Source organism: Ranitomeya variabilis, chromosome 4, assembly GCF_051348905.1.
Source record: "Ranitomeya variabilis isolate aRanVar5 chromosome 4, aRanVar5.hap1, whole genome shotgun sequence".
Classification (NCBI taxonomy): domain Eukaryota; kingdom Metazoa; phylum Chordata; class Amphibia; order Anura; family Dendrobatidae; genus Ranitomeya; species Ranitomeya variabilis.
In genome coordinates, this window is record NC_135235.1 from 92,946,385 (window position 1) to 93,234,742 (window position 288,358).

At 44.3% G+C, this 288,358-nt stretch overlaps 4 protein-coding genes across 10 annotated transcripts; 1 reads left to right on the plus strand and 3 right to left on the minus strand.

The window, feature by feature from the left end:
* Positions 1-1,716: 1,716 nt before the first annotated feature.
* On the minus strand, positions 1,717-93,172 carry ANKRD22 (ankyrin repeat domain 22). The gene is made up of 8 exons (XM_077258924.1): positions 93,100-93,172; positions 92,391-92,572; positions 29,883-29,970; positions 15,386-15,577; positions 11,922-12,029; positions 8,954-9,031; positions 4,217-4,315; positions 1,717-2,031 (listed from the first exon to the last, which is right to left on the minus strand). The coding sequence occupies exons 2-8, from the start codon at positions 92,429-92,431 to the stop codon at positions 1,954-1,956; spliced, it is 684 nt and encodes a 227-aa protein (XP_077115039.1). The 5' UTR covers positions 92,432-92,572; positions 93,100-93,172; the 3' UTR covers positions 1,717-1,953.
* On the plus strand, positions 72,464-201,736 carry STAMBPL1 (STAM binding protein like 1). 7 transcript variants are annotated; one of them, XM_077258917.1, is made up of 13 exons: positions 72,622-72,842; positions 72,928-73,013; positions 148,974-149,057; positions 158,577-158,794; positions 158,878-158,953; positions 160,981-161,076; positions 161,178-161,216; positions 167,609-167,978; positions 169,108-169,232; positions 179,014-179,151; positions 196,584-196,696; positions 198,105-198,204; positions 201,416-201,736. In XM_077258917.1, the coding sequence occupies exons 3-13, from the start codon at positions 149,028-149,030 to the stop codon at positions 201,470-201,472; spliced, it is 1,362 nt and encodes a 453-aa protein (XP_077115032.1). In that variant the 5' UTR covers positions 72,622-72,842; positions 72,928-73,013; positions 148,974-149,027; the 3' UTR covers positions 201,473-201,736. The 7 variants fall into 7 exon arrangements, with proteins under 7 accessions (XP_077115036.1, XP_077115032.1, XP_077115031.1 ...); XM_077258916.1 differs by having other exon boundaries at positions 72,622-73,013; XM_077258922.1 differs by lacking the exon at positions 161,178-161,216 and having other exon boundaries at positions 72,624-72,842.
* Positions 100,458-103,155, minus strand: LOC143769886 (uncharacterized). The gene is made up of 6 exons (XM_077258915.1): positions 102,815-103,155; positions 102,651-102,725; positions 102,457-102,543; positions 102,138-102,354; positions 101,885-102,044; positions 100,458-101,773 (listed from the first exon to the last, which is right to left on the minus strand). Exons 1-6 carry the CDS (start codon positions 103,001-103,003, stop codon positions 100,756-100,758), a joined length of 1,746 nt encoding a protein of 581 aa, XP_077115030.1. The 5' UTR covers positions 103,004-103,155; the 3' UTR covers positions 100,458-100,755.
* A 13,474-nt stretch (positions 201,737-215,210) lies between the features above and the next one.
* On the minus strand, positions 215,211-224,324 carry ACTA2 (actin alpha 2, smooth muscle). Its single transcript, XM_077258925.1, has 9 exons — positions 224,191-224,324; positions 221,859-222,029; positions 221,040-221,168; positions 220,841-220,951; positions 220,371-220,455; positions 220,016-220,177; positions 219,742-219,933; positions 218,355-218,536; positions 215,211-215,549 (listed from the first exon to the last, which is right to left on the minus strand). Exons 2-9 carry the CDS (start codon positions 221,985-221,987, stop codon positions 215,406-215,408), a joined length of 1,134 nt encoding a protein of 377 aa, XP_077115040.1. The 5' UTR covers positions 221,988-222,029; positions 224,191-224,324; the 3' UTR covers positions 215,211-215,405.
* Between the last annotated feature and the right edge of the window lie 64,034 nt (positions 224,325-288,358).

The window sequence follows — 288,358 nt, forward strand, 5'->3', positions numbered from 1 at the left end:
TTTTGTCACAACTCTACTTCAATCCTCCCTTTGGGGAATTCTAATTACACCAAAAACTTGACGTAATTTTTGTGACGTTTGATTGCACAAGCAGTTCCTCACAAGCGAAAAAGGCCTGTTTGTGACTTTGCAACAATTAATGAATCATGTTCTCCATTTTAATGAATCATGCAAAAAAAAAAAATTCCGCAGCCAATTCCACAAAACAAACAAGAAATGTGATGCAGACCACAATCACACGGTCAGTATTTGGTGGGAAAAGTTTAACAGGAAGACGTCTCTGCAGCGCCCCAGAGTCCTGGTCGTTGCAGTAGCATGGTTCAGCCACTAAGGGGGGCCATGGTGCGTTCGATGGCACTGAAGGAGTTCTCTGAGCAGGTATCACAGTCACCAATACATTTCACAGCTGGGCCTCCGGGGGGAGCTAAGGGTGCTATTCATTAGGCCACTCCCCACCATAGTGGGTAAACTGGGGGTCAGGCAGGAAGTTAGAGAGAACGCTGACGGGATTGAACGGAGCAACACCCTGTGGCAGGGGGTGTTGTGAAGGGAGAGACTGTAGGGTCTCTGCCAGGGGTGGGATCCTGGCAGAGGCTTGGCATTGAGAGAACGTAACGGGTCCGCGCAGGCTCCTGGAAGCGGCGGGACTCAAGAAAGGACTAGAAGCGAGATAGATTGTGCTGAGTGAGAAACGAAATCAAGCGAAAGGAGATACCAGTGAGGGTTGTGCTGAAAGAGGCAGCACCTTACTGAGGCGCACTACCGGTGGCCGGAACGCCGAGGAGGTAAAGAGTTTCAAGCCATACCTCAGACCTACGGCAGGGCAGTTAGCTTTAGGCGGACTGTCTCACGCATCACCCAGAAAGGCAAAGGGGGGTACCAACAGGAGAGGGGCGCAGATAGAGTCCCGGAAGATCTCCGAGCCTCCCCGTCATACGGGTGCGTTCCTACCATAGTAGCTGGAGGGACGAGGAAGATCATTGCGAATTAAGTTGTTGTGAGGGAACACGAGAAACAGACACAACAGTTGTGGGGTACTTTCCGTAAGCACAGCAGGGAAGGACTGCAACACATAGCGCTAGAAGGAAGGCACCGATTTCCACCTGCAAGGAGAGCTCTGGAAGTGCCATTGGACCGGCCGGACTTGCGCAGCCTGGTGAGCCGTATTCTGGACTGAGGACCCAGAGAGCTTCAGTAAAGAGGTAAAGAGACTGCAACCTGGTGTCCTCGTTATTTACCGCGACCTGCACCCCACAACTGCACCGCTACACCGTTACTACACCACTTATTGCACCGGACGTCCCCCACTGACAGGCAGGGCCACGGACCGGGTCTAGCCACCGTGACAACCCCAGGACTGAGACCTAGAGGCCCGGCTCCGGGTACCCCTCGGCCCTGCGGCGGTGTGGGGGCGCTCCAACTCCACTTCTAGATTTTTCACCCACTACTGGTTTTGGCCTACAAATAAAAAAGGCAAAAAACTCCCCAAATATTCAATGTGTGCACGTGGTCTTAAAAAAAACCTGCAAATGATAAATCAGAGCTTCAAATTAGATGTGTGACTGCAGAGAATGCTATCCAGAACACAATGTTTTGTGTAACTTTCTATCACATCAAAAAGGTATGTCAGCGAAAAAAATTAAATTAAAAAGTACAGTAAAAATCTGACAAGCAGTGCTGTAAATATGTCCATACCCTACTCCCAGCAATTACACCTTCGTGTTTAATAATACTTTATTATAGGTAACAAAAAATATACAAATAATTTGACAGTAAAGTCTCTATTAATAATCTTAGATCCGAGGTAAAGCTATAAATGTCCATTTCCGTGCTGCTTTAGATGCCATTAGTGATACAATTCTTCGACGAAAATATCTGTAAACACATTTCTTCACTACAAGCCTTGTGCTCGTCTCAGCGCCTTCACAATGGGCAAACGTATTTCTAGGAGTGTTATATAGACTTTTTCATCAGGTGTAAGATTTTTTGGAATCTTAATCTCTCAGCGATATCAATACAAGTTTCTCCTGCCTGTGAAAAAAAAACCAAAACAACAGAATACAAGTTATGTATGTATTCCTCACCATAATCCTATAAGCCTCTTAACATCCAACATATTGATACATTTTAGAAAAATTAGACAAGATGTAAGAATTTCAGACAGTAACGAACAACAAATAGTTTACATCCAAAATTGGCGAAAAATTCCTAAGCCCCAAAATGGGTCAAGGACAGATTTATTATATCCATTTTAAAACTGGTTTTCCATACTTCTTCTAATAAACTATTATTTTAAACCTGGTCATAGATGATACAGAGTTTAAGATCATAAAAGAATAGAACACCAACAAGGGTGACACAAATAGTTAAATTTTATTAAACAAATAGTAAACAGACAATTTAAAACCAGAATAAAATAGGGAAATGACAATGTGAACCACAGGCAGGAGGCACCACAGGAAAAACAGAGCCCAGTCAGGTTAAACCAAAATATTATAACTACTCAGCAATTACCCGTACATCTACAGAGTCACAAAGAAGTCCAAAAGTGCTAGGAGGGCTGTAGACCACCCCTACAACTAAGAGTAGCAAAGTACCAGTACGGTCAGAGATAAAACTCATATATTACCTGCTAGGATGCTGTAAAACTGTGGCGCCACCTGTCCCCTGGGGGACAGGTGGCGCCACAGTTTTACAGCATCCTAGCAGGTAATATATGAGTTTTATCTCTGACCGTACTGGTACTTTGCTACTCTTAGTTGTAGGGGTGGTCTACAGCCCTCCTAGCACTTTTGGACTTCTTTGTGACTCTGTAGATGTACGGGTAATTGCTGAGTAGTTATAATATTTTGGTTTAACCTGACTGGGCTCTGTTTTTCCTGTGGTGCCTCCTGCCTGTGGTTCACATTGTCATTTCCCTATTTTATTCTGGTTTTAAATTGTCTGTTTACTATTTGTTTAATAAAATTTAACTATTTGTGTCACCCTTGTTGGTGTTCTATTCTTTTATGATCTAAGGCTAATTTAGGCACCTTCTGTTACTTCTGCACCGCTTCTTGTTTCCTAGGTGCAGGTCTTGCATGATCTGATTCACATGATACAGAGTTTGTGGGCTAATTATTATTACCGTACCTTTACTTTTTTTAATTTTTATTTTGGTATTTGCACCTTTTTGATATTTTTTGTTTAGCGCACACAAAATTTACCTTTCCCTTACAGCATTTTTTAAATATAATTTGTGCCTTTATTGTCGGTTTATGTTTCGGTCTGTGAAAGTGGGTGAGGTGTGCATTTCCAAAGGTTTCTAGATTAATTTTATTTTTAAAAAATGGTAAAAAAAAATTTGGGCAATACCACTTCACTGATTAAGTAGTGTCTAACTAGGTCCTAAATTAACATTTGCTTCATGTCGGATTTGGCTATAATCCCACAGTGCGCTTTTGGTGATTTTTTGCTGTTGCAGTTTTTTTGCACCATTTTTGCACCTATTAAAAGGGAACGTAATATTTAAAAAAATAAAAGAAAATAAAAAGATTATTCCTCTCCGCAACCTCTGGCTTTCAGTCATAGGGGTGTAGTGGCATTGTGATCAGTGGTTGTAACTGTGCCCTGCCTCTGACTGACAGCCGGCTCTACAGTTCATCAGTGCTGACCCGGCTGTCTGTCAGTGGCGTGGCACAGTTACAGCAGACACTCACTATGCACTGAACGGTGACAAAGTACGAGGCCGCAGGAAGGAATAAAGTTAATTACCTCCTGGCGGTGGGACTCTCAGTGCAGGCTCTGGGCAGCTTCAGAACACAAATAACCAGTAGTTTAACCCCATATCACAGATTAATAGAGTATTTTTTTGTTTGTTTTTTTACATTACTGCTTTTTTGATTCCTGCATACGATTATAAAATATTATATACTTTTATTACTCTAATTTTTAAATTTGTGTTTCTAATTATAATAAGTAGGGAAAATAGCAGCACAGTCTGAATATTGTACTGTCACAAGCAATCAAGTCAAACGGCCTCCAAATTTAGAAAAAAAATTCAAATGGAAGCAGCACGCTAATGGAAATAAGTGAAAAAAGTGGACTTTAATTGCACAGATACATGTGATGTCCTCATTTGACGCCTTTCTCCAAGTTTCTCTTCTTGATAAGAAGAATAATTGTACATCAATTGTTATTTTAATCCAAATGCATGGAACATTTTTTTCAAGCTTACTTCATTTTTAATGTGGGGATCAGCCTTGGCTTCCAGCAGAATTGGTACAATACTTTGACTCTTCATCTTGCATGCATAATGGAGGGCTGTGTTTCCCTCCTGGAAGAGAGCAGGAATAAAAGAATAAATATGAAATAAATAGGAATGGCGTACAATAAATGTATCTATTGTTATATTATTATACACAACATACTGCATACTGAAATCATGGATTTGTGTAATTGGGTGGATACGTTGGGTCCTCCAGAGCTACAGAATTTCTTTGTGGCCTCATTGCTCTGCTTAATACAGTAGGATACTGAATGTGATATAGCTATTGAATCTGAATTTTCCTACTGTCTGACAAAATGTGAAACTATAAAATATTAGGTTATTCGTACTGCATGGCAGTAACATGAAAACTACGCAGAATTGCTGTTGTCTACTCATCCCATCTCTCAATCAATTATATCCAAAAATGGCACCAGCAAAATCTAAAGCTTGTCTAATAATTAATAAGTAAACCCTCGTACATGTACATTGATGCAAAATTAAAAATGTTATTGAATCTTGTAATGCAGCAAGACAAAAAAAATGTATGCTGTGCAAAAGTATTAAAGCACAGTATTTTTTTTTTTCAGTGCGGGAGTCGCTTTACCAATCTGAGGTCTCTGACTGCAGTCTTATACTCACCTGCTGCCGTTTTCTCTTTTTATCGGCATTGCTCCGCTCCTGCGGCGCCATCTTGTGACCGCAACTTCTGCCAGACCGGAAGTCAGAGGCAATGGTCACAAGCTCTCAGTGTCAGCCCTAAGTCTGAGAACCTCTTTCTGGCTGTCATAGACTGAGTCAGACTGCCGTATAACTCATACAATGATCGCATGGCACTGCACACTCTGGCCCGACACCTCTCCTGACCTGAGCAAGACAGTATGATGTATTTCTATGCAGCTGTCAAGCTCAGGTCAGGAGAGCCGACAACCAGTACGAGGTTTACCATGCGATTCTCGCACGAGAAATACGGCAGTCTGTCTCTGCCCTCACAGTGAGTAGTGAGTTTTTGCTCACCCAGTGATCACTGGAGCGATCCGGCAGGTCACAAAGTGCTGACGACCTACCAGAGCAGCACCGATATCAGATAAAGATGGCAGCTGGTAACTATAAGGCCGGCGTCACACTTGGCGTAAGACAATACGCCACGTACTATACGTCCGTACTACGGCCGTAATACGGAGAAATGTTCCCAAAATATTGATCCGTAGTCAGGGTGTGTCAGCGTATTTTGCGCATGGCATCCTCCGTATGTAATCCGTATGGCATCCGTACTGCGAGATTTTCGCGCAAGCTTGCAAAACCGACATCTAATGGATTTATGTGCTCAAATGTTCGGGAAAACATATATACAGTATATATATATATATATATATATATATATATATATATATATATATATATATATATATGTCATTGAGACACATATATATATATATTCTGTATTTAGATTTCATTCAGCGCGATATCTGTGAAAAGTCGGTAATTCAATTGCCGGCTTTTCATTTCTCCTGCCTAAACCCGACAGGATATGAGACATGATTACATACAGTAAACCATCTCATATCCCCTTTTTTTTGCATATTCCTCACTACTAATGTTAGTAGTGTGTATGTGCAAAATTTCAGCGCTGTAGCTGCTAAAATAAAGGGTTAAATGGCGGAAAAAATTGGCGTGGGCTCCGCGCAATTTTCTCCGCCAGAATGGTAAAGCCAGTGACTGAGGGCAGATATTAATAGCCTAGAGAGGGTCCATGGTTATTGGCCCCCCTGGCTAAAAACATCTGCCCCCAGCCACCCCAGAAAAGGCACATCTGGAAGATGCGCCTGTTCTGGCACTTGGCCACTCTCTTCCCACTCCCTGTAGCGGTGGGATATGGGGTAATGAAGGGTTAATGCCACCTTGCTATTGTAAGGTGACATTAAGCCAGATTAATAATGGAGAGGCGTCAATTATGACACCTATCCATTATTAATCCAATTGTAAGAAAGGGTTAAAAAACACACACACATATGATTAAAAAGTATTTTAATGAAATAAACACAGCGGTTGTTTTAATAATTTATTGATCTCTCAATCCATTTGCAGGCCCTCGCTTGGCAAAATAATAAACGCACAAGATACATACCCTCAGCTGAACCGTCACGTCCCACGATGTAATCCATCTGAAAGGGTTAAAATATTTTAGAGGCAGGAGCCCTGCTAATGCAGCGGTGTGCTCGTGCTTGTAATTCCCCTGCGAATGAATGAAATGTAGGTCATTGACCTACATTACCTTCAGTCGCGGTGATGCGCCCCCTGGTGGATGTCCTCATATGACCTGGAGTGTGGGAAAAAGTTCCCAGGCTGCAGTTCATGAGAACATCCAGCAGGGGCGCATCACCGCGACTGAATGTAAGTACAGATCCAGCTTTCCTTTCAGCACCCGTGGGATTACAGACACGAGCGAGTGGTTTATCGCAGCTCGTGCCTGTAATATTAGTTAACCCCTTCAGATGGATTACATTATATTAACTATCATTCCCTTTAAAGAAGATAAATCTGCCTTCTCTTCTGTGTGAGGATCTGACCGTCAGCAGGCATTTCTAGTACTCCATTTATAAATTCTTGTGTTATTCTGAATTCATCATACACGATGCAACATTTGGATAAATTTGGTACAAAATCTGTTGGCATAAAATTAAAATCACTCCCCCCAAAAAATTCTAAAATATCCCTGATCATCTACTGTAGAGCAGCCTAAAAAATGTGGCATCAATCTTAAAATAAATTTGGCACAATGAAAACATGTCTACCTTGTTTGACCTGGCATTGTTCATAGCCTAGATGTAGATACACCTGGCGCATAACTACAAGAGCGGAGTGCCAACATTAATATTTTTACGCCTCATATTGGTGACAATCATTGTGAAAGCTCCACCCCAGCTGTTTCCAGAAGTTTCTCTAAATCATCCCTTGATAAGAAGAGTCATTGTGCATAAATTGGTTATATTAGCCCAAAAAGTATGGGATTTCATTTTTATCTGTATCTTATCTTTATCTTTTATCTTATCTGTAAACATCACTGTTAAGGGTTTTTTGCCCCTCATCAATGCAGATCACGGTATTGATTGGCTGGATGAGACACTTTGGAAGCATCTTGGTGACGATGCTGGTTCTCATGGAAGCAACACAACTTGGGCATCTAATTCAGCCAGTCTGCTGCTGTATGCTGATGAGAGGCAAGAACCCTGAAACAGTGTTGTATACAGATGGGTCTCTGGTATGAGCTACTTTGCATATGATTTTCTTTTCCATGGAGAATGACCTTGAAATTAATTCTCTAAACTGAGTTTGGTCTCTTAAGTGAGAGGTAGTATACTCCCCAAGTTCCACTAAGGCCTCTCGCTCAGCCACACAGTATCCTGCTCTCTACTAATGAGGGGCAAGAACCCCCAAACACTGATGTTTGATATGTCTCCGATTTGGAAAACATGAGATATATTGTGCAAAAAAAGCTTTAATCCAGAAGAAAAGGTGCACTGTTTCCAATGGATCATTGCTCTAAAGACTCCTTAGCAGCTGGACCTAAGCAGGAGAATCAGGTCCTGTAATGTGATAAGTAACTAGCTATGGTAGTTGTATTTCTGTGGCATTGACCTGTGAACTCATCAGTGGAACGGAACTATTGAGCTGCTACACACAAGCTCACACTTGCTAGAGACCCCTCCTGAACATGAGCAGATGGTGACGTTGAACATGATTCACTCAGGTTTAATGCAATCTTCGTCCTGGGACTGTGAATGAAGCCTTTTACGTTTCCTCTGCGGAGGGGAATGTCTTGCTTTAGGGACTTTGTGTTCAATTACTACATCAACATCCCAACTGAAGCACTTAACACACAATGAATCATACTCCACTCGCTAATGTGCTCCTTTAGGTGAATGAGGTCACTAGAGCCGGTAAATCACGATTGGCCATATGATGCACTTCTGAGCTGTTACATGAAGTTGAGACCCAAATACGGATTAGAACAGTCAATGAAAAAAATAGTAAGGCTATTTGTTCTAAATAGTAGAGTATGAATTTATCAGGCAGATGTGCACCTCTTAATGAATAGGGAGTGTCTGACTCCAACCCGCCCCCTTATCAAGCCCAGCGTGAACATCACCCGCCTGGATTAGTCAGGACCATTGTATGTACCCCAAATTGGTGATAAAACTGGCTCAAACGTCACTCAGAAAACAAGCCCTTGTAGAGCTTCATCAACAGAAAACTAAAAAAGTCATGGGTCTCAACACAATCCAAAAAAAGAAAAAAATCCACCCAAGTTTCTGTATTTCATACTGACTTGGAGAATAATATTGTCTGGTCATTTTTACCTTACGCTGAGTACCAGGTAAACAAAACGCAACATAACATTGTAAAATTCCATGTTTTTTTTTCTTCACAATTTTATCCCAATTTTTTCTGATTTTTTTCCAGTGTATTGTAGTATGTTAAAATGGAAAAATGGATGGCATTATTCAAAACTGCAATTTGCACCACAAAAATAACAAGTTCTCATGGAGTTCTGTAGATGGAAACATTTTGCAAAAAAAAGGTATAGCTTTAGGAAAAAGGGAAGAGAAATATGCAAGAGTAAAAATAAAAATTTGTAGTAGAGGCAAGGGATGCACACAGGTAACACTACTAAAATAGCACAAACGAGAAGTAAACATTACTTACAGAATCTGTGGCGTTGACATTGGCACCTGCGTTCAGCAATAGTCTAATTAATCTTTCGTTTTGTTTTGTCTTTGATATCTGCACACAGGAACACAAAACATAGGCGACATGTTATTATATTTGTATGGCATTTTTGCGATTTTGTTGATTCTGGCTGGTTCATCATGTGCAGCTGTAAGGAGATGGAAATATTGCCCAAGTTCCCGCTTGTAGAACGTGTGTATTGTTGTAAATGTATTTTGTTGTGTAATGTTAACTGTGACATGCGTTAATGTTGCTTGATGGTAGGTAGAGTTAGGGTTAACAGTTGGGCAGTTTCCTGTCAGGACCTCAGACAGGGATCAGTGTGTGTAGAAAGCAGACCTCAGATCTGAGCTGAGCAGTGCCGCTTGTGTGGGGGTCCTTATTGTGAGAGGTGACCGTGACAGGGGATAGCAAGATTGTATCAGAAGGAAAGAGACGTGACATCGATTATAGACGGATCCAGCTAGAGGACGCCTAGCAGTATGGCCCAGACGGACCAAGACAGGGCAGAGTGCGTGAGAGAGTGCCCCGGACGGGAGTTCCAGAGCACCAGGCCATACTGGAACATGGAAAAGAAAACGCGGAATTGCGGGTTGGGTAATTGACTCTTGCTAACTAGACTGCAGTACTGAGCTGGGTTGTGGTGAATTAGTGAGGAACAGTGAAAATAGAGAACAAGTAACGAGAGAAAAGGAAGGGATTGAAACGTGTGGAAGATGCTCAGTTTTGTGAAGGAAACGTTCATCAAGATGTGTACCTGCTATCTACTGTATATAAACCCCACCAAGTTATCGTTCAGTGAAAAGTTTATTTTTGACTGGTGGCCTCCCTCATTGAGCTGTAAAACATCTGGTCCTGGCTGAGCAAAGTCATTGGTTACATGCGAGCTGCAGGGGCGTAGCACCCCAACAGTACAAGTCCACATGCCCTGCCACCACTTTCATGTGATGTGCCGGGGTGTAGGGACGAGTACCTCCCCCAAAGGCTTCCGCCCCGCAGCACGTTGAACAGATCCCATTATTTATAATGAGATTGGTATATCTTTTAAGCAATAGTAAAACCACTAGTGGTGATTGCAGGCAGCGAAATCGTTACTACCCAGTTGGTAGCAGGAAATTCAGTGCTCAATAAAGAGAATGAAAATTCCTGGGTAGCGAGAGATTTTGGTTTCGATTACGATCTGGCGGCGGGGGCACTGCTATTTTCACATCAAAAGATATTCTAATGGCATATGTAACGGACCCAACAAACTGACAAACAAGTGTTCTTCTCGTTGGCAGATCAATGGAATGTTTACATGTGCCAATGATTAAGATCAAAGTTTTGTTATGATCATTTGCTGGCCGAATTTGGGCTTTTAGATCAAGTGAAATATCCGTTTTTTTCAGGTTCTGGGTTTATGCAGGTTGGATCATTTAGCTACCTGTACATTGACCCAAAACCTGGGGATCTAATCTACAGGCTTGGGTTATTTTTAAGACCAAGGTGCAGAAGTGCACCCAAGAGTGGTGACTAATCTTTGGTTATAGGAGGCCACCTATTTTCAACCCTTGCTATGGCTTTCTGATCTAGAGAGATGGGAAAAAACACATTGTTCAGAGGCAAAAACATAGCCTTGGGGATGAATATGCAGCTTTGCTCTCCATGTTTCCATTAAACATGCAGAGATATCTAGGTTAGGTAAAACGAATTCTGGCTTTGCTACTTTTAGTACACATCTACAATCTGCACTTGTTTTATGAGGAATTGAGGTTTCTTCTTTATATTGTTTTAAACGGCAAGAAAGTACAAGAACTTTCACATCTGAATCCCTTAAAAGGGAATTTTTCAGCAGGTTTTTGCCATTTCATCTGAGCGCAGAATGGACCGAGAACCTGATTCCAGTCATGTATCACTTAGGCTAGTTTCACATTTGCGGTTGAGTCCACAGCATCTGGTCCAAACACGCATGATAACGCAGCATTTTTTATCTGCATCAGCTTACGCAAGATGGAAATATATGTATGCGTTTTTGCATGCGTTTGCAGTTTTTATGTGCATGCGTTCGATAGGAAAAAGAATTTCCAGGGGAATTTCCTTCACACAAGCCACGCCAAATGGGGGTGTCTTATGGGATTTATTCTTTACTCAGAAAACACATGTGTACGGAAATGCAAGCGAACGCATGTCCTTGCGTTCCTATGTGTTCCTATAGACTGTAATGCATTGTTTAGACAGTCCTTCAACAAGCGTCCACATGCGTATGGTGGCGGAAATTTGCCGCCTCAAAAATTGAAACACGGTGCGTTAGCCGCGCCCAGCCGCACACCATGAAACGATGCATGCGGAAGCGAACACATGCAAACGCTTGAACCTGCGTCCACAATGTAAAAGATATTTAAATCAAGAAGCATAGGGATGCGTCAGAAACGCTGCGGACACAAAGGCAAATGTGAAACCGGCCTTACTGGGCTGCTCACTATAGAGTGAATAAATCAGTGTTGTAGTCAGCAGGGAGATAAAGTAGAGGACTAGTTGTCTAACACCAAGTAGTCCTCACTCCCACTAGAGAATAGCGGTTTTCTGCCTATTCACAGTGTACACAGAAATACGTCAGTGGTGTGGGCAGGATTATACCAAACTCTGCATTCAGAGAACTGGTAGATCTGCAGCAGAGAAAGCTGGGATTTTAGGATAACTGCAGCAAGCAGCCCCGTAAGTGACACATTGCTGGAATCAGGGTCTCTGTCTCTACATTATGCGGCTGTCAGATTGCATAACTAAACCTGCTGACATTACTTTTAATAATCTTACCGTATAGACACGACTTCCTTTGAAAATATTTTTGAATTTCTTTAAAGAGTCAGGCGTTTCCTTCCCCAACTTGACAAACACTATAGGATCATGTATGTAGTAATATATGCTTTCCTTATGGAAATACACCAATATCTTTCTGCAAACTCACCATGATAATGTATCCAATAAGCATAATGGGCATCAAGATTACAATGAGCAGGTAGTCCAAGAATGTGAACCTTTTTCTGACAGCGTAGTGCAAACATGTCCTTCCTTTCTGTAATCAGAGAGAAAGGGAACATTTTCAGTTCAAATATTAAATGCCAGAGGGTCACCTTCATTTACCATTTGTCCTTTTTAGAATGTTGGACACTTGGGTAACTGTGCAGCTACTACTGGAATAGAAATTGTAACAAGCAGAAATGGAGAGGAGGGGGTAATGTGCAAAGTAGCAAAATAAGGCCGGTATTCAGTATTTTACATCAGTATTTGAAAGCCAAAATCAGGAGTAGAACAATCAGAGGAGAAGTATAATAGAAACACGTCACCACTTCTGGATTTCAGTATTTATTAGGCCGGTTTCACATTAGCGTTTGGAGGAGCTGCGGAGGGCTGCGGACTTCCTCCGTGAAGCCCCCCCTCGGCCGCACCTCCGCCGCTAGCTCCGCCTACTTCTGCATGCGGCCTGCGTACTTATCTTTAACATTAGGTACGCAGGTCGTGCCGCTGTATGCAGATGCTTCCACATGCGTCGTTTTGACGATGCAGAAAAAAAAAAGAAATTGCTGCAAGCTGCGTCCCACGCTGGTCGCCGCATCGTCAAAACAACGCATGCAGAAGCATCTGCATACAGCGGCACGACCTGCGTACCTAATGTTAAAGATAGGTACGCAGGCCACATGCAGAAGTAGGCGGAGCTAGCGGCGGAGGTGCGGCCAAGGGGGGGCTTCACGGAGGAAGTCCGCAGCCCTCCGCAGCTCCTCCAAACGCTAATATGAAACCGGCCTAATAAATACTGAGGTACAATATTGACCAAATACGGACCGTGTGAATGTAGCCGAATTATGATCATCATTTTCTAACCTCACAGCATTTGAACAATGCTTTATGGCTGAGAAAGCCACTAAAAGTTTATATATATACACTATAGTTAGTATATAGATACAGAATAGACTTTCTCTAGCTATATATACAAAGTATAGTAGACTAAAGCAGAACACTAGAATAATAATAATAATAATAAAAAAAATACTCACAGTGCTATTAGAGGTTTATAAAACCTTTCCATTCAAACCTCAGCAATTTGTCTTGCACATCTCTACAAATTACTTGTTGCTTGTTACAGAGATATCACTGTCTGAACAAGCTTGGGCAAAACGTGCATTGGGGCATACTGGACCATTGGTCACTAGCTCTTGCCAATGTACATATACTAGTTTGCATTTTTTTGCTCTGCCATTGTGTTCAAACAGTTTGTTAATGGAGAGCATGAGTTAGTTTAAGCTCAGAGCTAGTGAGTAAAAAAACAAAAAAACAAACAAAAAAACAGACGATATAGGTAATAGGTAAGAACAAAATTAAAATTCCATGTCAGGTGATCCTCCACAAGATTACTTACTGTTCTTGGATCTATGTTCTCTATTTATTTTTAAATACAGGTTGTGACAAAGCTACTGTCAAAGTGCTGAAGGGGGGAGATAAGTTTCACTGAGGCTACTAGCTTCAGTGATTTGAAACCTAGAAGTTTCCTCTAGCACACTGTGTTGAATGGGTTTAGTTGGCCATTTAAAGGGCTGGGTTTTTGTGGACAACTATAGAGTGAATGGGAGGTTGTCCACCTTATCTCCCCGGGGTGTGGTCTGGGCTTTAAATAGTAAACCTCCAGAGGCATTCATTCAGTGTTCAGTGGGTCTGGAGCCAGCAGCTCCAGAGAAGTGGATTTGTTTATATTAACTATACTGAACCTGGCTGTTCTATCCTGAGCGGGTGGGATCTTTGCAGCTGCAGAGACCGTATATCACTTTGTTTTTGTTCCCGTTTTGCCTGTTCGGCTCTGTTTATTTTCACTTCTTGTTTGTTTATGCCACATGTGTAATAAACCAGATTTAAAGAGACAGTGTACCTGTGTCTACCTTCAGGTTCAGCCGAGTGAGCCGATCTACCACAAGGTCATATTTCACGAGACATTATGCACCTGTTTGTTTTCTTGATGGTAATTTCCATCAAAGGTGTATCTCGGAGAACATAACATTTTTTTTTTATTATTTTATTATTAAAACTCTTTATGTTTGGATTAATGGCTCTCTGACTCTTAAGAATGCCAAGAGTGTGCAAAGCAGTCAAAGCAAAAGGTATCTACTTTGAAGAACCTAGAATATAAGACATATTTTCAGTTGTTTCACACTTTTTTGTTAAGTATATAATTCCACATGTGTTAATTCATAGTTTTGATGCCTTCAGTGTGAATGTACAATTTTCATAGTCATGAAAATTCAGAAAAATCTTTAAATGAGAAGGTGTGTCCAAACCTTTGGTCTGTACTGTATATGACGAGTTTTGAGTCTAGCTTACTCTGAAACTATATCTACGAGTGGTCTATGAGTGGTCTCATGCTCTCTAAAACCCCACAAAAGTATCTTTCAAATAGAAATATTTTTATCGACTAAAGTACAAAAATACAATCTAGTAATGATATATGCAAAACAGTTTACTTTCTGTACCTTAAACGGACATTGCTGTAGATCCACAGGGGAAAGTCCTACATACTGAGACATTGGATGGAGGAACAGTATGCCTGCACACCTCAGATGTTTCGGGAGTAGCCACCTCTGTTTAAGGTAGCTGTATACACCCTATTAGCTCTTCTCATAAAAAAAGCAACGCTTCAAATTTTGAAGCTTATGGAAAAAGAAAAAATGATGGCTGCTACAACTATGTAGTGAATTAGCAACAAATAAATCCAGAAGTCCTAACTGTTTCGGATGCAGCAGGACATTCACAGATTTGTGCCTACGCCGTGTTGTCCTTGGTGGTCTGATCAATGTACCTCATTTGCCACTGTGCTCCCTCTGACAACTCCTCAAGCCAAGGTACAAAAAAAAAAAAAGTAAATGTGTGGGGCTAGGAGCTTGACCAAAAATGTGCCACGCTGCACTGCATATTTTGTCCAACTTTCTTTCTTGATAAAGTTGGGAGGTATGGTACAGTGCCATGCGTAACAGGGCTTATCTTCTGCCATCTGCATCAGTATAGCAGCCTGTGTGGTTTTATATCATTGCTAGCTAGTTCATAGCAGAGCTCAACTCTCCTGCATTCCTCCACAATGGAGCTTGTTATTACTAGGCAGAGCAGAGCTGTTGCTGTCTGCTGTGACAGATTAAGGATGTGAAACTGCAAATGCTCAGCTTGTGTCTCAGTTCTGCACTGCCCAGTTATTACAGCGCTCCTGTGGTGCAGTGCAGTAGCGTAGTGCTCTGCTGGAACCAGTTAATGGCTAAAAATATGTACATTATTATAAAATCACATTGTGATTTTGGAAATAAACCTTAAAACATTTTACCTGAATAATAGTGTTCTTTGAGAATCTGTAAATCAAAGATTAAAATTCGAAATCTAACCCTCTTTTTAACTTACATTATTTGTGAGGTTGATATCAGCTTTCGCATATAGTAAGTAATTGACAACTTTAATATTGCTTCTCCGGCAGGCACATATGAGTGGCGTGTCTCCACCAAAGCTATCCTTCACATTAACAACATCGGGGTCTTCTTCTACAAGATGCTGGATTTCATTTAGATCGTTTTCATAGGCAGCTTGACAGATCGGCTAATGAAAAAAAAAAAAAACATGAAGGATCTTCATCATTCACTGTCCGCAAATAAACATTATACAACTATGGCTTACCCCAACTCCAAGTGACAGCATGTCACTAAAATATACATCTCAGAGGTCAGACCACCACAGATCCTAAAGTGATGCCATATCCTCGTAACATCGGTTTACAAGGTGGGAACATCCCATTGTGGTCTGCATTATTCTTTTTATATGATGCACAATGATCAACTACCAAACAATGAAACCACTATCAGGTAAACTGAATTGATTGAAATTGTACAGAATTAGAATACATGGCTGCTTTCTTCTACAAGACAGCATCACACCTCTGGGTTGCAGTTGGAATTACTGTTCAGTTACAACATTGAAGTCAATTAGGCTGTGCTGCAATACCACCCACAACCTGTAGGGGCAGAACTATAAGCCTGGGAGAGCCCATATGGCAACTGACTCATATGAGAAGACAAATACTGTTAAAGGGGATATATGCAACTTTTTTACTTTTCACAATGTGTCTAAGACCTAGCAGTCAGGTAGTTGCCAACTACTTGCCTGCTATCCTTGGTGCCAATCTCTGCCAGCACCAAGCGATCACAGACTGCTCTTGACATGGATTCAGCCGCCTCCGCTGACGTCTCATCAACAGAGCAGGGGCTTCTTTTCTCCCTCTGCTCTGTTGATGGGTCATGGCTGCCAAAGTCATGCTGATTGACAGCTGGCTTCCCGCCGCCTAACTGCGGGGAACCAGCTGTTAATCAGCATGACACCATCGGTAATGCACCATCAACAGAGCTGCCTGGAGGAAGAGATGCTCTGTTGACATGGAGCAGCTTATTTGACGGCAGAAGCTGTCAGCGACCCCTCTAAGCAACTACCTGCTGTTTAATGTTCATTTTAGGCACATAATGAAAGACAGAGAGGTTAGCCAGGATTTTTTTATTTTTAAGATCAGTGTTCATTGAGAGTCGTAGGAGATTTTGCATTGGAACCAACAAGCTTCAAGTTACACTACTGAAAACCTGTCATGGGAAAAGATGGCACCTGGGAAGAAGACAAGCTAGAAGACACTGATTTTCTAGGCAAGGTTTGGATGGAAAACCTCATGTGTTATTCATTTGATGTTACTTTAACATATTCATGGCAGTGATTTCGCACCAGGATGATGTGGTCTACAACACAGCAAAGATTTTCATTTTCCTCAAACCATTCCTGATTGATGCGTTCATGGAGTTCTTAGATCTCCAAATTTCAAAGATATCAATTTGATGGAGTTTCTGTGGGATATGCTGAAAAAATAATTGTATCCATGGGAGGTCCTATATCACGACTTACAGGACCTACTAAAAGATCTGCGGCTGATGTCCTGGTGCCAGATACCACAGGACACCTTCACAGGTCTTATAGATTTCACCATCTCAAGGAGTCAGAGCTATTTTAGTGGAAAAAGGAACCTACTGATGAGTATACATGATACATTTTCTACTTTCTCTATAAAGAGGTTTCTCACCATAGAACATACCATTAGTGATAAGCGAATACATTCGGCACTCTCCGTTACTCACATGAAAAGTACGCTATTCGGGCTATCCGTTACTCGTCGAGTAATTTGGTATTCGCCTCGTTATAATCGAGTGACCACCCAGCATGTTTGGATCGTTATTTGCAGCCTATGAACATGACAATCACAGTAATGCCAGCGCCATCTTTGGTATTTGCATTACTGTGATTGGCTGGCCCTACAGTGTCATCGGGATACTTAATGGCTGCTAGCGCCACCTTGCACACATTACAGCCGGAAAACGTGTACTGTGAGCGTAGGGAGAGTGATAAAAGCGTATAGGGAGAGTTATTCATTCCAAAAAGTTCTTTTAAGAGCTGAAGGTTGTGAAGATTAGTTCCTTGTTAGGTGAAGATAGCATAGGGAGAGAATAGGAGGGAGAGTAAAAGGCAAGCAGCTGGGTGTTATCATTGCAAGTACATGCTGCAGATCGCTGCCATTTTCCATTGTGTTGTATAGTATTAGGAACAGACTGTGGGATCGGGTGGAAATAAGGAGGGTTTTATCCACTACCATGATATACAAGTCAGCTCTTTTTCGAGGCAAACAATATTAGGTAGTACCAGCATATACAAAACCAATTTTTTGGAGCTATTATAATATTCCTGTGTGGCAACCTATAACAAAATTATTTTTTACAGCTAAATAATATTCTTCAGTGCCAGCATAAAGTAACTTCCATTTTAAAAGCCAATTGTCAAATAATATTCCTCGTCTATCGCTTAACCCCTTAGTGACAGAGCCAATTGGTTACTTAATGACCAAGCCAATTTTTACAATTCAATTATAGCTCTGGAAAGCTTCAACGTATTCCATCGATTCTGAGAATGCTTTTTTGACATATTGTACTTCATGTTAGTGGTAAAATTTCTTCAATATAACTTGCGTTTGTTTATGAAAAAAAAACAGAAATTTGGCAAAAATTTTGAAAATGTTGCAATTGTCATACTTAATTTTTGTACCCTTAAATCAGAGAGTTGTGTCACACAAATTAGTTAATAAATAACATTTCCCACATGTCAACTTTACATCAGGACAATTTTGGAAACAATTTTGTTTTTTTTTGTTAGGACATTATAAGGGTTAAAAAAAGTTGACCACTGATTTCTCACTTTTTACAGCAAAATTTACAAAACCATTTTTTTTAGGGACCACCTCACATTTGAAGCGAGTTTGGGGGTCAATAAAATAGAAAATGCCCAAAAGTGACACCATTCGTAAAACTGCTCCACTGAAGGTGCGCAAAGCCACATTCAAGAAGTTTATTAACCCTTCAGGTGCTTCACGAGAACTAAAGCAATGTGGAAGAAAAAAGGAACATTTTACTTTTTCATTTTTATTTTTTTTTCCCCCCACAAAAAATTTACTTTGGAACCAATTTTCATTTTCACAAGGGTATCAGGAGAAAATGGACCACAAAATTTGTTGTGCAATTACTCCTGAGTATGCCGATATCCTGTATATATTGCAAAACAATGGGGAGACAGAGTGCAATAGGGTCTTATCCACGTTACACAGAGGAGAATATACACTAAATTTGCTCACCTTGTTAGGATGAGATTAGAGCATGTAGATAGCGGCTGCTGCAGATCCTCAGGTCTTCACCGACCAGAGAAAATAATGTCTTCAAAGGGAGATTTGTAGTTAAAATTCTGCGCCACCAAGGTGGTATTTCCTGATGAAGGGGGCATGAGACCCCTGAAACGCGTTGAATAAAACCACTGTGAATCAACTATACTCTCCTGAAATTCATCTTCGCCGCAGCGCAGAATTTTAACTACAAATCTCCCTTTGAAGATATCCCTATATGGGAGAAAGCTACTGTTTGGGCGCATGGCATGGCTCAGAAGGGAGGGAGCACCATTTACTTCTTTTTGAACGCAAAATTGTCTGGAATCAATGATGGGCGCCATGTTGTGTTTGCAAACCCCCTGATGTACCTAAACAGTGGAACCCCCCTCAATTCTAACTTCAACCCTAATCTCAACACACCCCTAACCCTAATCCCAACCCTAACTATAACCCTAACCACAACCCGAACCCACCCCTAACCCTAGCCCCAACCCTAACCCTAACTGCAGCCTCCACCCTAACCCTAACTGTAGCCCCCACCCTAACTGTGGCCCCAACCCTAACTTTCTATTGGTAAAATAAATAGCTTATTTTTATTTACCAGTTGTGCGACTGGTGCAATCTGAGCAGAGATAAACAAATGTCACAATTTAGAAAAGGCAATATTTTTCATTAGTCCACTGCTGCAGTGTGTCAGCAAGGCGATCTAAAAATAAAAATAATTTTCAATTGGTTTAGTAAATAGTGTATCTTTATCTAGCAGTTGTGTGACTGGCGCAATCTGGGCAGAGATAGACATCTCAATTTAGCAGTGGCAATAATTTTACACACGCTCCACAGACCTATTCAGGCCGCAGACTTATACATATCGGAACATTGTCATTGCCACGCTAAGGCCTTTACCCGAGTTCTGTAGCATTGCCTGTCATGAGAGTAATACACTCCACAGACCTTGTCACTCTCTAGGATATATCCTGTAATTACTCCATTTTTGCTCAAAACCATGCAAAAGATACAGTCTGCCTAGTTGGGTAGTTTCCAGAAGTGCGCAGGCTTGGGCAAATTGGTCAATGGCACTCCTGTCTCTTTCCCTTGAGGAGGCAGCTTCCAAGTAAATGAGGTTTGTGCATGTTACTGACATGGGTTTCAGGCCTGACAGACTTAGCACAATACAGGCCCTCGCTTGCATGCACTGTGTTCAGAATTTAATTTTCATGCTTTTGGTGTCTGGTAGAATCCAATTTACTGATATTACATACAGCTCCCCCAACGCCTGTATTATATTCACCTTACAGCGACTTCACCCGCTATGACAATGGTTCCATAGGGATCCGGTGGCAAAAATGAACTGTGGACCTTACAAAATGCAGGTTTCACAGCACATGGTGGCACTCTGCTAATTGTCACCGAGGGCCGCATAATGACATAGCGGTGGACAAGGTGTTGGTGGCAGGCAAAGTCTAAAATTCAAATGGACATGTTTTAGGTGGCATTGTAAATTGATGGGAAATATATATTTCACTTTCTAGCTAACAATGTTGAATGCGGGAGGGACCTCCCAAATGTATGATGATACAGGGCCACCTGAGGGCCCTTCCCAAACTTGCGTTTCACAGCACCTGCTGGCCCTCTGAAAATGTGAAGCGAGGCCAACATAATGACAAGGCGGTGGACATGGTGGTGGTTGCAGGCGAAGCTTAAAATTCAAGTAGACATGTTTTAGCTGGCATTGTAAAGGGATAGGGAATATGTATTTCACTATCTTGCCAACTATTTGGCATGAGGGAGGGACCTCCCAAATGTAGGAGTGAGAGCCCTCACAAATGTTAAAGGAAAAACTGAAGACAAAACGCTGTGTGAACATATGCTAAAGAGGAGGTATAATTTCTTTTTATTTTGAGTTACATACATGTAATTATGAAGGAAAAAAGGTTTCTAAGCATTTTTCCATTTAAAAAAAAAATGTAGATATGGTTTGGTAGATCTTTTTATAAATCTGTAAAACCGGCGCAATAGTCTGACATTATTCCCAGATACCATATGTGAGTCAGAAAGGCATGCAGACATCTTCTCCATTCTGTTCTCATTTAGTTTTAGCTCTTTCCCATCCATTTCAGCATTTTTCTCAGGCCCCCAGACCTGTTTGTTGGGTCCAGCAGAAAAATATTCTGCTCTCCCATTGACTTGCATTGGATTCGTTATTCGGTACGAATACACGGATAATAGAAATTATTAGTGACGATTTTCCCGAATATTTCATGATTTGCTCATCACTACATATCATGCTATAACCACACAATATGCCATATATATCTGCTACTGGTCAAAAGATCAACACCAAGAATGAATGGAGAGTGTTCTCTAGTTTGAAAGTTACCCCCGATGTATGGGATAGGTGATAACTCTCTGATTGCTACAAGTCCAAAGAGTCTTTGCTGAAAGGAGTAGAGGTCAATCATGTGCACTCTCACTATTCATTCTAATGGAAGCACCAGCCATTGCCCAGTGCTGCGCTCAGCTGATTTCGGTGCTGCCATTAGTATAGATAAGCAGTGTGTATAAATCAACCTCCGCTCCATTAGCCAGGACTCAGAGCCTTTGTTCTAGTCATCGATGGGGGCCACCTCAGCGATCAGAAAGTTATCTGTCTCATGGATAGCGGATCATTTTCAAACTTGAGAACACCCCTTTAAAAAAGTGACTGCTTAGCCTGGATGATTACCATTTTAGTTATAGTACTATTATATTCTGTTTACTTTGCTGGTTTTACATTAGTTAAAAAGGATGCAATTAATCTAACCTAATAGACAGTAATTACACGACTCATTGTCCATATTATGGAGTTAACACCTTCTAATTAAAAAGTACATGTGGTGCTAGATGTTACTAATGAATATATCGCCTTCATACAAGCTGTAACAATATGGCGCCATGCTGGTGAATTTTACAGTAATACATTTTTTAACTTGTGGTTGAGGGTTGCAAGTATTAAAGTGAAACGATCACAAAATGTATAGTTGCTTTTACCTCTGAAATACGCGATCACATTGATATAGGTATTAGTGATGAACGAATATACTCGTTACTCGAGATTTCTCGAGCATGGTCGGGGGTCCTCTGAGTATTTTTTAGTGCTCGGAGATTTAGTTTTTCTTGCCGCAGCTGAATGATTTACATCTGTTAGCCAGCATAAGTACATGTGGGGATTCCCTAGCAACCAGGCAACCCCCACATGTACTTATGCTGGCTAATAGCTGTAAATCATTCAGCTGCGGCAAGAAAAACTAAATCTCCGAGCACTAAAAAATACTCAGAGGACCCCCGACCATGCTCGAGAAATCTCGAGTAACGAGTATATTCCCTCATCACTAATAGGTATGGGTGGTCCGAACCTAATATTTATTTTAAGCCTAAACGTGTCTATTTAATGTCATGATCTAAATCTCTTTTTTAATATATGTTAATTAAAAATTTCCTAGCGTAGGGAGGGAACAATATCTAACTGCTTTATTTTATTTATTTATGTTACTTTCTTCATCTTTGATTAAGCTTTGTTTGATAACCCCCAAGTGCATACTGTGATACTCTAATGAGCAGTCATCAGGGGCAGAAGATGGAATCACTACCGCAGCCTCTGACCCCACTCTGCATTATCTGTGACATCTGTTTCAGGTGCTGGGTTAGTCCCTGCTTTACTGAGCATGCATCAGTTGTCAATTCCAACGTATGTTCAGTAGGTTTTTGTCACTGTGTAATATGCACAGTGACAGTGCGCTCGCTGGCTGTGATGAGAAGTGATGACCAGGCAAAAGAGTGCACACTGGCAAAAAAGAAGGATCGAACATGAAACGAGTTATTACGTACTGGTAATAGGATTTTACAGAGTACACAACAGCACCCATGGAGAGAGGGGGTCCCACCCACCATCAGGACAGGAACCTACAGAAAAAAAAAAAGGGGGGGACCCCCTTGCCTCCTCAGTTGTGTTTCAGAGTATGAGAAGAACCGCCCATGGATCAGAACACAAAATATCTTGTTCATACTACAATACCGCCACCACTTTAGAATGAAACTTTAATAACATTCTCCCATAGAGTGTAGGAAATTCAGCAATTAATTATGGGGGGAAGCGCAGGTGCTATAGTGGACTCCATAAATCCTATTAACGGTACGTAATAACCGGTTTTCTTATTACCACGACAGCACCCACTGAGAGACTTTCAGAGACCATCACTGGGAGTGAGCACAGCACTATGCACTGATCCACCTCCAGCTTACACTTTGGGTGAAGATAGATCAAGATGGTAATGTTTATAAAAGGTGGAAGGTGATGACCAAGTTGCCGCCTTACAAATCGATTCAATGGAGACATCGTCCTTTTCGGCCCATGAAGACGCCATGGCTCGGGTTGAGTGCGCCTTCACTTCCTCTGGTGGAGCCTCATCTTTGGTTGAGTCCGCCAGGCTGATCGCATCCCTTATCCACCAGGCGATAGTGTTCTTTGTAACACTGAACCTTTGACCTTTAAAAGAGACAAACAGCGCCCTACTCTGTCTCCACGTCTGAGTCCTTTCTAAGTACTCTAGCACCGCTCTTCTAGCATCTAGAGCAGTGTTTCCCAAACTCCAGTCCTCCCGGACCCCAACAGGTCATGTTTTCAGGATTTCCTTAGTATTACACAGGTGATGGAAGTATCAGGAATTCTCTCACTTGTGCAGCACTATGGAAATCCTGAAAACATGACCTGTTGGGAGCCGAGAGGACTGGAGTTTGGGAAATACTGATCTAGAGTGTGGAATTTTTCCTCCTCTAGCGTAGTAGGGTTATCATAAAAGGATGGTAAATATATCTCCTGACTCCTATGAAATTTTGAAGCAACTTTAGGTAAATACGCTGGGTCAGGTTCTAAAACTATTTTGTCCTGATAGATCTTTAAGAAAGGAGCATCTACTGGCAATGCTTGAATATCACTGACTCATCTTGTCGAGGTTACGGCTATCAACAAGGCAGTCTTGAGGGTAAGTACTTTAGCAGAGGCTAAGGCCAGGGGTTCAAAAGGAGGCCCCGTTAAGACATGTAGTATCAGGTTTAAATCCCATGAGGGCAGTCTAGCAATACGCACCTGGTTACTACGTTCACAGACTTAAGAATCTAGCGACCCACCTGTTGCCCGCTACAGTGCCTTGCGAAAGTATTCGGCCCCCTGGAACTTTTCAACCTTTTCCCACATATCATGCTTCAAACATAAAGATACCAAATGTAAATATTTTGTGAAGAATCAACAACAAGTGGAACACAATTGTGAAGTTGAACGAAATTTGTCATTTTAAATTTTTGTGGAATTTCCAAAACTGAAAAGTGGGGCGTGCAATATTATTCGGCCCCTTTACTTTCAGTGCAGCAAACTCACTCCAGAAGTCTATTGTGGATCTCTGAATAATCCAATGTTGTCCTAAATGCCTAATGATGATAAATATAATCCACCTGTATGTAATCAAGTCTCCGTATAAATGCACCTGCTCTGTGATAGTCTCAGGGTTCTGTTTGAAGCACAGAGAGCATCATGGAGACCAAGGAACACAACAGGCAGGTCCATGATACTGTTTTGGAGAAGTTTAAAGCCGGATTTGGATACAAAATGATTTCCAAAACTTTAAACATCCCAAGGAGTGCTGTGCAAGTGATCATATTAAAATGGAAGGAGTATCATACCACTGCAAATCTACCAAGACCCGGCCGTCCCTCTAAACTTTCATCTCAAACAAGGAGAAGACTGATCAGAGATGCAGCCAAGAGGCCCATGATCACTCTGGATGAACTGCAGAGATCTACAGCTGAGGTGGGACAGTCTGTCTATAGGACAACAATCAGTCGTACACTGCACAAATCTGGCCTTTATGGAAGAGTGGCAAGAAGAAAGCCATTTCTCAAAGATATCTAGAAAAAGTGTTGTTTAAATTTTGCTTTGCAACAAGCCACCTGGGAGACACACCAAACATGTGGAAGAAGGTGCTCTGGTCAGATGAAACCAAAAATCAAACTTTTTGGCAACAATGCCAAACGATATGTTTCGTGTAAAGGCAACACAGCTCATCACCCTGAACACACCATCCCCACTTACAAAACATGGTGGTGGCAGCATCAGTACGTAAGCACAATAAATAAATGAGGCCAGAAGCATGCGGCTCTGTATCAGTCAGTGACAAATGTCATCCATTGGCCAACAATGTAAAAAAAGGCCAAAACAATAAAACCGATCCAGTGGAGTGTGTCACAGCATATATGTGCTAACATAGCTTTCTGTATTTCAACATGTTACATTCCTGACTAAAAATGTAATTTTCCTCCTAAGGCAAAAATGCTATAGGGCGTTCTGTCATTTTGTGAGTTTTCCTAGACCAACTATATACTGATGAGATGATAAGATGAGTTGCGACATGGAATGTAGGTGGTAAGGAGGTGACATCAAATCTTTAGGTGACTCACTCGCCCAGTAGAAGACACCCAGAGGTGCAAACATTTTCCTGTCATATGGAAACTATGTTGTATATTTATTGTATTATACTGTAATGATGGGTGTAGCAGTGTCACATAAGGTTACTTCAACTTGTGTTTTTACATGTACGTCCAGACTAAAAAAAAAAAAAAAAAAAAAAAGAAAAACTTGTCTGATTTATTACTGCTTCAGGTCTGCCTATAGCCATTAAACATCCAGGCGGTCTCGCTCCTACTCTGCACTAGCATTCTAAAAACAGGATCGGAACTCCGGCTGTAAGAGACGTCCGGATCCCCATAGAGAAGGCAGAGGTGGTTTATTGCAGTCTCTGCCTTCTTTGTTGCTGTACACACAGTGCTAAACAACTGGTTATGCAGTAATAGGAAGCGCTGATGGTGCTGCCTCCTCCATATACAGTGGCTACATGGGAAGGAAGATCTGTTAGGACATAGAAGACCAAGACTACTCTGCCATGCAGCCAGCAGGCTGCATTTCCTATGTAACCAGGGCTAATATGCCAGAGCCCCACTTACGAGAGAAATAAGCGAAAACATAAATATTTCAACATTTAAATGGTTCTCTTCCCAGGCACTGTATGACCTTACGAGGTGCACAATAAATGTGTAAAATGAATGTAAAATAAATAAAAATGCAAAAGTCAGCCCAAATCTCTGTTACTAGCACTGCCTGCCCCCCCCCAAAATGAAAAAAACCAACAAAAAAAAACACAAAGCGTGTTCAATACATAAAGATATTTGATGCAGAACAAGGAACAAATGTTTAAATGTATTTTAGTAAACCTGTGTGGTTAAGAAAAAAAAAAAAGAGAAAAAAAAAAAAAAAAAGACTAATTTCCCTTATTTTTCTGCCCGCTAATAGGAAAAAAAAAAAAAAAAAAGAATGACAGTTACATAAAAATAAAGCCCCATATATCGTGGAAAAAAAAAAGCAAATCAGTAACTGAATAACTGATCGTGAAATTTTATCGCTATGTATGGCTGTAAAAGGTCTAAACCGGTCTCAATTTTTTGTAGTCTACGCAAGGGTAAAATCCTTAATATTTTACACTTTTGATAGCCTCTGTATGGTCTACACTAGTCCTGTTCAAGCCAGAATATTGTGGTGGCATTTTTATTAGAGATGAGAGAATTGGCCTAGTCATGAAGGGCTTAACTACAAGGTGGCTTCCGATGTATTTAGGCAATATTTTCTTGCACTCTTTATATAAAGGGGTGTACAAGTTTATGGTCATCTCTATGTATAGACCCCAGTAGCTGTAGCCCTATGCAAATAGATACACGTGGTCAAAATTGTTGGTACCTCTCGTTTAATGACAGAAAATCCCACAGTGGTCAGAGAAATAACTTGAATCTGACAAAAGTAATAATTAATAAAAAAAATCTATGAAAATGAAAGTCAGACATTGCTTTTCAGCCATGCTTCCACGGAATTAAAAAAAATAAATAAAACTCATGACAGAAATGATGGTACCCCTGAAAATAATGTGACATGTTAAATCATGGTGTCTCCACTAACTAGCATCACAGGTGTCCACAATCTTGGAATCAGTGGATGGGCCTGTATATAGGGCTACAGATACTCACCGTGCTGTTTGGTGACATGGTGTGTATCACACTCAACATTTACCAGAGGAAGCGAAGGAAAGAGTTGTCTCAGGAGATTAGAAAGAAAATTATAGACAACATGTTAAAGGTAAAAGTTATAAGACAATCTCCAAGCAGCGGGATGTTCCTGTGACTACAGTTGTACATATTATTCATATTATTGACAAATCCAATTGCACCAACAATTTTGACCACGTGTGCAGAGATTGAATGAAAATTAGAGATGAGCAAATTTGATCGGGTCAGGGCTTATTCGGCAAGCTATAGTGCTTACCGAAATGTACCGTGTATATCAAGAGTAGAATGAGTTTTAATACATTCATGAGTCAGCAGTGACTTGCATTATACATGGCCGTATTGCCCAAGTTTCCTGTTGCACCTTAAGCTGTAGTTAAACATCAGTAGATGTCATTATCTAATATCCACAGGATAGGGGATAACTTACTGATCTCTGTGAGTCCATCTGCTAGGTCCCCGAGCAATCACTGCAGAGCTCCTCTTGAATGAAGCATGCATGCACACCTTGTTCTACTAATCTTTACTAGTGATGAGCGAATGTGCTTCGATAAGGTGTTATCTGAACATGCTCGGGTCCTAACAGAGGGACTTCAGTGTGCTCGAACAATATATTCGAGTCCCTGCGGCTGTATGTCTATTGGCTGTTCGACAGCTGCAACACATGCACGGATTGCCTAACAGGAAATCCCTGCATTTGTTGTGGCTGTCAAGAGCCGCAAGACATGCAGGCGCGGGGACTCGAACATATTACACGAGCATGCCGAGGTCCCTCTGTTAGGACCCGATAATGCTCAGATAACACCTATTCCGAGTATGTTCGCGCATCACAAGTTTTTACAGCTCTCAGCTTTTTCCGACAGTCACATAGATTACGGACCCGATTCAAAGCTTTCATGCCAGGATTTAGGCATAAAAGTTTTGAAAAGTCACAAAAAATTAGGCAAAACTTGGATTGTGCCTAAATTTGGATACTTCTTACACCAGTTCACACCAGTTTCTCCCAGCTCTGACAAAATGGCTGGCGATGGGGCAGGACGCAAAAGCTCGTTCGTCTAATGACGAGCTGTGGCATTCTCTATGCCTGAAATCTAACTCCCTTATGCCACTAGTTAGACTCTCCAAATTCACAAAAGAAGACCTCACCTCTTCATGAATCAGGAGCATCTGACTCCAGCATGTCTTCTCATTCAAGACTGACGTGAACAACACCGATATTGATGAAACAAGACCAACAAAATGAGCCGAGGTGCACATTAGGATAGCTTTCTATCTTGAGAAAAGCCCTTTAAAGGTTACATTGTGCTGAATTCTTTGGATATTATGTTTTAAGCAGTAAGGAGAGCTATAAGTGCTTGTGACGTGTTACAGGAAATATCACAAAAATATCATAAGAGGCAAATCAATAATTTATAATTCTAACATCGGGGCTAAACAAAAATACATTTGGATCTTCAGGACTGCAGGTCTTTGGTGCGGTAAATATCGCTTACTGATGCAATTCCACAGGTTGTACATAACCTCTATGTGTGCATATCAATAAAAAGAGCCTTTTTTATAGAAATGTGCTCCTACCATGACGATGTATAAATTGCAGGTGTACCCAGATAATGTTGCATTAGGTAATATACCTATAAGATGTAGCTTGAAACTCCCAATATAAAGACTTCACCATTTCTTCAACTATCCCATACAATGACCTTCCATAGACATGACCTAGTATCATGAAGCAGAATGGTGAGACCCACAAAGCTGTATTTTTTACTCAAAAGTGTCCCATGTAATAAGGAACAAGTCATATTCAAACCAAACACTTTTTTCTTTTAATGGGTGAAGGTCGGTCACAGCGGAAGGGGGCGTGCACAGCACGTGGGTAGCAATACCACCGGTAAGACACAATTGGCCAGTTGAACAGGTACGACTCTATATGCCCGACCGGACTCCTGGCGCAAGTCCGACTTCATGCATAGAAAACTCTTACGGTATAACAAATTGACCGCGGCTGTGACTCCAAAAACCACATATCACTCCAAACACCTTGAATAAACAATAAGTAAGGGAGGGAGGGTGGGAAAATGCAGCCTCCGGGTCACACTGCTGTGAGGAGAGAGGCAGGAAGAGGCTGGGACATCATTTATAAGGGGGCACAAAGGGAGGAGGAAAAGGGGGGTGCCATGTGTGAGAAACAGAAAGGGAGGCGATAAGGAAAAGCAGGGAACATTGGGACACAAGCTTTACCCCCTTCTAAACTGGGTACACCAGTCAGCGGGCATACAATAAAGGATTGAAGTGCCCCTCAGTCACAATTCTTCACAGCCATTCTATATCCGGAGAGATTACAACTAAAGAAGAGCACATAAATTTGCAGGACACTGGGTCAGTGGCCAGCTTAGTATTTGGGGGCCACTTGACGGGGCCCTAGCAATCGCCTCCTACCTGCCGACATCTGCGGCTCCTCATGATTAGCTGGTCTGCGTGATGTTGTTTGTGTACCACTCCACAATAATGAGATCGTACCAGGCAGCCGGCTAATCAAAACAGGAGCCATGGATGCCATCAGGTGAAAGGCAGTTTGTAGTTCTCCTGTTTGACAGACACAGAATGACATGGGCATAGGACCAAGGGCCTGCAAATAATTCATCCCTAATTAGAACCAATTGTCATTTTTGGACACTGCTATTTCATACATGAGTAATTACATGGACTGTCGGGTATTGAATTTGTGTATTATGCAGATTAATTCTTTTGGGTCTAATTTCCCCCATTTGATAGTACTGTTCCGTTGGACGACTGCATTGGGCCACACAATGTATGTGACTCAGTACGCCCATAGTTCACCAAATCCTGTACAGGTCTTTGGAAATGGAGACAGTTGCATGAGCTTTAAACTTCTATAGGAGAACAAAGATATCTTAAGACTTGAAGTACAGGAAAATCACAACATCCACCTCGAGTCATGACAGGCCTGTGTCAATCTTAAGTCTATGCATGATATAAAACTTACATCTATACAAACATAATCCAACGTACCTCAGAGTACAAAATTCCCATGTCCTCTACCGATCCGGATAATTCTTGATCTGTAACTGTAAAAGTCCAACTCCTCACAGTCACTTTCCTTTAGGAAGTAGAAGAATACATCAAGTACAAAAATGTAAGACTTTACATAGTCAATACTAGGTGGACGTGTGAAACATCCTGACATGAAGGATTGCTGCTGAAGACGCCCAACCCATAGGTGTTGTATTACTTAATACATGACAGGACTAGGACAAGTTACAACATTGTTGCTCTCAGTCATTGTGCACATAATGAAACATATGTGATTTTGTTTCGAAATTATAAAAATAAAACAAAAAAAGTAGACTGGTTAAAGTGTTGTCCAGGACGTTAATATTAATGACCGGACCTTAGCATAGGTCACTAATATCTGATGCCACGCACTTCCACTAATTCTCATGCATCAGAAGTCCACAATGTACAGAGCTGGAGCATCATAGGTCTGTATACTGTGTGGTGGACTCTCGGGTACTGTAGCTCATGGGACTTTCTCTTCAATAGGAGCAAAGCTGGAGTACCCAAGAACAGCCATTACAAAGTGTACAGACTAGCAGTGTTCAGTCTGCATGCACCGTTTACATCCAGCAGTTACAGAACCTGTTAATAGATCGGGGAGAGTCCCCCACCAATATGATGAACTATCCTAAGACATCATAATCCTGTAGAACCTCTTTAAGCAAAAATAGATAATAGAAAATAGATAATAGATCGGGAAGAGTCCCCCACCAATCTGATGAACTATCCTAACACATCATAATCCTGTAGAACCTCAAAATAGAGAACATGTCGTACACACCACAACATCGTATGATTAGACTACAACAGGTCATTCTAGTTCCATAATAAGGTGCAGGTAAAATAATGTCAAAAGTTTGTTCTTGTGGATTATACTTAATGCTAAACCATAAAAATGGCCATACTGTAAATTAAGAAAAAAAAAATCTGAGAGGTATCCAAAGGGTTGTATATTATGATTTTCCCTGTCTAGTCACAACAGCTATTCAGCACAACGTTGCAAAATAGAAATCATAATGCCTGTTAGTGGATCTTTAGCTTCTCAGTTGATTGTCCCATTGCTACTGAACTGTACATGGTCAGCAGTTTCTGACAAGTCAAGAGTGACCAGATCAACCAACCAATCTATTCGTAATGTTTCCTTGTTACTTTTACAAAAATAACTACTGCAGCAAAAACTTTGGTTGCTGTTCTAATGCCTGATTTACAAGCACATGGATATTAAAGTTTATCAAAAAGATTAGTGCAGCCCTGGTCCAGTGTCCAGTCATCTGTGGTAGCTAGCCCAGGGCAATCTTCACTTTTGGCATTGGAGCTCCAGAGATGATCGTGGCCTGGTCCTGGGGCCTGTCGACATCAGCAATTCTTTTGAGTTGAATGTGCATCTTTTAATACACACTTAGTAAGTAAACAAATACACATGTACTTTATCGCCGCACCAGGAATGACCCAAGCTATAAAACTGTACCATAACCCATACAAAAGATATTTACAAGAAAAAAATAAAAAAATAAAAAAAGGACAAGCTAAAAATGTTCAAAAAAATGTATAGAACAATACGGTATCACTAAAAAGGTAATCTCGCCGTTCAAATTCACATTTCTTCTATCTACAGCCCATATATCCAGCTGAGTTTGAGACCTCTGCTCTAGGACTTGCAAGTCGTCATGGCATTGTGTGAGACCATGTTGTTGCTGGACCTAGTAAACCCCAAAGGCTTCCTGGATGCTGACTGGAGAAATTGACACTGCCTTGGACCATTTACAATGGAAGACTGTACATTAGGCCAGAACAGTGCATATCTACTAAGCCAGATTAGTATAAAGCTAGCCTATTAGTTGGCTAGTGGACAGCTTATATTTAACTGGTTTAGTGTCATTGACTAATTCTTCCTCAACCACCACCTATTTTTAAGCTTTAAAAGGGGTTTTCATCACTACTACTTCATCCCCTTCCATGTGTCTTAACACTTCATAACAATCACGTTTATAATATACTTTCATTGCCTGCACTTCTATGAACGCATTTCGGTGTGGGTCATGTAATCATGGGTTGACTTGCAGGCACTATTTCTAATCTGTTATGTCCTGTTTGCAAAGCTTTGGTTGCATCTGAGAAGACTGATCTGAGTTTGCTGTTCAGACACACTGTCAGTCATTTAGAGGCAGTTTTGCCCCATCAGGTCAGAGCGACGTACTCCTCCCATTCCATCCAAATCGTGTCCCCAGATGAGAGGCGCATAGGTCATAACAGACAGGAAGTTGTGCCTGCAAGTCAATGTAGGAGTATGTGACCCACAACAGGATGCCCTCAGATGTGCAGGAGTAAAGTGGACACGGGCGTGACCGAGCTGCTGTCTGGTTAGGCTTTGGTACTTTACAGGAGAATAGTATTCCAGTCCTAGCGTGCTGTCAGGTGTGGAGTGCATCACACTCACTTGTAGGCCGCAGACCTCTGCTGTCTCTGAGACTCCAACCTCAGGAGCTGTCGCACGCAATTCAGGGGACAGCAAATTCATTGCAACAAGCAAATGTTTACTAGTCAGTTCAAGTTAATCAGGGTGTAATACATGTGATAGGACACACCACTTCATGTTCCTTACTTCCTTAGTACAAAATACATCTTCGGCTCGACCATTCGTTTCTCCTTGAGCATCCCTTTGTCAACTGGCTCTGTTAGCCCCAGGGATCTCCCTTCCCATTCATCGGTGCACCTGGGATGCATTACTTTCTGTCTTGACAGGTTCCTGTCCACCTTCCCCTGTACGCCAAAAGGACATGATGTGTCCTGCAATCCCTATGCCAGACCGCGGTCTCCGGGTGCGACAGGGAAGTACTCTCTGGATTCTAGCATGTTCGAATGGTAGACACATTCTGACCCTAGCAGCCCAATGGACTTGAACTTGGACTTGTTACTACACTGCTCTATCTCCTGACACCAGGAACTACATAAACAGTACCTATCTTCTCTCAGGTCTAACCCTGTGCATACCCTGTACTTTACTTTCTTATACACTGTACAATACCATCACACAATATAGAAGACATCACTATTCACATTACATAGAGAAACTGCAAAGCACTGTACACATAGCATGATTGTTGTCTTCAGGGGTAGGAATGCAACAGAACAGTCCATCATTATTACATTCCTCCCCTCTTTGAACAAGGTCATCATCAACCATTATAGAACATGGAAGACAACTTGCAGCTTATAAAATCCACATAAAATACATAAAAGCAGTAATCTCTTCCCAGAGTATAGAGTGTGTCTTGTCGGAGAGCGCAATGACCACAGAATAGAAGAGCTCAAGTTCTTGGGTGAGTAGGCCAACAACAACCGCCCAACAGATCTTGGGCGCATATTAAGTCCTTCTCCTGCACAATACTTTAATTAGGTGGTACTCTCTGTTAGAACCACAAACTAATGTCCATCTTAGGCTATGTTCCTGAAAAACAATGGCCCTTAGGCCACACAACAATAGTTGTCCAATAGTCCATGGACAGAGTCCAGTTTCTTCAACCCGGCAGAGACATCGGGTCATCCATTTGTCTCCACACAGCGTGTCCAAGTTCTTTGTAACTAAAGGCCCATTGGTCAACACATCAATAGCTCCAGCAGTCCAGGAGTAAAGTCCATGAAGTCCTGTAAGACAAGGACACAGTTCACACAGTCTTGACACAGCTCGAATCTTCGGGTTGTCTGTTTCCTCCCCTCCCCCTTTTTGTGAATAATAGTCCCTTTAAATTGCACAATGCCGCCCTGCTATCAGGTTCACAGTCCCTTGGAGCAAAGTTCTTGGAAAAACAGGATAGGGAGATGGGAGCTAGAACTGGATATATAATTTTTCATTTTTTTCTTAATTTTTTTTAGTTTTCCTTTTTAAAAAAAAAGTATACGGCCATTATGGCATGTATTTTAATAGTGACTACACCATCCTCATTAGATGCAAGGTCTATTTGATAAAGTATGCAGATTGCATTGTACAATCTGGTAACAGATCCACTTTCACTTGTTACTATACTGAAACCAGAAATTAAAGACTTGTGCTTAGATTACAGGAACCATTAGGGTATGTGCCCACAATTAGGAACTGCTGTGGGTTTGACCCTGCGTATTTATGCAGCGTCAAACTCGCAGTGGCCAGATGTTACATCATAGTGGATGGGATTTCTAGAAATCCCATGTCCACTATTAGTGCATACTTGCCTGCAGATCATCCGCAGACACTGACATGCAGCGAGTCTTTCAAGACCGCAGCATGTCAATCTCTCTTTCGGAGACGCTAGTCTCCGCAACAGATATTACATCACTAGAATGTATTGAATTAGGTAAATCGGCATGGTTCAGTGATCACATGCAGATCTACCTGTGGTCAATAAAAGGCAGCGCTTTGCAGGCAGCGACCATACGCTGCATCCAAAGCACTGCTAGTTCAGGATCTTGGGCACCCAGTCTTGGAGAACACTTCTTACCACACACATCACAGGTGTCTTCATACAATGAAGGATACATTAGCTGCTTTTTATGTTGTAGGAGCAATTAGTGCTATAATGTAAGAAGAACCGTAAAACACATTTTGTCTGCTATGAGTGGAGAAGATCGGCTATCAATATTAAAGTCCTGGAGAACCTTTTACGCCCAAAACAATATCTGTTAATGTTTAAAGTGTATCTTTTGTTTCAAGTAACATTTCAAGATAAGCTGTCGTGTGTGCACCAATTACGGCCTTCATATGAAGTGCACCTTACATTTTTCACCCACCTGCTTTATCTCATTTTAAGTTGTCCCTGAGCTAGTGAGTGTAAGGTAGCTACCATTATGACTCCCAAACAGAGTACACAGACCAGAGGGATTTCTGCTCTCCTGTTTCTATGTAACATTTACAGCAGTCGAAGCAGCATGGAGGACAATATAAAGTTTTACTGGGCAGTGTAACTGTGAATCCAGTCCTGCGGTGAAAGTTAAAATACTGAAGCAGCAGTATGATTTGTATGTTTCCCTTTGCCTTCTCCCCTCCTGCAGAAATCTCATTCTTCAGTAAAGTGCAGTCCACTGTGTCTTGAGCAAGATAGATTTTAGCTAATTTTCTGAGTGCATGATATGTTCAGGTGTCAGGGGGGAGTGGGAGAAATGGCTCATTATTAGTGGAGAAAGAAGCATATTTCTCTAATAAGATTTTTTTTATGATAATACAACAACCAATTAATCTTTCTAACATTTGATCTATCTACAACGTCATTAGTTCCATAGAATTTTTTTTTCTTTACAATGTTAACATTCCTCTTGTTCTGTTTGCAGACTTGAGGCCGGAATATATTTTTTTTATTAGATTATATGATTAAATCCAATATCCTGAGATTAGTCAAGATGTAGAATACGTTCTGTGAGGATATACCATATTCTCATTAATGGAAGCATCCAACATCTCACCTTGGCTAACAAAAAGAGAACCCATACTGTTCCTGCCCTCTTAGCCCACATTACCCACAACTACCTCCAGCACAGGAAATATCCAAATATTCAGGTTATTCTAATTAATTATGAAGGCACCGGCCTCGACCAGCAATTTCTGAATATTTGATTTGAGACTCTTGAAAACTTATACCAGACCAGAAGGCCTTGTCTTCTGTTACCATAATGTTTATTGTTCTCTCTCCTGTTTCTCCTGATTCTTGGCCCTAAAACCAACCAGGCTCAAAAGCCGTCATGCACTGAACTAATGATTATTTGGCTCAAACTGTTAGGGTATGTTTACACTGCAGTTTTTACCGAATGTAAAACTACGAGTTTTCTAATGCTGTTAGAGACTCTGCTTTGGGGATTTTTGGATGAGTTTTGAGTTTCTTGCAGCGATTTTGAACAGTGTTTCCAGTGGTTTTGCAGTTTTATGTCCTGAGGAATTTTTTGCAGCCTTTTGATAGGAAAGTGCCTTGTTTGTAGCATTTTCCATCAGCATCCGCTTCAAAGAAAGTGACATTCAGATTTTTCCCCACCAGGTGTTTATGAAAGCCTGAAGAGTTAAAAAAAACAAAAACAAATTTATGGTCTCTTTTCCCAACTTTTAGGAGTGGAGCTGTTAAAAATGGAGGAAAAAGACAAGAGTGAACATACTGTGAGGCAGTGACCGCTGTTATTTGCCAGTGTCGCTATGTGTCCCCCAGGATGCGCTCAGAAGCGTATTGACCCGCTGGGGTGCCTTGTGGTCACAGCAGGATGCCTGCGAGTCACAAGGCAGAATAAAAGTAAGCATTGATCTGGTCAAGGTATTTGGCCAAGGCATTGTTCAGGAAAACCCGTTATGGGCATTTATTTTTTAAACGGACTACAGGAAGGTAGCAGGGCGGTCTGTTTCCTCCAGGCCGGGTCTTGCAAGTGGCTCATGTCCACTGATTCCAGTTTTAAAAAACCCTGCAGCAAGGTTTGGGTGTCAGTTTGGAGTTTGCAACTTGCGGAGCAGATGGCTCTGCCGAAGCTCAGCCTGTGTGCGTTAACACAGAGCCAGCAGAGCAAACTCCTGCCACCCTGCAGCGTGATACGATGGTACTGTCGCCCTCGGCAACCGGACTCCCACGGACTGTTTTGTTTCTCGGCTGCAATCTGGAGGATACCATATGCTATACACTGTGTGAGTGTGGACATTAAAACACGTTTGTTGTGAACTTTTCCTGTGGTTACCATCTGTCACAATGAACCAACCCCGCTGCACTACAATACCCTTAGGGTATGTTTTTTTTTTTGCTTTTTAAGCTCTTTTGAAAGGGATTTGATGGAATTTGCACCAAACTTGGCACTGTACAATTAGAAGTGTGCAGGGAAAGAATGAAAAAAACAAAAAAACAAAAAAAAAACAAACACACACTGAAAACGTTTCAAAACCGCTTCAGGAAATGAAAAACTCCTCCAAAATGCAAGAAGATTGGTTTTCTGAAGCTTTTTACTGCCTCAGAATATATACCCAAAGTCTTTGCCAGGAGATTTCAGAAAACAAAATCCCCATCAAAACTTGTTATTTTCTTTTTTTTTTTTTTTTGCAGAGTTTCTGGGCAAAAAACACAACAACAAAAAAGCAACTCGGTGTGAATATCCCCCAAGGGTTCTCCCTAAACTCTACTTATATCACCACTGGGTCTGCAAGATTACGTAGTATTAGGCCGGGGTGACACTTGCAAGTGCAATGCGAGAAACTCACGAGAGCCTATCGCCTCAATATCTGGCACTGCCGCCGGCACTCGGGACTGGAGTGTGCGGCTGCATGTATTTCTATGCAGCTGAATGCTCCGGTCCCGAGTGTGACTCGCAAGTGTGACCCCAGCCTTAGGCCATGTTGCGTTTTTGCAGCTTTTTTTTTTCTTTTTTTTAATGTTTTTTCAATGCAAATTTTCAGCTGCGTTTCACAGTACCAGCAAAGTCTATGAGCGTTCAGAAATCTCATGCACACACCTTGTTTTTTTTTCCTGACCGTTTTGTCAAAGAGCTGCATTTTTCCAACATACAGCATGTCACTTCTTTCAGCGTTTTTTACCCATTGAAAGCAAAGTGTAAGTGCAAAAACCACTGCAAAAAATGCAGGTATCAGGTTTATGGTGTTTTTGGTGCAAACACTTGATGTAGTTGAATCACATTATTTTTTTTATGCACAAAACTTTATCAGCATGCACAAGAGACAAATTTACCCTGACAAAAATACAGCAAAAAAAGCTTAAAAAATGCTGCAAAAAAGTGACATTCAGCAAAACCTGCTTTTTTATGTTGCTTCTTACTGCCAAGAAAGTAGGTTTTGACTGCAGAAATAAAAACGCTGCAAAAATGCATCGTGTGAACATAGCCAAACGATCAGCATGTCAAAAAAATGTAATCTGTAGTTGTGTTCACACCAAGGGCCTCAGTTTGGCAGGTTATCATCTTTTTTTTTTCCAGAGTGACTGAAATAGAAAGAAGAAAATATCACTCTCCTTGCAGGTAATGGGTTGTCTTCTATATGTTTTTGGGCTTTTATATTTCTTTACATAATGGTTTTTCTTTTGGACAAAAGACCATTTTCTAAAATATAAGTTCAGCTGCTAAGTGTAGAAATAAGATCCTCATTAAGGAATGGTCAGTGAGGACTTCGTACACCTTTGTGAAAGTTTGCTTGCCTGATGCTGTAATATAAGGGTATGTGCACACACTGAGGATTCTGCTGCGGATTTTTCCGCAGCGGATTTGGAAAATCCGCAGTGCAAAACCACTCTCGCGGTTTCTTCTGCGGATTCCTCTGCGAGTTTTCAACTGCACTTTCCTATTGGTGCTGATTGAAAACCGCTGTGGAATCCGCACAAAGAATTGACATGCTGCGGAAAATAATCCGCTGCGTTTCCACGCGGAATTTTCCCCAGCATGTGCACAGCGTTTTTTTTTTTCCCATAGGTTTACATGGTACTGTAAACTTTGGGAAAACTGCTGCGGATCCGCAGCGTCAAATCCGCTGCGGATCCGAAGCAAAATCCACAGCGTGTGCATATACCCTAAAAGGTCTGAGATGAGTAGGAGAAAGCTTCACTACCTTTATGATCAAAATGAATCTTTTTCTTATTAAAGTTTGGTGGCCATTGTTAACATTCAGTATCAAGACCTTCAGCTAAGTGCATTGATGTTTGAAGCAAGGAGCCTCACCCCAAGCTGCCACCAAGAAGACTAAATTACCATGACTGGTTTTTCCAGTTCAACTGAGTTTCTTATAATAACATTTATGATTGCATTGTGTGGCACTCGGTCTACAAGGGAAAGTCCTGCTCTTTATTTTCTGCTGAGCACCTTTAGAAGAGAGGCGGGACAAGCATGAAACATCTTAGGCTAACATCTGGTTAAAATTATCTTCTGAAGTACCCAATCATCTGTTACCTCAAAATGACACAAATATCCCAAATAAGGCCACGTTCAAACATCGAGTATTTGAGGGGCTTTTTTTTACCTCAGAATTTGTAAGCTAAAACGAAAAGTATAATAGAAACACGTCACCCACTTCTGGATTTATCACCCACTCCTGGTTTGGATTTACAAATACTGAGGTAAAAAAAAGTCAAATACTCATTGTGTGCATGAGACCTTAGAGTTTCATCCAGAAGAGGGGAGATGATTTTTTTTTTTCTCACTTTTCATCCGTGCGCAGTCTGTAAACACTTTTTTTTTTTACAACAGCAATTATCATTTACAGTTTCCTATATTATAGAATTGCAATGCATCTGTAAAAAATGGAAATACTGTGACTATGTATGGCATCAATTTTTCTTTTTATACACCCATAAACTTGAATGGGTGAGTCTCATCCAATTTACAGAAGAAACTAGTGCATGCTGCTAATTTTTATTTTATTTTATTTTTTTTTACATGCAGATTTGGTAACTGGAAAAAAAAAAATGCTAATTTTTTCACGGACAGCATTTGAACCAAAAACGCGGTAGTGTGAATGAGCCCTTAAAAAGGTCTCCCATGCACTCCTCCAATCCAGTAGCATTCACCTTTGGATGACTAAATTCCCTGCCTATCCAGCCGTGTACAACATTATTCAGTTAAATAAATGTCTAAAAAAAAGCATTTATAAGACATCCTTTTCCTATGCTAATTAGGGCTTTGACTAGTCGAAGGGGGGTTAGTGGTCCCAGATTAGTTAGCCCTCTTTCCATGTTATGATGCCCCTGTGAGCATGATAACATAATTTGCACCACCTGTTGTCATTGCCAGCTCGTGAATATCTCACGCATGTGTGCCACTTATTTTGGCAGTGTTACTATGCCTCCGTAGCTGGTTTTACGGTTCTCCGGTTTCAGAGGCAAACTGCACATGATTGGAAGTTCAGAAGAAGACTTCCGGTCATGCGCAATGCACCTCTGAAGCCGGGAAGCGTACACCCAGCTACAAAGGCGTAGCGACAATGCCAAAATGAGTGGCGGGTATACGTGAGATTTGCATGAGCTTGCAATTATGCCATTTCTTGCAAATTATGTTATCCCACCCACAGGAGCATCATAACATGGAAAGAAGGCCCACTAGTCTGGGGAAAATAACTCCCCATCGACTAGTCAAAGCCCTAATTAGCATAGGAAAAGCAGACCTTATAAATGCGTTCCTTTAAATATTTAACTGAATAACGTCATACAGGGCTGGAGAGGCAGGGAATTCAGTCATCAAAAGATGAATGCTACTGGGTTGGAAGGAATGGGGGACCGGGTTCACTTTAAAGTGAATCTGTTACCAGGAATGTGTTGTTCTGAGACCTGCATAGAGTACACACACACACGTAATATTTTTTTTACAGCCATTCTCATTAAATCATACTTTTTCTGACCCTTGACACTGCAAAATGTCTTGCTATTGTTCTGAGTCAGTCTGAACTACTGCAACTCTCTACTAATCAGTCTGCCTCTTACTAAATGCTCTCCTCTCCAATAAGCAGCCAGGGTCATATTTCTGTCCAGCCGCTTCACTGATGCTGCCACACTGTTCCAGTCATTCCACCGGTTGCGCATCTGCAACAGAATCCAATATAAACTTATCATTCTTACCTACAAAGTTCGCCACCATACATCTCCTCTCATTTCTCTCTACCACCCTACCCATGCTCTCCATTCCGCTAGTGACCTAACTGACATCCTCTATAATGCGACATCACACTCCCATCTCCAAGGCTACGTCCCCATGATCAGGAAAAGCAATGTTTTGGATGCAGTGTATTTTTGCTGCTTTCCAATTCCCACACTGGTTTGTCAGTACATGCAGATTCACCGCATGTAATCATGTTCAATTGGTCAAAATCCGCAGTGGAGACAAGCATCTCCGCTACAGAAATTAACATGCTGCGGCTCGAAAACCCACACCGCAGGTTAGTTTACGCAGCATTAAATAGAAGCACCGAGTTCATGGGATTTCTATAAATCCCATCCACAGAGCTTCTAAGGCCGGGGTCACACTTGCGAGTGTTATGCGAGAAACTCGTGCATCAATACCCGGCGGCACTCGGGACCGGAGCGTGCGGCTGCATGTATTTCTATGCAGCCGCACACTAGGGTCCGTCCCGAGTGCCAGCAGCAGTGCGGGGTATAGATGTGCGAGTTTCTCGCATCACACTCGCAAGTGTGACCCCGGCCTAAAGTAGAGCACAGCACAAATTATCATGAGCACATAGCCTAAGGGCCCCTTTCCACTTGCGAGGAAAACGGACGAGTGCAATCCGATAAAAAAAAAAAATCGGATTGCACTCGGACCAATGTTATTCAATAGGTGTCTTTTCCTTTGCGATTTTTTTTCTCAGCCGAAATCGGACTGAGAAAAATCTGGATCGGCTGAGAAAAAAAATTGCAGCATGCTGCGTATTGCTGCGATTCTCGGACGAGACTTGCCAATGCAAGTCAATGGGTGCGAGGGAAAAAAAAAAAAAAAAAAAAAAAAAAAAAAAAAAAAAAAATCGCACAGCCCTCGCACTATGCGAGTTTTGTCCGATTTTTACGCACCGGTGTCCTTTGAAAAGCCGGTAATTCAGCGCGGTGTACAGTAAAATCACACTGACAGGATAGAATAGAGTAGATATATACACATAGAATGTGTATATATACATATATACACTCACCGGCCACTTTATTAGGTACACCATGCTAGTAACGGGTTGGACCCCCTTTTGCCTTCAGAACTGCCTCAATTCTTCATGGCATAGATTCAACAAGGTGCTGGAAGCATTCCTCAGAGATTTTGGTCCATATTGACATGATGGCATCACACAGTTGCCGCAGATTTGTCGGCTGCACATCCCAAAGATGCTCCATACAAGGCAGGATGGATCCATGCTTTCATGTTGTTTACGCCAAATTCTGACCCTACCATCCGAATGTCGCAGCAGAAATCGAGACTCATCAGACCAAGCAACGTTTTTCCAATCTTCTACTGTCCAATTTCGATGAGCTTGTACAAATTGTAGCCTCAGTTTCCTGTTCTTAGCTGAAAGGAGTGGTACCCGGTGTGGTCTTCTGCTGCTGTAGCCCATCTGCCTCAAAGTTCGACGCACTGTGCGTTCAGAGATGCTCTTAGGCCTACCTTGGTTGTAACGGGTGGCGATTTGAGTCACTGTTGCCTTTCTATCAGCTCGAACCAGTCTGCCCATTCTCCTCTGACCTCTGGCATCAACAAGGCATTTCCGCCCACAGAACTGCCGCTCACTGGATTTTTTTTCTTTTTTGGACCATTCTCTGTAAACCCTAGAGATGGTTGTGCGTGAAAATCCCAGTAGATCAGCAGTTTCTGAAATACTCAGACCAGCCCTTCTGGCACCAACAACCATGCCACGTTCAAAGGCACTCAAATCACCTTTCTTCCCCATACTGATGCTCGGTTTGAACTGCAGGAGATTGTCTTGACCATGTCTACATGCCTAAATGCACTGAGTTGCCGCCATGTGATTGGCTGATTAGAAATTAAGTGTTAACAAGAAGTTGGACAGGTGTACCTAATTAAGTGGCCAGTGAGTGTATATGTCAGTGAGACATCTATATATATATGTATATTTATACTTAATGCAGCGCTAGATAGCATAAAAGCCGCTAATTCAATTGCCGGCTTTTGCTCTCTCTTTCACAAACCCGACAGGATATGAGACATGGTTTACATACAGTAAACCATCTCATATCCCTTTTTTTTTGCATATTCCACACTTCTAATGTTAGTAGTGTGTATGTGCAAAATTTGGGCGCTGTAGCTGCTAAAATAAAGGGTTAAATGGCGGAAAAAATTGGCGTGGGCTCCCACGCAATTTTCTCCGCCAGAGTGGTAAAGCCAATGACCGAGGGCAGATATTAATAGCCTAGAGAGGGTCCATGGTTATTGGCCCCCCCGGCTACAAACATCTGCCCCCAGCCACCCCAGAAAAGGCACATCTGGAAGATGCGCCTATTCTGGCACTTGGCCACTCTATTCCCACTCCCGTGTAGCGGTGGGATATGGGGTAATGAAGGGTTAATGTCACCTTGCTATTGTAAGGTGACATTAAGCCAGATTAATAATGGAGAGGCGTCAATTATGTCACCTATCCATTATTAATCCAATTGTATGAAAGGGTTAAAACACACACACACACACTATTAAAAATTATTTTAATGAAATAAACACACAGGTTGTTTTAATATTTTATTGCTCTCTCAATCCACCTGAAGACCCTCGCTTGGCAAAATAATAAACCAACAATACGGCGGTGAGGCGCCCTCTGCTGGATGTTCTCATGAACTGCAGCCTTGGAAAAGTTCCCACGCTCGAGTTCATGTGAGTTCATCCTGCAGAGGGCGCCTCACCGCGACTCAATGTAAGTACAGATCACCCAGCTTTCCTTTCAGCACCCGGGGTTTACAGGCACGAGCGAGTGCTTTAGCACAGCTCCTGCCTGTAAATTGATTTAACACCTTCAGATGGATTTACTTCGTGGGACGTGACAGTTCATCAGAAGGTATGTATATTGTTGGTTTATTATTTTGCCAAGCGAGGGTCTTCAGGTGGATTGAGAGAGCAATAAAATATTAAAACAACCTGTGTGTTTATTTCATTAAAATAATTTTTAATAATGTGTGTGTGTGTTTTTTAACCCTTTCATACAATTGGATTAATAATGGATAGGTGACATAATTGACGCCTCTCCATTATTAATCTGGCTTAATGTCACCTTACAATAGCAAGGTGACATTAACCCTTCATTACCCCATATCCCACCGCTACACGGGAGTGGGAAGAGAGTGGCCAAGTGCCAGAATAGGTGCATCTTCCAGATGTGCCTTTTCTGGGGTGGCTGGGGGCAGATGTTTGTAGCCGGGGGGGGGCCCCAATAACCATGGACCCTCTCTAGGCTATTAATATCTGCCCTCAGTCACTGGCTTTACCACTCTGGCGGAGAAAATTGCGCGGGAGCCCACGCCAATTTTTTCCGCCATTTAACGCTTTATTTTAGCAGCTACAGCGCCCAAATTTTGCACATACACACTACTAACATTAGAAGTGTGGAATATGCAAAAAAAAAGGGATATGAGATGCTTTACTGTATGTAAAACATGTCTCATATGTCGGGTTTGTGAAGGAGAGAGCAAAAGCCGGAAATTGAATTAGCGGCTTTTATGCTATCTAGCGCTGCATTAAATATAAATATACATATATAGGTGTCTCACTGACATATATATATATGTATATATACACATTCTATGTGTATATATCTATTCTATTCTAACCTGTCAGTGTGATTTTACTGTACACAGCACTGATTTGCCGGCTTTTCAAAGGACACCGGTGCGTAAAAATCGGACAGCAATACGGATGTCATACGGTTGTTGCGATAAAAAAAAAAAATCGCATGACACTTGCATGACACTCGCAAGATTTTCCTCCGTTTTTTCGGTCCGTTAATCGGACCATTTTTTCTCTCGCAAGTGGAAAGGGGCCCTAAGACTTCTCTCGAGCCACACTAGTTCTGAACTTCCCCAGAAAATCCAGTTTCTACCCAGTTTTAAAACACATCATTTTAGGCCAAGTGCACACTGGGGGTTTTTGCTGCTTTTTTTTAAGCTAGTACAGTACCAGCAAAGCCTATGAGTTTTCAGAAATCTCATGCGCACACATTGTTTTTTTTTTTTTATCATCAGTATTTTGCGCTTTGCCTGTTTTTTTGTACATAGAGCATGTCACTTTGTTCAATGTTTTTCACTCACTGACTTGAATAGGTTGTAAAAAACACAGGCATCATGTTTTGCTGCATTTTTTGTGCCAAAACCCGATTCTATTGAATAGGACTTTTTCTTTTTTTCAACACTGAACTTTATCAGCATACACAAGAAACAAATCTAGCATGCCAAAACCGTCGCAAAAAAAAGCAACAAAAAAAGCAGGATTTTTTCTGCAGCATTTTTCCTGCCAAGAGATCAGGTTTTGCTGCAGGAAAAAAAAAAACTCTGAAAAAACACCTAGTGTGAACTTAGCCAGTTATCACCTCACTAATATAGCGTAACTGTTCCTTGTTCTCCCTTCCTAAACTTCCTTCAGAAATCAGGTTCTTTCTATCATGTGTTCCCACACCCTCCATGTGAGGGCTGTCCCACACGTCCAGATAATTCCGGTACCGGAATAAATCGGTACCGGAGTTATCCGTGTCCGTGTGCCTGGGAACTCACGTAGGCCATACGTGCGGCACACGTGTGCCGCCCGTATGGCGAGTGGGTACCACACGGAGCGTGTGGTACCCTGCATCGTGCTGAAGCCGCGATTCATATGTTCCCTGCAGCAGCGTTTGCTGCAGAGAAAATATGAATAACAGTGTTTAAAATAAAGATCTATGTGTCCGCCGCCCCCCCACCCCCTGTGCGCCCCCCCCGCTGTTCTGAAAATACTTACCCGCCTCCCTCGCTGCTTCCTGGTCTGGCCGCGGCTTCTAGTGTATGCGGTCACGTGGGGCCGATCATTTACAATCATGAATATGTGGCTCCACCTCCCATAGGGGTGGAGCCGACTATTCATGATTGCAAATGAGCGGCCCCACGTGACCGCATACAGTAGGAGGCGCGGGGCAGAGAGGAAGGAGTGACAGCCAACGTGGGAGCGGGTGAGTATTTTCAGGACAGCGGGGGGGCGCACAGGGGGTGGGGGGGCGGAGGACACATAGATCTTTATTTTAAACACTATTATTCATATTTTCTCTGCAGCAAACGCTGCTGCAGGGAACATATGAATCGCGGCTTCAGCACCATGTGGGGGGGACAGCGCTTACTCTAGCGCTGTCTCCTGCACGCACACGGACCCCAGACGGAGAACGTCCGTGTGAGGTCCGTGTTTTACACGGACCCATTGACTCTATTGGGTCCGTGTAATACGTGCGCTCCCATGAACACTGACATGTCTCCGTGTTTGGCACACGGGGACACGGTCCGCAAAAAATCAATGACATCTGAACAGATGCATTGATTTTTATGGGTCTACGTGTGTCAGTGTCTCCGGTACGTGAGGAAACTGTCACCTCACATACCGGAGCCACTGACGTGTGAAACCGGCCTGATCAGTAGCACTTTGAATCTGGACACATACAGACACTGACTAACGACTGGTTTATGTAAATATCTAATTATTCATTGTAATAATGGCTTGATTGACAATACAAGTGTTTTTTACCTCATGTGTGGCCCCATGTCCTGATAGATTGTAAGCTTCAGGCTATGTGCTCACGTTGTGGATCCACAAGTGACTTACAGTACAATGTAAATCAATGGAAAAAAAAATGCTGTGCTAATGGTGCGGAAAATTCCGCACGGAAAGCGCTGCGAATTCAAAGAAGGAGCATGTCATTTATTTCTGCAGCGTTTTTGTACCCATTCCATTATAGAAATCCGCAGGGGTAAAAACGCATGAAATCCGCAGTAAATAAGCACAAAATCTGCATAAAAAAAACGAATCAAATCTGCACCTGCGTCTTCTGCCAAGAGAGGGTATGTGCACACGTTTTGGAAAGGTGTGAGGATTTTTCCGCACTGATTTTGGTAAATCGGCAGGAAATCCGCACTGCGGATTTACTGCGGAATTACCGCGGTTTTTCCGTGGATTCCACCTGATTTACACCTGCGGATTACTATTGAGGAGCAGGTGTAAACCGCTGCGGAATCCGCACAAAGAATTGACATGCTGCGGAATAAACAACACAGCGTTTCCGCGCGGTGTTTTCCGCAGTACACATTTTATTTTCCATAGGTTTACATGGTACTGTAAACTCATGGAAAACTGCTGCCAATCCGCTGCGGATCCGCAGCGTGTGCACATACCCTTAGAGTCGGACCATCACTCCTTTCGTTTGCATTGTTGAATAATGTATTGCTGTGTCATGTCTTATATTGTCTGTACACACCCCTTTATTTTGTAAAGTGCTGCGGAATATATAATTATTATATCCAGAGCTCGGCTGTCTTCATCTTCATTAGACAATGAATGGAATTGCTATGCATTCGTTCAATTCAAACAAAGTACACTGGTCCCTCATTCTCATGATCAGTGGGAACTGCAGCAGTCAGATTATTTTTACCTATTTTCTTTTTTTGGTTAAATTTCCCTTCAAAATAATGTGAGTCCAATACAATATGTCTGTTGTTAATATGTTCTGCCACCAGATGGCATAAGCCATGAAGAGTACAGTGAGCCACACAAGGTGCTGCTGGTAAAACCTGAAAGGTTTCAAATATTAATTGTATATTTGGAAGTTGATATTTTAAGGGTTCGCTCACACTGGTGTACATTCTCTCATGCTAATTTCACTCATCTAAAACTCTGTCATAGTTTAATCTGAGTGTCCAGGGCCGCCATCAGGGCATTACTGCCATTATTGGTGTATGGGGCCCGGTGAGCAGAGGGGGCCAGGACCGAGCACTCCTCTGCTCACCGGGACCCAGAGGCAGGATCCCGCTGGCTCAGTAACTGACTTCACTGTCGTGCACCAGCGAGTCCGCACTTCACATGCATGATGGAGACTACGCCACTGGACAGTTGTCAGGTAAGGAAAAAGTGTGTTTTTTTTTCTTTAGGCAGGATCATGGGACACATGGGGGCCAGGATGAGGGATATTATTACTGCAGTGATGTATTTTATTTTTGAGGATACTGTCTTCAGTGGGAGAGGGGGGTCCTGTTACTGTGCAGGGCAGCACTAGGTTGCCTTTTATTCTTCATCTGGTTAGTGTAGTACTTGGGAAAAAAATGTGCTCTGCAAGTGGTGCTCTAGAGAAGTTATTTTCTGCAGAGACGAGTGATGGTGGTCTGAGATGGATGAAGAAAAGCGAAGATGAAGGACAGCTAGAGATGCCACTGGTGAGTCAATGTGTTACCTATACACTATATAGTATATACAGTGCTCCTTTATGTAATGTCACTGGTGATCCCTGTATTACCTGTACACTATACACAGAGCTCCTGTGTATAATGTCACTGGTGATTACTATTACTTGTACACTGGCACTGTATACTACGTACAGAGCTCTGGTGTATAATGGCACCTACGGTAATATTAGTATCAGTGTAGCAGTATTTGGTCACCATGTGGTGGAACTATGTGGTCTTGTCATGGTGCGGTGGTATTAGTCCTATATATGTGATATTATTGACAATTTTAAAAATTAAATTGTGTGTGTGTGTGTGTGTGTGTGTGTGTGTGTGTGTGTGTGTGTGTGTGTGTGTGTGTGTGTGTGTGTGTGTGTGTGTGTGTGTGTGTATAAAATTTTCTCTCTAAAAGAAAAATTAAAAAAAATAAAGATTGATTATTTTAATAAATGTTTAAAAGGTTAAAGTAGAGTAGGGTCCTGCCAGAAAAATCTACTTTGTTATGGTGGTGGCTTAAAGAAAAAAAATCTTTTGACCAAAACAAAAGCTGCTGGCTATGTATGTGATGTGGTGTTAGGCAGGCCTCACACTAGCGAGTTTTACGGACGTATGAGCGCATAAACTACGTCCGTAAAATACGCATTACACACGGCCCAATGATTCTCTATGGCCCAGCTCCTATCTGCCGTATATTACGCATCCGTAATATACGGTCTTGTACGGCCGTAGAAAATCGCAGCATGCTGCATTTGTCACCGTATTGCACACAAAAAAAAAAAAATAAAATCGCCAATGAAAGTCTATGGGGGCGAGAAAAATACGGATTCCACACGGACCAGCAGTGTGACTTGCGAGAAATACGCAGCGGTGTTAGTGAAAAGCCGGTAATTCAATTGCCGGCTTTTCATTTCTCCTTCACAAACCCGACATGATATGAGACATGGTTTACATACAGTAAACCATCTCATATCCTTTTTTTTTTTTTGCATATTCCACACTACTAATGTGTGTATGTGCAAAATTTGGGCGCTGTAGCTGCTAAAATAAAGGGTTAAATGGCGGAAAAAATTGGCATGGGCTCCCGCGCAATTTTCTCCGCCAGAGTGGTAAAGCCAGTGACTGAGGGCAGATATTAATAGCCTAGAGAGGGTCTGTAAACCCCGGGTGCTGAATGGAAAGCAGGATGATCTGTACTTACCTTGAGTTGTGGTGATGCGCCCTCTGCTGGATGTCCTCATGAACTGGAGCCTTGGAAAAGTTCCCACGCTCGAGTTCATATGAGGACATCCAGCAAAGGGCGCCTCACAGCAACTCAAGGTAAGTACAGATCATCCTGCTTTCCATTCAGCACCCGGGGTTTACAGGCACGAGCCAGTGCTTTAGCACAGCTCCTGGCTGTAAAATGATTTAACCCCTTCAGATGGATTTACGTCGTGGGACCTGACAGATCATCTGAAGGTATGTATATTGTTGGTTTATTATTTTTCAGAGCGAGGGTCTTCAGGTGGATTGAGAGAGCAATAAAATATTAAAACAACCTGTGTGTTTATTTCATTAAAATAATTTTTAATAATGTGTGTGTGTTTTTTTAACCCTTTCATACAATTGGATTAATAATGGATAGGTGTCATAATTGATCTGGCTTAATGTCACCTTACAATAGCAAGGTGACATTAACCCTTCATTACCCCATATCCCACCGCTACACGGGAGTGGGAAGAGAGTGGCCAAGTCCCAGAATAGGCACATCTTCCAGATGTGCCTTTTCTGGGGTGGCTGGGGGCAGATGTTTGTAGCCAGGGGGGGCCAATAACCATGGACCCTCTCCTGGCTATTAATATCTCCCCTCAGTCACCGGCTTTACCACTCTGGCGGAGAAAATTGTGCGGGAGCCCACGCCAATTTTTTCCGTGATTTAACCCTTTATTTTAAAAGCTACAGCGCCCAAATTTTGCACATACACACTACTGACATTAGTAGTGTGGAATATGCAAAAAAAAAAAAGGATATGAGATGGTTTACTGTATGTAAACCATGTATCATATCATGTCGGGTTTGGGAAGGAGAAATGAAAAACCGGCAATTGAATTACCGGCTTTTCACATATATCGCTCTGAATTAAATATAAATACAGAATATATATATATATATATATATATATATATATATATATATATATATGTGTCTCAATGATATATATATATATATATATATATATATATATATATACACACATATATACACACTCACTGGCCACTTTATTAGGTACACCTGTCCAACTTCTTGTTAACACTTAATTTCTAATCAGCCAATCACATGGCGGCAACTCAGTGCATTTAGGCATGTAGACATGGTCAAGACAATCTCCTGCAGTTCAAACCGAGCATCAGTATGGGGAAGAAAGGTGATTTGAGTGCCTTTGAACGTGGCATGGTTGTTGGTGCCAGAAGGGCTGGTCTGAGTATTTCAGAAACTGCTGATCTACTGGGATTTTCACGCACAACCATCTCTAGGGTTTACAGAGAATGGTCCGAAAAAGAAAAAAAATCCAGTGAGCGGCAGTTCTGTGGGCGGAAATGCCTTGTTGATGCCAGAGGTCAGAGGAGAATGGGCAGACTGGTTCGAGCTGATAGAAAGGCAACAGTGACTCAAATCGCCACCCGTTACAACCAAGGTAGGCCTAAGAGCATCTCTGAACGCACAGTGCGTCGAACTTTGAGGCAGATGGGCTACAGCAGCAGAAGACCACACCGGGTACCACTCCTTTCAGCTAAGAACAGGAAACTGAGGCTACAATTTGTACAAGCTCATCGAAATTGGACAGTAGAAGATTGGAAAAACGTTGCTTGGTCTGATGAGTCTCGATTTCTGCTGCGACATTCGGATGGTAGGGTCAGAATTTGGCGTAAACAACATGAAAGCATGGATCCATCCTGCCTTGTATGGAGCATCTTTGGGATGTGAAGCCGACAAATCTGCGGCAACTGTGTGATGCCATCATGTCAATATGGACCAAAATCTCTGAGGAATGCTTCCAGCACCTTGTTGAATCTATGCCACGAAGAATTGAGGCAGTTCTGAAGGCAAAAGGGGGTCCAACCCGTTACTAGCATGGTGTACCTAATAAAGTGGCCGGTGAGTGTATATATATATATATATATATATATATATATATATATATATATATATATATATATATATATATATATATACACTGTATATATGTTTTAACGAACATTTGAGCACATAAATCCATTAGATGTCGGTTTTGCAAGCCTGCGAGAAAATATTGCAGTACGGATGCCATACGGATTACATACGGAGGATGCCATGCGCAAAATACGCTGACACACCCTGCCTACGGAGGACATACGGATCAGTATTTTGGGGACTTTTCTGCATATTACGGCCGTAAAAAACGGACCGTATTTACATACGCTGAGTGTGAGGCCGGCCTTAAATGGGAACTGTTACTGTGTATTTGGCAAGGACATGGTGCAGAAGTGGAGTTTTTCCAAGAGTGGGCAGTGAGACTGTGGAAGGTTTGAGGGGTGAAGGTGCAGCACCCCAGGTGACCGGTTGCTGCAGTGATGTTGCTTTCCTTTCGGGGAGGGTAATATCATGCTCAGAGGCAATGGAGTTCTCTTCACCAGGTAAGACACCCACATGCAACACATTCTGAATCCAGGCCAGGAGGGGGGAGCTCAGGACCCAGAATCAGGGGGAGCTTCCCTAAGCTATATGTATCCTGACCTGGAGGAGGAGCTAGTGAGTTGGTCCAGGGAGACCAAAGACAGATGGTCCAGGGAGACCAAGCAGAGCAGACATCTAGGAGAGACGCAGAGCAGACAGAGGCCCGACAGCCACGAGGGAGCTGCAGCCTCTGGAAAGGAGAAAGACCGGAGGGGTTGAATGTGGAGGAGCTGCAAGGGAAGGAGCAAAGGAGAGGAACAGGGCTCAGAGGGGAACAGCGATAGGACACCCTCAGAGCCATAGCACAGAAGTCGGGTACCAGGAGCCCGAGGCCTTAGTGGAACTGTATGACACTTGGCAGAACTGGAGGACTAAGAACTTTGTGATTGGCCCACACCACACCTGAGACGCAGCAGCACCTGAGGAGCCCGGTGCATGATAGAGTACCTGTAAAACGGCTCAAGCTGCCAGTCATACAGGTACCTGTCTCAGGACAGGGGGAATAGAGGACTCTGCAGAAAGCTTCAGGCAGCAGGGACTTCATATACAGCAAGCCCTAGTTGGAAAGGCTCACGGATCTCTACTGGAAAAGGGATTCTCCCGTTGCCTCTGAGCCGGCCGGACCATAGGACACCTGTGCCTGGTACCCTGGACTGTGGACTACTACATCTTCCGTAAACCAGGTAAAGACTTACAACTTGTGTCCTCCACTTATTCGTCGGCATTCACCACCTTGCAACACACCCCTGGGGACCTCACCTGTGGGAAGTGTACCATCAGTGCTGCAATAACATCCCCCAGAAGACCCCTTTAACGCAGCGTCGGTCCCACTATTAATATATTGCCCAAAAAAATATATTCCAAGCCAAAACTTCATAAAATATAAATTTTATTTAAAATAACGAGAACAGACCACAGTTACACAATATATTATTTATCAAGAATATGTAAAATATATATATAAAATTGATGGACAAGATAACCTACTTTTACATTTAATATATAAATAAAATCAAATAAAATCCAAATGTGGCAGAGGACAGGGAATAACAGACTGAAAGGCACTAAAATGTATATACAAAATCCTGTTGTCAGGATGTGCACATGCACCGGCAGAAAAATAATGCTATATCTCCATATAAATATTTCAAGTGCATACACATCTGTGTACATATACACCCATATACACACCTAAGTAAGTGTGCATAATTATCAATTAGTGATGAAGCTAGTGCTTGCAAGAAGTGAAAAACCTGCTACAAAAATATAATTATAATAATACGTGAATTACAAAAAATGGTGCCAAAACAAATCTCAAAAACATAAGTAATGTGCTAAAATGTGCAATTATATCAATGTGCAAATAAATGACCAATTAATAACACTACTGAAATAGTGCACAAAAATCAAACTGAAATAAAATTACCCATCTGCGGTGCACCAAAATGAATGAGAGATTTGCTGCTGCCGTTTGTAATGAAAGTGAATTTGTACCCACCAGTCTGAGATTCAAGCTGTCCCCCGCACACACCACTCCTACGCGCGTTTCGCTATCGCTTCGTCAGGTCCCACTATTGACTGAACACCACAGGTGGCATCATGACAGACTCAAACACTTTTCCCTTAAAAGACCTTTCCCCTTTAATTGGACGCCCAGGGCCACAGACCAGGTCACAGCCACTGTTACCTCCCCTTTAAGAGCGACCAGACTCGGTACAGAGTACCCCAAGGCCCAGGCTGGGCGCTCCAGAGGCAGAGCTGGGGGTGGAGCCTGGATAGAGTCAAGGGGGCCCCAACATTTTGCCAGTATGGGGAAATAAAATTCCTGGTGGCAGCCCTGTGAGTGTCATCTGAGTGTGATTCAATTCTCTAGCATGTGAGAATCGCAGAACAGGTGTGGAGGAGACAGAACTTAATTTCTCCATTGTTTATGTGAGTGTAAATTGAACTGCACTTGGATGACATCAAAGTGCAGTCTGTTTCATACACACTCAGACTTGTATGGATGTGCGTGATCCGCACTGCCCCATAGTATAACATTGGGCTGAGTGCTATCTGATAAAACATCACATCGCACTCAGCCATGTCATAAGTCAGTGTGGGCAAGTCCTACAAATATTGCAAGTTCTAAGTAACATTCATATATAATCTATTATATCTATAAAAATATTTTAGCTGTCTGCTACATCAATGAAACCAATTTTATGGCATAGTTGTTTGTGCCACTAGTGTAAAACATGCATAAAGCCCCATGCACACTGGCATATTATGGGTATGAATTAAACCCATACCTATAGTCTTCTTTGGAGATCTACTTTACTTTTATGTGTTTATGATTTATGCGTTCTGTTCACGAGCTTCAGGAGAACCATGAAATATTGACATTTTCTATCACATATTGAGAGTAGTCTAAAACATACAGTGAAGGTTAAAGCTTCTTTTTATGGCATCTTTTACAAACCGTTTAGGGGCAGGTCACCTCTAAAAAAATGCAGTATTATAGTGGTAATCTGCAGGTTAATAGATAGCATTTACATAATGTCCGTTTGCTTCCAGCCATTGGTGTGGGGCAGGGAGCTGTTTGTGTCACGCTTATCACACAGTGAGCATGGCTATACTCACTCCCTGGCATATTGATTGACAATCTGTTCTATCCACTCAAGCTACGGAGCTGGCTGTCAATCATTGTGCGGGGAGTGATTACAGTGCGCTCACCTTGTGATTACAGTGCACTCAATGACTGGAGCGAATGGCTGACAAAAATACAACTTCATCTGCTTTATCTGTTGCTCAGGTAAATCTGCCAGACATGATTTAAACATCATTAACCTGCAGATTACCATTATATCTGTAAGTGAATGGCATTTTTTAGGTGCCAAGTTCCCTTTAATTTGTGTTATTTTGCAGAGTTTGTTTTAAATAACAGCCTATGGAGTGCACTAGCTGAAGAGAAAATGCATAAAGCATGATAGGTGATGATAAAAATGCCAATGAGCTCAAACATGCCAAAACATATATTGTGTTGATCCTTATTCAGCAAAGTGTTTACTCCAGAAATCTGGCATAAAAAGCTTTGTAAGGATGCAAAATTTTGGCGCAACCCGAGGTTGCACCTAAGGGCTTGTTTCCACTTGCGAGAAACACGTCCGTGTCTCTCATGTGGAAACCAAGCTCTGGCGCCGGCACTTTGGAGCGGAGCGTGCAGCTCCATGTGTTCCTATGCGGCCGCATGCTCCGCTCTGGAGTGCCGGCGCCACAGCTTGGTTTCCATATGCGAGACACGGATGTCTTTCTCGCAAGTGGAAACAAGCCCTTATGATGCTACTTTTGTCACTTTCACACCAGTTTCAGCTAGGAGCAGTGAACTCTGCAATGCCAAGCCATGGCCAGGAGCCAGGGTTCATTACAAATGTTAGGAACAGGTTGACAACAAAAAAAAAAAAAAAGCGACACCAAAGCAGAGTCACTTGTAAGGGACAGAATGCAAATGTGTATTTTGCCTCTAATCACTGTATGGTCTGCAGAGTCATGATGGTTGATAACATTCTTGCTTGTGAAACAAGGACAACTCAACTATTGTGAGGATTATACCGAGAGGTATAGTTTCACATGTGAAAATCTTACAAGGCAGGTCTGTTCAAAACTGCGCTGGCTATGCAGATATGCTTCATCTTTACCCCTTTCCTCCATCTACCCTTATTATATACATAGGCCTCCATTTATATTATAAACACTGTAGTCCTTAATTATACACAAAATCCTCCCTTATTAGATATGTAGTAATCTTAGAGTGTATAACACTTAAAAAAAAAAAAAAAAAAGAACCTGTCAGTAGGATCAGCCCTCCTAAATCGTCTATATGGGCATGTGTAACACCCCAGGCAACCGGTTGTTACAGTGGCATTGCTTTCTTCACGGGGAAAAGTGATGTCATGCTTGGAAGCAAGGAAGGATCCCCTTTATCAGGTATTCAGCACATACAACACTGTTCTGGCTCCAGGCCAGAAGGGGGAGCTCTGAACCCAGTTTCAGGGGAGCTTCCCTAGATAATATATATTCTGATCTGGAGGAAGAGTTAGTTAGTCTGTTGGAGAGATAGCCAGAGAGAGGAGTCTGACAGAGAGAGTGGAAGCAGACGGAGAGAGCCTGAGAGGAAAGCAGGGGCTATGTAGCCACGAGAGGTGCTGCAGCTCCTAGAAGGAATGAGAACAGAGCATTCTGTAGGAGACAGAGGGGAAGTGGAGCACAGGAGAGTAAAGAGCTGGAAGGGAGCTGTGATTGGGCTCCTAAGCTTCTCAGTAGCCGGAAGACCGAGGTTGTGGGGGCAACTTCATGCCCCATGGCAGAAACCGACGGACAGCTGGATTGCAAGTCAACTGTCCACCATTAACACCCAAAGACACAGTAGCAGATACAGCTCGGCCTCATCTGAGAGACCCTGTAAAAAGACTCGAGTTACCTGTTATGCGGGTTAGTGTCCTACCTAAGGGGGGGCAGAGAGAAAACGTGAGAACCTTGTGTGAGGCCTAAGGCAGCAAGGGACTACAAAACAGCGCTAGAAGGAAGGATTACAACCCCACCTGGTTAGGGGGATTCCAGACTCGCTTCCAAGCCGGCCGGACCACACCAGCGCCTGCAATCCGGTACCCTGGACTGGCTGCCTGAATTCTACAGTAAAAAGGTAACGAGACTGCAACTTGTGTCCTCTTTCCTTCTACACAATCTACATCTGTCCCTACTACATTGGGAGCCCTGGAGACCCAGCTTCACCTGTAGGAAGCCATACCATCCCAGCTGCCATACTATCACCCCAGTGGCCCCTTTTAAGCAGCGTCTGTCATCCCTGACCGAATACCACAGGTGGAGTCACGAACATTTATTATTTTACAAACCCTTTTAAAGACCATCCCTTTTACTTGGGCGCCCAAGGCCACGGACCAGGTCACCGCCATGATACATCCCTTTAAGTACCAAACCCAGTACCGAGTACCCCTAGGCCCTGGCGGGCACTCCACATGTAGGTCATAGAAAGTTGAATAAAATGATATCTTGATATCTGAAATCCGATGTCTTATTCCAGAGATGGCTACATTTTCTTAATATGTAAATGAGCTTCTCAAGACTACGTGCCGGACACCGGTTTGCATGAGAATCTGCTCCAGAGATTATTTTACATGAAGGTAGAGTTGCCAATGTGAGACATGTAACTAACACAGAACAAGAGAACTGAACTTTGTCTCTTTAGAAACACATTTGCTGCAGCTCTCACAGCTCTGCTGTATTGTAACACTGCCTGTCTGTGAGATGGAAGCTGAGAGGAACCTGCAGATGTGTCAGGTATAATCACACACAGCTCTGCAGCGCGATCAGGAGAGCGGCCATTACACATCACACTGGTAATACCTCTTTTCATTTACAGTAAGTCCTGGAGGCAGATCCTCATGCAGTGTCCGGCCCGTAGATCTTAACAGCTCATTTATATACAAGAAACATTTCTCTGGTATAAGACATCAGATAGCGGATATCAATGCATCGTTTTATTCAGCTTATTGTGACATGTATGTCCTTATAGGCGTCTTAGGAGGGTTGATCCTACTAACAGATTCCCTATAAGGCCGGCCTCACACTCAGTGTATAAAAATACGGTCCGTTTTTTACGGCCGTAATACGCAGAAAAGTCCCCAAAATAGTGGTCCGTATGTCATCCGTAGGCAGGGTGTGTCAGCGTATTTTGCACATGGCATTCTCCGTATGTAATCCGTATGGCATCCGTACTGCGATATTTTCTCGCAGGCTTGCAAAACCGACATCTAATGGATTTATGTGCTCAAATGTTCGTTAAAAAATATATAATATATATATATATATATATATATATATATATATATATATATATATATATATATATACATACATACATACATATACACTAGCTATTGAACCCGTTCTACGCCCGGGTGGCGAGCATTTATATTGGTATATGGTCTCCATCCTGGTATGTGCTGCTCCCATCTTGCTCTCCCATCCTGTCATGTGCTGCTCCATCCTGCGCCCCCATCCTGTCATGTGCTGCTCCACCCTGTCATGTGCTGCTCCATCCTGCATCCCCATCCTGTCATGTGCTCCCATCCTGCGCCCCCATCCTATCATGTGCTGCTCCATCCTGCGCCCCCATCAGTGCGGGCGGCTGTGCTGAGTGCGGGCGGCTGTGCTGAGTGCGGGCGGCTGTATGTGGCTGTGCTGTGCGTGGGCGGCTGCGCGTGGCTGTGCTGGGTGCGGGCGGCTGCGCGTGGCTGTGCTGGGTTTGGGCGGCTGGGCGTGGCTGTGCTGGGTTCGGGCGGCTGTGCTGGGTGCGGGTGGCTGCGTGGCTGTGCTAGGTGCGGGCGGCTGTGCGTGGCGGTACTGAGTGCAGGCGGCTGTGCGTGGCTGCGGGCGGCTGTGCGTGGCTGTGCTGGGTGCGGCGGCTCTGCGTGGCTGTGCTAGGTGCGGTGGCTGTGCTGGGTGCGGCGGCTGTGCATGGCTGTGCTGGGTGCGGTGGCTGTGCTGCTCCATCCTGCGCCCCCATCCTGTCATGTGCTGCTCCACCCTATCATGTGCTGCTCCATCCTGCGCCCCCATCAGTGCGGGCGGCTGTGCTAAGTGCGGGCGGATGTATGTGGCTGTGCTGTGCGTGGGCGGCTGTGCGTGGCGGTGCTGAGTGTGGGCAGCTTTGCGTGGCGGTGCTGAGTGCAGGCGGCTGTGCGTTGCTGTGGGCGGCTGTGCTGGGTGTGGGCGGCTGTGCGTGGCTGTGCTGAGTGCAGGCGGCTGTGCTGGGTGCGGGCAGCTGTGCGTGGCTGTGCTGAGTGCGGGCGGCTGTGCATGGCGGTGCTGGGTGCGGCAGCTGTGCGTGGCGGTGCTGGGTGCGGTGGCTGTGCGTGGCTATGCTGGGTGCGGCGGCTGTATATGGCTGTGCTGTGCGTGGCGGTGCTGAGTGTGGGCGGCTGTGCATGGCGGTGCTGAGTGCGGGCGGCTGTGCATGGCGGTGCTAAGTGCAGGCGGCTGTGCGTGGCTTTGGGCGGCTGTGCTGGGTGTGGGCGGCTGTGCGTGGCGGTGCTGAGTGCAGGCGGCTGTGCGTGGCTGTGGGTGGGTGCGTGGCTGTGCTGGGTGCGGTGGCTGTGCGTGGCTGTGCTGGGTGCGGCGGCTGTGTGTGGCTGTGCTGGGCGCGGTGGCTGTGCTGGGTGCGGCGGCTGTGCGTGGCTGTGCTGGGTGCGGTGGCTCAGGCTGTGCTGGGTGCGGGCGGCTGTGCTGGGTGCGGTGGCTGTGCTGCTCCATCCTGCGCCCCCATCCTGTCATGTGCTGCTCCACTCTATCATGTGCTGCTCCATCCTGCGCCCCCATCAGTGCGGGCGGCTGTGCTGAGTGCGGGCGGATGTGGAGCGCCCCCACACCGCCGCAGGGCCGAGGGGTACCCGGAGCCGGGCCTCTAGGTCTCAGTCCTGGGGTTGTCACGGTGGCTAGACCCGGTCCGTGGCCCTGTCTGTCAGTGGGGGACGTCCGGTGCAATAAGTGGTGTAGTAACGGTGTAGCGGTGCAGTTGTGGGGTGCAGGTCGCGGTAAATAACGAGGACACCAGGTTGCAGTCTCTTTACCTCTTTACTGAAGCTCTCTGGGTCCTCAGTCCAGAATACGGCTCACCAGGCTGCGCAAGTCCGGCCGGTCCAATGGCACTTCCAGAGCTCTCCTTGCAGGTGGAAATCGGTGCCTTCCTTCTAGCGCTATGTGTTGCAGTCCTTCCCTGCTGTGCTTACGGAAAGTACCCCACAACTGTTGTGTCTGTTTCTCGTGTTCCCTCACAACAACTTAATTCGCAATGATCTTCCTCGTCCCTCCAGATACTATGGTAGGAACGCACCCGTATGACGGGGAGGCTCGGAGATCTTCCGGGACTCTATCTGCGCCCCTCTCCTGTTGGTACCCCCCTTTGCCTTCCTGGGTGATGCGTGAGACAGTCCGCCTAAAGCTAACTGCCCTGCCGTAGGTCTGAGGTATGGCTTGAAACTCTTTACCTCCTCGGCGTTCCGGCCACCGGTAGTGCGCCTCAGTAAGGTGCTGCCTCTTTCAGCACAACCCTCACTGGTATCTCCTTTCGCTTGACTTCGTTTCTCACTCAGCACAATCTATCTCGCTTCTAGTCCTTTCTTGAGTCCCGCCGCTTCCAGGAGCCTGCGCGGACCCGTTACGTTCTTTCAATGCCAAGCCTCTGCCAGGATCCCACCCCTGGCAGAGACCCTACAGTCTCTCCCTTCACAACACCCCCTGCCACAGGGTGTTGCTCCGTTCAATCCCGTCAGCGTTCTCTCTAACTTCCTGCCTGACCCCCAGTTTACCCACTATGGTGGGGAGTGGCCTAATGAATAGCACCCTTAGCTCCCCCCGGAGGCCCAGCTGTGAAATGTATTGGTGACTGTGATACCTGCTCAGAGAACTCCTTCAGTGCCATCGAACGCACCATGGCCCCCCTTAGTGGCTGAGCCATGATACTGCAACGACCAGGACTCTGGGGCGCTGCAGATGTATGTGGCTGTGCTGTGCGTGGGCGGCTGTGCGTGGCGGTGCTGAGTGCAGGCGGCTGTGCGTGGCTGTGGGCGGCTGTGCTGAGTGCAGGCAGCTGTGCGTGGCTCTGCTGGGTGTGGGCGGCTGTGCGTGGCTATGCTGGGTGCGGCGGCTGTATGTGGCTGTGCTGTGCGTGGGCGGCTGTGCGTGGCAGTGCTGAGTGCGGGCGGCTGTGCATGGCGGTGCTGAGTGCGGGCGGCTGTGCGTGGCTGTGCTGAGTGCAGGCGGCTGTGCGTGGCTGTGCTGGGTGCGGGCGGCTGTGCGTGGCTGTGCTGGGTGTGCGTGGCTGTGCTGGGTGCGGTGGCTGTGCTGGGTGCAGCAGCTGTGCGTGGCTGTGCTGGGTGCGGTGGCTGTGCTGGGTGCGGCGGCTGTGCGTGGCTGTGCTGGGTGCGGTGGCTCAGGCTGTGCTGGGTGCGGGCGGCTGTGCTGGGTGCGGTGGCTGTGCTGGGTGCGGTGGCTGTGCTGGGTGCGGTGGCTGTGCTGGGTGCGGTGGCTGTGCTGGGTGCGGTGGCTGTGCTGCTCCATCCTGCGCCCCCATCCTGCCATGTGCTGCTCCACCCTGTCATGTGCTGCTCCATCCTGCGCCCCCATCCTGTCATGTGCTGCTCCACCCTATCATGTGCTGCTCCATCCTGCGCCCCCATCAGTGCGGGCGGCTGTGCTAAGTGCAGGCGGCTGTGCTGAGTGCGGGTATGTATGTGGCTGTGCTGTGCGTGCAGCTGTGCGTGGCGGTGCTGAGTGCAGGCGGCTGTGCGTGGCTGTGCTGGGTGTGGGCGGCTGTGCGTGGCTGTGCTGAGTGCGGGCGGCTGTGCGTGGCTGTGCTGGGTGCGGTGGCTCAGGCTGTCCTGGGTGCGGTGGCTCAGGCTGTGCTGGCTGCCGTGGCTCAGGCTGTGCTGGCTGCCGTGGCTCAGGCTGTGCTGGCTGCCGTGGCTCAGGCTGTGCTGGCTGCCGTGGCTCAGGCTGTGCTGGCTGCCGTGGCTCAGGCTGTGCTGGCTGCCGTGGCTCAGGCTGTGCTGGCTGCCGTGGCTCAGGCTGTGCTGGCTGCCGTGGCTCAGGCTGTGCTGGCTGCCGTGGCTCAGGCTGTGCTGGCTGCGGTGGCTCAGGCTGTGCTGGCTGCGGTGGCTCAGGCTGTGCTGGCGGCGGTGGCTCAGGCTGTGCTGGCTGCGGGGGCTCAGGCTGTGCTGGCTGCGGGGGCTCAGGCTGTGCTGGCTGCGGTGGCTCAGGCTGTGCTGGCTGCGGTGGCTGTGCGCGGCGGTGCTGGGGGCCTGAGCAGGCGGGGACACCGGCGCACTGTGGGGGTCAGGTGCCGGAGTCGCCGCTAGCTCAGGCCCCCGGCACTTGCTATAGTTACCTGGGCCTGATCCAGCGCTGCGCGCCGGTCTGTCTTCCGGGTCCTCTGGCTGTGACTGTTCAGTCAGAGGGCGGCGCGCATTAAGCGCGTCATCGCGCCCTCTGAACTGTGAACGTCACAGGCAGAGGATGTGGACCGGAGGATGGAGGAGCAGCGCGCAACGGAGGAACGGGACAGGTAAATATATCATACTTACCCTCCTGGTGGTCCCTGCTTCTCCGTTGGAGATCGCGGTGTGCGTTCAGTGTTTACGCATACCGCGATCTCCTGGGAGCGCCGCTCTGTGGGGTCTAGACTGCACCAGGGCGCGTGCGCTTGCGCAGTCTATAGAGGCTTCGGACAGAGTGACGCTCCCAGCGTTATATTATAGATATATATGTCATTGAGACACATATATATATACACTCACTGGCCACTTTATTAGGTACACCTGTCCAACTTCTTGTTAACCCCTTCACCCCCGGAGCTTTTTCCGTTTTTCCGTTTTCGTTTTTCGCTCCCCTCCTTCCCAGAGCCATAACTTTTTTATTTTTCCGTCAATTTGGCCATGTGAGGGCTTATTTTTTGCGGGACGAGTTGTACTTTTGAACGACATCATTGGTTTTAGCATGTCGTGTACTAGAAAACGGGAAAAAAATTCCAAGTGCAGTGAAATTGCAAAAAAAGTGCAATCCCACACTTGTTTTTTGCTTGCCTATTTTGCTAGGTTCACTAAATGCTAAAACTGACCTGCCATTATGATTCTCCAGGTCACTACGAGTTCATAGACACCTAACATGACTAGGTTATTTTTCACCTAAGTGGTGAAAAAAAATTCCAAACTTTGCAAAAAACAAAACAAAACAAAATTGCGCCATTTTCCGATACTCGTAGCGTCTCCATTTTCCGTGATCTGGGGTCAGGTGAGGGCTTATTTTTTGCGTGCCGAGCTGGCGTTTTTAATGATAGCATTTTGGTGTAGATACGTTCTTTTGATCGCCCGTTATTGCATTTTAATGCAATGTCGTGGCGACCAAAAAAACGTAAATCTGGCGTTTCGAATTTTTTTCTCATTACGCCATTTAGCGATCAGGTTAATGCTTTTTTTTAATTGATAGATCGGGCGATTCTGAACGCGGCGATACCAAATATGTGTAGGTTTTTTTTTTTTTTTATTGATTTATTTTGATTGGGGCGAAAGGGGGGTGATTTAAACTTTTATGTTTTTTTTATTTTTTTCACATTTTTAAAAACTTTTTTTTTTTACTTTTGCCATGCTTCAATAGCCTCCATGGGAGGCTAGAAGCAGGCACAGCCCGATCGGCTCTGCTACATAACAGCGATCATCAGATCGCTGTTATGTAGCTAAAATGCAGGTGTGCTGTGAGCGCCGACCACAGGGGGGCGCTCACAGCCACCGGCAATCAGTAACCATAGAGGTCTCAAGGACCTCTATGGTTACAATGGAGGAGCATCGCCGACCCCCGATCATGTGACAGGGGTCGGCGATGCGCTCATATCCGGCCGCACGGCCGGATGCGGTAGTTAAATGCCGCTGTCTGCGTTTGACAGCGGCATTTAACTAGTTAATAGCGGCGGGTGATCGCGATTTCACCCGCCGCTATTGCGCGCACATGTCAGCTGTAAAAAACAGCTGACATGTCGCGACTTTGATGTGCGCTCACCGCCGGAGCGCACATCAAAGCGGGGGTCCCGACATGTGACGTACTATTCCGTCACATGTCGGGAAGGGGTTAACACTTAATTTCTAATCAGCCAATCACATGGCGGCAACTCAGTGCATTTAGGCATGTAGACATGGTCAAGACAATCTCCTGCAGTTCAAACCGAGCATCAGTATGGGGAAGAAAGGTGATTTGAGTGCCTTTGAACGTGGCATGGTTGTTGGTGCCAGAAGGGCTGGTCTGAGTATTTCAGAAACTGCTGATCTACTGGGATTTTCACGCACAACCATCTCTAGGGTTTACTGAGAATGGTCCGAAAAAGAAAAAAAATCCAGTGAGCGGCAGTTCTGTGGGCGGAAATGCCTTGTTGATGCCAGAGGTCAGAGGAGAATGGGCAGACTGGTTCGAGCTGATAGAAAGGCAACAGTGACTCAAATCGCCACCCGTTACAACCAAGGTAGGCCTAAGAGCATCTCTGAACGCACAGTGCGTCGAACTTTGAGGCAGATGGGCTACAGCAGCAGAAGACCACACCGGGTACCACTCCTTTCAGCTAAGAACAGGAAACTGAGGCTACAATTTGTACAAGCTCATCGAAATTGGACAGTAGAAGATTGGAAAAACGTTGCTTGGTCTGATGAGTCTCGATTTCTGCTGCGACATTCGGATGGTAGGGTCAGAATTTGGCGTAAACAACATGAAAGCATGGATCCATCCTGCCTTGTATGGAGCATCTTTGGGATGTGCAGCCGACAAATCTGCGGCAACTGTGTGATGCCATCATGTCAATATGGACCAAAATCTCTGAGGAATGCTTCCAGCACCTTGTTGAATCTATGCCACGAAGAATTGAGGCAGTTCTGAAGGCAAAAGGGGGTCCAACCCGTTACTAGCATGGTGTACCTAATAAAGTGGCCGGTGAGTGTATATATATATATATATATATACTAGCTGTACTACCCGGCTTCGCCCGGGTTAATGACTGCTGTTAGCAAAATAGAATGTGTTAACAAAAATTTATTCTGCACACAAAAACCACAAAACAAATAGATAGAAATGTAATTATTAAAAGGCAAAAACTAAGCAAATAGAAGCATTTCACAACATATATTAGCTTTGTTATACTGAGAATGTCTTTGTTGCCTATATTAACCAATCAGAGCTCAGGTTAATTAACTGTAGCAAAATAGAAGCTGAGCTGTGATTGGTTGCTATTGGCAGCCTGATAAATCCCCAGCCAACAGGAAGCCCTCCCCCCTGGCAGTATATATTAGCTCACACATACACATAATAGACAGGTCATGTGACTGACAGCTGCCGTATTTCCTATATGGTACATTTGTTGCTCTTGTAGTTTGCTTATTAATCAGATTTTTATTTTTGAAGGACAATACCAGACTTGTGTGTGTTTTAGGGCGAGTTTTATGTGTCAAGTTGTGTGTGTTGAGTTGCGTGTGGCGACATGCATGTAGCGACTTTTGTGAGATGAGTTTTGTGTGGCGACATGCGTGTAGCAACATTTTGTGTGTTGAGTTGCATGTGACAGGTTAGTGTAGCAAGTTGTGTGCAGCAAGATTTGTGCATGGCGAGTTTTGCGCGTGGCGAGTTTTATGTGTGGTGCATTTTGAGTATGTGCAAGTTTTGTGTGAGGCAACTTTTGCATGTGGTGCAACTTTTGTACATGTGGCAATTTTTCTGTGTGTGCAAGTTTTGCATGAGGTGAGTTTTCCATGAGGTGAGTTTTGCACGTGTGGCGAGTTTTGCGTGAGCCTAGTTTTGCATATGGCGAGTTTTGCATGTAGCGAGTTTTGAGTGGTGACTTTTGTGTTTCGACTTTTATGTGGCGAGGTTGGTGTGTGTGTGTGGTGAAATGTGTGCTGAGGGTGGTATATGTGTTCAAGCACGTGGTAGTGTGTGGCGCATTTTGTGTTTGTGTTCATATCCCCGTGTGTGGTGAGTATCCCATGTCGGGGCCCCACCTTAGCAACTGTACGGTATATACTCTTTGTCGCCATCGCTCTCATTCTTTAAGTCCTCATTGTTCACATCTGGCAGCTGTCAATTTTCCTCCAACACTTTTCCCTTCACTTTTTCCCCATTATGTAGATAGGAGCAAAATTGTTTGGTGAATTGGAACGCGCGGGGTTAAAATTTCACCTCACAACATAGCCTATGACGCTCTCGGGGTCCAGACGTGTGACTGTGCAAAATTTTGTGGCTGTAGCTGCGACGGTACAGATGCCAATCCCGGACATACACACATACATACATACACACATTCAGCTTTATATATTAGATATACCTGTATGTAATCTCCTGTATATAGTATATACCTGTGTGTCATCTCACCTATATATAGTATATATCTGTGTGTCATCTCCTGTATATAGTATATACCTGTATGTCATCTCCTCCTATACATAGCATATACCTGTGTCATCTCCTCCTGTATATACTATATACCTGTAGGTAATCTGCTCCTGTATATAGTATATACCTGTGTGTCATCTCCTCCTGTATATAGTATATACCTGTATGTCATCTCCTCCTGTATGTAGTATGTACCTGTATGTCATCTCCTCCTCTATATAGTATATACCTGTGTGTCATCTCTCCTGTATATAGTATATATCTGTGTGTCATCTCCTCCTGTATATAGTATATACCTGTGTGTCATCTCCCCTGTAAATAGTATATACCTGTGTGTCATCTCCTGTATATAGTATATAGCTGTATGCCATCTCCTCCTGTATTAGCCCTCGTTCACACGTTATTTGGTCAGTATTTTTACCTCAGTATTTGTAAGCTAAAATGGCAGCCTGATAAATCCCCAGCCAACAGTAAGCCCACCCCCTGGCAGTATATATTAGCTCACACATACACATAATAGACTGGTCATGTGACTGACAGCTGCCGGATTCCTATATGGTACATTTGTTGCTCTTGTAGTTTGTCTGCTTATTAATCAGATTTTTATTTTTGAAGGATACCAGACTTGTGTGTGTTTTAGGGCGAGTTTCGTGTGTCAAGTTGTGTGTGTTGAGTTGCGTGTGGCGACATGCATGTAGGGACTTTTGTGAGATGAGTTTTGTGTGGCGACATGCGTGTAGCAACTTTTTGTGTGTCGAGTTGCATGTGACAGGTTAGTGTAGCAAGTTGTGTGCAGCAAGTTTTGCGCATGGCGAGTTTTGCGCGTGGCGAGTTTTATGTGTGGTGCCTTTTGAGTATGTGCAAGTTTTGTGTGAGGCAACTTTTGCATGTGTTGCAACTTTTGTGCATGTGGCAATTTTTCTGCGTGTGGCAATTTTTCTGCGTGTGCAAGTTTTGCGTGTGGCGAGTTTTGCACGTGTGGCGAGTTTTGCATGTGGAGAGTTTTGCGCGTGGCGAGTTTTGAGCGGCGACTTTTGTGTTTCTACTTTTATGTGGCGAGGTTGGTGTATGTGTGGTGAAATGTGCACTGAGGGTGGTATATGTGTTCGAGCACGTGGTAGTGTGTGGCGCATTTTGTGTGTGTGTTCATATCCCCGTGGTGGTGTGATTATCCCATGTTGGGGCCCCACCTTAGCAACTGTACAGTATATACTCTTTGGTGCCATCGCTGTCATTCTTTAAGTCCCCCTTGTTCACATCTGGCAGCTGTTAATTTGCCTCCAACACTTTTCCTTTCATTTTTTCCCCATTATGTAGATAGGGGCAAAATTGTTTGGTGACTTGGAAAGCGCGGGGTTAAAATTTCACCTCACAATATAGCTTTGACGCTCTCAGGGTCCAGACGTGTGACTGTGCAAAATTTTGTGCCTGTAGCTGCGACGCCTCCAACACTTTTCCTTTCACTTTTTCCCCATTATGTAGATAGGGGCAAAATTGTTTGGTGAATTGGAAAGCGCGGGGTTAAAATTTCACCTCACAACATAGCCTATGACGCTCTCGGGGTCCAGACGTGTGACTGTGCAAAATTTTGTGGCTGTAGCTGCTACGGTTCAGATGCCAATCCCGGACATACATACATACATACATACACACACACACACATTCAGCTTTATATATTAGATATATATATATATATATATATATATATATATATATATATATATATATATATATATATATATATATATATATATATATATATATTCTGTATTTATATTTAATTCAGCGCGATATATGTGAAAAGCCGGTAATTCAATTGCCGGCTTTTCATTTCTCCTGCACAAACCCGACAGGATATGAGACATGGTTTACATACAGTAAACCATCTCATATCCCCCTTTTTTTTGCATATTCCACACTACTAATGTTAGTAGTGTGTATGTGCAAAATTTCAGCGCTGTAGCTGCTAAACTAAAGGGTTAAATGGCGGAAAAAATTGGCGTGGGCTCCCGCGCAATTTTCTCCGCCAGAGCGGTAAAGCCAGTGACTGAGGGCAGATATTAATAGCCAGGAGAGGGTCCATGGTTATTGGCCCCCCCGTGGCTAAAAACATCTGCCCCCAGCCACCCCAGAAAAGGCACATCTGGAAGATGTGCCTATTCTGGCACTTGGCCACTCTCTTCCCACTCCCTGTAGTGGTGGGATATGGGGTAATGAAGGGTTAATGCCACCTTGCTATTGTAAGGTGACATTAAGCCAGATTAATAATGGAGAGGCGTCAATTATGACACCTATCCATTATTAATCCAATTGTTGGAATGTAAAATTCAATAAAAACACTTAAAACACAAAAAACACACACACACATGATTAAAAAGGATTTTAATGAAATAAACACAGCGGTTGTTGTAATAATTTATTGTTCTCTCAAATCCATTTGCAGTCCCTCGCTTGGCAACATAATAAACGCACAAGATACATACCTTCTGATGTACTGTCAGGTCCAACGATGTAATCCATCTGAAGGGGTTAACTAATATTACAAGCAGGAGCCCTGCTATAATGCAGCTGTGCTCCGTGCTTGTAATTCCCCTGCGAATGAATGAAATGTAGGTCATTGACCTACATTTCATTCATTCGCGGTGAGGCGCCCTCTGGTGGATGTTCTCATGAACTGCAGCCTGGGAACTTTTTCCCACGCTCCAGGTCATATGAGGACATCCACCAGGGGGCGCATCACCGCGAATGAATGAAATGTAGGTCAATGACCTACATTTCATTCATTCGCAGGGGAATTACAAGCACGGAGCACAGCTGCATTATAGCAGGGCTCCTGCTTGTAATATTAGTTAACCCCTTCAGATGGATTACATCGTTGGACCTGACAGTACATCAGAAGGTATGTATCTTGTGCGTTTATTATGTTGCCAAGCGAGGGACTGCAAATGGATTTGAGAGAACAATAAATTATTACAACAACCGCTGTGTTTATTTCATTAAAATCCTTTTTAATCATGTGTGTGTGTGTTTTTTAACCCTTTCCAACAATTGGATTAATAATGGATAGGTGTCATAATTGACGCCTCTCCATTATTAATCTGGCTTAATGTCACCTTACAATAGCAAGGTGGCATTAACCCTTCATTACCCCATATCCCACCGCTACAGGGAGTGGGAAGAGAGTGGCCAAGTGCCAGAATAGGCGCATCTTCCAGATGTGCCTTTTCTGGGGTGGCTGGGGGCAGATGTTTTTAGCCACGGGGGGGCCAATAACCATGGACCCTCTCCTGGCTATTAATATCTGCCCTCAGTCACTGGCTTTACCGCTCTGGCGGAGAAAATTGCGCGGGAGCCCACGCCAATTTTTTCCGCCATTTAACCCTTTAGTTTAGCAGCTACAGCGCTGAAATTTTGCACATACACACTACTAACATTAGTAGTGTGGAATATGCAAAAAAAAAGGGGATATGAGATGGTTTACTGTATGTAAACCATGTCTCATATCCTGTCGGGTTTGTGCAGGAGAAATGAAAAGCCGGCAATTGAATTACCGGCTGTTCACAGATATCGCGCTGAATGAAATCTAAATACAGAATATATATATATGTGTCTCAATGACATATATATATATATATATATATACTGTATATATGTTTTAATGAACATTTGAGCACATAAATCCATTAGATGTCGGTTTTGCAAGCCTGCGCGAAAATATCGCAGTACGGATGCCATACGGATTACATACGGAGGATGCCATGCGCAAAATACGCTGACACACCCTGCCTACGGATCACTATTTTGGGAACATTTCACCGTATTTCGGCCGTATTACGGCCGTAAAATACGGACCGTATTGTCTTACGCCGAGTGTGACGCCGGCCTAATTGTTCCACTCCTGGTTTTGGCTTACAAATACTGATGGAAAATACTGACCAAATCCTGATGCAATCCTGAACGTGGACACATACCCTTAGGGTATGTTTCCACGTTCAGGAAACGCTGCGTTTTTGACGCTGCGTTTTTCCACAGCGTCAAAAACGTAGCGTCCAGATGTTACAGCATAGTGGAGGGGATTTCATGAAATTCCGACTCCACTATGCTTTAAAAAACGCATGCGTTTTTGCCGCGAAAACGCATGCGCGGTGCGTTTTTTCAAAACGCAGCATGTTGCTACAATGAGCAAAACACGCAGGAACACCGCAGGTGACCTGCCAGTGACCTCAGGTGCAGTTTTGGTCAGGATTTTACTTGCATAAAATCCTGACCAAAGCCTGAAGCAAACCTGAACGTGGACACATACCCTTAGGGTATGTTTCCACTGTCAGGATGGCCGGCGGTATCGCCGCAGCGGTGAAGCCGCTCGGCGCTAAGCCCCGCCCCCTTTCTGGGACGCGATCATGCCGGATGTGTTAACTCTTCACATCCGGGATGATCGCTCTCTCCCATAGCGCCCTGTGATATGCCTTGCGGGGACGCTGCGTCCCCGCAAGGTGTACGGACATGCTGCGATCTGAAAAGACGCGCAGCATGTCCGTAGTCGCAGGGCCGCCGCGTGCGGGTTTCCACGCATAGTGGAGACGGGATTTCATAAAATCCCCTCCACTATGCTGGAACATCTGGACGCTGCTTGTTTGACGCTGCAGCTCTGCGCAGCGTCAAACAAGCAGCGTTTCCTGACCGTGGAAACATACCCATAGGGTGAGTGTCCACGGTAAGTAAACGCTGCGTGATTGACGCTGCAGCGTCAAACACGCAGCGTCCAGATGTTCCAGCATAGTGGAGGGGATTTTGTGAAATCCCGTGTCCACTATGCGTGGAAACCCGCACGCGGCGGCCCTGCGACTCCGGACATGCTGCGCGTCTTTTCAGATCGCAGCATGTCCGTACACCTTGCGGGGACGCAGCGTCCCCGCAAGGCATATCACAGGGCCCTATGGCGAGGGGTGCGATGATCCCGGATGTGTACTGTACACATCCGGCACCATCGCGTCCCAGAAAGGGGGCGGGGCTTAGTGCCGAGCGGCTTCGCCGCTGCGGCGATACCGCCAGCCATCCTGAGCGTGGACACGCAGCCTAAGGGATCATTTCCACATGCGAGTCACACGTCCGTATCTCGCATGTGGAAACCAAGCTTTGACGCCGGCACTCCAGAGCGGAGCGTGCGGCCGCATAGGAACACATGGAGCTGCACAGCTCCGCTCCAAAGTGCCGGCGCCAGAGCTTGGTTTCCACATGCGAGATACGGACGTGTGCCTCGCATGTGGAAATGAGCCCTAAGGGTATGTGTCCACGTTCAGGAAACGCTGCGTTTTTGACGCAGCGCTGAGCCGCAGCGTCAAAAACGCAGCGTCCAGATGTTACAGCATAGTGGAGGGGATTTAATGAAATCCCGTCTCCACTGTGCAGGAAAAAACGCATGCGTTTTTCCCGCGAAAACGCACATGCGGTGCGTTTTTTCAAAACGCAGCATGTTGCTACTATGAGCAAAACACGCAAGAACACCGCAGGTGACCTGCCAGTGACCTCAGGTGCAGTTTTGGTCAGGATTTTACTTGCATAAAATCCTGACCAAAGCCTGAAGCAAAACTGAACGTGGACACATACCCTTAGGGTATGTTTCCACGTTCAGGAAACGCTGCATTTTTGACGCTGCGTTTTTCCGCAGCGTCAAAAACGCAGCGTCCAGATGTTACAGCATAGTGGAGGGGATTTCATGAAATCCAGACTCCACTATGCGTTAAAAAAAACGCATGCGTTTTTTCCGCGAAAACGCATGCGTGGTGCGTTTTTTCAAAACGCAGCATGTTGCTACAATGAGCAAAACACGCAGGCACACCGCAGGTGACCTGCCAGTGACCTCAGGTGCAGTTTTGGTCAGGATTTTACTTGCATAAAATCCTGATCAAAGCCTGATGCAATCCTGAACGTGGAAACATACCCTTAGGCTACGTTCACACGATCCGTTTTTTGCTGCGGATCCGTAGCGGAATTGCAGCTACGGATCCGCAGCCGTTTTCCATGCAGGGTACAGTACAATGTTACCCTATGGAAAACAAAACCCGCTGTGCCGACGATCCTTTTTTTCGCTGGAAAATCCGCGCGGATTTGCCAACGGAAAAAAGAAGTACCATGTCAATTCTTTCAGCGGATTCCGCTGCGGGTTTCCAACAGCACCAATAGGAAACTGCAGTTGGAAACCCGCAGTGGAATCCGCAGAAGAAAAAGGACACAAATCCGCCGAGAGAAGCACCGCCGTTTTCCACTGCGGATTTCCCCGAAAAAGGACCGGAAAAATCCGCAGTGAAAAACGGATCGTGTGAACGTAGCCTTATTCTTCCATTCTAAAAGCCTTCGGGTATGTTTCCACGTTCAGGAAACGCTGCGTTTTTGACGCTGCGTTTTTCTGCTGCGTCAAAAACGCAGCGTCCAGATGTTACAGCATAGTGGATGGGATTTTATGAAATCCAGACTCCACTATGTGTTTAAAAACGCATGCGTTTTTGCCGCGAAAACGCATGCGTTGTGCGTTTTTCCAAAACGCTGCATGTTGCTACTATGAGCAAAACACGCAGGTACACCACAGGTGACCTGCCAGTGACCTCAGGTGCAGTTTTGGTCAGGATTTTACTTGCATAAAATCCTGACCAAAGACTGATGCAATCCTGAACGTGGAGACATACCCTAAAGGGACCCCATGAAGGTCAGTGTTTGGGGCTCTGTGCTCATCTGCATCAGTTATACAGCAGATCTGTGTTGTATACAAGTTCTATTTCTTTTTCTAAATGGGATGTGCGAGAGGAAAGGTGAGTTTCCTGCAAATTACAACTTTGATAGTTGCGATCCGGCGGGGCGGCTTGCAGGTCACAGCTGTCGGACCTTTATCAATGTCGTAGTCAGAATTTCGCGGTACATTTTATAGCAATAGACGTTCACCAAGGGATGTGCGACATTTTTTAGTCATGTTGTAGACGTCACTCCTGTTTAGCTCATCGATCCCTGGCGTCGTATTGATAAATCTGTTCTTCTCAGCCGGGCCACAATCCTAGGAATATTAGATTACAAGAAATGACGGTGAAGCTCTTAGTGGTGTGAATCTGGAGGAAGCGTGAATGATGCGCTCCTCATGGCCCTTATTAATGCTGTCACAGGAGGCCAGAAATAAGCAGCTGCAGACATTGTGCTTCCTGGAGAGGCGGGGAGGGAGAGGCTTTCCTTCTCATGCTGCTCAGCAATCAGCAACCTCAGGTTGCATGATCCTGAAGACTATGCGCTCAGCCCTGCTCTCCGATTTACCGCCAGTGTCTCGTATTCCCATTGTGGAGACCCCTTTCCGAGTCGGGGGGTGTATTGGGATTACAGAATAGATACAACGTGCACATAACAGCAACATCTGGTAAACAAGCCATTAAATAGAGGGCTGGAGAGAGGTGGGGACACAACCAGGCTGCTGTCATTTCATTTTGTTCTGTTACAAAAAGCCAGGAGCTGCAGTTCTTTCCAGCAAAAGCCGGGAAAGCAAAGAGGCTGATGACAAGCAAGGGCTGCGCCAGGGGCTGCGGTGTGGGTAAGTCTCTAGCTCATGATCATTAATTGTGTGATGAGCCAGGATGCAGACGGATGGTGTGCTAGGTACGAAGAATTACAACATCTGTTTATGCAGAAGAGATAGTGAAAATGGAGAAATATTGTTATAAAACAGCGGAAGGAAGGACGCTGCTCCTTAGAGCTTACAATCTAATCTGCGTGTTTAAAGGCTCCATCTGGGTAACTCTTTAGTTGGTAGAAAATAGGTGGTGGGGGGTATGTATTATATCCGGAGCTGGAACTGAGAAAGTTCAGTATGTCCTATGCCGAAAGCTTTCATATCCCGATGGTTGTCAGGTTGATTTACTGTGACTTCTGTATGAAACTGATGTGGTGCCGCATGGTGCTTTCTGTTCTCTCTCTGTCAGTGGTGACATTGGTAAGGACGTAAGTTATTAAAGGGGAATTTCATGTGTACTCATAAGGAGCGCGTAGCACTTTTATAAACTAACCCTCTTCCTAATTCTCGCATCTATCTCACGCACAAGTATATGCCGATACCAACAAGTGATCTATGTAGTTAGGCTAGGTTCACATCGCATTAGTGCCATCCATTTAACATATCCGTTAAACGGATGCGCTAACGCTGATGCGCAAATTCACTTTTCTTCTACGATTGCGCCAACGCATGGTAGCATTGCTTTGGCATGCGTTAGTAATAGAGGTCTATGCACAGTGAACGCATCTGTTCGCTGTGCGTTAGACCTAACGTACCCACGTTCAAGGGTAAAACAAGAGCACCACCAGCAGTTTAATTATCCAAAATAGCAAAGATTACTTTATTTATCATTAAAAATAGGCAAACAGGTGCATGGAGAACAAGGGAACACATGTAAGAGTACAACACAGCAAGTGCCCAAAGAAAGCCAAGGGCGGCATTAATACAGTATACATAACAATGGTAAGTCAGGATATATCATGGCGAAAACATGTATACCGCCATACTTCGCTGCCCTGGTATTAGTTTTGTACAGTGCATAAGGCAACAAAGTATCCACGCTTAGAGCGAAAACATACCAGAGTGTAGTATCCGTCACCACGCCGTCCAACGCTATCCCCGTTCAAGGGTGTGTCACAAAGTAACGCATCATCGCTAACGCATGCCGATTTTGACATGCGTTAGGATGTGTTACGATAATGGCAGTAGGTGCGTTAACGGATCCGTTACATTGCGTTAGTGCAGCTTAGTAACGGATCCCTTTCCCAAGATCAGTTCTCATGGGGTAGGTTTGTGGTCCATCTTGCATGACACGATTCCGGTGTCACCTTTTAGGTCTCCTTCACTTGTCTCTGAAAAAAGTTGTACCAGTGTAATCAGCGTTTTGGATCAGTGCTTCATCCATGTGTCCGTTTTTCCACCATCAGGGTACCGTCCGGGTGTCCGAGTGTTCCACCATCGGGGTACCGTCCGGGTGTCCGATTTTTTTCCACCATCGGGGTACCGTCCGGGTGTCCGATTTTTCCACCATCAGTGTGTCAGTGTTTTTCACAGATGGATTAATAAATTGTAAGATTTCTACTCTTGCAAGGTTAAATGTGGACAGAACACGGACTGTACATGATGCCATCCGTGTGCTGTACGTGTTTTTTCACAGACCCATAGACTTGTATTGGCCCTTTTCATGAGCGATACTGGAGAAAAACAGATGTGAAGATCACCATAGATTATAATGTGTACGTTTTGGATCAATGAAAGGTTAAAAAAAAAAAAAAAAAAAAAATTGGATAGAACTGGTTTGTGTAACACAGATGTGCGAATCGAATGAGGCCTTTTAGGTAGAGTGGACAATAATTTCTGCTCCAAGGCAACCAGTTGCAATGGCTGCACACAAAGTAAGCATTACCTTCTGAGATATTAAGGAATGCTGAAAGAATGTTATAAATGGCTAGTACTTCTTCCAGGACCATCACTTAATGGTTGCACGGGGGGCCATCTTCTCCCCTATTCCTAGGCTGTAAATGAAGAAGCCATGCATGCTACTTTATCCATTGTAATTTTTAAGCGTGGCCAAAACAGCTGTAAACTACAGTGCGCTGCCACTTCTGCACCTCATCTACCACTAAGTACTATATGGAGGCCAACAGTCGTCCATCCATCTCTGTACCGCACCTCTTCTTCACATAAAAAATACATACAGGTCCTTCTCAAAAAATTAGCATATAGTGTTAAATTTCATTATTTACCATAATGTAATGATTACAATTAAACTTTCATATATTATAGATTCATTATCCACCAACTGAAATTTGTCAGGTCTTTTATTGTTTTAATACTGATGATTTTGGCATACAACTCCTGATAACCCAAAAAACCTGTCTCAATAAATTAGCATATCAAGAAAAGGTTCTCTAAACGACCTATTACCCTAATCTTCTGAATCAACTAATTAACTCTAAACACATGCAAAAGATACCTGAGGCTTTTAAAAACTCCCTGCCTGGTTCATTACTCAAAACCCCCATCATGGGTAAGACTAGCGACCTGACAGATGTCAAGAAGGCCATCATTGACACCCTCAAGCAAGAGGGTAAGACCCAGAAAGAAATTTCTCAACAAATAGGCTGTTCCCAGAGTGCTGTATCAAGGCACCTCAATGGTAAGTCTGTTGGAAGGAAACAATGTGGCAGAAAACGCTGTACAACGAGAAGAGGTGACCGGACCCTGAGGAAGATTGTGGAGAAGGACCGATTCCAGACCTTGGGGAACCTGAGGAAGCAGTGGACTGAGTCTGGTGTGGAAACATCCAGAGCCACCGTGCACAGGCGTGTGCAGGAAATGGGCTACAGGTGCCGCATTCCCCAGGTAAAGCCACTTTTGAACCATAAACAGCGGCAGAAGCGCCTGACCTGGGCTACAGAGAAGCAGCACTGGACTGTTGCTAAGTGGTCCCAAGTACTTTTTTCTGATGAAAGCAAATTTTGCATGTCATTCGGAAATCAAGGTGCCAGAGTCTGGAGGAAGACTGGGGAGAAGGAAATGCCAAAATGCCTGAAGTCCAGTGTCAAGTACCCACAGTCAGTGATGGTGTGGGGTGCCATGTCAGCTGCTGGTGTTGGTCCACTGTGTTTCATCAAGGGCAGGGTCAATGCAGCTAGCTATCAGGAGATTTTGGAGCACTTCATGCTTCCATCGGCTGAAATGCTTTATGGAGATGAAGATTTCATTTTTCAGCACGACCTGGCACCTGCTCACAGTGCCAAAACCACTGGTAAATGGTTTACTGACCATGGTATTACTGTGCTCAATTGGCCTGCCAACTCTCCTGACCTGAACCCCATAGAGAATCTGTGGGATATTGTGAAGAGAAAGTTGAGAGACGCAAGACCCAACACTCTGGATGAGCTTAAGGCCGCTATTGAAGCATCCTGGGCCTCCATAACATCTCAGCAGTGTCACAGGCTGATTGCCTCCATGCCACGCCGCATTGAAGCAGTCATTTCTGCCAAAGGATTCCCGACCAAGTATTGAGTGCATAACTGAACATTATTATTTGATGGTTTTTTTGTTTGGTATTAAAAAACACTTTTATTTGATTGGTCGGGTGAAATATGCTAATTTATTGAGACAGGTTTTTTGGGTTATCAGGAGTTGTATGCCAAAATCATCAGTATTAAAACAATAAAAGACCTGACAAATTTCAGTTGGTGGATAATGAATCTATAATATATGAAAGTTTAATTGTAATCATTACATTATGGTAAATAATGAAATTTAACACTATATGCTAATTTTTTGAGAAGGACCTGTATATTCAGCCATTAGACACGGTCAAGCAAGTCTGTCACTGGATGGTTGGCTGCACAGAAAGGCAACCTGTTCCACAGGTTGAGCACCCCTGTCCTAAAGCAAAGTTTATATTTTGATGTCCTTTTTTATGTTTATGGCTGTATGACTGTTTATATAATTCTACATATTTCCCAATAATTTTTTTTTATTTTTTTTTTATAAATTGTCAAACCAAACGCTGCACTTAGCCTAGCTATAATATGTTGTATGGTAAAACTAAAGTCCAATTCAACATTTGTGGTTGTTTTTGTTCTTCTTTTCTATTTTTTTTTTTGTCTTGTGGTATTTCTTGGCTTTTTTTTTTTTTTTTTTTGCACCAAATTCTTTAAAATGTCAAACTTAGTTCATGAATTTTGTGAACAGTTAAAAAAAAAAAAAAACGAAAAAAAAAATCTCCAATTTTGTCTTTAACCTGTTATCCTGTTGCAAGAAATGGCATGTTTGACTGAAATGTCACATAATTTAGGACAAAATATCTGGCAGTTGCAATTGATGAATCAAAAGCAGGGGAACAAATAAAGTAGAGAGAGAACATGTTGTCCTTGGTGGGATTTGAACCTAGAACCCCAGTGCTGCAGTGCTAACCACTGATCCACCTTGCTGATGTACAGACTAGTAACATGCAGTATATATTGCTATCTTGCATTTTGTAAAGATGATTCATAATTTAATGAAAAATAATAATTTTAATGCAATAGCTGGTGATCATTACCATCAGCATACTTTCATCCCTGTGTCAGATACAATTGTGTCTACTTGTAATAGTCATTAATAGCTTACAAATGTTGGAAGACTTCCCTGTATTGTCTCTACCCTGAGAGGTGGCACCGTGCGGCCATTGTGACTTATATGACCTCAACTGTTAATGGAAACTGCAGAGCTCCACCACCCTATTTACTCATCAGCCGGCATGTGATGAAGCCATGTCCCATTATATTAAATTCCAGATGCTTGTTCTTTATGGCCTGGGCGGCCAGTGTTTAGTGCATAATTGCGGATTTAGCAATGCGATAAACGTGCAGCATGGTACTGATGAGCTGTGGTCACTGGCAATTTACTCAAGTGATAGCGTGCTGTATATAAAGCCTGGCCGCGTGTAACTAATGGTAATGCCAACCTGTCACTGACAACATAACTTGTCCATGCATAATAGCAAATATGTACTCTGTTATGGACCATTTTTGGCCGTATATGCCTAGTTGAGGCAGGCACCAAGACATAGCAGACCGTCTTGGTGCCCAACTCCAATAGGCAAATTATTATTATTATTTTTTATTATTATAATAAAAACAAATACAGTAATCTTAAACAATACAAGTCACGACTGGTATAGAAGGAGAGGATCCTGCCCGCGAGGGCTCACAATCTACAAGGGATGGGTGAGGATACAGTAGGTGAGGGTAGAGCTGGTCATGCAGCGGTTTGGTGGATCGGTGGTTACTGCAAGTTGTAGGCTTGTCGGAAGAGGTGGGTCTTCAGGTTCTTTTTGAAGGTTTTGATGGTAGGCGAGAGTCTGATGTGTTGTGGTAGAGGGTTCCAGAGTAGGGGTGATGCGTGAGAGAAATCTTGTGTGCGATTGTGGGAAGAGGAGATAAGAGGAGAGTAGAGAAGAAGATCTTGTGAGGATCAGAGGTTGCGTGCAGGTAAGTACCAGGAGACGAGGTCACAGATGTATGGAGGACACAGGTTGTGGATGGCTTTGTATGTTATGGTTAGGGTTTTTGTACTGGAGTCTCTGGGCAATGGTGAGCCAGTGAAGGGATTGACAGAGGGGAGAGGCCGAGGAATCCAAAGTTGATTTAAGACAACCCACACAGTGACTCCGTCTGCACCTTTATAATCAACTACAACCCCTGGCAAAAATTATGGAATCACTCAATTCTGAGGAAAAAAAAAATTATGGAATCGCCCTGTAAATTTTCATACCCAAAAATAACACCCACATCAAATTAGATCTGCTTGCTAGTCTGCATCTAAAAAGGAGTGATCACACCTTGGACAGCTGGTGCACCAAGTGGACTGACATGAATCATGGCTCCAACATAAGATGTCAATTGAAACAAAGGAGAGGATTATCAAACTCTCAAAAGAGGGTAAGTCATCACGTAATGTTGCAAAAAAAAAAACACGTTTTTTCACAGTCAGCTGTGTCTACAATCTGAACCAAACACAAACAACATGGGAAGGCTGTTAAAGGCAAACATACTGGTAGACCAAGGAAGACATCAAAGTGTCAAGACCAGAAACTTAAAGCAATATGTCTCCAAAACAGGAAATGCACAACAATGCACAACAAAACAAATGAGGAACGAATGGGTGGAAACTGGAGTCAACGTCTGTGACCGAACTGTAAGAAACCGCCTAAAGGAAATGGGATTTACATACAGAAAAGCTAAATGAAAGCCATCATTAACACCTAAACCGAAAAAAACAAGGTTACAATGGGCTAAGGAAAACCAATCATGGACTGTGGATGACTGGATGAAAGTCATTCAGTGATGAATCACAAATCTGCATTGGGCAAGATGATGATGCTAGAACTTTTGTTTGGTGCCGTTCCAATAAGATTTATAAAGATGACTGCCTGAAGAGAACATGTAAATTTCCACAGTCATTGATGATATGGGGCTGCATGTCAGGTAAAGGCACTGGGGAGATGGCTGTCATTACATCTTCAATAAATGCACAAGTTTATGTTGATATTTTGGACACTTTTCTTATCCCATCAATTGAAAGGATGTTTGTGAAAACATTCATTGAAAAGAGACACATAAGGTCAATGTCATGGCCTGCAAATAGTCCGGATCTCTATCCAATTGAAAATCTTTGGTGGAAGTTGAAGAAAATGGTCCATGACAAGGCTCCAACCTGCAAAGCTGATCTAGCAACAGCAATCAGAGAAAGTTGGAGCCAGATTGATGAAGAGTACTGTTTGACACTCATTAAGTCCATGCCTCAGAGACTGCAAGCTGTTATAAAAGCCAGAGGTGGTGCAACAAAATACTAGTGATGTTTTGGAGTGTTTTTTTGTTTGTTTTTTCATGATTCCATCATTTTCCCCCTATGCTTGGTTAAAAAAAAGTAACCATTACTGACTACCACATTTTTTGTTCTTGATTTCTTTTAGTGTTTCTTAAAGCAAGAAAGTTGCCATTTGAAATTACTTTATTTTTGTGCCATGTCTGTGATCTGCTTTTTTTTTCTACAAAATTAAACAACTGAATGAATATCCACCAAGGCCGGTGATTCCATAATTTTTGCTAGGGATTGTAGATGGAGGCCCGATGCTATCGCATCGGGAGGGAGGTAAAGTCACGATGGGGCAGGCATGCAGGGCTGTTGTTGCCTAATGGCATCCTGTGATAATCTAATGACTTTTGCATCAGGGGACTCATGTGCTTGCTTTGTTTTTGTCCCAGCGATGCTGTTGCTCTTCAAGAGTCTCATTTGCTCTTTGTTGCCTTTGACATTTTGCCTTTGCTGCTTTCCGTTCCATTGTCAATGTCATACTTTTAAGGAGGAGCCTTGTTGGCGTTGATATTTGCTTTTTAAAGGGGTTTTCCCATAAACAAAAGTTCATTTTAAAAGTGGTCTGTGTCTGACCTTGTACAGAGCATACCACAGCTCCTGGGCAGGGGAGGAAGCAAAAGACAATACTGACATTACAGCAGGAGATCGCAGAGGATACATTTTGTGAGGTAAAATATTTTTTAAAAAGTCAGTGAAATATTTTACCTCACAAAATGAATCCACTGTGATCCCCTGCTGTAATGTCAGTATTGTCTTTTGCTTCCTCCCCTGCCCATGAGATGTGGTATGCTCCATACACGGTCAGACAGTCAATTTTTAAAATGAACTTTCGTTCGTGGGGAAAACCCCTTTAATGTGACCGGCTTCCTCTGCCTGTAGACACGTCGCACATCTGCCACCAGGATCAGCCAAGTGATTCACTGCACCTGCACGTAATTCGCGCATGTGCAGTAAATCAGACCGCCGCCATCTTTGTGCAGACAGATAGCGGCTGTCACATTAAAACTGCGCATGCTCTCCTCCTGTGCAAAGATGGCGGCAGTCAGTGAATCATTCGGCTGATACCAGCGGCGGCGTGTTCGCAACGGTGTTCCGTTGGTGAACTTCCTCCGCTTGGAATTCTGGGATATGGTGACATCTGGACAGAACAGGAAATTAAAACATTACAAGGCAATTATATAAATAGATGGCCATGCCACCGCATACTCCCGAATCCCGTTTTGCTGGGAGGGGCTGTTTGGACAGAAGCCCCAAAGATCCCACTAAACACAGGAAACAACACTATGTGAACTTTAGCCTTACAGGTAAGTCTGTTATATAAAATGAGAGTTCATTGAAAACATTTGATGTATTTTTTGAAAATCCTTAAATAGACCCAACTTCTTGGCCACAGGCTTAAATACACACAAGTTACCGTGCAAAAAATATTCCAGGCCACCACTTACAGAATGTTTATGGAAAAGACCCATAAAGTGCATAAGTAGCTACTTAGGAGTTTTTTCTTTTATGGTATGCAAACCTTGCTTGGTATAGGACACATTTTCTGCCCTGATGCAGGTTTTCAGAATCAGGTACAACGTAATGCAGAGCTATGGAGTCGGTAATCCAAGCTCCCGACTACTCAATTTCCCTGACTCCGGCTCCACAGCACTGATCACTTCTGAGCATGTGCATAAAGTGCAGCACAGATTAATCTAAACTAAAAGCTGAGCTCCTTAGATCAGGAACAGAACAGACATTTATAGGACATTTTATAGCTTTCTCAAATTGTTCTAAACAAAATTTACAGCACATCCTGCATTGAACTACTGTACCCAATGTATTATATATTTTAGGAGTCACGGATTCCATAGCCCTCCCGTAAATCATGAACCTCAGGCAGGTTCCCCACACTAACAAGGGTGACTGATCTTGAACCTACCCCTAAATTTCAGCACTGCATGGGTCGTACGCCTTTCACCTTTCTCTTGGGCCCATCATGGAGTACAATATCAGAATTTGCATGCAACTGATCCACACGGCAGTGGCCACGGATGGTGCTAAAGTTGGTCAATGTGCTGTCGGTGCGATGGCCATTTCACACTGACCAAAAACACAACAAAATTCTCAGGACAATAATTACAGAACAAGAGAAATGTATGCCATGTATATTTATTGATTCCATTAACTGCTGCTAATGCACATAGGTACATATTACTTGTAGGGTAAGGTCAAGGCCCAGTGTGACCTGAGCTCCGCTGCATAAATCAGATGAGGATAGCCAGTGTATGTTGTAAGTTTATAGTGGATCTGACAGTCACATATTTACAGAAGTTTTTCACTACTTTTTTTTTGTGAGCTTCGGCTGGTACACCTTGGCATAGCTCTGTAGATCCAGTATACCGTATTCCACAACATGCTAAAATTCTATACCGTTTAGCGTTTGGGTATCCAGCAGAATTACAGATGAGAAAATCATTCCACAGAGGATTTCTCTCTCGCTCTCCACATAGTGTGAGTTTTAGGGCTTCCAGGGTGGACAGCTTTCAAAGTAAACATTCATGTGTTTGACTGGAGGGTCTTATTGAACATTCAAAGATATTTTTTTTTCCCGTTAACCATAAGAACAAATTTGCTAAAGTGCTATGGAATATGTTTGTTACATAAATCAAGAAAAAAAAATATTTGGTTGATGTTTCACATTTAAAGAACCCATCAGCCTGATTTTGTAATGTAACAACGATATGACTGTAATGGCGCCATAATACTGATTACATTGATACACTTGATGAAGAAATCCACGTTGTTGTTCTTCTATAATCAGCGTTTGATGTCTTCTGCTAATTAGATTTTGGTGCACAGGGTTCGGACTGTGTACTGGGTCTTCTCCATGTCTGATTTCCTCACTCTTCTGTCTGGCTTCAGTTTGAAGAGTGGATATCACACAGAGGAGGCAGATCACTGAAACAATGACATGTGAATTAAAGACTGGAGGCAGGTGGAGGGGTGGAGAATCAGACAGGGAGGAGAAGACATTGTGCACAGTCCGGCCCCTGTGCATTGAAAGCTGATTAATAGAAAACTTCATGTAGTGATTAAAGAAGAACCACAATGCGGATTTCTTCATCAAAATTATCAACTTAATCAGTATTACAGCCCCATTACCACTATGTCTTTACATTACAAAATTGTGACAATTTATCTTTAACCCCTTAACGACCGCCGATACGCCTTTTAACGGCGGCCGCTAAGGGTACTTAATCCACAGCGCCGTTAATTAACGGCGCTGTGGAAAAAGTGAATAACGCCCCCCAGAGTCGGATTTTCTCTGGGGTCTCGGTTGCCGAGGGTAGCCGAGACCCCAGAGAACATGATTCGGGGGGGTTTTACCGACCCCCGAGTTGCGATCGCCGGTAATTAACCGTTTACCGGCGGTCGCAACAAAAAAAAAACAAAAAAAAAAACGCGATTTGCTGTTTAATTTCTCTGTCCTCCGATGTGATCGCACATCGGAGGACAGAGAAATGTGGTCCCCGATGGCCCCCAATACTCACCTACCTCCCCCGGTGCTCCTCGTGTCTCCCCATGGGCGCCGCCATCTTATTTCCGGGAAAAAATGGCGGGCGCACTGCGCCGCCCGGCACCCGGAAGATCTTTGGGGTCTCGGCTGCCGGGGGTAGCCGAGACCCCAAAGAACATGATCGGGGTCGGTTTGCACCGACCCCTGCTTTGCGATCGCCGGTAATTAACAGTTTACCGGCGACCGCAAAAAAAAAAAAAAAAAAAAAAAATCGATCGCACATGTGATCGCACATCAGAGGACAGAGAAATAGGGGGATTCGGGGACCCTATCATACTCACCCGGGGTCCCTGGGTCCTCTTCTGTCTTCTCCTGCCAGCCGGCTTTTTCATCATGGCGGGCGCATGCGCAGTGCGCCCGCCATCTGCTGCCATCTGCCGGCCGGCAGGAGAAGACGAGTTGGGGTTAGAGTTAGAGTTAGGGTTAGGGTTAGAGTTAGGGTTAGAGTTAGAGTTAGAGTTAGGGTTAGGGTTAGAGTTAGGGTTAGAGTTAGAGTTAGGGTTAGAGTTAGGGTTAGAGTTAGGGTTAGAGTTAGGGTTAGGGTTAGGGTTAGAGTTAGAGTTAGGGTTAGAGTTAGGGTTAGAGTTAGGGTTAGAGTTAGGGTTAGAGTTAGAGTTAGGGTTAGAGTTAGAGTTAGGGTTAGAGTTAGGGTTAGAGTTAGGGTTAGAGTTAGGGTTAGAGTTAGAGTTAGGGTTAGAGTTAGGGTTAGAGTTAGAGTTAGGGTTAGAGTTAGGGTTAGAGTTAGAGTTAGGGTTAGAGTTAGGGTTAGAGTTAGAGTTAGGGTTAGAGTTAGGGTTAGGGTTAGAGTTAGGGTTAGGGTTAGAGTTAGGGTTAGAGTTAGGGTTAGAGTTAGAGTTAGGGTTAGGGTTAGAGTTAGAGTTAGAGTTAGGGTTAGAGTTAGAGTTAGGGTTAGAGTTAGAGTTAGGGTTAGAGTTAGGGTTAGGGTTAGAGTTAGGGTTAGAGTTAGGGTTAGAGTTAGAGTTAGGGTTAGGGTTAGAGTTAGGGTTAGGGTTAGAGTTAGAGTTAGGGTTAGAGTTAGGGTTAGAGTTAGGGTTAGAGTTAGGGTTAGGGTTAGAGTTAGAGTTAGGGTTAGAGTTAGGGTTAGAGTTAGAGTTAGGGTTAGGGTTAGGGTTAGAGTTAGGGTTAGAGTTAGGGTTAGAGTTAGGGTTAGAGTTAGGGTTAGAGTTAGAGTTAGAGTTAGGGTTAGAGTTAGGGTTAGAGTTAGGGTTAGAGTTAGGGTTAGAGTTAGGGTTAGAGTTAGGGTTAGAGTTAGAGTTAGGGTTAGAGTTAGGGTTAGAGTTAGAGTTAGGGTTAGAGTTAGAGTTAGGGTTAGAGTTAGGGTTAGAGTTAGGGTTAGGGTTAGAGTTAGAGTTAGGGTTAGAGTTAGGGTTAGGGTTAGAGTTAGGGTTAGAGTTAGGGTTAGAGTTAGGGTTAGAGTTAGAGTTAGGGTTAGAGTTAGGGTTAGAGTTAGGGTTAGAGTTAGAGTTAGGGTTAGAGTTAGAGTTAGGGTTAGGGTTAGAGTTAGGGTTAGAGTTAGAGTTAGGGTTAGAGTTAGGGTTAGAGTTAGGGTTAGAGTTAGGGTTAGAGTTAGGGTTAGAGTTAGGGTTAGAGTTAGGGTTAGAGTTAGGTTTAGGGTTAGAGTTAGGGTTAGAGTTAGGGTTAGAGTTAGGGTTAGAGTTAGGGTTAGAGTTAGGGTTAGAGTTAGGGTTAGAGTTAGGGTTAGAGTTAGGGTTAGAGTTAGAGTTAGAGTTAGGGTTAGAGTTAGGGTTAGAGTTAGGGTTAGAGTTAGGGTTAGAGTTAGGGTTAGAGTTAGGGTTAGAGTTAGAGTTAGAGTTAGAGTTAGGGTTAGAGTTAGGGTTAGAGTTAGGGTTAGAGTTAGGGTTAGAGTTAGGGTTAGAGTTAGGGTTAGAGTTAGAGTTAGGGCTAGAGTTAGGGCTAGAGTTAGGGCTAGAGTTAGGGCTAGAGTTAGGGCTAGAGTTAGGGCTAGAGTTAGGGTTAGGCTACTTTCACACTAGCGTTTTTTGGCTTCCGTCGCAATGCGTCGTTGGAGAAAAAACGCATCCTGCAAAAGTGCTTGCAGGATGCGTTTTTTCTCCATTGGCTTGCATTAGCGACGCATTGCGACGGATTGCCACATGTCGCATCCGTCGTGCGACGGATGCATCGTGCTTTGGCGGACCGTCGACACAAAAAAAACTACATGTAACTTTTTTGTGCGACGTGTCCGCCATTTCCGACCGCGCATGCGTGGCCGGAACTCCGCCCCCGCCTCCCCGCACCTCACAATGGGGCAGCGGATGCGTTGAAAAAACAGCATCCGCTGCACCCGTTGTGCGGCGCTTACAACGCTAGCGTCGGTACGTCGGCCCGACACACTGCGATGGGCCGAGTACGACGCTAGTGTGAAAGTAGCCTTAGGCTTCTTTCACACTTGCGTCGGTACGGGGCGGTCGCAATGCATCGGCCCGATGTACCGACGCACGTTGTGAAAATTGTGCACAACGTGGGCAGCGGATGCAGTTTTTCAACGCATCCGCTGCCCAGTCTATGTCCTGGGGAGGAGGGGGCAGAGTTACGGCCACGCATGCGCGGAAATGGCGGACGCGACGTACAAAAAAAAGGTTACATTGAACTTTTAGGGTTAGAGTTGGGATTAGGGTTAGGGTTTGGATTAGGGTTGGGATTAGTGTTACGTTTGGGATTAGGGTTGGGATTAGGGTTAGGGTTGGGATTAGGGTTAGGGGTGTGTTGGATTTAGGGTTTTGATTAGGGTTATGGTTAGGGTTGAGATTAGGGCTGTTTTGGGGTTAGGGTTGTGATTATCGTTAGGGTTGTGATTAGGATTATGGATCGGGTTGAGATTAGGGTTAGGGGTGTGTTGGGGTTAGGGTTGGAGTTAGAATTGGGGGGTTTCCACTGTTTAGGTACATCAGGGGGTCTCCAAACACGACAGCCAATTTTGCGCTAAAAAAGTCAAATGGTACTCCCTCCCTTCTGAGCTCTGCCGTGCGCCCAAACAGTGGTTTACCCCCACATATGGGGCATCAGCGTACTCGGGATAAATTGGACAACAACTTTTGGGGTCCAATTTCTCCTGTTACCCTTGTGAAAATAAAAATTTGGGGGCTAAAAAAAATCTTTTTTGTGGGAAAAAAATATTTTTTATTTTCACTACTCTGCATTATAAACTTCTGTGAAGCACTTGGGCATTCAAAGTTCTCACCACATATCTAGATAAGTTCCTTGGGGGGTCTATTTTCCAAAATGGGGTCACTTGTTGGGGGTTTCTACTGTTTAGGTACATTAGGGGTCTGCAAACGCAACATAACGCCCGCAGACAATTCTATCAAAGTCTGCATTCCAAAATGGCGCTCCTTCCCTTCCGAGCTCTGCCGTGCGCCCAAACAGTGGTTTACCCCCACATATGGGGTACCAGCATACTCAGGACAAATTGGACAACAACTTTTGGGGTCCAATTTCTCTTGTTACCCTTGTGAAAATAAAAACTTGGGGGCTAAAAAATCTTTATTGTTAAAAAATATAATTTTTTTATTTTCACGACTCTGCATTATAAACTTCTGTGATGCACTTGGGCATTCAACGTTCTCACTACACATCTAGATAAGTTCCATGGGGGGTCTAGTTTCCAAAATGGGGTCACTTTTCAGGGGTTTCTACTGTTTAGGCACATCAGGGGCTCTCCAAACGCGACATGGCGTCCGATCTCAATTCCAGTCAATTTTGCATTGAAAAGTCAAATGGCGCTCCTTTGCTTCCGAGCTCAGCCATGCGCCCAAACAGTGGTTTACCCCCACATATGGGGTGTCGGCGTACTCAAGACAAATTGTACAATAGCTTCTGGGGTCCATTTTCTCCTGTTACCCTTGGTAAAATAAAAATTTGGAGGCAAAAAGATCATTTTTGTAGAAAAAATGCGATTTTTTTTTTATTTTCACGGCTCTACGTTATAAACTTCTGTGAAGCACCTGGGGGTTTAAAGTGCTCACCACACATCTAGATAAGTTCCTTAAGGGGTCTAGTTTCCAAAATGGTGTCATATGTGGGGGGTCTCTACTGTTTAGGCACATCAGCGGCTCTCCAAACGTGACATGGCGTCCGATCTCAATTCCAGCCAATTCTACATTGAAAAAGTAAAACGACACTCCTTCTCTTCCAAGCTCTGCGGTGCGCCCAAACAGTGGTTTACCTCCACATATGGGGTATCGACGTACTCAGGAGAAATTGCACAACAACTTTTGTGGTCTAATTTCTCCTCTTACCCTTGTGAAAATAAGAATTTGTGGGCGAAAAAATCATTTTTGTGAAAACAAATGCGATTTTTTATTTTCACGGCTCTACGTTATAAACTTCTGTGAAGCACTTGGGGGTTCAAAGTGCTCACCACACATCTAGATAAGTTCCTTGGGGGGTCTAGTTTCAAAAATGGTGTCACTTGTGGGGGGTTTCCACTGTTTAGGCACATTAGGGGCTCTCCAAACGCGACATGGCGTCCGATCTCAATTCCAGCCAATTCTGCATTGAAACAGTCAAACGGTGCTCCTTCACTTCCAAGCTCTGCGGTGCGCCCAAACAGTGGTTTACCTCCACATATGGGGTATCGGCGTACTCAGGAAAAATTGCACAACAAAATTTGTGGTTAAATTTCTGTTTTTACACTTGTGAAAATTAAAAAAAATGGTTCTGAAGTAAAATGTTTGCAAAAAAAAGTTAAATGTTCATTTTTTTCTTCCACATTGTTTTAGTTCCTGTGAAGTACGTAAAGGGTTAATAAACTTCTTGAATGTGGTTTTGAGCAGCTTGAGGGGTGCAGTTTTTAGAATGGTGTCACACTTGGTTATTTTCTATCATATAGACCCCTCAAAATCACTTCAAAGGTGATGTGGTCCCTAAAAAAAACATGGTGTTGTAAAAATGAGAAATTGCTGGTCAACTTTTAACCCTTATAACTCCCTAACAAAAAAAAAAAAATTGTTTCCAAAATTGTGCTGATGTAAAGTAGACATGTGAGAAATGTTATTTATTAACTATTTTTTGTGACATATCTCTCTGATTTAAGGGCATAAAAATACAAAGTTTGAAAATTGCAAAATTTTAAAAATTTTCGCCATATTTCCATTTTTTTCATAAATAATCGCAAGTAATATCGAAGAAATGTTACCACTAACTTGAAGTACAACATGTCACGAAAAAACAATCTCAGAATCAGCGGGATCCGATAAAGCGTTCCAGAGTTATAACCTCATAAAGTGACACTGGTCAGAATTGTAAAAATTGGCTCGGTCATTAAGTACCAAATTGGCTCTGTCACTAAGGGGTTAAAGGGGTCGTCTGGGACTGTGCTTAATTTGTCTCTATGGGGCCAAAACCTACAGGTAGGTAGTCGCTAACTACCTGCCCAAAGCCGATCTCTGGCCACTTAGAGCGGCCACAGATATCTTCTTCATTTCACTCTCGTCAACAAAGCAGCTCTTCCTCTTCTGCTCTGTTGACGGGGTGCTCTGCTGATGTCCTGATTGACGGCCAGCTTCCTGCAGTTAGGCAGTGGGAGAAGGGAGGCAGTTGTTAATCAACATTACATTGGTATGGACGACTCGTTAACAGATCAGAGCAGAAAAGAAGCTGCTGCTCTGTCAGCATGACAACACCGGAAACCGCAGAATTGCCATCAGGAGCGGTACCTGACTGCTCTAAGCTGGCAGAGATTGGAACTGGGCAGAACAAGCAAGTAGGTAGAAGCTACCTGCCTGTAATTTCTTAGCCCCATGGGGCAAAAATATGCAAAATCCCAGATAAACTAATATTCTTAGCAAGAAACAGGCTTCACCCTGCGCTTATTGGTATCAAAGTAAACTCTTATCTTTAATAAGACCTTGCACTAAGAGGAGCCATAGCTTTAATGTACAAATCCTCTGGACAGGTTTAAATAAAATATTTCTGCTCATATGCAAATTAGATACTTGGAGCATTGTGGGTGTGGCCAGGTGTTTCAGAGATTTTTTTTTCCCCCAGCTTTATCTGCCCCATCTGCATTATTGACAGCAATGACCTAACCAGCGACTGTGGATGGGGGAAAAAAAAAAAAAAGTTATTCAAGGACTGGCCCATGGTGCCCCGAACACCACATTTGCATATTATTATTTTTTTTATTATTATTATCTTCTAAACTTCAGCTGATTATTAAACAAAGGATATGGCTTCTTTTAACACGAAGTCCCCTACAAGGACTTGTGCTAACTTTGAAACAAACTTTACAGCTGAAATACTCTGTTAAAGCTTTTGTATTTCTCAAAAGAAGGTGTACCTTGTGTGCGTGTAACCGGAGTAGCAGGTAAATACACAGAGGATACAATCACCATTGTTACTTATAGACTACATTACATGGAAGGAAGCGCCTTGTAGCAGATTGTGTAACACTTCACACATGACACTGATGTGTTAGATTTACTTTACGGTTTATACTTATCCCAAGGGAAATATTTCAGTGATTACCAAGGTACATGTGTTATCCTTTATAGAATGATTACACAGGCCAACAAAAAACAACTTTTTTTATGTTTCTTTGATGAAAATAGGCAAATATTACTAATTTTGGGTCGAGAAACTCAAATATACCCACAGAATTGTTTAATTAGCTCTCGTTTTTTAGATACACGCCATGGAAGTATGTGCTGTAGGTAGCGATAAGAATTCATTACAAGAGTATAAATTGCACAGTACAGTACACATATTTAGTATCGCCGCGTCCGTAACGACCCAACCTATAAAACTGTCCCACTAGTTAACCCCTTCAGTAAACACCGTAAGAAAAAAAACAAAAAAACGAGGCAAAAAACAACGCTTTATTACCATACCGCCGAACAAAAAGTGGAATAACACGCGATCAAAAAGATGGATATAAATAACCATGGTACCGCTGAAAACGTCATCTTGTCCCGCAAAAAACGAGCCGCCATACAGCATCATCAGCAAAAAAATAAAAAAGTTATAGTCCTCAGAATAAAGCGATGCCAAAATAATTATTTTTTCTATAAAATAGTTTTTATCGTATAAAAGCGCCAAAACATTAAAAAATGATATAAATGAGGTATCGCTGTAATCGTACTGACCCGACGAATAAAACTGCTTTATCAATTTTACCAAACGCAGAACGGTATAAAGAAATTCATGAATAGCTGGTTTTTGGTTATTCTGCCTCACAAAAATCGGAATAAAAAGTGATAAAAAATGGTCACGTGTCCGAAAATGTTACCAATAAAAACGTCAACTCGTCCCGCAAAAAACAAGACCTCACATGACTCTGTGGACCAAAATGTGGAAAAATTATAGGTCTCAAAATGCAACGTATATAAGTGCCACGTATTTAAGTGCCACGTATAAGTGCCACGTATTTAAGTGCCACGTATAAGCAAAGTAATGATGGTAAGCAGTCTTCACAAGTGGAGTAATTGGTCTTCTTTGGTTGGCAAATGTCACATAACCACACACGTAACAAAAATTGTTAACAATATTTGCACATTTACGAGGCATTTTCAAAGTGTAAATTCTCTCCACAAAATTACTGCAACAAGAGAAAGAGACTTCAATTAGTACAAACTATGCAGACACAATGAATAAAATGGCTGACATTGGTTCAACAGGTCTGTAATCAGGTTTACCAATACACATTTGTTGAAAATTCAAAATTTCCCTATTTTCCTGCATAATAATCTTAAATGACCTGTATCTCAGCAACAAGAGCTAATAATGATTTTTAAGTAACATATTCGTTTTTAGGATGCTAAAATTATTACAAACCAGCTATTTTCATTTCAGAAACATTTTCACTGTTGGCCAGTGAATTATCCAGTCTCCAATCCTCTTCATTTGCCTTTCACTCACACACTTTAGATTCAGCCATGATCCGTGTTTTACAGACCTGTGAAACCAGTCTAACGATCTGTTTACATGGACTCGCTGGCGGCACTAAACAACCACCATTTGGCTAATATTCACCGATGGGAGGCCCTATAAAAGCTTGTGAACACAAGCAGACCACGCTAAGCGTTGCGCGCTGTAATAGATTTTTTGTAAAGAACAAAAAAAAAAAAAAAAAATCATCATTTTCGGCATTGCATCGTCCTGTGTTGGCGAGAACAATAGCAGCCTTTGCGCAGCCAATTATTGTTTTGTCAGCGCATACTTAAAGCCAGTGTAAGCAGGCGCTTATCGACCACCTCGTTGGTGGTCGATTGTTTGACACTGTGCATCATGCAATGTAGATGGACCCTTACAAACCCAGTGAATGCAGGTCACTGACCGATAATTGGTTAATAATAGAAAGAACCTGGGCACTAAAATTATAACTTGCGAATTTGGTGACTTTATTGTTGTACAATCCAAGTACATGTGACATTTCGGTCATCATGTGACCTTCATCAAAGCGATAAACGACAGTATTCAGTATACATTGCTACGTAATGTCAACATTTACAGTGAGACTAATGTATTAGGGATCTGTTAGTCACTGAGTGTGCCCAGAGAACAGAAAGGGAGGAAAAAAACACAAGGGGGAAAGACAGAAGCACATAAAAGGAAGGGGAAGCAAAAGAAAGGGGCGATATGTGGGGATAACACACAGAATTACTATTGTAAACATTGCTGGCATAACGACACGTCGTCTCAGACAATGGTAGAGATACAAACAATGGCGGTGTGCTCACAGATACATTTGGCACTGGTACGGAACACTATTGACAGCCATTTATATACACGCTATAACGGACATTAGGCTGCATAGTATATATAGAAGATTGTGCTCATAGTATACATAGTACTCTGGGTACACTGTGAGAATACATAAGTACCGTACTGTTTTCTCTTTAGAGTAATCACTAACTAAAAACATGTGCAATAACAAACAGTGAGAAGAGAGTACGACAGTGTCATGAAATGTGACAAGATATGGCAGAAAAGGTCCTTACCAGATTGCAGATGGATTGATATTAGGTCGGGCTTCGCACATGTGGGATGGCAGGTTTATCAATAAGATGTAATGGTGCGATGTCAGGATAGTGTGAAGCCTATATTAAGTACCATAGATTCCAATGTTTGCTTCTAAGCATGTGTCCCAGAAGTGGGGCGGCATCATTTCTTATACTGTGACCTGGAAGTGGGGTGGTACCATTTCTTGTACTGTGACCTGGAAGTGGGGCGGTATCATTTCCTGTACTGTGACCTGGAAGTGGGGCGGTATCATTTCCTGTACTGTGACCTGGAAGTGGGGCAGCATCAATTCTTGTACTGTGACCTGGAAGTGGGGTGGCATAATTTCCTGTACTGTGACCTGGAAGTAGGGCAGCATCAATTCTTGTACTGTGACCTGGAAGTGGGGTGGCATCATTTCCTGTACTGTGACCTGAAAGTGAGGCAGCATCAATTCTTGTACTGTGACCCGGAAGTGGGGCGGCATCACTTGTTGTACTGTGACCTGGAAGTGGGGCAGCATGTGTCCCAGAAGTGGGGCGGCATCATTTCTTATACTGTGACCTGGAAGTGGGGTGGCATCATTTCTTGTACTGTGACCCAGAAGTGGGGCGGCATCATTTCTTATACTGTGACTTGGAAGTGGGGCGGCATAATTTCTTGTACTGTGACCCAGAAGTGGGGCGGCATCATTTCTTATACTGTGACCTGGAAGTGGGGCGGCATCATTTCTTGTACTGTGACCTGGAAGTGGGGCGGTATCATTTCCTGTACTGTGACCCAGAAGCGGGGGGCATCATTTCCTGTACTGTGACCCAGAAGTCGGGGGGCATCATTTCCTGTACTGTGACCTGGAAGTGGGGCAGCATCATTTCTTGTACTGTGACCAGGAAGTGGGGTGGCATCATTTCCTGTACTGTGACCTGGAAGTGGGGCAGCATCAATTCTTGTACTGTGACCTGGAAGTGGGGTGGCATCATTTCCTGTACTGTGACCTGGAAGTGGGGCAGCATCAATTCTTGTACTGTGACCCGGAAGTGGGGCGGCATCACTTGTTGTACTGTGACCTGGAAGTGGGGCAGCATGTGTCCCAGAAGTGGGGCGGCATCATTTCTTATACTGTGACCTGGAAGTGGGGCGGCATCATTTCCTGTACTGTGACCTGGAAGTGAGGCGGCATCATTTCTTATACTGTGACCTGGAAGTGGGGTGGCATCATTTCTTATACTGTGACCTGGAAGTGGGGCGGCATCATTTCTTATACTGTGACCTGGAAGTGGGGCGGCATCATTTCTTATACTGTGACCTGGAAGTGGGGCGGCATCAATTCTTGTACTGTGACCTGGAAGTGGGGCGGCATCATTTCTTATACTGTGACCTGGAAGTGGGGCGGCATCAATTCTTGTACTGTGACCTGGAAGTGGGGCGGCATCATTTCTTATACTGTGACCTGGAAGTGGGTCAGCATCAATTCTTGTACTGTGACCTGGAAGTGCGGTGGCATCATTTCTTATACTGTGACCTGGAAGTGGGGCAGCATCAATTCTTGTACTGTGACCCGGAAGTGGGGCGGCATCACTTGTTGTACTGTGACCCGGAAGTGGGGTGGCATTATTTCTTTCACTGTGACACAAAAACGTGTCCCCATTATTTCCTGTATGATGACCAGTAAGAGGGGCAGCATCACCCCTGTATTCTGCAGCTCCCTGTGATCTCATAGTGGTCACATGATTGGGTGTGTAGTCTGAGTGTTGCAGCAGGGAAAGTGACTCAGGGGAGAGGGAATATATGTAAATGATAAGTGCTAGATTTGGGGAAAATGGGAACCTATGACTGGAGGTGGGGTACATGTAAATACTGTAGTTGAGTCTCGGGAATCCTGGGAAAAGAATTGCTGCAGAACATGTGACTGAGAGATAAGTGAATGCCGAATATGAAAGAAGAAAATATTATGGCAAGATTTGAAACTGGAGGAAGAGTAAATATAAACTGCCAAGTCCTTGGGACGCTGGGGAGGAAGAGGAAATATCAGCCAGACGTGACTGGAGGAGGAGTGAGTGTAAGATTATGTAATTAGCTGAGTACTAGGAATGCTGGAGAAATGGGAAACGAACCCATGAGGAACATAGCAGCTGTGGTTGTTACTATGGATAAGTTTGTTGTCTCCAAGGCAACAAGGTACGAAAAAAAGAAAAGTGTTAATATTTCTGCACATTTTAATAAGCAAAAAAATAACAAAACTGCTTGTTTTTATAACAACTATCTGACAATATCCATTTAAGAAAATGGCTAGAAAAAAAAATTGCCCCGAAAGTGTACAGATCTTTTTTTGGGGGACCAGCCATCAATGTGTATGAGGGCCTCCCAACTTCCAGATTGTTAGGTGAAAAAATACTTGGGGGGGGGTGTAAGACTGAATTCACACATTTTCTCTTTGCCGTACCTAAAAGAAAAAAAAAAAAAAAAAATCCAATTTTTTTTCCAGTGCACTACATTGATGTTTGGTCTGTGGGTCAGTTTTTACCATAAGTGCAGCATCCATTTTTGTAGTATGAAAAAAAAAAGTCAAAGCTTCTCCTACTAACCGCACAGTTATGAAAGCACTCGGATGACACACAGCTGTCCGTTGTTTTCACAGATCCATGCGCTTGAAAGGAAAATGGGATTAAATGGTCACGCCTCCATATTCTTTTTTTTTTTTTTTTTTTTTTCTTTTTAAATTCAGGTTCATTCTGTGATTTTTCTCTTATGATAAACACTAGTTTCATCTGTGTTTTTGACACACTGTCATCAGAATTTGGTTAGCGTCAGTTTTCACTAGCAGAGTTTTTGTCACGGTTCTATCAGTTTTTCTCAGATGAAAAACAAATAATGGAAATATCTCGTGTTTCTGCTATTAAACATGACTTTTGGATACGGGATGGACCCCACTCCTTCTTAAAACTACCATGACTACTGTAAACCTAGGTACTAAAATACACAAAACACATTCTTTTGGTTGTCAAAATGGCCACAGCTTTTATTCAAATCACAGGATTAAATAATCACAGTAGGAGTCAGGTAGAGTGCTAGTACATTGGGATTCACAAATACTGCGATATCCCCAGCTGTCTGACATACAACACCAGGACAGACAGCCATAAAGGGGCGGCACGCACTGGCTTGCCATTCAAGCAGAGCCAGTAATTTTCAGGGCACCAATTACCCTATTATCCTCACTCCTGTGCTTAACCACTGTGCCCGCCCCTGATTGATGTTACCATTACAACGTCCTTGAGGCTGGCCACCAAAGCCGTGCCTGCTCACCAACATGAGGTTTTACATCCTCTATTAGTTAAAATAAGTCCACCTTAACTTGTCTGCAACTTCCACCTGACTACTAAACCGCAAAGCCGTGACGGTTATAAATTCCAAGTCTCATTTGCCATTTTTCTTTTTTTTTTTTTTTTTTTTAATAAATCATTTTTGTAAACTTAAAAACTAGAAGTCCCTGCAAAAGCATTAATGGGACTAAACTTGGCAAACCTCCGACTCACAAAGAGTCATCCTTCAGCGCTCAGGAGAGGAAAAACCCCCTGTGGAGGAAACCTCCAGGGAACCATGGCTTAAGGATTGCCCTTCCCTTGGGCTTAGAAGGTTACCACAAATAATAACTCTTTATAGCTAATATACAATTGAACCTGGTACAAGATATACAATGACAAATTAAAAAATACAATAAAGCATCTATCATTATACAAACAATAATTAAAAAATGTTAGGACAGAAACAGGGTGGGAGGGCGGTTAATGTTTCATCCTGTCCATCCTGTGAGAGAAAGAGGGAGAGCCAGAGTTGCCTCTCCTATATAAGCCCCACCCTCCTCACAGTAATACACCAGGCATAAACATCTAAACTCCTTTCTCTTAAAGCAACAACACTCTTGTTTAAAATCTACACCACAATACAAACAAAAGCTCCTGGAGTTCTCGGTCCACCCATCCCCAAGTCATGTCCACCTCCGTCTAGTCTCCAGTGGTTTCTGTCTGATTTGTTTTTACGCACCAATTGCATTGCAGAGTCTGATCTGCCAATTGGATCAGATTGGACAAATCTCCATGCATTTGGGTGGACCAATCAGTCTGAGAAAGCAAGTGAACGTGTGAACAGTCCCACGGACAATTACCTGTATGAATGCTGCCCGTGAAAAATATGAATAGGAATTGTACAAGAAAAACTGACATCTGAATTAGACTTTAAGTCCATCTATAAAGTGGACAAACCCTGATGTGTGAATGAGCCATTGGTAAAGGGTAATTCTCATCCTTTGTTCTTGTCCCTTCCATGTTGAAGCACTCCTCCAATCAATAATGTTATCTTCTTAATATTTTGCAGTCATCATAGTATATAGGACTGTGCACTTACAATTGCTCACTTTGCCTTTCTACCCAGTTATTTATTCTCTTTTCCATTAGGTCTATAACGTCACATGATTAAAAACTGAATAGCTGAATCCTTCTAAGCTCTATGTAGAAACAGGAGGTAAATTTCCCTGTTTGAGTCATCACTGCAAAAGTCCCTGGCAGGTGGAGATGGGAGCAGCTGGGTCAGGAGGTCAACAGGGGAATCTGTCACCTCATTTTGCCGCTATTGCCTCTGCGGCCACCGCCATTAGGGGCTTATCTACAGCATTCTTTAATGCTGTAGATAAGCCCCTCCGATGTAACCTGAAAGATAAGAAAAACAAGTTAGATTATACTCACCTGGGGGGGCGGTCTGGTGCGGTTCGGTCCGATGGGCGTCGCAGGTCCGTGTCCGGTGCCTCCCATCTTCATGCGATGACGTCCTCTTCCTTGCTTCTGTTGCGGCTCCTGCACAGGTGTACTGATTTGCTCTGCTGAGGGCAGCGTAAAGTACTGCAGTGCGCAGGCGCCGGGCCTCTCTGACGTTTCCCGGCGCCTGCGCAGGGGCCGCGACAGAAGCAAGGAGGATGACAACATCGTATGAAGATGGGAGATAACAGACCCAGACCTGCGACACCCATCGGACCCGGACCACCCCTGGGTGAGTGCTGTATAATCTACCTTGTTTTTCCTATCTTTCAGGATACATCGGGGGCTTATCTACAGCATTACAGAATGCTGTAGATAAGCCCCTAATGGCGGTGGCCGCAGTTTATAGCAGCAAAATGAGATGGCAGATTCCCTTTAACTGGGTAGAAAGGCAAAATAAGCAATTGTAAGTACACAGTGCTATATGATATGATGATTGCAATATATTAAAAGGATAAAAACTTTGATGGGGAGAGTGCTTTTTTTTGTTTAAAAAAAAAAGTTTATTCCCTTCACCATATTGCGATTTTCTGATTTTATTTTTGTGCTTTCGAATTTTGCCCCCTCCTTCCCAGAGCCATAACTTTTTTATTTTTCCATCAATTTGGCCATGTGAGGGCTTATTTTTTTGTGGGACGAGTTGTACTTTTGAACAACATCGTTGGTTTTACCATGTCGTGTACTAGAAAACAGGAAAAAAATTCCAAGTGCGGTGAAATTGCAAAAAAAGTGCAATCCCACACTTGTTTTTTGCTTGGCTTTTTTGCTAGGTTCACTAAATGCTAAAACTGACCTGCCATTATGATTCTTCAGGTCGGTACGAGTTCATAGACACCTAACATGACTAGGTTATTTTTTATCTAAGGCTAGTTTCACACTAGCGTTTACTGCATTACGTCGCAAATCCGTTTTTTTGCCGAAAAAACGGATGCGTCAAAAAATTGAAAAACGGTGACAAACGTATGCCACGCATCCAGCATTTCGACGGATCCGTCGCAAATCCGCTAAACGTTTCCGTCGAAAATACTGGATGCGTTGCATACGTTGTATCCGTTTTACCATCCGTTGTATCCGTTTTTCCGACGGATCCGTTTTTAAAAGGGGAGGCTCCCAAAATTTGATTGGCTACTGGAAAATTTGAAAAACTATATAGTACTGTATTTACAGCCCATCTTTGTGGGTTTTAGTTTTGTGGCAGCGATGGAAGGTGTTCTTGGGAGGATTGCTAGTTTGGTTACCGACGTTATCTTTGAGACAAATCGCCTGGATATTATAGTGCGGGAGAAGGAGGCGGCAGCGGAAAGGCGTAGGATGCTTCTGCAGCAACGGAGACGGAGACGACTGTGGATTCATCCGATTAATGAACTACGGATGACCCGGGGTGTCCAGTCCACTCTGTACCTGGAGTTGCGGCACAATCCACACAAATTCCACAACTACGTGCGGATGAGGATTGAACATTTTGATTTTTTGCTTGCAAAACTGGAGGATGTCATCCGAAGACAGGATACAAGGATGAGGCTTGCCATCACACCGGCGGAGCGGCTGATGGTGACCCTGCGGTAAGCCTCTTTTTTTTATTTCATTGCTGATATTGAATGTTATATTACATGCTGCAGAAAATACTGCGCTGGCATATTGCGCACTATTTTCTGCAGCATGTAGTTTTGGTTTTCTTGGCGGACATTCAACTGCTTTATTTAAATGTCATTGCTGATATTGAATGTTAACAGACTGCAGAAAATACTGTGCTGAAATATTGCGTTGCATTTTCTGCAGTTTTTTTTTTTTGGGGTTTTTTTGGGTTTGATGACATGCAACTGCTTTTTTCCTGTCATTGGTCATTTTGAATGTTATATTACATGCTGCAGACAATACTGCGCTGACATATTGCGCACTATTTTCTGCAGCATGTAGTTTGTGTTTTCTTGGCGGACATTCAACTGCTTTATTTAAATGTCATTGCTCATATTGAATGTTAGATAACAGACTGCAGAAAATACTGCGCTGAAATATTGCGTTGCATTTTCTGCAGTTTTTTTTTTTTTGGGTTTTTTGGGTTTGATGACATGCAACTGCTTTTTTCCTGTCATTGGTCATTTTGAATGTTATATTACATGCTGCAGACAATACTGCGCTGACATATTGCGCACTATTTTCTGCAGCATGTAATTTGGGTTTTCTTGGCGGACATTCCACTGTTTTTTTACACCGGATTCATGCTGGTTTTATTGGGTCTCCTGTCATTTTAAAAAAAATTAACAGTGCCATATTATAAAAAATTGCACAGACAAACAATTTTTAACATTTTTTTTTTTTTTTATAAAGTTTCCTAGCTACGGGTGAATCTATGACTTCGCTCCATTATCAGTTCAGGCTGGGCATTTCAACTATCTCTGGAATAGTGAAGGACACATGTCGGGCTGTTTGGACCACTTTGCAACCAGAGTATATCCCCCAACCATCCACGGAAATCTGGTTGCGAAGTGCTGAAGAGTTTCAGCAAATTTGCAATTTCCCTAATTGTGTGGGTGCAGTTGACGGGAAACACATAAGGATTGCGAAACCGGCAGGAACAGGATCGGAGTATTATAATTATAAGAAGTATTTCTCCATCGTCCTTATGGCTATTGCAGACGCCAACTGCAGGTTCCTTGCCGTGGACATTGGAGCGTATGGACGGTCCAATGATTCGCAAGTGTTTAAAAACTCTCCGATGGGTCGTTGCCTTTATGGAGAGAGCTACGATTTCCCGCCAGCCAGACCACTGCCAGGAACAAATGACCCAGCCCTGGAATATGTCTTTGTAGGTGATGAAGCCTTTCAACTGTCGCTGCACCTACTGAAACCGTACAGTAGCCGGAACTTAAACCATACCAAGCGGGTCTTTAATTACCGGCTTACTAGAGCACGAAGAGTAGTGGAGTGTTCCTTTGGCATATTGACGGCGAAGTGGCGAGTTCTGCTGACGGCTATCAAGCTGAAAACAACAACTATAGACGAGGTAGTTAAAGCCTGTGTGGTGCTCCACAACTTTGTCCTGTCAAAGGAGCCCGTTTCTTTGGATGATGAAGAGTTGGAGACCACCTTGTGGGACTACCGCAGCAGCTCGGTTCGCTCTACAAGTTCAGTTACAAGGATGAGGGACCAGTTTGCCGATTATTTTGTCTCACCTGTCGGGCGGATCCCGTGGCAAGACATGATTGTGTAACCTGTTTCCCATGTGTAACCTGTTTCCCATGTGTTTTGGTTATGTAAAAAAAGTGTTTCTGCCCCCCCCCCCAAAAAAAAGGCCCAAAAGCGTGGTTTTCTTGCTAGTAAAACCATTATGTTATACCCTTTACATGTCTGGTGTTTGTTTTTATTAAACCTTTTTTTATTATATTACCTTAATAAATCCACACACACACAAAGAGTAGAATTGTAATCCGAATTTTATTTTAACTCTTTTTTTTTTTTTTTTTTTTTTTTGTTTTGCAAAAAAAATATATATATATTTTCCAACATTTTTATAGAAAAATTAGAACATTTTTTAGAATCTTATTTACACACTTTACAAATTTTCAAAGTGTTGGGTGGAGATATGAGAGGAGGATGTGCCGGAAGGTTGGACCACGTCGATAGGTGGGGAAACCCTACTTGTTTGGGGTGCAGTGGAAGTGGGGGTTAAACCAAGAGGCTGACCAGAGGGGGGTGGTGTTGGGGTAGGTGGAAGAGAAAAGTTCAGTAAGGAAAACATTGGGGAAGTAATTTGGTCTAGGGGCCGGGATTGTTGTGGGGACTGGGTCGGGTATTGTGACTGGGTAGGGTAGTGGGAGTGGCGTGGGGTTTGGTAATGGTGCTGGTGTGGGGATTGGAGCTGGGTTTGGTAATGCTGCTGGTGTGGGTATTGGGGCTGGGTTTGGTAATGGGGGGTATGGTGTGGAAATGGGGCCTGGTGTGGAATTGGAGTGGAGGTGTGGTGAGGTGTGTGGGTCGATTCATTAATGGCCTGCAGTGCAGCATTATGGCAGGTATTCATTACCCGCATCTGTTGCTCAAAAGAAAGCTTCTCCATGCTCATGAGCATGGATTGGAAAAAAAGGTTGGCCGGATCGGGACTTACAGCTGAATGCAGCCTATCCAAGCGACTGCTGGTTTCCTGGCTTGTTTCACTGATGCGTGATTGCACCATGTTGAAACCAGCAGTCACTTGCTCTCCCAAAATTTTGAAAGAGCCTTGGAAGGATGCATTCAGGTGTAAGAACTCAGGAGCATAGCTCCTTTCCTGACCCCTCTGGCGCTGCCGCCACGAACCTAATGGTGGTGTCGAGGTGGCAGGATCAGAGGGGTGGGGTAAAGGGAACGCTAACTGTTCAGCATCAGATGCGAGCAATGAAGCCTGCAATAATGCTCCACTGCTTGGGGCGGATGAAGTGGAGGGGACAGAGGGGTCAGAGGAGAGGACAGAGGGGTCAGAGGAGGGGACAGAGGTGTGGGGCCTACCGACGTGGCCCTCAGTGGCGGACTCAGGAGGGATCGCTTCAGAGGGCGCAGAGGAAGATGCAGGCGCCCGGTGGCTGGAGAAGGTGCTGTGAAAGAAAAAACAAAAGAAATTAATACATTGGAATGAAAAAGCCCTGACTGAAAGCAAACTAAGTAGACAGGTTAACATGGTTATAATTGGGCTGTAGAATACTTACACTCTGCTTAGCATGGTTCGCCTCAGGAAGGAGAGGGCCTGGCCATATTTATATCTGCTCCTCTTCCTTCCTGCAGAGCCACTCGGGGCCTTCATCTCATCATTGAATTCCCTCTTAAAGCGATCCCTCAGTGACCGCCACCGCTTCCTAACCTTTCCAACTGTGAAGACAAGAATCAAAAGAAAAAACAAAAAATTGGTAAATGCAATACATTACAGTCAGCTCAAAACATCACTGGAAAGTGAATACTTACCTAGTTTGCTCTGCTGCTGAGGATGAAGGCTCTCCCGCCTTGGAAACAGGGTGCGACACACTTCGTCCCAGAGCCGACGGGTGACACCGGTATCTGCATGCCTGCGGTCAGCCATGTTCCACAGCGGCTCCCGCTCACGAACCTCCTCGATGAGACAGTCTACATCAATGTCATCATCATCATCATCCTCCTCTTCTGCGGGAGCACGCTGTGAAGCCTGTGTCAAAAAAAAAAAAAAAAAAAGGAAAACAAACAAATTAGTACACTGAAATACTAAAGTACCAATAGAATCCCCCTCCCCCCCCAAAAAAAAACTCGCTGATGGCCGACCGTGGCGACGAGTCCGCCGACTCTGGGACTGTCTGGGAGAGCCTTCAGCGGCAGCAGCAGGAGCAGCAGCAGCAGCCTGAAATGAAGGAAACAAATTCTCAGTTAAGGTAGGCAGGTGTTTAGTAATCTGTTTTGTGTATGGTGCAGTGTGATGTGCGAAGCAACTGTTTCACCACTACTTACACTTGGTTCCTCCTCCACTTGCATCTCTCCACCCGTCTCGCCCCCTTCTGACAGCTCCTCATCTGATTCAGCTTCCTGTTGAAACATAATGTATGCATGTAGTTATCCATAAAAATTTAATTTAAAGAAATTTAAAAAAAAAAAAAAATTTTGTGTTAACTTACCGATACACGCTGTTGCTGTGGAGGAGGGCTGTCAGAAGAGGACATCGTTTTGTGGTCCTGGTGGGCAGCGGCTGTGTCCTGGTGGGCAGCGGCTGTGTCCTGGTGGGCAGCGGCTGTGTCCTGGTGGGCAGCGGCTGTGTCCTGGTGGTTCTGTAAGTTAAAGACACACTTGCAATCTGCTCGACACATTGAAGTAGCAGATTGGGGTCTTCAAAACTTACTTCTAGCTCTTTAGCTGTGGTCCTGGTGGGCAGCGGCTGTGTCCTGGTGGGCAGTGGCTGTGTCCTGGTGGGCAGCGGCTGTGTCCTGGTGGGCAGCGGCTGTGTCCTGGTGGTTCTGTAAGTTAAAGACACACTTGCAATCTGCTCGACACATTGAAGTAGCAGATTGGGGTCTTCAAAACTTACTTCTAGCTCTTTAGCTGTGGTCCTGGTGGGCAGCGGCTGTGTCCTGGTGGGCAGCGGCTGTGTCCTGGTGGGCAGCGGCTGTGTCCTGGTGGGCAGCGGCTGTGTCCTGGTGGTTCTGTAAGTTAAAGACACACTTGCAATCTGCTCGACACATTGAAGTAGCAGATTGGGGTCTTCAAAACTTACTTCTAGCTCTTTAGCTGTGGTCCTGGTGGGCAGCGGCTGTGTCCTGGTGGGCAGTGGCTGTGTCCTGGTGGGCAGCGGCTGTGTCCTGGTGGGCAGCGGCTGTGTCCTGGTGGTTCTGTAAGTTAAAGACACACTTGCAATCTGCTCGACACATTGAAGTAGCAGATTGGGGTCTTCAAAACTTACTTCTAGCTCTTTAGCTGTGGTCCTGGTGGGCAGCGGCTGTGTCCTGGTGGGCAGTGGCTGTGTCCTGGTGGGCAGCGGCTGTGTCCTGGTGGGCAGCGGCTGTGTCCTGGTGGTTCTGTAAGTTAAAGACACACTTGCAATCTGCTCGACACATTGAAGTAGCAGATTGGGGTCTTCAAAACTTACTTCTAGCTCTTTAGCTGTGGTCCTGGTGGGCAGCGGCTGTGTCCTGGTGGGCAGTGGCTGTGTCCTGGTGGGCAGCGGCTGTGTCCTGGTGGGCAGCGGCTGTGTCCTGGTGGTTCTGTAAGTTAAAGACACACTTGCAATCTGCTCGACACATTGAAGTAGCAGATTGGGGTCTTCAAAACTTACTTCTAGCTCTTTAGCTGTGGTCCTGGTGGGCAGTGGCTGTGTCCTGGTGGGCAGTGGCTGTGTCCTGGTGGGCAGCGGCTGTGTCCTGGTGGGCAGCGGCTGTGTCCTGGTGGTTCTGTAAGTTAAAGACACACTTGCAATCTGCTCGACACATTGAAGTAGCAGATTGGGGTCTTCAAAACTTACTTCTAGCTCTTTAGCTGTGGTCCTGGTGGGCAGCGGCTGTGTCCTGGTGGGCAGTGGCTGTGTCCTGGTGGGCAGCGGCTGTGTCCTGGTGGGCAGCGGCTGTGTCCTGGTGGTTCTGTAAGTTAAAGACACACTTGCAATCTGCTCGACACATTGAAGTAGCAGATTGGGGTCTTCAAAACTTACTTCTAGCTCTTTAGCTGTGGTCCTGGTGGGCAGCGGCTGTGTCCTGGTGGGCAGTGGCTGTGTCCTGGTGGGCAGCGGCTGTGTCCTGGTGGGCAGCGGCTGTGTCCTGGTGGTTCTGTAAGTTAAAGACACACTTGCAATCTGCTCGACACATTGAAGTAGCAGATTGGGGTCTTCAAAACTTACTTCTAGCTCTTTAGCTGTGGTCCTGGTGGGCAGCGGCTGTGTCCTGGTGGGCAGTGGCTGTGTCCTGGTGGGCAGCGGCTGTGTCCTGGTGGGCAGCGGCTGTGTCCTGGTGGTTCTGTAAGTTAAAGACACACTTGCAATCTGCTCGACACATTGAAGTAGCAGATTGGGGTCTTCAAAACTTACTTCTAGCTCTTTAGCTGTGGTCCTGGTGGGCAGCGGCTGTGTCCTGGTGGGCAGTGGCTGTGTCCTGGTGGGCAGCGGCTGTGTCCTGGTGGGCAGCGGCTGTGTCCTGGTGGTTCTGTAAGTTAAAGACACACTTGCAATCTGCTCGACACATTGAAGTAGCAGATTGGGGTCTTCAAAACTTACTTCTAGCTCTTTAGCTGTGGTCCTGGTGGGCAGCGGCTGTGTCCTGGTGGGCAGTGGCTGTGTCCTGGTGGGCAGCGGCTGTGTCCTGGTGGGCAGCGGCTGTGTCCTGGTGGTTCTGTAAGTTAAAGACACACTTGCAATCTGCTCGACACATTGAAGTAGCAGATTGGGGTCTTCAAAACTTACTTCTAGCTCTTTAGCTGTGGTCCTGGTGGGCAGCGGCTGTGTCCTGGTGGGCAGCGGCTGCGGTCCTGGTTTATCTGTTATATGTATAATGGATCTATAGTTAGACCACCCCCTGAACTAGGTAATGTTCAATGATAAACACCCTACTAAAATGATGTCAGAAATGTTCATACAGGTGAACACCAAAACCCCCCCAAAAAGTTGCACGTTATACCATTCATTTCCATGTCCCAAAAAACAAAATTTTTTAATGTTAACACCATGAAAAAATATATTTGACACATTTTATTTAAAATAAATAACCTCTCCCCCCCCCCAAAAAAAAAAAAAAATACTTTACAGGTTAACCTTTATTAAAAAAAATGAGCCCTCAACCAACCCTGTATTGCATGTGTAACCATTGGTACATACACCAGTTTTAAATTTACCTTTATGAAATAATACTACGGACATTTTTTTAATAAACATTTTATTATAATTTTTTTTTTGCACTTTTTTTTTTAAAAATCACAAGGAGCTGACATGCTCTTTATTTTAAATACAAGTACTTCAACTGCAAATGGTTATAACTGTAATAAAAAAAAATTCAACACTTTTATTAAATAGAAAAACCCCACACTCACACATTCAAACCACAAGCTGCACACCGCTAGACTTTTTTAAAAAACACATCAGATTTTAAAAAAAAAAAAAAAAAAAAAAAAAAATTTAAACCACATGCTGCACAGACCACTATACAGTCAATACATCAGAAAAAGGCAAATAACCAATTATACAGCATGGACAAATGCACATGCCATCAACAAGACGTACCCAAAAAACATGCATGGTATGTGTCCACATTCAGGATCGCATCAGAATTTGGGCAGGATTTCCCATCAGTATTTGTAAGCCAAAACCAGGAGTGTAAAAATTAGGTAAAGTATAATACGAAAACAGGCACACTTTTGCTTTTATCACCCACTCCTGGTTTTGGCGTACAAATACTGATGGAAAATCCTGACCACATCCTGATGCAATCCTGCACATGGACACATACCCTCCCACATGAACAGGCATAAAATTGGCAAAGGCATAATATGGTGCAGGCACATGGTACAAAAGCACACAGCCGTCCAAAAATGCACACATACACATGCACGCACATAGCTTTATGCAAATACACATATGTACAACAAAGGCAGAAAGGTGAAACCAATCAGAAGACGCATACACACACACACATACAAAAGGCTGACAATCCTTTGGCTGAAGCAGCAGGTCTTCACAGTGGCTGGCATCATGGTGGATCTGGACTCTAGCATGGCACTGGCTGGTGCAGGACGATGGCAGGCCTCAGGTTCTCTTCAGGTTTTAAGCTCTTGTTGTAGTCAGTAGTACCTCATACACACAGAAATGCACAGGCACACAGATGCACACTAAAATTGCAATACTCACACTGGCTATGGTGGCTGGAGTCTTGTAGCAGGATGTCTGGAGTCTTGTGGCAGGATGGCTGGAGTCTTGTGGCAGGATGGCTGGAGTCTTGTGGCAGGCTGGCTGCAGTCTTGTGACAGGCTGGCTGGGGTCTTGTGCTTGGCTGGGGTCTTGTGGCAGGCTGGCTCTTGCTGGCAGACTTCTTTGCTTCTCTGTGTCTTGCTGGCATATGTGGGGTTCAAGGCCCAGGCCAGGTTTATATAGATTTGGGGGTGTCTGACCAATTGGCAACAAAATACTTCTTCTGAGCATGCTCAGTGTAAAAAAAACGTATTGCAGCGCTGCATTGCGTCGTACGACGTGTCCCGACGCATCCGTCGCTCATAGGCTTCCATTGCAGCCAACGACGTATGCCGCAGGATGCGTCGCGACACGTTTTTTAGGCGGAGACAAAAAACGTTACAATCTACGTTTTTTTGAGACGACGTGTCGCCAAATTTCGACGCATCCGTCGTAAAACGTACACGACATATGCCAATCCGTCGCCATACGTCGCCAATACAAGTCTATGGGAAAAAAACGCATCCAGCAAAAAGTTTTGCTGGATGCGTTTTTTCTGAAAAAAGACGTTTTGAAACGTAATGCAGTTAACGCTAGTGTGAAAGTAGCCTAAGTGGTGAAAAAAAATTCCAAACTTTGCTAAAAAAAAATAAATAAAAAAAAATAAAATTGCGCCATTTTCCGATACTCGTAGTGTCTCCATTTTTCATGATCTGGGGTCAGTTGAGGGCTTATTTTTTGCGTGCTGAGCTGGCGTTTTAAATGATAGCATTTTGGTGCAGATACGTTCTTTTGATCGCCTGTTATTGCATTTTAGTGCAATGTCGCGGCGACCCAAAAAACGTAATTCTGGCGTTTCTAATTTTTTTCCCACTACGCCATTTAGCGATCAGGTTAATGCTTTTTTTATTGATAGATTGGGCGATTCAGAACGCGGCGATTCCAAATATGTGTAGGTTTGAGGTTTTTTTAATTGATTTATTTTGATTGGGGTGAAAGGGGGGTGATTTAAACTTTTATATATTTTTTATTTTTTTCACATATTTTTTTTACTTTTTTTTTAACTTTTGCCATGCTTCAATAGCCTCCATAGGAGGCTAGAAGCAGGCACCACTCGATCGGCTCTGCTACATAGCAGCGATCTGATGTTCGCTGCTATGTAGCAGAATTGCAGGTGTGCTGTGAGCCCCGACCACAGGGTGGCGCTCACAGCTGCCGGGGATCAGTAACCATAGAGGTCTCAAGGACCTCTATGGTTACTATTCAGAAGCATCGCCGACCTCCGATCATGTGACGGGGGTCGGCGATGCGATCTTTTCCGGCCGCCCGGCCGGAAACGGTAGTTAAATGCCGCTGTCTGCGTTTGACAGCGGCATTTAACTAGTTAATAGGCGCGGGCAGATCGCGATTCTGCCCGCGCCTATTATGGGCACATGTCAGCTGTTCAAAACAGCTGACATGTCCCCGCTTTGATGCGGGCTCACCGCCGGAGCCCTGCATCAAGGCGGGGTATCTGACCTCGGACGTACTATCCCGTCCGAGGTCAGAAAGGGGTTATAGGTGTACATTCGCTTGTTTTTTGTGGGACAAGTTGTACTGTTGAATGACATCACTAATTTTACCATATAGCGTATTGGAAAAGAGGAAAAAATTCCAAGTGTGGTGAAATTGCAAAAAATAGTACAAACAGACATGGGGGCTAGGTGAGGGCTTATTTTTTGCACCCTGAGCTGACGTTTTTATTGATACCATTTTGGAGTAGATATCTTTGGATTGCCTTTTGAAATTGGAGCGGCCCCCAGACGCAGGACGATGGGGTACTCGGTACCGGGTCTCTCGGTTCTAGGAATGTCACGGTGGCCCTGCTAAGGGGCGCCCAATAAAAGGTGTAGGTGATGGGGTAGGTTGCAGTAAATGACGAGGACACAGGGTTGCAGTCTCTTTACCTCTTTACTGAAGGTTTCGGCATCCGCAATCCAGAGTACTGCTAACAGGGCTGGCTGAGACCGGCCGGTCCGGAGGCACATCCAGAGTTCCCTTTGCAGGTGGAAATCAGTAGCCTTCCTACTAGCGCCTGGGTGTTGTAGTACTTCCCTGCTGAGCACCACGGGATAGTCCTCACAACTGTCGTGTATGTTTCTGTCCTTTCTCTCCGTCCCCCAGATGATATGGATAGGACGCACCCGTATGACGGGGTAGGCCTGGAGTTATTTTTATAGGGACCCTAGAGATGCCCCTCTCCCACAATTGCCTCCGTTGTCTTCATTAGGTGTAAAAGGTGAGACAGCCAACCTAAAGTTAACTGCCCTGCCGTAGTTCAAAGTCATGCGTAGAGTCTATTACTTCCTCGGCGTTCCGGCCGCCGGCTACGCGCCTCAGAAGGATGTTGCTGATCTTGGAGCACGACTCCTCCTGGTTCTATCGCCTTTGTGCTGTGATCTCGTTTCTCACTTCTCCACAATATACTTCGCTTCGTGTCCTTTCTTAAGATGCCGCCGCAATGAGGTGCAGGCACGGCTCCGTAACGATCTGTCCTTTTGCTTGGCCACTGTCAGGATCCCACCCCTGACAGGGACCCCCCTGAATCTTCCCAAGTAACCTCTTCTCTCACTAGATGTTACCTGGGCAAAACCCAGTCAGCTTCTCCCTAACTTCCTATCCAACCCCCAGTTTTACCAGAGAGTGAGGAGTGGCCTAATACATAGAACCCTTTGCTCCCCCTGGTGGCCGGAGTGTGAAGTGTAGTGTGTGACTGTGATACCTGGTCAGGTGAACTCCTTTATTAGTGCAATCAGACATACCATCACTCCCCTTAGCGGCAGAGCGACGTTACTGCAACGACCAGGACTCTGGGGCGCTGCAATAGTCTGATCAGATTTACGGTAATTTTGATAGTTTGTACATGTCAGAACGCAGTGATACCAAATGCATGTATTTTTTTTTAGTTGTTTTATTTTGAATGGGGCAAAAGGGTAATTTGAAGTTTGTGTAATTTTTATAATTTTTTTTTTTACACGTTTAACTTTTTACTGACCTCAGTAGTCCCCTTAGGAGACTTGAAACTGTGATCATTGGATTGCTTGTTCTACACAGAGCAGGGCATCACAATCTCTTATGAAAGTGTTCATAGAATATTAACAATGACAGGCATGTGGTCTTCTGCAGACTGTCATGACAACCCATTGGCGACCATGTGACGGGGCGCCGATGGGTGAGACTTTTAACGAACTTCCCGCCGGCGCATCTTAAATGTCGCTGTCAGTGATTGACCGAAACATTTACCTGATTAAAGATTGCGGGTGAATCTCGGATCCACCTGCGACTGTTAGAGGCACATAACAGGTGATCAGATCAGCTGTTATGTACTGCGAAAGATGCGAGCCCGCATCAAAGGCAGGGACATGACCTTGAACGTACATATATGTACAAGGTGGTGAAGGGGTTAAGGATGTGTGCCCACGATGAGATTTGGTGAGTTTTTGACTGCATATTTTTGCTGAGTCAAAACCACAGTGTCTTCTAGCTCAATGGATGAGATTTATAGAAAGCTCATGCCCACTGCTGTGCTACTTTTTGGGCTGCACAGCCTGATAGTATGTTCACCACCATGGTAGCCCTAAATGCCATGAAAGATAGCAGGTCATCTTTGCAGTGACCTTTGAAGACGCTGTGGTACGTATAGTAGTATACAGCGGCAACGCTTGAAAGTCATGGACCCCAATGCAAAATTTCCAACAATGTTCTTTTCATATGGGTAAAGGGACCTTTTGCTCCCCCCCCCCCCCTCCCGCTGCCCCCTCCAGGCTCCGGGTGTGATTGCAAGTCCTGTACTTAATATACTGTAGTTCCCCCCCCCCCGGCAGTATAAGATAGCTGTGGACTCGATAAATATTAGAGCATTTTGTGATGTAGTGATTGGCAATCACAATCACTAGGAATAATAATAATAAAGCCTGACATTGAGCTCTATGTATTTCCTCATGTATTCCTTAAATTGTGTAACGGTCACGCTTCATTGTTGCATCCATTACAAACGTTGTCTGTTGACTTTGGCTTACATCTGGCATTTGTATTTGCTTAGTGGTGACAGTGCCTGTTATCACAGAAGATGAACAGGTAAAATCTAAAGATTTATCCAAGAAGCTTTTTATTGCTCCAAGGTCTGCAAGCTGCTCAGATGAGAAGTTTATATTGGGAAATTGCTTGATAGGCAATAATTTCCTAGTATGCAAGCACAGCTTAAGGAAAAGGAGATTTGTGAAATAATTCTTTATGGTGTACATGCTGCAAAACCTGTGCTTATCGTCCCATGACGTAACCATTCTACAGGTAGAGCATAAAATAGGTAATGATCCTAAATACTAAGTAAAGTATTAGGGATTGCATACCCAGAAATTCCCTAATATACTGCACTTTCATTATCAGTGGCTCAGTGGTTAGCACTGTAGCCTTGCAGCCCTGGGGTCCTGGGTTCAAGTCCCACTAACATCTACAAGGAGGTTGTATGTTCTTCCTGGGCTTGTGTGAGTTTCCGCCGGGTTCTCCCGTTTCCTCCCACAATCCAAAGACATACTGATAAGGAATCTAGATTGTGAGCCCCAATGGGTACAGCATACCTCCCAACTTTTATAGAAGGCAAAAAGGGACAAAGTTTGCGGCGTGCTGCGTGCACCGTGTCAAATTTTAGGCCACAACTCTGACCACATCCATTTCACAACTAGTCACACCCATATCCACTCCCCAGCCACACCCATTTAGCACTGCTGATCACACTGTTTCATAAACAAAAAAATATGGCCACACAGTGCTCCATTCTGTATAATGCCACACATAATGCTCCATACTGTATAATGAGCCCCACATGATGCTCCATACTGTATAATGGTCAAACATGCTCCATACTGTATAATGGCCACACATGCTCCATAGTGTATAATAGCCACACATGATGATCCATACTTTATAATGGCCACACATGATGCTCCTTACTGTATAATGGCCACACATGATGCTCTATACTGTATAATGGCCACACAGTGCTCCATACTGTATAATGGCCCCACATGATGCTCCATACTGTATAATAGCCACACATGATGCTCCATACTGTATAATAGCCACACATGCTCCATACTGTATAATGGCCACACATGATGCTCCATACTGTATAATGGCCACACATGATGCTCCATACTGTATAATGGCAACACATAGTGCTCCATACTGCATAATGGCCACACATGCTCCATACTGTATAATGGCCCCACATAATGCTCCATACTCTATAATGGTCACACATGATGCTCCATACTGTTTAATAGCCACACATGATGCTCCATACTGTATAATGGCCCCACATGATGCTCCATACTGTATAATGGCCCCACTTGATGCTCCATACTGGATAATGGCCCCACATAATGCTCCATACAGTATAATGGCCCCACATGATGCTCCATACTGTATAATGGCCACACATGATGCTCCATACTGTATAATGGCCACACATGATGCTCCATACTGTATAATGGCCACACATGATGCTCCATACTGGATAATGGACCCACATGATGCTCAATACTGTATAATGGCCACACATGATGCTCCATACTGTATAATGGCCATGAAGCACCCCAGAGTCCTGGTTGTTGCAGTAATGTCACTCTTCCACCAGGGGGAGTGATATTATGTCTGATGGTACTAAAGGAGTTCATCTTTCCAGGTATCACAAAACAGACACCACACTTCACACTCCAGTCCACCAGGGGGAGCCTATCTGTTGTGAATTCCATTCTGGAGCTCCCTCCTGTGGTTGCTAATGGTATTTTTGTGAGTTCTGCCCTTGGGCTCCCTCTGGTGGTTTCGAGTGGAACTGCTGCTCCTTTAGGTAGCTGTGGCAGCTGCCTTCACTAATCGCCTTGCCTGGGTTTGTTATTTAAACCTGTTCTGGGCTTTAGTTCATGCCAGCTGTCAATGTTCTTTGGTTGGATTTGGTTCTCTCCTTGGATTTCTCATATGGCCTGTCCTTGTCAGCAAAAGATAAGTTTTTGCTAGTTTTGTTTGTCCATTTGCTTGGACTCTATTGCTTTGCAAATATGTCTCTTTTTGTCCAGCTTGTCACTATGTCATATTCAGGCTAGCTGGAAGCTCTGGGAAAGCAGATTTGCCCCTCCACACCATGAGTCGGTGTGGAGTTCATTTTTGTAAACTCTGCATGGATTTTGTAGTTTTTAATACTGACCGCACAGTATCCTTTTCTCTCTGTCTATCAAGTTAGTATTGGCCTCCTTTGCTGAAATCTGATTTCATTTCTGTGTACGTCATTTCCCTCTTCACTCACAGTCAATATTTGTGGGGGGCTGTCTTTCCTTTTGGGGTTTTCTCTGAGGCAAGATAGCTTTCTATTTCCTTCTTTAGGGGTAGTTAGTTCTTAGGCTGTGAAGAGGTGTCTAGGGAGAGTCATGAACATCCCACGGCTATTACTAGTGTTGTTGTTAGGATTAGGGACTGCGGTCAGTAGAGATACCACCTTCTCAGAGCTCGTCCCATGTTGCGTTTTAGCCACCAGGTCATATCAGTGTGGCCTCTTAACCACCAGGTCATAACAGTACAGCTGGCCACAAATGTGTTAAATGCATCTCAAAAGAGGGAAAAGAAAGTTCTGAGCCATTTTTTTTTCCTTTGCAGCTTGTTTTGTCTTTTTTTTTCCCTTAATCTCTGGGTGGTTCAGGATTTTGGTGCTGATATGGAGGTTCAGGGTCTGTCCTTGCGCGTGGATCAACTCGCTGCAAGGGTACAGAGTATCCAAGATTATGTTGTCCAGACTCCGGTATTAGAGCCTAGAATTCCTATTCCTGATTTGTTTTCTGGGGATAGATCTAAATTTTTGAACTTTAAAAATAATTGCAGATTGTTTTTTGCTCTGAGACCCCGTTCCTCTGGTGACCCCATTCAGCAGGTGAAGATTGTTATTTCTTTGCTGCGTGGTGACCCGCAGGACTGGGCATTCTCCCTTGAGCCAGGAAATCCTGCATTGCTCAATATTGACGCATTTTTTCAAGCGCTCGGATTGCTGTATGACGAGCCTAATTCTGTGGATCAGGCAGAAAAAACTTTGCTGGCTCTGTGTCAGGGTCAGGAAGCAGCAGAAGTATACTGCCAGAAATTTAGAAAGTGGTCTGTGCTCACAAAATGGAATGAGTATGCCCTGGCAGCGATTTTCAGAAAGGGTCTTTCTGAAGCCCTTAAAGATGTTATGGTGGGGTTTCCTACGCCTGCTGGTCTGAATGAGTCAATGTCTTTGGCCATTCAGATTGATCGGCGCTTGCGCGAGCGCAAGGTGGTGCACCATATGGCAGTGTCCTCTGAGCAGAGTCCTGAGCCTATGCAATGTGATAGGATTTTGACTAGAGCAGAAAGGCAGAAATTCAGATGTCAGAATGGCCTGTGTTTTTACTGTGGTGATTCTGCTCATGCTATTTCTGATTGCCCTAAGCGTACTAAGAGGGTCCCTAGGTCTGTTACCATTAGTATTGTACAGCCTAAATTTATCTTGTCTGTTACCCTGATTTGCTCATTGTCGTCCTTTTCTGTTATGGCATTTGTGGATTCTGGCGCTGCCCTGAACTTAATGGACCTGGAATTTGCCAAGCGCTGTGGTTTTTCCTTGGAGCCTTTGCAGAGTCCTATTCCCTTAAGGGGGATTGATGCTACGCCATTGGCCAAGAATAAACCTCAGTACTGGACACAGTTAACCATGTACATGGCTCCAGCACATCAGGAAAATATTCGCTTTTTGGTGTTGCATAATTTGCATGATGATGTTGTGCTGGGTTTTCCATGGTTACAGGTACATAATCCAGTGCTGGATTGGAGATCTATGTCTGTAACTGGTTGGGGTTGTCAGGGGATACATAGTGATATTCCTTTGATGTCCATTTCCTCGTCCCCTTCTTCTGAAGTTCCTGAGTTTTTGTCGGATTTCCAGGATATATTTGATGAGCCCAAGTCCAGTTCCCTGCCTCCTCATAGGGACTGCGATTGTGCCATTAATTTGATTCCTGGCTGTAAGTTCCCTAAGGGCTGACTTTTCAATCTGTCTGTGCCAGAGCATGTCGCTATGCGGAGTTATGTAAAGGAGTCCTTGGAGAAGGGGCATATTCGCCCGTCTTCGTCACCATTGGGAGCGGGATTTTTCTTTGTTGCCAAGAAGGATGGCTCCTTGAGACCCTGTATAGATTATCGCCTTCTCAATAGGATCACTGTCAAATTCCAGTACCCTTTACCTTTACTTTCTGATTTGTTTGCTCGGATTAAGGGTGCCAGTTGGTTTACTAAAATCGACCTTCTAGGGGCGTATAATCTCGTGCGTATTAAACAAGGTGATGAATGGAAAACAGCATCTAATACGCCCAAAGGCCATTTTGAATATCTTGTGATGCCATTCGGGCTCTCTAATGCTCCATCGGTATTTCAGTCCTTTATGCATGATATCTTCCGGAATTAACTGGATAAATTCATGATTGTGTATTTGGATGATATTTTGTTTTTTTCTGATGATTGGGAGTCTCATGTGGAACAGGTCAGGATGGTATTTCAGGTCCTTCGTGCTAATGCGTTGTTTGTGAAGGGGTCTAAGTGCCTCTTTGGAGTTCAGAAGGTTTCTTTTTTGGGTTTCATTTTTTCTCCCTCGGCTATTGAAATGGACCCTGTTAAAGTCCAGGCCATTCACGATTGGACTCAACCTACATCTGTAAAGAGCCTTCAGAAATTTTTGGGCTTTGCCAATTTTTATCGCCGCTTTATTGCTAATTTTTCTAGTGTGGTGAAGCCTCTGACCGATTTGACGAGGAAGGGCGCTGATGTGATGAATTGGTCCTCTGCGGCTGTTGAGGCCTTTCAGGAGCTTAAACGTCGTTTTACTTCTGCCCCTGTGTTGCGTCAGCCCAGGGCTGCCACTAGGGATTTCAGGGCCCCATACTGTCAAAATTTCGGGGCCCCCCCTCAAAACTCCGCCCAGGCTCCACCCCCAGTTCCACCTTCACCCTAGCTCCGCCTCCACCCATCGAACCTTCCACAGTCCCACCGCCCACTCTTGGAAAAACTCCACTTCTGCACCACGTCTTCACCAATCACACATTAACACCATATCACATACATAGCCATCAGCTTTTGTTTTGACCAAAAGATTTTTTAAGCTGCCACCACGACAAGGTAGACTCTTGATCTAACTAGAGGAATCTGACTAGTGGAACCATTGGTGAATATCATTCTGCACTTGGGATGGGCCGCGGGTCTCCTGACATGAACTCAGCAGCCTCATAGCATGCATGAGGATGCTGGTTAGAAGATCGGCGCCCGATCCATGCACTGCTGTGTGAGCGCAGACCGATTTCCCCCTTTCAAACATTACGCTGCCATAATAATAAAGATGCTTCCCAATCATATATACTCACTTGCATCAATAATTCTCCACCCCACTTCCCAACCCCAACCAAAACTTATAAGTTACTGGATGATCCTGAGCTGCTGCCTGATGTTCTGGGCATTAGGTTTTGCAGCAGGTCAGGATCATCCAGTAACCATATATACATTGCTGTTGGGGAGTGGAAGGGGGAGGGGGAAGAAATGATTGTATCATACAAACACGTACTGAAATGGTGGACAAAAATACATGGACTTGTTATTTACTCACACAGCTGATGTTGCCACAGCGCGCACCACCCAGTCAAGAAGAATCTAATGGTCACCTCAGTCTGCCCACCGCTGCCGCCTCAGCCTGCCCACCAAATAAATGGAAACAGTATATTATTGCATATATAATCACCTATTATGCAAAACTAAAAAATATCTTTATTGGTATTTATTAAAAATCTATAAAGTGTAGAACATAAATACACCTCAAAACTTAAAGGAAACCTGTCACCCCCAAAATGGCTGGCGAGGTAAGCTCACCGGCATCAGGGGCTTATCTACAGCATTCTGTAATGCTGTAGATAAGCCCCCGATGTTACCTGAAAGAGGAGAAAAAGAGGTTATATTATACTCACCCAGGGGCGGTCCCGGTGCTGGTCCGGTCGGATGGGTGTCTCCGGTCCGCTCCGGCGCCTCCCATCTTCATTCCATGACGTCCTCTTCGGGTCTTTACGCCGCGCTCTGGCGCAGGCGTACTTTGTCTGCCCTGTTGAGGGCAGAGCAAAGTACTGCAGTGAGCAGGCGCTGGGCCTCTCTGACCTTTCTGGCGCCTGCGCACTGCAGTACTTTGCTCTGCCTTGAACAGGGCAGACAAAGTACGCCTGCGCCGGAGCCGCGGCGTAAAGACCCGAAGAGGACGTCATGGAATGAAGATGGGAGGCACCGGAGCGGACCGGAGACACCCATCCGACCGGACCAGCACCGGGACCGCCCCTGGGTGAGTATAATATAACGTCTTTTTCTCCTCTTTCAGGTAACATTGGGGGCTTATCTACAGCATTACAGAATGCTGTAGATAAGCCCCTGATGCAGGTGAGCTTACCTCACCAGCCATTTTGGGGGTGACAGGTTCCCTTTAACTCAAAGTGATCGTATAAAAAATAAAAAGTAGTCAACAGTAAAGGGGAGATCACCCCATTTATTTACTACCCAGGTTAAAACGATTAATCTACAATCCCCCCAGTTTTAAGCGTGCCCTAAAAACGCATTTGTTCAGATTGGCCTACCGCCTCAATGCATTAACCTAACGATCCCTGTGTTGCCCATTCAAAAAATGTAAACCATAATCAGGCTCCTCGCATCGTGTTCTCATACACTTTATGCAGTTAATAGCCCTCTGTGTCTGTACTGCTACATACTTAGGCTGATAACTGTTCATGCAGCTTTACATGAACACCCGAGCCTTACACTATGGCTGGTCCAAATAACTAAAGCAATTGTTACCATCCACCTCTCGCGTCTCCCCTTTTCCTATAGATTGTACCTTGTAAGCAGCAGGGCCCTCATTCCTATTGGTATCTGTTTTGATTTGTGTTTATTGTTATGCTGTAATGTCTATTGTCTGTACAAGTCCCCTCTATGATGTAAAGTGCTGTGGAGTATGTTGGTGCTATATAAATAAGAATTATTATTATTTATTTTACTTACTTTTATAGCACCGTTAATTCCACAACTCTTTACAATTGTCAACTATTCTTGTTTGCTACCTGTTTGCAGAGGTTGGCACCCTCTTGAAACGCATCGTCGACTAGCCCTGGTTGTCCTCGCCGTCTCCACGGCCTCCCCGCAGCAGATTCCTCCAGCGGAATGCAGATTCACCCTAGCAGCCTCCACCAATGGGACGCAGACTCCCCGCAACAGATTCCCCCTGCAGAACGCAGACTCACCCTAGCAATCTCCACCTGCTGGTTGCACACTCCCCTTTGCACCCTTCCCCTACTAGCCTCCCCTCACTCCACTGAGCAGCCTCCCCTCACCCTGTTGGACGCGGCCCCCAGTTCCCACTAGCCTCGCCCTGAGCCCTGTAGGATGTGGCCCCAGTCCATGACTGGCTGCCACATCCAACAGGGCCCAGGGAAGGCTAGAGGACTGCAGGGCAAAGGGGGAGGCTAGTGGGGACTGGGGGCTGCAGGGCCCAGGGGGAGGCTAGTGGGGACTTGGGGCTGCAGGGCCCAGGGGGAGGCTAGAGGGCTGCAGGGCCCAGGGGGAGGCTAGTGGGGACTTGCGGCTGCAGGGCCCAGGGGGGAGGCTACTGGGGGCTGCAGAGTCCAGCGGGAGGCTAGTGGGACTGGGGGCTGCAGGGCCCAGGGGGAGGCGAGTGGGACTGGGGGCTGCAGGGCCCAGGGGGAGGCTAGTGGGGACTTGGGGCTGCAGGCCCAGGGGGAGGCTAGAGGGCTGCAGGGCCCAGGGGGAGGCTAGTGGGGACTTGGGGCTGCAGGGCCCAGGGGGGAGGCTACTGGGGGCTGCAGAGTCCAGCGGGAGGCTAGTGGGACTGGGGGCTGCAGGGCCCAGGGGGAGGCTAGTGGGACTGGGGGCTGCAGTGCCCAGGGGGAGGCTAGTGGGGGCTGCAGGGCCCAGAGGGGAGGCTAGTGGGGACTGGGGGCTGCAGGGCCCAGGGGGAGGCTAGAGGGGACTGGGGGCTGCAGGGGGAGACTAGTGGGGACTGGGGGCTTCAGGGCCCAGGGGGAGGCTAGAGGGCTGCAGGGTCCAGGGGGAGGCTAGAGGGACTGGGGGCTGCAGGGCCCAGAGGGGAGGCTAGTGGAGACTGGAGGTTGCATGGTCCAGGGGGAGGCTAGTGGGGACTGCAGGGTCCAGGGGGAGGCAGCAGCTAGAGGGGGCTGCAGGGCCCAGGGGGGTGGCTAGTGGGGGCTGCAGGGCCCCGAGGGGAGACTGGTTGGGGCTGGGGGCTGCATGGTCCAGGGGGAGACTAGTGGGACTGGGGGCTGCAGGCTGCAGGGCTCAGAGGGGAGGATAGTGGGGACTGGAGGTTGCATGGTCCAGGTGGAGGCTCGGGGGGTACTGGGGGGTTGCGGGGTCCAGGGGGAGGCAGCGGCTAGTGGGGGCTGCAGGGCCCAGGGGGGTGGATGGTGGGGGCTGCAGGGCCCAGGGGGGAGGCTGGTGGGGGCTGCAGGGCCCAGGGGGGAGGCTGGTGGGGGCTGCAGGGCCCCAAGGGGAGACTGGTGGGGGCTGCATGGTCCAGGGGGAGGCAGTGGCTAGTGGGGGCTGCAGGGCCCAGGGGGGAGGCTGGTGGGGGCTGGGGGCTGCATGGTCCAGGGGGAGGCTAGTGGGACTGGGGGCTGCAGGGGGGCCCAGAGGGGAGGCTAGTGGGGACTGGTGGTTGCATGGTCCAGGGGGAGGCAGCGGCTAGTGGGGGCTGCAGGGCCCAGGGGGAGGCTAGTGGGGGCTGGCAGTCCCACTCTCCACTATCCTCCCACTGAACTCTGTTGGATGCAGCCCCCACTCGCCTTCCCTCATCAGCCACATGCTGCCAGGCGCAGCCACCTGAAGCCTCATCTGCTCATGAGACTCAGAGAGACTGGCCGCAGTGCACTCTCCTTACTTACTCTGCCTGCCTGACAGCCCGCTGCCTCCCCCTCCTCCTCAGCCTACTTATCAGCCGACACCTGGCACATCGCACGCTGCTCTGCTCAGAATGAATGAGGAAATGCGAGCAGGAGCAGCGTGATGTCAGGACCATGATGCACCCGGCCGGTCTTAACTTAAAGGTACAGCGCCCATTTTCGTCCGCCCGATGCATTAACAACACTGTAGGTGTATCTTTAAATCACCACAGTGTTGTTATGCATGGGGCGGTTAGCAGAAGCAGAACACAGAACAAAATGTCCAGGGGCCCGATGAACAGAAACAAAGAGAAGGGGGCCCGAGCGGATTGACCTGCCAGCGTGTTCGGGCCCCCCTTTTTGCCTCTGACCACCGGGCCCCATACTGCAGTAATGGCTGTCAGGCCCTGATGGCGGCCCTGCGTCAGCCAGATGTTTCTCTCCCTTTTCAGGTTGAGGTTGATGCTTCTGAGATTGGGGCAGGGGCCGTTTTGTCTCAGAGAAATTCTGATGGCTCTTTGATGAAACCATGTGCTTTCTTCTCCAGAAAGTTTTCGCCTGCTGAGCGTAATTATGATGTCGGCAATCGGGAGTTGTTGGCTATGAAGTGGGCATTTGAGGAGTGGTGACATTGGCTTGAAGGAGCCAAGCATCGCGTGGTGGTCTTGACTGATCATAAGAATCTGATTTACCTCGAGTCTGCTAAGCGGTTGAATCCTAGACAAGCTCGGTGGTCTCTATTTTTCTCACGTTTTGATTTTGTGGTCTCGTATATTCCGGGATCTAAGAATGTGAAGGCTGATGCCCTTTCTAGGAGTTTTTTGCCTGATTCTCCGGGAGTTCTTGAGCCGGCTGGGATCCTCAAGGAGGGGGTGATTCTTTCTGCCATCTCCCCTGATTTGCGGCGGGTACTTCAGGAGTTTCAGGATGATAAACCTGACCGCTGTCCTGTGGGGAAACTGTTTGTTCCTGATAGATGGACTAGCAGGGTAATTTCTGAGGTTCATTGTTCGGTGTTGGCTGGTCACCCTGGGATTTTCGGTACCAGAGATTTGGTGGCTAGGTCCTTTTGGTAGCCTTCCTTGTCGCGGGATGTGCGTTCGTTTGTGCAGTCCTGTGGGACCTGTGCTCGGGCTAAGCCTTGCTGTTCCCGTGCCAGTGGGTTGCTTTTGCCTTTGCCTATTCCTGAGAGGCCCTGGACGCATATTTCCATGGATTTTATTTCTGATCTTCCTGTTTCTCAGAAGATGTCTGTCATCTGGGTGGTTTGTGACCGGTTTTCTAAGATGGTCCATTTGGTACCGTTGCCTAAGTTGCCTTCCTCCTCTGATTTGGTTCCAATATTTTTTCAGCATGTGGTTCGTTTGCATGGTATTCCGGAGAATATTGTGTCTGACAGAGGTTCCCAGTTCGTTTCTAGGTTTTGGCAGTCCTTTTGTGCTAGAATGGGCATTGATTTGTCTTTTTCTTCAGCATTCCATCCTCAGACAAATGGCCAAACGGAGCGAACCAATCAGACCTTGGAAACCTATATGAGATGCTTCGTGTCTGTTGATCAGGATGATTGGGTGACCTTTTTGCCGTTGGCCGAGTTTGCCCTTAATAATCGGGCTATTTCGGCTACCTTGGTTTCGCCTTTCTTTTGTAATTTTGGTTTTCATCCTCGTTTTTCTTCAGGGCAGCTTGAGCCTTCTGACTGTCCTGGTGTGGATTCTGTGGTGGACAGGTTGCAGCAAATTTGGACTCATGTGGTGGACAATTTGACGTTGTCTCAGGAAAAGGCTCAACGTTTTGCTAACCGTCGTCGGTGTGTTGGTCCCCGGCTTCGTGTTGGGGATTTGGTCTGGTTGTCTTCTCGTCATGTTCCTATGAAGGTTTCTTCCCCTAAGTTCAAGCCTCGCTTTATTGGGCCTTATAAGATTTCTGAAATTATCAATCCGGTGTCTTTTTGTTTGGCCCTTCCAGCTTCCTTTTCCATTCATAATGTGTTCCATAGATCCTTGTTGCGGAGATATGTGGTACCTATGGTTCCCTCCATTGATCCTCCTGCTCCGGTGTTGGTTGAGGGGGAATTGGAATATGTGGTGGAGAAGATTTTGGATTCTCGTTTTTCGAGGCGGAAGCTTCAGTATCTGGTCAAGTGGAAGGGTTATGGCCAGGAGGATAATTCTTGGGTTGTGGCCTCCGATGTTCATGCTGCCGATTTGGTTCGTGCTTTCCATTTGGCTCGTCCTGATCGGCCTGGGAGCTCTGGTGAGGGTTCGGTGACCCCTCCTCAAGGGGGGGGGTACTGTTGTGAATTCCGTTCTGGAGCTCCCTCCTGTGGTTGCTAATGGTATTTTTGTGAGTTCTGCCCTTGGGCTCCCTCTGGTGGTTTCGAGTGGAACTGCTGCTCCTTTAGGTAGCTGTGGCAGCTGCCTTCACTAATCGCCTTGCCTGGGTTTGTTATTTAAACCTGCTCTGGGCTTTAGTTCATGCCAGCTGTCAATGTTCTTGGTTGGATTTGGTTCTCTCCTTGGATTTCTCATATGGCCTGTCCTTGTCAGCAAAAGATAAGTTTTTGCTAGTTTTGTTTGTCCATTTGCTTGGACTCTATTGCTTTGCAAATATGTCTCTTTTTGTCCAGCTTGTCACTATGTCATATTCAGGCTAGCTGGAAGCTCTGGGAAAGCAGATTTGCCCCTCCACACCGTGAGTCGGTGTGGAGTTCATTTTTGTAAACTCTGCGTGGATTTTGTAGTTTTTAATACTGACCGCACAGTATCCTTTTCTCTCTGTCTATCAAGTTAGTATTGGCCTCCTTTGCTGAAATCTGATTTCATTTCTGTGTACGTCATTTCCCTCTTCACTCACAGTCAATATTTGTGGGGGGCTGTCTTTCCTTTTGGGGTTTTCTCTGAGGCAAGATAGCTTTCTATTTCCTTCTTTAGGGGTAGTTAGTTCTTAGGCTGTGAAGAGGTGTCTAGGGAGAGTCAGGAACATCCCACGGCTATTACTAGTGTTGTTGTTAGGATTAGGGACTGCGGTCAGTAGAGATACCACCTTCTCAGAGCTCGTCCCATGTTGCGTTTTAGCCACCAGGTCATATCAGTGTGGCCTCTTAACCACCAGGTCATAACACCTATCTAAAACTGGTGGGCTGGATAGAAAGTGAGTCAGAAGCTGACTGGGCTCGGCCCAGGCAAGACCTGTCAGGCAGACAGGGAGAGAGGAGGAACATCTGAGCTGCAGACAGAGGGTCCCTGTCAGGGGTGGGATCCTGACAGAGGCCTAGCACGAGACAGAAAGACACGGAGCTGCGCCTGCCCCACGTGCGGCAGCATCCTAAGGAAGGACAAGAAAGGAATTGTGTTGCAGGGATGGAGAAACGAAGTCACAGCACAAGGAGACAACACCAGAAGGAGTTCTGTCCTGCAAGAGCCTGCCTCCTTCTGAGGCGCGTAGCCGGTGGCCGGAATACCGAGGGAGTAATTGACTCTACGCATTGCTTCAAAGACCGGCAGGACAGTCAATTCCAAGTTGGCTGCCCGACCTTAAAACCTAAGAAGACACAGTGGCAAATTGTGGGGGTCGGGGTGTCTCTACGGTCCATATAAACAAGCCTCAGGCCATCAGTCATATGGGTATGTCCTATCCATACCATCTGGGGGACAGAGGAAAAAATAACATCTAGAACATCTACAAAGGTTGTGAGGACTATCCCGTGGTGCTCAGCAGGGAGGTACTACAACACACAGGCGCTAGTAGGAAGGCTACTGATTTCCACCTGGATAAGAGAACTCTGGATTTGCCTTCAGACCGGCCGGACTCTGCCTGCCCTGTGATCTGTACTCTGGACTGCAGATGCTGAAGTCTTCAGTAAAAGGTAAAGAGACTGCAACCTTTGTGTCCTCGTTATTCACTTTGCCTTACATCGTCCACCATCACCACCTACACATCTGGGAAGCCCTGGGGACATACTTCACCTGTGGGAAGGTATACCATCTGGCTGCCATTCCATCACCCCAGCGGACCCCTAAGCAGCGTCGGTCACCCTGACTGAGTACCACAGGTGGCGTCACGAACACTGTACAAACTACACCTTTAATTAGACATCCCTCAAAAGGGCCATGGACCGGGTCAGGTCACCGTGATATCCCCAGAACCGCGAAGGACCCGGTACCGAGTACCCCATTGCCCTTAACGTGGGGGCGCTCCAGCCACACAGTGCTCCATACTGTATAATGGCCCCACATGATACTCCATGCTCCATGACACCCAGCACAGCAGAGTCGTGCATACATGGAGCCCCTGATCATGTGACCCCCTCACTCCTCCCCTCCTGTGACCTCATGACAGGTTCTGTGCACCATTCGAAGTTTCCCGATGTCTCTTAGCAACCAGTCGGTGATCACAGTCAGTGCAGTGCTGGAAAAGTATGAACCTGACCATGACCGGGGGAGACTGTCAAAATCGGAACTGCCCCGCTGGATCCGACACAGTTGGGAGGTCTGGGTACCGTGATGATGATTTATGTAAATCGCTGTGGAATATGATGGTGTTATACTGTATATGAAAAGCATAATAATAATGAAGAATAATAATTTATATCAGAAAAATTATGATAGAACAGGTAGTAAATCTATCACTACAATCAGAATAGATGGCTCCTATTTTGTCAAAAAATCGAAAATAATAACTAAATACTCTATATAACTCATCAGTTGTCAAGTCTACCAGGTGCCACAGAAATGTCCAAGAGGTTTCTTGTGCATGATCAGTACCAGATTACCAATTAGGCATAGCAGGCACCGCGTGTTGTCCCCTGAAAAATAATATTGGTTTTATATCGACATTGGAGGTCAGATGGAGCAACGGAGCTCTCATGAGAACATTACAGCAAGAGACAGTGAAATGATGTTTCGACTGTTGTTGGGTAGATTTGAGAATTAACAAGTAGTAGAGGAGGGGCATCTATGCAATCGCGCCATGCCAACTGCGTTATTGGCCAGAATGGAGATTGGATAAGAGGTAAGCGGCCGTGAGTTTTTGCTGACTCTTGATCATAATAGAACATTGATGAATAGAAGCTTTGGGAACACAGACTAGTGTATACTGTGTGTGTGGTATATACTGTATATTACTCCCATACATAATATCTGAGGTCCATGTTAGTTTCCGTAATTACCTTTTCTGGGTTATAATAACCTATTTTTTTCTGTTTAATTAAATTTAATTTAATGTATTAAAATTGTAGATAGTACCGTAATTTAAAAATTTATTTGTAAATAATTTTTCTTGCGGGGCATCAAGATTTTGACTACCATGGGGCATTTACAGGGTTTAATCCGGCACTGTGCATGATGCCAGGATGTTCCATCTTTAGTTGGACCACCAGCTTCCAATCATATATTTCGGAGGCAATAGAGGAAGGCCAGCGTTATGAGGGAGAGACTAGGCAATTAACCAAAGAGCCGCTAGCATCTACACCAGGAGCTACACTGGTTCACAGTGTAGCTTCCAATGTGGAGACTACTTCAAGACAATGGTGGCATCACGATCATGTGTCACCACAGGTCCTGTACTCTAGAGTAGTCAGAAGAACTGAGGAGATAAAGTGGCTTGTGAAAGTATTCATCCCCTTTGGCATTTTTCCTGTTTTGCTACCTCACAACCTAGAATTTCAATTTATTTTTTTTAATTTTAAGTTTTGCATCAGTTAATGTAAAGAACATGCCTACAACTTTATTTCCTCTGCCTAAGTAACATTAATTTATCTACATTAAATTTCAGTTGCCATTTCTCAGACCAAGCCTCCAACCTACATAAATGCTTCTGTAATATTACATTTACATTATATTAAATTATCCTCCTTTGTATTGATTACCCTGCAGAGTTTAGTATAATCTCCAAATATTGTAATCATTGACAGACTTAAACAAGTTTTGCTCAATATCCCTGTGTTTTGCATCATCCACCTTTCCTTAGATTCGAACCATTTTCTCTGTCCCTGCTGCCGAAAGCAACCCCTACAGCATGATGTTGCCACCACTATGTTTCACTGTGGGGATGGTGTTCTTGGGGTGATGAGCTGTGTTACTTTGGCACCAGATACAGCGTTTATCTTGGAGGCCAAAAAGTTAAGTTTTGGTCTCATCTGACCACAGCACCTTCCCCCATACACTTGGGGAGTCTCCCACATGTCTTTTGGCAAACTCAAAATGAGCCTTACAATTTTTGTGTGTAAGTAAAGGCTGTTTTCTGCCCAGTCTTCCATAAAGGTCACCTCTGTGGAGTGTACGGCTTATTGTGGTCATATGAACAGTCTCTGCTTGGGAACTCTGAAGCTCCTCCAGAGCTCTGTGCTGTTTCTCTGATTAATGCCCTCCTCATCCAGGCTGAGAGTTTTGGTGGGAAGCCCTCTCTTGGCAGGTTTGTTGTGGTACCATGTTCTTTCCATTTGATGATAATGGATTTGTTGGTGCTTCGGAGGATCATCAGAAATTGGGATTTTTTTTAATATCTCAACCATAAAATGTAGTTCTCAACAACTCTGTCCCTGACTTGTTTGGAGATCTCCTTGGTCTTCATGCTGTTGTTTTGGTTAGTTTTGCCTCTTGCTTAAAGGGGTTGTCCACTATTGGCAGAACCCCTTCTTGAACCCCTTCTTGATCTAAATGTTTGGACCCAATAAAGTTAAAAAGCTAATATTCACCTCCCATCTTGCCGCTGTTCTAGCGGTGTTGGCACTCGCTGTCCTGTGGCTTTTGTGCAGTTGTTATGAATTGTGGTATCCGCGCCTAATCAGCGCGGGTATCCCTGTTTCAGCGGAAGTGAGAGAGCAGCCGCAGTCCAGACTTCCTCTTCATGTTCAATTGGTTTGAAGGCAGGGACAGTGACGTCAGCGCCGATTGGGTGCCAGGCTCACGTGCCAGAACAACCGCACGGGATTGCAAGTACCGACACCGCTGGATTGGTAACGGCACGGGAGGTGAGTATAAGCATTTTTATTTTATCAGGGTCAAACATTTAGATCAAAAAAGGGTTGTCATGGTAGTGGACAACCCCTTTAATGGTGTTGTAGCCTCTGTGGCCTTTCAGAAAAGGTGTATATATTGACAGATCATGTGACACTTAGATTGCACACAGGTGAACTTCCTTTCACTAAGCGTGACTTATGAAGATAATTGCTTTCACCAGAAATTTGTAGGTGCTCCATCACAACAAGGATGAATACATATGCAAATGCCAATTTTTAGTTATTTGATCCCATAACTTTAATTTATGCCTATATTTTTCTAATTTCACTTCACCAACTCACACTATTTAGTGCTGATGCATCACACACAATTCGGAATATAAAAATATTTAAACACAGGTTGTAATGTAACAAAATAGGTAAAAGGCCAAGGGGTATATTGCAACCAACTGTAGGCTAGTGTTAAATCCTCTATTGTGTCTGTGTGCGCGTCTGTCTTACATCAAAAGGAAGAAAATCATGCTTATAGGCCTCATGAATATAGAAAAATATCAAACAAACTGATATCAAACAGATCAGGGGAGGCACAACCGCAATAATGTGGTGACAGAGACATCAGGGGACGGTATCCGGTAAATAATATAATGTATATTTGTGCAATCACATGGAAAGGTATCGCATGAATGATAAAAGTACATGTATAGTAAGAACTAGATTTGGTTAAGTGACAACAGTATAAAACATTAAGTAAACTCTCCTGCTAGAATGTCCCCAGCCTCGACGCATGTTTTGGTGATTTGTCTTTGTCTGGGGACTCCCTATACCCTTCCTTATAACTCAGTACTGTATAATGAAACTATAGATGTAGCAGAGCTGAGATTGGTGTTTAGACATTGTGTCTGTATGCATGTTCTCTGTATTAATGTGTCTGTACTGTATGCATCTGCTCCGTGTATTCATGTATCTGTATGTATGTGCTCAGTGAATACTTGTCTGTCCCTGTGTATGTGCTCTGTGTATTCATGTATCTGTATGTATGTGCTGGGTATACATTTGTACTTCTATGTATGTGCTCTGTGCATGCATGTATTTGTATGAAATAAAAAAAAGGGGATAAAACGTGGATTTAAACTGCGCTGCTGAATGATTCAAGGTCAGAATATGTAGCCATTAGATCGTGGATTTATTCAGCGCGTTTCAAAGTACAAGACTTCTTCATCAGGACACCACAGTATACATGTACAGATGTTTCAGGACTTTAAATAGATCTATGTGCTATGTGGGTGTGTAACACACAGTGTTTGTGTAAAACACTATGTGTATGCGGCATCCTCATTTATAAATACCGGCAGCGTAGACCAGAGTTCATAGGTGCGAACGTCTTGGTAATTGCCAAAGGAACGAGCAAAATGTTGCTTATTCATCGGGTGATCATATTGTTTATCCCGGAGCAACTATCATTGTCCTCAGTAACACATCACCCTGTGTAATCCGCAGATGTGCTGGTGATAGCTTGGTAGTGTATGGAGACAGATTGATCTACCAGTGATCGTTCTGTCCCCATCATTCTTCCTCAGCCGGTGTATAGAGGCCGGTAACCAAGCGCTGACTGACTTCAATATTGTCAATCACGCTGATTTAAAGGTCCGAACTCCGTGCATGTAAATGTAAACTAAATGTTTCTGTGTGATGGTGCAATATGTGAGCATTTGGGGCCCCACTTTAAAGTTTTGCTCAGGGCCCCTTTGTCTAAAACCGGCCCTGGAAAGGTTGTGATGAAATGGGCAAAACAGCAAGGAGGAACAACAGTGTAAGAAGAATGGATAGTCTGCATGGTTTAGATGCAATCTCCGTGATGGTGGAAGATGTACGGTTCCCTTGTGCTATATATTTGGCTATTTTCTTACATTTCTGTTTTACAAACCTTTTTCTTCAGAGCCTGCGGGATATGTGATGTCACAGGTTAGTATAGGTTATGAATTTTTAAACCTGACAGGTGGCTGATGCAGATGCTGGGAGGCAGATACATTCATAGTCGTAGGAAAACTCTTTCTCTTCCTCTTTCATGTTCTTTCATGTTCTATATTTATAATAACCTGTTAGAAGATGTAAACCCGGTTTGTCACGTAAATCGTACACTATGGGTCTACTAAGAGAACGTAAGAGGATCCTTTTAAGCCAAGGTATTAACAATGTGCTTGGAATGTGGAAAGCAATGTAACCTTTTCTTTATATTTTCACTTAACTTGATACTATACTGTATGGATGTCTATCGGTTTAATCTTTACTATGTGTAAAGCTTACCTCTGTTACTCTTGTATGACTTTGAGCTTTATTATATAGGGCTGATTTCACTTTAATCAAGGCAGAAAATTGTCAATCAGCTTTGGGTATAACCTAATTTTAAACTTTTTTTGCGGACCCCAGGTTTTTCAATACGCCCCCAGACACCATTAATGATCATCATACTCAAAAATGAATTCAAATTACATTAAACCTCAGATTAAGTAGGAACCAGAGACCTGCAGTTACTTACACCTACTCTGGCACATGGCATACATTGCTTTTCATTCCTAGGCGTTGCTGCACACAACTGATGCCTAGGGTGAGCAAAGTTCTTCTTGGTCATAGATTCAGAAGTGAAGGCTTATTCATTAAATCAGAGGAAGACACTGGGATGTGAACCTCCGATGAATGTCTCTGATGACTATAGGTCGACTATATTATTAAAATATGTACTGCAGAGTATACATATTTTAATGGATGTGATCACATTGTAGGCTGCAGACACTCTTCTGACCTCACTAGGTGAATAAAGATATATGCACCAGAAGGCAAATGCAGCCTCAGGATACACCACCCAAAAGATTGCCTGTTTTTGCCTGTCTTTTTTCTGAAATATTCGACGAGTAGGCAAGTAGGATCTAAAGGGGTAAGATTTGATGACCCATAAAACTCAGAAATACTCATGCAACATATTCTTCATATATATCGTGAAGCATTTTCTGCACATCATTTTTTTTTGTTTCTAAAACTGGTTCTTTTCTAACATGACCCCCCCCATGTTTAGACGATAAGTACTGTATTTAGCAAATCCTATGTGTGTATTCCTAGAGCAAGGAGCAAGCGATAATTAGATGGTTAAGGAGCAAGAGATGACTAATGCATATGACTCATTCATTTGTGGTAATGAAATGTTACGTCCTGCTGGAGTATAGCCATGAACACCCCTCTGCGTCTCCAGCATTATCAGGAAGCTCGCCTGCTCTTATGTTTTATGAGCACCTTTTTTTTGTGTTTGCTTTCTGTATTTGTACAAAGTGCCTTGTAATTTGTTTACAGACATCGAATTGTGCTGTATATTGAGAATATTAAAAATGAGGCTTCTGGCTCCATCATATCCTTTAGTAGAGCAGTTTTATTAAATTGACCCCTATGAGTTGCAGAACTGGGTCAATATACCGTAAATATCCTTTGACTTTGCTACCAAGAAGCTGCCTAGTTACATTGACTTTCTATTTGGTGGACTCATGTATTATATTTTTATTTTTTGCACAAACTGGGCCTATTACTATAGAATAAGTTGTTTTCAAGAGGCACGCATGTAATTATGTATTGGTTAACCAATGTGAACACTCACCGTGGGTGAAGCGTAGAGAATTGTCTTTACAGCTATTTTGCAATTCCAAATCATTCTCTTTCCAGAAATAGTGGTTTTCTAGATCAGTAAACACCATATTAATGTTAGTGGTAAATAAACTTAGTTTATTTTGTAGGAAACCACTGCACCCTTCTCATCTTATGAGATGGCCATGGTGACAATGCTTAATACATCATAACACACTGCGGGTGGGATCTGGGGCCTCCACTACACGCAGACATAATATCCTTACATAACCTGATGCATGTTCATGGGTAGCACGCACGGCGCATACCCGAGAACTCATTGTAGAGCGCAGGTGCCGGTGACGTCACGAGAAAGAGAGGAGGCGGCGCCCGGAGGCCAGAGCTGGATGATGGACGGCTGCGAGGTGGTTGAATTAGGGGGAGAAAACATACCTTCCTGACTCAATAGAGGTATGGCGGGAAATTTGTAAAACTCATTATCTCAGCGTTCCTAAGGATAATAAACATAAGAGCCACCTTCACAGAATGCAGCCTTAAGGTACCGTCACACTCAGCAACTTTGCAAAGAGAACGACAACAATCCGTGATGTTGCAGCGTCCTGGATAGCGATCTCGTTGTGTTTGACATGCAGCAGCAATCTGGATCCCGCTGTGCCATCGCTGGTCGGAGCTAGAAGTCCAGAACTTTATTTCGTCGCCAGGTCGGCGTGTATCGTCATGTTTGACATCAAAAGCAACAACGCTAACAATGGATGTAATGGAGCTAACAACCAGCGAGAACGAGAAGTGAGTCGCCGTTACGTCACTGGATCGCTCCTGCATCGTTCTGGAGTTGCTGTGTTTGACGTCTCTACAGCGAGCTAAACAGCGACGCTCCAGCGATCTAGTTTAGGTCGGCTCGTTGTCTATATCGCTGCAGCGTTGCTGAGTGTGACGGTACCTTTAGTGCTGCTGAAGGTGGCTCTTTTACTTTAATAGGCCCTGGGGGGGGGGGGGGGGGGGTGACAGGTTCCCTTTAAGAAACCAAGCTAGTAAAGTTGTCACGCTGTCTCAAACACTTCTCACTGGCTGCACACGTGTTTTGTGTGCAAAAGTAAAGTGGGGCTTCGCTTTTCACATAAACTCACCCACTCACCTATTCCAATAGGATGAAACTGAGCTAAGTGCACAGCACACCCACACCACACTTTTTCGCTGCCACCACCTGCTGTTTTGAAAGTCCAGCAGGACGGTGAATACTGAATAATACACCTGCACACACCACCCACACTTCACTTCCTAAGCACCTGACTGGTACTATTCCTGCACTCTGGCATACTGTACATTGAGTAACACAACCAGGCCATACTTTCCTTCTTCGAGGTTGTGGGTACGTTTAGACCAGCAAGAAACAAACTTATTTTATATATATTAAATCTAAAATGTAATAAGGTACAGTGTCTACAAAAATGACAAAAAAATGAAATAAGACCTACACACAAGTAAAAGTAGTATATAAAAAAGAATAGATAAATAAAGAAAGCTCTTACAGATAAAATTGGTGAGATCACCGTAGAAATTGGAATAGAGCTACAATTGATGTTGTCTCTCCTGAATATGACAACTAGATTTTTCTGGAAAATACATTATAAAGGGTCTCCTCTAAACCCCCCACCCCGTCTCCTGGACAAGTGAGAGGAGGATGGCTTATTATATTAACAGAAACATGGTGCAAAGACATAATTACTGATTTATGTCACATTTTCCCACAGAAATCTAAGTCGAAGAATACTACCACCATAATTCCAAGCTTACATTCACCATCCAATACACCAAACATGACAATGATATATCCGTAATATAATAATAATAATAATAATAATCTTTATTTATATAGCGCCAACATATTCCGCAGCGCTTTACAGTTTAACAGTTTCAAACACAACAGTCATAGGTAACAACGTTAACAATACAATAAATACAATAACAATAAAGCAAAAATAAGACAAAATAAGACGACCCTGCTCGTGAGAGCTTACAATCTACAATGAGGTGGGGAGATACAAAGTACAGGTGTGTATTTACAATGGTGTATTTACAGTGATGGTCCAGCCATCTTCCGGGGGTGGGGGTAGATGGAAGTAGTGAATGGGTTACACACGCACAAAAACATAAAATGAGTTTGATTAGGGAACGTGATAGGCCGCTCTGAACAAATGTGTTTTGAGCGAGCGCCTAAAGCTATGCAAGTTGTGGATGGTCCTAATGTCTTGGGGTAGAGCATTCCAGAGGATTGGCGCAGCACGGGAGAAGTCTTGGAGTCGGGAGTGGGAGGTACGGATTAGTGCAGAGGTTAGTCGAAAGTCATTTGCAGAGCGCAGAGGTCGGTTAGGCCGATAGACAGAAATGAGGGAGGAGATGTAAGGGGGTGCCGCACTATGGAGAGCTTTGTGGGTGAGAACAAGTACTTTGAATTGTATCCTGTAATGAATGGGCAGCCAGCGTAACGACTGGCGAAGAGCGGACACGTCCGAGTAACGATTAGCCAGATGGACAACCCTGGCTGCTGCATTAAGGATAGACTGGAGAAGGGAAAGTCGAGTGAGGGGGAGGCCAATTAATAGAGCGTTACAGTAGTCCAGACGGGAGTGGATTAGGGCGACAGTGAGAGTTTTTGTTGTCTCCATGGTGAGAAAAGGGCGGATTCTAGAGATGTTCTTTAGGTGTAAGCGGCACGAGCGGGCAAGACATTGTATGTGGGAGGTGAAGGAGAGATCGGAGTCAAACAAAACACCCAGACAGCGTGCCTGCTGCCGGGGTGTTATGATGGTGCCACCCACGGAGAGGGAAATGTCAGATTTAGGGAGGTTAGTAGAAGGCGGGAGCAGAAGAAGTTCAGTTTTGGAGAGGTTGAGTTTCAGATAGAGAGCGGACATGATGTTGGAGACTGCAGACAGACAGTCAGTGGCGTTCTGTAGTACAGCGGGGGTAAGGTAATTTAGGTTGATATTACAATTATGTGGTTGGGAAACTAATTCTGTTATTTCCCAAGGACTAACATTTCTGGAACGTATAATAATAATAATAATCTTTATTTTTATATAGCGCTAACATATTCCTCAGCGCTTAACAGTTTGCACACATTATCATCGCTGTCCCCGATGGGGCTCACAATCTAAATTCCCTATCAGTATGTCTTTGGAATGTGGGAGGAAACCGGAGTATCCGGATGAAACCCACACAAACACGGGGAGAACATAGAAACTCCTTGCAGATGTTATCCTTGGTGGGATTTGAACCCAGGACTCCCGCACTGCAGTGCTATCCACTGAGGAACTTGAACCCACTGAAGCAATTATTTTTCCTAATCGCAGATATATCTGTGGATGACCTATGTCCATGCCATAGCGATAATAATCAATTATTTCTATCTCCTCCATGTGTGGTTTCTTGTATGGAGATGACCAGTCTGCTTTAGGGGCAATTATATTCACTCTTGATGTCACACTGACTTGCTAACGAGGATGTACACAGTAACAGTTTGTTCTCCCAGAAACTGTCAGTTACTCGTTAATTAATTTATCTACACCCAGGAGATGCTGCCAAGTGTCCAGTCATATTGGATTTATTTATCTGATCCAAAACCCAATTCATAACACAAGCATGTTATATTAAAGACATAATAATCTATCATGAAATGAGATTATATAAAATAAGCAAGTCTAGACGGGCAGTGTCACTGTCTGCTTATCGTCTTGTAGCAGTTTACCGTCACGTCTGACTTTGGGAAGGTCGTCTCCATTGATAAACATACTTCTCGGAATCATGTTAGAAAAAATTAAAGGAGGTATCTGATTTCCTTTGGTAACCCTCCAACATTTCTCTTCCCCCTAGTTTGCATATAAGTGAAGCTCACTTATTATAGAATTCTTTAGCGTAATGAAAGTTGTATCTCATTAGTTGTTTGACTTTGTAAGAAGAGGAATATGGGAGGGAGTTAAAAATTAAATGGATGATTTATAAAATAAAGGTACAATATGTGTCGTGAGAATCTTCAGTTAAGATCTGCATGTAATTGTATTCGAGATAGGTATAACATGGACCTTGAGAATGGCTGGTGAGCTTGGTGTTCGCCAATAGATGTTATTTATCTGGCTGACATATGATACATGGGACCATATGGCTCTCAAGACAGTCATATTATTATTATTATTATTATTTATTATTATAGCGCCATTTATTCCATGGCGCTTTACATGTGAGGAGGGGTATACATAATAAAAACAAGTCCAATAATCTTGAACAATACAAGTCACAACTGGTACAGGAGGAGAGAGGACCCTGCCCGCGAGGACTCACAATCTACAAGACATAGATGTCCTTCAGTTTTCTCGAATGTATGAGCCATACAAAATTCAGTTTGAATTCACTTTCTTATAATTTGCATTAATCGTTTAATTCCAATGTTTCAGAACATGTCGTTGCATTTCTTCTATTTCTATATTTCTGCTGCACTGAAAGCTGTGTACGCATGTCTGAGAACTCTTAAACCAGATGTTTCTGTTTATTCCACGGCTCTTTAACCTTCAAGTGATCGAGTCTTGTAGACAGTTCCTGTTATGGGAAGATACGTGATTTATAAATATTAAACAGAGCAGGAACATTTGAAGTCCGGTGCATATCATGTATTGATTTTTCCATCCTGTTAAGTCACTTGTGTATGTCTTTTATGTCTACATTTCATTGATACAACATTACTGGATTTATTATTGTTCTGGTGCTTTTTTTCAAAATGCATAACATGTAGTTTTTTCTCTGTGAAGTTGATTCACAGTGGGCCTTCCCTTTCAGAGACTTTGAGATAAGTTAAGTGTTAATGGATACTTCTAAAATATTAGGATTTTTCAAAGTGATTTATGACCACATCAAACTTCAACTCGATTTTGATACGGTATGTGGTATTAAATTAGCTGAGAAGTTTCGTAAAAAATATGCAAACTTTTCATCACAACGATCTGACTGCTTTTTCCTTCTTTTCGTTCTGCAACTGGGAATGTGCAGGTAAACAAACAGTGTTAAAAGAATAACAATTCAAATTTTTTAATGAAGGACAGCTGCATTTTTTTAAGCCCATAATATATACAGTACAGGACAAAAGTTTGGACACACCTTCTCATTTAAAGATTTTTCTGTATTTTCACGACTATGAAAATTGTACATTCACAGTGAAGGCATCAAAACTATGAATTAACACATGTGGAATTATATACTTAACAAAAAAGTGTGAAACAACTGAAATTATGTCTTATATTCTAGGTTCTTCAAAGTAGCCAACTTTTGCTTTGATGACTGCTTTGCACACTCTTGGCTACCGGGGGTAGCCGAGACCCCAGAGAACATGATTCGGGGTTTTTTACCGACCCCCGATTTGCGATTGCTGGTAATTAAACGTTTTCCGGCGATCGCAAAAAACCCCCCCAAAAAAACGCGATTTCCCATTTAATTTCTCTGTCCTCCGATGTGATCGCACATCAGAGGACAGAGAAATGGGGTCCCCGATCGCCCGCAATGGCCCCCCGATACTCACCTGTCTCCCCTGGTGCTCCTCGTGGCTCCCAATAGGCGCCGCCATCTTCTTCCGGCAAAAAAATGGCGGGCGCATGCGCAGTGCGCCGGCCGGCACCCGGGAGATCTTTGGGGTCTCGGCTGCCGGGGGTAGCCGAGACCCCAAAGAACATGATCGGGGTCGGTTTTTACCGACCACTGTTTTGCGATCGCCGGTAATTAACTGTTTACCGGCGACCGCAAAAAAAAAAAAAAGCGATGTGTAATTCTCTGTCCTCTGATGTGATCGCACATCAGAGGACAGAGAAATAGGGGGATTCGGGGACCCTATCATACTTACTGGTTTCCCTGAGTCCCCCTGTGTCCTCTTCTGGCCGCCGGCTTCTTCCTTCAGTAAGAAAATGGCGGGCGCATGCGAAGTGCGCCCGCCATGATCTGCTGGCCGGCAGCTAGAGGAGTTGGGGCTAAATTTAGGGCTAGGGTTAGGGTTGTGGCTAAATTTAGGGTTAGGGTTGGGGCTAAATTTAGGGTTAGGGTTGGGGCTAAATTTAGGGTTAGGGCTAGGGTTAGGGTTGGGGCTAAATTTAGGGTTAGGGCTAGGGTTAGGGCTAGGATTAGGGTTGTGGCTAAATTTAGGGTTAGGGTTGGGGCTAAAGTTAGGGTTAGGATTGGGGCTAAAGTTAGGACTAGGGTTGCGGCTAAAGTTAGGGTTATAGTTGGAATTAGGGTTTGGATTAGGGTTGGCATTAGGGTTACGTTTGGGATTAGGGTTAGTTTTGGGATTAGGGTTAAGGTTAGGGTTGGGATTAGGGGTGTATTGGGATTAGGGTTAGGTTTGAGGTTAGGGTTGAGATTAGGATTAGGGATGTGTTGGATTTAGGGTTCTGATTAGGGTTATGGTTGCTTTGGGGTTAGGGTTGCGATTATCCTTAGGGTTGTGATTAGGATTATGGATCGGGTTGGCATTAGGGTTAGGCCTCTTTCACACTTCAGTCTTTTGGCGTCAGTCTGAAACCGCCATTTTCGTCAAATAGCGGATCCGACATTTTTTTTTGCGGATCCGCTATTTTCCCATAGACATGCATTAGCGACGGATTGTGGCGGATGGTCGTCCGTTCCATCCGCCATGCGACGGATCCGTCGAGATTTGGCGCCCAAACAGTGGTTTACCCACACATATGGGGTATCGATGTACTCAGGAGAAATTGCACAACAACTTTTGTGGTCTAATATCTCCTGTTACCCTTGTGAAAATAAAAATTTGGGGGCAAAAAGATCATTTTTATAGAAAAAAATGCGATTTTTTTTATTTTCACGGCTCTACGTTATAAACTTCTGAGAAGCACCTGGGGGTTTAAAGTGCTCACCACACATCTAGTTAAGTTCCTTAAGGGGTCTAGTTTCCAAAATGGGGTCATTTGTGGGGGGTTTCCACTGTTTAGGCACATCAGGGGCTCTCCAAACGCGACATGGCGTCCGATCTCAATTCCAGCCAATTCTACATTGAAAAAGTAAAACGGCGCTCCTTCTCTTCCAAGCTCTGCGGTGCACCCAAACAGTGGTTTACCCCCACATATGGGGTATCAACATACTCAGGAGAAATTGCACAACAACTTTTGTGGTCTAATTTCTCCTGTTACCCTTGTGAAAATAAGAATTTGTGGGCGAAAAGATCATTTTTGTGTAAACAAATGCGATTTTTTATTTTCACGGCTCTACTTTATAAACTTCTGTGAAGCACTTGGGGGCTCAAAATGCTCACCACACATCTAGTTAAGTTCCTTAAGGGGTCTAGTTTCCAAAATGGTTTCACTTGTGGGGGGTTTCCACTGTTTAGGTACATCAGGGGCTCTCTAAGCGTGACATGGCATCCGATCTCAATTCCAGCCAATTCTGCATTGAAAAAGTCAAACGGCGCTCCTTCTCTTCCAAGCTCTGCGGTGCGCCCAAACAGTGGTTTACCCCCACATATGGGGTATCGGCATATTCAGGAGAAATTGCACAACAACATTTATGGTTAAATTTCTGTTTTTACACTTGTGAAAATAAAAAAAAGTTAAATGTTCATTTTTGCCTTCCACATTGTTTCAGTTCCTGTGAAGCACGTAAAGGGTTAATAAACTTCTTGAATGTGGTTTTGAGCACCTTGAGGGGTGCAGTTTTTAGAATGGTGTCACACTTGGTTATTTTCTATCATATAGACCCATCAAAATGACTTCAAATGTGATGTGGTCCCTAAAAAAAAAATGGTGTTGTAAAAATGAGAAATTGCTGGTCAACTTTTAACCCTTAGGCCATGTTCACACAGTGCGTTTTTTACTGCAGAACCGCAGCGGTTTTGCCGCTGCGGTTCCGCAGTTGTTTTCCATGCAGGGTACATTACAATGTACCCCTATGGAAAACAGGAACCACTGTGCACACGGTCCTGAATTTCCCTTAAAAAGCCGCGATGAATCGGTGCGGGAAAAAAGAAGGAGCATGTCACTTCTTTGCCCGAAACAGCAGCGATTCTGCACCCATAGACCTCCATTGTGAGGTCAAACCCGCAGTAAAACCCGCAGATCAAAAATATATCTGCGGGTTTTATTGCGGTTTGTGGTGCAGAACCACTGCAGCCGGAAGTGCGGGGAAGCGGCCGGAAGTGCGTGGGCGGAAGTGCTTGGGCGGAGAGACATGGAGGCATACCGTCGCATGGGCATCGTGTCGGCCGTTTGATTGATTTGGTATGTGTGTGTGTCTGTGTGTGTGTCTGTGTGTGTGTGTGTGTGTGTGCGTGCGTGTGTGTGTGCGTGTCCCCATGCGACGCTAGTGCCACCATTGTGCTAAGTCGCCGTATGGGACTACTACTCCCATCCGGTATTAGGATGGGAGAGTTGTCCCTGTGTCCGGCGACTTAGCACAATTGTAAAGTTACACAAAACACACACAATACACATACATGACACACAGTACAGTACATACAACACATAACAGAGTATATACTCACCAACAGCACACTTGTAGGCGAAGCCCTCGATCCTCCAGGAAAAAAATCACAAAATAAAAAATCAAATTCATACTCCCTGTCCGCAGAATCCATAAAACGAGTGTCCCACGCCGATCGGCTGCTCTCCGGCGATACACTGCCAGGAGTGAAGCTCCTAGCAGTGTATCGCGTACTGTTCTGGAGTTCAATGACTCCGGCGTCTCGGTTAACGGCAGTACAGCTGCGTTGAACTTTCCCACGCAGCACTGCCGTTAAGCGAGAGTGCCGGGGTCAATGACCACCGGTAAACTCGCTCGTGCATGCGCAGTGACACACCGACAGGAACTATGGCTCCTGTCAGTGTGTTGCTGCAGCCGTGGAGAGCAGACATGTCTCTGGATGTGTCTGTTCTCCATGGAAAATCTTCGTGGGATACGTGGCACTTAAATACGTGGCAATTAAATACGTGACACGTGGCACTTATACGTGATACGTGTCACTTAAATACGTGATACGTGTCACTTAAATACGTGGCACGTGGCACTTAAATACGTGGCACGTGGCACTGAAATACGTGGCACTGAAATACGTGGCACTGAAATACGTGGTCCTGAAATACGTGGCACTGAAATACGTGGTACTGAAATACGTGGCACTGAAATACGTGGTACTGAAATACGTGGCACTTAAATACGTGGCACTTAAATACGTGGCACTGAAATACGTGGTACTGAAATACGTGGCACTTAAATACGTGGCACTGAAATACGTGGTACTGAAATACGTGGCACTTAAATACGTGGCACTGAAATACGTGGCACTGAAATACGTGGCACTGAAATACGTGGTACTGAAATACGTGGCACTTAAATACGTGGCACGTGGCACTGAAATACGTGGCACTGAAATACGTGGCACTGAAATACGTGGCACTTAAATACGTGATGCGTGGCACTTAAATACGTGGCACTTAGGCTATGTTCACATTTGCGTTGTGCGCCGCAGCGTCGGCGCCGCAACACACAACGCAAACAAAAACGCAGCAAAACGCATGCACAAAGCTGCGTTTTGCGCCGCATGCGTCCTTTTTTGATTGATTTTGGACGCAGCAAAAATGCAACTTGCTGCGTCCTCTGCGCCCGGATGCGTGCGCTGCAGTGACGCATGCGGCGCAAAACGCAAGTGCGACGCATGTCCATGCGCCCCCATGTTAAATATAGGGGCGCATGACGCATAGCTGGATAGAGCTGGGTCCGCGGCCTACGCTCAGCAATCTGCGGAGCGCTGTCATTCAAAACACGTCCACTCATTTTGGTGTTTAGTCCCAAAATGGAGGATGGAAGAAGAAAAGGGTTGGACAAGGAAATGACATCATTTCTTTTTTTTTTCCCCCACTGCAGTTAAAGCTTTATTTGTGTCAAACACAGACAATCTGCAGAGAAAACTGCATAAAAAACCGCACTAAAAACCGCATCAAAAAACGCATCAAAAACGCACCTGCGTTTTCTGCCAAGAGCTGCGGTTTTTGTCCTGAAAAAAAAGGATTGAAATCAGGATCGTGTGAACATACCCTTATAACGCCCTAACAAAAAAAAAAATTGTTTCCAAAATTGTGCTGATGTAAAGTAGACATGTGGGAAATGTTATTTATTAACTATTTTTTGTGACATATCTCTCTGATTTAAGGGCATAAAAATACAAAGTTTGAAAATTGCTAAATTTTAAATTTTTTTGCCATATTTCTGTTTTTTTCATAAATAATTGCAAGTAATATCGAAGAAATGTTACCACTAACATGAAGTACAATGTCATGAAAAAACAATCTCAGAATCAGCAGGATCCGTTGAAGCGTTCCAGAGTTGTAACCTCATAAAGTGACAGTGGTCAGAATTGTAAAAATTGACCTGGTCATTAAGTACCAAATTGGCTCTGTGTCTAAGGGGTTAAATGAGAAGGTGTGTCCAAACTTTTGGTCTGTACTGTACATTTAAGTAAAAAAATGTCCCGGAATATGCCCATATCCATTAAAGATATTGGATTTATTTTGGTCACTTTACCTAGAAGGAGGGTGGGTGACAATAGTAACGATATTATCAATGTGCATGATACACCTGTCTCCAGACATGTTAGGGAGTTAGGCCGGCGTCACACTCGGCGTAAGACAATACGGTCCGTATTTTACGGCCGTAATACGGCCGAAATACGGTGAAATGTTCCCAAAATAGTGATCCGTAGGCAGGGTGTGTCAGCGTATTTTGCGCATGGCATCCTCCGTATGTAATCCGTATGGCATCCGTACTGCGATATTTTCTCGCAGGCTTGCAAAACCGACATCTAATGGATTTATGTGCTCAAATGTTCATTAAAACATATATACAGTATATATATATATATATATGTCATTGAGACACATATATATATATTCTGTATTTAGATTTCATTCAGCGCGATATCTGTGAACAGCCGCTAATTCAATTGCCGGCTTTTCATTTCTCCTGCACAAACCCGACAGGATATGAGACATGGTTTACATATAGTAAACCATCTCATATCCCCTTTTTTTTTGCATATTCCACACTACTAATGTTAGTAGTGTGTATGTGCAAAATTTCAGCGCTGTAGCTGCTAAAATAAAGGGTTAAATGGCGGAAAAAATTGGCGTGGGCTCCCGCGCAATTTTCTCCGCCAGAGCGGTAAAGCCAGTGACTGAGGGCAGATATTAATAGCCAGGAGAGGGTCCATGGTTATTGGCCCCCCCGTGGCTAAAAACATCTGCCCCCAGCCACCCCAGAAAAGGCACATCTGGAAGATGCGCCTATTCTGGCACTTGGCCACTCTCTTCCCACTCCCTGTAGCGGTGGGATATGGGGTAATGAAGGGTTAATGCCACCTTGCTATTGGAAGGTGACATTAAGCCAGATTAATGATGGAGAGGCGTCAATTATGACACCTATCCATTATTAATCCAATTGTAGGAAAGGGTTAAAAAACACACACACACATGATTGAAAAGTATTTTAATGAAATAAACACAGCGGTTGTTGTAATAATTTATTGTTCTCTCAAATCCATTTGCAGTCCCTCGCTTGGCAACATAATAAACGCACAAGATACATACCTTCTGATGTACTGTCAGGTCCAACGATGTAATCCATCTGAAGGGGTTAACTAATATTACAAGCAGGAGCCCTGCTATAATGCAGCTGTGCTCCGTGCTTGTAATTCCCCTGCGAATGAATGAAATGTAGGTCATTGACCTACATTTCCTTCAGTCGCGGTGATGCGCCCCCTGGTGGATGTCCTCATATGACCTGGAGCGTGGGAAAAAGTTCCCAGGCTGCAGTTCATGAGAACATCCACCAGAGGGCGCCTCACCGCGAATGAATGAAATGTAGGTCAATGACCTACATTTCATTCATTCGCAGGGGAATTACAAGCACGGAGCACAGCTGCATTATAGCAGGGCTCCTGCTTGTAATATTAGTTAACCCCTTCAGATGGATTACATCGTTGGACCTGACAGTACATCAGAAGGTATGTATCTTGTGCGTTTATTATGTTGCCAAGCGAGGGACTGCAAATGGATTTGAGAGAACAATAAATTATTACAACAACCGCTGTGTTTATTTCATTAAAATACTTTTCAATCATGTGTGTGTGTGTTTTTTAACCCTTTCCTACAATTGGATTAATAATGGATAGGTGTCATAATTGACGCCTCTCCATCATTAATCTGGCTTAATGTCACCTTCCAATAGCAAGGTGGCATTAACCCTTCATTACCCCATATCCCACCGCTACAGGGAGTGGGAAGAGAGTGGCCAAGTGCCAGAATAGGCGCATCTTCCAGATGTGCCTTTTCTGGGGTGGCTGGGGGCAGATGTTTTTAGCCACGGGGGGGCCAATAACCATGGACCCTCTCCTGGCTATTAATATCTACCCTCAGTCACTGGCTTTACCGCTCTGGCGGAGAAAATTGCGCGGGAGCCCACGCCAATTTTTTCCGCCATTTAACCCTTTATTTCAGCAGCTACAGCGCTGAAATTTTGCACATACACACTACTAACATTAGTAGTGTGGAATATGCAAAAAAAAGGGGGATATGAGATGGTTTACTGTATGTAAACCATGTCTCATATCCTGTCGGGTTTGTGCAGGAGAAATGAAAAGCCGGCAATTGAATTACCGACTTTTCACTAACACCGCTGCGTATTTCTCGTAAGTCACACTGCTGGTCCGTGTGGAATCCGTATTTTTCTCGCCCCCATAGACTTTCATTGGCGATTTTTTTGCGCAGTACGCTGACAAACGCAGCATGCTGCGATTTTGTACGGCCGTAGAAAGCCGTATAATACTGAACCGTAATATACGGCTAATAGGAGCAGCCCCATTGAGAATAATTGTGCCGTATGTTATGCGAGTTTTACGGACGTAGTTTCTGCGCTCTTACGTCCGTAAAACTCGCCAGTGTGACGCCGGCCTTACATGGGGGATGCCTGGACTGCTTTGATTTTAGTGTCAAATAATTAGTCACACCACCCATTAGAGGAGGTGATTGGGATCGAAAGGTCCTACAAAACAAACTGATATGGATATATCGGATGAGTAGTGTCAAACCAAGACTGCTTCCATATACCTTTAAGGACCAGCAAACCTAAAAACACTAAATAAGTATAAAACACATTGTTGGGTGAACAAATGGAAACCGCTTTATTAACCATCAATTTTTTAACCCTTTTGACCCTGTATAAAACAAACAAATATTCACCAATGCCAAGTCACTGCACGAGGCAGTGAGCATGTGATAGCAACAGGGACAAAAAAAACACCAAGGAAGGATGTTGAAATACTTATTCAACCCTCCCACCATCGCTACCCAACAATACCCAAGCAGACAGAAAAATATTATTGCCTATAGAATTTAGATTAACCCCATCTGACAACAGCAAATCTTGGTTGTTACCCTCCAGCATACGATGACGCATAGCCACCCTGCCAGTAGCCCTGACGAAACAGGATTCCCTCATATTACATGGCCGCTAAATTCAGGGCCCCTTTCCAATTCTTCTTCTGCACAATTTTCACTAAACAGATTTCTGCACCTAGCCAGGTCCGATTTAATAAAGCCGATGAGATCTGCCAACTTGATCATCCCCAACTTGTTTCCCCCCCACGTATATGACCAAAACTACAGGATGCCCTAGTGACTCAGTAAAACCTGCCACCTGGAGAAACACCTGAGCCTACCGTAATCCTCTAAAAGCAAACCAATATACCTCTGCATATTTTTTACCCAAATTTGGGCACACCAGTCGTACCTCTGCTCTGTTCGTAGCCCAGAATATACAGTATACCAATGACTGAATATCCATATATGCTAATAATGATTGAACTTGGCTCCCAATTCCCCAATGAATCCAGTTCAAACTACTAACACTGATCTACAAAGCCATCCACAACCTGTCCCCTCCCTATATCTCTGAACTAATCTCCCATTATCTTCCCTCACGTAATCTTCGATCCTCCCAAGACCTCCTTCTCTCCTCCACACTTATTCGTTCCTCACACAACCGCATCCAAGATTTCTCCCGAATATCCCCCATCCTCTGGAATTCCATGCCTTAACACGTCCGACTATCCACCACCCTCAGATCTTTCAGACGGAACCTGAAAACCCATCTCTTCAGGAAAGCCTACAGCCTGCTATAACCATTCTGCCGCCTCACCAACCGCCCGAGCTGCCGCCACGTCACCGACCAACTGAGCTGCCGCCATGTCACCGACCACCCGAGCTGCCGCCACGTCACTGACCACCCGAGCTGCCGCCATGTCACTGACCACCCGAGCTGCCGCCACGTCACCGACCACCCTAGCTGCCGCCACGTCACCGACCACCCTAGCTGCCGCCACGACCACCCGAGCTGTTGCCACGACCACACGAGCTGCCGCCTCGCCACCTTCAGTGCTGCAGCACACCAACCTCCTGTCTCTTCCCCACTATCCTGAAGAATGTAAGTCTGCAAGGACAGGGTCCTCTCCCCTCTGTACCAGTCTGTCACTGTAAATTCGTTTACTGTTAACGATATCTATAACTCTGTGTGTAACCCCTTTTCACATGTACAGCACCATGGAATTAATGGTGCTATATAAATAAATAAAAAAAAATAAAAAAATAATAATAATTGAACTTGCCTCAATTTGACTTTTCTAGCTATCACGACCTGATCAATGAGCACCACCAGTCTCTGCAGTTTTTCTTCTGGAAGGTGAAAAACCATGGAGAGTGTGTTCAGCTCAGTACCCAAGAAGGGTGGCGCATTTGTTGTGGCACCTTCAGTTTTATTCTCAGCAACAGGAATGCCGACTTGCTCCATCAGTCATCTAAAACATGCAAGTACTCTACACACGTGTTGTCATCACCTGGACCAAGAAACAATAAAATAATTAAAATAGTGAACTAATGACTACTAACTCGATTCTAACCAAGCCGAAGACATGATAACATGTTGGATGAACGGGTAACAGACAAAATGCTGACTCTACATCGGACTTTGCAGGCCAAGCCCTGTATCAAAACGACATACCCACTGAACTGCCACGTCAAAAGATGTATAAGACACAGCAGTGTCCTCTTTTGATATCCTGTCATTGACTGAATCCACCGGAGGATAGGATAAGTGATGTATGAGCCTGAATTATCCTTGCTCTTCCGTGGGGGCCAGGCCAAGAGGGGATTGGTGATGCGCATCAGTGTTTTCATCCATACTGTGTAACGCTGCTTTTGCCAACTGTCTGTTTCTCCTAAAGCAATGGAGTTCTGTGTATTATCGCCACAAATTGCACATTCATGGCTGAAATTATAGGTATCAAAAAATCTAGAGTGTTTCTCATTGAAAAGCCAACAGGCCCCTTTGGGGCGCCTGGTTACAGCAGCAGCTATTGAAGCAACCTGTGGCGGCTTCTCCAAGAAAACGAGGTTTTGACTGTGGTTTTTGAGAAACCATGAATCAGTTGCCTTAGCTGCCCTACCTATTGAGCAAGAGAAAGACAACTCTTCATCATAGCGCCCCAAGCCGAACCTCTGTGCACCTTGTGGGTGCAATAGATTGTATCCATGTAAATGAAAAGCTCTCTTCACCCTCCTAAGGAAAATGTTGACAGAGAATATAAGGCAGGGTAGACAAACCCTGAATCTAATTCTCAAACTTTTTGGCTACTTTTGTCTTTCTCTCAGCGTTATGCTCGAAAACTCATTCTTTGTCAATTGTCACATGATCCAGAGAAAATAAATATATCAAATACAAACTATCCGCAAATTCGTGTTTGATTTTATTCCCTAGTTTCCACGGACACGTGAGTTCCTAACTGAGGAACCACACAAAACATTGAGTCCCTAAAAGCAAAATTGTGGCAGAAATCGGAACACCCAATCGGAGCCAGAGGCTCATCTGTAGGATCCTGAGGCCTTGGGTTGCCATGCTTTTGATCCAGTTTCTCTAAAAAAGCTTTCAGTTGGTAAATTAAATTGTCAATAACACTAAACACTGTAGTGTATGCTGCTGTAGGCCATTATATGCTATATATATGCTGGTTTCCGCCCCCATCACTCAACTGAGACTGCCCTGACCAAAATCACTAACGACCTACTTACCGCCAAAGCTACTGGACAATACTCTGTACTCCTCCTTCTAGACCTGTCCTCTGCTTTCGACACAGTTGACCACTGCCTCCTACTACAGATCCTATCCTCCTTTGGCATGAAAGACCTCGCCCTATCCTGGATCGCCTCGTACCTTTCCAACCGTACATTCATTGTTTCCCACTCCAACACTACCTCCTCATCCCACCCTCTCTCTGTTGGAGTCCCCCAAGGCTCTGTTCTAGGACCCCTACTCTTCTCAATCTATACACTTGGTTTGGGACAACTCATAAAGTCCCATGTATTCCAGTACCACCTTTATGCTGATGACACTCAGATCTACCTCTCTGGCCTAGACGTCACCGCTCTGCTGTCCAGAATCCCAGAGTGCCTATCAGCCATATCCTCCTTCTTCTCCTCTCGCTTCCTCAAACTCAATGTGGACAAATCTGAACTCATCATCTTTCCTCCATCCCACAGATCTTCCTTACCTGACCTATCTATCGCAATCAATGACATCATGCTTTCCCCTGTACCGGAAGTCCGCTGCCTTGGAGTAACCTTCGACTCTACCCTGTCCTTCAAACCGCACATCCAAGCTCTTTCCACCTCCTGTCGCCTCCATCTCAAAAATATCTCCAGAATCCATCCTTTCCTCAACCTTCAGTCTACTATAATGCTTGTGCACGCCCTCATCATCTCCCGCCTTGACTACTGCAACATCCTTTTCTGCGGCCTCCCTGCTAACACCCTTGCACCTCTCTCTCCTCGCTACTCCTCCGCTTCCCCCCTCTGCAAATCTCTTCACTGGCTCCCATTCCCTCAGTGTATCCAGTTCAAATGACTAATACTGACCTACAAAGCCATCCATAACCTGTCTCCTCCATATATCTCTGAACTAATCTCCCGATATCTTCCCTCACTTAATCTCCGGTCCTCCCAAGACCTCCTTCTCTCCTCCACACTCATTCGCTCCTCATCCAATCGCCTCCAAGACTTCTCCCGAATATCCCCAATCCTCTGGAACTCTCTGCCCCAACACATCAGACTATCAACCACATTCGGATCCTTCAGACGGAACCTGAAAACTCATCTCTTCAGGAAAGCCTACAGCCTGCACTGACCCCGCTGCCTCCTCATCACTACCGAAGCTACCGCCTCACCAACACCGGAGCTCCTGCAACCCCCAACCTACTGTCTCCTTCCCCATAATCCTGTAGAATGTAAGCCCGCAAGGGCAGGGTCGTCACCCCTCTGTATCAGTCCGTCATTGTTAGTTTGTTTACACTAAGTGATATCTGTAACTTGTATGTAACCCCTTTTCATGTACAGCACCATGGAATCAATGGTGCTATATAAATAAATAATAATAATAATAATAATATACACACACTGTTATACACACTTTGCATTTTACACACACTCACTCCATACTACACCCACAAAATGTACATTACACACACACCCTGTATGTTACACACACTCACTCCATACTACACCAATAAAATGTACATTACACACACACCCTGTATGTTACACACACTCACTCCATACTACACCCACAGAATGTACACTACACACATTACACACGCACCCTGTATGTTACACACACTCACTCCATACTGCACCCTCAAAATATACACTACACACGTTACATACACACACCCTGTATGTTACACACGCACTATATGCTACATTCACACTACGTGTTACACACACACACATACCCACACACTTTGTCACTTACACACACACACACACACACACACACACACACACACACACACACACACACACACACTGCATGTTACACAGACAAACATGGCGTAAAGTGACCAAAGATCCTTTTACAATTCTAACCTTGAAAACTTGAATGACACTGAAATTGTACAATATTTGGGTCTCTGGCTAGTAAAGGCTGGGGCCTTCTTGGGAAGGGAGCCCTGGGCAAGTTCCTAAAGCTGACCCTGACATTGTTTGTGATGTATTTGTATTTTCTTATGTATGTTGTGTAATCTCAGTTTAGGAGTACCCAGCCATTGCTTATCTAGGCCAGGTTGAAGTAGTACTACTATGGGAGTGATATATACAAGACTGACATAGGGGGCAGAGGACTGTCTGTGTATGTCAGTTGGGTTACTGGTTGATCAAAGACAGTCTTAAAAATGTCTGAACGTGTGTATCTTCTCTATTTTTTTTTTTTTTACGCACCAAGCACCAAGCATTCTGCAGAGTTTTATCCAGATGCGCGTAAATATATGAGCACAAGACTGAAGGACGAACCTAATACAGATGTTGTACTTGGTCAGATTTCTGTCTAAGACCCCTGTATTCTGTGGGAGATATTCTCTCGGCACTTACCCTTTCACTGATATTTTTAATCCTTCACTTCATCCTCTCCCCCGCAGTTTTCTGTAAATCATAATTCTTGCTAGAAGCAAAGCAGCTTCTAATAAGCACAGAATGGCAAGGCTGTATTTGCTGAACATTAGTGTCATGCCGCCACTCCTGAATTTGAGGCCTGGGATCATTAAGACCATTATAATTTCTGGGCCGTTGTATCGACCAATGATTCATAGAGAACAGAGGGACTGATGTTATTTGATACTTGTAGAGCATTGATTTTCTTTGTTTCTCCTCTGGTTGCAGATGGCCGGATTATAAAGCTATTACCAGCCCCTTCCCATCAACTCTGAAGACAGCATGGAGCAGTCCATCTCCATTTCATCACTGGTGAATCCTTTTTATTTATTTCATTTGTATATATATATATATATACATTTTTCTAAACTGTAAAACATATCATTGAGAGTGTCTACATGCATGCCATATATGTCTGTGTGTGTACATTAATTATCCATTTTTATTATGTAAATCCTAGATGAAATGTATATTATACTGTAGGGCAAGTTGTGATGCAATCTCTTCTTTATAGTTTTGATTGGCCTTTTATGAGCTTGTTCTTGTTACAAATGTACTGGAGTGAAGTAAGTTATACATTATGTGTCAAACCTTACTTTTTGTTATCACTATGTGCCCCTAAAGAGTTAATGACAATGCCAGCTTTTCATCACATGTAAGCGGGGAGTGAGTTGGTACAGTACATGAGCTAACAGGGATCCACAGATTATACAGAGATTAGATCTCTCTTGACAGATTGTATTTATGTTTTCAGAACTCATGAATTTATTTACAGGGAATGTCTACCAGTGAGCACTTTTTTTGTATAGTTTTTGTAATTATAATCTACAAGTTGAATACCATTGTATATACAGTGGGGAAAAAAAGTATTTAGTCAGCCACCAATTGTGCAAGTTCTCCCACAAAAAAAAGATGAGAGGCCTGTAATTGACATCATAGGTAGACCACAACTATGAGAGTCAAAATGAGAAAACAAATCCAGAAAATCACCTTGTCTGATTTGGCAAGATTGATTTAGCAAATTATGATGGAAAATAAGTATTTGGTCATTATTACGAGCAGGAACGAAACAAGAGTGGACCCTCTGGACCGTGGGGGAACTACCCCTGGGCGAGCGGACCTAGAAAGGAAACCAACCCCTATACAGGGATCGTTTAGGAGCAAGCCCAGAGGTCTCTTACCCACGGTGGAGTACCAAGAGGGACGGCTCCAGGAAGGAAGACGGGAGAGGCTGGAGGAGAACAAGGCTGAAGGTGTTTTGAAAGGCTGGAAACCGGAGCAGGGAGACTGATGGAAAGAAACAAAGGAACAAAGACAAGGGAAGGAAGGAGCGGGTACTGGAAGGGAAAGGAGGGCAATGGTGAGACTAGACGAGGAACCAAACGGAGTAGGTACACAGCACAGTAGCGGAAGGGGCCAGATGCACAAGCAAAAGCTAATGACAATCAGGCACAGAGGAACAGGTGAAGCAGCCTTTTGTAGCAGGAGCAAGAACAGGATAGGATGAGAGAGACCCCATGACCTCAGGGGGCGGTGGCCGAGAGGCTGTACCTGCGTCCAGGAGGGAAGCTAGAGCGCCTGCATTGAGACAGGACACCAGCCGAGGACCTGGAGACCGGAAGTGCCGGGAAGGCAGAGGAGCGTGCAAACCGGGACGCAGCAGAGGTGGAATGAGAACGCAGGAGAGTGGCGGTTGTAACAGGCGCAACGCTGGAGAGGTGAGAACCGCGCCGCAGGAGAGTGGCGGTTGTAACAGTACCCCCCTTCTTACGCCCCCCTTTACGAAGAGTAGCAAGGAATTTATTAAGAATACGGGGGGCATCAATGTTCTCCAAGGGCTCCCAGGACCTCTCCTCTGGACCAAACCCCTTCCAATCCACCAGAAAAAACTCTTTACCCCGAACCTTTTTAACAGCCAAAATATCCTTTACCTCAAAGACGTTGTCAGAGCTAACTGGTAGAGGGGACGTGCGAGATGAGGGATGAAAGCGGTTAAAGACAGTGGGTTTGAGAAGAGAGACATGAAAAGTATTGGGTATACGGAGCGAGGCAGGCAATTTCAGCTTGTAAGCGACTTCGTTGACTCGACGCAGAATCTCGAAAGGACCTATAAAACGTGGCCCAAGTTTGTAGGACGGAATCTTGAGTCTGATGTACCTTGAGGAGAGCCAGACCTTGTCACCTGGTAGAAAAGAAGGTGGATCTAAACGCCTTTTGTCTGCTTGCCTTTTCATTCTTAAAGATGCATTGTCGAGCGTCTCCTTGACTTCATTCCAGATAGTGGAAAACTCGCAGACCAGAGAATCGGCTGCCGGAACACCGGAGGTAGAGGAAACTGGTAGAGGCACACCAGGATGTTGTCCGAATACAATGAAGAAGGGAGTTCTCGCAGAGGCTTCGCTGGAATGGTTATTGTAGGCAAACTCAGCCCAAGGAAGAAGGTTTACCCAGTCGTTATGATGAGCATTAGTGAAATGTCGTAGATAGGCGGCTAGAGTCTGATTGGTCCGTTCAACTTGACCGTTAGTCTGAGGGTGATACGCGGAAGAAAAGTCCAGAGTCACTCCTAGAAGTTTGCACATAGCTCTCCAGAAACGGGAAGTAAATTGTACACCTCTGTCAGACACAATGTGTAGTGGTAGACCATGTAGTTTAAAGATGTTCAGGATGAAAATATCTGCCAAGTCAGGAGCAGAGGGTAAACCGGGCAGCGGAATAAAGTGAGCCATCTTCGAAAATCTGTCCACCACAACAAGTATGACTGTACATCCGGAAGAGGTGGGTAAGTCGGTAATGAAATCCATGGCAATGTGTAGCCAAGGTGCTGATGGCACAGGAAGAGGAAGCAGATTTCCAAATGGTAGTTGTCTTGGCACCTTGTTTCTGGCACACGAGGGACAAGAAGCGACAAATTCTTTGACGTCTTGACGCAGAGTAGGCCACCAGTAGTACCGAGAGATAAGGAGAAAAGTCTTTTTGGAACCAGCATGCCCCGCCAGTTTAGAAGAATGACCCCAAGTTAACACTCTTCTTGTGTCTGCTTCCGAGACTAAGGTTTTTCCCGGTGGGGGGTGAATCAACTGTACAGGAGCAACAGTTAAGACCTTAGAAGGATCTATGATGTATGAAGGTTCCTCCTCAGTATCAGGTGGCTGAAAAGACCTTGACAGAGCATCCGCTCTAATGTTCTTACAGCCAGGCCGGAAGCGCAGCTCAAACTCGAAACGGGCGAAAAACAGGGACCATCTGGCTTGTCGGGGGTTTAATCTTTGCGCAGTTTGCAGATAAGCAAGGTTCTTATGATCGGAATAGATTACGAACGGATGTACAGATCCTTCAAGAAGATATCTCCATTCCTCCAAGGCCAACTTGATGGCTAACAATTCTCGATCTCCTATAGTATAGTTCCGTTCTGAAGTCGAAAAGACCTTAGAGAAGAAACCGCAGGGAACCATTTGACCTTCGGAAGTCCTCTGAGAGAGCACAGCTCCAGCACCTGAAGAAGAGGCGTCTACTTCCAGGACGAAGGGCTTGTTTACCTCCGGGTGATGCAAAACTGGAGCCGAAGAAAAAGATTTTTTAAGCAACAGAAAAGACTTTTCAGCTTCTGGTGACCACTTCTTGGAGCTGGAGTTTTTTCGAGTGAGAGCAGAAAGAGGTCTGATGATTGAAGAGAAATGCGGAATAAATTGCCGGTAGTAGTTAGCGAAACCAATAAAGCGTTGGATGGCTTTTACTCCGCAGGGTTGTGGCCAGTTGAGAATGGCATTCACCTTCTCGGGATCCATCTTGAGACCAGAATCCGAAACGATGTATCCAAGAAAAGGCAAGGAAGTTTGCTCGAAGACGCATTTCTCGTACTTAGCATACAGGCGGTTATCTGGCAGACGTTGCAGAACTTTGCGCACACTCCTTCGATGAGATGGAAGGTCTGGAGAAAATACAAGAATGTCATCCAAATAAACCACTACACATATGTAGAGGAGGTCTCGGAAGATATCGTTAACGAATTCCTGAAAAACCGCGGGAGCGTTACACAGGCCGAAAGGCATGACCAAGTACTCGTAGTGTCCATCCCGAGTGTTAAAGGCGGTTTTCCACTCGTCGCCGGAGCGGATTCGGACTAAATTGTAAGCTCCACGCAAGTCAAGTTTAGTAAAGATGCGGGCTCCTCGAAGGCGGTCAAAGAGCTCGGGTATCAGAGGCAGAGGATACCTATTCTTGACTGTGATGTTGTTTAGCCCACGATAGTCTATACAAGGTCGTAGAGAACCATCTTTTTTCTTTACAAAGAAAAAACCTGCTCCTGCAGGGGAGGAAGACTTTCGGATAAATCCTTTTGTAAGATTTTCTTGAATATACTCGGACATGGACTTAGTTTCTACAGCAGAGAGAGGGTAAATTCTTCCTCTTGGAGGAGAGCAGCCAGGGAGGAGATCAATCGGACAGTCGTAGGAGCGATGTGGCGGGAGACTCTCTGCTTCTTTCTTGTCGAAGACATCAGCATACGACCAATAGGGTGAAGGTAAACCAACCGGAACACTAGTGGATTGAGTAAGGAGCACAGGACGCACCGACCGAAGACAACGATCATGGCAAGAAGGACCCCATCGTAGAACATCTCCGGACCGCCAATTGAGAGTGGGCTCATGAAGTCTGAGCCACGGAAGACCAAGCAAAAAGGCGTGGGAAAGACTTGGTAAAACATAAAAGGCAATTTTCTCTTGATGAAGAGCGCCGATCTGTAGCTCGACTTCTTCAGTGACTAACGAAATAGTCTCCTGTAGCGGTCTTCCGTCCACCGATGCAACCAGGCGAGGGAAGTCCAACGAGATTACTGGGATGCGAAGCCTCCGAACCGCCTCAAGACTGATAAAATTGCCTGCCGCGCCCGAATCCACATACGCGACCTCGGAGAACCGATCCTGGTTGGAAACAAGTAAAACTGAAAGAGTCAAAGGTAGAGAGGAAACAGGATCACCTAGGGAGGCCTCTCTTACCTGCCCTAGGCGGAGGAGTTTTCCGGCCTATCAGGACAACTGCGAAGCAAATGAGCGGCACTACCACAGTAAAAACAGAGACCCTGGGTACGTCTCTCCTTACGGCGCTGCTCTGCCATCTTTACTCGATCTACTTGCATGGGTTCAGAAGCAGGAGGGGTAGAAGAGGGAGAGACGGGAGCACGAGGACTACTAGGCTGGCGAAAGGTGGAAGCAGAGGAATTAGGTCTCTTCTCTCTTGCGGACTCACGAGACCGCTCTTGGAAGCGGAGATCAATCCGAGTGGCGAGGGAGATAAGATCCTCTAGAGTGGTCGGAGTGTCACGCCCGGCAAGCTCATCTTTAATTCGGCTGGACAAACCCCGCCAGAAGGCACCCACTAGAGCCTCATTGTTCCACCCAAGCTCTGAAGCCAAAGTACGAAAACGTATGGCATATTGTCCGACGGATAAGGGTCCCTGGCGTAAATTAAAGAGGGACTCCGTGGTAGAGGCCAAACGTCCGGGTTCGTCAAAGACCTTGCGAAAGGTCTCGAGAAAATTCTCTAAGTGGGAAACAACGGGATCATCACGTTCCCACAAAGGATTAATCCAAGCTAGGGCCTCTCCTTCCAAATGAGATACAATAAATGCCACTTTGGCTCGATCGGATGGGTACTGCTGGGGCAGAAGCTCAAAATGGAGGCGGCATTGGTTCAAGAACCCTCTGCAGAGCTTAGGGTCGCCACCGTACCTAGGAGGTTTTCCCAGACGAGGAGGGGGATGAGGGGTGCCCGAAGGACTGGAGTCATTCTGAGCAGAGGCAGTGGGAGCGGACTGTAAATTAAAGAGGCGGTCATCAATCGACGCCATGTAGCTAAGCATGCGGGACTGAGTATCTCGCTGCTGCGAGAGCTCCTGTTGGAGGCTAGTAAGCTGAGCGGCATTTACGGGATCAGCAGCTTGCAGAGCGGATAAGCGTGACTCCATAGTTTTCATAAAAGCCATGATACGCTGCTGGTTGTCACGTAAATGGGCCAGTTCCTTCTGGGCCGAAAAAGCGGTACCTGCGGGGTCCATGGCCTGATTGTACTATTACGAGCAGGAACGAAACAAGAGTGGACCCTCTGGACCGTGGGGGAACTACCCCTGGGCGAGCGGACCTAGAAAGGAAACCAACCCCTATACAGGGATCGTTTAGGAGCAAGCCCAGAGGTCTCTTACCCACGGTGGAGTACCAAGAGGGACGGCTCCAGGAAGGAAGACGGGAGAGGCTGGAGGAGAACAAGGCTGAAGGTGTTTTGAAAGGCTGGAAACCGGAGCAGGGAGACTGATGGAAAGAAACAAAGGAACAAAGACAAGGGAAGGAAGGAGCGGGTACTGGAAGGGAAAGGAGGGCAATGGTGAGACTAGACGAGGAACCAAACGGAGTAGGTACACAGCACAGTAGCGGAAGGGGCCAGATGCACAAGCAAAAGCTAATGACAATCAGGCACAGAGGAACAGGTGAAGCAGCCTTTTGTAGCAGGAGCAAGAACAGGATAGGATGAGAGAGACCCCATGACCTCAGGGGGCGGTGGCCGAGAGGCTGTACCTGCGTCCAGGAGGGAAGCTAGAGCGCCTGCATTGAGACAGGACACCAGCCGAGGACCTGGAGACCGGAAGTGCCGGGAAGGCAGAGGAGCGTGCAAACCGGGACGCAGCAGAGGTGGAATGAGAACGCAGGAGAGTGGCGGTTGTAACAGGCGCAACGCTGGAGAGGTGAGAACCGCGCCGCAGGAGAGTGGCGGTTGTAACAGTCATTAACAAAAGTTCATCTCCGTATTTTGTTATATATCCATTGTTGGCAATGACAGAGGTCAAACGTTTTCTGTAAATTTTCACAAGGTTGGCACACATTATTGGTGGTATGTTGACCCATTCCTCCATGCAGATCTCCTCCAGAGCAGTGATGTTTTGGGCCTGTCACTGGGCAACATGGACTTTCAACTCCCTCCAAAGGTTTTCTATTTGGTTGAGATCTGGAGACTGGCTAGGCCACTCCAGGACCTTGAAATGCTTCTTACGAAGCCACTCCTTCGTTGCCCTAGCGGTGTGCTTAGGATCATTATCATGCTGAAAGACCCATCCACGTTTCATCTTCAATGTCCTTGCTGATGGAAGGAGGTTTGCGCTCAAAATCTCACGATACATGGCCCCATTCATTCTATCATGGACATGGATCAGTTGTCCTGGTCCCTTTGCAGGGAAATATCCCTAAAGCATGATGTTGCCACCCCATGCTTCACAGTAGGTATGGTGTTCTTTGGATGCAACTCAGCATTCTGTCTCCTCCAAACACGACGAGTTTTGGTTCTACCAAACAGTTCTACTTTGATTTCATCAGACCTTATGACATTCTCCCAATACTCTTCTGGATAATCCAAATGCTCTCTAGCAAACTTCAGACGGACCCGGACATGTACTGGCTTAATCAGGGGACACGTCTGGCACTACAGGATCTGAGTCACTGGCGGCGTAGTGTGTTACTGATGGTAGCCTTTGTTACGGTGGTCCCAGCTCTATGCAGGTCATTCACTAGCTCCCCCCTTATGGTTCTTGGATTTTTGCTCACCGTTCTTGTGATCATTTTGACCCCACGGGGTGAGATCTTGCGTGGAGCCCCAGATCGAGGGAGATTATCAGTGGTCTTGTATGTCTTCCATTTTTTTATTATACTTCCCAAAGTTGATTTCATCAAACTAAGCTGCTTGCCTATTGCCGATTCAGTCTTCCCAGCCTGGTACAGGGCTACAATTTTGTTTCCGGTGTCCTATGACAGCTCTTTGGTCTTTACCATAGTGGAGTTTGGAGTGTGACTGTTTGAGGTTGTGGACAGGTGTCTTTTCTACTGATAACGAGTTCAAACAGGTGCCATTACTACAGGTAATGAGTAGAGGACAGAGGAGCCTCTTAAAGGCGAAGACACAGGTCTGTGAGAGCCAGAAATCTCGCATGGTTTTAGGTGACCAAATACCTATTTTCCACCATAATTTGCAAAATAAATCTTGCCAAATCAGACAAGGTGATTTTATAGATTTGTTTTCTCATTTTGACTCTCATAGTTTTGGTCTACCTATGATGTCAAATACAGGACTCTCATCTTTTTAAGTGGGAGAACTTGCATAATTGGTGGCTGACTAAATACTTTTTTTCCTCACTGTACATGCATTATTTTTTTTCTGAAATTCTGAATATAGTCCAGAGCTGCATTCACAGTTCAGTTCATTTCTATTTAATGCCAGTTAATGTCAGTTAATGTCACAGGGCCCGATTCATCAAACTTTTAAGCCAGTGTTCTGGCATAAAAAGCTTTGAAAAGTCACATTATTTTGGCACAATTATACGTCTTTTACTTTTGGCATTCTTACGCCATTTTCACCTAACTCTGACAAAGTGGGCGTAGCTGAGGCATATCGGGGTTGTGGAGACCGCTGCTGTTCAATTTAATAACAAGCAACGGTGTTCGCTACCCGACAAATCTTACTCCAGAAGAGTGGGATTTAGGCAAAGGTGCACACCATCCGTCTGGCGCTCCGGATTCATGAAGAGGCATATGAAGAGTCAGGCTGGAGTCAAGCCCACCCACTATCTACTCATCAAGACTGGCATGAATGCGTTTTAGGGCCCACAGTCTTTTAAGGGGTTCTCCAGTGATAGTAGAGAAAAGTATCTAAAATTAAAACCATCCTTAGCTGATGACAGCTATGCTGATGGCTGTTTGGATTTCCCCTGTCTTTATATACTTCTGCATGATGGTAATTCATCTAATGAAGTAAAAAAGGGGGGTCCACATAACCAGATGAGTTGGTGCCCAGAAGGAAAATTAGGCAAATACTATAAAGTCAAACCTACGGCACCAGGTGTAGACCTAGTAATTTTTATTGAGTCAGCCTGTATGAGACAGATTTATGTACCAACGTTTCGTCCTCTCTCATGGCCTTAACCAAGGTTATCTATCCAGGTGCACATTAATGGAAATAAAGGATATCTTCCAGGTACCATATCAGGGAAATGCGGTGAATAGCGAGCAGCACACAGTAACACGCTATTCACCGCATTCCTCTGATATGTTACCAGGAAGATATCCTTTATTCCAGTGATGAGCACCTGGACAGATAACCTTGATAAAGGCCACGAGAAAGGCCGAAACGTTGGTACAATAATCTGTCTTTATGGTGATTCATCTAATATTATCCCAGAGTGATGTCACTTCAGTAGGCCAAAGCCAACTGGATTAATCATGAGTTATGCTGCCCATATGGTCCAATCATGATCTGATCCATAGTGCTGTCAATATTGCATGGCATGACCATCTAGCCCAATCACGTGACATGTCTTCCCAATAGTTCAATCATAGTTTATAGTGACATCACTAAAGCAATCCATGACTGCTTGGTCCAATCACATAACATGTCACCCCTGAAATACTTATCAATGTTATTGAGGGTAATGTCAGGGCGCTTAAGGCCCAGGATGGACCCAAATTAGCTGGGATTGTTTCTGAAAAATAAGGCCACTCTCAGTAAATTTGGGATGCAATAATGTTACCCAAACAGCATCAATGGAGAAACAGTGAGGCCATTTTCCCTTACATCAAATTTCTATAAAGAGTAGAGCAAAGATTTCACAGAACGACAATCACTGGAGCCAGATCTGTGCATAGAGAAAGCAAGGAATGCCGGGGGGGGGATTTTTCCAAAATTGGAAAGCTTCAAACATTGTAGATAAATCCAATATAGGTTATACATATTTACCTGGATTTATTACATTGCTTGCTGTTAAATTTTGCTATATATATTTTTTTTCTGTAGAAAAAGCTAGCAGCGATGCCAGATCACACAGATGTATCTCTGAGCCCAGAGGAGCGTGTCCGTGCCCTAAGCAAGCTTGGCTGTAACATCACCATCAATGAAGACATCACTCCCAGACGCTACTTTCGTTCTGGAGTGGAAATGGAGAGAATGGCCTCTGTGTATCTGGATGAAGGGAATCTTGAAAATGCCTTTGTTCTCTACAACAAGTTCATCACGTGAGGGTTTAGGCTGTGATCTGCTCTAGATCTCTCTGTTCCGAAATACTGCCATAGGCTGTAAGATGTTTCTTGTTTTGCAGATTGTTTGTGGAGAAACTGCCTAATCACCGAGACTACCAGCAATGTGAAATCCCAGAAAAACAGGTTATATTAAAGGTTGGCTGGATTTATTATTTGATTTAATATGATGTAACTTTTATGCTCGTAGACAAAAAATCAGAAAAAACGAGATACGGGAATTATGCTTAATACATTTGATCCACCCAAAGCATATTGTTTGAATGGAAGACTCTGGAAGTTACTCCTATAATAATGTGCTTTAAAGAGGTTGTCCACTACTAGGACAGCCCCTTCAATCAAAATGTTTGGCACCTATAAAATAATAAAACCTATACTCACCTCTCGTGCCAGCGCCGATCCCGCAGTGTCAGCACTTGTGGTCCCGGGGCTCGCGTGTGCTGTTCTGACACGTGACGCCGGTGCCCAATCAGTGTTGGCGTCATTGTCTCCACCTTTGGAAAAATTGAACATTAAGAGGAAGTCCAGGCTGCAGCGGATACCTGACTTCCTCTTTCTGGTCAATTCGACAGGATGCGGAAACAGTGTCACCAGCGCTGATTGGGTGCCGGTGTCACGTGCCACAACAGCAGTACGTGAGTGTAATAGCGTGTCCCTCCCCCGGCCTGTGTCCCTGGACTGCCATGTAATCAGGCTGGAGTCAACAACCAGTAGGGGAGAGGAGAGCCCTCCCCCATGGAGGGGTGGATCCCAGGACACAGAACAATAGACTCATGTGTTGGCTGATTCAATTGTGTGGTGACTTGCGAAGGGCTGGGATCTTAGGCTGAGGCGAAATGCCTGTGACCGTGTGTATTGTTGGAAGCTGCCACGTGGGACTGTGTTGTGCCCCTCATCTGCTGGATCTATTGATTTCACTCAAGGACTATTGCTATTTCCCTGGCGTTGGATTGCCAGGTGGCGCCCCCGGATCTACTCCCTTTCTGTGGACTCATTGTGGACTCATTGTGGACGCTGCAGAATTACTTTAATTTGCGTTGTCCCAGTTCCCTGTTCCAATAAATCTTGTTGGATTGTTTATCGGCCTGGTGTCTCTTTCTGCTCTGCCACATACCCCGTCACAGCGAGGCCCATGACTGCGAGAGCTGACACAATGGGAATGGTGCCAGCATTGGATTTGAGTATAAACTTTATTATTTTATCGGTGCCAAACGTTGGGGACAACTTCTTTAAATGAAATCTGTCAGCAGGATTTAATCCCCAAATTATTGATATGGATATGTAGCTCTCTCAAACAACAGTCCACAATACCTTTACATGGCCCGGATGTTGCTCCATTACTGAGAGACCAGCGTTTGAATTGATATACAAATGAGGCTGAAGAACTAGTCGTAAATCTGAAGCCACTGTCATTCCAGCTCTATTTCCTATCCAGTGCCACCTCCTTTTACTTGACTAATGGCTCTTTGGGCTGAAGCATAGAGACTGTTAGTCAAGCAGCAGGAGGCGGCACTTGGCGGGGAATAGAGCTGGAGCGACAGAGGCTTCAACTTCACAGCCTCATTTGCATATCAAATCAAACATTGTTTTTTCAGTAATGGAGCAATGGACTGGCCATGTAAAAGTATTGCTAGGACTGTCTTTGAAAGAAATATAATGCACATATAAATAGTTTGGGGGTGAAATCTTACTGACAGATTCCCTTTAGGACTCGCTCACACTTACGTATAACGTGGCCGGTGTTTTATCGGATAGCACTCTGCCCAATGTTATACTGTTGAGCAGTACAGATCTGCAATTATTTTTTCATGCTGATTTGCCATAAGCAAACAATCGCGAGACTAAGCTCACATGCACCCATAAAAGTCTATGGGTGCGTGTGAAACCTCGGACTGCACCTAGATGTCACCCCAGTGCAGTGCAAATACAACTGACGTTGGCAATGGAGGCGATGAGTAAATTAAGTTCTCCGTCTTCTCCACACTTGTGCTGCAGTTCTCTCAGGTAAGAGAATCGGATCCCACTCAGATGATACTCAGATCATACTCGGTCCCAATTATCTCGCATGAGAAAACATACACCAGTGTGAGCAAACCCTTAATGTGATATTATATGATGTCATATATTGCAAAGTAACTACCTTTATTTTCCTACTTGTTTTTAAGAAATTAAAGGAGGTTGCCTTTCCAAGGACAGATGATCTAAAAAAAGACCTTCTCAAGAAATATAACCTAGAATATCAAGAATACATGAGAGACATAGTAAGTTGTCTGGAAAGTCAATATTACATTTGATCTATTTCTTGGGAGATGGAGGGATTATTGATGTGAACTGATATAAATACATTGTGTATGTATTCTAGCACTGCAGTAAAGCAGCCTCCAGGACCAAAGTGGAAATGGTAAATACCAAAGTAAAATACAGTATATAAGAACATAAGTCACATTTTATGACATAGACTCAACATAAACTTGAGATACTCCTTCCCTATAATCGGACAAATCACTGGAGGCCAAACAGAGATTTATTTGATTTATACAGGCCTGCACAGCAGAACACATTACCAACACTATTCACACATGTGCGGCTCTCCAAAGGATGTTGTGGGGCCGGCGGAGCTGTCCAGCATGCGACAGCTCCTTCTTCCCATATCTAAATATATGCAAGCAAAGCCAAAAGGCAAAAAACAGTCATAAAGCCCATTAGAAACAACCAAAGTATAAATCTTTATTATTATCATCAAAACAGGAAAAGGGGCAAATGGGGCTAAGAGAGTAAAATTAGATGTTAACGGCATCCAAACAAAGCGCTAAGGGCAGGCATGTCACAGATATTAAGTACATATATCCACAATGCACTTGTATGATCCATATTGAGAAGCAGTCCAGAAGTAAAGTGCATAATAATAAATACAAATACCTTAGTGGGTCGTAATAGGAGGATCACTGTGGCAAGCCCGTCCACCCCGACGTGCGTTTCGGTCAGAAGACCTTCCTCAAGGTCTTCCTAAATATATTTGCGTCTTTCAGATGCGATACATTTGAACAGTGTAGCACTGAGACTGGGGCAGAGGAGCCCGTGTTAGGCCTGCCCTGATGTTCAACGGTGTGAGGAGGTCAGCACATTGCTGAGGTGATTATACTGCTGCGGGGGCCACACTGGCAGAGGAGACATCTGGTAAGTGCTCCATGGAGGAACCAGAGATTAAATGTCATGCTATTTTCGATGTGGGACTAGGGGAGGGAAAGGTTGTGTTACTACAAGGACACATAATGTGACAATTTGGGACATTATGGGCAATTTGGGACATTTATGGGGCAATTTGAGACATTATGAGCAATTTGTGACATTATGGGGCAATTTTGGACATTATGGGGCAATTAGGATTGTGAAAGGGGTCATAGTATAGCGGTGGACAGTGGTGTGGGGGGATTTGGACAGAGGCAGTTTGGGAGAGATATGGAAAAGGGCAGGATGTGAGGGCACATTATGGAGAGGGATTGTGTGTGGGAAATATTATATAGAGGGGCATTGTGGGGGGATATTTTGGAGAGGGGCAGTGTGGGGAATATTATAAAGAGGGGCAGTGTGGGAGGATATTTTGGGGATGTGCAGTGTGAGGGGACATTATAGAGATGGACAGAGTGTAGGATATTGTGGAGAAGGGCAATGTGTGTGAGGGGGAGGTGTTTTATAGAGGGTCAGTGTAGGGTAACATGTATTGACGGTGGTTTTGTCGCTGCATTCATGTACCGATGGTAGTTCTGGTGCTGAATTCATGTGCTGACGGTGGTGCTCACGCTGCATTCATATACTGATAGTTCTAGTCCTACAGTCATGTAATGGTGGGGCTGCATTCATGTACTGACGGTGGTTTTGGCCCTGAGATCAGTTACTGATAGTGTTCATGGCACTCTATTCATGTACTGATGGTAGTTCCGGTGTTGTACTCATGTAATGATGGTGATTCTGTTGTGGCACTCATGTGCTAACAGAGGTTCTGAGCTTGTTCACATGTAGCAATCCATAACTTGTTTTGGCTATGTAGGATACTAGCAGGTGCGTAGTATGCAGTGACACACAGGAGCCAGAGCAAGGGTTAAAATGGATTTTATATAACACAACAATATATCAAGCAGGGGGGTATTATAATAAAGGTAACACCAGTTCAACTTATCAGTCTCTGGGCCCTGGTAGGATTTGGCTAGAAAATGCCTCGGTGGCGCCACAGGCGGCGCGAGACGTCTCCAATCTCCAGTCTCCCGCAGAAAGGCGATGCACTGTCTCCTTGCGGTGGTGAATCCTCCGGGTCCTTCGGCACATAGTCTCCTGGTACGGGCATGAGATATTGTGTATAAGTGTAGGTCTGCGGCACAGCGGACGTAGCAAACAGTTCAACTGACAAGGCCGCAGAACTAGTATACAGTCCAGCGGTTACGGCCACAGGAGCAGGCCGGCACTCCGTAGGCACCACAGGGATAGGACTCAGCGGTGCCTCTGTGGTGGTGAGCGGAACGATGTTCTGAAATCCGTACTGGTCACTGGGCTTTGCGGGGATCTCTCTGGGTTCTGTATCATCAGTCGAGATGGCACTGCTAACTGGGTGGCAAGGCACAGATTGCTGGTGTGGGTAAGTTGAGAGGGAGTCAACCGTCTCTGAGTTCTCACGCTGGTTCCCCACCAAAAGCCCCATCTTCAGGTGTACACCGCTATTTAAGTCAGACCCGCCCCCATCAGTCAGGTGTTCTGAACTGCTCCGGTCAGAAATCTCTTCCCCCGGAATAATGGTGACAGCCCTGACAGTTCCAGCCCAGACACGCAAGAGGGACCATTAGCATGGCTCTCCTCCCTACACTCCCCCACTCTTTTTCCTCGCCATTCCACGGGCGAGACTCTTCGAGGAGTGTGTGCATGTCTCTTCTTCTTCTGTGTGGATTGTTGCCAGATGAAATTTTCTTGTTTATAGCGATTGGGGGGGCTTGCCAGCTGTTGTTCATTCGGAGCGCCTCAGATCCGGAAAAGTAGTGGAGCTCTCTTATCGGGCAGAATCCAACTGTGAGGGCAGAGCCTTGGGTGAGGCTAAAAAAAAAGCTATTCAGCTCACCATTAGATGAATTTCTCTGGCTTTGGGTGTGGACTCCAGGATGGTGCCTGGAAAAAGCGGCTGTGGTAATCAAACAAAAAGCAACAAACATCCAAAATCAGGTTATAGAGTAGACGTTAAAAACTTCACTTTATTGCAATTCCTTTAAAAACATGCTGTTAAAATAGTGAGTGAAGGATCACACGTTTCGAACAAAAGTGTTCTTAATCATAACCATGCCATAACGTCCACTCTATAACCTGATTTTGCATCTTTGTTACTGGAACTTTTTTGTTTGATTACCATGGGTCAGGCTGTATTCTCTGGTTCTAACCTCTCAAACCCCCGGAGCACCACTCTTCACCAGCTTCTTTGTCCTCTTCTACTACTGGTGTCTGGATAGTTTCAGAAGCCTCGGGCTCCTCTTCCAGTAGAGTTGGAGCATATTCCGGTAGAGCATTCAAGTGGGGGCATCCTCTTTTCTCTCAGGCTGAACTTCGTACACGGGCCACTCAGGACAAACTCTTCTCTTTACCCGATACGGGTCTTTCTCCCAACGGTTTTCCAGCTTGTCCCGAGGACGCTTCTCCTGCACTAAGACACGGTCCCAAACATGAAACTCTGTTGCTCCGGATGGGGTCTTCTCTGCATATTCTAGCTCCTGCAGTCTAGTCTGAACCAATCAATGTAAGGGTTGTAGGCGATGTCGATATTCCCGAACCCAGGAGGACACCCCAGTCAGCGGGTAGTTCTCTTTTGGGTCCAATGCCACTTCAGAGATTCCCTTTCCATCTCGACCAAAGAGGAGGAAGTAAGGCGTATATCCTGTGGTTCGATATACTCGATTATTATATATCCACACCAGTTCAGGCAAATTCAGCCTTTTGGTCTGATCACATCCTTGAAATTAGAGTATGAAGCACTGTTTTTGTTTCCTACATCATTCAGCGCATTTTATACAGAAACCAGGAAGGCAGAGATAGCGATAAAAGATATTTGACTTCTCTATGGGGAGTCTGTCCGTCACTGACAGCCGTCATTCTGCTTCTCAGCTGCACAATGTCATAATGTACTAAAGAATCAGACCCGGAGATATTAAGGTGCCTATAAATTTGAGATAAACATGGTACGAATGCACTGAAATCCTTTATTGGGATCTCAAGACTTTCCATGCATAGCCGATGTTTGGAGATAGAATGATCAGGCATGTTGTAGTCAAACTTGTCCAATGACTATTTTTCCTAGGAAATATACAAAAATGCTGAGTTTTTGTCACTACTCCTCCCACGAACAGGTGGGGGTGAAAAAAAGCAATGCAAAATGGTATGTAACCCAAAATGGTACCAATGAAAAACCTCAAACCGGTTCTTCAACGGAAAAACAAAAAAGTTATGGGTTTCAGAAATTATACCAATTTTTTTTTCAATGTTTTTAGAAAGCGATATAAATTTGGTAATCATAATCAAGTGAACACCATAAAACTGAAACCTATAAAATCACAGGATAACAGCACTTTTTTCTCCATTTCACCCTATTTAGAATGTTCCATTTTTCAATGCACTATATGGTAGAGTTAAAGAATCAATGGTGCCACAAACAAGCCCTCAAATGGCTGTCGACTGAACATTGGAAAAAATTATTGCTCTTGTAAGAGGGTGGAGGAAGGAAATAACGGGACAAAATCAAAAACTGGCTATACTGTGTAGGGAGACTTGGGGAGACAGCATTTTGTTGACCCATGTGGTCTCACACCTTTCTTTTTCCTGGCTTCATACAAAGACATGTTGAATGCCCACCTACCAATCGAGAAATATAAATGAGGTATAGCAGGGAGCGATGGAGACGCAAACTAGTCATAAAAAGTAATTTTACATGCAAGTGCTGTATATTTGCATGATATGATAGATAGAAACTAGTCCCTGTAATTTACAGTAGCCTGTAGTCTGCATTAAACCTATACAATTTAGTAAAACTGTACACCGACCAACTCTTTAGTCAACCGGGGAGGGGGGAATATAATATTGAAAGGACATGTCCAATTTAAAAACTCATTATTATTTATCCTATAAGGAAATCTGTTATGATTGCCATATTTTGCTCAGAGTGAAGGAGGATACAGAGCATGTACTTTACTATAAAGGACTTCTCCTGTTTCCCAACAGATTATGACTGATTACTGACGTCCCAGCATTTCGTTACCTTGTGATTAGCTTATTGTTAAGAAAGTATAAAAATAGCAAAAAGGTTGAGAGCCAACCAAACTTAAACATTTTTTGGGCAACCCCTTTTTTTCTTTAAGTACCGTAAATAGCAAAAAGGGAACCTAAAACATAACATTTAATTACATCTATTAAAATGACAAAACACAACATATAAAAACAAACACATGTATTAACCAATCGTTAATCATACGGTGGACCGATAGGGAGGTGGTTTTGAACAGGAATGGTCTATGGAGTCGTGCAATGATCCATCGGGTTTCTGATTCACTGAATAGGAGGTTGCATCTTTCGTGTGGTGTCTTCATCAATTGGTGAGATTGTTTCATATTATTTTGTTATGCACCTCCTTTTTCAGATGTGTAGGCATACTAAGGGTGATTATCAGTGGTACTGATCTTTTTCACCTCTTTGAGTATTGGTATGCCGGCACGGTTAACAGTTTTGATATTTATATAGATTTGTGTATTTGGTTTCCTTGTTGAACCTTGGTCGGGCCTCTAAATTTCTTTAGAAACATAGGAAACCAATCTATCTTAAATACTGCTGTTTGGATCTCTTTGGCTACGTTCACATTTGCGTTGTGCGCCGCAGCGTCGGCGCCGCAGCGCACAACGCAAACAAAAATGCGGCAAAACGCACGCTAAAACGCTGCGTTTTGCGCCGCATGCGTCCTTTTTGGCCGAAAGTTGGACGCAAAAAAAATACAACTTGAAGCGTTTCTTGCGTCCAACGCTTGCGGCCATGCGGCGCAAAACGCAGCACAACGCATGTCCATGCGCCCCCATGTTAAATATAGGGGCGCATGACGCATGCGGCGACGCTGCGGCGCCCGACGCTGCGGCGCTGACCGCAAATGTGAACGTAGCCTTTATTAACAATCGATTCCTATTGTTAAGAAAGCACTCTCATCAAAATTGTCATCCTCTTAATATATTGCAATCATCATATTATGTAGCACTGTGTACTTACAATTGCTCATATTTCCCTTCTACCCCCTTAATTCTTCTCTTTTCCTTTAGGTCTATGACATCACATGATTAAAAACTGACCAGGTGAATCCTTCTAAGCTCTATGTAGAAACTGGAGGTCAATTTTCTCTGTATGAATCACGAGTCACTACAAAAGTCAATGGCAGAGGGAGAAAGGAACAGCTAGGTCAGGAGTTGGAGAGGAATGATTTCTGTAGGAACAATAAACTTTAGGTTTCTTAATAGAGCAGAGAAAACAAGAATTAGCTGGGTAGAAAGGCAAAATGGGCAATTGTAAGTACACAGTGCTATATAATATGATTGCAATATATTAAGAGGATAAACATTTTGGTGGGAGGAGGGCTTCTTTAATGAACCTTTGTGACAAGCAAGAATTGTCTCAGGATGAGAACCCCTGTATCTCACCTAATCTAAGCCTTTCTGATCACTAAACAACAAAATTGCTATCTGGATATCGAGTGACCTCATACAATATACTTTGTTATATTTTTATTTCTAGAATGAGAGAAAAGCTGAATGTCTGAAGAAGATGGAACAGCAACAACTCATTGAGGCAGAGAAGAAGAGAGTCGCGCAGCTGCGACAGCAACAAATAGAAACGGAGCAATTCAGTTTTTTTGAGGACCAGCTCCGGAAACAAGACATGATGCGAGACCAGCTAAAACATCAAGAAAACCTTAGCCTTAGGTCTAAGGTCCCAGAGCAAACAGATGGCACCATGATATCTTGTTGTCCCTCTCATAAAGGGCATTCATTGTCTAATGTCCTTTCTGGCAAAACTGTAAAGAATGATGCAGCTATGTATGCTGGACAGTCTCCCCCTATAAGCCGAGCACTAAAACCAGCCGCAACTCTAAGTGCCGTACAAAGTAAGTGCATGATACCTTATACCTTGTGGTTGTATTGTTCATCAAACACCATTATGTAACAGTATAGATTTCCATCCACCTGTATGATCTGCAGACTCCTATACCCCATGCTCTGAGTGATGGTCTTTTGAGGGTAGTATTCAATGTTAACACTGGTACCCACTGCTCCTTTTGCTTTCTATTCCCCCTCTGTGCCCCAGTTCCTACTGCAAATATGAAATTGGATGCTAGGGATACTTCTTCTCAGGAGGTTTGGGGAGGCTTTTGAACATTCCACGAGAGTTGACAAGTATACTGTACCCTGAACTTTAGTGTTTCTGGCAGTATTAGAGTATTTTCACTATTAGTCAGTGGGAGGTGCACCCCATACCATTTCTGAAGAGGACACCACTGGCCTTAGGCCTCTTTCACACTTCCGTCGGCAGTGTCCCGTCCTAATGCGTCGGGAAGACGTGCCGACCAATGTCGAGAAAATAGTGATACAACGGAGGCAAGAGAGAGAGAGACCATGCTCAGAGGGAAAAATGTGATATGTGCCTGGATTCCTGTGTTTGACGGTCAGCGACGGATCCTGCGTCCATATGCTTCCATTATAGCCGACGACGGACAGCACAGGAGCCGTCGCTGACCGATTTTCCGATGTATAGAAAAAAGCTATTTTCTGACGAATCCAGTGCACGATGGATGAAACGGATGGCCATCTGTCACAATCCATCGCTAATACAAGTCTATGGGAAAAACCAGGATCCTGCAGAAAAATTTGCAGGATCCTGTTTTTTTCAAAACTCGACGGATTTCGACTTGAGACAAAAGACGGAAGTGTGAAAGAGGCCTTAATTGTATGGGCACCACTGGCCTTAATTGTATGGGCACCACTGGCCTTAATTGTATGGGCACCAAGAACTTTACCATGATCCTACACTGCCCAACCGTACATGTACTGTATGTAAAGTGAGCTGCACAAGATGTAGCTTCATCATCTACTTTATAGCTGTTCAGCACAGTTATTTTGACCCTTTACATGAACATCACATGTAGAAGAGTCAAAAGAAACTTCTTCATAGAGCGCCATCTAACCTAAATCTAGCCTAGGTGTCAATGCTGAACTGTTTTCTTTTTTTTCCATCAGATGAAATTGTGGAAGGATTGCGGATAGTTGTTTTGCCCAAAGATCTCTCCCAAAAATTTCTGCAACTGGCAGAGGCAAATACAAGCAGAGGAATTGAAACTTGTGGGATTCTGTGTGGTAAACTGGTAAGAATTGTATTTTTTTTATTATTTAAAAATGTTTTAAAGATAGGGATTAGTGCACACAATCTCTCATGGGTATCTGACCACTCAACACATTCTGGGATTATGGATAATGAATACTTACTTTAAAGCAATTAAAACTTGATTTGACGCTAAATCCTAATTTTTTTATATGTGTTCAGTTTTCCTCTCAGCTATCATTATTATCAAAAGAGTGGTTTTTATGAGTTTGGGTTTTCTACCATGTATTAGCACCATGCAGGATCCCTGCTCTGACAGGCAGGGTCTCTGACGTGTCTCTTCACTCACCCATACTGCAGACAGTTCTTCCCTTTCCCATGCTCGGCATGCTTCCAGCTGATCCTCTAGCCATGTCCTTAGGGCACGCGCGCATGTGCTCCTGCGCTCTTAAAGGGCCAGCGAGTGCACTTGCTATTTCTTTCCTAGCCAATGGCTGTGGGACATTATGTAAATATTTTTTCCTTCCCACTGGTGAGGTGCCTGACCAACCTACCTGTTTCGCAGTCTAAGTTGTGTAAGGTTGCACACCAGTCCTCACTGCACTCTAATGCAGATCCTGCCTGCTGCACTCTAATGCAGATCCTGCCTGCTGCACTCCAATGCAGACCCTGCCTGCTGCACTCTGATACAAACTCTGTCTGCCGCACTCTAATGCAGACCCTGCCTGCTGCACTCTGATACAAACTCTGCCGCACTCTGATGGGAACTGTCTGCTATATTCTAATGCAAACTCTGCCAGCTGCTCCCTCCAGTCTGTCCTCTGGGTTCAGCTGCTGCGCGTCCGTTGGTCTGTCCTGGAGTGGCACCTGGCGTTCATCGGGAGCCAAGTCTAACTGTCTAACCTCACCATCAGAGGCTGCTCTAGTGAACAGTCTGGTGTTCGCTTAGTCACGCCCCTCCAGGCTCTCCACGGTCCGTGGCACAGTGGTTCCACAAACCACTTCCGTGACACCATAAAAGTGAAACCTCTTTACCTTAACCTGCATCTCCCCTATTTCTTTCTATGTGGAAAGATGTTTGATTGAATCTATGTCTGTAGATTGTCCTTCATGTCCTTCATGTATTTAATGTTTTTGAAATTCTTGGAATTGCTTTTCAGACATTGAACTTCCAATCACTTTTTCTTTCAAAGGGATGTGCAGACAGGTAGTCATCCGGGTACAATAGGACTGGATAATACCTTTACCAATTTGATCTTTTTCACTGTCCAGATCCTTGTGCCATTGCCAGTCGTACTGCACAGAGATCAGACACTACCCTAACTACCTCACAAAATCCAGTAATTTATTGATTCTATTTGGGCAGTTTTGAGAGACGTGTTCGCTATGAGAAAGGGGTTCTACATCTGTAAAAGTATTTGTCCAACCCTTGTTTTTTGGTTAAGTTGTCCACAAAGAAATTGCTGATAAAGTTGGCATCCCTACTAGACAACTATTATCCGTTTAATATCTAGAAACAAGAAGCTCACAGACACTTTTTTCTTTCAACGGAGAAACTTATGGCCAATCCTTGTCATTGTATGGGTTATTTGTTTAGGAGGTCTACGGCAACAGTATAACTAGAGTCTATTGAACCCAGATGCAAAATTTGGACCTGGGCCTCCAGCTGCATGTTGCTTAGATGTATGTGGGCTCTTGTAGCATTCTTGATCCAATAAAGATGTTTTGCCACCATGTAATAACGACCCCCATTCTTGCTCCTTACCGTAATAATGTATCCATCCTGTAATAATGTCTTCCAACCTGACCCCTTCCTATAATAATGTCCTCCTTCTGGGCTTTTTTCGGGTATAATGTCCCCCATCCTGATCCCTTCCTGTAATAATATCACTAGAATGGGCTCCTTCCTGTAATAGTGTCTCCTATCCTGAGCCCCTTCTTGCAATACTGTCCTCTATTCTGGACCCCTTCTTGTGATAATGTGCTCTGTCCTGGGACCCTTCCAATAATAATGTCCCCATTCCACCAGTGATAATGTTATCCAACCTAGGCCCCTTCCTGGTAAAATGTCTCCCATCCTGGCCCCTTGAAGTAATAATGTCCTCCATTCTGCCATTCTTTTCCAACAGTTTAAAAAAAAAAAAAATTATTCTTCTTACCTTTCCCTGCTCACACAACATGTTGCATCCTCTTTTATAGTCAGCGAGGAGGCCAGAAGCTGATTTCAGCCCTGGTGGCGCATAATGTAACTGCCATGTGCTGCCCGTAACAAGCACGCCAACGCCAAATGGCAATCTCTGATTACACAGCGACTTGTATTGCAGTGCAAGTAACCAACAGGTCTCTGCACCGCAATACATTTCAACTGAATGTGTGTCCCATTTCAACTGAATGTGTCTCCTCAGTTGCACATCCAGCTGAAGTAGGTGCTTTGCTTGCTGTGTCCCCTCCTGCATGGGCCTTGTCGCACCCTCTGCAACTGCGATCTTTACACCTTTGGTCTAGGGCAAAGTATATGTTGATTTTGGATTGTACTGATCTACTGGTTTAAATACCATAGAGGGTATGTGTATAGTCCTCTATAAATGGGTTGAACATTAGGTAAGAGCTTGCTACAACATTTTAGATGCTGCACAGAAAACTTTTCCCTACATTTTCCACAGATTTCACTAGTTATAATGTAGGATTTGAAAGTCTATTCAAATCTGAGCTATAATTTGCAATTTATTTTATACAGATTTATGGGATAAGTGATAAATATTTGAGCATGTAAAGCTCCCACTGCTGGGACCCCCCCAAAAAAAACAGGAAACGGAAGAGTTTTGTTTGTAGTAGTCGCTGTGCAAGAACATTGCTACTCAATTCAGACCCTATGGGAGCTCCATATATGCGCATGCGATTAAAAAATGATATCTTGGGGACAAGATCTTCAATGACCTCTCCATCTCATAGTCACAGTCCTACGTAATCCACTGAGAAGACAGGATTTCAATGGCTGTGAATTATTTAGTGAGTCGCAGCTGTGCAATAATGATTTCATATGAGTCCAGTTTTCCATTAAATTAGTGGTCTTAAGTTTTGCTGAAGCAATTAGGTTAATTAGGTGCAGAAATTATTTCAATATATTTTGGAAGTGTTTGTACACAATTAGGTCTCAACGTTCAGATTCACTCTTTGTAAAATTAAATAAATTAGATAAATTAGACAATTATTATGGTAATAAATGGCCAATTTCTGGCTATCAAAGCTGCCCGATGTAATTTTTTAGTGTAAATCACAATTTTTACATAAATGACTTTGAATTGTAAGGTATAAAAAAAAAAATGACAAACCTGTTGGATTCATTGTAAAATAGAAATCATGGAAGAATGACAAATACAGTACATACTGTATGTTGTGCATTGCATTTCCATAGTGAAGTTTGCGATATTGCAGTGAAATCCATGATGCACAACGAAACCTTGGCCTTACAGATGGGCATATCTATAATGGATACAGGAATTCCAAACTGCACCTATGTCCTAGAGTCTATGAAGATCCTAAAAGTGCTATTGACCCATAAGAGAACAATGCTGTTAAAGACGTGTGATAGTTGGAGACCCTGTTTCAGTTTTACATTCAGATCCATGAACTACAATTTACACCACTCTTTATGGTGGCTGTCCAGAGTTAGTAAAATATGGCCGATTTTCTCTGAAAACAGAGCCACCAATGGTATAGCGCTAATAGCGGCAGACCGAGGTGTCGGTATGGGGCTTGTGAGTTGGAGGGACCAGTGGCTTGACAATGGTATCTGCATCCCCTGGAGACAACCACAGTTGTATACACTGATGGAGTGGAGAGCCGTTGGCTCTCTGTTTTACTATTCAGCCTGTGTATCTGAGTCTCGGTATAGTAGATGCGATGACTTCACTAGGTTATCCCTGCTACACAGAAGCTCAGCCCACACGGCACAGAATGGGGACGTGCATCAGAGGAACAGGATGAGGTGAGTAATTTTTCTTTTAGCAGCGTGTGCTTACGGGGGGCATCATACTGTGTGAAGGGCTCTGGGTGCCATCATACTTTGTACAAGGGGCTGTAGGGCCATAATACTGTGTTGGGAGCACTCTGGGGTCATAATACTATGTGGGGGACTGTGGGGGCCATTAGACTCTGTGGTGGGGGCTGCAGAGGTCATCATACTGTGCTGGTTCACTGAGAGAGAAATCATACTTTGCTGGGTGCGCCATGGGATCATCATACTCTGTGTTTTAGGTTGAGAGTATTGTACTGTGTGTTGGGAGCATTCTTGGGGTGTATCGTACTGTATTTGAGCCAAGAAAGGGATATCGTAGTGGGTGAGAACACTAAGGAGTTTTGATAGGTTTACAATTACTTTTGTAAGTGACACAATACATGTCCCTCTCTCTGTTTTGAAAAGTTGGGAGGTGTGCCCTTCTGGACCTGCGCTAATACCCTGCCCATTCCGCTGATTTTTTTTTTTTTTTACAAAGGGAAGGGGGACCCAATTAAGACCTGAGCTATGGGGACCACAATTTCTATGTATGCCCCTGAGCACCACACCTGATTACAGGTTGTGTGTAGTTATTACATGTCAACCACGTTTACTCCAGTGGGTATGTCACTGTTTTTGTAAGGTGCGTTGCGTTTTTTTTTAAGAAAGCAGCCATGTTTGACTAATCCTAGACACTTTTAAGGACTTCCTGTCAGCTCTCTTGATGTGTCTGTATCACTAAATAATTACATTATGTATATAAAGTAACAATTGTCGTGATTCTTTCTTAGCCCTGCATCCTTGATCCTTGAAATATATGAAAAAAAATTGTCATTATGACAACTTGTCATTCCCCTTGCCTTATTCCAACACTTACATCAAAAAGAATGGGCCGGTGTTGTAGGTCTCCCTCCGGAGGTTACTGTGCATAGAAAAACTTTAAAGATCAGTGGAGGTTTTGGCAGTCGGGCCCCTAACAATCAGGAAGCCATGACATATCCTATTACTTGTAATGCTGGTGAACCCCCTTTAGGTAGCAGATACTGCAAGTATGGCCAACGGTAATGTTCACGGTACTGTTTATAGACACTTCTGCAGGACATTGAAACTACTGTAGCTTATAGGCAGATTGCATGGATTAGATGTAAGAAGGACGCAGCCAATAAATAATACATCGTCCTTGCATCCAGCAAACCAAACCCAACACAAGTATAGTGAGCCTATAAGTATCAATCAGTGACTCACAAATGTATCACAGATACACGTGTCTGGCATTTGAGGAAGGAAGCTGTTTTTTATACATTTGTGATTCATTGTTTATACTTCAGGAAAAATATGTTTCGGACTAATTATAGTACTTATATTATAAATATATGTAGTGCACTTTAAGTATTGCAACACGACAGGTAATCATCATGTTGCAAGATGAATTAAAACTTTTTTCCTGAGTCCGTGAGATTTTTTAGGATGACAATTATGCTGGATACCCTGATTATGTGTGACCATGAGAAAACATAAAGCCTCACGTGAGTAGAATGAAATGGATACTGTCATTTTTGACACTGATGATTGAGACTCAAAAGACTAAGATTCTAGAGCTCAGAATCATATTGGTGCCTACAAGCATGTTCCATTATCTGCTGCCTCTGATCTGTCAGGGGCAGGAAATGTGACATTTGCTTTTCTACTTTTGATGCAATTTGGTGTGATGGATAATGTCCGCTCAGATAAATTGAATCAGATTATTTTGGCATATCACTAAGCTTCGTGAAAAGACGATTATTTACATTCCTGCGTTATCAAGTATTGCTAGGTTTGATTTGCAATATATATACTTTGTGTATATATGTGTGTATATACACTCATGGCCAAAAGTGTTGGCACCCTTGAAATTGTTCCAGAAAGAGAAGTATTTCTTCCAGAAAATTACTGCAATTACGTATGTTTTGTTATACACATTTATTTACTTTGTGTGTATTGGAACAACACAAAAAAGAACAGAGAAAAAAAGGAAAATTGGACGTAATTTCACACAAAACCCCCAAAATGAGCCTGACAAAATTGTTACCAGCCTCAACTTAATATTTATTTGCACATCCTTTGGAATAAATAACTGCAATGAATCGCTTCCTATGACCATCTACAAGCTTCTAACACCCCTCAACTGGGAATTTTGGACCACTTTTTTTTGTAAACTGCTCCAGGTCTCTCATTTGAAGGCGTCTTCTCCCAACAGCAATTTTAACCCCTTTCTGACATATGACGTACTATCCCGTCGAGTTGGGGTGGGCCCGTATAACACCGACGAGATAGTACATCATATGCGATCGGCCACGCTCACGGGGGGAGCGCCGTCGATTGCAGCCGGGTGTCAGCTGACTACCGCAGCTGACCTCCGGCACTATGTGCCAGGAGCGGTCAAGGACCGCTCCTGGCACATTAACCTCCAGAACACCGTGATCAAACATGATCGCAGTGTTCCGGCAGTATAGGGAAGCATCGCGCAGGGAGGGAGCTCCCTGCATGCTTCCCTGAGTCCCTCGGAGCAACGCGATGTGCTCGCGTTGCTCCGAGGGTCTCCTACCTCATTCTCCCTGCAGGCCCTGGATCCAAAATGGCCACGGGGCTGCTTCCGGGTCCTGCAGGGAGGTGGCTTACCAGCGCCTGCTCAGAGAAGGCGCTTGTAAGCCTGCAGCCCTGCCTGTCAAATCGCTGATCTGACACAGTGCTGTGCAAAGTGTCAGATCAGCGATCTGACCCTATAACATGATGTCCTCCCCTGGGGCAATGTTATAGTATAAAAAAATATATATATATTCAGATGTGTAAAAAAAAAATCCTAAATAAAGAAAAAAAAATTGTTCCCATAAATACATTTCTTTATCTAAATAAAAACAAACAAACAATAAAAGTACACAAATTTAGTATCGCCACGTCCGTAACGACCCGACCTATAAAACTGTCCCACTAGTTAACCCCTTCAGTGAACACTGTAAGAAAAAAAAAAACGAGGCAAAAAACAACGCATTATTATCATACTGCCAAACAAAAAGTGGAATAACACGCAATCAAAAAAACGGATATAAATAACCATGGTACCGCTGAAAACGTCATCTTGTCCCGCAAAAAACGAGCCACCATGCAGCATCATCAGTGAAAAAATAAAAAAGTTATAGTCTTCAGAATAAAGCGATGCAAAAACAAGTATTATTTATATAAAAAAGTTTTTATCTTATAAAAGCGCCAAAACAATTTTACGAAACGCGGAACGGTACAAACGCCCCCCCCCAAAAGAAATTCTTGAATAGCTGTTTTTTGGTCATTCTGCCTCACAAAAATCGGAATAAAAAGCGATCAAAAAATGTCACATGCCCAAAAATGGTACCAATAAAAACGTCAACTCATCCCACAAAAAACAAGACCTCACATGACCCTGTGGACCAAAGTATGGAAAAATTATAGCTCTCAAAATGTGGAGACGCAAAAACTATTTTTTGCAATAAAAAGCGTCTTTTGGTGTGTGACAGCTGCCAATCAAAAAAATCCACTAAAAAACCCGCTATAAAAGTAAATCAAACCCCCCTTCATCACCCCCATAGTTAGGGAAAAATTATAACATTTAAAAAAGTATATGTTTCCATTTTCCCATTAGGGCTAGGGTTAGGGCTACGGTTGGGGTTAGGGTTCAAGCTAGGGTTGGGGCTAGGGTTGGGGTTAGGGTTGGGGCTAGGATTGGGGCTAGGGTTGGGGCTAGGGTTAGGGCTAGGGTTGGGGCTAGGGTTAGGGCTAGGGTTGGGGTTAGGGCTACAGTTAGGGTTGGTGCTAAAGTTAGGGTTAGGGTTGGAGCTAAATTTAGGGTTGGGGCTATGGTTAGGGTTGGGGCTAAAGTTAAGGTTTGGATTACATTTATGGTTGGGATTAAGGTTATGGTTGGGATTAGTGTTAGGGGTGTGTTGGATTTAGGGGTGTGGTTAGGGTTGGGATTAGGGTTAGGGGTGTGTTGGAGTTAGGGGTGTGGTTGGGATTAGAGTTAGGGGCATGTTCAGGTTAGGGGTGTGGTTAGGGTTATGGTTAGAGTTGGGATTAGGGTTAGGGGTGTGTTTGGGTTAGATGTGTGTTTGGGTTAGGGTTTCAGTTAGAATTGGGGGTTTCCACTGTTTAGGCACATCAAGGGCTCTCCAAACGCAACACGGCGTCCCGTCTCAATTCCAGTCAATTTTGCATTGAAAAGTCAAACTGCGCTCCTTCCCTTCCAAGCTCTGCCATGCTCCCAAACAGTGGTTTACCCCCACATATGGAGTATCGGCATACTCAGAACAAATTGTTCAACAACTTTTGTGGTCCATTTTCTCCTCTTACCCTTGGTAGAATAAAACAAATTGGAGCTGAAGTATATTTTTTGTGAAAAAAAGTTAAATGTTAATTTTTTTTAAATATTCCAAAAATTCCTGTGAAACACCTGAAGGGTTAATAAATTTCTTGAATATGGTTTTGAGCACCTTGAGGGGTGCAGTTTTTAGAATGGTGTCGCACTTGGTTATTTTCTATCTATCTATAGACCCCTCAAAATGACTTCAAATGTGATTAGGTCCCTAAAAAAAAAAAAATGGTGATGTAAAAACGAAAAATTGCTGGTCAACTTTTAACCCTTATAACTCCCTAACAAAAAAAATGTTGGTTCCAAAATTGTGCTGATGTAAGGTAGACATGTGGGAAATGTTACTTATTAAGTATTTTGTGTGACATATCTCTGTGATTTAAGGGCATGAAAATTGCTAAATTTTCTAAATGTTTGCAAAATTTCTGATTTTTTCACAAATAAACACAGGTAATATCAAAGAAATTTTACAACTATCATGAAGTACAATATGTCACGAGAAAACATTGTCAGAATTATCAGGATCCGTTGAAGCGTTCCAGAGTTATAACCTCATAAAGGAACAGTGGTCAGAATTGTAAAAATTGGCCCGGTCATTAACGTGCTCTCAGGAGCCGAGATCTCAGGAGCCGAGATCTCAATCTGTGCATGCGCTGCGTCCGGTGGACATTTTCACGAAGTCCACCTCAGTGAAAAGGATAGGAAGTTTGGGGACTCCCAACATTTTCTGAAAGCTGGAGCCCGCTGCAGCTTCGCACTGCCGAACACCCCCTCCTCCCAGCCTGGTGCCCGCAGCATCGCCCCACTCTTGCCGCTTCCTCCAGCTTTCTGCATCAGAGACCCTGCCTCCTGGGGCCCTGCTCCATTGCAGTAATCCAATCACTGCATTAGGCATAACAAAGTACGGTATATCACTTTTTCCTAAGTGTTCCTTTAATTGAGTAGTTTCATGTAAGAAGAAAAGACTGCAGTCATTCTGTGTGAATGCCGATTGCTGAATCGTGACAGTGTGTGATGCGCACACTTTCAGAATTCAACAGTACTAGTGCTATTGAGCAGTCACATGACCACACGTATGTGATTTGCATACTGACGATCACGTGCTGACTAGTCTGATGGGGGTTCACTCAATTCTCTTCTATTCAGGGCATGATCACAAGTGTGCAAATCACACACGTTCGATCATCTGACCACCCACTCTCTGGGAATCATGACAGTTTGCACATCGCACACTGTCAAAATTAGACTGTCTGCAGTTACACAGAGGGAGACTGACGGTCTTACAGAGTGGCCAGAAAACCCTTTCAGTAATAGAATATAATGTTGGCGTGATCACAACAATATGGTCGCCCATTCGCTCTCCAGCAGGCGAATATTTTGGAGAAGGACTACAGTCATGACCTATTATATGTTTGACCATTTCTCGTTCCTTTTTATTATGTTTGTCAGACTCATGATGAATTCACCATTACGCATGTAATTGTACCAAAGCAGTCTGCAGGACCAGACTATTGTGACATGGAGAATGTGGAGGAATTGTTTAATGTGCAAGATCAACACAATCTTCTTACCTTGGGCTGGATCCATGTAAGTAGAAAATATTGTAATTTATTTCCACTGGTTGAGGCAGCATCTTCCAGGCTGTGAGATAGTTTGAGAAGCATTGATTATAAAATATAATACTTGTAAATATTATTATTATTATTCTTCCTTGGGGGCAGCCAATATTGATTTTGTTATTTTACACCAGACTCAGCCTTTTTGGAGGTTTTCTTATAACAATGGATGACCACATTACTGTTGGACAAATGGCTTCTCTTTTGTCTTCCAAAATAGGCTTTGCTGCAGTCAATGTGTGTAATCATTAATTCGCACCCTACCATGAATTATAAAGAATATCAAAATTTTACTTGGAATTCTGTGACCTGTTGACTAGGGTTGAGCGAAACGGGTCGATCATTTTCAAAAGTCGCCGACTTTTGGCTAAGTCGGCGTCTCATGAAACCCGATCCGACCCCTGTGCTTGTCGGCCATGCGGTACGCGACTTTCGCGCCAAAGTCGCGTTTCAATGACGCGAAAAGCGCCATTTCTCAGCCAATGAAGGTGAACGCAGAGTGTGGGCAGAGTGATGACATAGATCCTGGTCCCCACCATCTTAGAGAAGGGCATTGCAGTGATTGGCTTGCTGTCTGCGGCGTCACAGGGGCTATAAAGGGGCGTTCCCGCCGACCGCCATCTTACTGCTGCTGATCTGAGCTTAGGGACAGGTTGCTGCCGCTTCATCAGAAGCAGGGAGAGCGTTAGGCAGGGTCCACTAACCACCAAACCGCTTGTGCTGCAGCGATTTCCACTGTCCAACACCACCTTCGGTGTGCAGGAACAGTGGAAGCTATTTTTTTTTTTTTTTCCCCTCAGCGCTGTAGCTCATTGGGCTGCCCTAGAAGGCTCCGTGATAGCTGTATTGCTGTGTGTACGCCACTGTGGAAACCAACTGCTTTTTTCAAAGCACATATCCTCTTGTTCCTTCCTTTCTGCACAGCTATCTTTTTTGTTTGTCCACACTTTTTATTTAATTTGTGCATCAGTCCACTCCTATTGCTGCCTGCCATACCTGGCTTACATTACTGCAGGGAGATAGTAATTGTAGGACAGTTTTTTTTTTTTTTTTGTTTTTTTTTTGTGGGAGATTAAGATTGGCATTTCTGCTACAGTGCCATCCCTGTGTGTGCCATCTCTCACTGAGTGGGCCATAGAAAGCCTATTTATTTTTTCCGTGATTTGTGTTCTAAAATCTACCTCAACACAGAAACACTACATCAATCAGTGGGAGAAAAATATTGGCCTCAGTCAGGGCTTGTGTGCCACTGCTGTGTGTGCGCTATCTCTCATTCAGTGGGCTATAGCAAGCCTATATTTTTTTTTTTTTTTTTTTTTTAATATTATTTGGTTTCAAAAGTCTCCCTGAAAAAAAAAAAAAACCTAAAAAAACAGTGGGAGAGTAATATTGCCCTTTCAGCTTGTGTGCCAGTCTTGACTCCTGGGTGTGCCACCTCTCTCCCTCTCATTCAGTGGGCCATAGAAAGCCTATTTATTTTTTTTTTTAAATATTATTGGGTTTCTAAAGTCTCCCTGAAAAAAACAAAAAATACATAAAAAAACAGTGGGAGAGTAATATTGCCCTTTCAGCTTGTGTGCCAGTCTTGACTCCTGGGTGTGCCACCTCTCTCCCTTTCATTCAGTGGGCCATAGAAAGCCTATTTATTTTTTCCGTGATTTGTGTTCTAAATTCTACCTCAACACAAAAACACTACATCAATCAGTGGGAGAAAAATATTGGCCTCAGTCAGGGCTTGTGTGCCACTGCTGTGTGTGCTATCTCTCATTCAGTGGGCTATAGCAAGCCTATTTTTTTTTTTTTTTTTTTTTTTTAATATTATTTGGTTTCTAAAGTCTCCCTGAAAAAAAAAAAAAACCTAAAAAAACAGTGGGAGAGTAATATTGCCCTTTCAGCTTGTGTGCCAGTCTTGACTCCTGGGTGTGCCACCTCTCTCCCTCTCATTCAGTGGGCCATAGAAAGCCTATTTATTTTTTTTTTTAAATATTATTGGGTTTCTAAAGTCTCCCTGAAAAAACAAAAAATACATAAAAAAACAGTGGGAGAGTAATATTGCCCTTTCAGCTTGTGTGCCAGTCTTGACTCCTGGGTGTGCCACCTCTCTCCCTTTCATTCAGTGGGCCATAGAAAGCCTATTTTTTTTTTTTTTAATATTATTTGGTTTCTAATTCTCCCTGAAAAAAAAAAAAAAACCTAAAAAAACAGTGGGAGAGTAATATTGCCCTTTCAGCTTGTGTGCCAGTCTTGACTCCTGGGTGTGCCACCTCTCTCCCTCTCATTCAGTGGGCCATAGAAAGCCTATTTATTTTTTTTTTTAAATATTATTGGGTTTCTAAAGTCTCCCTGAAAAAACAAAAAATACATAAAAAAACAGTGGGAGAGTAATATTGCCCTTTCAGCTTGTGTGCCAGTCTTGACTCCTGGGTGTGCCACCTCTCTCCCTTTCATTCAGTGGGCCATAGAAAGCCTATTTTTTTTTTTTTTAATATTATTTGGTTTCTAATTCTCCCTGAAAAAAAAAAAAAAACCTAAAAAAACAGTGGGAGAGTAATATTGCCCTTTCAGCTTGTGTGCCAGTCTTGACTCCTGGGTGTGCCACCTCTCTCCCTCTCATTCAGTGGGCCATAGAAAGCCTATTTATTTTTTTTTTTAAATATTATTGGGTTTCTAAAGTCTCCCTGAAAAAACAAAAAATACATAAAAAAACAGTGGGAGAGTAATATTGCCCTTTCAGCTTGTGTGCCAGTCTTGACTCCTGGGTGTGCCACCTCTCTCCCTTTCATTCAGTGGGCCATAGAAAGCCTATTTTTTTTTTTTTTAATATTATTTGGTTTCTAATTCTCCCTGAAAAAAAAAAAAAAACCTAAAAAAACAGTGGGAGAGTAATATTGCCCTTTCAGCTTGTGTGCCAGTCTTGACTCCTGGGTGTGCCACCTCTCTCCCTCTCATTCAGTGGGCCATAGAAAGCCTATTTATTTTTTTTTTTAAATATTATTGGGTTTCTAAAGTCTCCCTGAAAAAACAAAAAATACATAAAAAAACAGTGGGAGAGTAATATTGCCCTTTCAGCTTGTGTGCCAGTCTTGACTCCTGGGTGTGCCACCTCTCTCCCTTTCATTCAGTGGGCCATAGAAAGCCTATTTTTTTTTTTTTTAATATTATTTGGTTTCTAATTCTCCCTGAAAAAAAAAAAAAAACCTAAAAAAACAGTGGGAGAGTAATATTGCCCTTTCAGCTTGTGTGCCAGTCTTGACTCCTGGGTGTGCCACCTCTCTCCCTCTCATTCAGTGGGCCATAGAAAGCCTTTTTTTTTTTTGGTTTTTTTAATATTATTTGGTTTCTAAAGTCTCCCTGAAAAAAACAAAAAAAACATAAAAAACAGTGGGAGAGTAATATTGCCCTTTCAGCTTGTGCGCCAGTCTTGACTCCTGGTTGTGCCACCTCTCTCTCTCTAATTGTGGGCCATAGAAAGCCTTTTTTTTTTTTTTTTTTAATATTATTTGGTTTCTAAAGTCTCCCTGAGAAAAAAAAATAAATAAATTAGGTGGGAGATTAATATTGACATTAGTGCTTGAGTGACAGTCCTGCGTGTGTGTCATCTCTGTGATTTTGTGCCACAGAAAACAGAGTGTGTAACATTGTGCCTGATTTTCCTTGTGGTCTCACCAACCTGTTAAGGGATATTGAAATCATACTGAAGTTATAGCTCACCGTGTAAGTTGTTTGATAGCAACAAATAAAGTTACTTTGGTTAAGATTTTAAAACAATGAGGAAGTCTGGTGCAAGAGGTCGTCGTGGGCGTTCATTGTCAGCTGGTAATGATGGTAGTGGTAGTGGAGCATCAGGTGGTCGTGGGGATAAAAATATTCCACCTAAGTCTGGAGCTGTGGAGCCAGTTTCGTCGTCAGGCTACACAAGGCCTCGAACGCTCTCTTTTCTGGGAGTAGGAAAACCGCTTTTAAAGGCGGAGCAGCAACAGCAAGTTTTGGCTTACATTGCAGACTCAGCCTCTAGCTCTTTTGCCTCCTCTTCCGAAACTGGTAAATGTAAAAGCAGCGCGTCGCTTGTGGATGTTCACGGTCAGGGACAAGTCGCTTCCTTGTCCTCCTCAGCAAAAACTACAACAAGAGAGAAGGATGCAGCAGGCGACACAACGGGTCACTCCATGGAGCTCTTTACACATACCGTCCCTGGCTTAGAAAGTGAAACATTTAACAGGCCATGCCCATTACAAGTATATTCTGACATGGAGTGCACTGATGCACAGCCACAGCCAGAGTACTATGCTGCTCCTTTGACTCAGACCACCACATTGCCCTCTCAGGGTACAGATCCACAATCAGACCCTGATGAGACTATGTTGCCCCGCCACGAACGCTATACCACCGACCGACACAGTGACACAGACGAAGTTGCACACGAGCTCGAAGAGGAGGTAATAGATGACCCAGTTATTGACCCCGATTGGCAGCCATTGGGGGAACAGGGTGCAGGCGGCAGTAGTTCAGAAGCGGAGGTGGAGGAGGGGCCGCAGCAGGCATCAACATCGCAACAGGTTCCATCTGCCGGGCCCGTATCTGGACCAAAACGCGTGTCAAAGCCAAAACCTGTTGGAGCACAGCGTTGCCATCCGGTTAAAGCTCAGTCTGCAATCCCTGAAAAGGGATCAGAGTCTAGGAAGAGTGCAGTCTGGCATTTTTTTAAACAACATCCAACTGATCAGCGCAAAGTCATCTGTCAAAAATGTTCAACTAGCTTAAGCAGAGGTCAGAATCTGAAAAGTCTAAATACTAGTTGCATGCATAGACACTTAACCACCATGCATTCTCAAGCCTGGACTAACTACCAAACGTCCCTCAAGGTTGTAGCACCCTCGGCCAATGAAGCTAGTCAGCAACGCAACATCCCTTCCGTCACTGTAAGGCCACCATTTTCCGCACCACCGGCAGTATCTGTGCAGGTTTCTTTGCCAGCCAAAAGCAGTCAGGGTCAGGGAATCACCAGTTTTGTAGGAGGAAATATTGCATGTAGGGCACCGGCGGAAACAATACCGTCTCCAACCGTCTCTCAGTCTGCCATGTCCACCGGCACACCCGAAAGTTCCACGATCTACAGCTCTCCAGTCCAGCTCACCCTACATGAGACTCTGGTTAGAAAAAGGAAGTACTTATCCTCGCATCCGCGTACACAGGGTTTTAACGCCCACATAGCTAGACTAATCTCGTTAGAGATGATGCCCTACCGGTTAGTTGAAAGCGAAGCTTTCAAAGCCCTGATGGAGTACGCTGAACCACGATACGAGCTACCCAGTCGACACTTTTTTTCCAGAAAAGCCATCCCAGCCCTGCACCAGCATGTTAAACAGCGCATCGTCCATGCACTCAGGCAATCTGTGAGTACAAAGGTGCACCTGACTACAGATGCATGGACCAGTAGGCATGGCCAGGGACGTTATGTGTCCATCACGGCACACTGGGTGAATGTGGTGGATGCAGGGTCCACAGGCGACATCAATTTAGGGACAGTTGTGCCTAGCCCACGGTCTAGGAAACAGTTGGCTGTAGGCGTTCGCACCCCCTCCTCCTCCTCCTCGTCCTCCTGCAGAAGCTACAGCTCTTCCACAGAACGCAGTCGGCCAACCACTCCATCGGCAGATGACACTGTTGCACACCAGTTGTCCCATTATGGGCCAGCTACTGCCAAGCGTCAGCAGGCTGTATTGGCTATGAAGTGTTTGGGCGACAACAGACACACCGCGGAAGTTCTGTCCGAGTTCTTGCAACAAGAAACGCAGTCGTGGCTGGGCACAGTAGATCTTGAGGCAGGCAAGGTAGTGAGTGATAACGGAAGGAATTTCATGGCTGCCATCTCCCTTTCCCAACTGAAACACATTCCTTGCCTGGCTCACACCTTAAACCTGGTGGTGCAGTGCTTATTGAAAACTTATCCTGGGTTCTCCGACCTGCTCCTCAAAGTGCGTGCACTTTGCTCACATATCCGACGTTCGCCTGTACACGCCAGCCGTATGCAAACCTATCAGCGGTCTTTGAACCTTCCCCAGCATCGCCTAATCATAGACGTTGCAACAAGGTGGAACTCAACACTGCACATGCTTCAGAGACTGTGCGAACAGAGGCGTGCTGTTATTTATTTGTGGGAGGATACACGGGCAGGCAGTAGGATGGCAGACATGGAGTTGTCAGGTGTGCAGTGGTCGAAGATACAAGACATGTGTCAAGTCCTTCAGTGTTTTGAGGAATGCACACGGCTGGTTAGTGCAGACAACGCCGTAATAAGCATGAGCATCCCCCTAATGCGTCTGCTGATGCAAAGTTTGACGCACATAAAGGAGCAGGCGTCTGCACCAGAGGAAGAGGGAAGCCTTGATGACAGTCAGCCATTGTCTGGTCAGGGCAGTGTACAGGACGAGGTAGCGGGCGAAGAGGAGGTGGAGGACGAGGAGGATGATGGGGATGAGTATATTTTTAATGCGGAAACTTTCACGGGGGCACAGGAAATTGGTTGCGTGTCACGGCCGGGTTCTGGTTTTTTGAGGGACACAAGTGACGTAGATTTGCCTGCAACTGCCCCTCAACCAATCACAACCGGAGATTTGACAACTGGAACTTTGGCCCACATGGCGGATTATGCCTTACGTATCCTAAAAAGGGACACACGCATTACGAAAATGATGAACGATGACGATTACTGGTTGGCCTGCCTCCTTGATCCACGCTATAAAGGCAAATTGCAAAATATTATGCCACATGAGAACTTGGAACTAATATTAGCAACCAAACAATCAACTCTTGTTGACCGTTTGCTTCAGGCATTCCCAGCACACAGCGCACGTGATCGTTCTCACACGAGCTCCAGGGGGCAGCAGACTAGGAGTGTTAGGGGTGCACACATCAGAAGTGGCGTTGGACAGAGGGGTTTTCTGACCAGGTTGTGGAGTGATTTTGCTATGACCGCAGACAGGACAGGTACTGCTGCATCAATTGAAAGTGACAGGAGACAACATTTGTCCAGTATGGTTACTAACTATTTTTCATCCCTTATCGATGTTCTCCCTCAACCGTCATTCCCATTTGATTACTGGGCCTCCAAATTAGACACCTGGCCAGAATTGGCAGAATATGCATTGCAGGAGCTTGCTTGCCCGGCAGCAAGTGTCCTATCAGAAAGAGTATTCAGTGCTGCAGGGTCAATATTAACCGAAAAAAGGACTCGTCTGGCTACCCAAAATGTTGACGATCTAACATTCATTAAAATGAACCACAACTGGATTTCAAAATCTTTTGCCCCACCTTGCCCGGCCGACACCTAGCTTTCCTATGAAAAGCTCTTGCCTGTGAATTACTTTTCTAATGTCTAATTTGCTGCTGCAGATTGTACAGCATACGACATGTTTACACCTCCCTAAATGGCCAAACTCCCCACACGGGGCCGTGGTATCGCGACTTGGCGCAAGCACCCGTGAGACTGCTGTTTGTCTGAAGAGGTGGGTGTGCTCGCTTTTGGTTGACGGCATTGCTACTGGGTCCCTCATAGTACAATGTAGTGTCTCTGGCGGTGGTGGTGCGCACCCAACGTCAGACACACCGTTGTAACATGAGTGGCCCTGGGGCGGTCCCGCCGGCCTCAAGAGAGTTCCCCCCTACCCCAGCTCAAACTGGGCTCTACTACGTGCAAAATTATGTCGCACAGCTCCACCAATCTTTAGTCTATTCGCTGACATCATTCAATGTCTGGCACTGACAATACAAATTTGTAGACATCTATGATGCAACTTAAAGTAGTCTGTGTCTGTGTCCTATATTGGCACCATTAAATAGTTACTGCCAAATTACTATGTCAGAAACACAGCAGATGAGCCCACCCCTGTACCTAAGTATGCCATCTTTTTTTTTGTTTTGGTTGTTTTGCGAGACATTAACATCTATTTATATTTTGGGAGTACTGGGACAGACACTCCTTGCACTACTCCTCCACTCAGCACCAAGCTGCCTGCCCGTGTATCCATGTAACCGCTGTAAAACTGCCATGAGCCTATTGTTTGTTATTTTAGGCCTTTGATAGCCTGTCTGCGGTCCCTACTCCTCCACTGACCACCAAGCTGCCTGCCCGTGTATCCATGTAACCGCTGTAAAACTGCCATGAGCCTATTGTTTGTTATTTTAGGCCTTTGAAGCCTTTCTGCGCTCCCTCCTTCCACTAGTCCTCCACTGACCAGACCACTGCTGCCCGTGTACCCCTGGAACCAATTTTAAAGTGCCTACAGCCAGCCCATTTTATTGTGTTAGGCCTTCGAAGCCTGTCTGCGGTCCATACTTCCACTAGTCCTCCACTGACCAGACCACTGCTGCCCGTGTACCCCTGGAACCAATTTTAAAGTGCCTACAGCCAGCCCATTTTATTGTGTTAGGCCTTCGAAGCCTGTCTGCGGTCCATACTTTAAATACTCCTCCACTCACCACCAAGCTGCCTGCCCGTGTATCCATGTAACCGCTGTAAAACTGCCATGAGCCTATTGTTTGTTATGTTAGGCCTTTGATAGCCTGTCTGCGGTCCCTACTTTAAATACTCCTCCACTCACCACCACCAAGCTGCCTGCCCGTGTATCCATGTAACCGCTGTGAAACTGCCATGAGCCTATTGTTTTTTTATGTTAGGCCTTTGATAGCCTGTCTGCGGTCCCTACTTTAAATACTCCTCCACTCACCACCACCAAGCTGCCTGCCCGTGTATCCATGTAACCGCTGTAAAACTGCCATGAGCCTATTGTTTGTTATTTTAGGCCTTTGAAGCCTTTCTGCGCTCCCTCCTTCCACTAGTCCTCCACTGACCAGACCACTGCTGCCCGTGTACCCCTGGAACCAATTTTAAAGTGCCTACAGCCAGCCCATTTTATTGTGTTAGGCCTTCGAAGCCTGTCTGCGGTCCATACTTCCACTAGGCCTCCACTGACCAGACCACTGCTGCCCGTGTACCCCTGGAACCAATTTTAAAGTGCCTACAGCCAGCCCATTTTATTGTGTTAGGCCTTCGAAGCCTGTCTGCGGTCCATACTTCCACTAGGCCTCCACTGACCAGACCACTGCTGCCCGTGTACCCCTGGAACCAATTTTAAAGAGTGCCTACAGCCAGCCCATTTTATTGTGTTAGGCCTTCGAAGCCTGTCTGCGGTCCCTCCTTCCACTAGGCCTCCACTGACCAGACCACTGCTGCCCGTGTACCCCTGGAACCAATTTTAAAGTGCCTACAGCCAGCCCATTTTATTGTGTTAGGCCTTCGAAGCCTGTCTGCGGTCCATACTTTAAATACTCCTCCACTCACCACCAAGCTGCCTGCCCGTGTATCCATGTAACCGCTGTAAAACTGCCATGAGCCTATTGTTTGTTATGTTAGGCCTTTGATAGCCTGTCTGCGGTCCCTACTTTAAATACTCCTCCACTGACCACCAAGCTGCCTGCCCGTGTATCCATGTAACCGCTGTAAAACTGCCATGAGCCTATTGTTTGTTATTTTAGGCCTTTGATAGCCTGTCTGCGGCCCCAACTTGCAATACTCCTCCACTGACCACCAAGCTGCCTGCCCGTGTATCCATGTAACCGCTGTAAAACTGCCATGAGCCTATTGTTTGTTATTTTAGGCCTTTGATAGCCTGTCTGCGGTCCCTACTTTAAATACTCCTCCACTGACCACCAAGCTGCCTGCCCGTGTATCCATGTAACCGCTGTGAAACTGCCATGAGCCTATTGTTTGTTATGTTAGGCCTTTGATAGCCTGTCTGCGGTCCCTACTTTAAATACTCCTCCACTGACCAGACCACTGCTGCCCGTGTACCCCTGGAACCAATTATAAAGTGCCTACAGCCAGCCCATTTTCTTATGTTAGGCCTTTGAAGCCTGTCTGCGGTCCCTACTTTAAATACTCCTCCACTCACCACCACCAAGCTGCCTGTCCGTGTATCCATGTAACCGCTGTGAAACTGCCATGAGCCTATTGTTTGTTATTTTAGGCCTTTGATAGCCTGTCTGCGGCCCCTACTTGCAATACTCCTCCACTGACCACAATGCTGCCTGGAGTGCCTGCCTGTGTATCCATGTAACCGATGTAAAACTGCCATGACTGCCTACTGTTTGTTATTTTAGGCCTTTGATAGCCTGTCTGCAGCCCCTACTTGCAATACTCCTCCACTGACCACACCAATGCTGCCCGTGTACCCCTGGAACCTATTTAAAAGTTCATAGAGCCTAGTTATATATTTTATTTACTATTAATAAGGCCATGATGGACTACGCTGTACCACGCTACAAGCTAACCAGTCGACACTTCTTTTGCGAGAAAAGCCATCCCAACCCTCCACCAGCATGTAGAAGACCGCATTGTCCATGCACTCTGGCAATCTGTGAGTACAAAGGTGCACCTGACAACAGACGCATGGACCTGTAGGCATGGCCACGGAAGATTACGTGTCCATTACGGCGCAATGGGTTAATGTGGTGGATGCATGGTCCACAGGGGACAGCCTACTAAGTCTGTCTGCAGTCCCTAATTCAAATTGTCCTCCACTGTCTAAATCGGAACTTCCACCTTCTGGCTTTCGGCCTATAGTATCAGAAATTAAACTGCATTTGGCCTTCAACTTTGGTTAGGGCCTACTAACGGCTTCTGCCCCTCCCTGGTGTTGTCCTCAACTAAATAAAGCTGAGCTTCAACCTTCCGGCTCTCATTATGTGGTTTTAAAAAAAAAAATGGTGGTTAGGGCCTACTAACGGCTTCTGCCCCTCCCTGGTGTTGTCCTCAACTAAATAAAGCTGAGCTTCAACCTTCCGGCTCTCATTAAGTGGTTTTAAAAAAAAAATGGTGGTTAGGGCCTACTAACGGCTTCTGCCCCTCCCTGGTGTTGTCCTCAACTAAATAAAGCTGAGCTTCAACCTTCCGGCTCTCATTAAGTGGTTTTAAAAAAAAAAAAAATGGTGGTTAGGGCCTACTAACGGCTTCTGCCCCTCCCTGGTGTTGTCCTCAACTAAATAAAGCTGAGCTTCAACCTTCCGGCTCTCATTAAGTGGTTTTAAAAAAAAAAAAAATGGTGGTTAGGGCCTACTAACGGCTTCTGCCCCTCCCTGGTGTTGTCCTCAACTAAATAAAGCTGAGCTTCAACCTTCCGGCTCTCATTATGTGGTTTAAAAAAAAAAAATGGTGGTTAGGGCCTACTAACGGCTTCTGCCCCTCCCTGGTGTTGTCCTCAACTAAATAAAGCTGAGCTTCAACCTTCCGGCTCTCATTAAGTGGTTTTAAAAAAAAAATGGTGGTTAGGGCCTACTAACGGCTTCTGCCCCTCCCTGGTGTTGTCCTCAACTAAATAAAGCTGAGCTTCAACCTTCCGGCTCTCATTATGTGGTTTAAAAAAAAAAAATGGTGGTTAGGGCCTACTAACGGCTTCTGCCCCTCCCTGGTGTTGTCCTCAACTAAATAAAGCTGAGCTTCAACCTTCCGGCTCTCATTAAGTGGTTTTAAAAAAAAAATGGTGGTTAGGGCCTACTAACGGCTTCTGCCCCTCCCTGGTGTTGTCCTCAACTAAATAAAGCTGAGCTTCAACCTTCCGGCTCTCATTAAGTGGTTTTAAAAAAAAAAAAAATGGTGGTTAGGGCCTACTAACGGCTTCTGCCCCTCCCTGGTGTTGTCCTCAACTAAATAAAGCTGAGCTTCAACCTTCCGGCTCTCATTAAGTGGTTTTAAAAAAAAAAAAAATGGTGGTTAGGGCCTACTAACGGCTTCTGCCCCTCCCTGGTGTTGTCCTCAACTAAATAAAGCTGAGCTTCAACCTTCCGGCTCTCATTAAGTGGTTTTAAAAAAAAAATGGTGGTTAGGGCCTACTAACGGCTTCTGCCCCTCCCTGGTGTTGTCCTCAACTAAATAAAGCTGAGCTTCAACCTTCCGGCTCTCATTATGTGGTTTAAAAAAAAAAAATGGTGGTTAGGGCCTACTAACGGCTTCTGCCCCTCCCTGGTGTTGTCCTCAACTAAATAAAGCTGAGCTTCAACCTTCCGGCTCTCATTAAGTGGTTTTAAAAAAAAAATGGTGGTTAGGGCCTACTAACGGCTTCTGCCCCTCCCTGGTGTTGTCCTCAACTAAATAAAGCTGAGCTTCAACCTTCCGGCTCTCATTAAGTGGTTTTAAAAAAAAAAAAAAATGGTGGTTAGGGCCTACTAACGGCTTCTGCCCCTCCCTGGTGTTGTCCTCAACTAAATAAAGCTGAGCTTCAACCTTCCGGCTCTCATTAAGTGGTTTTAAAAAAAAAATGGTGGTTAGGGCCTACTAACGGCTTCTGCCCCTCCCTGGTGTTGTCCTCAACTAAATAAAGCTGAGCTTCAACCTTCCGGCTCTCATTAAGTGGTTTTAAAAAAAAAAAAAATGGTGGTTAGGGCCTACTAACGGCTTCTGCCCCTCCCTGGTGTTGCCCTCAACTAAATAAAGCTGAGCTTCAACCTTCTGCTCCAAATTACCATTTTAAAAAATGCAATAGGCTTTTCCGGCCTACTAAAGGTGTCTGCCCCTCCCTGGTGTTGTCCTCAACTGAACAAAGCTGAGCTTCCACATTCTGGCTTTCGCCCTATACTATCAGATATTAAACTGCATTTGGCCTACTAGTGTGGTTAGGCCCTTGAAACAGTGTCTGCTGCTCTTGGGTTTGCTACTCCACTGAACAAAGCAATGCCGCCTGTTTAGTCCTGTTACCAATTTTGAACTGCATGTAGCCTACTTTATTCTTTGGCCCTATATCTGTTTCCTCCTCATCCTGCCCATTGCCCAGCCACTGCTAAATGAGTCTGCTGGTACATTGACCTAGACCACTACATTCCCCTTGTACTCTACACAGCCAGAATCTGTCCCTGCTGAAAGTAAGGTTCCCCTTCCCGCATGTTATACCACCTTACACAGGGACAAAGAGGAAGGTGCAGATGAAAGTGCAGGTTCCTTCATCAGGTGGGGGGGCATACTCGTTGGCGACGTCACTGGCACAGGGCCCCTCAGAGTACGCAAAAGTGTCGCTGCTGGTGGGAGGCGCCCCCGCCATGCAAACACACCGCCGTACTTTGAGGGGCCCTGTGCCAGTGGCAATGCGAACGAGTGGGCCCCCCCTGCTTGCTCAGGATCACAGCACTTGCAACTTTTAAATACTTACCTTTCCCTGCAACACCGCCGTGACGTAGTCCGCATTTCCTGGGCCCACGAAAAACTTGAGCCAGCCCTACTCCCCCCACAACTTTCCCCCAATTCCCTATGCCCAACTATTATTATACAGTTAATTAAGATTGGCAAGCTTCAGAAACAAGAATGGATGTTTTTGGCATTAAAATGGGCACTGTAGGTGTTTTCCTGGCCTCCACTCACTGCCGACTATGCTTCCCCATTGACTTGCATTGGGTTTCGTGTTTCGGTCGATCCCCGATTTTTAGCGATAATCGGCCGACTGCACTCGACTCGACTCTGGACAAAATCGGGTTTCCCAAAACCCTACTCGATCTTAAAAAAATGAAAGTCGCTCAACCCTACTGTTGACAAGCAATTAATGCACAGCCTTGAGCTTTTACATGGCCACAAAAGACTTTAGTAGCTTCTAGTATTCTTACATTTTGCAGTAATGGCATACACTGTATATATTATTTTAGAATTTTCTTCAACATTTTTTTTTTTTTAACAAACGTTCCAGAAAATGTTTAGTACCCGCAAAAAGTGAACATTGATTTTCTAATTGAGAAGAATTTTGCTTTTTATTTTACATATTTTAACAAAATACACTGCTCAGTATAAATGAGTACACCCCAATAGATTTGTCAGAAAACCTTTAATTTACTTTCAGAATCAACATTTTTCATAGGATACCATTCTGAAAAATAATCCCATGACTGTGGGCCAGGGATTACAAAGAAGATTTGTTATTTTTGCACATGCAAAATAGTAATTTTCCTAAGAAATTTATTCAAGACAAACATAAGTACACCTCAATTAAAGTCTTAAGGTACCTTCACACTAAGCGACTTTGCAGCGAGAACGATGACGATCCGTGACGTTGCAGCGTCCTGGATAGCGATATCGTTGTGTTTGACACGCAGCAGCAATCTGGATCCTGCTGTGATATCGCTGGTCGGAGCTAGAAGTCCAGAACTTTATTTTGTTGCTAGATCACCCGCTGTCATCGCTGGATCGGCGTGTGTGACGCGGATTCAGCAATGTCTTCACTGGTAACCAGGGTAAATATTGGGTTACTAAGTGCAGGGCCGTGCTTAGTAACCCGATATTTACCCTGGTTACCATTGTAAAAGTAAAAAAAAAAAACAGTACATACTCACCTTCTGATGTCTGTCACGTCCCCCGCCGTCAGCTTCCCGCACTGACTGTCAGTGCCGGCCATAAAGAAGAGCACAGCGGTGACGTCACCGCTGTGATCTGCTTTCCGGCCGCGCTGACACATTCAGTGCAGGAAGCTCTGAGCAGCAGCGCGTAACCCTGTGGACGCCGGGGGACGTGACAGACATCAGAATGTGAGTATGTAGTTTTTTTTTTTTACTTTTACAATGGTAACAAGGGTAAATATCTGGTTACTATGCGCGGCCCTGCACTTAGTAACCCGATGTTTACCCTGGTTACCCGGGTGCTGCAGGGGGACTTCGGCATCGTTGAAGACAGTTTCAACGATGCCGAAGTCGTTCCCCTGATCGTTGGTCGCTGGAGAGAGCTGTCTGTGTGACAGCTCCCCAGCGACCTAAACAGCGACGCTGCAGCGATCGGCTCGTTGTCTATATCGCTGCAGCGTCGCTGAGTGTGACTGTACCTTTAGGAGCAACCCTAAAGTTTAGACTACAAAATTCTAATTATCAAGAATTAAACCACAGGTAAGACTAAATATTCATTAATCAGGTATCCAGGAGAAAGTTGACTATAAAAAGCAATTACTTAACAAAGAAAATGTTATCCCATTTCATGCTGTCAACAATGGCAATGCATGGAAGAAAAATGTCACATTATTATTATTTATTATGCATTGCTTATCAAGCACTGTCAAATTTCGCACTCTTTAAATTCATTATTATGCCTGTCCCCAATGAAGCTCACAATCTAGAATCCTTATCAGTATGTCTTTGGAGTGTGGGAGGAAACCAGAGAACCCAAAGGAAACCCACAGAAACACTGGGAGAACATACAAACTCCTTCTAGATGTCGCCCTTGGTGGGATTTGAACCCAGTGCTGCAAAGCAATACTGCTAACCACTGAATTACCATGCTGTCTGAGAAAGAAGATCAGCAAAGCTTTATCAGTTAGAATACTCTTGCAAAAATGATACAAAAATTGAATGAAGATGGAACTGCAACCATCAGAAAGAGACATCCTGCTGACTACTGAAGTTAACATCTAAACAGGAGCGTCTTCTGATAAGAAGGGTTGAAGAAAATCGACATGCAAGTTCACTGTGGTTAGCTAAAGAAGTACAAAGTCGAAATGGGATATTTCCTGTGACACAATACAATGTACAATGCAGAGGAATGACATACATGGGTGTCATGCACACACGTGCACACCCAAGCTTCTCCTAAAGCCAATGCACAAAAAAGCCCGCCTATAATTTGAAGACTACTGGGACGCTATACACTGAGACTGACAAATGTTTTTGGAACTGATGACTTCAAATCTGGATGGTGTCGAAAAGGTGAGAATTACAAAGAAAAATGCATGGTGCCTACAGTGAAACTTAGTGGTGGCAATGTCCTTATGTGGGGCAGCATGAGTTCTGCTGGGGTCAGTGAGTTACATTTCATTGATCATATCAAGAATTCACACATGTCCTGTTTTATATTGAAAGAGAAGATGCTGCAATCACTCATTTCTAACATGACAATGATCCAAACCATACATCTAAAGCAACAGTTGCATTTCTGAAGAACTGGATAAAAGTGATTGAGTGGCCAATTATGTCTCCTGATCTGAACCCAATCGAACACCTATGGGGAATTTTGAAGAGAAAAGTTGAGCATCAGTCTCCATCCAGCATCCAGGCACTAAAAGACGTCATTTATGAAGAATGGAAAAAGATGTTGTAAAATGTCACCAACTTGCTCATAACATGCCTAAAAGACTTAGTGCTGTCCAATTATCATGGAGGTCATACAAAATAACAGATGTAGTAGTTTTTCTTGTGGGGTGTATTTATTTTTGTATTAACTAATTTGAGTAGAACTAAAGATGTTGTAATGAAAGTTATATTATTAAATTTATACCATAGCTGTAGAGAAAGACATGGGCGGCGCATCCAAAAATCACACATTGATCTAATGCTGCTAGGCAAAAATTTAGAAAACGGAACATCCGAGGTTCTTAGTTTAACATTATGATCAGACTGTATGACGCCCCCTGCCACGTCACGGCGAACCTCTCAGGCTTTTTATAATTAGCAGGAGACTGTAAGGGTATGTGTCCACGTTCAGGAAACGCTGCGTTTTTTACGCAGCGTTGAGCCGCAGCATCAAAAACGCAGCGTCCAGATGTTACAACATAGTGGAGGGGATTTAATGAAATCCCGTCTCCACTGTGCATTAAAAATCGCATGCGTTTTTCCCGCAAAAACGCACATGCGTTGCGTTTTTTCAGAACGCAGCATGTTGCTACAATGAGCAAAACACGCAAGAACACCGCAGGTGACCTGCCAGTGACCTCAGGTGCATTTTTGGTCAGGATTTTACCTGCATAAAATCCTGACCAAAGCCTGAAGCAAACCTGAACGTGGACACATACCCTAAGAGGGTTCTGCCTATTTGTGCCCTCAGTTCACTGTCTGGGAACATGTTGAAGGTAAGTTTTCTCGCGCCTTTCAATTGGTGTTGGTGCTGTTTGTTGGCCATTGTTGCTGTGGTGCTATGATGTGGGATGGTGTGGTCTGGAGTCATGAGGACTTGTCGCTGCGGCGGTGTTTAGCAATGCTTTTTTTAAAGCTAGAAAAAAAAGTTAGGGACTTACTGAGAAGTTCGTCATGATGTGGCAGTGGGCTTCATAAAGTTGGATCAGAATGTTAAACTAAGAACTTCATTTTCAGTTTTTTATATGTTTGCCTAGTGGCATTAGATCAATTTATGATTTTTTGTATGTGCGGTCCATGTTTTTCTCTTCAGCTGTGATGTATTATTAACCTTACTTTCATGTTATGGGTTAAAAAAAATGTTCTATGAAATTTATTCTTGTCAATATTTTGGAAACTTCTTGTCTTCATTGAGATATTGAATACAATCTTACTTTTCAAAGAAGGTGTACTCAATTATGCTGAGCACTGTACATTACAGTGTATTCTATCATCTGGATCAATAATACTTTATTTCTTTATTTTGCTCTTGTTTTGCAGACGCATCCAACACAGACAGCTTTCTTGTCCAGCGTAGATCTTCACACGCACTGTTCCTACCAACTCATGCTACCAGAAGCCATCGCTATTGTTTGTTCTCCAAAGCACAATGAGTATGCGAGCTGTGCAATTAAAATGTATCATTATGTACTTTTATGCCTGCCATGTACTATACCATACTACACCATGACTAGAAGCAATAGAGCAGCCTACAAAGTACAGGGTGGGCCATGTATATGGATACACCTAAATAAAATGGGACTGGTTGGTGATATCAATATATCAGTGTATTGGAGGGGGAAAACTTTTCAAGATGGGTGGTGACCATGGCGGCCATTTTGAAGTTGGCCATTTTGGATCCAACTTTATTTTGTGACTCATCAAACTTATTGAGAATTTCACAAGAAAAACAATGGTGTGCTTGGTTTTAACGTAACTTTATTCTTTTGTGAGTTATTTACAAGTTTTTCTTTGTTTACAGCCATTGACATGTCGCAGAGGTTAACACGCGAGGAGCGGATAGAAATTGTGTTGATGTTTGGTGAACGAAGTACCCGGGTCATTGCAGCAGATTTCAATGCAAGCCAACCTACGCAACAAAACTGTCACCATTCCCATGTTATTTAGGTGTATACATATAAATGGCCCACCAAAAAAGCTGTGTAAACTGAGGGTCCTGTTCCAATTTTTGTTTTGACCATTCTGCAAATTCAGCGCGCTGATCTGGCATCAGTCGAACATCCCTTCGGCGGATATTAGCTACTCACACATGGCACCCTTCCAAAATCCAGCTGCTGCTGCATCTCAACGAGGATGACCCAGATTGGGTCATGCAGGGAAAATTGACCTTCTGTTTCTGATAAGAGCTAAGAAGGATTCAGCTAGTCATTTAATTATTATAATTATAAGATGCCATAGACCCAATGGAAAACAGAAGAATTAATAGGGTAGAAAGACAAAATAAGCAATTGTAAGTTCACAGTGCTGGATAATATGATGATTGCAATATATTAAGAGGATAAACACTTTGATGGCAGTGCTTCTTTAGGAAAAACCTCATAAATCTTGCATTGTAAAACAAACCAGTATACACAGAGGTTGTCTTGTGATTGGATATTACATTTCTTTATCAGATCAGTTAGATCTCACATAACGTAACGTTTTGTTTTTTTTAAATTGAACATTTTCATGTGACTAGATATGTCAGTTATGGTGTCCGCTAATGTTTGATTCCTTCTCAAAAAGTGCACCTAATGTGTTCAGTGCCAGTGGTCACACATATCCAGTAACTCAGTCCCACCACCACTTGTAAACAGGTGGCAGATTCATTTCTGTTATTGCTCTGCCATGTCACAAAGAACTGACCCACTTGAAACTGCTTGTTCTAACTAGAATTGGACCCAATGTAACCCATCAATGAGTCGTCCAGTTCCGTCACTTTTTTTTTTTTTTAGCTTTTGCCATTTTTAAAAAATGTTATGATATTAATGTGCCTATATCTGTTTCCTTATATTTATGCAGTACTGGGATCTTTCGACTTACTAATGCTGGCATGTTGGAAGTTTCAGGATGTAAAAAGAAGGGGTTTCATCCACACAGCAAAGAACCAAGGCAATTCAATGTAAGTAAACTCTAGTACATCGTATACAGTTCTAAAGCTATGCATGCTGAAGATCAGATAGAGGAAAGTTCCTTTTCTGAATAGCGAGTTGTGACATCTGTAGTTGCCGCTGCTGCTTTCAGCCATACTGAGAAATACACTGTAAAATTGTGTGGGATAGTTTCGGGGCATAATGCGAAATATACCCCCATACTCTAATGCATTACTCACCTGTAAAGATCTTGTGCCCTGAATATTGTTTTTAATTTAAGAAACATGTTTCTCCCCAAAATATAATTTTTTGTCTAAATTTGCAGCGGTGAGTGGTGGTGTGAAGTCTGTCAGATATGTCACTCCTGCTGCCAGTTCTTCTTATTGAGCCTATAGAGAAGGAGAAGTTTACATGTAGGTAATAGTGATCAGTGAGTATTCTCGCTACTCGAGATTTCCAAGCATGCTCGGGTGTTCTCCGAGTATCTTGGGTGTGCTCGTAGATTGTTTGTGTGAGTGTCCCTGCAGGTGCATGATTTGTGGCTGTCAGACAACCTGAATACATGCAAGGATTGCCTATTTGTTAGGGAATCCTCACATATAGTAGGACCAGCTGTGGAGGATATCCACTATTAAAACATAACTTTTAATGATAAAAATGTAAAATATTGCACACCCAAAAATAGACACAAACAAAAACAAAGAATAAGTGCTCAAGTGAACCAGTGCTCAAGAATAAAATTTGGATTGATCTCACCAAAGATGACGGACATATGATGGTATACTTCCAACTGTAGAAATAAGGTCCGGGGTTGTGGAGTAGGGGCAGGGCTCGGAATGCACTATCTACCCTGTTTACCCCTATGTAACTCCTGTCCTCACAAGGACAGGCCCCAAATGGACCTAACTATGGACAACCGCCACACCAAAGAGTAGATGAAGATAAAATTCCTTCTTCTCCCAAACAAAGATATTCTTCCTCCCTACGGGTTTCAACTCCAGTCACGGAGAATCATCAGGGGAGTTCAATAGAAGTGCGTGCCAATAGGCACAGATAGTCCAAATAGAAGTCCGTATATATAGTATGGGTCTCGCAGTGGCTAGGTACCCCAGAGTAACAATGACTGTCTGTGTCCACAGTATAAGATAAGGACTTATCCTTATTGTTTCCATGGTGAGAAAAGGGCGGATTCTAGAGATGTTCTTTAGGTGTAAGCGGCACGAGCGAGCAAGAGATTGTATATGGGATGTGAAGGAGAGATCGGAGTCAAACATAACACCAAGACAGTGCGCCTGCTGCCGGGGTGTTATTATGGTGCCACCAACGGAGAGGGAAATGTCAGATTTAGGGAGGTTAGTAGATGATGGGAGCAGAGGAAGTTCAGTTTTGGAGAGGTTGAGTTTCAGATAGAGAGCGGACATGATGTTGGAGACTGCAGACAGACAGTCTGTAGTACAGCGGGGTAAGGTCAGGGGATGACGTGTATAGTTGTGTCATCAGCATAAAGATGATACTGAAAGCCAAATCTGCTGATGGTCTGTCCAATTGGGGCCGTGTAGAGAGAGAAGAGAAGGGGGCCAAGGACTGAGCCCTGAGGTACCCCGACAGTGAGAGGAAGAGGAGATGAAGTGGAGCCAGAGAACAGAACACTGAAGGAGAGGTCAGAAAGATAGAAGGAGAACCAAGAGAGATCAGTATCCTTAATGCCTACTGAATGGAGCCTAGAGAGTAGGAGAGGGTGCTCAACAGTGTCGAAAGCTGCAGAAAGGTCGAGAAGAATGAGCAGAGAGTGATCACCATTACATTTTGCTGTCAGAAGGTCATTGGTCACCTTGATGAGTGCCGTTTCTGTCAAATGTAGATGGCAGAAACAGGACTGTGAAGGGTCTAGGAGGGAATGAGTGGAGAGGTAACAGGTAAGGCGGGAGTAGATCAGGCGCTACAAGAGTTTAGAGATGAAGGGGAGATTGGAGACTTGTCTGTAGTTGTTTGTGGAGGATGGGTCAAGGGCGGGTTTCTTTAGTAATGGAGTAATGATAGTGTTTGAAGGAGGAGGGGAAAATGCCAGAGGAGAGGGAGAGGTTAAAGGGAACCTGTCACCCCCAAAATCGAAGTTGAGCTAAGCCCACCGGCATCAGGGGCTTATCTACAGCATTCTGTAATGCTGTAGATAAGCCCCAATGTATCCTGAAAGATGAGAAAAAGAGGTTATATTATACTCACTCAGGTGCGGTCCCACTACGGTTCTGGTCCGATGGGCGTCACGGTCCTGACCGGGGCCTACCATCTTCTTACGATGACATCCTCTTCTTGTCTTCACACTGCGGCTCCGGCACAGGCGTACTTTGCCTGCCCTGTTGAGGGCAGAGCATAGTACTGCAGTGCGCAGGCACCGTGAAAGGTCAGAGAGGCGGCCATTATTGTGTGCAACTATCTCCATTGTTGTTTTATGGGAGTTGGGGTAACACTGGTCAATTTTAGCAACTCACGTAAACTACATTGGAGAGTCACAGGCATGCAAGGTTTCTTCCTATGTGGACGGCAAAAGGGGGTGAAAAGAGACTTCTATTTTTCTGACAGGTTGCAGTCCTGGAAATGGAACTGGTACCTATTCTCATGCATTCATGTTCCACACTTTTGATATGCTATAAATGTCTCAGATGGTAGCATCCCTTAAAGTTTTACTACGACCTTTGGGCTTGGTTCAGTTAGGCAATGTGGCCTTCAGAACAGAAAGCTTGTGAATCCCTGCTCGATCAATAAAGAATTAAGTGCTGCAGTATATGATGGAGATAATGTAAAGATGTAGATGATCAGAAGTGATAATTATCACATGCATGATGTCCGCTACACCTAATTTGTTGCAGTCTACAAGATGGAAGATTTTTTGGGTGGAACATATGGCTGACATATGATGAGACGTCTCATTCCTCATCAGTAAGATTTTTTCCCATCTGTAACCTCATATCTCAGCTTACAGATTTTTTTAGGGAGTGTGACAGGAATTTTAGCCCAAACTGCAGTCACCTCTGATTTTCCAGGATATGAGTACATTTGAGCTTTATGAACCACTTTTATCCACAGCACCACATGTTGCCTTATGATCTATCGTATGGTATAAACTACAATCCTGATCAGAAACTTATCTTACACATAGGCCATCACTATGCTAGTCCCAGACAATCCCTCTAAGCTGTGTATTTATAAATAATATGCTATTTGCATTGTTTCCCTTTACAGACTTGCAGGCATGTGATTGTAAAAGATGCAAAGATTTCTGTGCTGGATCTGAGGTGATAACGACAAGGATCGTCTGCAGTCGCCTGCGACAGATGGATGACGATCTGGCTGCTGGTTTTCTTAGCCCATTTCCAGATTCCGTGGACTTTTTCTAATTTATACATTTTAAATGTGATATTTTATTTATTGCTTCTGCACATTTTGGAATTTATTTTGTTTACTTGATTTCTGTGACCGCACAGGCCATAAATATGAAAACATGTACCATCTCATGTAAGGCTACATCCGACGAGGCCTGGAATTAAAAGTGCGCTTCAGATATATCGGTGTCCTCCCGTTTCTTGAGTTGAAGTCACGTGGTATGTTCTTGTAGATATTGGGTCAGGAGACGTAACTAGACAACATATGCACTCCCAATAATGATTACGTAGCCATGCAAGTATAAATGACATAGGAAGAAGAGTTAGTTATAGTTACCCTGCAATTAGAACACTGTCCACATATTAGTTCTTATGTGTGGGTTTGTTTTGGGGCATGTAACACTGATGGCTTCATGGATACTGTGCATTCTCACGGCCCATTTGATATCTCATTCTTCAGTGGTAATCGTGGCATGTTTGACATAAGACGACCATGGACAGTTATTGGCTGCAGCGGTCAAATGCCTATATTCGGCACATGCTGTAATCACTAAAGGACTATTAAAGGGGTCGACCACTACTGGGACAACCTCTTCTCAAGCTGTTATGTCACTCGGGCCCTGCCCTTAGTCAGTGCTGGCGACAATGTTCCCGTTATCAGACATACAGCTCTGGGAAAAATTAAGAGACCACCACATCAAAACCATGTCATGGGCAGCCCAATCTCCAGACCTGAACCCCATTGAGAACCTCTGGAATGTAATCAAGAGGAAGATGGGTAGTCACAAGCCATCAAACAAAGGAGAAATGCTTACATTTTTGCACCAGAAGCAGTGTGAAAGACTGGTGGAAAGCATGCCAAGACACATGAAAGCTGTGATTAAAAATCATGGATATTCCACACAATATTGATTTCTGAACTCTTCCTCAGTTAAAACAATAGTATTGTTGTTTCTAAATGATTATGAACTTGTTTTCTCTGCATTATTTGAGGTATGAAAGCACTGTTTTTTTTTTTTATTTTGGACCATTTCACCTTTTCAGAAAAAAAAGCAAAATTTATTGATTGTAAATTCGGAGACATGTTGTCAGAAATTTACAGAATAATAGAACAATTTACATTTTACTCAAAAATATACCTATAAAGAGAAAAATCGGACAAACTGATCATTTTGCAGTAGTCTCTTAATTTTTGCCACAGCTGTATGTACATAGCGGGAGTTGATAGCCACGGCTGACCACTCACTTACTGACACTCGGTACACCCTTGAGCTTGCTCAGATAACACCTTGTATAAAGCATGTTCACTCATCACTATTCTGTAGTTATCGCATTAAAACAAAAAGATGGCATTATCCATTCGATGCCATGTAAGGATAGAAGTCCGGATTTCATAACTGTAATTATGACTCGCTATGCACCATCTTCATACCTTGTCACAGAAAATTTTCACTTAGGCTAAGTTCACAGGAACATTTAAAAAATTGTCCCGAAAACTATGACTTTTTTTCCCCTTTGTCATCCGTGTGCAACCTGTATATAATCTGTTTTTATACACCAGCTATTAATAATTTACAAGAACATTTACAGTTTCCTATGTAATGTATCCACAAAAAAAGTTTGCTATGCTGTGGCACCTGATTTTTTTGGTAGGGCGCACCCATAGATTTGAATGGGTGAGTCTCATCCAATATTCTTAAGACAATAGTGCATATTGTGAACTTTTTCACACGAGGATTCGATCAGTGAAAAAAAAAATGCTCCTCTGCGCTGCCCTATTGAATAACATTGGTCATTGTAATGTCTGTTTTTTTCACGGATAACCCTCTGACCGAAAATATGCTCCTGTGAACCTACTCGAAAGAGGATTAAAGAAAAACTGTCATTCTGTAAAATATTTTATATATTATAGGTTCTGCCTAGTGTTCCTGATTGATAGGGATCTGGATCCTGACCAATCAGTCAAAACACTGTTCTGAAGTCTGAAGCTCCTGCATGAACGGTGCGCACAGAGTGCGGTGTACAACTCTGTAATAGGTCTATGGTACTGTAACACCCCATGGTCCTTATTGTTACAGTGGCATTGCTTTCCTCACGGAGAGAGTGATGTCACGCTTGGAAGTGAGGGAAGATCTTCTCTATCAGGTAAGCACAAGCATACAACATGTTCACACTCCAGGCCAGAAGGGGGTGCTCTGATCCAGCTTGTGGGTGGCTCCCCTATATATATATATTCTGGTCTGGAGGGAAAGCTAGTTGGTCTGTCAGAGACAGAGAAGAGAGCAGTCAGACAGTGAGTGTCGGAAGGACTGAAGGGGCCGTGCAGCCAAGAGGGTGCTGCAGCTCCTGGAGAGAGAGAATACAGAGAGGAGAACACATTGTAGAGAGTGCAGTTAAGCGAAGCACAGGAGAGAAAGAACTGGGGAGAATAGCTGCGACTGAGCTACCTCCCTGCAGAGCGCAGACACCGGTAGCTGGAAGACCAAGGTTGTGTCGACTCAAGTGGCACAGCAGAAACCGGCAGGACAGCTGATTGCAGGTCACCTGTCCGCCTTAACACCTGAAGACACAGTGGCGCATAGAGCCCGGGTCGTGATAGAGACCCTGTAAAAAGTCTCGAGCCCCCTGTCATACAGGTGGATCGCCCCCAGTGTAGGGCAGTGGGGTACTCGGTACCGGGTCCCTCGGTCTCGGTTCTGGGGATGTCACGGTGGCCCGACCCGGTCCTTGGCCCTGCTAAGGGGCGCCCAATTGAAGGTGTAGTCTGTCAAGTGTTCGTGACGCCACCTGTGGTGTTCGGTCAGAATGACCGACGCTGCTGAGGGGTCTGCTGGGGTGATGTTATGGCAGCTAGATGGTATACCTTCCCACAGGTGAAGTATGTCCCCAGGGCTTCCCAGTAAGGTAGATGGTGATGGTGCAGGTCGCAGTAAATAACAAGGACACAAGGTTGCAGTCTCTTTACCTTTTACTGTAGACTTCAGCGTCCACAATCCAGAGCACTGTTCACAGGGCTGGCTGAGTCTGGCCGGTCCGAAGGCACATCCAGAGTTCCCTTTGCAGGTGGAAATCAGTAGCCTTCCTTCTAGCGCCTGTGTGTTGTAGTACTTCCCTGCTGAGCACCACGGGATAGTCCTCACAACTGTCATGTATGTTTCTGATATTCTCTCTCTGTCCCCCAGATGATATGGATAGGACGACCCGTATGACGGGGTAGGCCTGGAGCTATTTTATAGGGACCCTAGAGACGCCCCTCTCCCACAATTTGCCTCCGTTGTCTTCATTAGATATTAAGGTCGGGCAGCCAACTTGGAATTAACTGTCCTGCCGTAGTTCAAAGTAATGCGTAGAGCCAATTACTCCCTCGGTGTTCCGGCCACCGGCTACGTGCCTCAGAAGGAAGCCGCCGATCTCGGGGCAGACCCTCCTCCCGGTGTTATCTCCTTGTGCTGTGATCTCGTTTCTCACTCCACAATATACTTCGCTTCGTGTCCTTTCTTAGGATGCTGCCGCAATGTAGTGCAGGCGCAGCTCCGTAACGTTCTATCTCTTGCTCTGTCTTTGTCAGGATCCCACCCCTGACAGGGACCTCTGTCTGCAGCTCAGATGTTCCTCCTTCTCTCCCTGTCTGCCTGACAGGTCTTCTCTGGGTCTCACCCAGGCAGCTTCTCACTAACTTCCTATCCAGCCCCCAGTTTTACCCGAGTGTGAGGAGGAGTGGCCTAATAGATAGAACCTTTTGCTCCCCCTGGTGGCCGGAGTGTGAAGTGTAATGTGTGACTGTGATACCTGGTCAGGTGAACTCCTTAAGTGCCATCAGACGTACCATCACTCCCCCTAGTGGAAGAGCGACAATACTGCAACGACCAGGACTCTGGGGCGCTGCACAGGTTAGTGTCCTACCCTTTAAGGAGTACAGAGAGAACTGTGAGGACCTCGACAGAAGCCACAGGCAGCAAGGGACTACACCACCGCGCTATTAGGAAGGCTTCTAACTCCACCTGGTAAAGGGGACTCTGAACTCGCTTCCAAGAGGGCCGGACCCTACCTGTACCCGTGATCTGGTGCCCTGGACTGTGGCTGCCTGAAGTCTTCAGTAAACCAGGTAGAGACTGCACACCTGTGTCCGCCGTTTATTTACTGGCAACACACCATCCTTGCCCACTACACCGGGAGCCCTGGGGACTTACTTCACCTGTGGGAAGTTATACCATCTTAGAGGCAATAACATCACCCCAGTTGACCCCTTAAGCAGCATCGGTCCCCTCTGACCGAATACCACAGGTGGCGTCAAGAACAAACTTTATTTCACAAATCCCTTTAAAGACTATCCATTTTACTTGTGGAACAGGTTGCAGCCACCGTGACATCCTCTTTAAGTATCGTACCTGGTACCGAGTACCCCACGGCCCCAGCGGGTGTTCCAGTACTATACACAGCTCTGTGGAAGTTAAGATATCTGGTACTTTACTGAAAATGGAAATGTATGTAAGCACTAACAGGCAGGTAATTGCTACTTACCAGCCTGTTGTGCCCGGCGCCGTTCTTACCTGACACAGAGTGGTCACAGATGCTCCTGTCAGGGATTCAGAAGCCTCAGCTGACGTCACGTCTACAGAGTGGAGGCTTCTTTTCTGGTCCGCCCTGCAGACAGGCTGTGACTGCAGAGAGGTCATTCTGATCGATAGACAGATCCGTGCTGCAAAACTGGTGGAGCCGGCTGTCAATCAGAATCACCTCAGAAGTCCCAGTCCATTGCGTCAGCAGATGCAGCTGAATACCCGGCAGGAGCGGTCCGTGACTGCTCTGTCCAGGGGAGAACGGCACCATACACAACAGGTAGGTGAGTTGTAATCACCTGTCTGTTGGGTTCAAGTTTTTTTGTTTTTTTTTGTAAAGTCCTGGATATCCCCTTTAATGGATGGATAGGTGTACTAGTTGTACATAGCTCTCGGTGCCGGCAATTTATGCGGGAACTGCAGACTTCAGAGCAGTTTTTTCGCCAATCGGTGACTATTCACTGATCAGAAACACTAGGCAGCACCTATAACATATACGGTATAATCTTTTACAGAATGACAGCTACACTTTAAGATAACTTATCATTGCACAATCTGAGCAATGTCGGGTTAGGAGTTGAATTACACTTTTTTGTGCAGTGATATCCCCCGTGCTGTGTTATCTGTCAGTCTTGCCTTTTCTAGATCTGGGTGGATGCCCACAGGGAGCGCCATCAGCTGCAGCTCTAGTACATTGGCGCAGTACCCCCTCTGCCTCATTCCAGCCTCCTGCACCCAGCTCTGGTATCTAAATATGCCTGACCTAAATGAAAACGGTAAATTGAGGACCAAGGGCCAGCAAACAAATGGAGTAATCTGAGCTGAGTTACCTCTTAACTTTATCAGTGATAAGATTGCTAGAAAAAAATGATTTTCTTGGCAGCTCAGAGGCTGAGGCCAAGCGGCTTTGATTCTCTGGTTGTATATTTGCTTAAATGTGCTTTCTAGTAAGAATCCGATTATTTCCTGCAATATACCTTGCTGGTTGCTGACACCCAATCTGCACGTGCCTGAGGTATGGTAAATTTTACAACGCTTTCACTATCCACACCCTTATGTATAATCCTGAGAATAAATGTAAAATCGCCTCATGGGAGGTCTGATCACGTCAGCCTATTAATTACAGTGAGAACCGTGTAATTCTAGATTTCCCACAAGGTGGCGCTGCAGGAAAAGTAAACACTTACAGTCTGATGTCGCTACAGTTACAGCGGGTTACTGGGGCTCAGGGTCAAACTTGCCAAAGATCCAATATTGCCTAATCTAGAAGTTTGGGAAAACTTGGTAACAGCTCTTCTAAGAGCGCTAATAATGACCATATTTGTTGCCACACAGCTTTCCTAATGAAGTATTAATTGTGGGATACAATTTCTGTCTGGTCAGACATCAAAAGCCCCAGAACGTGTGTTTCCTTGGTTACATGCAGATTTATAAGTGTATTTCATATTATGTTACTACTGTTACTATGTTATTAAGAAGAGGTAGGGGTTCAGCACAGGAAAGAGGAGGAGGGGGGTGCGATTCGCATCAAAGTAGGCCCCTAACCAGGTAACCATGGCCACAACTATGTTTGCGCACCATAGTCGTGGGTGTATGAGAACCTCACCAGATGACCATGCTGGTACTGAAAATACAGCTCTGGCAAAAATTAAGAGACCACTGCAAAATGTTCAGTTTGTCTGATTTTTCTCTTTATAGGTATATTTTAGAGTAAAATGTAAATAGTTCTTTTATTTTATAAACTTCTGACAACATGTCTCCGAATTTCCAAGCAATAAATTGTTTATTTTTTTTCTGAAAAGGAGAAATGGTCAAAATTAAAAGAAAACAACGTTGCTTTCAGATCTCAAATAATGCAAAGAAAACAAGTTCATAATCATTTAGAAACAACAATACTAATGTTTTAACTCCGGATGAGTTCGGAAATCAATATTTTGTGGAATAACCATGATTTTTAATCACAGCTTTCATGCGTCTTGGCATGCTTTCCACCAGTCACTGCTTCTGGTGCCAAAATGTAAGCAGTTCTTCTTTGTTTGATGGCTTGTGACTATCCATCATCCTCTTGATTACATTCCAGAGGTTTTCAGTGGGTTTCAGGTCTGGAGATTGGGCTGCCCACGAAAGGGTTTTGATGTGGTGGTCTCTTAATTCTTGCCAGAGCTGTATAATGCTCCATACAGAATGGGCCCCATATATTGGCCATATATGTGAAGACAATGGTAGTGAGGGAGTAATTACGAGGGAAATAGATATATGGATGAATAAAAACTTACTGTGGTTGCGCCCAGAATATGGGATCGGTGAAAGGTGCTTAGTTCAAAAAGGGTGATAGTCCCAGAATTAAATGGGACAGGGTATGATCTCCCCTATAGAAAAAAGGGAGTTTTTATCAACAAGACCTTAAATGAGACTTAGATAATGTGTCTGCAATTATACTTACTGAAGTAACATAAGTTAGTGTAACCAATTGTAGATAATATTGGTGGATAGTTAGTTGGTATAATCCGTGGACACTGCGTAAATAGTGAGTACCCGGCCTGCGGTGTGCGGCTCTTTATATCTGCGGTACAGGCCCTGGTCAGCGCGGTGATCCCCGGGTAGAGGCACGCCCGGGTTTGGGCTCACGTGTGTGTCCTGCTGGTGTTGGTGGCTGGAGCCCGAGTGCCGCCTGCCTATGAGGCTGTGTGCTGCTCCTGCGTACGGCCTGCGCCGGAGCGTGATAGCACTCCTGGGAATAGTGGGAAATGGCGAGGACTTGTCACCCACGCGTGAGCCCTGCTGGGAGGTGACCTGGGGGTGAGGGCAGGTGGAGGTCACTGGCCACATCCATAGCTCCCAACCGTCCCTCATTGTGCGGGACTGTCCCGGATTTGATGCTTTGCCCCGCTGTCCAGCGCAGGACGCTCTCATCCCGGAGACAGCAGGAGAAACTGCCGTCACACCCCCTTTTGTTAGGCCATGCCCCTTCCCCTTCTGTATGTCCCTGAGTCTCCCAGTGTGCGTCACTGTTCAGAGAGGGAGAGAGAGGGGACACTCCTAGTTTGAGGTACGTAACAGCCGAACACAGCCTGGGTGCCGGCGGCAATGTAAGCAGCAGACCAGTGGACTGGAGCTAATAATGCCTGGCCAGTAATCATGTGTGGAATGAGTGGGGCTGAGCAGAGAGGGATGGACACACTCACAGCCTCCCTGTTTGCCTCGGCTGCTTAGTGCTCACTGCTGTGTTATTGCAGAGCGACAGATGCAGATCAGTGAGTAGTCGATGATGCCTTGTATGGGGTCAGGTGTACAGTGTGGATGTAGCAGAGCCATGTGTGTACAAGGTGTATGGAGCGGAGCCGTGTTTGTACGAGGTGTATGGAGCGGAGCCGTGTGTCTGTGCGAGGTGTATGGAGCGGAGCCGTGTGTGTATGAGGTGTATGGAGCGGATTCATGTGTGTGTGCGAGGTGTATGGAGCGGAGCCGTGTGTGTGCGAGGTATATGGAGCAGAGCCGTGTGTGTACGAGGTGTATGGAGCGGAGCCGTGTGTGTATGAGGTGTATGGAGCAGAGCCGTGTGTGTGTGCGAGGTGTATGGAGTGGAAAAATGTGTGTACGAGGTGGATTTAGCAGAGCCGTGTGTGTGCGAGGTGTATGGAGCAGAGCCGTGTGTGTGCGAGGTGTATGGAGTGGAGCCGTGTGTGTGCGAGGTGTATGGAGCAGAGCCGTGTGTGTGCGAGGTGTATGGAGTGGAGCTGTGTGTGTGCGAGTTGTATGGAGCGGAGCTTAATGTGTACGAGGTGTATGGAGCGGAGCGCGTGTGTACGGAGCGGAGCCGTGTGTGCAAAGTGTACGGAGCGCAGCTGCGTGTGTAGGAGTAGCTATGTGTGGCCATTATATGGTACGAAGTATCATGAGCGGCCATTATACAGTATGGAGCATCATGTGCGGTCATTATACAGTATGGAGCATCATGTGCGGTCATTATACAGTATGGAGCATCATGTGTGGCCATTATACAGTATGGAGCATCATGTGCAGTCATTATACAGTATGGAGCATCATGTGCGGTCATTATACAGTATGGAGTATCATGTGTGGCCATTATACAGTATGGAGCATCATGTGCGGTCATTATACAGTATGGAGCATCATGTGCGGTCATTATACAGTATGGAGTATCATGTGTGGCCATTATACAGTATGGAGCATCATGTACAGCCAATATACAGTATGGAGCATCATGTGCAGTCATTATACAGTATGGAGCATCATGTGCAGTCATTATACAGTATGGAGCATCATGTGCAGTCATTATACAGTATGGAGCATCATGTGTGGCCATTATACAGTATGGAGCATCATGTGCAGTCATTATACAGTATGGAGCATCATGTGCGGTCATTATACAGTATGCTGGAGCATCATGTGCGGTCATTATACAGTATGGAGCATCATGTGTGGCCATTAAACAGTATGGAGCATCATGTACAGCCAATATACAGTATGGAGCATCATGTGCAGTCATTATACAGTATGGAGCATCATGTGCAGTCATTATACAGTATGGAGCATCATGTGCGGTCATTATACAGTATGCAGCATCATGTACAGCCAATATACAGTATGGAGCATCATGTGCAGTCATTATACAGTATGGAGCATCATGTGCAGTCATTATACAGTATGAAGCATCATGTGTGGCCACTATACAGTATGGAGCAACATGTGCAGTCATTATACAGTATGGAGCATCATGTGCGGTCATTATACAGTATGGAGCATGATGTGCGGTCATTATACAGTATGGAGCATCATGTGCTGTCATTATACAGTATGGAGCATCATGTGCGGTCATTATACAGTATGGAGCATCATGTGTTGTCATTATACAGTATGGAGCATCATGTTCGGCCAATATATAGTATGGAGCATCATGTGCAGTCATTATACAGTATGGAGCATCATGTGTGGCTATTATACAGTATGGAGCACTGTGTGGCCATATTTTTTTGTTTAGAATTATTGTATATGAAACAGTGTGATCAGCAGTGCTAAATGGGTGTGGTTGGGACGTGGATATGGGTGTGACTAATTATGAATGGGTGTGGTCAGAGGCGTGGCCTAAAATTTGTCCCTCTTTGCCATCTTCAAAAGTTGGGAGGTATGCACATCTCTAGGGTATAGGAGTCTATCAGTGTGGCCATCTGCAGCAGGGGGCGCAGACTTTATTTTTTGTGATCAAGGGTCACACTGAACAAATCCAGGGGCCCCACTAAAATAAAGGGGGGTTCCCTTCTGTGGCATATCTGACGTGTATACCATAAATAGGTATGAATCTAAAAACTTTAAGTTCAGTAAATATTTAAAGGGGTTGTCCAAATAGCCCAGTTTTATTTAAATTCACACATGCAAGCATATATTAAAAAGTCACCCTTTTACTATCGTATTTCCTTTTGTAGATGGGCACCCTACCCTAGTATTTTTGTAGCCCTTTATATTGTCAGATGGCCAGGGCTTCAGATTAAGTGACCCTCTGACATCCTTCTAAAAACTACATTTCCCTTTAAACACTGCTCCCCCTAGTGTGTCCAGTGTAACTGAGTGCCACTGATGGCAGGGAGAAGCGGTGGAGCTACAGGACAGGCACATGCTCACCCTGCACATGCTCACCCTGCACATTCTCGCCCTGCACAGTGATGACTTTGTGCCCTTCTCACTGCACAGGAAGGTAACGCACACTTGTATGTTGCCGAAATGAAAAACTAGTGTGCACGCTCAATAGAGATGCTGCTGCCATACACTGCTTGTGGAGCGCCCCCAGTAGGGCAGCGGGGTACTCGGTACCGGGTCCTTTGGTTCGGGGGATGTCTGTTGTGAATTCTGCTCTTGGGCTCCCTCCGGTGGTTGTTAGTGGCAGTGCAGTGGTCTCTGGATTGTAGGCCAGGGCAGGTGTTTCTGCTTATTGCAGCTCTATTAGGTATTTAGGTTTGTAGGATCCATCAATCCCTGCCAGTTGCCCATTGTACCTTGGAGGGATTGCATCTCTGTCTGGCTCCACTGCCCTGCTGTCATTTCAGCTAAGATAAGTGCCTTGTTTTGGTTCTCTGTAGCACGCATGCAGTGTGCTTTTATGTGCAGTGCAATCTATTGTGTTTTTGTCCAGCTTGACTTGTTTGGATTTTTCTGTCATGCTGGTTTCTCTGGAGATGCAGATATACATCCTATGTCTTTAGTTAGATGTAGTATATAGTATTTTCTGCTGTGGAATTTTCTAGTGTTTTAATACTGACCGCTTAGAACTCTGTCCTATCCTTTCTATCTAGCTAGAAGGGCCTCTTTTGCTAAACTGTTTTTTCTGCCTGTGTACGTATTTCCTCTTAAACTCACAGTCAATATTTGTGGGGGGCTTCCTATCCTTTGGGGCTCTGCTCTGAGGCAAGATAGGATTTCCCATTTCCATCTTTAGGGGTATTTAGTCCTCCGGCTGTGTCGAGGTGTCTAGGCCTGGTTAGGTACATCCCACGGCTACTTCTAGTTGCGGTGTCAGTATTAGGATTGCGGTCAGTACAGGTACCACCTACTCCAGAGATAGTCTCATGCGGATCCAGGGTCACCGGATCATAACAGATGTCATGGTGGCCCGACCCGGTCCGTGGCCCTTTGAGGGGTGTCCAATAAAAGGAATAGTTCTTATGGGGATAATGTTCGTGTCACCACCTGTGGTATTCGGTCAGGGTGACCGACGCTGCTTAGAGGTCCGCTGGGGTGATGTTATAGCAGCTAGATGGTATACCTTCCCACAGGTGAAGTGTATCCCCAGGGCTTCCCAGAGTGTAGATGGTGAATGGTGTGAGGCGCAGTGAAGAACGAGGACACAAGGTTGCAGTCTCTTTACCTTTACTGAAGGCTTCAGTGTCCACAGTCCAAGGTACGGACCACAGGGTAGGAAGAGTCCGGCCGGTCTGAAGGCAAATCCAGAGTCCCCTTATCCAGGTGGAATTCAATAGCCTTCCTCTAGCGCCTGTGTGTTGTAGTACCTCCCTGCTGAGCTTCTCGGTAAGGTCCTCACAACTATTGTAGATGGAATGTCTCTTTCTCTCTGTCCCCCAGATGGTATGGATAGGACAAACCCGTATGACTGATGGCCTGAGGCTTTTTACAGGGACCCTACGATGCCCCAGCCCCCACAAGTTGCCACCGTGCCTCCTGGGTATATGGTCGGGCAGCCAACGTGGAACTAACTGTCCTGCTGGTCTCTGAAGCAAGGCTTGGAGACGATTGCTCCCTCGGTGTTCCGGCTACCGGATTCTGTGCCTCAGAAGGAGGCAGCCTTTTGCAGGGCAGAACTCCTTCTGGATTCCTATCCTTGTGCTATGACTTCGTTTCTCACCCGCTACAATACAATTCCCTTTCATGTCCTTCCTTAGGATGCTGCCGCACGTGGGGCAGGCGCAGCTCCGTGGCTCTCTGTCTAGGCCTCTCTCTGACAGGATCCCACCCTAATTGTGAGGAGTGCCCTAATAGATAGGAGCATAGCTCCCCCTGGTGGACTGGAGTGTGAAGTGTGGTGTATAGTTTGTGATACCTGGCAAAGAGATCTCCTTTATTGCCTTCAGACGTAATATCACTCCCCCTGGTGGAAGAACAATATTACTGCAACGACCAGGACTCTGGGGCGCTGCACTTGCACACCTCATCCATATTCAGCATGGGGTCTTCAAATATTGAAGCAGTGCCTACAGTTTATGAATTTCTGAAACTTCACTAATTTAGTTTAGAAAAAATTAGAATATCATCAAAGTTAATTTATTTCAGTTCCTCAATACAAAAAATGAAACTCGTATATTATATAGTCATTATAAACATAGTGATCTATTTCAAGTGTTTATTTCTGTTACTGTAGATGATTATGGCTTACAGCCAATGAAAACCCAAAAGTATTCTATAATGTTGATTTGCCTCTAATATGACAAGTACTGATACAGCGCGGAATATTAACTACAAAATTTCCCTTTGAAGACATTATTCTCTCTGGTCGGTGAAGACCTGTGGATCTGCAGCAGCCGCTATCAACATGCTCTAATCTCATCCTAACCAGGTGAGCAAATTTGGTGTATATTCTCCTCTGTGTAACGTGGATAAGACCCTATTGCGCTCTTTGTCTCCCCATTGTTTTACAATAAGTACTGATACCCTGAGACCTGTGGACCTTAGATCACCAGAGTTAGCCATCTGCTAAAGCACAGGATCTACATGTCACCTACTCCAACAGTGACATAGTGCAGAATCGCCACTATCAGGACTTATTTTCCAGAACACACACCTGGACTAGTAAGTGACTAAGTGACCAATCATTACTATATATTAGGTCGGACTCGGAGTTCCACTTGCGAGAGCCTCGCATCACTTCACCCTGCACAGCCGCCCGTTCTTTGGACAGGAGTGTGCAGCTGCATAGAAATACAGATGTTTCGGGTGATGCAATGCAAGGCTCGCGCATCGCTCTCGCATAATTGGCATATAAGGGGATGACTTATATAAAGCCCCTCTGCTGTGTGGTATTGTAGAATGTACAATAGCTATCACTCACGTAAGAAGTGAAATCTGGCATTGTACTGTACCTATATTTCTCTGCTGTATCGGTGCATCATGAATCACGGTATGTGTTAAAGGGGGGGCACTGAGACTCTTTCGCCCGGGGCCCTCAAACACCTGGAGCCGGCCCTGACTGGGGGACACTAGATGTAGGGTTTGATTAGTGAACTGAATCTTTACCAAAGAATAGGAAAACCTACCTATGACAAAGTTGTTGTACTTCACACTTCAGATGCTGCAGAACCCAAATCTTTGCTCCAATTCCTTTTAAAAAGAGGTTCTGCATTAGCTGTATCAACACCTGTTATATTAAATACTGTACCATACAGGTAAGATTATTAGATGCCACCTCTCAGTTATGGGATCTCCAGCCTTCCTCTATGACACTGTAACTCCTTAGGAAAACTGCAATAAGTCGATCACTAAATATGTATACTTTTTTTTTTCCACCAGTGTTTGTAATTCATAGATTGACCAGTAGGCGCCGCTCTAACAGCATTCACATACACAGTACAGTCCGTTATAACGTAAACCATTTACTAATTCATTTGTAGAATAGATTAAGCTTTATTCATAACAAACAAAACAAAAAAAAAATACTTTGTCGAATTAGCGCCTAAGACATATTTTGGAATGAAATGGTGGCCATGTACGTGGAGTACACTTGAAGATATAACTTGGAATTGAAGACAATATAAAAAGAAAGGACATTTAAAAGCATTTGCGGTGCACAATGGAGGGGCCGGCTTCATCGTATTCTGGTTTGCTGATCCACATCTGCTGGAAGGTAGACAGGGAAGCCAGGATGGATCCACCAATCCACACAGAGTACTTGCGTTCTGGAGGAGCTATGATCTGCAGGGACAAAAGGACAAGTCAGCGGCTGACGGAGTTTGTAATTCTATTTACAGTACATGCAAATTGCCTCTTCAGAGAAGAAGAGGACTAGAACCAGTGTCAGACTGGGGTGCCAAGGGCCCACCAGTAATAATGACTTTGGGGGTGCCCATTTTTCACCTGCATACAAATATTACACTACCCTCTTTCCCAAATTTACCTATATCTCTACATAATAATAAACTGGGTAGTTTGGTTCATGAATGATGAGATGCTGTTTTTTTCTGTACAGAGTGAATCAAGTAAATAATGCCAAGTACTGCCCATACAGTGGGGTTGGGGGCCCAGATCTGCACAGGGGCCCACCGGGGGATTCCCCTGTTCTTCCTATGGGACAGTCCGAGCCTGACTAGAACTCTAGTGCTACCTTTTGGAAGTAGCAATAGCTGAAGAGGTAATTTGCATATTTAATTTCCCAGAGGACCATGCACGGTGTATAAGTCTCCTCACTCTGACATGACAGGCCTGGCTTGTTACTCTGCAGCAGGAGACATGTTATCCCTTAGATCCCATATTTACTGCACACAAAATTCCAAACCTATAAAAGTCACATCTGTAGTCTAGATGACTTGTCAGATCAATGTTCTGTATATTTAGACTATATGGGAACCTGTCAGTTATCTTTTTTACCTCCACATTGAGAATATAATGTACAATGAATTATGCCTCACTTTCTTGTTAGGCTGTGCATGTTATCATGTGTAAAGTGTGACCTTAGTATACTTTTTTTCATAAATCAATAGCGATGATAAGGAACTATAGTAAGGGTACCGTCACACAGTACCATTTTGATCGCTACGACAGGTCGATTCGTGACGTTCTAGCAATATCGTTACGATATCGCTGTGTCTGACACGCAGCAGCGATCAGGGATCCTGCTGAGAATCGTACGTCGTAGCAGATCGTTTGGAACTTTGTTTCGTCGCTGGATCTCCCGCTGTCATCGCTGGATCGTTGTGTGTGACAGCGATCCAGCGATGTGTTCGCTTGTAACCAGGGTAAACATCGGTTAACTAAGCGCAGGGCCGCGCTTAGTAACCCGATGTTTACCGTGGTTACCAGCGTAAATGTAAAAAAAACAAACAGTACATACTCACATTCCGGTGTCTGTCCCCCGGCGTCTCAGCTTCTCTGCACTGTGAGCGCCGGCCAGCCAGAAAGCGAGCACAGCGGTGACGTCACCGCTCTGCTTTCCGGCTATGGTGCTTACACAGTGCAGAGAAGCAGAACGCCGGAGGACAGACACCGGAATGTGAGTATGTACTGTTTGTTTTTTTTACGTTTACGCTGGTAACCAGGGTAAACATCGGGTTACTAAGCGCGGTCCTGCGCTTAGTAGCCCGATGTTTACCCTGGTTACTCGGGGACTTCGGCATCGCTCCAGCGCCGTGATTGCAAAGTGTGACCGCAGTCTATGACGCTGGAGCGATAATCATACGACGCTGCGACGTCACAGATCGTGCTGTCGTAGCGATTAAAATGGTACTGTGTGACGGTACCCTAAATCTCATTCTTTCTCCTCCTGGACTGTTCTTTCACTATTAATTCATAGGTGAAATGTGTATTCAGTGAGGGCGGATTTTCACATTACTGAGTTAGGAGATGACTGCTGATGATTCTACAAGGTCTCTGGGGAGGTGAGGAGGAGGAAGGAGCTGGAGGCAGACACAGACATTCTGCTGCAAGTTCTCCTGCATGGATTGGTTCATGTTAAGCCCACCCATCAGTCCCACCCCAGGAACACCTAAAAGTGGGTGGGTATAACAACTTTTGATTATTATGTAACCCTCTTTTTGGTTAGGAAAATGACAAAATTTGACATGATTGTTTCCAAAAATTCAGGACTGTTTGGTTTATGCAGCCCATAGTTATATGTCTACTTATACAGGTCTCAAGGTCAACTGTGATAATAACAGCCACCTAAAATAAACAGAATAGTACATAAGGCTATAGTGGTGGGAGTGCAGTGGCAACGCAGCCAAAGATCCACCCACTTGCTATGAAACTATGGAAGGAAATTCAGCTGCACTATTTGGCTGTACCCTAAGTAAATTGCTGCTGCTCTCTGACTCACTTTGTCTACAGATATAGCAGTGCTGAATAAGTCATTTATCTACTGCAATTGGGGTGCATCGTCAAGGCATCATAATAGCTCTGGATGGTCATAGTTCCCAAGGTGAACCCTTATTGCACCACACATATAAAAGTAGATTGTGCTGAATGCCAAATAGCATACCCAGCTCTGCTACATTTGTGTGCTGTCCCTGATTACATCAGCTCTGAGTTGAGCAGTGACTAGTTATCTTTTGGATTCTTGCTGCCCGCTATGTTTCTGTCTTACCAGCAAACGCTTGTATTGTCATCTAATTTTCAGCTGTAGGACTTTATTCTGTGGCCTACCACGCACACAATATGGTCAGATTTAGCAAAGGTGAAACAAAGATTTGCTTTAACTGAAAGGTGGAAACCCCCATTATGAAGATTAGTGTTTAATTTTCGCTTTTATATGTGGTTTACTGCCTCCAGATGCACAGAAATTTGCTAAACACTTCCTTTTCTTTAACTTAGAAGATGTACACATATATGACCCAAAGCCAAGAATATAGAAAATGCTATAAAGCTATATATATATATATATATATATATATATATATATATATATATATATATATATATATATATAATACATTTATACTGTAATACTAGACTGACTGTGGAGAAATTGGAAAGCCATGCAGGGGCTCATTAATGTAGAATATTTACCTTAATTTTCATTGTGCTGGGAGCCAAAGCAGTGATTTCTTTTTGCATTCTGTCAGCAATGCCAGGGTACATGGTGGTACCTCCTGACAGTACATTGTTGGCGTACAGATCCTTCCTGATATCAATGTCACATTTCATGATGCTGTTGTAAGTGGTTTCATGGATACCAGCAGATTCCATTCCTGTGTAATGTGATGAGATTTATAGGTTAACATGTGACTACTGTTCACTCATCTTAATGTAGTGATAAAAGACCGGTGGATGAACCAGTGACAAAATAGTCGTGGTAATTTAATGGTTAATGATGCCTCGATGGGGAACCTAACGGTAAGGCTCTGGTCACATGTCTGATCAGACATTCCGTTTGTTTGTTCTATTTGTAAACAACGGAATCAAGGGAACCTGTCATCAGGATTTACCCCCAGCAGGTATTGGGAGCGCTTTATTACCTCCTAACACCCTCTTTAATGATGCTGACATTAGCTCTAAACACAAAAATGGAAGTGCTTATAAACTAAATTGAACTGATCCTGCTCTCCCTGCTTGTGGTCACAGGACTAGTGCGGGACCATTGGCACTAGTCGGGGGGAACATGCCCACAGACATCCTGACATGTGCGGGTAGAGCAAGGAGGTGGAGAAGGATCTGTCCCGTTTCTCCGCCTCCCTGCTCTGTACACACGCCAAGATGTCAGTTACATTGCTGTGGGCATACTCCACCAGCACAGTGGTATTGATTGACAGTGGTCCAGTCCCAGGATAGTTCGGTGACCGCAGGCAGGGAAAGCAGGGACAATTAAACTTAATTTTTAGACACGTATATTTAGCATATAGGTTTAATACAGGCATCATTAAGGAGGGTATTAGGAGACAAAAAATATGCTCCTATACCATCCAGGGATGAATCCTGATGAGTTTTCCTTTAAGTGATCCATTGCATCACTTATGCAAACAGAAGCACAGAGGCCCCATTGATTATGGTGTTCCATTTTTTTTAGAACTGAAGAAAAAGTTCCGCATACAGGACTTTTCTCTTATGTTTTAAAAATGGAGCTCATTTCGATTCCATAATTGATCATTTATTTCATAGTCTGTTTCTAAAACAGAAGACAGAAACTGAATGTCTGACACGTGACAAGAGTCTAAGGCCACGTTCACACATTCAGTATTTGGTCAGTATTTTACCTCTTGTTTGTAAGCTAAAACCAGGAGTGGGTGATAAATACAGAAGAGGTGACTATTATACTTTTCCTCTGCTTGTTCCTCACCTGGTTTTGGCTTACAAATACTGATGTAAACTACTGACCAAACGTGTGAATGTGGCTGAAGGCTGTCGGCAGTCCATCTCATTAATGACACCATAATGAAAATTCATTGAATGAACTCACCAATGAAGGATGGCTGGAAGAGAGTTTCAGGGCAGCGGAACCTCTCATTGCCAATGGTGATGACCTGACCGTCCGGAAGTTCATAGCTCTTTTCAAGGGAAGAAGAAGAGGCGGCAGTGGCCATTTCATTTTCGAAGTCCAAAGCGACGTAGCACAGTTTCTCTTTAATGTCACGGACAATTTCTCTTTCAGCTATACAGAGGAGAAAAGGCAATGATCACTATTGTTTGTTGTCCCTAGTGAAGGGTAACTTATGGGAAACCATTAGTCTTACCAGTAGTTACAAAAGAATAGCCGCGTTCAGTCAAGATCTTCATGAGGTAGTCTGTTAGGTCACGACCAGCCAGATCAAGACGCATAATGGCATGTGGGAGGGCATAACCTTCATAAATTGGTACATTGTGGGTGACACCATCACCAGAGTCAAGTACGATACCTAAAAAAGAGGAATCGTTGGTCAATTGACGTATTTTTGTTTACTGGATATGACAATCCTACAGCAAATCTTCACAGCTAAGTGATTGAGCTCTAGATATTCTATTGGTTGGCTCAGAATTTTAGCTGAGGTTCCCTGAGATTAAATAGTTTATTATTGTGGTTACTTGTTTCCAGTCCTGAGTTTTACTTACCAGTTGTACGGCCAGAAGCATAAAGGGATAGCACCGCCTGAATAGCAACGTACATTGCTGGTACGTTGAAGGTTTCAAACATAATCTGCAAGTAAAGCACGAGTGATGAGAAGACACGTTAAAAGCACATTCTGTAAACCAAAAGTCTAGAAGACAACTACTCAGAATACTCTCAAGTTTTGGGGGATATCCTTATAGAGAAGCTACTGGTATGTCTTTTACCAGGAGTGTAGGTATATGGGTTAGCCGAATATTTGACCTAGGTGCTGAGGGCACCAATAAGATACACAGTCATGACAAGGGTATTTTGAATTAGGCCTAGGGCACTGACTTTAAACATTGCCACAAGTGAAAAAAGGTGTCTTTCATCTATATCTAACAATTTTTGGACTTTTTGGTCTAATGGTAGAAATAATTTTGCCGAATGAGGGTATATTAAATATGATGCTCTATAATTCTATTGTTTGTACCTGGGTCATTTTTTCACGGTTTGCTTTGGGATTCAAAGGAGCCTCTGTGAGAAGGGTTGGGTGCTCCTCTGGAGCCACACGCAATTCATTGTAGAAACTGTGATGCCAGATCTTTAGAGAAAAAAATGACATTGATTTACATATTACTGGTATTTTATTCCTAGTTTATTACAATAAATGCATTAACCGACTGACATACCTTCTCCATGTCATCCCAGTTTGTGATGATGCCATGTTCAATAGGGTACTTCAGTGTGAGGATACCTCTTTTGCTCTGAGCTTCATCACCAACATAGCTGTCCTTCTGACCCATACCTACCATCACACCCTGTGTAAGCAGAAAGAACAGATTATCCATATGAACTTTGGAGAATTAGTGGAAGTGAAGCGGTTATGAGTGTAGTAGGGGTAGTGTTTTATAATTGGTATATAGATGTATGTGTGTATTACTAAATGTATATAGCTCCGATTCATCAAGACTGGTGTTTTGTACCATTTGTGGGAGTAAGATGACCCAAATTCACTTAGATGCCTCATCATGAATTTGATGCATCTTTCGATTGTAATTTACGCCCCTAGTTGGTGGCAAAGTATGATAACTTCGTCAGCTGTGCTTGGCCACGCCTCCTCCTACCAAAGCCACACCCACTTTCCAAAACTTTGTCAATGATGGCCGAGACTGGCATATAAACAAAGTCACATCACGTTTATGCACACGAGTTGCTCAGAAATTTTGCAATAACTGCTTGATGAATTGGAGCCTACGTATCCATCTTAGACTCTGTGTGATAGGCAAGATAAGGAGTGCTATGGTGAATAATCCTAAAATGTCATAGACATGAAGAGTAGGATTCAATATGGAAATGTAAAAAGGATATCACATCCCAAATGGAAAATATATAGGAAACCAAGAAGCTAGTGTAGTAGACAGAATTAGAAATGTAATATATAGTAATATGACTGTTATTGATAGGATATAATGATACTACAAAGAAACTTTCAAGGTCTCTTCTTTTACCTGATGTCTGGGGCGACCCACGATGGAAGGGAATACGGCTCTCGGAGCGTCATCCCCAGCGAAGCCAGCCTTACAAAGTCCAGAACCATTGTCACACACCAATGCAGTAGTATCTTCTTCGTCGCACATTTTGCTTTGTTATAACTTACTCGAGCCTCTCAAACAAGAAACCTGTGGAGGAAAGGTGCCAGAGATATGTAAGGGAGCAGACATAGGAGTTAGTAAAGATTTTACTTAAAATATTAAATAATCACGATCTCAGAGTAAATTACATGCCACTCTCTATTTATTTTTTATCAGCTATGATCTAAAGTTGATGAGTTTTCTCAGAAAAAAAATAATTAATGGATACATTGGTATGATCCAGAAGCTGGGAGCTTCATGTGCCCCATCATGACAATTATGGCCCCTAAAGGTGTAACGCCCAGGGCACCCTATTACTATCGGATCTTCAAGAGATGGTGGGTGTCGACAGCTCTTCCACTTCTTTACAAATGTACTCAGGTTCAGCAATGAGGTGGCCCAGAGCTGTAGCCAGGCTTTCTTTCACCATGAGCGAAGGTTCAGTTTCTTCCTCCTAGGCCTGTATCTAAATATCCTGGCCAGGGGAAGATCCCCCAATCATCTCCCGCCTATGGAACATGCCATAGTTGCTCCACCCACTTCACCCCCCAGATACGCCCCTGAGGAGTCCCGGCTTGGGCTTTGTTAGGCTTTTGTAATTTCTACAAAGAGAATCATGTATGATGAGTAATGAAGTTTGCAGGAAAATTATTTAGAGATAAATATTCCTTGTGACAATTATTAAATCTGTTTAGGTAAAATTGAAAGGTCAAAATATTTTAAATTTGTTTTATGTGCCAATTTTTCTTAGACTATATTCCTAGATTAGATCTGGTAATTATTAGCCAAGTTATTATCTCAGAGGAGACAAAAAACAAACTAAAGCAGAACAAGGGGAAAGGGCGTGCTGTTATTTATAGTCGCACAACACTGTACAAGAAATTCCCTATGGGAAATCCCTATGCGATAGCACCTGCACTCTGACCGCACCCTCTAGTGCTATCTCTATTAACAGCATACTAGGTTTCCAGTTTGTGAGATTTCATAAGAAAAGAAAATAATAAATTGTTTCAGCAAGTTTGAACATCTTCATATTTCACAATAGCAATGACTCATCTGTAAACTTTTCTAAATGCTGAAAACCCCTTTAAAAATTAGTTTCTTACTTTACATCTGTTCTAACTTCTGTCCCATTTGCAAAAAAAAAAAAAAAAAAATTGAAACTCAAAATAAATAAAAGGTTGTCTAAAAAGCATGGCTGGGGATGTAGTTGTTTGTTAGGGAGTACGCAGGCATTGCTGTCCTACATGCCACACATGATGGAAGTGGCTGCTCATAATATCCATTTCCTAATTAGGCAATAGTCTGTCAAACCTCTGTTTTGGGAGCAGAATTCCAGGTCAGGGGTTTTGTTCGTTCAAACTCACATCCAAGACTCACTGCCAGCCACAAAAAAAAAAAAGGCAGCCGGGGAGGGGTTAGCGGAAAAAAATCAGATTTACAAAACTACTCCAAGCACGCACCATATTTAGTCATAGACCACCAAACTGATCAGTACGGTTGTAGCAGAGTTGAGTTTGACAGTTGACATAACTCGGCACAGGAATGCAGACTAAACCTGCGGAGCGACTATAACCCACAGAACTATGACTATGCACATATGCAGCCTCAACGGGACGGGAAAACAATCTCAGCCCTGCTACATCATAAAGGCAGGTATCCTCTCCTGTCAAACTGTCATATGGAGTGCAGGCCTATATTAGTAATCCGACGTTTGCAAGAACATGACCATGATTCTCCTCTGGACCTGTCTGCACATAACCCTAGTCATTTCCAGCATTTATCAAACATTTGCTTTGCTGTACTGAGTCCTACTTCCTTCCAGGCAACACATGGTTAAGCATCTGCTTCCAGTTTTCTTTAAAATTAAGGGAAAAGTCCCAAACCATATGAAAATATAGTTTAAAGTGCACGCGTTCAGTTAGAATTTACAAATGTAGCAGAGCTGAACTTGTCGTTTTAGTATTTGGGTTTCTTTCAAACTGGTTTAGGGCCGTCTGGTGTGAATTCACAGTATGATTTCACTATGACTTGAACCATAAGACAATCTCAGCTCTGCTAGGTCTTTATTTCAGCCATTCATGAAGCCCCCAAGTAATACGAAGGAAATGATAGCATAAGGAAAGATGAAAGAAGAGTCATATATCATGCCCAATCCCATTGCAGAGGCAGTAGGAGCTCGGTGTACCGGTGACTGGGTATCACTTACCCTGACAGTGCTTTGCTGGGGTTAGCTGCTCCGGGATGGTGCACTGGAAATCTGGAACATGTTTGACTATATAGTCTGTTGGCCTGTTCTCCTCCCACCAGCTTCCCAAAGAAGGAGCACAGACAGACTTCTACCCCATCTCTCACTCTAACACATCCATATAGGGACCTCAAGACAAAAACCTCTAATCTGGGTGGATGAGGACCCTGGGTCTCTTCCATTGCATTCCAGTATAGTACTCAAGAAACAGGAGGAGATTTCAGCTGTGGAATATAAACAAATGTAAAAATTCGGGACAGCTGGTAAAATACTGACATACTGTACTACTGACAGGCCGCCCCCTGGCATCGAGTAATCATACTTCCATACAGGGCAGATACATTGTACGTCTGTCGGGAGAAAGGTGTTGTGCGTGCTGTGAATGTACCAGTTCATATAGGAATCTGCTCTCCAGAAAGGGAGTGACACACAAATCCCTGCTGCTTTAACTATACGAGTAAGAATGCTGCTAATGTGGTGCTCAATACATATAGTACTGATCACACCTGTTCATGCATTGGTTTTCCTTATTAATTTTGGGGTGTGCACATTGTGGATTCAGACTGATGACAGCAAAGCCACAAAAGAACATATAAGGAGTAAAGAAAAGCAATATACAAACCAGAACATGTTTTTTTTTTCCTTAGAATCCTCAAAGACCCCCTCTGTACTGGTGACATCTTTACAAGCCTCTAGAATTTTCTTAAGCAGCTTGATTATGTAGACACCTGGAATAGACACCACAGTTGAGCTTCATCAAGGGCTCAACTGTGGAACCTCTAGACATCAGAAAGTGTTTGAGACAATCAGGTGTGTTTTGCAGAGGAAGTTGGGACACAATACATATAGTGCTGAACCCTATTCCACAACTATTCTAAGCCAGGATATGGCAAGATCCACTCATCGAAGAGAAACGACAGTCTATCATAACGGTAAGGCAAGAGTCAGTCAATCAGGAAGATTGCTAGAACAATGGAGGTATCCTCAACTGCAGTAATGAAAATCTTTGTCAATATGATGCAACTGGCTCCAATTAGGGACCGCACCAGAAAAGGAAGTCCAAGAAGTACCTCTGCAGCGGAGGATAAGTTCATTAATGTTACCAGCTTCAGAAACTGCAAATTGACAGCAAGTTAGATAATAGCCCTAATAAATGATGCACCATTATCAAGTAGGAGACACACCTCAACATCTTCTGATCAGAATGCTAGAAGTAGGATTTTATGGTCAAATTTCTGCAAAGAGACAACTAGTGAGAGCATCAAACGAGAAGACTTATTTAGGCCAATCAACACAGGGATTGGACTTTAAATCTATGGAAATCTGTACTGTGGTCCAAGTCAAATTTGAGGTTTTTGGTACCAATTTTATTTTTATTAAAATCTCTTCTCATTTTGGGCTTTTCAGGGAACTGAGTGGTCCTAATCAGTGATACATAAGTATGCAACAGTCGCTGATTTTAAATGCCTACTTGACCAGGAGAGCCAAGAATAACCAGGGATTTAAATAAATAAATATTTTTTTAAAAAATTTTTTTCTAACAAAATGATATATTAATGTGCTCAGCTTCTGTAACTTTATAACGTAGATGGGGCTACATTTTCAATTTGATCATGTTCCTAAAAGCCTTCACAGTCTGAGACGATAAACATTGGAGATGGAAATACCTTATATTCTCTACGCTGACCTCCAAACTATGACGAAAACACAATGGACATGACAGATCTACTGCTGTTTACTAAAGAGACCTCATACGGGTGCTCTGATCTCACCAGGACGGTATTCTTGAAATGCACTCCATGAGCAATAAACTGTTTCCTTGTACTACTCTTACCTTATTGGTATTCTTTAGTTCTGCTGTCAAATGAAGAAGTAGAGTATCAAGTATCAAGTTTAGTATCAAGTAAGTAAAGCAAATAATTCAATGTATGGAGACAATTGGTGTGAATGGAATAATCAAAGGGCATTAGGATTTACGTGGGATGTCCCTGCTACCATAGTTTCCTCAAGGATCGCACCATTGTTTGCAGAAACCATATCCATTTTGCATATAACTCACTACATAAAATCAAAATGCCACACAGGGATAATTCCCTTTATCTGCTTTGTAATTGTCTGTGGGCCACATGTTGACTGAGAGCAGCGGATATTCCTAAGACCTTACACTTGTCGTACTTCATGTGGCTGTATAATTTGAAGAAGGTAGGAAAATCATGTAAAGTCTGTATCCCATCATCTAACCTGCTATAATTTAGCCATATGGATATTGTATGGTGACAGCGTGCCAGATTGAGGCATCATGTGAACACATGTGGCGCATATGCAGAGAAAGGATGAAGGGCTGTGCTAAACATGGTCACGGGTTACCTTACCACCCAAATCAAGACATTTCTAAAAAAAATTCAGAAACATTGCAGAATAAACCTTGACAGGACTACAACATAGTAATAATCCCTAAGGCCATCATATGTTTTTAGAGTGACATTCAATGGCAGAGATATATAACTGTAGCTCTACATTCGCTTATGTCTGGCCTTGTTGTGTCAGTAAGTGCTAAAGGTCTTGGGCTCAGGCCCCAGATCTCTGAGGAGCACCACTATGATCTGATTCACTTCGATCCTGTACAAGCTGCTGTAGGCCGGCGACCTACAAAACATCACTGTCCTTTGCAGGCCATGCAATGATGTCAGTGCATTACGCTGGATGCTACGGAACGCTAGTTAGTTCAGGGCAAAATAGGACATGTTGTGGATCATATCACGTGAGCATAAACTTTATTATTTTCTGCAGGGGTGTGGCACACTGGGGGCATTATTACTGAAGGAGACACTCTGGGGGGCAGCAAAATTCATACTAAATGGGAATTCTGGGAGGGGTCTTATTACCGGAGATATTGCTTTTGGAGGCCAACTCTTAAAGCGAACCTGTCAGTTGTTTTGTCCGATATAAGATGTGGCCACTGCCTTTCAGGGCTTATCTACGGCGTTCTATAATGCTGTAGATAAGCCCCCGATCCGACCTGAGAGATAAGAAAAATAAGTTTTATTATACTCACCTGGGGGGCGGTCAGGTCCGATGGGTGTCACAGGTACGGGTCCGATGCCTCCCATCTTCTTGTGATGCCGCCCTCCTGCTTGCTTCACAGGCTCCCCAGCATCGCGCTCCTGATCAGGTGTACTTATCTTCCCTGTTGAGGGCAGAGCAATGTACTGCAGTGCACAGGCATCGGGAAAGGTCAGAGAGGCCCAGCGCACGGGGAACAGTGTAGTGGTGGGCACAGAAGATTCGGGAAGTAGACAGCTATAGTATAGGTACGGTTACAGTATTTGGGAACAGCGCCAACATGGAAGGGGAGGTGTAGTTAATAAAAAAGGAACACTTCCTGCTTTAGATTAGACGAGGAGATTAGATAAAAGTATAGTGATCAGAAGTTCAAGGTCATAGGGATGGAAAGCACGGGTAATTATGGATGATGTGGCAGCATGAGAACGGCAGCGACAAACTTCAGTGGATCTTCCCGGGACACCCGGGGCCTAAGGACCAAACTAGGCATGGAGAAGCCTGCTTTATTCTCTTCCCATAAGGGGAAGCCGGATGGGAAACCACATATGAAAGTCAGAGCCAGGTGGAATATCCCAGAGTCCAGAAGTGCTAACCAGTAGGATAGCTCAGGATGAAAATACTGTAACCATGATAAATGTTGCGGTGTAACTACAAATGAACTTGGACTGCTCAGTGAAGTTAACCTGCAGCGCCCCAGAGTCAGGTCGTTGCAGTGACGTCGCTCTTCCACCAGGGGGAGTGATGGTACGTCTGATTGCACTAAAAGAGTTCACCTTGCAGGTATCATAGACACACATTACACTTCACACTCCGACCGCCAGGGGGAGCAAAAGGTCCTATCTACTAGGCCACTCCTCACACATGGGTAAAACTGGGGGTTGGATAGTAAGTTAGGGAGAAAGTAGCTGGGGAGAGTTCGAGAGAGGACCTGTCAGGGGTGGGATCCTGACAGCGGCCTAGCACAGACAGATCGTTAAGGAGCCGTATAGCGGCAGACTCCTAAGAAAGGACACGAAGCAAAGCATATTGTGGAGAAGTGAGAAACGGGATCACAGCACAAAGGAGATAGAACCAGAAGGAGTCGTGCCTCAAGATCAGCAACATCCTTCTGAGGCGCGTAGCCGGTGGCCGGAACGCCGAGGAAGTAATAGACTCTACGCATTACTTTGAACTACGGCAGGGCAGTTAACTTTAGGTTGGCTGTCTCACCTTTACACCTAACGAAGACAACGGAGGCAATTGTGGGAGAGGGGCGTCTCTAGGGTCCCTATAAAATAACTCCAGGCCTACCCCGTCATACGGGTGCGTCCTATCCATATCATCTGGGGGACGGAGAGAGAAAGAACAGAAACATACACGACAGTTGTGAGGACTATCCCGTGGTGCTCAGCAGGGAGGTACTACAACACACAGGCGCTGGTAGGAAGGCTACTGATTTCCACCTGTAAAGGGAACTCTGGATGTGCCTTCGGACCGGCCGGTCTCAGCCAGCCCTGTTAGCAGTGCTCTGGATTGCGGATGCCGAAGCCTTCAGTAAAGAGGTAAAGAGACTGCAACCCTGTGTCCTCGTTATTTACTGCGACCTACACTGTCATCTACAACTTTAATTGGGCGCCCCTTAGCAGGGCCACGGACCAGGCCAGGCCACCGTGACATCCCCAGAACCGAGAGAGAGACCCGGTACCGAGTACCCCGCTGCCCTGCGTTTGAGGGCCACTCCAAACCCCTTCACCCAGAAGCTTGTTTTCACCTTCCTGACCAGGTGAAATTTTTACAATTTTGACGACTATGATTTTATGTGGAATAACTCTGGAACACTTCAACGGTCCCCACCAATTCTAAGACTGCTTTTTCGTGACATATTGTACTTCATGATAGTGGTAAAATTTGTTCAATACGACTTGCATTTATTTGTGAAAATTTTGGAAATTTTGAAAATTTTGCAATTTTTAAACTTTTAATTTGTATGCTCTTAAATCAGAGAGTTATGTCACACAGAGTAGTTAATTAATAACATTTACTACATGTCTGCTTTATATCAGCACCATTTTTGAAACATAATTTTTTTTTGTTAGGAAGTTAGAAGGGTTAAAATTGACCAGTGATTCCTCATTTTTCCAACAAAATTTACCAAACCATTTTTTTTAAGGACCACATCACATTTGAAGTGACTTTGAGAGGCCTATATGACAGAAAATACCCAAAAATGAAACATTTAAAAACTGCACTCCTCAAGGTGTTCGAAACCACATTCAAAAAGTTTATTAATTCTTTAGAGGCTTCATACATAGGAATTAATGGAATGTGGAAGGAAAAAACTGAACATTTAACTTTTTTGTCAAGAAATTTTACTTTAACCCCTTCATGACCCAGCCTATTTTGACCTTAATGACCTGGCCGTTTTTTGCAATTCTGACCAGTGTCCCTTTATGAGGTAATAACTCAGGAACGCTTCAACAGATCCTAGCTTTTCTGAGATTGTTTTTTCGTGACATATTGGGCTTCATGATATTGGCAAATTTAGGTCGATAATTTTTGCGTTTATTTGTGAAAAAAATGAAAATTTGGCTAAAATTTTGAACATTTTGCAATTTTCAAATTTTGAATTTTTATTCTGTTAAATGAGAGTGTTACGTGACACAAAATATTTAATAAATAACATTACCCACATGTCTACTTTACATTAGCACAATTTTGGAAACAAAATTTTTTTTTGCTAGGAAGTTATAACGGTTAAAATTTGACCAGCGATTTCTCATTTTTACAACGAAATTTACAAAACCATTTTTTTTAGGGACCACCTCACATTTGAAGTCAGTTTGAGGGGTCTATATGGCTGAAAATACCCAAAAGTGACACCATTCTAAAAACTACACCCCTAAAGGTGCTCAAAACCACATTCAAGAAGTTTATTAACCCTTCAGGTGCTTCACAGCAGCAGAAGCAACATGGAAGGAAAAAATGAACATTTAACTTTTTAGTCACAAAAATGATCTTTTAGCAACAATTTTTTTATTTTCCCAAGGGTAAAAAGAGAAACTGGACCCCAAAAGTTATTGTACAATTTGTCCTGAGTATGCTGATACCCCATATGTGGGGGGGAACCACTGTTTGGGTGCACGACAGGGCTCGGAAGGGAAGGAGCGCCATTTGACTTTTTCAATGAAAAATTGGCTCCAATCTTTAGGGGACACCATGTCGCGTTTGGAGAGCCCCTGTGTGCCTAAACATTGGAGCTCCCCCACAAGTGACCCCATTTTGGAAACTAGACCCCCCAAGGAACTTATCTAGATGCATAGTGAGCACTTTGAACCCCCAGGTTCTTCACAAATTGATCCGTAAAAATGAAAAAGTACTTTTTTTTTCACAAAAAAATTATTTTAGCCTCAATTTGTTCATTTACACATGGGCAAAAGGATAAAATGGATCCTAAAATGTGTTGGGCAATTTCTCCTGAGTACACCAATACCTCACATGTGGGGGTAAACCACTGTTTGTGCACACAGCAGGGCTCAGAAGGGAAGGAGCGCCATTTGACTTTTGAATGAAAAATTAGCTCCAATCGTTAGCGGACACCATATCGCATTTGGAGAGCCCCTGTGTGCCTAAACATTGGAGCTCCCCCACATGTGACCCCATTTTGGAAACTAGACTCCCCAAGGAGCTTATCTAGATGCATAGTAAGCACTTTGAACCCCCAGGTGCTTCACAAATTGATCCGTAAAATGAAAAAGTACTTATTTTTCCACAAAAATTTATTTTAGCCTCAATTTATTCATTTCCACATGAGCAACAGGATAAAATGGATCCTAAAATGTATTGGGCAATTTCTCCTGAGTACACTGATACCTCACATGTGGGGGTAAACCACTGTTTGGGCACACGGCAGGGCTCGAAAGGGAAGGAGCGCCATTTGACTTTTCGAATGAAAAATTAGCTCCAATCGTTAGCGGACACCATGTCACGTTTGGAGAGCCCCTGTGTGCCTAAGCATTGGAGCTCCCCCACATTTTGGAAACTAGACCTCCCGTGGAACTAATCTAGATGTGCGGTGACCACTTTAAACCCCCAATTGCTTCACAGAAGTTTATAACGCAGAGCCGTGAAAATAAAAAATAATTTTTCTTTCCTCAAAAATGATTTTTTAGTCCGCTATTTTTTATTTTCACAAGGGTAACTGGAGAAATAGGACACCAAAAGTTGTTGTCCAGTTTGTTCTGAGTACGCTGATACCCCATATGTGGGGGGGAACCACTGTTTGGGCACACGTCGGGGCTCGGAAGGGAAGTAGTGACATTTTGGAATGCAGACTTTGATGGAATGGTCTGCGGGCATCATGTTACGTTTGCAGAGCCCCTGATGTGCCTGAACAGTAGAAACCCCCACACAGGTGACCCCATTTTGGAAACTAGACCCCCCAAGGAACTTATCTAGATGTGTGGTGAGCACTTTGAACCCCCAAGTGCTTCACAGAAGTTTACAACGCAGAGCCGTGAAAATAAAAAAATATTTTTCTTTCCTCAAAAATGATGTTTTAGCAAGCAATTTTTTATTTTTCCAAGGGTAACAGGAGAAATTGGACCCCAATAGTTGTTGCCCAGTTTATCCTGAGTATGCTGGTACCTCATATGTGGGGGTAAACCAGTGTTTGGGCGCACGTCGGGACTCAGAAGGGAGGGAGCACCATATGAATTTTTGAACGCAAGATTGGCTGGAATCAATGGTGGCGCCATGTTGCGTTTGAAGACCCCTGATGTGCCTAAACAGTGGAAACCCCTCAATTCTAACTCCAACACTAACCCAAACACACCCCTAACCCTAATCCCAACTCTAGCCATAACCCTAATCACAACCCTAACCCCAACACACCCCTAACCACAACCCTAACCCCAACACACCCCTAACCCTAATCCTAACCCAACCCTAACCACAACCCTAACCCCAACACACCCCTAACCACAACCCTAACCCCAACACACCCCTAACCATAACCCTAACCACAAGCCTAATCTTAACCCTATTTCCAACCCTAGCCCTAAATCCAACCCTAACTCTAATTCCAACCCTAACCCTAAGGCTATGTGCCCACATTGTGGATTCGTGTGAGATTTTTCCGCAGCATTTTTTAAAAATCCGCAGGTAAAAGGCACTGCATTTTACCTGTGGATTTACCACAGATTTCCAGTGTTTTTTTGTGTGGATTTCACCTGCAGATTCCTATTGAGGAACAGGTGTAAAATGCTGCAGAATCCGCACAAAGAATTGACATGCTGTGGAAAATACAACGCAGCGTTTTCGCGCAGTATTTTCCGCACCATGGGCACAGCGAATTTGGTTTTCCATAGGTTTAAAAGGTACTGTAAACCTGATGGAAAACTGCTACGAATCCGCAGCGGCCAATCCACTGCGGATGCGCAACGTGTGCACATAGCCTAATTCTAAGGGTATGTGCACATGCTGCGGACAACGCTGCGGATCCGCAGCATTTCCGCAGCTGCGGGTCCGCAGCAGTTTCCCATGAGTTTACAGTTCAATGTAAACCTATGGGAAACAAAAAACACTGTGCACATGCTGCGGAAAAAACTGCGCGGAAATGCAGCAGTTTACATTCCGCAGCATGTCACTTCTTTCTGCGGATTCCTCAGCGGTTTTACAGCTGCTCCTATAGAAAACCGCAGTTGTAAAACCACAGTGAAATTCGCAGAAAAACTGCGGTAAATCCGCGATAAATCCGCATCGGTTTTGCACTGCGGATTTATCAAATCCGCTGCGGAAAAATCCGCAGAGGACCAGAATACGTGTGCACATAGCCTTACCCTAACCCTAATTCTAAACCTAGCCCTAACCTTAACCCAAGCCCTACCCCTAGCCCTAACCCTAGCCCTAACCCTAGTTCTAACCCTAACCCTAGTTGAAAAATAAAAGTAAATATATTTTCTTCATTTTATTATTGTCCCTACCTATGGGAGTGATAAAGGGGGGGTTCATTTACTATTTTTTTTTATTTTGATCACTGTGATAGGTTTTATCACAGTGATCAAAATGAACATGGAACGAATCTGGCGGCCGGCAGATTCGGCGGGCGCACTGCGCATGCGCCAGCCATTTTGGAAGATGGCGGCGCCCATGGAACAGACAGACGGACACCGGTAAGTATGAGGGGGATCGGAGCACAGGGGGGATCAGAGCATGGGGGGTGGGATCGGAGCACGGGGGGTGGGATCGGAGCGGACAAGTGGATGGAGCGGAGCGGAGCACAGGACGGAGGACTGGGGAGTAGATCGGTGGCGGTGGGGGGGCAGATCAGGGTTTCCAGCCATGGCCGATGATATTGCAGCATCGGCCATGGCTGGATTGTAATATTTCACCACTTTTCATAGGTGAAATATTACAAATTGCTCTGATTGGCTGTTGCACTTTCAACAGCCAATCAGAGCGATCGTAGCCACGTGGGGGCAAAGCCACCCCCCCGGGCTAAAGTACCACTCCCCCTTGTCCCTGCAGATCGGGTGAAATTGGAGATAACCCTTTCACCCGATCTGCAGGGATGCGATCCCTCCATGACGCCACATAGGCGTCACAGGTCGGATAGGCACCGACTTTCATGACGCCTACGTGGCGTCACAGGTCGGGAAGGGGTTAAACCCAATTATTTTATTTTCGCAAGAGCAACAGGAAAAAATGTATTGTTGTGCAATTTTTCCAATACCCCAATACCCGATATGTGGGGAATAACTACTGTTTTAGTGCATGGCAATTCCCGGAAGGGAAGAAGCGCCATTTGACGTTTGAATGCAAAGTTTGCTGGAATCATTAGCGAACACCATGTCACGTTTGGAGAGTCCCTGATGTGGCTAAACAATGGAAAACCCCCACAAGTGACCCCATATTGGAAACTAGATCTCACAGGGAACTTGTCTAGATGTGTGGTGAACAGTTTGAACCCCCAGGTGCTTCACAGAAGTTTATAACGTTGAGCAGTAAAAATAAAAAATAATCACATTTTTCCCACAAAAATGTTCTTTTAGCCCCATTTTTTTTATTTTCACAAGTGTAACAGTAGAAAATGCACCATATAATTTGCTGTGTAATTTCTCCTGAGTAAGCAGAATCCCAATATGAGGATGAAAACTACTGTTTGTGTGCACGGCAGGGCTTGAAAGGGAATGACTGCCATTTGACTTTTTGAATGCAAAATTTACTGGAATCATTAGTGGATGCCATGTTGCTTTTTGAGAGCCCCTGATGTGCCTACAGAGTGGAAACCCCTACAAGTGACCCAATTTTGGAATCTAGACCCATTAGAATATGTATCTAGACGTATTGTGAGCACCACGAGCACCTTGGTGCTTCACAGACATTTATAACATTGAGTCATCAAAAGAAATAAATAAATCACATTTTCCCCACAAAATGTTCTTTTAGCCCTATTTTTTATTTTTACAAGGGTAACAGGAGAAAATGGACCCCAAAGTTTGCTGTGCAATTTCTCCTGACAACGTCGATACCCCATATGTAGGGGAAAACTACTGTTTGAGTGCACAGCAGGGCTCAAAAGATGACGTGACATTTTGGAATGCAGATTTTGATGGAATATTCTGCGGGTGTCATGTCACGTTTGGAGAGCCCCTGATGAGCCTAAACAGTAGAAACACCCCATAAGTGACCCCATTTTGGAAAATAGATCTTTCAAGGAATTTATCTAGATGTGCAATGAGCACCTTGAACCCCCAGGTGCTTCACAAAAGTCTATAACGTTGAGCCATTAAAAAAAAATCACATTTTTTTTCTACAAAAATGTTGTTTTTAGCCAATTATTTTATTTTCACAAGGGTGACAGGAGAAAATGGATCCCAAAAATTGTTGTGCAATTTCTCCTGAGCACACCAATACCTCTACTTTTGAGGAACAGTGCAAACTTAGAAGTAAGGAAGCACCATATTGGAGTTTTTATTTTCCTTGATTCGTTTGAAGGTGCCATTTCACATTGGTAGAGCCCCTGATGTGCCAGAATAGCAGAACCCCTCATAAGTGATCTCATTTTACAAACTACAGTTCTCAATGAATTCATCTAAGGTGCCGTTATCATATTAACACCACAGATAGGTTACATAATTTTATACCATTGGGCAGTAAAGATAAAATAATTACATTTTTGCCAGAAAAACTTTGTTTTAGCCAGATATTTTACACTTTCACACTGGGAAATGGGTAAAAATGGCAGCAAAATCTGTCCTACACTTTTGGCTGAATGTGGAAATATTCCATAAGTGGCTGTATAGTACTGCAGAGTGCTATTTACCACCTGGAACGCAGATTTTGCTAGAATAGCTTGCAGACTTCATACACAGAGCCACTAAGTGATAGAATAGCAGAATACCCCTCCCAGTGACCCCAAGTGATGATTTTGACTCAATGGTTGCTTTCCAGAAAGAAGCAGCAGTGGATCTTGCAGAGTGAAAATTGCAAACTGCCATTGCAGTGCCCAGTACTTTGTAGTCACCAGAATATTGTAGTGTGTTTTTTTTTGTTTTCTTTTTTTTCCATTTTTAACGATGTTAACTGAAGGGGTTAACTAGTGGGACAGTTTTATAGGTTCAGTGGTTCCAGGTGCGACCATACCAAATGTGTACTTTTTGTTTACTTGCATTTTTTTTTACATAAATGGGTATTTATTGGTATAATATATTTTCCATTTTTTGTTCTTTATTTACTATAAAAAAAAGTTGAAAAAATTGTAAAAATCATTTTTTTTAAACTTTGTCTCTCTATGGTACTTTAGCTTTTTTCACTCTGACCCTTGGTACAATGGGGCGAGTCTTTCCGGTTGCAGCGATACCAAATATGTGTACTTTTTTTTAGCAAAATAATAATAATAATGTGTACTTTTTTTGTTAATTATTATTTTTACATAAATGTATGTATTAGATTAATATTTTTTCTTTAACTTTTTTTTAACATTTTTACATTGCCCCAAGACAACAACTTTCCATTGACTAATAGCTGATCTAATACTCTGCAATGCTTCTGGCATGTCAGCTCGTGCTCTGAGCAGGAACTTACAGGCCACCGTCCCTGGATGAAGTCGCGGCCATCTTTCGGCCTGGAGTCACCATGGAGACCATTGGCACAACACGATCGCAATCGCGTTGTGCCGATGGAAGCATAGAGTGAGCTCCCTTCCTCTGCAATACCCCACAATGTCACTGTCACTATTGACAGCAGCATCAGAGGGGTTAAACTATCACCGATCGTGGGCATTGCTGCAGGGTGTTAGCCCTCATATAGAGCTGACACCCACATTTGATCGCGGCGGCGCTCAGCCACATGATCATTATACACTATATATACAGCGGTTTGCGGGAAGGCAGCTACCACAATGCGTTATATATTACCAGGGCTGCCACTAGAAATTTCGGGGCCCCATACTGGCAAAATTTCCGGGGCCCCCTTGAGACTCCGCCCAGGCTCCACCCCAGCCCCGCCTCCACGCTCCACCCCTCAAACTGTCCACAGTCCCACCGCTCTCTCTTGGAAAATCTCCACTTCTCACCTATCACACATTGACAGTTCCCATTACCAGATCACACATATAGCCGGCAGCTTTTGTTTTGGCCAAAAGATTTTTTAAGCCACCAAAATGACAAGGTAGACACTTTTGGCCAGGCCCTACTCTACTGTAACCTATTAAATATTTGTTAAAATATGCAATACAATTTAGGTATATTTTTATTTATTTTTCAATTTTTAAAATGACCTATAATACCACATACAAGGAGCAAATACCACAGCACCATGACCAGACACCATATTATCACCACAGTGACCTATAATACTATCTACAAGGCACAAATACCTCCACACCATGACCAGATGACATATTACCACCACAGTGATCGAATAATATCAAATACAAGGAACAAATACCACAACATCATGACCAGACCACATATTACCACCACATAGTGACTGAATACTACAATACTGATCAATAATAAAAAAAAACACAATACTATCACCATAAGTGCCATTATACACAGGAGATCTGTACTTAGTATGCAGTGTCTGTGTACAGGTAATACAGTGATCACCAGTTACATTATACACAGGAGCTCTGTATATAGTGTATAGGTAATCCAGTGATCACCGGTGACATTATACACAGGACCTCTGTATATAGTATACAGTGTATAGTGTCAGTGTATAGGTAACACACTGATTCACCAGTGACATCTCTAGGTGAAGTCCTTCATCTTTCATCCCGCACAGACCGCCATCACTTCATCCAGCCAGGACTCGTCTCTGCAGGAAATAACACAGTTATCTCGAGTTCCACTTGCAGAACACATTACTTAATTTTCCCAACTTCTACATTACACCACATGAAGAAGGCGACATAGTATCACTCTACAAAGTAATAGGACCGCCCCTCCATTTAAAACAGTGTCCTCAAAAAATAAAATAAATACATCACTGCAGTAATAATATCCCTTAATTAGCCCCTATGGTAATAATATTCACCATCCTAGCCCCCGTGTGTCTCATTCCTGGTGTCAGCCATATGTTCTCCCATCCTGCCCTAATGAGTATCCATCCTGCCCCATATGATCTCCCCATCCTGCCCCATCTGTCTCCATCATATCCATCCTGCCCCATCCGTCTCCAATCCTGCCTCCAGTGTCTCCAATCATGCCCGTATCACCATTCTGCCCCGTCTCCAATCATGCCCCCTGTGTCTCCAGTCATGCCCCAGTGTCTCCAGTCATGCCCCAGTGTCTCCAGCGTTCTGCCCCAGTGTGTCCAGCGTTCTGCCCCAGTGTGTCCAGCGTTCTGCCCCAGTGTGTCCAGCGTTCTGCCCCAGTGTGTCCAGCGTTCTGCCCCAGTGTGTCCAGCGTTCTGCCCCAGTGTGTCCAGCGTTCTGCCCTGGGCCCCCCGGATCGCCGCTCAAAAAAACAAACAAAAAAAAAACAAGTTCTGCTTACCTGCCGCGCTCCTGCTCTCTCCACGCAGCTGAAGCGTGCACTCGCCGACGACTGACAATGACATCAGACGCCAGCAACATGCACGCTGCGGCTGACGTCAATAGCCCGCACGTCAATAGCGTTAAACAGCTGCAGCGCCGGCCGCCGCTAAGGGCCCGGTTCAGCCTGCGGCTGCCGGTAGGGGCCCGGTGAGCAGATGAGAGGGGGCCCGATGCAGGCCCCCTCTGCCCACTGGGCCCCATACGCCAGTCACAGCTGTAATTCCCTGATGGCGGCCCTGTATATTACGGCGCATGTCCGGAAGGGATTAAACTGTTTGAAAAGGACAATGTGTCTGCTGTTGAATGTGCATCTGTTCTTGTATCCGGGATCATGGAGACAGCGGAGGCCTGCAGACAAAACATGAGTTTTATGCAGTACACCGACAGCTCCATTGAAACAGGACACTATTTACTTGTGGGGTGCCAGGGTGTGGGAACTGGGAACACAGCAGCCCCTCGCCCATGACTACCGTCCTTCTCACCTTAAAGACACATGGACAAAACACGATAATACACGGACCATTTTTTTGTGTACATGAAAGCTCTGATGTCTGAATGAGGCCTTCTATTGTATGCCTGTCCTTGCTGATGTGGGTTGACAATTAATGGTTTATGCTCTATTCTGTTTTGTGCACCAGAAAAGGTTGTGGGAGGAAAGATGAGTCACTAGAGAATAAAATATTTCCACTTTACTGAAAGGAGGTAATAATTTATTCACAATTTATTTATATACTTCATTTCTGCTAATATCATGCTGCACATATATAATCATATAGAAAAAAGCTGATAAACATCCCTAAAAGATTCATTGTGCTGCCCAAACAAATGGTATTCGGCACCCCTAAAAGCCACACTCCATTGGCTGCAGCTTAGACCTGGTCAGACGGTTTACAGAAGCATTTCTTCACTTTTTTTCTCAGCAGTCTTTCTGAGACATGGACCTTGAAATCCAATGTTTAAAATTAGCATCTGGGACAGATCATCTGAATAGTCTTTTTGGCATCAAGTAAATTAACCAATTATATAAATCGAGATCTGGTTCTAAAATAAGAACAGTTGTCTTTCTCGAATTATCTACAACCAGCACAAGTCATACCAAATAGTGACGATATATGCGCTCCACCAAAAACTTCAACAAGATACAGCAGTATTTCCAGTGATGATTACTGGTGTTTTTTTATGCTGGTTTATTTCCTGTAATAAGCAAGTAGGCAGGATGTTGGATACAGCAGATAGGCCTGAGCACTACACTGGGAGTCTCCATAAGCAGCCATCTAGCAGGATAAGAGTTCATCAAAGTTATTTCTCGGAAAGGGAGGAACTTTACTTACAACAAAGCAATATGACTATTTACAGTCTCTTTATAGGGCAGGTCACACACAGAGACACACACACACGGACACACACAGAGAGAGACACACAAACACACACACAGAGACCCACAGACACATACACAAAGACACACACACGGACACACACAAAGACACACACATGGACACACACACACGGACACACACAGAGACACACACACGGACACACACAGAGAGAGACACACAGAGACACACAGAGACACACACAGACACACACACACAAAGACACACACAGAGAGACACACAGACACACACACAGAGACACACAGACACACAGAGATAGACACACACAGAGACACACAGACGGACACACACAGAGAGAGCCACACACAGACACACACACACAGAGACCCACAGACACATACACAGAGACACACACAAAGACACACACACGGACACACACAGAGACACACACACGGACACACTCAGAGAGAGACACACACAGACACACACACAGAGACACACACACGGACACACACACACAAAGACACACACACGGACACACTCAGAGAGACACGCAGACACACACACAGAGACACACAGACACACACACAGAGACACACACACGGACACACACACAGAGACACACACACGGACACACAGAGAGAGACACATAGACACACACACACACGGACACACACACAGAGACACACACAGAGACACACACAGAGACACACAGAGACACACACAGACACACACACACGGACACACAGAGAGAGAGAGACACACAGACACACACACAGAGACACACACACGGACACACACACACAAAGACACACACATGGACACACAGAGATAGACAGACACACACAGACACACACAGAGACACACACACGGACACACACACAGAGACACACACACGGACACACACACAGAGACGCACACACGGACACACAGAGAGACACATAGACACACACACACGGACACACACACAGAGACACACACAGAGACACACACAGAGACACACAGAGACACACACAGACACACACACACGGACACACAGAGAGAGAGAGACACACAGACACACACACACGGACACACACATGGACACACACACACGGACACACACAGAGACACACGCACGGACACACACAGAGAGAGACACACAGAGACACACACAGACACACACACACAAAGACACACACAGAGAGACACACAGACACACACACAGAGACACACAGACACACAGAGATAGACACACACAGAGACACACACACGGACACACACAGAGAGAGCCACACACAGACACACACACACAGAGACCCACAGACACATACACAGAGACACACACAAAGACACACACACGGACACACACAGAGACACACACACGGACACACTCAGAGAGAGACACACACAGACACACACACAGAGACACACACACGGACACACACACACAAAGACACACACACGGACACACTCAGAGAGACACGCAGACACACACAGAGACACACAGACACACACACAGAGACACACACACGGACACACACACAGAGACACACACACGGACACACAGAGAGAGACACATAGACACACACACACACACGGACACACACACAGAGACACACACAGAGACACACACAGACACACACACACGGACACACAGAGAGAGAGACACACAGACACACACAGACACACACACACAAAGACACACACATGGACACACAGAGATAGACAGACACACACAGAGACACACACACGGACACACACACAGAGACACACACACGGACACACACACAGACACACACACGGACACACAGAGAGAGACACATAGACACACACACACGGACACACACACAGAGACACACACAGAGACACACACAGAGACACACACAGACACACACACACGGACACACAGAGAGAGAGAGACACACAGACACACACACGGACACACACACACAAAGACACACACATGGACACACAGAGATAGACAGACACACACAGACACACACAGAGACACACACACGGACACACACACAGAGACACACACACGGATACACAGAGACACACACAGACACACACACAGAGACACACAGACACACACACAGAGACACACAAAAACACACACACGGACACACACAGAGACACACACACACACACGGACACACACAAAGACAAACACGGACACACTCAGAGAGAGACACACAGACACACACACACAGAGACACACAGACACACACAGAGACACACAAACGGACACACACAGAGACACACACATGGACACACAGAGACACACAGACACACACACAGACACACGGACACACACACAGACACACACAGAGACACACACAGACACACACAGAGACACACACACACGGACACACACAGAGAGACACACAGACACACACACAGAGACACACACATGGACACACACACACAAAGACACACACACGGACACACACAGAGATAGACAGACACACACAGACACAGAGACACACACACGGACACACACACACAGAGACACACACACACGGATACACAGAGAGAGACACACACAGACACACACACACACACAGACACACACACAGAGACACACACAGAGACACACACACGGACACACACAGAGACACAAACAGAGACACACAGACACACACAGAGACACACGCACAGAGACACACAGACACAGAGAGAGAGACACACACACAGAGACACACACACACACACACACACAGAGACACACACACACAGACACACAGAGACACACAGACACACACACAGACACACACACAGATACACACAGAGAGACACACACAGAGACAGCCCTTCAGGCTACTTCAGTGAATAATGACTCACAATCCCTCATATGTCAGTCCAACAATGGACTCACAACCCCTCTTATGTCAGTAAATACTGAATCAAAGGGTGCTATTTAAAGTGACTAACATACGGAACCCCAGAAAAAAAGATAATTGGTTAAAAATTAACTTTTATTAAGGGATTAAAAAGATTACAACAATTATGGACACACACACACAGATAGAAAACAACAAAAGGTGCACACTAGGTGACACTATAAATATGATACCTATCCTGTTGCCTGCCCAACAGCTGAGGTTGGCACCCTTTGATAGCATAATTTGCGCCCCCGCTCAATGGCAGCTGTCTCTTGCTGCCCTGCAAAGCCCTAGACAAATTATGAAAAACTCAGACACCAGTCATCATAGATAAGAAACCAACTGACTAACTGCAAAGTGAAAAGGGGGACTTGCAGCAGTATTTCAAGTAGCAGAAAATATGTAATGTACATATGGTTTGACCTGGCTCATTTACCCATTCTGTCTGAATTCTACGCTTCTGACCTCAGCTTAGTATTCAGAAGTTGTGCTGCCTGCCGTGATCCTGGACCGTCTCACCCCTCCCGTACCTCATAAACCTGCTCTGACACATGGGTCAGCTGCTGCAGTCCCGGAACTGCCTTGAAGTGGTGCTTGGTGTCTACTGGTGGTTCAGCCTATCCTCACCATCAGTAGACACTTAGTCACGCCCCTCTAGGGTAAGCCTGGCCCATGGTGGAGTGGGTCCGCACCAATCAACCTTTTAAGCGGGCTGAGTGATTACTGCGTTCACCGTTTGTGGAAGCTGACTCTAAACACTGCATTGACAATTTGTGCAGGCTGACAGATAAATGTGTTCGCCGTTTGTGCAGGTTGACTGCGATGACTCTGTCCACCGTTTGTGCAGGCTGACTGTGATGACTGTGTCCACCGTGTCCACCATTTGTGCAGCCTGACTGTGATGACTGTGTCCACCGTGTCCACCATTTGTGCAGCCTGACTGTGATGACTGTGTCCACCGTGTCCACCGTTTGTGCAGGCTGACTGTGATGACTATGTTCACCGTGTCCACTGTTTGTGCAGGCTGACTGTGATGACTGTGTCCACCATGTCCACTGTTTGTGCAGGCTGACTGCGATGACTGTGTCTACCGTGTCCACCGTTTGTGCAAGCTAACTGCGATGACTGTGTCCACCGTGTCCACCGTTTGTGCAAGCTGACTGCGATGACTGTGTCCACCGTTTATGCAAGCTGACTGCGATGACTGTGTCCACCTTGTCCACCATTTGTGCAGGCTGACTGTAATGACTGTCCACCATGTCCACCGTTTGTCCAGGCTGACTGTAATGACTGTGCCCACCATGTCCACCGTTTGTGCAAGCTGACTTATGACTGTGTTCACCGTGTCCACCGTTTGTGCAGGCTGACTGTGATGACTGTGTTTACCGTGTCCACCGTTTGTGCAGGCTGACTGTGATGACTGTGTCTACCGTGTCCACCGTTTGTGCAAGCTGACTGCAATGACTGTGTCCACCGTTTGTGCAAGCTGACTGCGATGACTGTGTCCACCATGTCCACCGTTTGTGCAAGCTGACTCCGATGACTGTGTCCACCGTTTCTGCAGGCTGACTGTAATGACTGTGTCCACCATGTCCATCGTTTGTGCAGGCTGACTATAATGACTGTGTCCACCATGTCCACCGTTTGTGCAGGCTGACTGTAATGACTGTGTCCACCATGTCCATCGTTTGTGCAGGCTGACTATAATGACTGTGTCCACCATGTCCACCGTTTGTGCAGGCTGACTGTAATGACTGTGTCCACCATGTCCACCGTTTGTGCAGGCTGACTGTGATGACTGTGTTCACTGTGTCCACCGTTTGTGCAGGCTGACTGCGATGACTGTGTCGGCCGTTTGTGCAGGCTGACTTTGTTCACGGTGTGCACTGTTCACTTGCAAAGATGGCACCTGCACCTTCTCTATTGGCTGCATCTGCTCAGATTTGAAGATTCCATCAGCTCCCTGTGCTGGCTTTGCCCCTTCTGCTAGGCACTGGCTGTATCAACATAGAACAAAGCCAGTACCCAGTAGAGGAGGTGGTGCCAGCACAGGGGGCGGTTGCCATCTTAGATTTTGAGCTCCAGTGCACACTTTAAGACTGCTATGATTGTCTCTTCACATTCCCCTTACGGAGAGCTGGTCAGAGCAATGTTGAAGGGTGTTCTGACCTCGCTGGAAGCATTGAATGACATGGCGGGCTAGATTTGGCCCGTGGTCCTTGAGTTTGACACCTATGGCTTAGGAGATCAGCCAACTCTGAGAGAGTGCAGTGGTATCCAGTATCCTAGCCAACGAGCAGTAAACTATAGAATTAAAAATCCTTCTGTTCTTTAGAACAGAGAAGATTTTCAATTACAGGTAAATTATAAAAGTGCTTGTTTACAAGCACGTTGCAAATAGTTTCTCTGCGCTACCAGCACTGTAAACAAGTTCAATGTACAGTATGTATGATATGCAGGTTTACCCTGGGCACCTGGTACTAAATTACATCTTTTCCCTATAATTGTGCATAGGGAGAATGCTGTCAATCAACATAGGGGAGGATTAGTGCAATTAAACTGAGTTCAGCCGAAATATTCATAGTGATTACAGAAATACACAAAGCTGCAATCGATGGGCTTTCGTTATCTAGAACATTCACATTTGGGTCTCATGAACACGAACATATTTTTGGTCTGCATAATATCTATTACAAAACAGATTGCACTCGGACCAATGTTATTCAGTCAGGCAGTGCAGATTTTTATAACTGACTGATTCAGTCTGTGAAAAAAATTACACTATGCACGATTTTCCTCTGGAAATCGGATGAGGCAAAATTATTCAAGTCTACGGTTGCAAGGAAAAAAATCAGATGTCACAGTATAGCATCCGATTTTTAGAGAAATATTGCAATTTTGTAAAATAGGAAACTTTAAATAATCTTGTAAATGATTAATAGCTCCTGGGGAAAAACGGATTGTATACAGACTGCACCAGAATTACACACCAATGACAAAAAAATCATCTCACTTTTCCGGATGAAACTCTGAAAGATTTTTTATATGGTCACGTGACCTACCTTTATTTTAACAGTGGGCAGTATAAATCAGAGTCTGCCTGCCAGGTATGTTTCATCTCTATACTACTCCGGTGTTTCAGAGAAACCGTAGTTTAAAGATCTGGCAGAAGTGAGAATAGTTGGCGCTGCCCCCCCCCCTCCGCTGGCTTCTCCCTGCATCGCTTCAGTTGATTGACAGGTTTTTCCTTATGTACAAACGTGGAACAGACCTGTCAATCAATTAGAGCAGTGAGTTGACTTCAACCCTCATTGGTCAAGTTGATTGAGATGAGACTGAATGGAAAGGTGGTCAGATTTATGTGCCATCTTGATCCCTATGGCCCTGATTCGTCAATTGCATTTTTTAAAATAAAAACAGTAAGGCTATGTGCGCACTTTGCTGATTTGCTTGTGTAAAATTCTGCACGGTTTCTGCTTCTCTTGCCAGAAAACGCAGTTGAAAATCCGTGCAGTTTTTATGCAGATTTGATGCGTTCTTTATGCGGATTTGATGCAGATTTTCATGCAAACTTTCATGCGTTTTTGTAAATCCATAAAGCTAAATAAAGATATATTCTAAAAAAAAAAAAAAGAATTGTGATGTCACTTCCTTGTTCAAGCTCTTCAGCAAGATACCCTCATTAATATTAAATAAAGATGCACACACGCACACACGCACACACACACACACACACACACACACACACACACACACACACACACTGTACCGAAAAAGCAACTGTCAGAAATCTGTGTGAAAGGCAATATCTCTTTATTTCTCAAAAAATGTAAAAATTGCGTGGGCTCCCGTATAATTTTAAGAACCAGCAGAGGGAAAGCCAACGGCTGAGGACAGATGTCAATATTCTGGGAAGGAGCCAATAGTCATAAAGGTTCCCAGGCTATTAATATCAGCTCACAGCTGTTTGCTTAACTTTTACTGGCTAGTTTAAAGAGGAACCCCAGAAAAAAATTGACATGGGGTCCCCCTATAGAATTGAACCAGCAAAGTCTAGGCTGACAGCTGTGGGCTGATATTAATAGCCTGGGAATGGGCAATATTGGCACTCCGGCAGGCTAAAAACATCAGCTCTCTGCCCTCTCGGAAATGGCGCATCTTATAGATGCGCCAATTCTGGCACTTAACCTTGCTCTTCCCTCTTGCCCTGTAGCAGTGGCAAGTGGGGTTCATATTTGTGGGGGTTGTCACGTTTGTATGGTCAGATGGCATCAAGCCCACAGGTTAGTAATGGAATGGCATCTATAAGACACCTATCCATTACTAACCGCATAGTTACATGGTAAATAAAGACACGACCAGAATAAAGTTATTTGAAATCATCACACAGACTCCTTTATTGAATCTTAATTTACCATACTTACTGAACGCCTAATCCCGACGCCTTTGTCTCCTACACCAAAAATAAAATAGTAAACCAACATACTTTATAGTACTCTCTGTCCGACGTAGTCCATTACCGAGTGTCCCACAACGATCTCACGTGTAGAACAGTCATATCGGGAGATGTGACTGCTCTACCCGGCCTCCGTCAATACATTGACAGGAGGTAATCGCTCCCGCAGTGTATCACTGAGATTTCACTTACGGCACCATTGCGTGAGAATTTTCTCATGCTGCGGTGTCACGCAGCGGTGCCGCAAGAGAGGGCACCGTAGCTGATCAGCTGATGAACTGCAGTGAACTCTCGAGGCGACTCAGTGATACACTGCAGGAGCAATTATCTTCTGTTAGTATATTGCAGGAGGCCAGGTAGAGCAGTCATATCTCCTGATGTGACTGTTCTACACATGATATCGTTGTGGGACACTCGTTATTAAATGGACTACGGCGGAAAGGTGAGTATATGTTGGTTTATTATTTTTGATTGCTTGCAGGAGAAGCGGGCATTGGGGATTAGGTGTTTCGGGGAGTATGTACATTGTATGTAATTATGTAAATGTTTTTATTTTTTTTACAATTGAACACAGTCACCGGATGATGGGACTACCAATCATCGGCTCATGCTGTCACTGTTATATGTGACAGCAAAGATAGCCGGATGGGAGTAGTCATCCCATCAGACGACGCCTGGGTGCACACACACAGACACCCCCAGACAGACGCAGGCAGATGCACACACACACCCGCAGACAGATGCACACACAAACACCTGCAGACAGACACACAGACACCCGCAGACAGATGCACACACAGACACCCACAGACGGACAAACACAGACACACACATATTCTCCGCTCACACATATTCTCCGCCCTCACTCTTCTCCTCCTTCTGACATCATTTCCTTTCTGCAGTGTTTTGGCACGCAAATCCGCAAACCTTTTTACACCTTCGGTTTGACTGCGGATTTGACTCACTCAATGTAAGTCAATGAGTGCAGAAACGCTGGAGATCCGCAAAAAGAATTGACATGCTGCGGAAAATAAAATGCTGCAAATCAGGATGGAATTTTCTGCAGTATGTGCACACCAATTCTGGATTCCCATTGATCAACATTTCTTGAGCAATCCTTTGTGGATTTGGTGCAATTCTGCACAGAAAAAAAGCTGCGGATCCGCAACAAATCTGCAATGTGTGCACATAGCCTAAAAATAGTCCTACAAACAGTATATAGTTTAGCACACCTAAAATTATATTGATATATACTGATATAGGTGATATGGATTATACACTCTTTGTTGGACAAATTACAAAGATTAGAATGACTTCCTTAGGGTACCTTTACACAGTGCAATTTTGATCGCTACGACGGCACGATTCGTGACGTTGCAGCGTCGTATGATTATCGCTCCAGCGTCGTAGACTGCGGTCACACGTTGCAATACACAGCGCTGGAGCGATAATTTCATGACGTATTTGCGATGTAGAAGCCGTTGGTTACTGTGCGCACATCGTATACAACCTGTGTCACACGATGCAATCATGCCGCCACAGCGGGACACTAGACGACGAAAGAAAGTTTCAAACGATCTGCTACGACGTACGATTCTCAGCGGGGATCCGGATCGCAGTAGCGTGTCAGACACAACGATATCGTAAATGCATCGCTGGAACGTCACAAATCGTGCCGTCGTAGCGATCAAAATTGCACTGTGTAAAGGTAACTGTTTAACATTAAAGATGTTTTTAGGAATCGATGTACTTAGGGCCCTAATGGGCACAGGAGAACATCGTCTCAGTTTCAGTCCTTACTTCCAAAAGGGTGTGCACATTTGCATCTCCCATCAATGTACATAAAAGGAAATTATCTGATATGGTAGGGAGATTTTTTTTGTCTTGCTGGCTTCTAAGTGCTTACTACAGGGAGCTAAATGTTCTGGGTGTTAGCTGCTGTAAAAGGAGATCTAATGGTGATACACATTGCAGAACAGAGCATGTGCGCTGTACGTCCAAGATGTATGGCAGTATACACATGCTGTACAAACATTTACATGTCTGCTGGACCGATAAAGTGTTGTACTGGAAGAACGAATCTTCATGGACGTTGCAGCACCAAGAGAGCATTTTTCCTACCGCTATACAGTAACTATGTAGATCATGAAATTTACTGTTAAAAATATAATGTAGTAGTTAGCAAGAAGTTAAAGGGGCTGTCCGGCCTTGGGGTACAAGTGTGCAGTCACTCTGAGACTGCAGAGTTGTGAATCCTCAAAGAGCTGTGAGGTGTGGTAAATGCTGTGATGTTTCAAAGAAAACCTAATTTAAAAGCACTAGTTGGCCTTTGTGAAATTTTCGCACATTGGTTGTCGGGGGGGGAGGTAATTTCAGGAAAATCAAGCTGGTCAAATGTAAATGTACTTAATGAGATGATGAACACAGAGTAGTATGTGTGTCACTGACATATACAGTATATATATATATATATATATATATATATATATATATATATATATATACACACACCATATTTTTTGGACCCAAAAAATTTGGGAGGAAAATGGGGTGTGTGTCTTATAGTGCAAACGCAGGCTTACCGGGGGATGCGGCAGTGTTGTAGCAGCAGAAATGGTTGCGGCAGAGGTGTGGGGATGCTGCAGCAGTGGGCGGTGCGGCGTGCACCTGAGCAGGGTCCCTTCCTTAGAATGTCGGTGGCAGAAATGTGGCGATGCCGCGGCCCGGTATCCACGGTGAGCAGAGCCGAGTGCATCACTGGTTTCCCTGCGGCCATCTTCCTGAAGCAGTGGGCCACCGGAGGCTTTAGGAAAATGGCCGCTGGAGGCCGCACGTGCGCAGATTGAGATCTCGGCAGCACTCGGCTTCAGGAAGATGGCCACAGGAAAACTGGAGATGCATTCAGGTCTGCTCACTGGGCTGCAGCATCGCCACATTTCTGCCGCCGGCATCCTGATGAAGGGACCCTGCTCCATGCTCTGCTTCACCGCCGACACCGGACCTGCAGCATCGCACCCCGAGACTGCAGCATTGCCCCACTTCTGCACCGCCAGCTTCTTGAGGAAGGGACCATGCCTTCTGTGACCCTGCTGTACCATCGCCGGCCCTCAGGTAAGATACCTTAAATTTGGACAATAAGATGGACCACCATCTTGTAATAATCTTTTTTCTGCTATTTTCCACCCCAAAAATTGGGGTGCATCTTATGGTCTGGTGCATCTTATAGTCTGAAAAATACAGTGTATATCTATATCTATATATATGTATATATATATACTGTATATATGTTTTTGCTAATATATGAGCCCATGGATCCATTATATGTCAATTTTGCAAGCCGGTGAGAAAATCTTGCCATACGGATGTAATACGGATGTCACACGGTGCTTACATGTGGGAAAATTGCATCCTTGCATTGCACACGGATGACATACGGATCACTGTCCAGGGAACATTTCTGCAATTCTCGTCCGTGTAAAATGGACCGATTTTTGTATACGTTGTGTATGACTGCAGCCTAAAGGAGATCCCCCAACATTAAACATAATGGTATTTTACTTACTGATCAGAAGGGGTCTGATTGTCAGGAGCTTGCAAAAGAATAGGGGCAGCAGCATTTTTTCCCCTCCACAGCAGCGCTGCCATCTATCTGCAATGTAGGGAAGTGCAACACAGCTCTATGTATGTGAACGGAGCAGCTCCCTGTACAGCAGTGCCACTTTGACAGTAAAAATGAAGGTGAATTGACCCCATAACTGAGCATATACACCATTGTATAATAATTGGGAATATCCCTTTAAAAAAAAAAGTAATATCTGCAGATTATTTTACCTTTTTTTCCCTACAGTTGGATTTTTTTTTCAATTTTTGCAAGGTTCTTTCCACCAATCTCTCCCATTGGAAAACAATGTACAGTCTGAGTTATGTCAACGCTGCAGTTTTTTATTTGGAACCAGAGGTGACTCCAGGTCACCAAAAAGCTGTAACCTTGGAAGGAAGATAGACTTTTCAATGACTGTCCAATAATATGGAAAATCTGATGGTTCAGAACCTGTTCAGTCCCTTTTTAGACTGCATTCATTTATATCTTCAGTTTTAAACAGGTAAAGTTTTACTTTTATTCTACTTCCACATATGTAGCAAATATTTTATATGTACCTGCCTGAAATCGACTAGGCAAGGAGTTCGGCAAGCTGGAAAGCCCCCAAGGCAAATGTTAGGATTTATTTCAGCTTTATGGTATTGTGCTTTTGGGTAGTGTGGTGCCACCTGCAGGCCATTTTTCCTTACTGCAGTTTTATGAAAATTAATGTTTAAAATGTATTTTGTGATCTCATCGTGGATGTGTGGTTTGTTTGGCTATTTTCTTGCTGAAGGGGGCAATTTACCTTTCAAATTGTGTTTCATTCGTGTGTGTGGGTGCAGTATGAATGGAGATACAAAGTAATTACCGAAAAAGAGTGTTTTGAAATAATATATAAGGATTCTTGGAATGGGGAGAACAGTCATCTGCGTGGGTTTCCGTCAACTTCTCCACACCCAGCTTGTCAGCTATGTACAGGAAAGGTGATGAAAGTCTGAACACTAGAAGTTCCACTGCCAGGACCCTCACGATCCCTGGAGGAGCATAAGTTTGAATAATTGGGTGGTCTAGAGCTGACCTTCCACTTCCAGGCCAGGAGGTGGAGCTCCAAGCCCTGTTTTAGGGCAGCTTCCCTCAATAAAGATCCTGGTTTGGAGGCGGAGTCAGCTCAGTTGGTAGTAGAAGTCTGTGCGAGGACAGACAGGAGTGGAGCACAGAGGAAAGAGAGAGCTCCAGAAGGCCAGGAGCAGGCCTCTGAAGAGTATCAGCGCAAGAATCCGGGTACCGGGAGCCCAAGGCTTTTGTGGATTATAAAACACAGAGCAGAACCGGAGGGTATTGTTCTACAAGGACTTTGCCCATAATTACCTGTGGCACAGCAGCACCTAAGAGCCTGGAGTCACCGAGAACAGACCCCAGTTCACACGGTCCGAGCTGCCTGCCATACGGGTACCTGTCCTAGGATAGCAGATCAATTAAAGACCTTGTTGAGACACTGAGTGGCAGCAGGGACTTAGAGACAGAAAGCGCAGAGTGGTAGGCTCCCACCTGACTTAAAGGGACTCTGTCACCTGAATTTGGAGGGAACAATTTTCAGCTATAGGGGCGGGGTTTTCGGGTGTTTGCCTTGTGCAGGCATGTACTATGGAGGACAGAGAATGAACTTCAATCCAATATTGCAGCCAGCATGCAGCCAGCGGGTAAGGAAAGGGTGAACCAAACACCCGAAAACCCCGCCCCTATGGCTGAAAATTGTTCCCTCCAAATTCAGGTGACAGAGTCTCTTTAATCAGGGGAACTTGCTTGTCTCTGGACTGCCTGGACTTCTCTGCCTGCCCTGTGGTCTGGTGCCCTGGACTGTGGATGCTGAGGTCTTCAGTAAAGGTAAAGAGACTGCAACCTTGTGTCCTCGTTCTTCTCTGCACCTCTCACTATACCACCATCTACACACCGGGACCCTGGGGATATACTTCACCTGTGGGAAGATATACCATCTAGCTGCCATAACATCACCCCAGCGAACAAACTTTATCCCTTCAAAGACTTTTCCCTTTTACATGGGCGCCCAGGGCCACGGACCGGGTCACAGCCACCCTGACATCCCCCTGTGAACACCGGACCCGGTATCGAGTGACCCCTAGCCCGCGGGGCGACTCAAATGTCTTCATCAGTCTTCTAGACTTTGAATAAAGTGCCAAGTCACATGCTGCACCATTCAAAGATTTGCACACTATGTTCTTGCAGACAGGCAGGAAACCATGTTCTAATGATCAGCAGGGTATTAGCACTGGGGTTCTTAATCAGATATTTTTCACCGATCAGGTGTACAAGAGATACATTTAAGTTGTATGATAACTACTTAAAGGGGAAGATGTCAGCAGTTTTTTTATTACCTCATCTGAGAGAAGCATAATGTGGGCAAATAGAAGCTGAATCCAGCTGGATGTAGCATTTCTGAAACAATTAGAGCTTTCAGATGTAGAATGAAGCAGAGCTAAGAAAGCTAACCCCTCCCACACCACAGAACCAGAACCCCGCCCACACCAGGCTCTTTCCATGCACAGAGTCCATAGACAGTGACACACTGCATTGTGTGTTTTAGCCTCTATCTCCTGCTGTCTTCAGATTGCATAACAAAAACATGCTGACAGATTTCCTTTAAAGAATGTGTTGTCAGCACAAAATGACTGTTCAAATCAAGAATAAGCATGACCAAGCAGTTCAGTGCTTGTGCTCAGTTTTTAACAGTCATTATCTTCTGACAAATTGCCTATAAAGGGAATCTGTCAGTAGGATCAACCCTGCTAAGACGTCTTTATGGGCATGCAAATCATAGAAAGTTGAGCAAAATGATATCTTGATATCTGCGGTCCATTGTCTTATGCCAGAGAAATAAATCCACGGTTTTCATAATATGTAAATGAGCTGCTAAGATCTACAGTATGGGTGGGACATTGATCTTGTAGAGAATCTGCCTTTTAGAGATAATTTTAAATGTTAATGGTGTGGGTCCTATAATGACTGACAGGCTGCTCTCCTGAACTACATGTCTCACACTGGTTACCGCCTCCTTTCACTTTAGATAAGCTTTGTGTCACGATCAGCTGCAGCCGCAGATGCGGCCCAGCCCATAGACACCCCCAAGCCGACCAACCTTAGAAGGCGTGGGGCGCGCGTCCCCCGGGGACACAATACGGACCCTTTAAACCGCAGAGGGGGACCCGGGCCTACCCGAACAAGGGGAGGACAGCGACTGGGGTTCTGTGGCAGCTGAGCATGTGGACAAGGAAAGACACAGGTAGGATTGATCACACCGCACAACTTCAGGTATAGAGAAAGTAAAGTTTACTAAAGTAAAGTCACACAGTACATAAACAAAACATGGTGATGTCAGGCTCCCAATTCCACACCTCCAGAAGGGTACCACCCAGTGGACCCCAAGGCACCAACGGATCACCGAGGCACACATAGGCGGGACATCAGGACATCAGGGTACACGAGGACATCAGGGCACAGGCAAGATATCAGGATACAGACAGGACATCAGGATACATCTGGACTCAGGAAAGACCTCAGGACATCAGGACACAGGCAAGGCATCAGGACACAGGAATACCGATAGACATCTGGGACACTGGCGTGGCAGCCCAGGTCATCAGCTGGGATACTGGCGTGGCAGCCCAGGTCATCAGTTACACCAGGACATAGGACACAGGACATCAGGGAACACGAGGTCATCAGTATGCAGGTAAGACATCCGGACACACGAGAACATCAGGACATCAGGGTCCATGAGGTCATCAGGGTACCAACAGGACATCTGGACCCAGGGTCGCCGGCAGACATCAGACAGGAGTCGTTCGGTTCCGACACAACCTACAGGCACCAGTCATCAGGCTCCAAGCTCCAGGCAGCGGTCATCAGGTTCCAGACTGCAGTCATCAGACTCCGGGCATAGGACCTAGGAAGGAACTCAATTGTGATGGTGCAAGCACCGCCGTACTGGACGTGAGCCAGACAGGGTTAACACCGCATGGTAGTCAGAGCACAGAGTCAGTAGCAGATGCTCAGCAGAAACACAGGTTTCAAGAGACTCAAAGTCACTGGGAGTGAGGCTCCAGATGCAGAGGGATTCCAGGACATAATCACAGCACAGTTCAGACAGGTTCAGGTACAGGATCAAGGATTCGGGCCTGGATATACCGCCTCCAGGACAGGCGCCAGAACAGGACAAAACAGGAATCAAGGCAAGGACTTTGGTACCAAAACATAGACAGGAGAGGTGCAGGAACAGAAACACATAGCAAAGTTCAGGAGCTTTGTGAGTAACTCAGGCCCCACCCATAGGGCAGGGGAACTTTATATACACTGTGTTCCAAATTATTAAGCAAATTGGATTTAAGTGTCATAAAGATGTAATTGTTTTGTTTTTCAAATAAACTCGTGGATGGTATTGTGTCTCAGGGCTCAATGGATCACTGAAATCAATCTTAAACACATGTGATAATTGGTTTTCCAAGTGATTCTAATTAAAGGAAAACTACTTAATAATATGTTCCACATTATTAAGCAGGTCACAGGTTTCAAGTAACATGGGAAAGAAAAAGGATCTCTCTGCTGCTGAAAAGCATCAAATAGTGCAATGCCTTGGTGAAGGGATGAAAACATTAGAAATTTCCCGAAAACTTAAGCATGATCATCGTACTGTTAAGAGATTTGTGGCTGTGTCTGAGCACAAATGTGTTTGTGCTGATAAAGCCATAATGAGGAAGATTTCTGCCAGGCAAGTTCATCGGACTTAGGGTACCGTCACACAGTGGCACTTTGATCGCTACGACGGTACGATCCGTGACGTTCTAGCGATATCGTTACGATATCGCTGTGTCTGACACGCTACTGCAATCAGACATCACGCTGAGAATCGTACGTCGTAGCAGATCGTTTGGAACTTTCTTTCGTCGCTTGATCACCCGCTGACATCGCTGGATCGTTGTGTGTGACACCGATCCAGCGATGTGTTCGCTTGTAACCAGGGTAAACATCGGGTAACTAAGCGCAGGGCCGCTGGTTACCAGCGTAAACGTAAAAAAACCCAAACACTACATACTTACATTCCGGTGTCTGTCCCCCGGCGTCTCAGCTTCTCTGCACTGTGAGCGCCTGCCGGCCGGAAAGCGAGCACAGCGGTGACGTCACCGCTGTGCTTTCCGGTTCTGGTGCTTACACAGTGCAGAGAAGCACAGCGCTGGGGGACAGACACCGGAATGTAAGTATGTAGTGTTTGTTTTTTTTACGTTTACGCTGGTAACCAGGGTAAACATCGGGTTACTAAGCGCGGCCCTGTGCTTAGTAACCCGATGTTTACCCTGGTTACCCGGGGACTTCGGCATCGCTCCAGCGCCGTGATTGCAAAGTGTGACCGCAGTCTACGACGCTGGAGCGATAATCATACGACGCTGCGACGTCATGAAACGTGCCGTCGTAGCGATGAAAATGGCACTGTGTGACGGTACCCTAAGAGAGCAGCTGCTAAAAAGCCATTACAAAGCAGCAAACAGATATTTGAAGCTGCTGGTGCATCTGGAGTTCCTCGAACCTCAAGGTGTAGGCTTTTTCAAAGGCTTGCTGTGGTGCATAAACCTACTATTCGGCCACCCTTAAACAGTGTTCACAAGCAGAAATGGTTGTATTGGGCCCAGACATACATGAAGACTAATTTCCAAACAGTCTTGTCTACTGATAAGTGTTGAGCAACCCTGGATGGTCCAGATGGATGGAGTAATGGATGGTTGGTGGATGGCCACCATGTCCCAACAAGGCTGCAACGTCAGCAAGGAGGTGGAGGAGTCATGTTTTGGGCCGGAATCATGGAGGAAACAGCTGGTGGGGCCCTTTAAGGTTCCTGAAGGTGTGAAAATGACCTCTGCAAAGTAAATAGAGTTTCTGACTGACAACTTTCCTCCATGGTATAAAAAGCAGAAATGTGCCTTCAGTAGCAAAATCATCTTCATGCATGACAATGCACCATGTCATGCTGCAAAGAATACCTCTGAGTCATTGGCTGCTATGGGCATAAAAGGAGATAAACTCATGGTGGGGCCACCATCTTCCCCTGACCTCAACCCTATAGAGAACCTTTGGAGTGTCATAAAGCAAAAGATCTGTGAGGGTGGGAGGCAGTTCACATCAAAACAGCAGCTCTGGGAGGCTATTCTGACTTCATGCAAAGAAATACAAGCAGAAACTCTTCAAAAACTCACAAGTTCAAAGGATGCAAGAATTGTGAAAGTGATATCAAAGAAGGGTCCTATGTTAACATGTAACTTGGCCTGTTGGGATGTTTTGGCGTTAAATAGCTTTTTTGTTCAGTGAATGTGACCTCCTAATGCTGCAAATTCCACAAATGAGCATTTTCAGTTCTTTAAAACATATCAAATGTTTAGAAATTCTACTGTGCCTAATAATTTGGAACAGTGCATTTTGAGTTTTTATTCATTTTGGAGATTATACTGTTATCATTGGGAGATTTCTTCAATAAAATTCGATGTATACTCTAATGGGTGATTACTTTTATTAGACTGACTGTCATTTGCACCAACCATTTAGGAAAATCCGATAAAAATGTAATTTGCATAATAATTTGGAACATAGTGTAGGAGCTGCTCCTCAGCAATTGGCTGGGGACAGCATTTGAAGTACACACCCTCACCCTGATAAAAGCAGGGGAGGTGTGGCCGCGTATGCCCTAAGCACAAACAGAAACCATTACAGCACCATCAGTGCAGGATCTGAGGCTCAGGGCACCTGACTGAAACTGCATGCACTGACCCATGTGGAAAGTCATGCACCAGCTGCAAATGACCTCACAACCCACGGACAGCTTCACAGCAGCAGCCAGGGACCGCACATGAGGAAGGAAATGCAATAGAAAAGACCTAACCACCATGTACGGCTGCGCAGCAGAGCAGGGAACAGAGCAGGCTCCATTCAGGTAATAGCCATCAGTATCCCAGCTCAAATTAGGGGGAAAAGAGTAAAGGGTTAAAGCAAACATATGCATTGTCACACCGAAAACCAGATACAGATAGAACGGCGTGACACTTTGGAGGCAGATTCTCAGGGAGATCTATGTCAAGCCCATAGATCTTAACAGCCCATTTACATGTTGAGAAAAACGTGGATTTCACTGTAAAATGGAATCGGATCAAATATATCATGGTATCATTGTACTCAGCTTTCTATAACCTAAATGCTCATATACTGTAGACGGCTTAGGAGGATTGATCCTACTGACAGATTCCCTTGAAGTATATCTTTCTGTATGCTATTGCAGCGCCCCAGAGTCCTGGTCGTTGCAGTACTGTGGCTCCGCCGCTAAAGGGGGCTATGGTACGTCTGATGGCACTGAAGGAGTTCATCTGACCAGGTATCACATACACCAATACATTTCACAGTCGGGCCTCCAGGGGGAGCTAAGTGTACTATTCATTAGGCCACTCCTCACATACTGGTAAAACTGGGGGTCAGGCAGGAAGTTAAAAGAGAACGCTGACTGGGTACGAACCAGGCAACACCTTGTGGCAGAGGGTGTTGCAGGGGAAGATTCGGTAGGGTCCCTGTCAGGGGTGGGATCCTGACAGAGGCCTGGCAAACAGAGAGAAAGCTACGGGACCGTGCCTGCTCAGTATAGCGGCGGTGCCCAAGAAAGGATAAGAAGCGAGATTTATTGTGCTGAGTGAGAAACGAGATCAAAGCAAGAAGGAGAATACCAGTAGGAGTCGTGCTGTAAGATCGAGGCAACATCCTACTGAGGCGTAAACAACCGGCGGCCGGAACGCCGAGGAAGTACAGAGCTCTAAGCCATACTTCAAACCAACGGCAGGACAGTCAGTCACAGGCGGGCTGTCTCACTTAAATCACCTACGCAGACATAGAGGGCAACCTGTGGAGAGGGGCGACTCTAGGGTCCCGGAAGAGCTCCGAGCCTACCCGTCATACGGGTGCGTCCCAACCATAACACCTGGGAGGGACGGAAGATTAGCAGAAGATCATCTAATCGAGTTGTGAGGGAACACGAGAAACAGACACAACAGTTGTGGGGACTATCCCGTAAGCTCAGCAGGGGAGGACCACAACACATAGCGCTAGCAGGAAGGCACAGATTTCCACCTGCAAGGAGAACTCTGGAGGTGCCATTGGACCGGCCGGACTTGCGCAGCCTGGTGAACCGTATTCCGGACTGAGGACCCAGAGACCTTCAGTAAAGAGGTAAAGAGACTGCAACCTGGTGTCCTCGTTATTTACTGCACCCGCACCACCACTACTATCCACATCTATTACTGTACGCCCCTCAGCAGGGTCACGGACCGGGTCTAGCCACCGTGACAACCCCAGAGCAGAGACTTGGAGGCCCGGTACCGGGTACCCCTCGGCCCTGCGGCAGTGGGGGCGCTACACTATATTGTAGGAAAAGGGTAAAGGGAATTGGCAGATACTGATTGTCACAATTTATGCATTTAAAAATGTCACAAATACCTCCCTCTTGTTGCACATGTGACTCGGATATGACTGTAAAGGGGGAAGCTTGTATTCACTCATGTACAGCACACATCTTACTGCCATTACTCTCTGTTTTGATGGGCCAACACAATACCTTTCTTGAGTAACACATTAGGATACACCCCACCCAGTATTCTCCAGCATTTGATAGGTACTCTTCTTGTACTCTGGCATACACAGGGTAACACAACCAAAATATACTGTCCTTATTCAAGGTTGCAGATACTTTTAGAGCAGTAAGGAACAAACATATTACATTTTAGATTTAATATACGAAAAACAAGGCATGGTGTGTCCCACCCGCAGGATCCGGACAAGGTTTGTGGACCCACTGTGCTACAGACCGGGCTTACCCTGGAGGGGCGTAACTAAGCTGCTACCTTGGTGTTCACTGGAGCCTCTCATGGTGAGGTCATGTTTGTGCGGAATCTAGCTGCCAGATACCACTACAGGGCAGTGTCTGGCAGTAGCAGCTGACCCCAAGGGTCTGAGACGTTAATTCGGATAGAGAGTTCTAGACAAGGCAGGACTGCCAATTGGGGTAGGAACAGACTATACACCTCAGGATAGCAGACAGAATGGCCACTTGGGTCAAATACAGACACACACGTCTCAGGAAATGGTTCAGGTGCTGCCAATGCAGCCACAGAGCTCAGGTACCGCAGACACGGCCACAGGGTTCAGGTAAAGCAGACGAGGTCACAAGATTGTGTATAAACTATACAGGATTACAGCGACAATACAGGGTAGGAAATAACTATAATGGACTAAGGACAGGTGACCTGGCAGTTGCACACACTAACACTAAACTATATGGTTTGCTCAGGCACTTCTCTACTGTGAAGAGTGCCTTTTATACAAGATACTTCCCAGCTATTGACTGGGAGCCATCTTGCAGATGTACTCTTATACTAAATGCCTCCCCACTGTTGGCTGGGGGCATCTTATGATATGCAAGCACTGCCCTTTTCTTTATGAGCAAGGGAGAACACCAATCATACTGGGAGACTGTATGGCGTGCACAGAGGAAGCAGTGAACACAAACTATGCTGCTTGGCCAGGGCAGTGAGTATGTCGGTGTCTCTCGATGGTGGGGGAAGGGCAGCAATGAGAGGATGGCGGCAGCGGTGTTACACAGTGTTTAAAAAGGTTATGATAAATGAAAACAATAAATGAAACTATAAAACATCATACATACAATAAAAAAAAAGTACAAAAGAAAAAGGGATAAATAAGACTGGATCTGTGAGAGATTCTTTGCAGAGGAGTCACGACAGAAATTAGAGAAGATCTACAATACCCATTGTCTTCTTGGGATCTGACCAGGAAACAACTGGCCCACTGGGACACTGGAGGATTCACCGGTGGGACCCGGGGCTTTGGAAAGCCCCCGAGCAGGACCTAGAGGGAGCCTGCTTGTGTCAACTGAATGTGTGTCCTCGGATGCACATTCAGTTGAAATGTATTGCTTCTTCGCAATAGGCAACTGACCCAGCAAAGGTAGACAGCTGACTTGTGTGTGCGCACTCATCGCAGGTGGCATATGACAGTGACATCACCAGTGTTTGACATCATTGTCATGCACCGCCTGCAACGGGCGCACTCTGCGGCCACTTGAACATGAGAGCACAGGATCTGTCGAGGCGGAGGATGCCTCGCGGCGCCAGTAGCGCATGCAGGTAAGTGGAATCTTTTTTCCCTTCTGTGGAAGCACCATGGTCCTGGGGTCAGGATGGATATATGGGGAACCAGGATGGATATATGTGGGGCTCTGATGGATATATGGGGGGCCAGGATGGATATATGGATGGGCCAGGATAGATATATGGAGGGGTCAGGATAGATATATGGGGAACCAGGATGGATACATGGGGGCTAGGATGGATATATGGAGGGGCCAGGATGAAAATTTGGGGAGCCAGAATTAATATATGAGGGGCTAGGATGGATATATTGGAGGCCAGGATGGATATATGGGGGGCCAGGATGGATATATGGAGGGGCCAGGATGGATATATGGGGCATATGGGGGCCAGGCTGGATATATAGAAAGGCCAGGACAATGGGCATATGATGGCCAGGATGGATATATGGGTGGCAGAACAAAAGACATATGGGGGGCCAAGATGGATATATGGGGCAAAGATGCACATGTGAGGGCCAGGACAAGAGTCATATGGGGGCGGGAACGCACATATGGTGTCAGGATGGATATCTGGGGGCCATGATGCACATATGGGGGCCAGGCTGGAAAAAAGGATATAGGGGGCCAGGCTTGACAAGGGACATAGGGGGCCAGGTTGGGGCATATTGCTTAAAAAAGTGACCAGGCTAGATGAGATTATTAAATAAAGGAGGCCAGGATGAGATACTTAATTACTGTTTGGGGGCCAGAATGAGGAACATACTTTATTAGTTTATGGTGACACGTGAGGAACATAATTTATTTCGGGTTCAATTAGGGAAATTATTACTACTGTAATCTAATTTACTGTTTAGGAAACAGTTTTCCATGGTGGGGGGGGCAAAAGGAAAGGCCCTGTTACTGTGCAAGAGGGCACTACATCACTTTTTTTCTTCATCTGATGTAGTGTAGAAGTTAGGGAAAAAGTGGGGAATGAGCTCTAAAAAAAATCACAGAGAAAAAAGCAGAGATGATTACCTGCTGAAGCCTCCAAACAAATGCACTAGCAGGGCGCATCGGACCCTATTAATGATGGCAAAATCATAGGTGCAAAAAATACATATGAAACAACCACTTTCAATCCAGTATTGGCTGTTTGGCATTAGTGCACAAAAAGATAGATGATAATTGTCTGTATGTGGCATTGTTCACACAGGGAATGCAGAGCATCTGGTTTACAGCCTATTACTAGCGCACATACAGGCGGGCCGCCCAGTGCTACAAAATGCATGCTGTGTGAATAGAGGCCTAGAGTTTACAGAGCCATCCTGGTCCGACTGCGCCCTGCAAGATAAAGTGCAAAAAAAACACATATCAATATATGTAAGGTATTAGTTTATATTGGGGCCTCAATACGTAAGCTGGCAACCCGCGTCAAGGGTCCTTACATTTTGCCAGTCCTAACGCTAAACATTGAGTAAAAGCTCACAGACACAAAAAGAGGACTTAAAAATCTTCCAGAAAATTGAAAAAAATCACAGAGAAAAAAGCAGAGATGGTTACCTGCTGAAGCCTCCAAACAAATGCACTAGCAGGGCGCATCGGACCCGATTAATGATGGCAAAAACACAGGTGCAAAAAATACAGATGAAACAACCACTTTCAATCCAGTATTGGCTGTTTGGCAATTCTGGAGGATTTTTAAGTCCTCTTTTTGTGTCTGTGAGCTTTTACTCAATGTTTAGCGTTAGGACTGGCAAAATGTAAGGACCCTTGACGCGGGTTGCCAGCTTACGTATTGAGGCCCCAAATAATAACTAATAAACTACATATATTGATATGTGTTTTTTTGCACTTTATCTTGCAGGGCGCAGTCGGACCAGGATGGCTCTGTAAACTATAGGCCTCTATTCACACAGCATGCATTTTGAAGCACTGGGCGGCCCGCTTGTATGTGCGTTAGTAATAGGCTGTAAACCAGATGCTCTGCATTGCCTGTGTGAACAATGCCACATACAGACAATTATCGCTTATCTTTTTGTGCACTAATGCCTAACAGCCAATACTGGATTGAAAGTGGTTGTTTCATCTGTATTTTTTGCACCTGTGTTTTTGTCATGATTAATCGGGTCCGATGCGCCCTGCTAGTGCATTTGTTTGGAGGCTTCAGCAGGTAATCATCTCTGCTTTTTTCTCTGTTATTTTTTTCAATTTTCTGGAGGATTTGTAAGTCCTCTTTTTGTGTCTGTGAGCTTTTAGGGAATGAGCTCTAGAAGCAATCAGCTATTGATGACTATGTTTTTTCTGCAGAGATGAGTCCTGGCTGAAAGAAGTGATGACAGTCTGTGTCGGATGAAGAAGAAAAGTGAAGATGAGGGGCTTCAACTAAAGCCGTCAGTGTATTACATGTACCCGCACACTACACACTTTATACTATATACAGAGCTCCTGTGTACAATGTCACTGGTGATCCTTGTATTACCTGTACACTGATACTATATACAGAGCTCCTGTGTATAATCTCACCAGTGATTTATGTATTACCTGTACACTAACACTAAATACAGAGCTCCTGTATATAATGTCACTGGTGATCACTGTATTACCTGTGCACTATACACTATATTCAGAGCTCCTGTGTATAATGTCACTGGTGATCACTGTATTACCTGTATACTATATACAAAGCGCCTGTGTATAATGTCACTGGTGATCACTGTATTACCTATACACTATATACTATATGAAACACCAAAAGAATTGGAGTATATAGACAACCACAAAATGACTAAAATATAACAAATTTAAATACATTTCTTATATTTTAGTCATTTTGTGGTGTTCTATGCACTCCAATTCTTTTGGTGTTTCATATAGTATATAATCTGTGATTGTTCAGCCTGTGGTAGGTGGAGGAGTGGACCAAGAAGTCATGATAGCTCGCCAGAAAAAGTGGCTGCTATCCAGAAGTGGCCAGTCCCTCGAACAGTGAGAGAACTCCAGGCCTTTCTGGGGCTTTCCGGGTACTACAGCCGGTTTGTTAAAGACTTCGCGAAGGTGGCGGGTCCTCTCAATGAGCTGCTGAGGGGGACCGCTGGAGTGCCGAAACCCAATACATCCGTTGGGCCCAGAGACAAGACGAAGCCTTCCAGGCTATAAAGAATGCCCTTACCTCATCCCCGATTTTGGCCTATGCAGATTTCAATCAACCATTCCTGTTGTACACAGATGGTAGCCTTCATGGACTTGGTGCAGTACTTTCTCAGATACAGGATGGACATGAGAGAGTCATCAGGTATGCCAGCAGTTCCCTGCGAGACAGCGAAAGAAACCCTCACAATTACAGCTCCTTCCGGTTAGAGCTCCTGGCCCTGGTGTGGACCATGACAGAGAAGTTTGCAGGCTTCCTGACAGGTACCAAGATTCAAGTTCAAACAGACAATAATCCCCTGGCCCACCTTGAGAATGCTAAATTGGGGGCCTTAGAACAACGGTGGGTGGCTCGCCCAGCCAAATTTGACTTTACCATCCGTTATCGCTCTGCTACCGAAAACGCAAATGCTGATGGGCTGTCAAGAGTGACTGTGGAGACTCCAGCGAAGGATCTCGATGAGCAACTCAAAGAGGAGGAAACCACAGACTTTCATAAGTTTAAGCCCCCAGTGGTTGCGGCCCAGTCAAGAAGGAAGGTGTTATGGACCTGGTGGTTAGGAGCACCCGAAGTGACCTGATGGTTAAAACAGAAAACCTGGGACAAGCTCTGAGGAGGTGGTAACTCTACTGACCGCAATCCCTAATCCTATCACACACACTAGAAATAGCCGTGGAGCGTACCTAACTCTCCCTAGACACCTCTTCACAGCCTAAGAGCTAACTACCCCTAAAGATAGAAATAGCAGCCTACCTTGCCTCAGAGAAATTCCCCAAAGTAAAGGTAGCCCTCCACAAATATTAACTGTGAGTTAAGAGGGAAGTGACAAACACAGGAATGAAACAGACTTTAGCAAAGGAGGCCGAATCTTCTCTAGATAGACAGAGGATAGGAAAAGGGAACTATGCGGTCAGTATTAAAAACTACAAAAACCACGCAGAGTGTGCAAAAAGACCTCCACACCGACTCACGGTGTGGAGGTGCAGCTCTGCACCCCCAGAGCTTCCAGCTAGCAAGGAAATATAATAGCAAGCTGGACTAGAAACATAGCATGTACTGAAAAATATATTCAAAAACCGATGAACAGCAAATGACTAGCAAGGACTTAGCTTCTGCTGGAGTAGACAGGTCATCTGAGAAATCCAAGAGAGATCTGAACCAGTACTGAGACATTGACAGCTGGCATGAACTAATGACCTGGGCAGAGTTAAATAGGGAAGCCAGCAGAAGCAATAAACGAGGGCAGCTGAGAAAGCCAACCTCAAAGATCAGCAGTTCCACTCAAAGCCACCAGAGGGTGTCCAAGGACAGAACTCACCAAAGTACCATTCAAGACCACAGCAGAGAGCCCGAGAACGAAATTCACAAGAGGAAGGCCTGCGCATTACCCCGGTCCCTGGGGAGAAACAAAGAGGAATGGGGACATGTTCAGGATGAAGACGAAAGGCTGAGACAGATGAAATGGTGGGTAACTCAGAAGCGGAAGCCTGGCAAACAAGAGAGGTGATCTGGACTCTGAAATGAATAGTGTGTTACACCAGTGGGATAGACTGGAAGTGCGAGAGTCAGTGCTATATCATAAGAGACAACAGCCAAAAGATATGGAAGGTGGCAGGTGGTCATCCCAGGAAGGATGGCTCAAGAAGTAGCTAAAGAAGCCCACGAATTTGGAGCTCACTTCGGCCCCACAAAGACCTACTAATGGTTACAGCGGTATGTGTATTGTCCCCAGTTGGAGTCTGTGGGGAAAGAGGTTTGCCGGCAATGTCGAGTATGTGTCCGCATTAAGAGTACCTAACAGAGTACACCCATCCAGACCATACAAACTAAGGAAGCGCTAGAAGTCTGATGATCGACTATCTCCTCATGGGACACTTGGCCCAGGGGCTACAGTACTGTTTGGTGATGACCAATCATTTCTCTAAGTTCGCAGTAGTCACCCCAACTAGAGATCAGACTGCGGAATCGGCGGCGCGAGCCATCTGTCAAGACTTCATCCGGGTGTATGGGTTCCCAAAGCGCATCCACTCCGACCAAGGCGCATGTTTCCAAGGCAAGGTGATGGAAGAACTGTATCGTATGTATGGCATCGAGTGGTCCTGGACCACCCCTTACCACCCTCCTACATAAGGACGTATCTGAATAGCTATTTTTTGCTTAGTATTTCACAAGTATTTATTTGCAAGCCAAAATAAATTGAGTTGAAAAATTCCCACCTGTCCTGTGTTTTGCAGCCACTCCTTGTTTTGACCTATAAATACTGTTTAATCACTGACCAGTTGTATATTGATGTGCAACTACGGGCCAGATTGAGTTCCCTAATAATGCATATGTATAAGGGTTGTCTTTTTTAGACAATGGCTTCACTCATGCTAGGGATGGTAATTGATGGGATGATTACAAAATGTAAAACAACTGAAAGAAAAAACAAATAAGCTGAATCTAAATATATACTGTAGTAATTTTATTGTAAATCCTGCACATCTATAAAATACTGTGCCGTTATCATGCAATAGAATATTGTATTGTGTTCTTGTTTATTACTTGATATTTTCTTAGAATTCTCAGGTCTGCTTAGGGGACGGTTGATGGGACTTTTTTTTAACCACTTTCATTGCTACTTTGTTTCTACATGTTCAGTGTTGGTAGAACACTGTTGGTTGCTCTGCTATCCACTCATAGACAATACAGTTTTCCTCCCACACACACAGAGTTTGAGTCAGACATTTCATCACTCTGTGGTTGCTTTTGGACAAGGAATCAAGCAAAATTGTTGTCTGATAGTTATTGGAGACAACCATCCATGTCCAATCCAATGTTCCACAATACTAGCAGCCCTATAAAACACACGTGCAGCGCCCCAGGGTCCTGGTCGTTGCAGTAATGTCATTCTCCTCTAGGGGGGAGTGATGTTACGTTTGGAGACAATAAAGGAGAGCTCACTACCAGGTAACACTAACACACAACACACTTCATACTCCAGTCCACCAGGGGGAGCTATGCTCCTATTTATTAGGGCACTCTTCACAATTAGGTGAAACTGGTGGTCTGGATAGAAAGTTGGGCAAACGCTGACTGGGCTTCGGCTCAGGCAGAAGCTGGCTGAGCTTCGCTCAGGCAGTTGGTCCCTGACAGGGGTGGGATTCTGTCAGAGGCCTAGACAGAGGGCCACGGAGCTGCGCCTGCCCCACGTGCGGCAGCTTCCAGAAAGAGACACGAACATAGAACTGTATTGTAAAGCGTGAAGAGAAGTCATAGCAAAAGGAGAGGAAACCAGGAGGAGTTCTGCCCTGCATAGGCTGCCTCCTTCTGATGTGCAGAAATCCACTAGCCGCAACACCGAGGGAGCAACAGTTCTTTATGCCTTGCTCCAGAGACCGGCAGTACAGTTAATTTCAAGTTACTGATCCGCCCTATACCCAGGAGGCACGGTGGCAACTTGCGGAGGCCGGGGCGTGCTAGAGTCCCTGTAAAAAGCCTCAGGCCACCAGTCATATGGGTTTGCCCTATCCATCTGGGGGGAACAGAGAGAAAGAGACATAACATGTAGAACATCTACAACAGTTGTGAGGACCTTATGAGAGGCTCAGTAGTAAGGTACTACAACATCCAGGCGCTAGAGGAAGGCTACTGATTTCCACCTGGTTAAGGGGACTCTGGATTTGCCTCCAAACCGGCCGGACTCTGCCTGCCCTGTGATCTGGTGCTCTGGACTGTGGACGCTGAAGCCTTCAGTAAAAAGGTAAAGAGACTGCACCCTTGTGTCCTCGTTCTTCACTGGGCCTCACACCATCCACCATCTACACACTGGGAAGCCCTGGGGATACACTTCACCTGTGAGAAGGTATACCATCCAGCTGCCATAACATCACCCCAGCGGTCCCCTAAGCAGAGTCGGTCACCCTGACCGAATACCACAGGTGGCGTCACGAACATTTCCCCTTTAAAGACCTTTCCCTTTTAATACGGATGTTCCTAGGACCACGGACTGGGTCAGCCACCATGACATCCCCCTTGAGAACCGAAGGGCCCGGTACCGAGTACCCCACTGCCCTATGGGGGCGATCCACACGCACGCCAATTAAAGTCTGCAGTAGATTCCTTGCAACGGGAGGGTGATAGAACAGGATCTAAAGGTACCTTCACACTAAACAACTTTCCAACGAGGACAACAACGATCCGTGACGTTGCAGCGTCCTGGATAGCGATCTCGTTGAGTTTGACACGCAGCAGCAATCTGGATCCCGCTGTTATATCGCTGGTCGGAGTTAGAAGTCCAGAACTTTATTTGGTCGCTAGATCGGCGTGTATCGTCATGTTTGACAGCAAAAGCAACGATGTCAGCAATGTTTTTACATGGAGCGTGAACGATAAGTGAGTCGCCGTTACGTCACTGGATCGCTCCTGCATCGTTCTGGATCTGCTGTGTTTGACGTCTCTACAGCGACCTAACAGCGACGCTCCAGCGATCTAGTTTAGGTCGGATCGTTGTCTATATCGCTGGAGCGTCGCTTAGTGTAACGGTACCTTAAGAGCAGGACTTAAGACTGACCCATTTAGATTATGACATGCACAGTAGCTGTAATGGTGCAGCAGGAAATGTCTACTGGTAAGCCTCCTTCACCTAATGTTTTGTTGGATTTTAACGCACATGTGTAGTATTTCACAAAATTATATATTTTTTAAGGGGTTCTATCATCACTCTTCTGCAGTGCTCCACTCCCATGCCCCCCAACTTCCTGCTTACTCAGGTTAGGTACACTCCTGCTTGATTGACAGTATTAAAAAGCAGCATCATTGGTCCTGACTGCATTTTTCACTCTGCAAGCTGAAGAAACTTTGCAGTGGCAGCAACCGAGGAGCACATTTTCACTCTAGCTGGCTGGGTTAATCTATCAATCCAGCCAAGATCAGAATACAACTTATAAGCGCTACTGATAAGCGCCACATATCTGGCCACTGCTGCTAGACGGCTGCAGTGGTCTGTAATTTAGACAATATGCAGTAAACAATAAATAAAAGATCCCTCTCTGCTTCAGGAGAAAATTGCAAAGTTGTTCCACAAAAAACAAGGCACAATACAGCTCAATCGGTGGAAAAATAAAAAATTATATAAAAATAATTAATTACTTTTTCTATCAAATAGATTTTATTGTGTAAAAGCACCAAAACACAAAAAAATTATAGATATGTTGGATTGCTTTAATTATACTGCCCCAAAGAATTAAGATATTTCTAGAATTCGCCCTTTTCTTACTTTCGACTCTGCAAAAACTCTTACTGTTTCACTTATTCAATCTCTTCTGGACTACTGTAACTCTCTACTAATCGGTCTCCCACTTACCAAACTCTCCCCTCTCCAATCTGTCCTGAATGCTGCAGCCAGGATCATATTCCTCACCAACCGTTACAACGATGCCTCTACCTTGTGCCAGTCATTACACTGGCTACCCATCCACTCCAGAATCCAGTACAAAACTACTACCCTCATCCACAAAGCTCTCCATGGCTCAGCACCACCCTACATATCCTCTCTGGTCTCAGTCTACCACCCTACCCATGCCCTCCGTTCTGCTAATGACCTGAGGTTAGCATCCTCAATAATCAGAACCTCCCACTCCCGTCTCCAAGACTTTACACGTGCTGCGCCGATTCTTTGGAATGCACTACCCAGGTTAATATGATTAATCGCCAATCCCCACAGTTGGCCTAAAAACTAATTTGTTCAGATTGGCCTACCACCTCAACGCATTAACCTAACTATCCCTGTGTGGCCCATTAAAAAAAACAAAAAACAAAAAAAACTTAAACAATAATCAGGTTCCTCGCATCATGTTCTCATACACTTTATGCAGTTAATAGCCTCTGTGTCTGTACTGTTACATATTTAGGCAGTGAACTGCTTCATACAGCTTTACATGAACACCCGAGCCTTACACTATGACTGGTCCAAATAACTAAAGCAATTGTTACCATCCACCTCTCATGTCTCCCCTTTTCCTCATAGTTTGTAAGCTTGTGAGCAGGGCCCTCATTCCTCCTGGTATCTATTTTGAACTGTGATTTCTGTTATGCTGTAATGTCTATTGTCTGCACAAGTCCCCTCTATAATTTGTAAAGCGCTGCGGAATATGTTGGCGCTATATAAATAAAATTATTATTAAGATATCTTAACAATTTTACAAAAAAAAATCCCGATATTTGTTCATTCTGTGTTCCAAAAATCAGAATAGAAGGCGATCAAACATTTTCTGTGTCTGAAAATGGTGCCAATAAAAACATCAACTCCCCCTGCAAAAAAAACAAGTCCTGACATTTGACGGCAAAAATATGGAAAAAATTATAGCTCCCAGAATATGGTGATGCCCAATGAAAAGCGTGTTTTAGTGTTTGACAGTAGCCAAATGGAAACAAAAATATTTAAATTTGGCATCACTGTAATCGTACCGACCCGAAGAATAAAGTTGTCTAAACATTTATACCGCACTAGGAACATCGTAAGAAAAATGTAGAACCAATGCTTCACCTGCTGTTGATTTTTTCCTCCTGTCTCCCAAAGACGGCAGTAAGGCTCAACTTACATTTATCCTGCGCTCTGTGCTGAGCATTTGCACCAGGGTTTCCTTGTAAATCTGTAAAACACACATTTCAGACTGAGCCCCTGACAGAAGATTTCCTATATGGTGCATATGGAGGCACTGTAAACACCATCTGGGCTGTTATCTGGCAGTGTATGTCTTTTCAGGCATACATAAAAGCATGGTCGACCACAGTTTTGTGCACTTTTGAAAAGAAGGACAACACTGAACAGAGGCCAGATAGAGTCTAGAGTAATTCTGCTGCCTCATTATAGTGAATGGACCCATTGAACTTGTCATCTGAATTACGTAATTCGGATATTTAGTTGGAAATGCTCAGTGCTCAGCGCAGAGTGCAGGATAAATGTTATACAAAATGTTATATTAAATGTTCCCAACAAAAGCTTCAAATCAATCCACAAAAAAACAGAAGTGCTCACTCAGGTCCATCATCTGTTATTGGAAATATAGGGGGCTTCCACTTTGCTGGTAGCACAAAGGCTCTGGAAAAGCAAAATGGCTTCTTGCTCTCCCAAAAGAAATTCAGAAAATTCTGCGCTCCCATACCCAATTTTCCCTATCCCATCCTAGCCCCAGTGTGCTTAAACCACATTTAGAGTCCATTCCTGTAATGATGAGAGCCCGCCAAATTTACGGGTGCATGTCTCCAGAAGCATGAGCTGGGCACTACAACGTAGTTATCACTACAACAGCAGTTTGCAATTTTCACTCAGCAACATTCACTGCTGCTTGTTTCTGGAAAACACCCATGGAGTCAAAATCATCACTACACCTGTAGATAAATTCCCAAAGAGGTATAATTTCCAAAATGGGGTCACTTAAGGGGGGATTCTGTTCTGGCACTTAGGTGCTTTGCATATGAAGTCCGCAAACTATTCTAGGAAAATCTGCTCTCCAGGAGGCAAATAGTGCTCTGTCCCTCCCAAGTTTCACCAAATGGCTAAGCAGTACTGTACAGCCAGATATGGTGCATTTCTAAGTTCAGTAGAAATTATGGGACACATTTTGGTGACATTTCCCTGTGTGAAAATGTAAAATCTGGGGCTAAAACAAAATTTTTGTGATAAAAAAATAATTGTTTATTCTTCACCACCCAATGGTATAAAAATCTGTGGCATACTTGTGATGTCAATATGGTCACTGCACCCCTAGATGAATTCATTGAGAGATTTAGTTTGTAAAATTGGTCACTTATGGGGGGTTCTGCTGTTCTGGCACCTCAGAGGCTCTTCCAGTGGGATATGGCACCTGCAAACCACAACAGTAAAATTTGCACTATAATATGGTGTTCCTTCCTTTTGGTTTGGAGCTTTGCACTGTGCCAGAAAATTTTTTCTGGATTACATTTTGGGAATTGGCGCTCTAAGCAGAAATTTTACAGACTAAGGTCCGTTTTTACCTACTAGCCCTTAGAAAAATTAAAATCTTGGGGCTAAAATCACTTTAGTGGTAAAAATGTAATTATTCTTTCTTCATTGCTCAATGGTATAAAATTGAGGTACATGTGGTGTCAACACGCTCGATCCACCCCTAGATGAATTGATTGGGGGGTGTAGCCTGTAAAATGATTTCTCTTATTGTGAGTTTCTGCTGTTCTAGCATCTCAGGGGCTCTGCCAATGTTACATGGCACCCTCAAACCATTCCAGCAAAATCTGAACTCCCTTCTGAGCTTTGCACTGTGCCTCAGTAGTGGTTTTCGACCATATATGGGGTATCCTTGGACAAATTGCACAATAAATTTTGCTGTCCATTTTCTAATGCTATCCTTGTGAAAATGAAGAAAAGTTGGGCTAAAACAACATTTATGCGACAAAAATATATATATGTTTTCAGTTTCACAGATCAATGTTGTAAATGCATGTTAAGCACCTGAGGGTCCAAGGTGCTCACTACACATCCAGATAAATTCCTTGAGGGGTTTAGTTTCCAAAATGGGGTCACTTGTATGGGGTTTCCACTGTTTAGTTACATAAAAGGCTCTCCAATGCCACCCATCCACATTTCGGCTTCTAAAACCATTGTGCTAATTCTGTGGTCACGCCACCAGTCCACATTGCATCATATAAATCTTTTGTGCTAATTGTGTGGTCCAGCCACATTATCTCAGCCAATAAATACTGATAATTTATTAACATTATTAATAATGTTAATTTAGTGACAGGTGACTGACAGGTCTGGGGAAAAGAGGGGAAGGGTACATCCAACATGAGTGGGAAAAATCGAGGTCATGGTGGTGTTCGACGTGTATGTGGGGCACGTGGTAATGTTACTGAAAGCTCTACTGAACAAACACCAGCTTGCCCTATCCAAAGACAACTGACAACTTCTGTTACTGGACGGGCTACTTGACTCCCTCTCTTTGACAGTACTCCTGTTTTCATGTCATTTAGACATATAGTTTTGTTGTAAAAAAATAATATAAAAAAAAATAATTAAAATGGGGCCGGCGGTGGAGCCTGTGCAGTAGCAAATTTTGTGATCCGATAGATGCTTCTAGCTTTTGCTAGAGAAAAAAAATGAGGTTCAACATTGATATTACCACCATATGGTCAGTGGTAAATACCAGTCTTATGGAACATATAAGAGATCACAGCATAGTTACAGATAGTGATCTACAGATGACATTCTTTCTCATGGAATCGTTCACTTTTCCCATCTTTTCCATCGTGCCCAGACCAACATGACAACTTCTTCCAGCCAGGACTCAGCTGCAGAGAATACAACACAGACACATTTCACGTCTCATATTTTCAGCACTGTCCCCAATGAGACTATTCCCAATCTACACAAAACTCATCCTGCTGATATCCCAATACTGAACCGCTGCTGCCATATGTGTTCCTATTACTGCACCTGCTGTGTGGTACTATGTGCCCTCTAAATTCTAAAGCAACCCTCTATAATATAGTAATGCTAGGTGCAAGTGACCTAGAACACAGTGCCCACATTTTGCCCCCTATAAACCTAGAATCTAATAATGCCATGTGTGCCCCTTTGACAGTCACAATAACTTGAGTTCCCCTATAACAATAAGTGCCTACTTTACATTTAATAATGTCCCAAGTCTCTTCCCTGTACAGCTCACGTATACACAGTATGCTCTCTTATACAGAGTATAATGCCCTCTCACTGTATAGTACCACCCACACATTATACTGATCCCTTAGTAGCCGCCAAACTGTTTGATTGCTCAAACACTGTATGATGGCCCCCTCACTGTAATCTCAACACTGTATGATGGCCCCCTAGATAGCCTCCATATAGTAGAATGCACCAGATAGTCCTCAAAATAGTATAATGCACTCCCCTTAGGCCTCCATATAGCATAATGTACTCCCTAGGCCTTCATATAGTATAATGCACTCAAGATAGGCCTCTATAGTATAATCCACTCCCCATAGGCAGACTCTATATAGTATAATGCTTTCCTCATAGAAGACTCTGTATAGTATAATGCTTTTTTCATAGACAGACTCTATATAATATAATGCACCCCATAGGCAGACTCTATATTGTATAATACACCCCATAGACCTCTATAGTATAGTGGACTCCCCTTAGGCAGACTCCATAAAGTATAATGCTTTCCTCATAGGCAGACTCTATATAGTATAATGCATCCCTATAGGCAGACTCTATATTATATAATTCACTCCCCATAGGCAAACTCTATATAGTGTAATGCACTCCCCATACGCAGACTCCATATAGTATAATGCACCCCATAGGCATACTCTATATAGTATAATGCTTTCCTTATAGGCAGACTCTATATAGTATAATGCACTCCCTATAGTCAGACTCTATAGTATAATGCACTTCCCATAGGCAGACTCTATATAGTATAATGCACCCTCATAGGCAGACTCTATATTGTATAATACACCCTCATAGGCACACTCTATAGTATAATGCACTCCCCATAGGCAGACTCTATATAATATAATGCACTACCCATAGGCCGACTCTATATAGTATAATGTACTCCCCATAGTCAGACTCTATAGTATAATGCACTCCCTGTAGGCAGACTCTATATGGTATAATGCACCCTCCATAGGCAGACTTTATATTGTATAATACACCCTCTATAGTATAATGCACTCGCCATAGGCACACACTATAACAAATGGTTTAACCACACTTTAATCAAAACCCTTACAATGCCATTGGTTTACATTTTGTTTACAGGTAAGCAAATAATAGTAATATACTGTAGCTTATCAGTAATAATTAAGGGGGAGTGTTGGTAGTAGAATATACAATCGTATTTTCTAATTTAGTCTACATTTTTACATAGAGCAGTCTCTCTTTGCGATAATTTTAGGGTTAACACCATGTCAGATGACTCATTGATGATGAATTAACTCCATGGGGAATCCTATATATGGTTAAAAGGCTGTAGTCAGAATCCCAAATGGTAATGACTGTTCCAACACATTTTCGGTTTGGTTACTACACACAAGTCTTACAGCCTCCCAGTAGCTTGCCAAACTGCGGTGACAAAAGGGACTCTCAGCTATTTGCCTTTTAGGAAATGTACAACCATTAAAGATGTGGTTGACAAAGATATTTCAGGGAGTATTGTGGAAAACATGAAATAATGTGTGTAATCCCCTAAACTCATAACAGGCAAAATACCAGTTATGTGTCTTGACTTTATAAGGGAAAGCAGTTTGTTCTTCCTCCTTTGCTAGGATTGGTCTGCACAGCCCAGCGCTGCAGTAAAGTATGTGTCTGCTTCATTTTGGTTTAGGAATTTCTTTCATAAAGCTGCGGAGGGTGCGTTGGACGGTCTGATGATCTGACATCAAGCACTTTGTTATTACTCCCTAGTACTATTGGGCTTAGAAAAATATCTAAGTTTTAACTTTTTATTGACTTCTCTCAGAATATTCTAGGGTTAGTGGTTACTTATTTTCTGGGGTTTTTTTTTTTTTGTTTTTAATGTATGCCAGTTTTCTTTTTTATATAATGAGATTTTTTTATGGTGGATTTTAGTATTGTGTTCGGTGGTGTTCACACTGAATACGGTTTTAAGGATTTTTTTTTAAATATTGAAAAAAGCTACAGTAGACACACCATCTATCTATCTATCTATCTATCTATCTATCTATCTATCTATCTATCTATCAACACACACATTTTGCTTTCTTTTTAGGCCACATTCACACATTGAGTATTTGGTCAGTATCTTACATCAGTATTTGTAAGCCAAAACCAGTAGCAGGTGATAAATGCAGAAGTGGAGCATATGTTTCTACTATACTTTTCCTCTGATTGTTCCACTCCTGGTTTTGGCTCACAAATACTGATCTTGTTTTTTTCCTAACTCTTTTTTCCCCCCTCCCTTTTTTTGTCCTCTCTATTAAAGTTTTGTCTCTTTCAATCCCCTTCTCAATTCCTCCACCCCCTTATCCTTTTCCCTTCTTTTTATGATGTAGGCAAGTGTCTTCGTTTATTTTTTTGTTAATAAGTCAAATTTCAATAAAAATTATTTGAACAACAAATACTGATGTAAAATACTGACCAAATACTGAACATGTGAACGTGGCCTAAGGGTCTTTTTTTTTCTTTAATTTTAAAGTTGGCATTCTCTGGATATGATGTATAGGCTTCTCTATCAGTATTCAAAATGCCAGGCAAAAACGTATTTTACAAGCGTAACAAAAATGAATCAAAGTCACCAAAATAAAGAAAAAGTATTAAAATTTATGTTTTTTTGATAAAGGGAACCTGTCAGCAGTTTTGACTGATATAGGATATGGCCACTGCCTTTCAGGGATTATCTAGAGCAGAGGTCCCCAACCTTTTTTGCACCAGGGACCGGCTTTAAGCCAGACCAGTTTTCCATGGCCCGGTGGGGGTGGGGCAGGGGCGGGGCTTTGGTCATATGGGGGTGGGGTTATGGAGGGATGGAGCTTAGTGGATACTTATCATATAATTATGACATTTATAATGAGAATGTGATTCAACTTACCATAGGTTCAGGAATGAGTGGGAGCACCATGCTTGTTTCCCTGGTGCTCTGCACCATTATTGCCCCATAGCTGTGCCATATAGTGCTCTGCACCATTATTGCCCCATAGCTGTGCCATACAGTGCTCTGCACCATTATTGCCCCATAGCTGTGCCATACAGTGCTCTGCACCATTATTGCCCCATAGCTGTGCCATATAGTGCTCTGCACCATTATTGCCCCATAGCTGTGCCATATAGTGCTCTGCACTGTTTATTATTGTCCCATAGCTGTGCCATATAGTGCTCTGCACCGTTCATAATTGCCCCATAGCTGTGCCATATAGTGCTCTGCACCGTTCATTATTGCCCCATAGCTGTGCCATATAGTGCTCTGCACCGTTATTGCCCCATAGCTGTGCCATATAGTGCTCTGCACCGTTCATAATTGCCCCATAGCTGTGCCATATAGTGCTCTGCACCGTTCATTATTGCCCCATAGCTGTGCCATATAGTGCTCTGCACCGTTATTGCCCCATAGCTGTGCCATATAGTGCTCTGCACCGTTCATTATTGCCCCATAGCTGTGCCATATAGTGCTCTGCACCGTTCATAATTGCCCCATAGCTGTGCCATATAGTGCTCTGCACTGTTTATTATTGCCCCATAGCTGTGCTGCTGCTGCTGCATTAAAAATAATAAAACACATACTCACCTGTCTTGCTTGCAGCTCCTCGGCGCCATCTTTCCGGCGTCTCTCTCCGCACTGACTGATCAGGCAGAGGGCGCCGCGCACATTATATACGTCATCGCGCCCTCTGACCTGCACAGTCAGTGAGGAGAGAGAGACGCCGGGAAGATGGAGACAGCGGCGCCCGGCGTGTGGAACCAGGACAGGTGAATATGAGATACTTACCTGCTCCCGGCGTCCCGCTCCTTCCCCCGGACAGCTGGTCTTCGGTGCCGCAGCCTCTTCCTCTGTCAGCGGTCACCGGCACCGCTGATTAGAGAAATGAATTATGCGGCTCCGCCCCTATGGGAGGTGGAGCAGCCTATTCATTTCTCTAATGAGCGGTCCCACGTGACCGCTGAACAGGGGAAGAGCTGCGGCGCCGCGGACCGGCTGAAAAACCCCAACGGCCCGGTCCGCGGACCGGCGGTTGGGGACCTCTGATCTAGAGCATTCTATAATGCTGTATATAAGCCCCCGATTGGACCTGAAAGATAAGAAAAATAAGTTTTATTATACTCACCCAGGGGGCGGTCTGGTCCGATGGGTGTCGCAGGTCCGGGTCCAGCACCTCCCATCTTCTTGCGATGCCGCCCTCCTGTTGCTTCACTGGCTCGCCATCATTGCGCTCCTGCGCAGGTGTACTTATCTGCCCTGTTGAGAGCAGAGCAAAGTACTGCAGTGTGCAGGCGCTGGGCCTCTCTGACCTTTCCCTGCGCCGGCGCCCGGGAGAGTATAATGAAAGTTATTTTTCTTATCTTTCAGGTCGGACTGAGGGCTTATCTACAGCATTATAGAGCGCTGCATATCAGCCCTGAAAGGCAGTGGCCGTATCTTATATCGGCCAAAACTGCTGACAGGTTCGCTTTAAGGCCGGCGTCACACTTGCAGTATTTGGTCAGTATTTTACCTCAGTATTTGTAAGCTAAAATCAGGAGTGGGTGATAAATCCAGAAGTGGTGACATGTTTCTATTATACTTTTCTTCTGATTGTTCCACTCCTGGTTTTGGCTTACAAATTGTAAAATAATGACCAAATACTGCTAGTGTGACGGAAGCCAGTAAGAACTTAAATTTTAAAGTAGGTGAAGGAGGCCACAGTCAACCCACTAGTGATTTTGCCCACTGTCCAGAAATTCTTGGACAGCCTGTAAAAAGCAAAGCACTTTTCTTACTTGTCCGTAAAAAAAATTGATGCTTCTATGCTTTTTTTTTCCAAGCTGAAGAGACTTGTACAGGTTGTTATGATTACATTTATCACCCTTTTACAGTTCAGTGAATGCAGCTACTGTCTCCATATGGGATTTATGGTCTCTAGATATATATTACTTATAATTAGTGTTGAGCATTCCGATACTGCAAATATCAGGTATCGGCTGATATTCGCTGTATAGGAGTTCCGATAATTTTACAATATCGAATACCGGAATCAGAAGTTCCCCTAATGCAATGAGCCCGTTTTATTCTATTCAGCCAATGAGGATCCTAAGAAGTGTGGGCACATCCTGTTAGGCATGTTAGCCATGTTAACTAATGGCATGACTGTGATTGGCTGCTGAAATGGTGTCAAGGTAGTAGGTGGTGCGTGGTGGAGACTGCGTGTCTGTGTGGGCCTGCCGGGGGTCTCTACGGGCCTCTTGGGGGTCTGTGCGGGCCTGCCAGGGGTTTCTATGGGCCTCTCGGGGGTCTGTGCGGGCCTGCCGGAGGTCTGTACATGCCTGCCAGGGGTCTGTGCGGGCTTCTTGGGGGATTGTGTGGGCCTGCCGGGGGTCTGTATGGGCCTCTCGGGGGTCTGTGCGGGCCTGCCAGGGGTCTTTGTGTCTGTGTGCAGGCATCGTCAGATGGGAATACAAGTCCCATCGGGCTATGCCTGCTACAATGACAGTGATTGACACATTAGCCAATGATGGGACAGTAGTAGTCCCTTCATCCGGCTAATGTGTTGAATGTAGAAAAAAACAAACATACATACTACACACATACATATATACATACAACATACTACATACATACTACATACATACAACATACTATATACTACATACATACTACATGCATACATACAACATACATACATCATACTATATACTACATACATACAACATACATACAACATACTACATACATACATACAACATACCAAATAAATACAACATACTACATACATACAACATACATACAACATACCACATACATACAACATACATACTACATACATACGCCGGATTGCGCCTGATGGCCACACGTTTTATCCGTTTTTTGCCGGATCCGTCGCTGTGTGTTTTTTCGCCGGACAGAAAAACCGTTCCTCTGTATGTGTTTTCCGTCTGGCGGAAACAGCTTTTTTGACGGATCTGGCAAAAAACGGATGAAACGTGTGGCCATCAAGCGCAATCCGGCGCTAATACAACTCTATGAGAAAAAAACGGATCCAGCAGAAAAAAAAATGGATCGTTTTTTTTTCAAAACTCGCCGGATTGTGCCTGCCAGCAAAAACCTGATGTGTGAAATTAGCCAGATAGATCTATGGATAGAAACATCTATGTATCTATAGATATGTCTATAGATAGATATATCCATAGATAGGCCGATGTTGATAAATGAACATAAAGAAAAAAATATGAAAAAAAGGCATGGGCTCCCACACAATTTTCTGCACCAGAGGGGGAAAGCCGACGGCTGGGGGCCAATATTTGAAGCCTGGGAAGGGGTTAATACCCATGGCCCCTCCCAGGCTATGAATATTAGCCCGCAGCTGTCAGCATAGCCTTTACTGGCTATTAAAATAGGGGACCCCCAAAAAAATGACGAGGTGTCCCCTTATATTTTATAGCCAGAAAGGCTACGCAGACAGCTGCGGGCTGATATTCATAGCCTAGAGAGGGACCATGGATATTGCCCCCCCCCGGCTACAAATACCAGTCCACAGCCGCCCCAGAAATGGCTCATCTGTAAGATGCGCCAATTCCGGCACTTAGCCCCTCTCTTCCCACTCCCGTGTAGCGGTGGGATATGGGGTAATAAGGGGTTAATGTCACCTTGCTATTGTAAGGTGACATTAAGCCGGGTTAATAATGGAGAGGCATCAATAAGACGCCTATCCATTATTAATCCTAGTGTAGTGAAAGAGTTAAAAAAAAATAAAGACACAGCCAGAAAAAAGTATTTTAATATTCTTCATTTAACCATACTTACCATACTTCAGCACCTGCAAAAAGCATAAAATAATAAACCATATACAACCTGTCCACCGTAGTCCAATTAATAACGAGTGTCCCATGACGATCTCCCCTATAGAACAGTGACATCTGGTGATGTCACTGCTCTATAGGACCTTCAGTGACACACTGACAGGAGACAATGGCTCCTGCAGTGTATCACTGAGGTTACCTTAGTTTAGGGTCTCACTTTATGGCAAAAGCTGTGTGGGAACTTTCTCACACAGCAATACCAAAAGTGAGACTAGGGACTATTTTTTTACAGTGGTGGAGGAATACAGTGTGAAAGGATACCTTCCTTCCGTCATTGTATTCCTGGAGCCCCTAGAGAGCGGTCCCATTAGCTGATGCTGCTGTTCTCCACGGGAGATCATCGTTGGACACTCGTGGATTTCTGCGGATCAGGGAGTATAGTGTTTTGTTTGTTATTTTAATATTTTTTACAGATGACACTGGCTTCGGGGATCAAAGTGACAAGTGATGGTGAGTATGTACTCTGTTATATGTACTGCATGTCTATATATATGTATTGTATGTAATGTATGAATGTACTGTATGTAGTATGTATGTAGTATGTATGTTGTATGTATGTAGTATGCATGTAGTATGTTTTATGTATGTATGTAGTATGTATGTTGTATGCATGTATGTAGTATGCATGTAGTATGTTGTATGTATGTATGTTGTATGTATGTAGTATGTATGTGTGTATGTATGTAGTATGTTGTATGTATGTATGTTGTATGTATGTATTTATTATGTATGTAGTATATAGTATGTAGTATGTATGTAGTATGTTGTATGTATGTAGTATGCATGTATGTAGTATGTATGTAGTATGTTGTATGTATGTATATAGTATGTATGTAGTATGTTATATGTATGTAGCATATAGTATGTATGCATGTATGTAGTATGTATGTAGTATGAATGTAGTATATAGTATGCTGTATGTATGTATTGTATGTAGTATGTGTGTAGTATGTACTACTGTCCCATCATTGGCTAATGTGTCAATCACTGTCATTGTAGCAGGCATAGCCCGATGGAACTTGTAGTCCCATCAGACGATGCCTGCACACAGACACAAAGACCCCCGAGAGGCCCGTACAGGCCCCGGCAGGCCCGCACAGACCCCCGACAAGCCCGTACAGGCCCGCACAGACCCCCGAGAGGCCCATACAGGCCCATACAGGCCCCGAGAGGCCCATACAGACCCCCGAGAGGCCCGCACAGACACGCACAGTCTCCGCCCACGCACTGCCCACACTCTTACCCCCTCCCAAACTGGATGTGCAAGGAAAGAAAGGGTTTATTTTAATTCCGATATTTGTGTTCCATTGACTTGCATTGGTTTCCGGTATTGGAATCGGCGATATCCGATATTTTTGGGGTATCGGTCCGATCCAATCTGATACGATATTTCCCAATATCGGAAGGTATCGCTCAACACTACTTAAAATTCTAAACACGTATTACAGTATAGTCATCTAATGAGCCAGTAGAAAAAGTTAGCTGTCTTTGATTTTTTGAGAAGCTGTCTAGAAAAAAAACCTGTCAACCCTGCTTACTAGTTGTAAGTTGAAGGAATACCAAGAGTTGCTTTTCTAGACAATGCCACTCCACGGTGTGGTTCCTTTCCGTGTGGTCATTGCGTGGCATGCCCCAATGTGGATCGCATTAACACATTCTCTGATTCTAGTGGTGGAAAAACCTTTAAAATTAAAAAAGCAATTACATGTACTACACGTTTCGTGATTTATTATGCCACATGCCCTTGTGGCTTAATTTATGTAGGGCTTACGTCCCGCCAACTGAAAGTCCACGTACGTGAACACGTGTTAGGTATTGAAGCAGCAGCAAGTTGTATGGATATTTCTACTTTGAAGACACTCCCAAGACACTACAAAATATTCCATGGCATTAATGGTAGATTGATTAGGATTAGGGGAATTGATTCGTTAGATGTTGGAATACGGGGTGGTAAACTCTCTACCAAACTAGCATGTCTTCAATCTAGGTGGATGTGGACACTAAGGACTGTACACCCCCTTGGCCTAAATGAAAATCTTAGCTTTGCCCCCTTTTTGTGATCATTTGACTGTGAGGTTCTCTTGTGACTGTGGATTGTCATCTGACTTGTTTTAATAATATTTTTATGTTTTTAGATCCGTATTCCTTTTTTATTTTTTGGCCATGGTAATGGAATCTTTACGAAGAGGAATGCAGCAACACTTCCGTTTTGTGACGAAGAAACCTTAGTCCTTTATTTCCAATATAAATTCATGGACAGCGTGGTTAATGCGAAACGGCCGTCATCCATTTTACTTGCACTGTCCCTGCCCTGTTCACCTTGTCCATGAATTTATATTGAAAATAAAGGACTAAGGTTTCTTTGTCACAAAACGGAAGTGTTGCTGCTTTCTTCTTCGTTTGGATTTATCTACATGTTTCTTCCTGGCAAGCACCCTCCACCAACTGACTTTACTCCCAGAATGTGCCAAGGATTCAGAGTGTATCCCTCTATACCAGTAAGTAACTCAATACATTTATCTCAGTGCCATTCATTTTTTTCTTCTATTTGGACTTTTTTTCTTCTATTTGGACTGTAATGGAATCTTTGTCTTCTTTATGGCACAAGACTGAAGATATGAAACTATCCAACATACTATCTGTTTGGACATCTATGCGGAGTGATATCAGTGAAAGACTATAATTTACCCTGTGCTATTATTATCTATCTATATCCTATGATGTAATCTATATATCAATAATTGTATGATATGTATATGTATAATATGACTTTATGAATATTGCCTGAATACGTGATGGGTTATAAAATAGATAACAGTGATACATTATGTGTGTACTTTTACACTCTTTGTCCTTCCTTTAGATGTGTTTCATTATCCTTTGCGGGAGGCGACATCCTTGGATTTGTTGCTAGCGGATCACGTGGGGCCCCACATGTTTCCGCACTCACAGCCTGGACTGCGCCGCTCTCTCCATTGTGTGGGTGGTTGCTAAGGAGCGCTGAGGTACTTCCGGAGCATCTGCATGGTTCATTTCCTGTGTGTGGCCTTTTTATACCACTTCCGTTTGCTATACAATGCACCCCCTGACGAAAGTGTTCCGAAACGCGCGTTGGGGCGGGCACTGGGACCTTCTACCTGTCAGCACTTGCCTGCACTTTGGGGTGATGTATTCTTGCTATATATTTATATTTATTCTTTCTATTTAGCATGATTTTAGGCTCTATTATGAGCTGGGATGGCACTGTCCTGTATGAGATATAATCTAGTATGTATACATTATCTTCCATATGCCTTTGGATACATCTACTGCCTTTTTGTTATCTATATAGAGTGTGTACTATATTTATAATATGGCATGTATGGTTTTCAGTGCCCTTTCAACACTTTGTTTGGTGACCATCTGTTATCGCCACTGCTCCCTTGCCCTCCACAATAAAGCATATTTTATTAAAAGACCACAGGTTATCGTCTGGATTTTTTCCTCCCCCTTTTTTCTTGCATGTTTTTGATAACCGGTCTTACTTTTGAGTCCACGGCATTTATTAATTCTGGGTATTAATTATTGTTATTACTTGTTTTGATTTGTTTATTTGTTTATATTTGCCCAGATGATGAGTTATATCTATTTGCCCTTGGTCACTTCTATTTTTACTTACTAGTTGTCCAAGAGAAAAATAGCAGCAGGGGTATATCCCCTTAATTCTTATGATCAGTGAAGGTGTTAGAGGTTCTTAAAGACCCCTCAATTCGTAAAGTCATGGCATATCTTAGTTGTATGCTGTCACTTTACAACATGGGGGAACATCTTTAAAGGGTCGTGCTAAGAGGCAATATCTGTTCTGGAAAATGCTGCACAATTCATTTGGAGCAGTTATACTGATTGTCTCGCAGTATATACCTAAGAGATGCTTCCCCAACCCATAAGTGAAATGTATACAGGTTGAATGTGGTATTATCTGCTGTCTGTGCTCATAAACCACAGTTGCTCAAACACTGCTCAATATCCTATTTTAGCACAGTAGGTATGTAAACACATTAACTTCCTTTATTGGTTGGTGCATAGCATAAATTCCCGAGATTACTTAATGTGGTAATTTTCAGTTGTATCTATGACCCTTTGTCCAATGCGATTGTATCTTCACACATACAATGTCTGTATGTAACAATCATTACAAGCAGATCATGCAACTGCGGCAACTCAAACATAATCATAGCACGCCAACATACTCGGAGACCACCCAAGCATGCTCGGAGAAACTCGAATAACGAGCATACTCGCTCATCACTAGTGCTATGCACTCTGCTTAGCATGGCCCAGGGGGGGCTCTGGTATTCACCCTTTGGACCTGTACATGAATCTGGACTTTACTGCTGGGTCACATTCAATTTTGAAGTGGTCTGTGACCATAAATCTGCTGTGAGGACCTCAGAAAAAGACAGATAAAAGTGTTACATATTCTTGCATCATTCAATCTGAATGAGCTCACTGACAGATCCTCATCATACTAGCAGCGATAGACAGTACACAGAGGCCATAGAAAGCAGATGGTGACATTCTTACAATTATAAAAATGATTTTTAGCCACAAAGTCATGCATTTACTTAAAAAAATAACAATTGTCCCCAAACACTGGGGACCCAAAGAGCAGACGGATTGGAAGTATGTAATTTGCATACATACGGTCACATGCCGACTAGACGTGCACGGCTCACTCATTGCAAGTGTAGTTGGAATGTGGCAGGAAAAATGCAAATGACCTGCTCCCGGTTCCAGAGATTCTCACAGCATGCCCCGTGTGTGCCGTGAAGATTCAGAAGACTTGTACCCCAAGACTGGACACCCTCTTTAAGGTAATTGAGTAGGTTTATCTTCAATCCTATTTGAACAAACAGATGATTTGATAACGAGTTACATGTAGGAAATGTCAAACTCACCCTGTGACATGCAGACCACACTACAAGCCTGATGGTTTAGGGTGCACTGTATGCTTATTGGCATATATTGTACAATAAATTGCCTGTATTAGATAGGATAGGGCAGATAATTTTTTGTTGCACAATTTTTTTTTTTTTAAAGTATTGTACAGAAATAGAATAATATTTTGCACTGCTGGTTTCACAGGGATTTTGTGTGTATCTTGCGTAGCTGCGCCCAAAGCCGTCACTTTATTCACTTAGAGAGACGCTCGGCTGCTATAAACACTCTGCTCCAATCACAGCTCGTAAATGCACCAAGCACCATAAGTGGATAGAACAAGTGCTGCTCCTGTGCAGCTTCTCCTGGGGCTCGTACCAATCCTTTTCCTAGCATGAAAAAGGGCAGAGTGACACGTACCATTGCTACAGATACTACACACAAACAAAAATGAAGCAAATCAGTTCCTTCAAAGAAAAAAAAGTAGAGTCAAATCAAGATTTCTGAGTGTACATTTAGTATCACATGTTTAAACTGTGTTTCAGTAAAATATTCACATTGTGTTTTTCAATAACATCTTCATGTACTCACCTGATAGAAGAAAAAATGTCTTTCTGGCTTCTGACACTTGGTGCACCATTTTTTGTTGCAGCAAACAGAGATGTTCTGTCCAGAGGCATAAAATAAAAAGCATATGTTGGGCAGGAATACAGAACCTGTGGCTTGGGAGCCACATGTGGCTCGAGGGCCCATGTTGTGTGGCTTGCAGCTGCCTGCCAACTTGGTGGGTTAGCTCCAGGTTTGGCAAACAACTATGAAGAGAAAATCTTCAGATGGTGACATTTATGGAAGACAATGCAGGGCCCATTATACTATATCGAGGACATATGAGGGGCCATTACATTGTATGGAAGGCAATGCAGGGCCAATTATACTGTATGGAGCACTATGTAGGACCATTATATTGCATGGAGCACTATGTGGGGCTATTACACTGTATGGAGCACTATGTGGAACAATTATACTGTATGGTGCACTATGTGGAACAATTATACTGTATGGAGGACTATGTAAGGCCCATTATAATGTATGGTGCACCATTTAGGGCCTATTATACTGACTTGAAAGCAATTTAGGACCCTGTTATACTGTTATAGAGCACTATGTGGGGCCATTATATTGTATGGAGCACTATGTGGGGCCATTATACTGTATGGAGCACTATGTGGGGCCATTATACTGTATGGAGCACTATGTGGGATCGTTATACTGTATGGAGCATTATGTGGGGTATGTTATGCTGAATAGAAGGTAATTCAGGGCCCTTTTATACTGTATGAAGCACTATGTGAGGCCATTACACTGTGTGGAAGACAATGCAGGGCCCATTATACTGTACGGGGGACAATGTGGGGTCATTATACTGTATGGAGAACTGTGTGAGGCCATTACACTGTATGGAAGGCAATGCAGAGTCCCATTATACTGTTTGGGGGACTATGTGGGGCCCATTATACTGAATGGAAGGCAATTTACGGCCCTCTTATACTCTTATAGAGCACTATGTGGAGACATAATACTGTATGAAGCACTATGTGGGGCCATTATACTGTATGGAGCACTATATGGGGCCCATTATACTGAATGGAAGGAAATTCAGGGCCCTTTTATACCGTATGGAGCACTATGTGGGGCCATTACACTATATGGACCACTATGTAGGCCATTATACTATATGGAGTACTATGTGGGAGTCATACTGAATGGAAGGCAATACAAGGCCCATTATACTGTATTGCTGCTTATAGGCTGCAGACTTCCTGCTTCCGTCAGATGAAACTGATTTGATAGAAGTGTGAAGACTAGAGCTCATCATTGTTGGAACAGCGCTGGTCTGGGAGATGAGTTTATGCTTTTTTTATTTAATTTATTAGGGAGCATTTAAGAAGGGGGTTGATAAGTAAATGCGCTCTATTGCTTGACTATGGGACTGCCAGAGAAAGAGAGAAAGCGGAGTACATTGCCCCATGTCCCATAGACGAAAAAATTGTGGATGATGAAAAATATGCGCCTCTGCTCCATTTTCAGAAGCACTAGAGTCCTAATTCTCGGACCCAAAAACTTAGCACGTTATCTCCTATCCTATGGATATAGAATAATTTGCAATTTTGGGAAAAGCCTTTACATCCAAAATTCATAGCCGGCTCAATCTTCCCTCATCAAAATGAGCGGTATATTGAATACATGGACAATCTAATAATGAGTAGATTGCAAATGATTTCTTTCATTGTGTATATATCGAGTATTTTGTAAGGATGGGTTCACATCATATTTGTGATGGAAAAATAAAATGATTTTTACTGCAATATTTGAAAACGCGCTACAAAAATGTTGCACAGCACATGTGAAGGCAGCCGATCAAAAGTATCCCTGACAACTTTTGTGAATCAGCAGCTTCCTTTTTTGAGCAGTAGCTGAAAACTAAAATAGAACTGCAGGTGAATAATATAAAATTGTAGATGTTAAATGGAAAGGAAATTTTGAGTGTCATCTGTATCAAAGGGGATTTCTGTATTCTTTTCAAAACTGATTTACAGAAGAATGAATACAAGTGTTGCAGGGGATGCCCAGCCTGATGTCATTTGGAACTTTCAATGTGTTGTTTCCTTTGACTTATTATTTTATAGCACAATCCACATTCATAGCTTAGTGCTCTGTGTCGATCTGTTGTATCCATAGCTGAGTGTTGGCTGAATCACATTGTTTCATGCACAGGAGAATATGTCTTGACATGATGTGATTTGACCTGTAATTATGCAAATCATATTTTAGGATAAATGCCAATATCTTGCTAGATTTTAATCATGAAGAGTCTGTATGAAGGAAATCTTAGGGCTTATGTACACAAGTCATGTGTCCATACTGAACCTGCACAGGGAGAACCTTTCTCATGGGTTCCACTGAGTACCTACTTGTTATTTTCATTTTTATTATGTGTTTTCTATGGGACTT

Bases quoted from the DNA above. Each gene is read 5' to 3' on its own strand.
- STAMBPL1 (XM_077258916.1), top strand. From the start codon at position 149,028: ATGGAGCAGTCCATCTCCATTTCATCACTG. The intron at 196,697-198,104 runs GTATGCGAGCTG...ATATTTATGCAG, and splicing joins TGTTCTCCAAAGCACAATGA to TACTGGGATCTTTCGACTTA. The intron at 198,205-201,415 runs GTAAGTAAACTC...TTCCCTTTACAG, and splicing joins AAGAACCAAGGCAATTCAAT to ACTTGCAGGCATGTGATTGT.
- ACTA2 (XM_077258925.1), bottom strand. From the start codon at position 221,987: ATGTGCGACGAAGAAGATACTACTGCATTGGTGTGTGACAATGGTTCT. The intron at 220,952-221,039 runs GTATGTCAGTCG...TTTTCTCTAAAG, and splicing joins ACTGGGATGACATGGAGAAG to ATCTGGCATCACAGTTTCTA. The intron at 218,537-219,741 runs GTGAGTTCATTC...CACATTACACAG, and splicing joins CTTCCAGCCATCCTTCATTG to GAATGGAATCTGCTGGTATC.
- ANKRD22 (XM_077258924.1), bottom strand. From the start codon at position 92,431: ATGTGCGAAGCCCGACCTAATATCAATCCATCTGCAATCTG. The intron at 15,578-29,882 runs GTACGTTGGATT...TTTTTTCATTAG, and splicing joins TGGGAATTTTGTACTCTGAG to CCGATCTGTCAAGCTGCCTA. The intron at 2,032-4,216 runs GTAAGCTTGAAA...TTTTTTTCACAG, and splicing joins ATCCCCACATTAAAAATGAA to GCAGGAGAAACTTGTATTGA.
- LOC143769886 (XM_077258915.1), bottom strand. From the start codon at position 103,003: ATGTGTCGAGCAGATTGCAAGTGTGTCTTTAACTTACAGAACCACCAG. The intron at 102,726-102,814 runs GTAAGTTAACAC...ATGTTTCAACAG, and splicing joins CACAGCAACAGCGTGTATCG to GAAGCTGAATCAGATGAGGA. The intron at 102,045-102,137 runs GTAAGTATTCAC...TTGTCTTCACAG, and splicing joins TCAGCAGCAGAGCAAACTAG to TTGGAAAGGTTAGGAAGCGG.